General features: G+C 32.1%; 14 protein-coding genes, 1 long non-coding RNA gene and 1 pseudogene across 20 annotated transcripts; 7 read left to right on the top strand and 9 right to left on the bottom strand.

Annotated features, from left to right (window-relative positions):
- Positions 1–15,134: 15,134 nt before the first annotated feature.
- On the top strand, positions 15,135–63,677 carry Cht5 (Chitinase 5). Its single transcript, XM_076401807.1, has 11 exons — positions 15,135–15,389; positions 19,665–19,725; positions 39,060–39,229; positions 43,915–44,080; positions 44,132–44,354; positions 44,412–44,535; positions 49,201–49,398; positions 54,392–54,473; positions 54,531–54,742; positions 61,881–62,147; positions 63,449–63,677. Exons 2-11 carry the CDS (start codon positions 19,671–19,673, stop codon positions 63,572–63,574), a joined length of 1,623 nt encoding a protein of 540 aa, XP_076257922.1. The 5' UTR covers positions 15,135–15,389; positions 19,665–19,670; the 3' UTR covers positions 63,575–63,677.
- A 3,108-nt stretch (positions 63,678–66,785) lies between these two features.
- On the bottom strand, positions 66,786–127,242 carry LOC143195090 (G-protein coupled receptor dmsr-1). The gene is made up of 4 exons (XM_076401950.1): positions 127,104–127,242; positions 70,060–70,662; positions 68,051–68,740; positions 66,786–66,958 (listed from the first exon to the last, which is right to left on the bottom strand). Exons 2-4 carry the CDS (start codon positions 70,641–70,643, stop codon positions 66,919–66,921), a joined length of 1,314 nt encoding a protein of 437 aa, XP_076258065.1. The 5' UTR covers positions 70,644–70,662; positions 127,104–127,242; the 3' UTR covers positions 66,786–66,918.
- A 10,995-nt stretch (positions 127,243–138,237) lies between these two features.
- Positions 138,238–148,199, bottom strand: BBS4 (Bardet-Biedl syndrome 4). Its single transcript, XM_076401809.1, has 10 exons — positions 148,061–148,199; positions 147,824–147,990; positions 147,661–147,773; positions 147,512–147,606; positions 147,300–147,462; positions 147,092–147,245; positions 146,778–146,900; positions 146,546–146,717; positions 143,511–143,707; positions 138,238–138,536 (listed from the first exon to the last, which is right to left on the bottom strand). Exons 1-10 carry the CDS (start codon positions 148,104–148,106, stop codon positions 138,378–138,380), a joined length of 1,389 nt encoding a protein of 462 aa, XP_076257924.1. The 5' UTR covers positions 148,107–148,199; the 3' UTR covers positions 138,238–138,377.
- LOC143195680 (uncharacterized) lies at positions 143,722–146,204 on the bottom strand (annotated as a pseudogene).
- Positions 148,172–150,413, top strand: Slc35f5 (solute carrier family 35, member F5). Of its 2 annotated transcripts, none has more exons than XM_076401811.1 (7): positions 148,172–148,493; positions 148,547–149,017; positions 149,063–149,245; positions 149,299–149,452; positions 149,509–149,668; positions 149,721–149,966; positions 150,021–150,413. In XM_076401811.1, exons 1-7 carry the CDS (start codon positions 148,389–148,391, stop codon positions 150,079–150,081), a joined length of 1,380 nt encoding a protein of 459 aa, XP_076257926.1. In that variant the 5' UTR covers positions 148,172–148,388; the 3' UTR covers positions 150,082–150,413. The 2 variants fall into 2 exon arrangements, with proteins under 2 accessions (XP_076257926.1, XP_076257925.1); XM_076401810.1 differs by having other exon boundaries at positions 148,174–148,493; positions 150,015–150,413.
- A 1,416-nt stretch (positions 150,414–151,829) lies between these two features.
- On the bottom strand, positions 151,830–152,832 carry LOC143194987 (C-type lectin mosGCTL-7). The gene is made up of 4 exons (XM_076401818.1): positions 152,661–152,832; positions 152,550–152,600; positions 152,329–152,499; positions 151,830–152,090 (listed from the first exon to the last, which is right to left on the bottom strand). The coding sequence occupies exons 1-4, from the start codon at positions 152,692–152,694 to the stop codon at positions 151,855–151,857; spliced, it is 492 nt and encodes a 163-aa protein (XP_076257933.1). The 5' UTR covers positions 152,695–152,832; the 3' UTR covers positions 151,830–151,854.
- A 2,439-nt stretch (positions 152,833–155,271) lies between these two features.
- homer (protein) lies at positions 155,272–160,583 on the bottom strand. Of its 2 annotated transcripts, XM_076401814.1 has the most exons (7): positions 160,474–160,583; positions 160,024–160,312; positions 159,798–159,969; positions 159,530–159,740; positions 159,287–159,471; positions 159,080–159,219; positions 155,272–157,221 (listed from the first exon to the last, which is right to left on the bottom strand). In XM_076401814.1, the coding sequence occupies exons 1-7, from the start codon at positions 160,497–160,499 to the stop codon at positions 157,036–157,038; spliced, it is 1,209 nt and encodes a 402-aa protein (XP_076257929.1). In that variant the 5' UTR covers positions 160,500–160,583; the 3' UTR covers positions 155,272–157,035. The 2 variants fall into 2 exon arrangements, with proteins under 2 accessions (XP_076257929.1, XP_076257928.1); XM_076401813.1 differs by having other exon boundaries at positions 159,530–159,969; positions 160,474–160,576.
- On the top strand, positions 157,725–158,252 carry LOC143194992 (uncharacterized). Its single transcript, XR_013005434.1, has 2 exons — positions 157,725–157,889; positions 157,967–158,252. It is a non-coding gene; the product is annotated as an uncharacterized LOC143194992 (long non-coding RNA).
- Positions 160,584–160,742: 159 nt separating the features above from the next.
- Positions 160,743–161,353, top strand: RpS17 (Ribosomal protein S17). Its single transcript, XM_076401822.1, has 2 exons — positions 160,743–160,867; positions 160,921–161,353. The coding sequence occupies exon 2, from the start codon at positions 160,926–160,928 to the stop codon at positions 161,319–161,321; it is 396 nt and encodes a 131-aa protein (XP_076257937.1). The 5' UTR covers positions 160,743–160,867; positions 160,921–160,925; the 3' UTR covers positions 161,322–161,353.
- A 55-nt stretch (positions 161,354–161,408) lies between these two features.
- LOC143194980 (delta(24)-sterol reductase) lies at positions 161,409–163,313 on the bottom strand. The gene is made up of 2 exons (XM_083059052.1): positions 163,115–163,313; positions 161,409–163,049 (listed from the first exon to the last, which is right to left on the bottom strand). Exon 2 carries the CDS (start codon positions 163,044–163,046, stop codon positions 161,451–161,453), a length of 1,596 nt encoding a protein of 531 aa, XP_082915178.1. The 5' UTR covers positions 163,047–163,049; positions 163,115–163,313; the 3' UTR covers positions 161,409–161,450.
- A 183-nt stretch (positions 163,314–163,496) lies between these two features.
- yip2 (yippee interacting protein 2) lies at positions 163,497–165,214 on the bottom strand. The gene is made up of 6 exons (XM_076401815.1): positions 165,063–165,214; positions 164,848–165,014; positions 164,221–164,793; positions 163,960–164,160; positions 163,750–163,904; positions 163,497–163,684 (listed from the first exon to the last, which is right to left on the bottom strand). Exons 1-6 carry the CDS (start codon positions 165,079–165,081, stop codon positions 163,603–163,605), a joined length of 1,197 nt encoding a protein of 398 aa, XP_076257930.1. The 5' UTR covers positions 165,082–165,214; the 3' UTR covers positions 163,497–163,602.
- A 19-nt stretch (positions 165,215–165,233) lies between these two features.
- On the top strand, positions 165,234–174,719 carry LOC143194973 (tetratricopeptide repeat protein 37). 3 transcript variants are annotated; one of them, XM_076401796.1, is made up of 18 exons: positions 165,234–165,371; positions 165,745–165,915; positions 165,968–166,200; positions 166,252–166,444; positions 166,499–166,853; positions 166,912–167,147; positions 167,197–167,469; positions 167,527–167,703; positions 167,758–167,918; positions 167,978–168,113; positions 168,166–168,350; positions 168,404–168,577; positions 168,631–169,033; positions 169,090–169,303; positions 170,627–170,884; positions 173,512–173,665; positions 173,718–174,105; positions 174,169–174,719. In XM_076401796.1, the coding sequence occupies exons 2-18, from the start codon at positions 165,832–165,834 to the stop codon at positions 174,424–174,426; spliced, it is 3,882 nt and encodes a 1,293-aa protein (XP_076257911.1). In that variant the 5' UTR covers positions 165,234–165,371; positions 165,745–165,831; the 3' UTR covers positions 174,427–174,719. The 3 variants fall into 3 exon arrangements, with proteins under 3 accessions (XP_076257911.1, XP_076257910.1, XP_076257912.1); XM_076401795.1 differs by having other exon boundaries at positions 165,742–165,915; XM_076401797.1 differs by lacking the exon at positions 165,745–165,915 and having other exon boundaries at positions 165,267–165,371.
- LOC143194986 (uncharacterized) lies at positions 169,313–170,505 on the bottom strand. Its single transcript, XM_076401817.1, has 6 exons — positions 170,293–170,505; positions 170,102–170,239; positions 169,907–170,041; positions 169,722–169,854; positions 169,533–169,664; positions 169,313–169,479 (listed from the first exon to the last, which is right to left on the bottom strand). Exons 1-6 carry the CDS (start codon positions 170,414–170,416, stop codon positions 169,392–169,394), a joined length of 750 nt encoding a protein of 249 aa, XP_076257932.1. The 5' UTR covers positions 170,417–170,505; the 3' UTR covers positions 169,313–169,391.
- LOC143194990 (uncharacterized) lies at positions 174,169–175,714 on the top strand. The gene is made up of 3 exons (XM_076401821.1): positions 174,169–174,721; positions 174,778–174,835; positions 174,895–175,714. Exons 1-3 carry the CDS (start codon positions 174,641–174,643, stop codon positions 175,164–175,166), a joined length of 411 nt encoding a protein of 136 aa, XP_076257936.1. The 5' UTR covers positions 174,169–174,640; the 3' UTR covers positions 175,167–175,714.
- Positions 175,715–176,020: 306 nt separating this feature from the next.
- On the bottom strand, positions 176,021–202,860 carry LOC143194972 (alpha-1-macroglobulin). 2 transcript variants are annotated; one of them, XM_076401793.1, is made up of 24 exons: positions 202,606–202,860; positions 202,334–202,503; positions 202,028–202,275; positions 201,250–201,366; positions 200,966–201,199; positions 200,736–200,912; positions 200,426–200,677; positions 197,922–198,113; positions 195,212–195,478; positions 192,831–193,151; positions 192,721–192,778; positions 191,822–191,848; positions 191,658–191,763; positions 188,638–188,860; positions 188,365–188,576; positions 188,225–188,307; positions 183,352–183,467; positions 181,062–181,212; positions 180,770–181,002; positions 178,667–178,934; positions 177,700–177,860; positions 177,425–177,637; positions 176,425–176,662; positions 176,021–176,366 (listed from the first exon to the last, which is right to left on the bottom strand). In XM_076401793.1, exons 1-24 carry the CDS (start codon positions 202,677–202,679, stop codon positions 176,143–176,145), a joined length of 4,365 nt encoding a protein of 1,454 aa, XP_076257908.1. In that variant the 5' UTR covers positions 202,680–202,860; the 3' UTR covers positions 176,021–176,142. The 2 variants fall into 2 exon arrangements, with proteins under 2 accessions (XP_076257908.1, XP_076257909.1); XM_076401794.1 differs by lacking the exons at positions 177,425–177,637; positions 177,700–177,860; positions 178,667–178,934.
- A 63-nt stretch (positions 202,861–202,923) lies between these two features.
- Positions 202,924–206,379, top strand: PIG-O (Phosphatidylinositol glycan anchor biosynthesis class O). The gene is made up of 4 exons (XM_076401798.1): positions 202,924–203,821; positions 203,873–203,943; positions 203,994–206,035; positions 206,094–206,379. The coding sequence occupies exons 1-4, from the start codon at positions 203,010–203,012 to the stop codon at positions 206,286–206,288; spliced, it is 3,120 nt and encodes a 1,039-aa protein (XP_076257913.1). The 5' UTR covers positions 202,924–203,009; the 3' UTR covers positions 206,289–206,379.
- The last annotated feature ends 2,506 nt before the right edge of the window (positions 206,380–208,885 follow it).

Here is a 208,885-nt window from a genome sequence, read left to right as displayed (position 1 = left end):
TATGTGGAATAATATATTACAATCGAAATCTTTTAATTATGTGTTAAATTTTTTCATATTTTCTCATCATTTTCTTACTTTAAAAAGGCTAACAGACTTAAAAATAATTTATTGATACAAATTGTTACAATATTTATCAATTAAAGTATTGTTCCATTGTTTTTATAACTTTATCTTTCTGATAATGTAGTGATACCGTATTGAAAAAAACAATGTTAGTTTAACAGCAACCCAATAATAGATACATTTTTGAGCGTTGTCATGCAAAAGGATGATTTAGCTTCTGTTACTCGCTATTGCTGGTCTTTATATGTATTATATATTTACAAGTTCATCCGGTTTTAGTTGTTGTAAATACACTATATGCACAACAAGATTTGGAGAGAGCATGACCACGAATATTCCGCTTTGATGTCGATGTGGATGGTTTTCTTCGACAAATCCATAGCTTTTTGCACTTCGGATTGTAGTTGTAGATCCATTTTTCACCGCTAGTCAGAATACGTCATAGAAAATTCTTCTTTTTTGCCTGGCAAGCATTTCAACGGTCCAAAATGGCATTTTCATTAAGCTTTTGACTGGGTATAGCATTTGGAACTAATCTACAAGATCAGCAAATAGCTATCGCGGAACGATTGTCAACCGGAGTCATATATTTTCGAGAGAAAATGTAGAGATTTTCATGAAGGAGAATTCTCAACACTTAAACCTATTTCGGGTGGAGTTCTTCAGGGTAGTGTCCTAGAACAGATAGTGTCCTATATCTCTTCTACACTGCTGATATCCCAACAAAAATAAAAAGAAACAGAACTTGGAACATTTGCCGACGACACAGTTATTATGACTAAATATATATCTTTGCCTAAGACTGTATATATCTTTGCCTAAAACATTCACAAATTTTCAACAATCACAAACATAAATTTACGACCATGCCCCAGCAGGATCCGAACCCGCGGCTATCGCAACAGTGGGAGGACCGTCCCATCGCCTTTACCACTGTATCACCAAGCCGGCTAAAAAACATATTAAAATAACTCTAAAAAACTAACAATCATTAACTTTTTTTTAAATGGTATCTAATTAAATCTAATTTACATTATGTATTAATAATCAACAAAGTATTGATAAGCTCGAATTACAACACCAATGAACCTTATACCAAGTATCATAAGATTATTCTCGAAACTGTAACAACTTCAGACCATCAAATAATCTAAACATGATGTTTCCTTACTTTTACGTTATAAACATACATATGCAATAATAAATGATGTAATACATGTTTCTATATTAAAAAAGAGAATATATTATTAAAACAATTTTAAAATTGATATTTGACTCTGACATGTATATTAAAAGAATAAAAAACAGACTTAGATAATTTACCTTTTGCAATTTAAAGATGTGTATTAAATGACTGTATTTACAGTCATTAAATTAACTAGTGATTTTTCTAAACTTAGTTCTTGAAGTAAATAATAAAAATAATTGATACAGAGTTCAAAGAATAAAATCTCATATAGTCACATATATTATTACCTTCATCGTTAAACACCTTAATATTTATCAATGTTTTAAAATGTATACAAATGTACTGTTAATAATTCATATTTTTTTCTATTTTTCCTATGTGCTCCATCTATAAAAATTATGTGTTAAATTTAAACGCTGCATATTTTTATTACTTCATTTATGTATTCATATAGTCTTTATCTTTCATCCATATTTTTCACCTAAACTATATGTTGCAAAAGCAATAAATACACCAGGCTGATTAAAAAATAACATTTTTGCTTAAATTTTTATCCTGTACTCGCCAGTACTGTTGTGTTTTTACACACCTAAAACAGTAGTAATAAATTAATTTGTAAGTTAAGATTGTACTAAGCATATCTAACGTAAGATGTAAATATATAAAAAAACAGAAACGCCGAGTTATTTAGAACATGTACCAAAACAAATCCTACCTTCAATTTATCTAGGTTATGTTTTCGGGTAAATAAACACAGATCCGACCATGTGGAATCCGGCGAGATTACGAATTCGTACAAAGAGGAGCCAGAAACCGGTCCCTATCGCGTCTAACCCACCAGCAAACGCATAAGACCGCGCGAAGCGGTCTTCAATCGCTTAATGTATGCATACCATCGCCCGGGTCCATGCATCCGAAACACAGATCGAAAAAAATAAATCAGGATCACTGACCTATGAATTTATTCACGACAACTGGTTCTGAGACACTCTCGTAAAAGACACCCAGATCATATCGGCCACTGTCGCCAATGTTATTTTTTTGGGCATGCAGAAATGACAAATTAGAACAGCTCGACCTGCTTACCAGCAAATCGGTGTAGCAAAAAAAACCTGTGGAAGGATCATGTCAGGCGAGAGTTGATATTCGTATCAAAATCAATCTAATTAATGAATAGTGGTTAACATATATAGGCTTTGATGTTTTATATTCTCATTATCTAGCTAGTAAGTTTGATAAAAATGTGAGCAACAACTGATAAATAACTGACCTGATTAGATAGAAAACGCTAAAAACTTGACCCAACATGAAGAGATTGATCTGTCGGTCTGTTTCTAAGCCATTTTAGACTTGCGGGGTGTACTAAAACATCAAACCAACATAACAGGCCAATTGAAAAGTCCCCGGCCTGACACCTAGATGGCGCTACTAGAATTAAATCCATTTTTAGCCCTAACCCTCAAAAGATGCGTGTGTAAATTTGACAGCCGTCGAATCATTAGTTTGTGAATTATAGCATTTTGAGTAAAGCAACTTTTGTTATTGTGAAAAAAATGGATAAAAAGGAATTTTTCGTATTGATAAAATATTGCTTTTGAAGGGAAAAAATACAGTTGAAGCAAGAACTTGGCTTGGTGCCGCGTTTCCGGACACTGTCCCAGGAAAATCAACCATCAAGGATTAGTATGTTAAGTTTAGACGTGGTGAAATGAGCACCGAAGACGATGAATGCAGTGGACGCCCAAAAAAGTTGTTACCGGTGAAAACATTACAAAAATCCACAAAATGATTTTGAATGACCGTAAATTGAAATTAAATGAAATAGCAGACACTCTAAATATATCAATTGAAAGTGTGCATATCATTCAGGAATATTTGGGTATAAGAAAGCTATGTGTAAAGTGGGCGCAGCGCGAGCTCACTTTTGACCAAAAACAATACCTAAATATTATAGGACTGATTACCTACATCGAGACCCTCAGATACCCACAGTAAGTTAAGAAATCAAAAGAATTGTAAGGCGGTATATATATACATTATTTCACCAGAGACTGAGACAGGGCCAATGGGTCCTTCTATTTATATACCTAGATTTAAGTTATCATAAGTAAACACAATTTGTAACAATGTAATAATTAAATAATAAAAAAATATTTGTTATCTTAAGAATTCTTCTTTATGAAGTATCAGATTAATATAGTCAAATGACTCAATAGGGTAGAAATTACAAGTGTTACTAAATTATTGCAAGACAATCGAACAATACATTGTTTTTATTTGTCTGCCCATAATCAGTGTTCATCAACATTATGTCAAGGAAAAAGTGTTATACTTTAGTATTAAATTTATTCTTTCTTTTTTCCGTTTATGTCAGCTTTATGTTGCATTTTGATCGATGACCTTTCAACCATTATTCTAACAATATAAAAGCTTAAAAGAATTTCATTAAAGGTATTTCACAAAACCTGGAAAATATGATAATGTGATGACGATACGTTGAGAATATATTACGAATATATAAAGAATTTTTAGTGGAGCTATTATTAATATAGCATTTTTCCGAGTAAGCCTGCAGGTAATCTTTTATATAACAATCTTTTCTAATTCAGGTAGTCAGCACATATATGAATGTTGGAGGTGTGTAGAGTTCTGTCTATATTTTACTTTTATTTTTTTTTATTTTTTGTAGTCTATTTTAACTTCTATATTTGTAATTTTGCTTGTTTCCCATCACTCTTTGTAGCTATTTTATTCTCGGACGTTTTAGTTTTTTTACTACATCTATTTCTATATCTTTCTCTTATTCATAATTCATTCTTATTGAGAATTCGTACTGTGTCTAAGGACTTTTATTCTGATTTATTCGCATTTTACGTTGCCATTGACTTTCATTATATATCATTGTAAGTTTTATTGAAGTGTTGAAGAATTTTATTTTAGTTTTGCGGGCCTATAAATTAAATTTAAAGGATTGACAAAAGATGGTGTTACTGTATACTAGTCTAATCGGGTACATGTGTAACTTATTTCATGTCGAAGCCTCATTAAGAAGCTTCACTTTTCAGTATTTTAAATAATTTTTTCAGTGCTGAAGGCGACCGAATGCTCATGGCAATCATACTCCATCAATTTCAACATACTGATACTGGTTTAGACGTTTTAAGCATGATGATTTTAATATCGAAGGCAAAGAGCTTTCTAGACAGCTAAAACCATATAAATACGAGGATTTGAAAGTATTAATCGACAAAACCTTCTATGGGGATCGCTATCGACTGCAAATGATGCGTTCGAGCCGAGGATTGGGAGAAATACGCTTGGAATACGATCAAAAACATAACAATATTCTTCTTCAGCATGACAACGCTCGACCACCATTTGTGAAACCGATGAAAAATACTTGGAAACATTATAATAGTTAGTACAACCCCGTATTCTCCAGACTTAGCTCCTTTTCATTATAGTTCCGGCATATGAGTCATGACCTGATCTTTCACACGCCCTTTCTAGATAAAATCCATAAATTGACTGAAATATAGGATAATATTTAAAATAAAATACATTAAAATCCAATAAAACTTAAAAAATAAAAAAAAAACCTAAAAAACTAATTTATAAGCCTAATAATTTTTGTATGTTCGACTTCTTATATTCATCTCCTGGCAGCTACTTGTTCTGCCAATTCAGCTTTAAAATTGCCTTGTACAGTTATTTCTTATTATCTTGAAGATTTATTTATTTTCCAAGTTCAGAAAATCTTAATCTGATGAAAGACAGTGACAATGTCCTATTCATTACATTACTATTAAGTACATTTGCATTATTTATTAAGTGTAGAGACACACAAAGCACGACGCTCATTACTATATGATGTTTCTAAAAGGCCAGAATATCAAACATATTATATACCTTATTATATAGGTTTCCCATTAGCGAACCAATTTAGTCAAATGTCAGATACAATGAAGTGCCAATAAAACGTAATACGAAATAATTCTGTTAAATTCGTATCAAATTATTTAGTCAGAACTCGAACCCCCCTACCTCCCCCAAATCCCCTTCACATTTCCAGCAAATTTAAAGCGAACCAATTTACAATACACGCCCTAGCCATCTCCCCCGCGCACCGCAGGTCTTTCACAAAACCCTTAACGCAACAGAGGAGACGTTCTCCAAAGAGTGCTTTTCATTTCCATAACGATGATCTTCAATTAAGATATAAAAATCCCGCTTAATTCCTGGCCAGGCGTCGGTCTCCCTGTGTCTCCGTTAATTTTGATATTGGCGCTGAACCGACAGGGAAAGGGACAACCGGATTACGCGCCGAAACAGGCCTGCATGGGGAAGATTTCGGTTTAACGGGAGAGACGAGGATAAGGGGAAAACCCGGCGACGAATTGGATGATCCAAAATTATAATTAAACAAAAATAAGCAGGAACAATGCTCTTAACTTGGCACTATCTACAATATTTTCTATTTAAATAAAATATGTACCTTCTTTTATGCAAAACGATGAAGAACTTATGAATTTGTGCATGTTTTTGTATAACTGTATTGAGAGGAATATTGTATTTATTTAAATTTAAATATTTTTTTTAATTATATTTTTTTTATTTTAATTGAAACAAAGCATTTATCATAGTTTATCCAAAATAACAGTAAACACAAACCATCATGATAAATTGCTATTTTGTAAATTTGTTTTAAACTCATACAGTGTTTTTAATACTCATTTTATTCTAGTTAAAAAGAAAAACAATATTGTCTGATACATCCGAACATATAATCTATCCCATAAAACAGAGAACTCACATCACCTAAATTTGAAATTAATTTTCAGTCAATTCGTAGGGAAGCCATTATTTCTCCTTCTGAAACTTTCGGATTACTTTTTTTAGTCATTGTCCAGACCGTTTCTGCAATTGACTTCAAAAATCAATATTTTTAATTCATTTAAATCGAAATCTCCAATTGGGATATGATGGAGTAGCATAGCCATCAATTTCTTAAAAGGCTTGATCTAATTGTGAAATATATAGATCGTTATTACAAAAATATTATTATATATAATTATTGTTAATATATAATAGAAATGGACAACCAAAACTAAAATGGACACAAATGGAGTGCCATTTTTTCCTATAATCACGAATTAATCTAAAAATGTTGAATGAGGTTTTTAATTATAATTTACAATTACTATCTAATTACTATGGTTTTTGGTTTAAAATCATTTTAGGAGACAATAAAGTTCATTTTTGCGCGTCATTTTAAGAACTGGTCATTATATTTCTTTATGGCCTTAATATGACGAAACATCAAAAAGCAGCTACAGTAAAAATTTTTTTTTAGAATTTTTTTAATGTAATTTTAAAATGTTCCATAAAGAAAATTTCAATGTTGTTCTAAGTTAGTGAAGTGTTCTGGTTTTGTTTCAATGTATGTTGTAATTTATCTCAAATTGGTAACAGTTTCCTCTGAATTAGTTGTATTAAATTATGTTTATATTGAAAAAAACTCATATCTCTTTTTTTATACATTTCATCATCTTGTATACTTGAAAATTGTTAGATTAAGCTAGCATGTGCTGTGGACTCAAATGGTAAACTATTTAGTTAGTATAAATTAAGTATTAATATAAGTATTATGCTTACCGACTGGCCAGTGACTAACTATGAGATAATCCCAGAAGACATCTAGTCTTGGATGGAATGGTTATTCCTTAAGGGATTTTTCGCCATTGCCTATAAAGACATTTACAACTCAAACATTAAGTACACCGGATTTCGAATCTGCGACTATCGCAACAGCTGCCGAAGACTCTGATTGAAGTTAAATAAATAAAAAAGGACGCACCCATTATTGAAATAAATATTAACTGTACTCAGCAGTCCTTTAATTTTTTTTTTAAAGTAAATGTGCTATAGTTTCGTCAACAGGAATTTATAACAAATGGTGTTACTCCGTATTAAATAACACCGGGAATATTTATAACTAACTTTACGATGAACCGTCTGAAAGGCTTCAGTTTTCAGTGTCATTTCGTCGAAGTGTGAACAAAAAATAATTTCGATGAATCCAAAATGTTTGAGCTTTTACTTTTTACTTGTATTTGAAGGAAAAGACAGCGGAAGGTCCACGAATGTTGTGTAAAGCTCATGGCAACCGTCATCATTCGATTTCACATGTGAATACTGGATTCAATGTTTTAATAGTGGTGATTTTGACACCAGCGTTCAAAAAAAAAAAACAAAAAATGTCCTAGACAGATAAAAAAAATTGGAGACGAGGATTTGAAGGTATTACTCCATGAAACCATCAATAGGGATCGACTACAAGTGATGCGTTTAGCGCAGTCTAACGCTGCGCGAAAAACGACAGCAATACGAGCAAAGACACAACTATGTTATTCTATTGCATGCTCGACCACATACTATAAAATCCGTGGAAATTTCGCGGAAACATTAAAATGGGAAGTACTACCTCACCCATCATAATCTCCAGGCCTTGCTGCTTCTGTCTACTAGTGTTTTCGACATATGAGTCGTGATTAAAGTATGTAGATGCTTTAATTTCGATGGATCCAAAACTGTATGGTTTTTCTTAAATTTGAGAGATTTTACTCATAGTGTCCACACTCATATTCAATACAGTTGCTGTACAATAAAAATATTGTCAATAAAAACCCTAATAGCTTAATATTTCATAGTATCAATACTTACCTCTCTAACGCATTTTACTGGTAAGCACTGGCCGCCATTACCTACTTTATGTTCAAATTTATTGATTAGAGACGTAATCTATTTATTTGGCCTCAGCATTTTCAACCAGAGTAATCAAACATGTTAAGCAACGAATCAAAATGTATCAACACAAGCAAAGCGCCAAATCAAGTTTTGCTGACTTATAAGCTCTTATCACTTTTGAAGAATTTGACATTTGCCAACCGAACATCATGTTAGACAAACGGCAAAACATATTAGAACCAAAATAAAACAACTATACTGGTTAGTCGGAAGATACTGTCCACTTGATCCAAAATTAAAAAGATTGATTTATAAGACAATCACAAAGCCAATTTGGACCTATGGGGTGCAAATATGGGGTTGCACTAAAAATTCAAATCAACTGGTCACCCAACGCTGTCGAAACAAAATTCTTCGATTAATTACCAATGCCTATCGCTACGAACTAACCAACGCACGATGACCTGGAAATCAAATGGATTTGCGAAGTTATTAACGTGGTAGCAATACAACTACTGGACAACGCGCAGGATATCAGAAGATTGAAGCAAACCAAACCATCCGAACTTATATAAAGTGTATACCTTTAGTATAAACTATAACTTAAGCCATTATAATATTATAATTGATAAATACATATTGATGTATTTATCTCCCACTCGTTTTGCTTGTGAATTAATCTAAATACAAGTGAAATGTGGTAATAAATCAATTTATAATTAAGATTATACTAAGCGTATCTAAAAAAGATGTTATCAAAAAAAAAATTGAGAACCGAACGACTTTTGTAGGCTAATTCGGTTATATGTTCCAAACGTGTTAGACAACATTAAATTTCTTTCTAACTGGTGTAAAATGAGAAGGAAAATATCGCCCGAAGTTGAGACGAATTTACAAACTGCAATAAGCAATACATTATACATATTGATGACGTGAGTTCACTGCTTCTTTGGATAGACTATAGACTTATTAAAACATTAGTTCTCTATGATCATAACTACTTAGTCACGGTTATCTGAAAATCTTCTTAATCGGTCCTCATCCTTTTAATCCTGCCTCCTTAATTTAAACCATTTTAACCGGCTCGTTGGTTAAGACCAGCACGCCTTGTTTGCGTCATTCGAATCGACGTGCTCTAATGGAGAGCCCGATGAAGATCTATGCTAAACGTCAGCGACATGTCGATGTCGATTTTTTCCCGTTTCTAACCAACCGTCGCGCCCACCGTTTTCGATTTTGGAACGTTAATAGAACAAGATGCGAGATTAATTATAACGTTTCGCATGGTTACCGTTAGATGCGGTTTTTTATTTCGAATAAATTTATGGAAATACGGGACAATGTCGGCTCGGTTTCTTTTTCAATTTGGGCGTGCGTAGGTCGACCCGTTTAATTTGACATTGACGGTTTTATATTGTACTCCGTGACCCTTCTTCAGGTTTATATTATTTCGATGCTTACCGAGGATTATATGCAAATGATGTTACACCGCTTTATACCGAAAATAATAAACTTTTATTGTTAAAAAGTCAGCACTTAATACTAATTTATGATATCAATGTTTATTTAGGTTCTTGCATATATTCTCATCGTTTTCGCAGTTTAAAAACCTAATCTCTTTATTATTGCGCAATAAAAATGTATATCCATAAATATCCCGATCTGGATGGCTGTCCTGAACTAACCCATAACTTTTTTCGCTTGGGTTTAGCGTAGTAGATTTTCATTTCTCATATCATCGCCTTTCACCATACACTACAGAAACTTTTATTTGACCAGAAAGCAATGAAACCCCGATGATCGAAATGGTATTTGGGAGCCAATTTGTGTCGTAGCCATATTCCCACTTTTTTACCTTTTGGGTCTTTACCGTCATACGAGGGTGGTTCAGATATAATCGAGACAAATACTCTGACACGTTTATATACTACTGAAAAAAATTACAAAATTTTATAGTTTTTCTAGGTGTTTCCCCTCACTAGTTATGCATTTTATCCATCTTTCCGGAAGTTTCTTGATGCCGGTATCGAAGGATTCCTTGGGCAACTCGGATAGCCATGTGCGCACGAACTCCTCTACCACGTCGTCGGTGTTGAATATTTGACCTCGGAGGGTTTCTTTCAGTGAACGACGCGTTTCAGAGTAGTAAGCTCCGTATAAGGGAGCGCGTTATCCTGGAGAAGAATCGCACTTCGCGCTGGAATGCTCCTCTGTTTCGAGTGATAAGCGGGTTTTGCGTGTGTTTTCAGAAGTTTAGAGCAGGATACAATGTTAACGGCACGTTGGGTGCGCAGAAAATCGACGTACTGTACCTTCGGTCCCAGAACACCGTACACAGGAACTTACCCGCGGACCTGGTTGTCTTCGTTTTGACTTCCTCCTTCTTCTTTCACCCTGTAGACGACATCTTGATTTCCGGAGTGTAATAGGGTATCCATGTCTCTTCTGTAGTGAAGATTCGCGTTAAAAAGCCGCCCCCCTCCGCCTCGTATCGCGTCAGCAAGCGGCAACAAACTTTCAACCGCGTAAGTTTTTGCTCTAAGTTCAACAGTTTAGGAACCCATCGAGCCGTTAGTTTGCGATATTGAAGGTGTTTGTGGATGATAGACTCCTACACCACCAATACTGATGCCGAGTTCAGTCGAAATATCTCAAACATTCATCCTACGGTCCTCCAAAATTGAGCTCTACGCGCGAATATTGTCTGGTGTGATGCTGGTTCGCGGTCGACGATCATGCGGCTCATTATCACCACACAGTTTCGCGGCCATCCTTGCATACTTTAGCCCATTTAAATACGGCAGCCCAACTACGGCAGTCACTACCGAAGTGATTTTGCAAACTCAGAAAAAGTTCCGTTTTTTTAAGGCCTTCCCACACTAAAAAAAGAATGACGATACATTGCTCTACGGCGTTCGCCACTTGACGTTCACTCATGGTCCTAGCAGCTATTACATCATCAAGCCACGACCCTGTACGTAAAAATCTAGAAACCGTTAATTTATGATAAGTTCTTTAAGGGTATGGGCCGAGTTCTCATCTAAAAGTCTTGAAATTCATAATCTTTGAATTTTCTTGGCCCACCAGGTGGTCCTTTGTCATTCACATCAAATTAACCACCTTTAAATCGTCGAAACTATAACTGAAAATTGGGATATGAAAGCATCATCATACTATCATAAGGGAGCTTCGACAGCAGGTTTCTTCAAAACAAACAACACTAGTAATGAATTCTGAAAGTATAATTGTAAGGGCTCCATGATTACCGCGTTTGATAGTTTAAAAACTGTTTATACTGATACTTTGCATTTTCACCTACACATGTACGTGGATGGTCCCAAGTACTTGGCTTTAACAAAAGAAAAACGAACATTTGTGGAAGTGGCAATTTATTTCTCAATATAGTCTCCTTTTAGCTCGATACATTTGACTCAATTAACTCATATTTCTAGCCGGCAAGTAACTTTTTTCAAATTCGGATATAAAAAAAGTCACACAAGGGGCCAAATCTAGGGAATACGGTGTAGTGGGCAGCAATTCGTAGCCCAATTCGACCAATTTAACCGTGGCGATTGTAGAGGTGCGAAACGGTGCCTTGTCATGGTGGAATAGCACACATTCTTCGCCAAATGCGGCCATTTTTCTGTAATTCGGCATCCAATTGGTACAATAATTCGGCATAGTATAGCCTTGTGAACGTTTGGCCTTTCTTCAGATAGGCAATACAGATCACACATTGTGAATCCCAGAAAACGATGGCCATCACTTTTCCGGCCGATAGGACAGTCTTCACCTTCTTCAAGTTAATTATTTCGACTGTTCCTTGGTCTCTAGTGTCTATTACTGGATCCATTTTTCGTCGACGGTCACGTACCGAAAGCTTTCTACTGCCGATATGCCATCTGAAAAGTGATCAAAGGTCATCGATAAAAACGGTACATTTATTAATGAGTGGTGATTTATATTAATATGGAAAATTCTGTTTAACAACTCATTATACAAAAAAAAATATAAAGAATTTGTATACTAAATATAACTATATAGGCGTCTATTATTTGCCAACGTTAATAATTATTGCAGTGATTTAATATAATTTTTTTATATAAAAAAACACAGACAATGAATATCCAATCAAGCGTAATATATATAATTTCGTAAAAATGTTTACCTTATTTTGTAATGTGAAATAAATTAAACTAACCAATCTCTAGGTGTTTTAACTGTACACTTGGCATACTGGCGGAACAGATGTTTGAAAATGTTCAACGTAGCGTTTCTCATTTCCACAACCATGGGATTTAATTAAATTAAGCAAATAAAGGATAGATTAACGTACTGTTGGATTTCGAGTAAGTACTTTTTTAATTTATTTGAATTTTAGACGGAACTCTGTACATAAAAAGAAACTGATACGGACAATCGGAGTATCGTTGAATATTAAATTTTCCTAAAATATTAGGAAAATATCGTATTTCCAATACTAGCTTTTCAATAAACAAATTGCAATCAAAACAATACGGACTTGGGACTTGATTTTCTCGTACTGAAACATAAGTAAATATTAGGGATTTAAACACACATTTTAAAATAATGTTTTAATTTGATACAAGATTTTTCTTTCCAATGTTTCATATCGATATTTCGACTAAAATAAATGGCTTATTTGGTGTCTTATTCGTAAAATAATAACTTAATCCGAAACAAAAATCCGTGCTTCTTATCGTTGAAATAGCAAGTCAAAAATCAACAAATCTCTCTCACTGCTGTTGTATTTTATTATTGTTCTTATTAATATTTAAGACGAAATAGAGTTTGTTTGAACTGGAACTGCTTAAAGTTAGCTCAAAATATTGGCCATTCTTATAAGATTCACCGAGTGATGAATGATAGTAGTAGAAGGTTTTGCCCACTGTGGTGTCAAACTCGCGGTACTTATAGTTATTTATTCTTTAACAAAATAAAATATAACGCAAAAATGTTTAGTATTTTTGAGGAGTGTTGTTTTAACATTGCGAATATATCCAAATGGTTTGATCAATGTCAATGTCACAGTCAAAATCTTCATTGAAATTAATTAAAACGGACGTGAATATGTTCATTTAATCATTCTGTTCGATAATTGTCGACATTCGCGTATGGTTATGTTTGAACGCAGCATATCTAATAAACAATTGACGATCTTGTTTCGTTTCCTACCCATCATTTATCAAAACTTACGAACTCAGCCTATTATCCATTTTTTCTCATTGTTTAAGGAATATTAAAAGAGCATTATTAAAACTAATATTTAGCGTTTGATATTTTAACAGATATTCACCGAGGTTTGGTACCTTTGAATGAAACCTATGTAAAAAGATAAATTAAATAAGATACTTTATTTGGGTTTAGTGCAAAGTATTTTTATAAGCTTAATACGTAAAGTAATAGTAGTTTTATTTTAATACATGGCGTTTTACCATTTTTTTGCGTAAAGGCATTATTCATCACTGCAAAATTTTCATTTTGCTTGAAAGACAGAGATATATAAATACATAAATTTAATCTAAAACCATAATTTGTGATAAAATTGTCTGATGTATAAGACCATATATTATGAGTGAAGGTCTATCAGCAATATAACATTGAAATATTAGCGATTCTTTCTTTTTTTTGAGTTTTTGGACTGAATAGGATAAAATAACTTTAATTTGCAACTCATGTAGCTGACGATTATTGACCGCTTGCAATCATTATGGTAAGGTTTAAGTAATTAAGTCTAAATCGACTTGCAACATGCAAATAATGCAACAATATTTTGCTTCATCAGCTTTGTTTCCTAATTTTACGTGTCTGCTTCACAACACCTATTTCTACCACAACTTTGTTCTCTTTAAGAGTCGGACTATTGAGGCATGATGTGATTTGAATTTATGAAAAAGAACCAACGCTTTATGAAAAAGCAAAGAAAAAGCTGAAATATTATTCTTTATTGACAATGTACACTAATGCTAATATTGGAACGATCATGATTGCATTTTGGACATTCATTACTTCACTCCGAACTGTCGGTTTTCGTCTCAATGTTTGAAAATTTTGTGAATTTTATTATTTGCTAGACAAAAATGAAGAGTTTTCGGTGGCGTATTGTAATTGGCAATGGAAGGTGATTCTACTACGATAATTCCAACCCTATAAAACTGTTGTCTGTTAGTCCAGGAGAACTATCAACATCGACACCGACGCGGAATATTCATTGATATAAAGTCTTGATATGCATATGGTTAAATTCGCAAGGTGTAGTGTGTTAAGATCTGCTAAAATCGATTATATGCAAATTTTTGATCACAATAGCATATTCGAAGTTAGAGAAAAGCCGTACTTATTGTAACTATAAAATTATCAAATGTTACTATGGGTACATAAGTAAGTTGGGATGAATTTTGACGTATAGTGACGTTAGAAGGAGCACGTCAAAAATAAATGAAAAGAACTCGAACTAAAATGTAAAAATATAATGTTATTTGGATGAAAATCCAAATTATCTATACATAATAAGATGATGCTCTACAAGCAGATACTAAAACCTATATGGGCCTATGAAATTCATTTATGGGGATGTTCTGCGAGTAGTAATATCAACATAATACAAGTATTTCAGATTAAAGTCCTAAAAAGTATTGTGGATGCACCCATATACTACAAAACAATTGCTTACACTGAGACCTTTGGATTCCAACTGCCATAAAGAGATTCGCAACAAGACATGAGGAAAGACTTCACTCCCTTGGATAACACTAAACTAGGATGCAGACTCAAGATAACCAAACTGTGTGGTCTTGTGTAGTTATGTGGCGAAGTACATTAAATGGTAAAAACACTGAAAAGTGCTACTAATTAAAATTAGTTTTCTTAGAGTGCTAGTAAGGGCCAATGGGTCTAGTTTTAAGTCAGTGTACAGAATAAATTTAAGAAAAAAATTGTAGCAATACGGCATATTCAAATAATATTTCCTGTTATCTATGTAAACAATGAAGTCATGCTCTAAATATTAAACAGTTCAAAGCACTGGAAGAGCATGTTAGTAATACTGCTCGGGAAACGTACACACAGCATTGCTTAGAAGGTCGGTTTTTCCTGCATGGATAACAGCTAACCTCAGCCTTCGATCGAGACCGGCATAATTTACAACTTCCTCTCCGATTGCGGGAGTGTCGCCGGTAATATGTGCATCGAAGATGCGTCTGCTGGTCGATGACACAAAGCGATACACGAACCACGGCGCTATAAATAAAAGAAGAACCGGCCCGAGTGCCGACACTCGGTTGTGGTGCTTTTGGTGGCTTCGCTCTCGGTTCTTCTTGGTCGGTATTGACGCAAATCGATCACTATTGGTTCTCGCAACAACACGGTATGTAGTAAAACAATGAGTAAATAAACGCCTATGTCCCTAATGGTTTTAACAGATTGTTGGGTCAATATTTTTTAAATAAATTCAAGCTGATCAATTTTAACTTAACTATTAAAAATGAACTTAAATGTTCAAATTTAGTTTTACTTTATTTTATAAAACAACAAAAGACGTACATATTATATATTAATCACACACAATTTTCCAAAACTGTTCCGTTGAAAAGAACACTTTCCAATAATGAACGTTCCAAATGTTTTATTTTATTTTGATTAAATAAACCAAACTTATGTGAATTCCTAAATTTAATTATTTATCATCTCTTAGGAGATTAAAATATGAAACAGTTAATGCTGTTTATTTAAATTCACACATTCATTAAATTCAACACTTGCATAATATATTTGTTACTATTTCCCATTAATAATACAATTCAAGTAAAATCCCTAATATTTAAATAATGCTTCCTAAAACTGTTCAATTGCAACAAAAGTATAATTAATAAATATTTCTTCACGATTCAGTTTGTTTAACAGAACTATTTCCAACAATGAAAATGTTTCAAAAGTTTTTATTTTATTATAAACAAATAATTTAAACTTATGTGAGTGTGTAGATCTAATTAATATTACCTAAATCTAATTAAATATGTAGAAGTTAATATTGCATATTCGAATCCATATCCTAGCGAAAAGAGACCTAAAAACGCTTTCATAATAGATTTAATTATTTTCTCATTGTATATAAATGTTAAGAAAAATAACAAAATACGTAAACACATAAATAACATTTTTTGCCACTATTTCCCATTAATATTACAACTCAAATAAAAACTTAAAATAAAAAAACAATTTTTTTTAATTGTATTTAAAAACATTTCAAATATTTAAAAAATTATTTGGCTTTAATAATCTAAAAATATGTTTAATATTAAATTGCGAAAAAGGCGTAATGACTAAATATTTATTCAGGATTTAAGTTTCTTCAACAGGAAATAATTTCCAACGATGGGAACGTTTCGAAATATTTTATTTTATTACTAACAAATAAATATTTATTGTACATATATATAAATTTCATGTTTCATATTTAAATATATTATATTCTCATTCTATATAAAAGTTAGGAAAAATAACAAAAGACACTAACCCACCTAAACTGTTTTGTCACTATTTCCTATTGAATACAAAGTTTAAATGAAAACTTTTTACATGTTCTTTTTATTTTTGATTGTATTTAAACAACTTAATTAAAATAAAAATTATTGGGCTGTAATAGTTAGAAAACATTTTGTTTACGTTACGTAAGTATTAGGAATGTTTGTTTACTTACATTCATATTCATCTCATTTCCGATTAGAGAAAAAAAACTTGAATTACTATAAAGTATAAATAAATAAGTTTTCCATTAGTAACTCGGAATATTTCCAATAATTTTGTTTTCTTTAACAAAAAAATTAAAGCTTGAATATTAAGATATATTTTTAAAATATATAAGTTGATTAAAACAAAAATAGAAAGTCAGATTAAAATATCAAAAACATTTAAATCCATGTTTATTTTATGTCATCGAAATCAAATTCAATTTTAAGTTAATTATTTTTGATTTTAATTTTGATCAGCTGTAAATTTCTAATTAGGATAAAAGAAAAAGAACAATTTTCTAAATAATTTTTAACACATAATTATTTCCAGTAAAAAAACCAATTTGAATTATTTTATTTTTCTTATATATCATTTCCAAAGAAATTCCCCATTAGGAATCTGGTTTCCACTCCTTTTTTTTTAATATAATTTCTTTTAACTCTATTTTTACAAACTATAGTTTTATCTGGATTGGACCTAAAATTTAACGTGGGCTTCGAACCTCGGCCCTCAGCATTAAGTCTACCGACTAACGAATGACCAACTTTAGAAATCATCCCAGAAGACATCCGGTCTTACCCAGCCTGTTTACTGACGTGACTGGGATCATTTTCCTTTTCTGATTTTACACTCTTGCCTAGAACAATCACAAATTTTAAACAATCACAAACATAAAATTAAGACCATACCTCAGCAGGATTCGAACCCGCGGCTATCGCAACAGTAGGAGGACCGTCCTATCGCCTTTACCAATTTGCCAAGCCGGCTTTCACTCCTTTTAAACCTCCTAGTAAACTATTCTAAACACTTATCTACGGATACGATATTTATTATACAATCCTTATGTCCTTTTATGAATTTAAATTTTTTTATATGTGTAAGGACTTTTGATGTGTGTGTGTTTTCTATATGTGTACGGACTTTTGACGCTGGGATTCAAAGTACTAATTGGAGTAAACAGTGCTGGCTTTTGACATTTTTAAGCATTTATGTGAAATCGATTTTCATGTAATTTTTACGAAGTCTGCCCTTTGAGTTTCTAATTCATCGCTTTCAAGCTATCTACTTCATACAATTATCGCTTTTATTAAGTAAGAATAAACCGAGAAGAGCAAAAGAGTACAATTTTAACACTTCAATACTATTGATCTTCTATATGTATGTATAGTTAAAACTAAAACAGACAATCATATTTTCATTGTGTATTAAAGCAAAGAAAAATAACTAAAACTACTGACACACGATATTTGTTGCTTCTAATTTCTTTCAATAATATAGTTCAAATGAAAACGTTTTGTGTTTTTTCTCAAAAAAAAGAACCAATTTATAACTGTCATCAATATGAAACATCCTGTTTTATATTTCATAAAAATAATTAGAACTTTTGATAGTTTATTTAAACTAAATGATGAACATATTTTATCGTTTACGATTGTATTTGATGATATAAACATTGGCTCCTTACGAAAATATATATATTGAGTTCGCCGAGTGGTCAAAAGGAACGTTTTTGTCGTCATTCTAATTTTGTTTTCGAAAGTGTTTTATGGTATAAATTCAATAAAAAACTCTTTATATTTTACGTTCTTTAGATAATTTAGATTTTTATAAATTTTGATGATAATATGCAATTACAAAATTATACACAGCCGCCTTGGTGGCGCAGTGGTAAAGGCGATGTGACAGTTCTCCTACTGTTGCGATAGCCGCGGGTTTGAATCCTGCTGGGGCATGGTCGTAAATTTATGTTTGTCATTGTTTAAAACTTGTAAATGCTCTAGACAAGAGTGAATTACAAGAGAAAAAATCCGACAAGGAAAATGATCCCAGTCACGCCAGTAATCAGGATGTCTTCTGGGATGATCTTTAAAGTTGGTCACTCGCCAGTCGGTAGGCTTAATGCTGAGGACCGTGGTTCGGAGCCCACGTTAAACTTTAGGCCCAGCCCAGATAAACCCATAGTTGGTAAAAGGAGACTTGACGTGAAGGCGGCAATCAAACGTCCTGTGGATTCACAAGTGGTGGAGCAAAAGTAGTAATCATCTACATGAAATTTTCCCTATAAAGTTGGCACAGAAAATGATAAGAATACATTTTCACCGATTTTTTTTTTGGCCTGAAACCGGGACGGGGAATCCTGTTATGGATACCTGGTCGGGGAGGCCCGCAGGAATAAGCAAGTTGGACTGGTTACGTGGACGCTGCCTCTGGGCTATATGGTAAAATCGGGGAGCTAAAGAGACAGTTTAAAGTTGAGATGAGATACTATCTTGTCTATAAAATCAGTTTAAATTTTTTTGTATAGACGAATTGTATTATTTTATTTGATATTAATGAATTTTTATGTTTATACCGCATTTTTGAGATTGAAGATATATCATAAAATATAATCAAATAATAGTGATTAAAATTTAGTTACAAAAATGCTGAACGTACTCTATATCACTAATATACTACACTATGTACTGAAATAAATAATCTCGTTATAGAAATGAGCCAATCAAATTCCTTTCTGAGTCAGTTCTAAGGAACCTATCAAACAAGCGTTCAGCGTCTGCACTGGTGGGATCGTTGATTGGTTTCGCCATTTAACTTAAACCAATACTCTATGGTGATGGTCACTATAAGAACTGGGTGCTGCCACCATGCGCGAACTTGAAAACTACAACCAATTTTGACACTCGGAATGAGGATCAGAGCTCAGAGTATGAAATAACGTTAAAAATCAAATAATATTAAAAGTAAATCCCAATGTGTAAATTTATGTTATTATAATAAGCTATTTTTTATCTTAAATAATGTTTATTATTCAAAGCAATATTTATCTTATTAATAAATCCAATTACAATACATTATCTATTTATATTTATAAATTATTTGCAAAAAATCAGACAGTTATTTTTGTTTTCAGGCCAGCATGAAATGGATACTGTCCACCTTTTGGCTTTTGCCTCTTTTATTTCAACACACAGGTAAGATTCTATTTTTACGTTGTTTACGTTTCATTTGGTTCTTTCATCCAAATATAGCTATTAATGTAGCTTGTTACTTTGATCATTAATTGTATAATAACATTACGAGACAGTAAAGACATTCTTTTTAATTACGATAGTAAAAAATATTAGACATTCGTTGACTTAATTTAATTTTGTCAAGATTGTTTATTTTCCTATTTTTCGTCTTATTTTTCTGGAGGAACTCGAACTCAACCTTCGCGTTTTCTGGAATATGAAAACATTTATGCGTTTTCACAGGTTTTTTGTAAATTGGTGTTGAAGTTGTGGTGGTCTACGAAGACAGTTTATTTTGTCAGTGAAATATATCACTGTGTGGCGGCTTAGTTGACACCGAGCGACGTTCTTTTCCCGCCGTTAGAAAAACTATCCTTGTGTCGTATTAAAATATTATTTTTTAAACAACTATAAACAGAACACTATCTACCATGTTTAATTAAGAGTTTAATTATATCGAAACCCACAAGTACTGTTCTCAACTTCCATCTATTACTACTATACATGTTCATGCTCGATTTTGAGAATACCTCTCCAATTTTAGCAAAAAGTATATGCAAGTGATTTTCATATGCTAATTAGTGTTTGCGTAAAAAATCACTAAAAACCAAAAGGGGCTTTACAAGTACTATGGGGACATTGCAGCATTAATTTCAATGGTTAAAAAATGGTTTACAGAGTACCATTGTGGTTGTAGAACACTTTACATAAATATGTGGGTATTTAAAGGGTTCTTGGTCATGTTTAGCCACAATACCAACGAATTTTTGTGTCGTTTGGTAATTATCGACAAAACATCACAAAACACCAAGACAATGGACAGTTGCATATGTATGTAGTTACCACGGTAAAAATCAATAAACTAAGCGTCAAGTTAAGTAAGCTTAGTATCCTGCGACATTTCCTGTTTCCAAGCTTAAAAAAATGACTAGGTGGAAAGATATTTGGGTCGAATGAAAAAATCATCACTGAAACAAAGATGGCCTCACAGGTCTGTATCTTGTAGGAACAGAAGATTGTGTTGTATACAGGCCAATTGAAATCTGTTGTATAATGACCAAGGACCTTGTCTTGTCGGCAAGATATGGGACATTAATTCCCCTTCATGACAATACTTGATGAAAAGTTCTGTTCAACCCATCGTATCAGACGTAGTCTCCACTGGTCATCACTTGTTTTGATATATGCCATTATAAAATGTATGTTGTTAATGAAATGTAACCATATTTTCGCCGGCTTAGTTGGCGCAGTGGTAAAGGCGACAGGACGGTCCTCCTGCTGTTGCGATAGTCGCGGATTCGAATCCTGCTGGGGCGTGGTCGTAAATGTATGATTGATTGTTCAACATTTACGATTGTCCTTAGTCAAAAGTACAAAATCCGACAAGAAAAATGATTCCAGTCTCGCCGGTAACCTGGCTGGGTAAGACCGGATATCTTCTGGGATGATCTCCCAAGTTGGACACTCGCCAGTCGGTAGACTTAATGCCCAGGACCGTTAAACAGTAGGTTCAGTCCAAATAAACGCTAATTGGCAAAAAGGAGACTAAAATATACAAAAAAAAATATTTTCAACAAAAAGCCAACGAGAATTTTTACATTAAATACTTTTAATAAGGAGAAGTAAGGACTGGAAAAAAGTTTTGCGAATTAGTTGTTACTAAAAGTTCTTCAGTAAAATTAAAAAAAGACATTGAACACGTGTTGTAAGAAATATTCATTAATTATCCTTTCAAGCGATGTTAATTACGATTAATTGGCAAAATTTCTCAGGATTTCTATCGATATATTCTAAACAGCATGTGTACTTGTAACTGTGAATGCCAATGTCTATTGATATCGGTTTCGTGTTTCGTTCAAAAGCCATTTCAATATTGACAAGGTTTAATACATGCTTTGTTTGTTAACTCCTCACCAAATCAGAGCATCAAAGGGTTCGAGAAACGCATGATAATTACCTTCATTTGGCTATCAGACCTATTTGTGTTCTAAAAGCAGATATAAATCTGTCTAGATATGTTATAATAAATATGTTTCTGTTAATAAAATTTCGTTTCACATTACATAGATCAATAGGATGTTTTTCGTTTGTTTTTTTTTTTGGTGTAGATTTACATTATTGTCTTTTGTATTTAAATAGAATTTATAAATTCAATAGTTAGTACGTTCAATAACCTTTTCTCAGTCTCGCATCAGTTATAATATTTTTTTGAAAATCAATTTATTGCATCAAGTATGTTAAAAGACATTTTACATTTATAGCAATATATCATAATAATATAAAAAGCAAGTTCTCCATAAAAAAAGGTTTAAACTTTAGTCACAGAATATATTGGTAAGCATTAAAAAGTGCTCAATTGCCTTGTTTACGAAGTCTGTCTCGACTGCCATTCTGGGACTTTTTTGATTACCTAGATTTTGGTTATTATAGTCTTGTACCCACCTTTAGCTAATTTTCCATTGAGAGGTTCCACAGAGGCTGAATTCTATGAGCCAGGCTGCCGTTTAACATATCCCCAGCGCTCTTCAGATATATCGCATTCACACAGCAAGCTTAATAACAAATATAAACTTGTATCCTTAAGAACAAACTGATGAAAAAATTGTCTTAACTCTTTTCATGCCTTTTATCGAATATTATCTGTTATATGGAGAGTTTTATTTGTTATATAGATAATTTATGCTATATAGATCACCTGTTATCTTTGATATATATTTTATTTCGATAATGACAATGTCAACAGGCCTAATACTGACGCAGATATTCAATCAATTCTCTTCAGACATGAAACTCTATCGGGGGATATTTTTAGGCGCACATATTTCAGAGGTATGACATAATGCATCTATTAAAACTGAATTTACACTATGTAGCAAATCTATATCAACAATTATTAAGTCCCAGTCCATATCCAAACCTAAACAGGTTAAAGGGTCTTAAATTTATTCTCATTTAATTTTACTTAGTGCTATTTTAATTGCCCTTAATTTGCGTTATGTCGGATTTGAGAATATGGTTCATTTTGGAAGGTTTTTTTGATGGCCTTCAATATGATGCCACATATGATACAGATCAAATGGTTTGTTTCTTTTCAATATGTCTCCTCCTCCGGTGTTACTCAAGAGTTGCAACACTTTACATCATCAGATCACACAGAATATATTTGGTATTTTTTTGATTTATTAATTGGCAGTTTATACTAGTACTAGATAATTTTTTGCGATCTGGAGTGGATTTGTAGTGACTTGATTTGATTTAGACTTACGCAGGAATAAATTTCTTGTCTTTAGAAGTTGTCATTTCGGTCTCAGTAAGCGATCGAGCCTTGACAGTTTCGAAAATGGGATCAAAATACAGAATTGCAAGATATCAATATTATCCTATTAACGATTTTATAACGGCTTCTATTTTTTTCTATTCAAGCCTTCTGGATCTTCCTGGTTTGAAGATGATACCTTTAAGATCCCTTAAAACCTATTTTATATTAGAAGCATCATATATACGTACCGAAATATTTTCGTGCGATTTGTTGCTTAGAACAGAGTAGTCGAAATCGAACAAATATTAATTATTGCCTCTGTAATTTTTCTGTTCGTTGTGACATAAGGATAAGCTGAAATTGACGAAAATAAAGTGAATACAATGAATCGTCGGTTATTGAACACGAAAGGTCATTAGAGCTCGATAATTACTCGAAGATTAATAGAGTCGTTTTTACAGGAAAATGTCATACTAGTTAAATTACTGTTCAGTAAACTAGCGTATCTGTACTTAGTGATAAAATAATTATCGAGATATAGACGTTTAAAAATATGGTCATTTATTGTCTATTATTTTTTAGGTTTATCAACTAAAATGGCAGTTGTCATACAATATCTTCAAAATTTAGAAAAATTATTTCAGAATATAAATCTGTAGGCACATTAATTTCATCTGCGTCTTCATGGGATCAAGATAAAGGTGAACTGGGAACATCCAAAATATCTGGCTCAGGCATAAATAAAAAACGTAAAAACCAATATCTTATAATATCTTATAAACCAATATCAATATCTATATCTATGAAATGTGGCAAGAGATACAAGGTGTACATCCCAATATGTTTAACCTGGCATTTAGTCACTTACTAATTGATATTTTCGATACAGAAACGGATGAACGCTTAGAACAACTTAAAAAAGAAATATCTATATATCGGTATTCTAAATATAATGTAATATAGGTAATGCTGAAAATATATTGACGAATCGATATTTTTTCGAAAGTATTGATACTTGTAAATGAGAGTATCGAACTTTTGAGTTGCAAATTAAAATATCGACATTAAAAAGCTGGGGTTTTTGAAAGAGAGTATCGAACTTTTGTTTTCAAATTTCTCCGCGTAAGGTTGGACTGAAGAAATATTGATATTGGTAAGAATAACTATCTACAGTTTTTGTTGGCGCATATATCGATATTTTTTTTAATTATCGGAATCGATATTTTAAAAATATATATAATTTTATAAAAATTTCAGAAAATATTGATATACCGAATTCGGTAAAATACCGAATGTACTGAAAACTTAATAAGTAATAACTAATAACAAAAAAACTTAAAAATAAGTTTTAAATAAAATATCGATTAACGAAAATATCAACATCTTGAAAAAAATGTCGATATATCGATATTTTTCGACATCCCTATTCTGGTTAATATATGGATATCATCATATATTCCATATGTGGATCTCAATCAATATATGTATCCCTAGTTGTACTGTACCCGCATATAATAACAGCAACAGTACAACAAATCATCTAGAAATTGTTGCGCTATTTTCTTTACATGCAATGCATCCAGTATCAATAAAACATAACCCGTCTATCATACGAAATCAATCGGCCACATATAATATCAATAAATCGTGTCATAAAGGCATCCATTCATGACCATCGGGTGTATAAATAAAGTTTTAATGGTTTGCGGATGGCGATCGTACAGGGTACGGGACGAAGAAATTCGTTTTTGTTTTGTTCGACGAGACTCGTGCTTCGAATATTAAATATCTTCGGAATATTACATTCGATTACGAATGAACGGCGAATACCTTACCGAAAACGGACGAGGCGTATTTTAATTAGCAGACTGATCGTGTGTAATGGAATATTCGACGTTCTTTTGTTTAAACAACGTTGCGTCGGCGGAAGGTTAACGGATAATTTAGTAACATCAGATGTGTGAAAATAATTCTCGTTTTTGGTGATCAAACATTATAACGTACTTTTTGTTTACAAAGATTAGAATTCATCACCGATCTTTATCAACCAACAAACTACTAACACATGTGCTAAAATTGCCGGGCGTAACAAAGAAAATGCTATTTTTTGTTCAAAATTAGCTTTATTCATCAACGTAATCTCAATCAATCTGGCGCCGCTCTAACATTTCAATACTACATTTGTAGGACGATATATATTTGCCTCATAATAGGCCTGTCACCAGTTGCTATCTACTCAGATTCATGTTTCATCCATTGTCACATTAAATCTATGCAAAAATTCCGTTTGTTACGTTTGAACATGGCCAAACACAGCTCAGAATCATCAAAACGTTCTTGTTTTTGGTCAACAGTGAGCAATCGCGGCACCCACTTTGAACAGAGCTTTTTCATAGTCACATGCTCTTGTAATATAAAACCAACACAGTCTTTTCATATCTTTACGATGTTAGCTAACTCACGCAACTTTTATTTTCGATCATTCAAAACGATTTTATTGTTTTTTTATGTTTTCTAATGTTACCTCCTCATATGGATGTCCACTGCGTTTTGCATCATCAGTGTCTCTACGACTACGTTTGAGATCAGCAAACCTACGTTTTATTGTTATTTCTAATGGAGCAAAATCCTTATAACACTTTTAAAGCCATTGCTTCGCTTGAACGGTATGTTTTCCATCAAGAAGCAGTGTAATAATAAAATACGAAATTGTTTTTTATGCATTGTTTTGAAAATAACAAAATTTGTGTTACTCTTAGCCCAATAACGTACAAACTTATGAGTAGAATATCATGAAATTTTAACAGCTGTCGTTTGAAGATTAGGACTAACTAAAAAAACGATCAATGCAATAATACCAGCGCCATCTATGTGTTAGACCCGGGATGTTTTAGGCCATGTATCATTTAGTGCCACACAAGTAACATTCTTCACCAAGCCTTCCTCTATCTGATTGCTGGCAAGGTTGAGCGGTATTCAAATTACTTGTAATTAAAATACGTTTGTAAAATACTTGTAATTTAGACGCTGAGTTATATTTTAGTTAATATTCAAGATACTTATGGCATTAAAAATATTTGAAAGTAAATACATTTAGCGATTAATTAATTAGCTTATTAATGGTTATATTCTGCAGAAAATAACGTTCGATAATGTATCGTTATGTTCGATAAGTAAGATGACGTCCGATAATATGTCAATCTTTGGCAAAAGTTGGCAAAATTGCACCTGTGTGCAATTGTCCAGTACATTGGACATACAAAATTGTCAAGTATCTTGTCAAATACCATTTTCAAACTTAAAGGGTTTAAATTCATTATGTTTTTATTAAAACGACTGTCACGATGGTTGATCAAATTCACGCCACTTATATGTAACCATCCATCCTGTCTCAGAACAAATAACGATAGCAACAATCTGAGTTGGTTTTTGCAAATAGTATGGTATTCATCAGCTTTTTACATAATTGTGGAATTCCTAACACTAAAAAAGAAAACATTCAAGTCAAGGACCCAAGGATGGAGCTTGACCTATAAAAAGTTCGACACAGATACTCGACGGTCTCTTTCTCCGGGCTCCCTCGAGTAGCTAGATGTGTTGTTAACTGTAAATTGTTAATCACTCACTACAAATATAAATAATTTCACCGAAAATTCAAGTGTTAGTAGGGTTATTAATCAGTAATTGCTAATGTAATTTGTTGTAGAATATGTGCTGAAGATCTAAATCGACTAGTTAGAACCAGATTAAATCGGCTGCAGGTTTGTACTTTGGGTCATTTTACTGTTATTTCATCACAACTAAAAGAGAGATTACAAGGATGGTTTGATAAGTTTTAAAGTGCCACCTGAAATAAAGGGAGGCATACCACCATCCTAGTTATAAAACGCGTGGCCAGACTGCAGGGTCTTCGAAGCTCGGATCCATACAGAAGGATTGGTAAGGTACGCGTTCCAAAGAAGCAGATTTTAATCTTGATTATTATATCTCCTATCGTCTTACGACTTCAGCGGTAGATATCATTTTATAATTCTGCATTACTGATCACAAGTACTTGAATTCCTGCAGTTGTTCTAACTGAATCGCGTTGGGATTTACAATAACAGATAATAATTAACGATTCGTCAGTTGTCCAACAATATTTTGGCCTTTTCTTACTTAATTCTCAAGTCATATGGTCCTATAATGCGAAATATAACATGAAAATTAAAACATTACATGTTAAATAACACGAGGATAATGTCACAATTGAGATATAGGTCAATTTTTTGCAAATTCTTAAGATCTATAAAAAAAACTGAGTAATTATTTTGTCAAATCTCTCAAAGCTTCAGCGAATAGATGGTGGTAGAATAGTTTAGGAGATGACGACAGTAGGGGAATAACAAAAGAGGTCGCATAATTGCAAATGTCTGTTAGTAAGGCGAAAAATCACAATCCCTATCTCTATTTGAAAATGTAAGTCATATTCAATAAGTTTACTAAAATCAATGAGCCACTTTTTTCATTGAAATTTGATTTATATGAATGAAGTATTGTTAAAATGCATGTAATTTAATATTCGTTAATAAATCCACCTTCGGTGACTCAACACTTGAGACATTTTCAAACTGGCTTTGTTTTTAGTGAGTCTGCGGTTACCGATGGTCAATGATTCGAACATTCCCTTGATAATTTCTATAGACAATTGAAATATGTCAATACAAAATAAGCAACATATTCTGCTGTTACAAGAACGCTGCGTCCTTTTTTTTGCATAAAACCAAAAAAAAATGTTTTGTCAACCAAGTAATAACAATGGAATTTAGGATCTATCGCAGTGTAATTAAATTAAAACAAAATGTTCACATTTCCGCTTATTTCCCAATCATAATAAGAGAACAACGTACTTAAAGAGCGTATATCTCCTCGAGCTGTTTTACACCCGACAATAAAGAGCTTTAAACTGAACAGAGACATCAAAAAGGATATTAACCCCAGCTCCAACGTTTGTAAATGAATATGGTTTATAAATATATAAATCGTATTCCGCTATCTGCATTAAATAGTATTATTGTTATTAATAATTGCATTTTTCAACATATAATATGGTTAAAAAAATCAATGGTTTTATCTAGAGTACGTAATTTTGATTGAAAACAAATGGTACAGAACAAATGAAATATTATGGTTGTATCCTTCAATGTCTATCAATCAATAAGAAAGAAAAACCAAGTCAGATTAATTAAGGTGTTCGTACTCAAAAATTGTCGAGTAATAATTCAACTAGTTGTGTGCTTGTGTGTGTGTTACAAGTTGTGTGCTTGTACTTGCATGTACACTTATAATATTTTCTTCTAAGTCTTTTAGAGAGAAAAATTGGAACATATATTAATCAGTGTTTCTAAAAATAATTTTCTGCTTTTTTTTAATGAACGATATTGGTTTAACAGAGATCTAATCTTCACACTTCTTTAGTGCCGATTCCACTCCACAGTAATATTTTATGGAAATGAATATTCCCAATAGGTATCAGTGATGAAAATACATACAAGCACATAATAATTGAATATACTAATCTTTGTGAAGCTCCAATTTCTGTCGTGATGCTATTCTTTTTAATATTTCTTCCAATTTGTGGGGAATTCCTCATTCTGTGAGGAATCTCATATCGATTGGCAATTTCAGAGGATTTGATTTCAGCGATATTTCAACAGTTATAAAAATAAATCATTTGTGTCAATGCTGAAACGGTTTCTAGTACTTGTACGTAAATCTGTGACAACACAACAATTAGATGACGAGTGGCGAACTCCTGCTATGCCGGATTTTGATTAACAAGGGCTTGAGTTTCGTCTTAAAAACACTGCTTGAGAACAAGTGTTCTAACGTAAAAATTGTGATATCTTTACTCCTGATAGTGCCGTTTTCGAACGTATCGATTGAGCGAATGTTAGCATCCTTAAATGTTAAAAAAGAACCGCAATCAACTTAATACAGATGCTGTAGTATCTTGGCACCAAAGGACTGGATCAAGAAGTTGCACGGCAGTATCAAGCGTAACCTACCAAGAGAAATACTTGTAAAAAAATACGAAAACGTAATGTAGAAACTAGTAATTCGTAATATGGAACATAATACACATTAATCCATATTATTAATGGTAAAAATAAATATTATTTAAACGGTTGAGACTTGTTTCTTTTCTTAAAATTAATTTTAAAGGAACTTTTCTACACAATTTGGCTATTTTGACTTGGATTATTGACGACCTTGCCTATCACCTAATATCAGAGTTTTAATTATTCCAAATGAATTGAATAGATGAAAGGTTCAAAACTGAAAAATGGACGACGTAAATGTTTTATCAATCAATTCATTTCAATTTCTCAAATAATTATTAATGTTTTTGATACTTGTAATATATAGTGTTCAATTTTATGTATTACGAGCTAACTGATAATCAAATAACTTACAAGACCATCAAAATATTGACATTTCTCCATTCCACCGTCATAATAATAGAACACTTGAAAGTTAGCTGGTTTTTAAGGCAACCGACGAACGAGGAAGCCTTAGAGTAAACAGAGACGTCGATCTGTAACCATCACCGTCACGTACATGGAGGAAGAAAATTTCCGGAATTACGAAAGCGGAAAAATAAATAAAGCCAAGTTTATCTACTTATCTTTACTGCCTTCTAAACGAATTGAGCGAAATAGTTTGTTGAACATAAAAGTTTACGACTCCCATACGTTACGTATACAGGCTTGTTCAATAATTCGGGTTGTTCGATACAATTTTTTCTCAACATTTATTCCTCTTATCAATATTTGAAGTAACAATGCGAAAAACTGCCGAAATGCTATTTCCACAGATGCATTTTATCCCGATGGGAATCATTTTTAGCCTATGAAAGCTATGAAAGGTCACATAAGGCTAGATCTGGCGGATAGAGTGGATGTTGAAATTGCTTGTGATACGTTCAAAGCAATGAAGCAGATGTGTGTTGGCAGTTTCGGTTTGGTATAGGTACCTATGACGTTTTTATTATTTAAAGGTTAATACATTTTAATTTAATTATTAAATATATTTACGAGTAAATTTAGTTACCATATTGTGTACATTACTTTATTAAGCTGTTTCACTTTAATCTTAAAAGCTGAAAAGCTTAACACAAAATACATTATATTTGTATTAATGAAAAGTTCTTTTGCTACTTAATTTTACTAAGATAACAGGTCAATTGAAATGTCCCCGACCTACCATAGTAAAACATATTTTTTTGGCAAAATTAGTTTTTTCTATTCAACATAATTCCCTTGATACACTGAGTATAGCGACCCTCCAACGAATCGTTGAAGTAATCTGGATATATCCTAAAATATTGATAAGTGTAACCACATTGTGATGAATTTCCTTTCAAGGAGAAACAATATCGTTGAGCTAAATTAACTTCTCAACGAAATACGGGTTCATAAACAATAAAAATATCGTACAATACTACATCAATCAATCATATACTATATCTTGTTCGATTCTTTGGAGTCTGCGTCAATTTAGAGGACAATTATGCCATTATGCCTGACCAGAAACATTTTTTTATGATTCCTTAGTCGATAAAATACAAATACTCTTTGAGATTTCATTAAAACAATTTCAACTAACGAATCGTTGAAGCAATCTGGATATATCCTAAAATATTGATAAGTGTAATCACATTGTGATGAATTTCCTTTCAAGGAGAAACAATATCGTTGAGCTAAATTAACTTCTCAACGAAATACGGGTTCGTAAACAATAAAAATATCGTACAATACTACATCAATCAATCATATACTATATCTTGTTCGATTCTTTGCAGTCTGCGTCAATTTGGAGGACAATTATGCCATTATGCCCGACGAGAAACATTTTTTTATGATCCCTTAGTCGATAAAATACAAATACTCTTTGATATTTCATTAAAACAATTTCAACTAACGAATCGTTGAAGTAATCTGGATATATCCTAAAATATTGATAAGTGTAATCACATTGTGATGAATTTCCTTTCAAGGAGAAACAATATCGTTGAGCTAAATTAACTTCTCAACGAAATACGGGTTCGTAAACAATAAAAATATCGTACAATACTACATCAATCAATCATATACTATATCTTGTTCGATTCTTTGCAGTCTGCGTCAATTTAGAGGACAATTATGCCATTATGCCTGACGAGAAAAATTTTTTATGATCCCTTAGTCGATAAAATACAAATACTCTTTGATATTTCATTAAAACAATTTCAACTAATTATTCGTTGAAGTAATCTGGATATATCCTAAAATACTGATAAGTGCAATCACATTGTGATGAATTTCCTTTCAAGGAGAAACAATATCGTTGAGCGTTTCTTTCATCTTTATTGATGTTTCCAATACCCCAACTATAAACTTTTATTTATATTATTATTACAATTTATCTAGTAAAGTTAATAGGTATTTATTAACTTCAATTATCAATTTAAACAAAGTAGTAAGTATTCGTCGATGCCAATTTCAGTTTAGTTTAAGTTAAGTGTATCAACTGTCAGTTCCAGAGATATCCTCAAATATTGATAAGTGTAATGACATTATGATGAATTTCCTTTCAAGGAGAAACAATATCGTTGAGCTAAATTAACTTCTTAACGAAATACGGGTTCATAAACAATAAAAATATCGTACAATACTACATCAATCAATCATATACTATATCTTGTTCGATTCTTTGCAGTCTGCGTCAATTTGGAGGACAATTATGCCATTATGCCTGACGAGAAACATTTTTTTATGATCCCTTAGTCGATAGAATACAAATACTCTTTGATATTTCATTAACACAATTTCAACTAACGAATCGTTGAAGCAATCTGGATATATCCTAAAATATTGATAAGTGTAATCACATTTTGATGAATTTCCTTTCAAGGAGAAACAAAATCGTTGAGCTAAATTAACTTCTCAACGAAATAAGGGTTCGTAAACAATAAAAATATCCTACAATACTACATCAATCAATCATATACTATATCTTGTTCGATTCTTTACAGTCTGCGTCATTTTAGAGGACAATTATGCCATTATGCCTGACGAGAAACATTTTTTTATAATCTCTTAATCGATAAAATACAAATACTCTTTGATATTTCATTAACACAATTTCAACTAACGAATCGTTGAAGCAATCTGGATATATCCTAAAATATTGATAAGTGTAATCACATTGTGATGAATTTCCTTTCAAGGAGAAACACTATCGTTGAGCTAAATTAACTTCTCAATGAAATACGGGTTCATAAACAATAAAAATATCGTACAATACTACATCAATCAATCATATACTATATCTTGTTCGATTCTTTGCAATCTGCGTCAATTTGGAGGACAATTATGCCATTATGCCTGACGAGAAACATTTTTTTATAATCCCTTAGTCGATAAAATACAAATACTCTTTGATATTTCATTAACACAATTTCAACTAACGAATCGTTGAAGCAATCTGGATATATCCTAAAATATTGATAAGTGTAATCACATTGTGATGAATTTCCTTTCAAGGAGAAACACTATCGTTGAGCTAAATTAACTTCTCAATGAAATACGGGTTCATAAACAATAAAAATATCGTACAATACTACATCAATCAATCATATACTATATCTTGTTCGATTCTTTGCAGTCTGCGTCAATTTGGAGGACAATTATGCCATTATGCCCGACGAGAAACATTTTTTTATGATCCCTTAGTCGATAAAATACAAATACTCTTTGATATTTCATTAAAACAATTTCAACTAACGAATCGTTGAAGTAATCTGGATATATCCTAAAATATTGATAAGTGTAATCACATTGTGATGAATTTCCTTTCAAGGAGAAACAATATCGTTGAGCTAAATTAACTTCTCAACGAAATACGGGTTCGTAAACAATAAAAATATCGTACAATACTACATCAATCAATCATATACTATATCTTGTTCGATTCTTTGCAGTCTGCGTCAATTTGGAGGACAATTATGCCATTATGCCCGACGAGAAACATTTTTTTATGATCCCTTAGTCGATAAAATACAAATACTCTTTGATATTTCATTAAAACAATTTCAACTAACGAATCGTTGAAGTAATCTGGATATATCCTAAAATATTGATAAGTGTAATCACATTGTGATGAATTTCCTTTCAAGGAGAAACAATATCGTTGAGCTAAATTAACTTCTCAACGAAATACGGGTTCGTAAACAATAAAAATATCGTACAATACTACATCAATCAATCATATACTATATCTTGTTCGATTCTTTGCAGTCTGCGTCAATTTGGAGGACAATTATGCCATTATGCCCGACGAGAAACATTTTTTTATGATCCCTTAGTCGATAAAATACAAATACTCTTTGATATTTCATTAAAACAATTTCAACTAACGAATCGTTGAAGTAATCTGGATATATCCTAAAATATTGATAAGTGTAATCACATTGTGATGAATTTCCTTTCAAGGAGAAACAATATCGTTGAGCTAAATTAACTTCTCAACGAAATACGGGTTCGTAAACAATAAAAATATCGTACAATACTACATCAATCAATCATATACTATATCTTGTTCGATTCTTTGCAGTCTGCGTCAATTTAGAGGACAATTATGCCATTATGCCTGACGAGAAACATTTTTTTATGATCCCTTAGTCGATAAAATACAAATACTCTTTGATATTTCATTAAAACAATTTCAACTAATTATTCGTTGAAGTAATCTGGATATATCCTAAAATACTGATAAGTGCAATCACATTGTGATGAATTTCCTTTCAAGGAGAAACAATATCGTTGAGCGTTTCTTTCATCTTTATTGATGTTTCCAATACCCCAACTATAAACTTTTATTTATATTATTATTACAATTTATCTAGTAAACTTAATAGGTATTTATTAACTTCAATTATCAATTTAAGCAACGTAGTAAATATTCGTCGATGCCAATTTCAGTTTATTTTAAGTTAAGTGTATCAACTGTCAGTTCCAGAGATATCCTAAAATATTGATAAGTGCAATCACATTGTGATGAATTTCCTTTCAAGGGGAAACAATATCGTTGAGCTAAATTAATTTCTCAACGAAATACGGGTTCGTAAACAATAAAAATATCGTACAATACTACATCAATCAATCATATACTATATCTTGTTCGATTCTTTGCAGTCTGCGTCAATTTGGAGGACAATTATGTCATTATGCCTGACGAGAAACATTTTTTTATGATCCCTTAGTCGATAGAATACAAATACTCTTTGATATTTCATTAACACAATTTCAACTAACGAATCGTTGAAGCAATCTGGATATATCCTAAAATATTGATAAGTGTAATCACATTTTGATGAATTTCCTTTCAAGGAGAAACAAAATCGTTGAGCTAAATTAACTTCTCAACGAAATAAGGGTTCGTAAACAATAAAAATATCCTGCAATACTACATCAATCAATCATATACTATATCTTGTTCGATTCTCTGCAGTCTGCGTCAATTTAGAGGACAATTATGCCATTATGCCTGACGAGAAACATTTTTTTATAATCCCTTAGTCGATAAAATACAAATACTCTTCGATATTTCATTAACACAATTTCAACTAACGAATCGTTGAAGCAATCTGGATATATCCTAAAATATTGATAAGTGTAATCACATTGTGATGAATTTCCTTTCAAGGAGAAACACTATCGTTGAGCTAAATTAACTTCTCAATGAAATACGGGTTCATAAACAATAAAAATATCGTACAATACTACATCAATCAATCATATACTATATCTTGTTCGATTCTTTGCAGTCTGCGTCAATTTGGAGGACAATTATGTCATTATGCCTGACGAGAAACATTTTTTTATGATCCCTTAGTCGATAGAATACAAATACTCTTTGATATTTCATTAACACAATTTCAACTAACGAATCGTTGAAGCAATCTGGATATATCCTAAAATATTGATAAGTGTAATCACATTTTGATGAATTTCCTTTCAAGGAGAAACAAAATCGTTGAGCTAAATTAACTTCTCAACGAAATAAGGGTTCGTAAACAATAAAAATATCCTACAATACTACATCAATCAATCATATACTATATCTTGTTCGATTCTTTGCAGTCTGCGTCAATTTGGAGGACAATTATGTCATTATGCCTGACGAGAAACATTTTTTTATGATCCCTTAGTCGATAGAATACAAATACTCTTTGATATTTCATTAACACAATTTCAACTAACGAATCGTTGAAGCAATCTGGATATATCCTAAAATATTGATAAGTGTAATCACATTTTGATGAATTTCCTTTCAAGGAGAAACAAAATCGTTGAGCTAAATTAACTTCTCAACGAAATAAGGGTTCGTAAACAATAAAAATATCCTACAATACTACATCAATCAATCATATACTATATCTTGTTCGATTCTTTGCAGTCTGCGTCAATTTAGAGGACAATTATGCCATTATGCCTGACGAGAAACATTTTTTTATAATCCCTTAGTCGATAAAATACAAATACTCTTCGATATTTCATTAACACAATTTCAACTAACGAATCGTTGAAGCAATCTGGATATATCCTAAAATATTGATAAGTGTAATCACATTGTGATGAATTTCCTTTCAAGGAGAAACACTATCGTTGAGCTAAATTAACTTCTCAATGAAATACGGGTTCATAAACAATAAAAATATCGTACAATACTACATCAATCAATCATATACTATATCTTGTTCGATTCTTTGCAATCTGCGTCAATTTGGAGGACAATTATGCCATTATGCCTGACGAGAAACATTTTTTTATAATCCCTTAGTCGATAAAATACAAATACTCTTTGATTTTTCATTAAAACAATTTCAACTAACGAATCGTTGAAGTAATCTGGATATATCCTAAAATATTGATAAGTGTAATCACATTGTGATGAATTTCCTTTCAAGGAGAAACAATATCGTTGAGCTAAATTAATTTCTCAACGAAATACGAGTTCGTAAACAGAAAAATATCATACAATACTACATCAATCAATCATATACTATATCTTGTTCGATTCTTTGCAGTCTGTGTCAATTTGGAGGACAATTATGCCATTATGCCCGACGAGAAACATTTTTTTATAATCCCTTAGTCGATAAAATACAAATACTCTTTGATATTTCATTAGAACAATTTCAACTAATGAATCGTTGAAGTAATCTGGATATATCCTAAAATACTGATAAGTGCAATCACATTGTGATGAATTTCCTTTCAAGGAGAAACAATATCGTTGAGCGTTTCTTTCATCTTTATTGATGTTTCCAATACCCCAACTATAAACTTTTATTTATATTATTATTACAATTTATCTAGTAAACTTAATAGGTATTTATTAACTTCAATTATCAATTTAAACAAAGTAGTAAGTATTCGTCGATGCCAATTTCAGTTTAGTTTAAGTTAAGTGTATCAACTGTCAGTTCCAGAGATATCCTCAAATATTGATAAGTGTAATGACATTATGATGAATTTCCTTTCAAGGAGAAACAATATCGTTGAGCTAAATTAATTTCTCAACGAAATACGGGTTCGTAAACAATAAAAATATCGTACAATACTGATATCTTCGATTATATCTTGTTCGATTCTTTGCAGTCTGTGTCAATTTGGAGGACAATTATGCCATTATGCCTGACGAGAAACATTTTTTTATAATCCCTTAATCGATAAAATACAAATACTCTTTGATATTTCATTAAAACAATTTCAACTAACGAATCGTTGAAGTAATCTGGATATTTCGTCAATGTAAAACGAGGCATTCGATATTTTAATGCAGAAAAACATGGATAACGTACAATCCGGTTTTGAATCTATTAATTAGTTTGCGAGTTCGAACATCAAAGCTCAACGGAATTTTTAAAAAAATTAGCTTGGCAAAGTATCGATAATCTCGTCATTTGATTGGGTCATTTTTAACCATTTATTTATTAAATACACTCGGCGAGTAGTTTATGGATTGGCGGTTATGAAGTGGAGAAGATTAAATCGTCGAAATAATTACAGAGATCAAAATATCAGAATTTCCCGGATTCGAGGATAGTAATTCCCTGTAATATCTGTTAAAAAACATGTTGCCTTTTTTTTGGAAAATATGTAGCGTTACGTGTAATTAATATAATAAAATTCGGTTTATGATTACTTTTTACTAGCATTGGGAACTATCGACTGAAAATAGTAACTATTATTTTCAGTAAAATGCACGGTTCGACTGTTTTATTCAATTTTTGATAACGACGAAAATGTACGAACCCTTTTCTGTATACATTGTGAGAGAGAAAAGGAAGGAGATAAATGCTTGGAGCAGTTAAATTTATATGTAATTATATTTTCCAATGGTAGTATAAGCCAAACGGAGATGTATATATTCCATTACGTACTAACTATAAAATAGAAAAGGAAAAAAATAATTATTGAATACTATACCCATGCAATTTAGGATTTCTTTTTAAAGGAAGTAGAACTACTTTTATATATGAATGTTCTGTGGATCTGTAAAAAGGAATGCAATTTTTCTATGGTATGGAATAATATCCCACAAAAGTTTTAACGCATATTAATATGTAATTGTTATTTTTAAATAATATACCATTATAAAGATGGACATTACAATAGAACTTAAACAAAACCTAATAAGTAAAGATGTACAATAACCATAAATACTAAATAAAAATTAAACATATACCTAATCATCAGAAAGAAAAACTAATCCTTGACCTAATTAAAAATGATCGCACAATAACTACTAGAGCTTTTTTAAATAAAGTAAATGCCTTATTTATTATTGAGCGGAAATATTTTTTAATAAAAATGGGGAGGAAAAATGGAGAGAGTAATCGAAATATTACCTATTATTGCCATAAAAACAGTCAAAAATATTTTACTATTTATCATTCATAATTTTAAACTTTTTACCCTATTACATTAACAATCTTGAAAAATATCATTCAAAATGATGCTATATTAATTATTATTATTATTATTATTTACAAGCAAACTACCAAAAAAAAACTATATATATTACATATAAATCTAAGTAAGCATAAAATGGATACATTTTTGCCAAGGGCGCGGCTAGGACGACACAGCCAGAACATTAAAAATCAGTAGAATGAAACTAGTAGTACCAAAAATAGTAACTAAAAGTACACGACTGAAACACACACACACACACAAAACTTCCGGTCTTATCCAGCTTAGTTACCGGAGTGACTGGGATTATTTTCACTGTTGATTTTGCACTCTTGCCTAAGGACAATCACAAATATTAGATAACCACAAACATAAATTTACGACCATGCCCCAGAAGGATTCGAACCCGCGACAATCGCAACAGCAGGAGGACCGTTCTGTCGCCTTTACCACTGTATCAACCACAACAATTTATTCTAATTATCTTTATAAATCCACAGAATAAAATACATTAAAATATAGCAATAATTATAGATAATTTAAAGAAATAAAAAAATTATCTGTTAGCTTTTCGTCTCTAAAATTGGTGTCGGAACATTCAAAGCCTGCATTCTATTCAAACTATCAACTGAAATATTATTTTGGCAGCTTCTCTTCGCAACTGATATTTTACCCAACAGTTTTAAATCACTTCTTCTTTATATTTTAGTTATAATTCGTTTTGGGGTACCAACTGAAAATAACAGTTATTTTTCATTTGCTAAAACTCTATTACACAAAAACAAACATTTAGTCAAGGAAAGGAAAATTGCTTTTTGGTTTCATACTCAATATATGGTAATTTCTATTAACAGGGATATAGTTAGGTCCACAGATTTTCAATATGATTTTACGATTTTTAATACATTAGCATCACTTATTGATACTTTGATGACTTTACTGACTTATTGATACATGCAGACATGAAATAGTTTTGAAAATATCAAAATTATCAAAATATTTTAAACGTTTCTAATTAAGATATTTGATTTCAGTTGCTGACCAGTCAAGGGTTGTGTGTTATTGGGGTACATGGGCTATATACCGTCCAGGGATCGGAAGTTATTCCATGAATGATATCCCCATCGACCTCTGCACTCATGTTATTTATTCATTCATTGGAGTTAACGACAAATCCTGGGATATTCTCATCATTGATCCTGAAGTAAGTATATAACAAGTAAGCTAAAATATCATATTATTGGACAATAATTCATAAAACTAAATGATTTAAGAAATAAATCATTTGAAAAAATCGAGCAATAGATTAGCTTGACATATATTGTAGTATCCTGTTCAAAAATGAATCAGTTATTATGAATTAACAAACGTGGTTAAATACAGACTGATAATATTATTTATTCTAGATATTCCACTGAAACGAATATATGGTCCAGAAAATAGACATAAATCCCTAAAATAGTTTTTAATAATCTAAATTATTATTATAAAGAACTATTTATTATTGACGCCCAATATACATATATGTGCTATCTAGATAGAAAATGTAATGTATCACAAATAGAATATGCTACTATAACTACATTTTATTATAGCATTGCGATCACAGGTCAATTGAAAAGTCGCCGTTCTACCATAGAAAAACACACATTTTTGACAAAATTTATTTTTCTTTATTCAACATAATTCCCTTTACGGATGATACACTGATTATAGCGATCTTCCAACTTTTCGATACCATTTTTGTAGTACGATTTGTCCTTTGCTTCAAAATAGGCCTCAGTTTCGGCGATCACCTCTTCATTAGACCCAAAATTTCTTCCCAGCGGGCATTTTTTGATATCTGAGAACAGAAAGAATAGTCGTTGGGTGCCGGATCTGGAGAATACGGTGGATGAGGAAGCAATTTGAAGCCCAATTCATGGATTTTTTCCATCGTTTTCACTGACTTGTGACAAGATGAATTGTCTTGGTTAAGCAGCACATTCTTTTTCTTTCAAATGCGACCGTTTTTCGGCGATTTCGTCCTTCAAAAAGCCTAATAATGCTATGTAATAGTAGCTGTTGGTGGTCCTTCCCTTTTCAAGGTAGTCAATAAACATTATTCCATGCGTATTCCATAATACAGACGCCATAACCTTACTAGCCACCTGTTACGTTTTCTCACGCTTTGGAGCGGGTTCATCGTATGCAGTCCACTCGGATGATTGTCGATTGGACTTCGGAATGAAATGATGGAGCCATGTTTCATCCATTGTCACATATCGACGCAAATACTCGGGTTTATTACGCTTGATCATGTTCAAACACTGCTCCGAATCATCAATTCATCGTTGTTTTTGGTCAAAAGTGAGTTCGCGTGGCACCTACTTTGCACATAACTTTCTCATAACCAAATATTCGTGAATGATATGATGTACACGTTCAGTTGATATCTTTAGAGTGTCTGGTATTTCATTCAATTCCAATTTACGGTCATTCAAAATCATTTTGTGAATTGTTTTAATGTTTTCGTCGGTAACAACTTATTTTGGGCGTCCACTGCGTTCGCCGTCTTCAATGCTCATTTCGCCACGTTTAAAATTAGCATACAAATCCTTGATGGTTGATTTTCCTGGAGCAGTTTCCGGAAACTCGGCATCAAGCCAAGTTTTTGCTTCAACTGTATTTTTTCCCTTCAAAAAGCAATATTTTATCAACACGCTAAATTCCTTTTTATCCCTTTTTTTCACAATAACAAAAGTTGCTTCACTCAAAATTCTGTATTTCACAAAGTAGTTATCCGACAGCTGTCAAATTTATACACGCATTTTTTGAGGGTTAGGGCTAACTAAAAAATATGGATTTATTTCTAATAGCGCCATCTATGTGTCAGGGCTGGGACTTTTCAATTGACCTGTTACTTCCTATTGAAGACAATAGCGGAGAAGTGACCAGCAACTACAACACGCATGTAATGAGACAAATAAATCCATGGATACGAGAATATATCAGTCCATATTGATTTCACATACAATAAAACTGTTCATATGCCAATAAATATGAATAATACTATATCCCCAAGTCAAAAGTTCGTTGGAAGAATCACATTAAAAAGAAATGAAGAGAAATTGAACTAGGATTCAAAAATTGTATTGGTTATTTAGACGATCTGAATTATCTGTATATAATAAGATGCTGCTATACAAGCAGATAACAAAACTTATATGAACCTACGAAGTTCAGTTCTGCGAAAAGTTAAAGAATGTTTACAAATTTTTACATTTTATTATCAAAAAAAACATTAAAAATTAATTTCGAAATAATTGATAAAAGTTTAAAGTTACCAGTCGTTACAATACTTGGTGGTTTCTATAACGAATTTCATGAATAAATATTTAGTTTAAATAAAGAACCAGCGAACCAGAGCGCACAAAGTTATATGTCCTCTCCTCATTACATATACAAAACTAAAACAGGAAAAACCGAGAGAAACACAAACAAGATTCCCATTGTTTGGTGGGGTTAAAGTCGCTGCCACCGTTAAAAGGCGCACATTGCAGGAATTCATATTCGGCCGCAGAGGAACATGAATAAGAAATGAGCGCTCGGAGAAATAAAACAACATAATTTATAGCTTTGGAAGCTTAAAGTCATATTTCAGTGGAAATAGCTCGACGTTGGAAAAATGAGATTTTTTCATGGAACACTAACACTGATTAATTAATAGGAAATATCTGTTACAAATTATTGGATACATCACTTGGGATACTTAAAATTTACTCTGCTGTTCATTAATTAGTTAATAGTTAATCAATAAAGTTAGCAATATACCCAGCACATAATCTTTTGACTTCTGCTAATTTTTGCACACTGTTTATTTAGTTTAATTATCTGGTCGTAACTTCTCACTCAAATTTTTGATTATTGTGGCAGCAAAAGTGTCAAATATTTTAAAATTGGAAGTAATATGTGAAGGTACATATGTGAAGGTACGTATACTGTTTAACTAACATTGTAATATTGTTTTTAAATATTCCTTTAATATAATATTATTTCGAAACTTACACATCATCTGGTACACTCGTTTGTTATGACCGATCAGACTCACAGAGGTAGTTATTTATTAGAATAAGTTTCAAGAATTTAAGTTATAACATGTAAGTTGTAATTTGTGAAAGGGTTTAGAAGACAAAAACTACTAATTTACTTGAAAATATTATTTTATTTAACGGAAAGAAGAGACTGGTTAAACGGTGATACAAAGCGACACCGAGGGTAAAAACAAACCCCGAAAATCCATCTCATTGGTTCACCATTCAGACAGTAAAAAAAATCATGAATTGTCTGTTCTAAAGAAACTTCCACTGGGATATATGTTGAGGTTATTTCGTCTGGACAACCTAGAGTGTCGTAAAATTATGTTTGAGTATCGCCTGTACCTTCGTCCGCCAGTAAACCTTTGAAAATATTCGAAGTGTCGCTGTCTCTACCCAAATTTCCATAGTATCCCTTTATGATCATTTCCCAGCTTTGGTGATTCCATCTCCTAATAGCATACGGCTGAGCTAGTGAAATCCGTATTTGGTGGCCTTACACCTTGAACTATGATACATGTGTCGGGAATCCACAGACTAGGGGTGTTTTTCAAAATATGAATGTTTCTTATTTGGAACAGTTTATGGATATGGGTCGTTGAGCATATTTAATCCTCCTTTTGTAACCTTACAGCTTCAGCTACGATACTTTTGCCCGAAATCTATCGAGTAACTGCGGAATTACCAATCCCAAGTTAACCTGCCTTATTTTCTTGATAATAGAATTTTATAATAGATTATAATAGAATTTTATAATATTATAATAGAATTTCCTTCAACTTCAGCATGTTTATAACGATCCTTAGATATAGGCCTTCGTTTCATGAACATACTTTTCTGCCAAATTTGTTTTAGAGGTGTGATAAAAGTTACAGGGAATCAAATCTGGAGAATAAACTAGATATTGGATTCAATGATTTTAGATACATATTCTTGAGATATGTGGCTTGTTTCTTTTGTTTTTTTTTTTAAATTTTACTGTGAGGTAATGCACAAGCAAATATTTTCTTGCGACAATTGATTCGTCCGGGATCGGATCTCTTGGACGGCAATAATAAACTATGGCTTATTAAATCGAATTTCTTATCCCCAGTCTTATCCATTACCCCCACACTGTCTTATAGCAGTCATCAAACAATTGCATCATACCAATACATTTGCGGTCTTGGTCCGCGTAGTGGTAAAGACGAAAGGACGGTCCACCTACAATTGCAATAGTTGCGGGTTCGAATCCTGCTGGGACATGGTAGTATATTTATATTTGTGATTGTTCAACATTTGTGACAAGGAAAATGATCCCAGTCACGCCAGTAACCAGACTGGGTACGACCGGATGTCTTCTAGGATGATTTCTAAGTTGGTCACTTGCTAGTAGGTAGGCTTAATGCCAAGTACCGTGGTTCGGAGCCCTCGTTAAACTGTAGGTCCAATCCAGATAAACCCTCGTTGGTAAAAGGAGACTTTAAAATATACAAAGAAAAACAAACAGATTTATTTAAATATTAATAATCCTGTCTAAGATTTTGTTCTTTTTCTACATAGTCACGTCGATTAGCAACAACAAGCTGTGGCCATATATTTCTGTTTTATTATAATTTTATATAATTTAATGCAATTTTTGATCTTAGTAGTGCTTTTAACTATTAGAAAATATAATTATGATAAACCTATTGGAAAATATTTCATAACATATTAGAGATTACTGTAGTTATTCTATTTAAGAGTAATTAAGCAACAAAAATATAATTAAATACAACATGTTTGCAATATTGTATATTAAATAAAATGTTATTAACAATTTTGTTTATTACAGTTTGACATTATGGATACCGGCTTTAAGAATTTCTCCGCCCTCAAAAGTCAACACCCCAACGTTAAATTCATGGTGGCTGTAGGGGGATGGGCGGAAGGAGGTGAAAAATACTCGGCGATGGTGGCGCAAAAGTCTAGAAGAGATTCCTTTATACATAGCGTCGTCAGTAAGTAGTACCGAAATTATCAAAATTAGACATTAACATAATATCTTATAGATTTCATGAACGAATACGGTTTCGATGGTTTCGATCTGGACTGGGAGTACCCGGGAGCCGCGGATAGAGGCGGTAAGTTTTCCGACAAGAACGTCTTCCTTTACTTTGTCCAGGAATTACGACGAGCTTTCGAGAAGCAGGGTAAAGGCTGGGAGATCACTATGGCGGTGCCGGTTGCTAAGTTCCGTTTGGATGAGGGATATCATGTGCCTGAACTTTGCGAGTAGGTTTCTGTATATGATTATACGAAAATGGGGTTTTACCGTGAGGTTTATTGCAGGACTTTGGATGCCATACACGTCATGACGTACGATTTGCGTGGAAACTGGGCTGGTTTTGCTGATACGCACAGTGCATTGTACAAGAGGCCTCATGATCAGTGGGCATATGAAAAGCTCAATGTGGTAAGGTTTTATCAAATATTTTAGTTTCATAATTTTACGATTCGAGTATACTTATGCGATTGAACACAACGAACTAAGGATCACTTCTTGCATAGCGTGATTTAAAGATAAATGTTACAGTTTAAATATAAAAGCTTCGTTGAAAAGAAATAGTTTAGATATCGCTACAACCTTGTTTCAAAAACCTACATCTTATGAAACTTGACGAATGTACGAAAATAATGCCAATAATATGAAATTTATTTCGGAATATAAATCTTCGGTCGCATAGATTTCATCCAGATCTTCAGAGGATGAAGGTAAAGGTGAATTCGACTTCTAGAAGCGCCATAAATCTCTTGGCGAGAGATGTAAGGTGTCCCAATCTGTTGGCAAAGTGGCAATGGCTTACATACCAAACGCACCACTATAACTCCAAGTAGACACCAAGTAAAAGGAAATAGGCTATCAAAGATATTGCTTTTATCTTCGATGGTTGAATATAAGTAAATAAATATAAGGTAAATATCAAGTTATTTCGATATATCGATTATGATAATATATACCTTGCATTCCTATGTATTGGACTGTTTTATGAAAGGGACTGTATTAGTGTTTACCATGTTCTGTTACCGACATAAGCTTATATTTTCAATATTTGCATTATCACTTGAATTACAACTATCGATATTTATCCATCCATAATTAATTTTTTAAAGATTTATTTTATGTCAAACATATTTTTTTTAATTATTTAATTAATACTTGGTTACTAGTCGTTTCAGTCTAACTTACAATTTGTGTTTATGATAACTTAAAACTAGGTATATAACTAGGAGGACCTATCGGCCCTATCTCAGTCTCTGGTGAAATAATATTTATACATGTCACTGCTGTATATTTTAATATATGTACCTCACTGCACAACACTACACAACATCAGATGGTTTGATACTTTTGTGTCTGTGTCCTGTTTACTTTTTACTTTCATTAATTTTTATTTCCCAAGCTTGTGTCCAATTATTTATATTGTCACTTGTCTGTTGTAATTTTCGTGAGGCTTCTTCACTATTTTCTCCGACAGCTGTAATCGCAGTATCATCAGCAAGTGTAGCCATCGTGATATTTTCCATTTTTTTTTCGTGTGGTATATCACAAGTGTAAAGTAGATAAAGTATTAATCCCAGTACACTTCCTTGTGTAGACCCGCTTTAGTTTTTTTTATTGTAGAGTAAGCTTCTTCTTGTTTGACTCCAAACATTCTGGTTGTAATGTATGATTTTAATAGTTCGGTGTGTTGTTTTGGTAATATTTGTTGTAGTTTATGAACAAGGCCTTCATGCTAAACCTTATCGAAAGCATGTGCTACATCTAAGAATATAGCTGAGCATACTTTTTTAATTTCGTATCCTTTTTCAATAACATCTATTATTCTGTGGACCTAGTCAATTGTTAAGTGCTTGCTAATAAACCCATACTAGTGTGTTGTTATAAATTTTTTCTCTCTATGATCGGTTTTATTTTTTTCAACAGAAGTTTTTCAAAAACCTTAGATATTACTGGCAGCAGTGATATAGGTCTGTAGGCTTTTATTTCGTTTTATTCGTATTAACGAAGCTAAGCGATTTCAAAAGCTCCTTGTGAAACCATCTTTAGCATAAGGAGAAGAGGACCGAATGGACAAGTGGTTGGACGGGGTAAGGGTGGGTCTATACGATGGATACATCAAAACTTTTCAGCTAATTTCTCTCAATATTTGATATAATTTTCTATTGAATAATCCTGTCCACATTTTATCGTCCATGAGCAGTGGTTTCAAAGATTATTTGGGTTTGTTTCCGCAGCTATTAACAGAAGGAAAGAAAGTTCATTCTTTCTTTAATTGCTAATTTTTCATATTAATTAGGCGAGAATTCAGTCTCATTGATTTTTGGAGAAAATTGTATCTCTATCAGGAAATAAGATGGATATTATTCGAGATTTCTCGAACTATCTGCTTAAACATAATAAATATAACAATTAATAAAATAAATTATAACAATTAAATGATTTATCTTTCGTAATCTAACATATATCTCCAATATAACCATATTTGTATCTTTATCAGACCTACGTTTTTCGAACAGCAGCAATCTTGTTAGAGCCATATTAATGGACCCTTTTTATGAGTGTTTCTATACCTTCCTAACAGTAACAGACAATAAAATCATCAATAAAAATCAGTGGTATGCTGTCTCCAGACCATTACACCTAATGGATTTTTTTGCGACAGCTTATATGATATTGTTCTCGTGTTATTCGGATAAATCTACTTTGTGAAGTGCTTTAAACATTGTCGCTACAAGTAACTGAATCTCATTGATGTACTCGGAGTTTACACTCCCTTTTCAAAAAAAATTTGTTTTTGTTGTTTAAAAAGAGTCTTTTCTTCGCCTGAAATAAAAATATACTATACTGAAGCTTTCTTTGTAAATAACAAGTTACTTTACTCGTATCATATATTTATCATCTTTTATTTCAATATGACAATTTTACTTAATTCTCCGCTTATCATTTTTTGTAATATTTTTTTCTCTTTCTTGTCTAAATATATTTATAGTCGACCTAACATAAGTCACAATTTTATTGAACACGGTGCTTTATTTTATTATTTTTCAAAGAATATTGTAAGTTATTACTGACAAGCTAAACTCTTAAAATATGACCATTTTGTTAACATTTTTTTTTACTGTTTATTGAGCCAGGAGTGTTTATAAATTTATACCCAGAAACTCCATTTTTGTAGCAACAAACAAAAATATGTACCTTTGATTCATTGTAATAACTACCAACAATGAAACTAAGGCTTTTGTCCCCTAAGTCCACTAGATAAATTATTTTTATAGAAATATATGCGAATTTGTGGCCCAATTAATATGCGAAAATAATATAAACTATTTGTTTCCATAATTATATTTAAAATAGAAAATACATGTTACTGATGACTTCTTAATATTACATAATAATTAAATTTATTTGCCCCAGCTGTGTTCAAAAATAATTAAAACTATTAGTAAACTTGATCGCCTGGTATGAAAAATGACGCTTGAACGAGACAATGTCTGTCAGGTCTGCTAGTTTATATAGAAAATGGTTATATTAATTAATAAAATAACAGAGAGAAATCAGAATAGAGGCCCATTACAGGAATTGGTTCTTTGATAAAATTTGCTACACAGGTAACAGCTCTAACGTCACATTTTATTCACCAATGATATATACCTAAAAACAGTTTAATGTCAGAAAAAAATTGCTAAATAAAATCACTGAAATATATAAAATAAATATATCTAAAAAATATGAGTATAATATAATATTTTCTGTCTTTTCTCTCTTTCTTATTTTTTAGTATTAATGGTATTTAATAGAATCTATTAGAATTCTTTTTGTTTTCTTATACTGAAAACAAGCCTTGAGTCTTTCTCTGGAAGATCATTGTGTACGGTGTAAAAGGTTTTAAATTTGCTTATTTGTATCTGACAAAAATGTATTATATTAGAGACGTGGCAACATCACGGGATAAAATAAAGGATAGCTCAAAGACCTACTAACAGTATAATAAAACAATTTTGTTGGAGTCTGGGGCATAAGATTACCGGGCCGGTAGCTTACCTCTATAAAATCGGTCTCAGCTTGTCGGTCTACTGAGTTATTCATAATTGAATGCAAACAAAAGTTACGATTATAGACTTTTCTCGAAAGTTTTCAACAGGTCAAAACCTGAAATATATACTATGGTATAACATAACATTGTGTTAGTTCATATCTGGAATCATATCAGGAATATCTGGAATTAAAGGTATAGAGTTAAGTTGTAATATATCAACTACTGATATTATATTCCCCGTTAGTAAAGAATAATTTAATTTACTTAATTATCTAAAGCGTCCCGTGCTCATCTTCTTCACAAATTCCTAAAAGCAAATGAGATGAAAAAAAAAGAACTTATGATGAGCCTTTTGAATGATTTTTCAAATATGTATTTGTTGAAGGCTTGGTGGATACGTACTCAAAATATTTTTCCTTAAAGAAACGAACCCCTCCGAGCAGTTAAAAATTTTTAGAATTGACGGCGCTTAACATATTTGTTTTTAATCAGACAATAAGATTTTGCATTATTTAAGTACTGTATCGCTTTGCACTACTTCAGTTAATCCTCTCTTAAAAGGTTTGCATTCAGTAACTATTATTTTAGTGGAGTTTGGATCAATTATCAACTAGTTGATCCAATAATAAAAGTATATCGCCGTTTGCATAGCTTCTTTCGAAAGGGACTTCATTTCTGAAATTAAAAGTACCCCAACTTACAACAACAAAACACGCGGCAACGGTCATAATAAAAGACAGCCGAATACTTCTTAGAGTTAAAACAATTCTGCATTTTTACTATCTGTGCATCCAGGTATTCTTAGTTCAAGGATGCATTATACGAACTACACTATTTATATTTCGGGAATAGGAAAAAAAAACAAATAATTAAGCTGCGAATATATTTTTATTGTTTTTCAAAGTACTCGCCACGATGATCGATACACTTTTGCATACGCTTAAACCAATTTTCAAAGCATTTATTCCATTGCGAATGAGGTATCTTCAAAACATGATTTCTGAACGCTTCATTTGATTTTCATTGTATATTTATTTCAGAATGACGGTTTGCTCTTATGGGTCAATTACGGATGTTCGCCGAAGAAACTGATAGTCGGTGTACCATTCTACGGAAGAAGCTTCACCTTGAGCCAGAGTAACAACAACTATAATCTGGGAACCTACATCAACAAAGAAGCAGGTGGTGGCGATCCAGGTCCATACACTAACGCCACAGGAATGCTAGCTTACTACGAGGTACGATCCATTAACATTTTTACTAGACATAGCTAAATATTCAAAAATAATTTACAATCTAAAAATTCTACGTTTATTAAAAACGATTTTAAATTTATGTTTTCTTTTTCTGAAACTCCGTGGGCGAACAAGATTACCTCGTAACTCGTTGGAACGTGTTTATTTAACGTTTTGAAGAAATTGCCATCGGTCTGCGGTTACGTCGGTTCTTTCAAAAAAAAAATTGTGAGTTTTCCGCGGATTTTCCGATGACGCGAACCGTTTTAAGAGACTTGTTTCAAACCTAGTGGAGAAACTACAAATCGAAGTTGCTGTGTATCGATCTGTATGATTTATAGATATTTATATATATTAGACTAAGTAGTAATTAGATTTATTGGGGAATAATGTATGCTAACTGAAATGGAAATATATGCTTGTTAGTAGTGATTTGGGATAGAGCGTTTCACATTCCGTATAAATACGGTTTTCAATAATAATTTTGTTTTGATGTTTGAATGGATTGTTTATTTAAAATTGCTCTGATTATTGTTAGGAAATAACTGCAACTAAATATATTTTATCCTACAACAGTTGGAATATACTTAGCTTACTTTATGACTTTACAGATTTTGTTTTCAAGCGCAAAATTGTATTCAAAACAAATTTAGGAAGCAAACATATTTTTAAAGAACCAGAATTAATTTGTAACCTACTTAGTAAAAATAATCCATATTTTTTTCCTAAATATGTATTTAATAAATTGAAATCTCTGATGAGTTTATAATATAAACTGATGGTATTAAGAAGCTTATTTTTTTTACTTTTTTTTATAACATCTTTATTAGATACGCTTAGTACAATCTGAGTTATAAATACTTACTATATTATCACTTGTACTTGGATTAATTCACAAGCAAGACTAGTGACAAGACTAGACTTCAATCTCCTGACATCCTGCACGCTATCCAGCAGTTGTATTGCTTCCACATTAGTAATATTCTTTCATGTTTCAAGGCAAAATCTTGCTTAACTTCTCAAATCCATTTCATTTCCAGGTCATCGTGCATTTCTTCGTTGGTTACGTAGCGATAATTGCGATACGGTAATCAATTGAACAACGTTGTTTTGACAGCGTTGGATGACTAGTTGATTTGAATTTTTAGTGCAACCCCATATCTGTACCCCATAGATCCAAATAGGCTTTATAATTGCCTTATAAATCAACCTCTTTGATTTTAGATCAAGTTGAGAATATCTTCCGACTAACCAGTATAGTTGTTTTATTTTGGTTTTAATGTGTTTTTCTCTTTGCCTAACATGATGTTTCCAATTTAATCTACCGTCAAGATGGATTCCAAGATATTTAGCTGATTCTGCTTGAGGAATCGGATATTTTACAGTTTTGTGATTGATTTAATTTTATTTAAAATAATGTCAGGTGGGCCACAGCAAAGAGAAAATATATTATATTTTACGCGGCTGAAAATGTGAATATGGTTTATGGTTCTGGTGTGATGTAATAGTGTATCAAGCGCACTTTTGGTTGCCTTGATGCCTTTCCCGTAATTTTCATGTAAAAGATGCACCTCTAGAAGGTCCATTGTTAAAAAACTGTGGATAAAATCATGGAAACGGCCGAGTCCGTCCAACATATAAGCCCCAGTTCTATTATACAGCAGCTAAACATTGCACAAAATACCGTGTGAACCATTTAGATAGGGCTGAATACAGAAAGGAGGCGGTTGTCTGAAATCCTCCGCTGAATCTCAATAAAATGGACTCAGTTCTGAAGCAGATGGTGACTGGCGATGAAAAGTGTGGTGATTCAGCCGAGATTTGGAAAATTGTATATTATGAGCAGATCTCTTATGACCAAGTTCTTAATTCTAACCTGCACTGGGGCCATTTGAAGGTCGAAGTCACCCAGATGCTGCCAACTTAGACTACTAAGAATGTACTTCATGAAGAAAACTCCAATAGTTGGAGTTGGAGCTTGGTTTCGAGGTTCTTATACATTCAAGGCAGGTAGTCCCAACTTTACACTACGTGAGTGACTACCACAAGTTTCTATCCCTAGAGAACTATTTCGCTGCTGAAAAATTCGCCTAAAACTGTCCGAGTTTGTTGACAATTTATCGAACATAACGAAGCAAATTTGAGCTAAATCAGATCAGTATGTTAAATAAAGCCTTTAGTTCCATGTAAAAATAATAGATTTATTTTTGTTAAATCTATTAAATCGCCTATTTATTGATACAAAAGTTCTAGAAATGGCGATTTCTGTGTTAGCGTTTTAGATAAACACAAAACCTTGAAATTGTGGAATTTTAAGTTATTCTGTTAGATGGGGGCTTAAAGTATTCAGAACAAGTCCTTGCAGCTCAGCTAGAAGTCACAGAAACAGCTATTTCCAAGAGCCTTCATCAAATGAGAAAAAAATCAAAAAGTTTAAACTCACATGCATTGACAGATTAGAACCTAGGTCAATGTATTACTTAACAGCAATAAATCCTTTTGTGAAAATACTGAGGATCGATGTTCGTAAATACTAGGCAACATCAATGCTAAAACATGACCTCTTGTGGACATGAAAATGATATTCTATTACGAAGTTCTTGAAATGATTAGACGAGAACCGAGAAACGCTACTATAAACAACTGAACAAATTGTACGAGCAACTTCATCAGAAAATGCCATAGCCCTACGCTACGCTTTTTTGCTTCTCAGAAAACCTTCTTTAACTGATTAAGTTCACTCGAACACAACATATTAATCATATTTGGCGCCATCCGACTATCATTTATTTTGGTCAATTCAGCATGCCGTAGTAGAAGAATAGATAAAACATATATTGAATAAGTTTTGAATGTGACTTAATAGATGATTCTGATGAAAATATTTTAAAGAATAAATTTATATCAAAAAATGAGTGACAAATCTATAAAAATTAAGTCATACACGTTATGCCATAAAAACAATGAATAAAATAAATATATCTCTTTTTATAGGGCAAGCTATCTGTTAATTTCTTTTTTTAACGTTTGGTTTATATCGTTCGATGGTTTAGCTTTCAATTATAATCACTAATGTTTCTCTAATGAATGAAAAATTCGGTAAAAATTTAATTATACGGTGAACCATAATCAACACAAAACTACTTTTTGGATTTTTATTAATAGTACGAAACGAAATTACCCCTATCCATAATACTAACTGTAGCTAAATGTTATATTTAGAAAAAAACAACTTTAGTTCGAGTATGTTTACCCTGAAACTATTTGAATTAAATGAGCATCACAGATGCTTTGGCAATAGTTTCGCCTGTAAATCAAATGTTCGCGTTACAGACTGCTTTGAATGATTGAATTTTGTTAGAGTTGACTTTTGATAAACTAATGGTGGTCCTCAACATATTTCGTTAAATATATATAACACTTCTTATAAACCACTACAATATCTATTTTTGCATCCAACTATGAAAAATTCAGTAAAAAATGTCTTTAAACTTTTCGTTTTTGTTATAGAGTACTTGTTATTGAATGATTTTTTTATAATTGCTATTTACTTCTCTAGCATTTTAGGTGTGCTTCAGTTGATTCATGAGTCAGCTATTATCAGTTGAACAGTTTTAAATATAGCCCTGATTGTCTCATTATCAAAAATGTGCTCAAAATCTTAAACGTGTTCAAATTTCCTAACCCATGTATCAGCTGTCTTACGCGATGTTAAATCAAAACTGTTTTGATGACTTTTTAGGAAACTAAATTTTCTATTACCAGGAAGTTCAGCATCACGAAATTTTAATAAAGCTGATTCAGAATCAAATGTTAACATTGCCATAACTCAAGAATAAACTAAAAGTTAGAGACGTTTTTTACTTTATTTTAATTCTCAATGTTGCCGGATTGTATAAATTATATTTAAACGTGGGGTGTAGAGTATCAATAAAGGACAATAGTATCTTATCCATATTTAAGCATCAATACCGTCAAATTTTATAAACAAATATCTTTTAAATTACGCGAATCTATCAACAATATTATCATCTACACACCGGATAATTATTAAGTTTTTGTTCTATTTTCTTTCTTATTAAGGGGCTATTCCAGTCTATAAATTTGAAAAACCCGAATTTTTATATTTCTATGTTTCAAAGCTTAACCCTTTAATAACATATCTTTAAGATTTTTCAAAATTTCAATTATATTCGGAGATAATAGCTGTTTTAGTCACGTGGCATCTAAAATCGAAACTTTAAACTGTAAAGTTGAAAACCAACTTTAAACATGTTTTTCTCGAAACTACTTTTTTTGAGTGGTGGACACGATATATCAAGTTCTACTAAATACTTGAAATATCTTGAGAAAATTTTTAAAATACGAATAAACATTTTTTTCAAGTTTATAAACTAGAATACCCCTTTTATGTTGTGTCATTATAACATGGTCTGCCCTATAATATACATAAAAGTTAATAGCTCTAAACCTACCATTGTATTCTCGATGTGTCTTGATGTCGTTAAAAGTTTTTCGATATCAAAGTTTTATAAAAGTTTTTTAAATTTTTAAAATAACACCCACTTAATTCCGTGCGTCGCTACATAAAAGCCAAAAAACGTTATGTATTTTTTAAAAGAATAATATTTAAGTTAATTTCTAGTTTGTGTGCTTATTAAAATTTCCTCCAGAATATTAAACTTTTAGATAAAAGCCTTTCGTAAAACTTGCGCGGCTTTATACAAAACCTACACCGTATGGTAATAATTACCATTTGGGACGAGTAAACAGCAATAAAAAAATAATTGTCCTCCGCAGCTATAAAGTTATAACAGTTTCTTGATCCGAACGTACAGTTAATTTAATCTAGATAATAAAATTGTTCAATTCGAATATTAATTAAATATTCAATCTCAAACAAGATAAACAGTTACGGGGATTAGATACGAGATTTCGGAATATTGATGAACGATTCCCAGATCATTTGAATAATTAATGAATTCTGTTTGATTAGATCTGCGCCGAGGTAGATAACAGAGAGAATGGGTGGACGAAGAAATGGGATGAGTACGGTATGGTACCATACGCTTACAAAGGTGAACAAGGAATAAATCACTGAACCAGTACTGTTATGATACGTATTATTGTTACAGGAACCCAGTGGGTTGGTTATGAGGATCCCGAGAGTATTCAGATTAAGATGGACTTCATTAAATCCAAGGGATATGGAGGCGCTATGGTCTGGGCTATAGATTTGGATGATTTCCAGGGAATCTGCGGTCCTAAAAATGTTCTTCTTCATATTTTGCACGCAAATATGAAGGGCTATACTGTTCCTGAACCTACCATCACCACTACACCAAGAGTAAGTTCGAAAAAATTATTTTATATCCCTATTCTTTGTCCGCTTTAGGTTACTGTTAAAATCTTGGTACAACTTGAAACCAAATTGACAATCTTGTGCCTAAATATAGTTTGACTAGTTCTAAAACCTTTGTCCCTAATAACAATACTTTATGTAAATGACACAATTTGAATTATATATTACGATAAATACATATATTTGGTAAATTAACTTAATTATAAATTGATTCTGTAAAAATTATATCATGATTGATAAACTGTAAATAAATCTAGATAATACAATCCTGTTGTATTGCAATGCAGAAAATTTATCATGTTATTGACAGGATATTATATTTTTTAAGAATATTCTTCCACTAATGGATATATAAAGGACTTCAAAAAGGTTTTCTTATTCAGTACTATATTTGGACTAATACAGCAAAATATCAAATACATTAAAATCACATAAAGAATAAATAAGTTAATATAAATTAGTAAGAATAAGTCTGATCTAAAAATATATTATTCCATTGCTATTTTTACATACACTAAGACTGTCATATATACTACACAAATAATTTATTGGGTACTTGCATATATTCTGATCGGTTTTCACTTTGAAAAAAATATTTATTAGCCAATATATTTATCATCATATTTTGCTAACTCGAAAGAACGATGTTAGTCTGACAGCGATCTATTTTGACACCTTTTCATATCAAAATCGTGTGATAGTATATTTGTCAACTGCTAAGGACGAAGTTCTTTTGAATCTCTGAGAATTTGAGGTGGGTTTTCTACCAATTAATATAGTAATTAGTTGTTATACAAAAAAATTCACCATAAATTTTGACGGTTTCGACCGCAGATCTCCTCAAATCAAACAACAAAACTACTAAATGACGAAAAATGTTTAACATTCCATGATTAGAGCCTGTGTATATTGATTAATTAAATAATAATAAAGGAAGGGCTGTCATTTTATGTAGAAAAATCTCATACTATCGAATTTAACAGTTATTGGCATCAAGAACAAGTGTTTAACTATATCACGGCACCAAATACAGTTTAAAAACACTTATAACATTGACTATTAAAAAAACTTTGTTAGAAACAGAGTCTTTCTATTGTCAGACAATATTATGTATAATTTTGAGCATTGAACAATGATTTTAAAATTACAGCTCCAATTGGGGACCCTCTTTATCATTAATGGGAAACAAATATTGGGAAAAAAGTATAATACAGAATATTATAGAGAACGCCGGTCCATCAGCTATTAATAATCTGACATAAAAGGGTCTCAACATAATAAAGAAACAAAATGTAAAAAAAATATTTTACCTTTATCGAGCTGATATTATTTTTAAAAAGTTCAATGAAAACATTGTCTTTAAAATGAAACGATTTAATTAAAATTGTATATAGTTGCTCAAGTGCTATATTTTACTCTTTTATTTTCTAAAATATATCGCAGTGGTAAAAAATAATTTTTACTTCATAAACTCGAATTTTTTTCCACATGAGCAGTCGTTCAACACGACTGTATTCGATTATCTTGTATAGGATAAAATAACTCCTAAGAATTCTTGTGTAATATACAAATAATATATATATTGTGAGGTAATGCACACAGCATAGCAATAATTGCTGACCCGTTATAACTTAACAATTTTCAAAGCATTTTTAAAAATATTTTTATATAATATACAACTGCTTTCAAATTTGCATTTAGATGTTTAAATTAATCTATCAACCTTGATTCGCTTAATAATTGAAATATATAATTGTTGAATTTAATGAATAACAAAAATATTGGAAAAATAAATGAAAAATTCATAGAGGCAAGAGAAGCAATGTTAGATATTTGTATATAATTTTAGTAGCGATATCTATTAGCAAAAATTCATCAATATAAAAAACTGTCAAATTTGATGGTATTAGCATAAACCTTTCTACATAGAATAACAGTTTTCGGAAGTCTGTATACGGAACCCATCAAAATTTCATTTTGGGCATTCATTAAATTTTAAGAAATCTACTGCGAAACCCAATCAAATATTTTTAGAAACTTTTGGTAATGCTGCGCCATTATATAACAAGTGTACCAAGTACAAAAATACCAAGTGTACCGCTAGGTTTAAGTTAGTATGCCATGATTTAACAGATATGTCATTTTACTCTAGTGACATCAAGTTTCAAAGCTATACCTGTTGTATTTTGCAGTAACACCATTATATATTCTTTGAAAATGTCAAGTTTTGTGTAGCGTAAAACAGTAGCGTAGAGCCGCTGAAGGTCATCGTTTGTTGGTAGAAACGTACGGTGGGCATGCTCTAACCTTAAAAATTTGTGAGGCGTGCTTTCGAAATTTCAAAAATGATGATTTCGATGTTCAAGACAAATAACGCTCTGATAGACCAAAAAGTTTGAATATACGATATTTAAAGAGTTATTGGATGAAGACTCAAACCAAATTCAAAAAAAAATTGACAGAAGCGTTAAATGTGTTACAAGAAACAATTATCGACTGATTACAAGTAATGGGGAAAATCCTAAAGATGGAATGGAAGATAGGTGCCACATCAATTGAATGACAAGTAAAAGTTATTTCTGCATCGAATAGTGAAGGGTGATTAAAAGTGTATTTATTTTGAAAACCCCAAAGCTCAAAAAATCATGGTTATCTCTTGGAGAGCCTACTGATTGACTCCAAGGCCAAATCGTTTTGGTTGCAAGACAATGCTCTGTGTTTGGTGTAACCAGAGTGGTATGGTGGATTACGAACTATTAAAACCTGGTGAAAACATTTGTTAGTAATCCCGACCGACAACAAATAATCAATTTCAACCATACATTGGTCTAAAGACGTATTTCTTGAAAATGATATATTTTCCGAAAAAAAAAACGGCAATAACTTTCTGGTACACCTGGAATTCGAAGACAATGAATCCTTGGCTCACGCTCCTAAAGATAACTTAACAGATGACAAATTAACTATCCAGGAGGGAAAATAATTGCCATCAAAATTGACTATTGTGACTGACAGAAAAAGTGGTTCAACTACGACAACACAAGCGCGAGGTTTCCGTGTCATAGGTTAGTCTGGGATCAGTAAGGCATGGTGAGCAATGATCTAGGGCATGGTGAGCCACTAAACCGAATAAAACTGGCACCGCAGATATCCACCAACGTTAATTGAGCCAACAGGACGACATATTGTTGTGAGACGTACACTGTTTCAATGAATCTGAAGTTCTGTTGCACCTAGCGCACTCATCAGGCATAGCACCTTCTGAAAACCACTTGTTCACAACGATGCAGCATTACTTTTTCTTTTTAAAAATGCAGAAATGTGGGAAAAGGTTTTGGAAAATTTTAAAACCATTTTAAACAGAAAAAATAATCAGAACTCATACAAACACTTAATACTTAAAAAATTCTGTAAATTTACTTCATGAGTTGTCACGAGCCGCTACTGATAAAAAAAACACCATTTTTAGATGGGTTTGACAAAAGTTCTGCCACCGAAATCGCATTTTACTCAACAATAACACATTTCAGTAGTCATTCAGATACAAAGTGCCACGAGTATTTGTCCGACATATCGTTCCGATATTCCATTTTGGCCTGACAGCTTTTTAAAGGACCGTTCAATTTTAGAGCACATAAAGGGTCAATATCGTTACGCAGGGTTTTTATGATACCGCCTCGAAAGGTTTATCCGAAACGTAAACATTATTCGATACTTGGTAAAAGGATTTTTGTCTAGCGCTTGAATTTAAACAATCCCGCGACGTTAAAGGCTTCGAAATTATGAGGTCGTTTATCTCTGGAAACGGTTTTTGTCAGGGAGAAATAAGAGAAGATGAATAATCGCCGAAAAGAAAATGAAAAGATAAACATAACTTTATGGATTGTTGGCCGGTCGGAATGGGATTTTAACGGTTATAATTAATAAAGGGCTTTAATATTCTTATTTTAATTGAACGTTATTAATACGAGAACTTTATCAACTTCAATTTCAATCTAAAAGAAAATTTATTCAGTAGATGATCGGGATTTCTTGGAAACAAAGATAAAATTATTGATGTATAGTTGTAAAAATAGGTTTATGAGCATGACAAAAAAGTAGTATTTTAAAACAATTTATACTTTTAAACTGACGTAGAATTATCAGAATAAAATATAGTTTGCCTGAACTTCAATACCCTTATCTTCAACCAGAAGTCAGAAGAAGCCAAATATGGCAAAAATAGCAGGATGTTGATTAATTCACTAGTTTTAACAAAGGTTTTTAAGCTGTATTAGTAGTGGAAATATTTAATGTACTTTTTTGTACTGTTTGTAATAACTTGAAGTAGATTTATGATTGAAATTTATTTTGCATCTGAAGAAACAGATGTTCCCATGGCGGATATCTGGATACAAACTCAGTTCAGAATCGAAAGGCTGTTTTCATAGTACTTTTAAACTCCTTATAGAATTATATATATATATATATATATATATATATATATATATATATATATATATATATATATATATATATATATATATAACTTGTTCTATTTGGGTCACATAAGAGCTATAAAAGCCCAAAACATCTTGCAGGGAATCTAGTGAAACAACGTTCAAAGTTCCCTATATCGAAAACTCCTGCAAACCTGATTCATACTTGAAAACTTTGACTGGGATATTGAGACACTCTAGGAGTTCTACAGGATAACGCACTCGTTCCCAGTTCATCTAAATATGCACGTTATAAACTCCAAGGACACTTAAATGTTACAGTTAAAGGGTTTAAATCTTAAAAGCTGCAAAGTATTTTAAAAAAATGACTGGACAATTTTCCACTAAAATCAATTTGCTGGACGAAAATGTTCAAATGTCCATTATGAAACTTATATATCTCAGATATCACTTTGATCGCTGTCTAGTCGAAGTCAAATTATATTCAGTATGCCACTGCGAAAGTTCAAAAATATTGAAAGCTGACATATATCAAGCTCATGATATTTCTCCTAAAACAATTTAGTACTTCTAAGCCAATGAAGTCATGTAAAATTAATTGATAACAATATTAAAATATGATTTTTGTCATTTCTTCAATTAAATAGGATATTTAGAAACCTTATCTTTTCAATTTTTAGAAAAGAGTTGATATTGATATTAATATTTACGCTGCCTAATGCCGTAATACTACTAAGACACAAAAATTACGCATACGACATTCTCATAAAACATTTCCTTCGCACACGCTTTTGATGGTCAAATGAAAACAAAAATTAAAAATTTAGCAAGAGAATACATTACACTAAAAAAACAAAACAATTGTTTTCGCTTTTATCTATGAATAATCATTATGAGGCCCTATAATTTCTGGTGTTATATATAGTGACTCTTGCCATGAAGAAGGAACTAAAATAGGCAACACAGCTTGACGATACTTTCAAGGTAAAAAAAAGGCCAAAAAATTGACAAATTGAAAAAAAAATAACATTATCATTAAGCAATTTTAATGTAGAACATAAACATAATAAATATAGTATAAAGATATAAGTATCATAAGTAATAATGTACATAAAGCAGTTTTAAATATTTTTGATGATAAGCCCATTTTGTTGATACATTTCGTTAATGTTATAGCATAAAAGATAAACGAAACTTTATTAAAAAAATAATGAAAAATGTCGCTGTAAAACAATTTAATCCTGTCGTTTTAACCAACTGCGAGCTTGAATAAAATAAACTAAAAAAGTAATTCAATAGCCGTATAACAAAAACCCGGTAAATTTAGAATTGATGCTTTTGATTGTATGAAATATTCAATCTCTTGAATTAATCGCTGTATAAAATAAATGGGATTTGTGTTCAAAAATATATTACTCTTGTGGAAAGTGGAAAAAATGTCTCATTATTAACGCACGTGTGCCAGCCTAGTCCGATTTAGCAAGATCCTTTCTTTTCACACAGAAAAAAACCACAGTAAACCCAATGTCATTGTTCGCCGATTTTATAGCTAAAAAATATTATATATGATATATTATTTTTTATATATATATATAATATATATATATATATATATATATATATATACATATATATACATATATATATATATATATATATATAATATATATATATATATATATATATATATATATACATATATATTAATACACTTGGACAAATTTTCGTAACCCTTTCTCCATTCCGATTGAGATATCTCCAAAACATAGTTTTTGAATTTCTTCTTCTTAAAAAGTCATTTGGTACTAAATCAGGGCTATAGGGAGTCAGTGAAATATATGATTATTTCAGTCGATGTGTGAGAGCTTGCATTGGCATGATGAAGAATGGTTCTTCATGGAATGGAACTTCTTTTCTCGTATTCCACAAAGCACTTCCGGCAAACAGATGATTCTGAATGATATGCAATTCAGAATTCCGCATTCTAGGTTTCTCTAAGGATACGGTTGCCAAAGGCATCTTTTGCTTCGAATTGCTTCGCATACGAATTATTTTCAGCAGAATTACTTTGCATCACCTGGCACCAGCATCTCTTTTAGTTTATTTCAAATTATGCGAGATTCAACGTAAACAAATATTTTTACTGCTAATTACTCATGCATTATTAATGCTCATCAAACTAATGCCCATGGTTAGCTCAATCTTATGGTCAATCACATGATGAACTTGCAATATAATTTCCAAGCGAATAAGCTGAGCGAACCAACAATGGCGAAAAAAACAAAAAAAAAGTAAAGCAAAACGTCAAAAGCCGACTAGCGTTATTCCTGTGTTGATAATATATGTCAAAATCGTAAAAATTCATCCCAGGAAAATTTCACGAGGTAATTCAATTTTTTAAAGTTGTGCCGAAATAACCAAACGTTCTGAATAATGTTATGGTCAAAAAGGTAACATTTCCAACTGGAAACGTCAGATGGAGCCTAACAACCCTTAGCATTTCCAAGACTCAAAATATAAATAGCAAATTTAGTATAGTAATTGTTTTACATTTTATTTACTAGTTGCTTACTAGTACTATTTTGTTTTAGTAATCAATTATTTTAGTTATTACGTACGTTGATATTTATTACTCACGTAACAAAATTAAAAAAATAATGTTAATAATATATTTTATTACATAGCCTGAGTGGGCAAGACCACCCAGTACAGCATCCGCTGATGGTTCCGAACCAGTTTCCACCAGCCCCAAGCCCGGTCAGTGGGTACCTGATGCTTCTACGAGTTCAACCACTTCGACTAAACGACCAAAACCCTCGTCCACTACTACCAGTACCACCACTACTACGACGGAGGCACCTGAACCTTCCTTGGGATCAGTACCATCAAACGAAATTGACTATCCCACTGACTGCAAAGGAGATTATATGCCGCATCAAGACTGTACAAAGGTACGTAATACACTTATGGAAGTATTGTTGCAATTAATGGTATTACAAATTAGTTAGATCTTTTTTAATCAATAATTGGCCATTTATTACAAAGAAGCAAGACCTTACATAAAAAAAACATCTGGTCGTTATCAACTACCCAGTTTTGCTAACTTTTTATAGCATGAAATAATACAAGATTACAGAGCATTATATAAGAAGTAATGTCCGAGAAATGGGGCAGATTAAGTGGTATATATTATTTAAACGTTTCCATGCAAATTTTGAAAGATTTAACAATCTTACATGTATCCAAACATTGTCATACATTAACTATAAACTTCTTTTCTAAAGCTTATCCAAGCCATAACTCGCCAAAAATTAAATATAAGAAGAAACTAGGTTAGATATAGTATATGATTGGCTATATTATGCTTAAAGGCATTTTGATAATTTTATTTCAAAAACGCAAGTAAAATAAAAATATGAATAAAAATTATAACGACAGAAAATGTATTTACATATAACAACATTAGTGTCACTTATCATCAGTGTCATTAGTTGTCCTTAAAAAATCTATGACCTATAAAAATGCATATTTGATAAGAATATGTAAGGAATGGATACGATACTGTTGCAAACAATATTCTACATATTGAGTATGCATAGTATATAGGTGCTACTAGATGAAAGAAAAACTTACAGCACATTGGTAATGTGAAAAAACCAAATAAAATACATCAATAATATATGTAATTGAGTATATCGATGCTGTTACTTCGTTACCATATTTATGATTTTGGTTTTGTGTGTTTTTTTTTAAAGTTTTCAAAACTTCTTTTAAAATTATTTATTTATATTATTTTAATTTATATAAGAAGAAAGGTATATTAGAAAATTTGAGCAACATAAGTATCTATGGATACAAATGGAATGATTTTTGAGTTGTTTTTCAACTTTAAATTTATTAATATTGCAATAAAATATTGATAATCATATTTGTATAATGAGGAATTGTTTCTCAAGGAGAAACAATATTCTTAGCAAAATTTTCCTCTGAATGAAATGTGGGTATGTAAATAATAAAAACGTCAATCATAACCAAACCAAATTGAATTGAATGAAACTGAAATGAATATTATTCATTTTATTTAAGTGCGCGTGTGCTGAACTAACCATCCATACTCTCATCATATTCTACATCTTGGTAGTCTTATAATATCTTACATCAGACGGTTTTAATATACATTATTTGTGGTGTTTTCTGTCATCGAATGTGTACGCTTAATGACTAAACTCATATACGTTCTTATTTGTTTCAGTACTACCGATGTGATCATGGTAAACCCAATGAGTTCTCATGCCAAACGGGATTAGTTTACCATACCACCTCCCACATCTGCGACTGGCCATCGAATTCCGATCGTCCCGAGTGTAAAAAAGGATAAACTCGACACCGTTTTGCGTGTTTAATATACCTTTTAGATGTGTACATTTATTTTAAGCGCCATAGATATCCGGGAACGAAAATAAATCAATTTTGTTTCCGAATGAACGTCTTTTACTTTTCATTTTTAACTTTCAGGGCTATCGAATTATAATAAGTCGGACCGTAAGTTCGCTATCGAGAAACATTGTGTCGAACTATGTTAAAATTTACAAATATTAGACTTACAAACTCGTATAACAATTAATTTGGCTGCCGGCTTGGTTGGCGCAGTGGTAAAAAAGAGGGGACTACTTTTGCGATAGTCGCGGGTTCGAATCCTTCTGAGGCATGGTCGTAAATTTATGTTTATTTTTCTTTAATATTTGTTGTGATTCGCCAGTCGGTAAGCTTAGTGCCAAGGATCCTATTTCGCAGCCTACGATAAACTGTAGGTCCAGTCCAGATAAACCCTCATTGGTAAAAAGGAGACTTTAAAATATATATAAAAAAAATAATGTGACTACCGTTCGACATGCTATAGAATTATTTATAATTCCTACTATTTTCATTAATATGAAATCACTTAAATGGAAATGGCAACAAAAAAAAATATATGGAAAAAATATTAAACCTTCACGACTGTATATGAAAAAAAAGTTATTTTCCATGGAGATAAAACTCTCAAAATATATGTATTTTGGGGTGACAAGAAATTAAAGTTGATATGAAGTTGAATTATAGAATTTTAAGAGGAATATAACTTTAGAATTTATAATATTTAAGATAACATATGTGACAAAATTCATGATTTAAAAATATATTTTTAACTGCCTGTTTCACAAATTAAAGTTGGTATAAAAATTAATGTAATACCATACGACTTAATACAGAATTCTCAAAATATATATATTTTAGAGTGAAACAAACGATAATCTATATTTAATTGTCTTAAAATTTATATTTTTTAATAGATATATGGCATAAGCAGAGATACACTCATTTTTAATGCACTTTTCCTTCTAAAAATAACTAAAGGTTGTATTAAAATTGTTATTTTACCATTCAATTCAAAGTAACATTATTTATAATTCCTATAATAATCTTTGTTAACCAGAGCTTATTTGAATGGAAATAGCAGTAATGTAACTAGAAAATGGCAAATTTTCATGACTAACATAACCGAAAAAAATGTTTTTTGGTTGTTAGAAAAAGATAAAATACTCAAAATGTATGTGTTTTAGACTAAAAAGGATGAATATTTGAGAATGTGTAATTAGAGTTAATAATTTTTAAGATATGTGACATAAAAAGCAACGCACACATATTTAAAAATACAGTTTTCATTGTCAAACTTAAAAATTAAGGTTTCTACTAAAATTATTATACGGCAATTTATTATAGAGCCGGCTTGGTTGGTGGGGTGGTTAAGGCGACAGGACGGTCCTCCTGCTGTTGCGATAGTCGCGGGTTCGAATCCTGCTGGGGCATGGTCGTAAATTAATGTATGTGTTTGTTTAATATTTGTGATTGTCCTAGGCAAGAGTGAAAAATCCGACAAGAACCAGGCTGGGTAAGAGCGGATGTTTTCTGGGATGATTTCTAAGTTGGTGACTCGTCAGTCGGTAGGATTAACGTCGAGGACCGTGATTCGGAGCACACGTTAAACAGTAGCTCCAGTCAAAATTAACCTTTGTTGGTAAAATAGAGACTTAATATTTAAAAAAAAATTCTAATTATGAATTAATTTCTGTAATATTTACACTCCTAGAGCCTAAAAGTTAAACATTTATTTTAATTTTAAGAGTGGTAATGAAAAAAGTTTTGACGCTGCGATTTAGATATTTTGATCTACCAGAATAGTCTTGATTCACGGTCATGTTGACAGGCCCAAGTCTAGTCCAAACGCAATATTGTTTTGATTATGTCTAAAGTGACATTCAAATATGTTTCGATTACATCACTATCAAAAGTAATGTCCATTGTGCTAATAAAAAATTCCAGAAATTTATCCAATGAAGTTCCTTTCATGAAATATCTCCCAATTAACCAACAGTCAACAACCAATCGAAATCGACGTACCTAACAGCGCCATCTATTGTCGAACACAAAATCCACTGGATATTTGGACCATTGGACAGTGTTAAATAGATGAATATTTTCTTTGTTTCAGAAGTTACAGAAGTAAACACAACTCGAATTTTAATGCATCAAACCAAACTAGTAAAGTATACAAGAATGAACGTGACACTCTACCACCTCCACGCCACCTAATTTACTTTTAACACGTGTCCATTTATGTCATGCTAAGGATACACACTCGGGAATAAATTAAAACGATTCTGTTTCCATTTAAACCTCTTTTATTTTCATTAACATTCATTGGTATCCAATATACACAGTATCTGAAAAGTTCGGGACCACGGAATATTCATTAAATGCAAATTTATGGAAACCAGGCTTCCACAGTATTGTAGCGGCATTAAAACGTGTTTCGAAACAATTAATATGTCTAAATTTAAGGACTCCTCATAATTCCTCACGGTAATCGGACAACAATATTTCTCCGTTTCTCCTAAATGCCTTTGAGGTAAAATTGTGAATGTTTTTTTGGTCGTATTATTCATCGTTATAAAATTCATGCTCTACGAAGCACATTAACGTCCTCTAGTAATTACAGAAACCTGTAATTTAATTTAAAAAATTAATGTAATTTATTAATAGCCATTATTATTTATATTATTCTGAATTATTTACATAAATTCGTAAGTCTTCTTTTTACAGTTTATCTAGAGTGCTGTCGTAGAATCACAGAGCCTTCAATACTGTAAACTGACATATGTCAGATATAATATAAGGTTATTATTTCGTTCCGAAACTTCATTGATAAGTTATCATAAAAATTGACACCATAATAAAGTCTACAATTTGTTTTTTTTAAATATTTTTTGTTCATTTAAACTTCTCCCACTCATAACAAAATTACTTGATGCTTATGATTTACTGAAGTATAATTATAAATACTAATGCCAGCTAAACGAATTTAAATAAACAGAAGTACAATAATAATAAATAAATGATTTAAAATGCTGTGGAAACTCGTTTGTAATACTAAAAGCATATAATCTACAGCTATACAAATATAAATCTTATTTTTAAACTTAATGGTACCCTAAATGGTCCCGAACTTCTTGCTTTCGTAGATAATAGACGGTAAAAAACATGAAGCTACTAAAACAGTAACTAACTTATCCTCCAAAATGGGAACGGTTAGACCGTATGCGAAATTACATAGTATACATACAGTTTCTTAATAAATTACAGTGAATATTTACATATTTACATTAGAGGTCTTTTTCTGTCACCTTAGACTGTAGCAGTAACGGTCTTCTGACTTTCTGCTATCCTAAAATAGATAGTCTCGTTATTATTCTCTATTCACAGTCAGTCCATTAAGCCATGAATTTAATTGTTAAGAACTATGAATTTATTTTGAGGTAATTGTGACTGTGGCTAGTGTCATGAGAAACTTGTGGAATCATATTCATATTAAAGACTCGAATGGGTAATTTTCTTGGATGTTACAATGAGTTATACTCTGTTAATAATGACATAAATTTACTTTTATACATTATTGGTTGCCATTGAACAGATAATCCTACAATTTGGGATACCATCGCCAATATTACTCGAATTGTTCCATCCTTAAAAGTACCATAAAGTAGCATCTTCTGCTCATCTTTTAAAGCATTTCCATTACTTTTAGTGTATCTATTAGATTAGAAGATATTTTCAATGCTTCAGTAGCTCAATCGCTGCTAATCAACCCTATGCTCTGTACATGAAGCATTTCAGGATGACCACCTGGCAAAATTATATGTTTGCATCAAATTCGGTACCAAACGTATTAACTTGACGATATCTGATATATAGAACATTCTAAAAAGATTAGTTCATTAGATAATATGTAATATGTATAGACAGTCATTGCCAGGTGCTGGGACAGATTTTCTAGAATCTATATTTTCGAAATGGGAGAAGAACACAAAGAATGTCCATTCGATGTAATTGAAATTTTTACTACAGCTTCCTCTTCTTCTTTTGGCAATTAAAATATGCCAGTTAAACAGATTCTCTTACACCTAGTGAGTTGTTTTACGATAATGTAGTTATTTGAACAATGAAATTAACATTAACCAGTCATAAATTCTTAAGATCTATTGTCACTGTTTGATGTCGCTACCTCACTTCACTTCGTTCAAAATAATCCGACGTAAAATTCTTAGATATGTATTAGATGTATCATGAAAAGATATATTGTTAATTATTTAATGATTAGCGTCAAGAAAACCCATGTACAATCTTCAATACAATCAAAATAATAATGCTTTAAAATTAAAAAAAACACCTCAAAATTAATTCGTAGTTCTTCCAATGTTCTTGAATATTCTTATAGCTCCCTCTCGATCTTATTAACACATATTTTACTCCAACTTACATTGTGGGTGTATCTGAAGCTCCTGGTTGAACCCACTTGTTCAATATTTTGTTTCGGAACAGTTGCCCAAACGTAATCCTGAACATGCGGTTCATGCAGCAGTACAGCAGGAAGTTGATGGAACCATTCAGTAAGGCCAATATATCCATTATTTCACCATACGACTGGTAACAAGTCAGGAACAAGTCCTTCCCAGTCAGTCCAATACCCAGAGCAAATAATCCCTGTGGAAGTTCGGTCACCAGGAACAAAATCAGGATCACCACCAGCATTTTCGTCGTTCTATCCGCTCTTCGTTCATATTTATTCGAATTCTTGTTCTGCTCCCTAGAGGGTGTGATCAGGAAGTTGTTATCCTGGCTTTTCAGCACCTGGCGTCCTTTCTTTGCTTTGAAGAGCGTTCGGATCAACCAGATACTAATAACCATCAGGATTAAGCACGGTAACACCTTAAGGAAAATACCGAAGAGCCAGAAATTGACTTTCAGGAGGGTCTTGTGCTTCTCGACCAAATCACTAAGCTGTACGTGGTATAATGTGTAGTTAACATTTTGTTCTTCCACCACGGTACTCTTTATGGTCAGGGCAGGGTATTGCGGCATGCAAAGGAATAGTGGTAGGATGAACGAAATGATGATGGCCAAAGTGCATCGGTGGTGAGAGCAGAGAATGTGATTCTTTTCGATGAACCTGGAAACAAAAGAGAATATCAGTGTTTTAAATCCTTATAGATAAAAAATTCGTATCAAGTTGTTTGTCCTCGATAAACTTGTAAACTACTGAAATCGTTTTAATCAAAATTTGCATAATATAGGTGTGCTCAAAATTTACTTACGACTAGCGATGTAGACTATCGACTGAAAACGACTATCGACTGTTTAGTAATTTACTATTTTTTACTATCGACTATTTCTATTTTATTACTTTTTACTATCAATTTCACTTGTCTACTTTCAGTCGTTATTTTTGGCTCGACTTACTATTTTCGTTTCTACTAGTTTCATTCGACTGATTTTTAATCCTCTGTCTTTCTAGCCGTGACCTTGAAAGTAATGTGTCGAATGTATGCTTACATATATTTATATATAGTATATATGGTTTTATGAATTGCTTGTTGTAATTTTTGTCTTGGTTATAAATAACATATTGTACATTAATGTAGCAGCGCTTTGGAACACTATTTTTCAAGATTATCTATTAATGTAATTGGGCAAAAAAATGATAAATAGTAAAATACCTTGACTGTTTTTATGGCAAAATAGTTAATGCTATTTTATTATATTATATTAGTATTACTTTCCAAATATTTAGATACGATGATACATATTTGGTATCATTATTCAATTTCCTTGTTTCACACTGCAACTTGTCAGTTTAAAATTACTTAATATGATTCCAACTATGCAGCATGGACAATCAAATAATTATTTTCGCCTTTTTCTCTTTCAAAATTGAAATGAGAAGGAATTCATACATCTAGGTCTGCTATCACGAATAGAAAGAACAATTACTGTTTTCAGTCGCTAGTTTTTTTACTATCGACTAGTTAAACTATTTTGCGACTACCGACTGTTTCTATTTTCAGTTACCAACGCTACTTATGACACTAGCAGATCCGTCCACGTGTTACTGTAACTAAGGTATACGTTAAATTATATATTACACTAAACTATTCAATATAGTGAAAATATTGTCCCTTTCAATTTATGACACTTTACTTTCATCTATAAAAACCTTTAGTCCGTATGATTTGGTTGCTTATCATTTTATTAGATTGATGCGAAGCAAGCCACACGAACTTGTTTAGTATAGGCTTATTCTCAACTTTAGCTTAAGTAGTTTAGTTTTAGTTTAATTTGAGAAATCATACTTTATATATCATATCAATCTCGTGGATTTTAACGTTTAGCGGCTATAACGTTTTACTGAATAATTTACTATAATATAAATGAGCCACAGCAATGCTTAGTCGGGTCTTATAGTTGATTTATATGGTTTTGTTGTCTTACCCAATAGCGAGATATCGCCAGACCGCTAAAGTTAACGTCAGACAGATGGACACAGTATGCAGAATCAATGCGTAGTGAGTATGGAACAATGTGTACACGGCTCCATAGTACGGAAAGTCCATGTTCTTTTTAATTTCTAGGTTATAATAATAAGCGAATGGAATGTACTCCAACATGAGGAACATATCTGCCCATGCCAGCGCTGCCAATATACGATTAATAGGAGCGGCAGCCATGTCCTTCCTCGTTAGTATAATAATGTTAAAGGAATTCGTAAGGATGCCGAAAAAGCAAATGGTGATGGCAAAGTGTGCGTGATAAGTATCAGCGTAAGCGGACGTCCAAGACTTTATCGTCTCTCCGCAGAACCGCGACTGAGTTTCGTTGGATGTCGTCCAGGACGACTCGTCGCCCATAGTGGCGAATTTCTGCTTCAGAATGGTGAGAACCTTCTCGACGAAGTCATCGGAAACGTTGGCCTTTTTGTTCGGCAATAGTTCAGCGATGAGATGTCGGAAATAAGTCAAGTTGTTATTGTTCAATGACGCCCTTAACGAACTTCTGGTCGAATACGTAGGATCCATTGATACAGTTGCATTTGACCTGAAACAAAAATTAAATAGATTAGTAACAAGTAAAAGTTAAAATGTAAAATGAGGAAATATATTTAGTAACACAACCTAACCTAAAAAACGCATTCAACATTAATGACAATCTGTCGTCTTGTTTAAAGGTTATAATAGAGATTTAACTTTATAGGTGATCTTGGAGCAATCGCCTTTTGTTTTATTGGTTTGTTTGTATCTGTTGTGCCAAGACCCACAAAAGCATATGCATTTCTTTTATAATGGCTTTGCTTGTTTAATTTGGGAGTCACTTTTTCTGTGCATGATATACATGGTTCCTAAGTGACTAACTTATGATGAATATTAGTTTGTTATAATTCATTATCTGTCTGTGATGATTGTGATTGTAGTGTAGTGTTTTTACCCGGTATATAAGTTTTGTGAAAGTATATTAAACAATAAAAAACTATTAATTTACTTAAAAAACTGATTTATTCAAGAAAAAAAAAAACGTCGATACACAGCGACACTCAGGGTTCTTATCTATTAGAAAAGAGATCCTGATTGTGTCTAAATTCCGGTAAACTTGATAATTTACATCAACTTCAATCCGCCGTTGCTGGCTTTACACCTTGAACTGGTGTTTTTCAAAGCTTGAACGTTTCTTAATTAGAATAATTTATGGCTAGGGGGTCATTGAATTTCAATGCACCTTTTATGGCCTTACAGCTTCAGCTACGATACTTAGAAAATAGACCCCTCTGTCTTTCTCAAACTATTTTTTATAAAGTATATTTCAGACACCTGTTACTATAAGAAATATTAAACAAACAATAGCTAGTAATTAGAGAGACAAAATATTGCCCAAAGTTTAAACTTAAAATGTGTTTTAATAGACATATTAAAAGTATGTAACAAAAAAGAAACGAAACGTTATTTAGGTTTTCAATCTGTTATGACCAATTCTGTAGATCAGCAAGATAACCAAGACCAACTAAATTTTAGACCAACAAGAATAAATTTTCGAATATAGTGCTATAGAGAATGATGATTCAAAATAAACAAAAACTTTCAATATATTTAAAAACAAAATTAAGTGATACTAGATCATATTTTAAAATATATTAAAATTTGAACATTTAATCAAAAATACATAAATATATAGTTTATATACATTTTTTATACCTTTATTAAATTTTATTTAAAAAACTTTCTTCAGAGATTAAATTTAGTTCTTTATTTAAATTTTATGGGTCATTAAAATAATATTTTTTAATAATTAAGGGAAAAATCCGACAAACGAAAGTTTTTCGGTAAAATTAATTGATGCCAGAGTTTTTATGAGAGCTAATTAGTATTTTGTTCAAAATAATGGAATTACTCAACTATACAGTCGTATCAGATGGGATATTTTTTGATTTTGAAACTTTGTTAATTATAAAGCATTTTAATATAATTATTAAGTAAATAATTGTTATATTTTACATTAATTTAGGAATACATATTGATGTATTTTCTCGCACTCGTCTTGCTTGTGAATTAATCCAAGTACAAATGAAGAGTAGTAATAAATTAATTTATAATTACGATTGTACTAAGCGTTTCTAATAAAGATGTTATAAAAAATATATATTAATTCCTTTATTTTAACAGCTCGGTAGAGCAAGTACTGTCGATAGGTATAAGTATTTTTCCTGGTTTCAGAATCATTATTATTTTAGCTACTTTCCAGATAGTAGGGAAGTAATTAATTCATATAATAGAATTAAATAGAAATGTCAATAGTTTTATAGCATTTTCTGATAGTTCTTTTAAAATTTTACCAGTAATTATGTCATAACCAGGAGCTTTTTTAATATTAATCCTTCTCATTATTGTTTGTTTAACTTTTTTGACCGTTAATTTCTCGTGCGGTAAGTCCATTTGAAATGGCGAATCTAGAAAGCTAGTAATTTTATTTTCATCACCTTTATGTAGCTGAGACTGGAAAGATTTGAAAACATTTTTTAAGTGTTTTGAGAAAATGTCGGCCTTCTCCTTATTGCTTTTAGCCCAATTACTTTCGTTTGTTTTAATAGGTGGGTTATGCTGCTGGGGCCTCTTAAGCTTTTTTGTTGCTTTCCACAACGAATAGTCTGTAGCCTCAGTTGGTGTCAAATTCTCTAGGTATTCTTGAATGCCTTGGTTTTGCTCATTTTGGATGAGTTCTTTCAGCTCTATTAAATTTTCTTTTATTCTCTTCACTTCTTTGCTATTGCCAATTCCGTCGTAACTTTCTTCTTTCTGCTACCTTTTTCTGTATTGTACATGATATATGTGTATTTTATCGTTACGACCATATGGTGAAACAAGTAGTAATCAAAAAGAGTAAGGTCTGGATAATACGGGAGGTGGGGTAGCAATTTCCATTTTCCAAGTTTCCAAGTGTATTTTCGCCGGTTTTGCAACATATGATCTAATCTTATCATTCTGACATTGTTGTATATTTGCTCGTATTCTGGCCGCTTTTCGCACGGTGCTCGGTTCAAATGCATCAACTCCTTCAATACCCACAAATCCTTGCCTTCAATGGTTTTCTTGTTAGTCCAGAACACTCTATGTCTTCGGTATAAAAACCAGTATTTACATGTTGAAATCGATGAAGCATAGTTGCCATTAGCTCCACACAGCATTCGATGATCGTCCGCCGCCTTTTTGTACAAATAGAACAAAAATTAAAACTTCCCGCAAGTGCTATTTACTCGACACAATTTCAAACATTTTCAACGCACTGGAAATATGTTTTATTCACACTTGCGGCAGAATGATGCATACTGAAAAGTGAAGCTTCAAAATGAAGTTGGTTACAAATGTGTTCGATGCGTTTTATTGCATAATAACACCATATATAATAGATCCTTTTAATAAATTAATCTATTGTCCTGATAACACGGGTCAACACAAAATTTGAGTTTGACTTTAAAGCATTAAATTTCCATTCATTAAGCCGTAATTGAACGAAAAAAAATATATGGTATGAAAAAGTTTGCTTTTTTATTTAGGAAACCGCTTGAACGATATTTTTCAAAATATCTGATGTTAATTTTTAATTGAAAATGAAACCATTTAAATGAACATTTTAATTATTTTTATAAAAAAGTTTTACTATCAAAATAACTTACAAAAAAAGTAGAAAATAATTTAAAGTACAGGCTTTTACTTTTTCTTTTATGTTCATTCTTACTATCTCTTAAAATAAATAATCTCTAATAAACCCCAAATATAGTCTGCCATCATGTTTTCATTGTATTCATATATATATGACATCATCAAGCAAATTCCACTGTTTTAAGCGAGAAGCTTAAAGCTTTGCTTTAGTTCTTGGCAAATTTAAAGCCCGAATTAAGTCATTAAAATCTTCTGTAGTAATAAGATGGTGTTTTGGTTGTTCTGGTGTAGGTAAAGACTCCTTATCGGAATTATTATTATGAGAACTAAGGATGAGCTACTTTTCCGCGATACTTTTTCCGGTGGCTCAGGTACTGGTCGTGTCAGATCATGCGCGACTGGAGCAGAAAAGGTTTCCAAATCAGGATATTCGATAGGTTTTGCATTTTACCTCTACGTCTTTTACTCGGATTCATAATGCAAAAGTAGCAGTCGTTAACGTGATCTTTTGATTCTCGAAATATTCCTGGGGTTACAAATTTCATTGACCTTTTTTCACCTCGATACCGACCTAAAATATAGAAATAGAATTTAATATGTCTATTATATTTAATTCATCATTTAATTAAAATTTGCTGATTACCTTCCAAACATCTTTTACAATTATTACAAGCAACACGTGGAGCCCATGTCTTGTCTTGATTCCGAAGAGAACGTGAGATGTATTTAATTCGTATGTTACGTCTAGAACTTTCAACAAAACAAAATGCATCAGCATCATATTTACACTTTCGCGACGACATTTCAAAATATTCTAGATCTGTACAAAACACCTGATCGCGAAGTATTATTACTATAACTATTACAAAAGCAAACTTTATAGCAAAAAAGGTATTTTCTTTTTGTTTTTGTTCATAACTAAGCCGAAAGTCATAAAATAAACTTTAGAACAAAGAAAGAAAATTTTTTTGTAGAGTCGTGTAACTCAAACACTACCTAATCCTGAATGGTTACTATTTTCACCGATAGATATAGCTGATTAAAATACATGGAAGCACCTAACAGAACTCATATTCACCAAACAATGCTCCTTCTGATCATTACTCGTTTACCATCGATTTTCAACTAGGAACTCACTCGCAGCACAATAATTTAAATAAACTACATTGTACCAATATGTCAAAATGAAGCTATCTAGTTATAAAACATACGACATCATTCTAGTATAATTTTAATTTAATTAACCCCAAGAGTTAGTTAGTACCGCAACATTGCAAAACAACATGATTTAATTAAACCGCCGAAATGAATTTTGCACCTCTGTTCTCGCTGTTTATTTGAAAAGCAACTCCATAATTTACGCTGCAGACCGGACCAAAAAAACAGTTCCAAACCAAAACAGACCGGCTCCTATGTGGCCGTTGTCATATTTACAATTTTTCCCGATTCTCCGAAAACAAATCGACAACCGTAATGATCGTATTTATTATTTTCACTCTGTTGCCGCCGTTACCCCGATTTACACCTTGTTTTTTCTCGTCTCCATTGCTTGATTGAAACTGAACGAAATTTCAGAACGGATTTTTATATTGCGTTTTAAATAAAGCGGAGGCAAATATGAGAATGATTAACGTACCGTTTTTCATTTTATTTGCTGATGAATAGACTGCTAAAGAACATTATGAACTGCTATATTGAATGAAACAGTCGACAAAGCAGCATTAATTCGAGTTTAATGCTGGAGAGAACAATAGTACTTCTTTAATATCCTTACTTTACACTGGCCTTTTTTATGCTTTTTTAAATTATATGTATATTTGATTGCATTGAAAAAATTCGGAAAAAGAAAGACTTAGGTAAATCTGAAATGAAAGATGAAAAACAAATATATTTACTAGAAATAAGAAATAATTCGCTGAATTTATACATGTAACAGTCATCAAATATACCTACAACAATTGGTGGTGTCAAACGTATTTCTATATTGGGAATACATAAAATAATATGAATATCATTCAATATATGCATCTTGTTGCATGTTGGCGACACTGCGTTCGTGTAAATAATGCAACATATATATTATACTCAGTTTACAAGTCTTGTAGGTTATATTTCAATGTATTACACGCCTTCTTCTGCAATGATTAAAACAAGCGATCGGTGAAATCTGTGATATCTGAGGCTTCCAACATGGTACACCAAACATGGTAAAACATCATCGGCAAAGAGGAATAATATACAAAACCCAAAGTTAACTGACAGAGGCTAACGAACATTAAAAATATTGTGGCTAGACAACATGCATCTATTGCGGAAAGCCCCACCAAACAAACATTCATGGAAGGGTTGCAATTGAAACCCTTTATGGAAGCCAACGTTAAACTGCGAAAAAATAGTGCAATTATCATAAAACCTGTAACTTAATTGTTGTAACTTGATGAATGTTTTATGGTCCGATGAATCATCAATTACATTGTTTATTATAAACGAATGGATTTAGGCACAGAGACCACGAAATGGGGGGAGGTTTCGTTATGATTTTGGCAGCTAAATTGTGAGATCCAACTGGCCCTCTCATTTATATCATTGGCCGGATTACTACGAATGAATATATTGACATCCTCAATTATTAATACAAAACACTGTCATATTCCAAGATGATAATGCACCCATAGCTTCAAGATATCATTAAACATATTTCCCAGGCAGCACAATCAACAGAGCTCAACATAATTAAACCATTATGGATATTATTTTAGAGAAGATAGTAAAGAGTAGATTTAGATTGTAGATTAATTGTTTTAGTGTAAAAATGAGCCAGCATTCCATTAGAACCTATGAAAATATTCTTCCTAGAAGAACTGAAGCTGTTTTAAAATCAAATGGTGGCTCAAGACCTTATTAATGAATAATTATTTTATAATGCCGGGTGGTCACGTTGTTTTATCCATTCCCTGTATATATATATTGTTCCCTAACCTAGTATTATAACATTAAGTACAACATTAACAACATGCATCTATCGCGGAAAGCCCCACCAAAAAAACATTCATGGAAGGGCTGCAATTGAAACCCTTTATGGAAGTCAACGTTAAACTGCGAAAAAATAGTTATGATAATTATAAAACCTGTAACTTAATGGTTGTAACTTGATGAATGTTTTATGGTCCGATGAATCATCAATTTCATTGTTTATTATAAACGAATGGATTTAGGCACAGAGACCCCGAAATGGGGGGAGGTCTCGTATTGATTTTGGCGGCAATATTGTGATATCCAACTGGTCCTCTCATTTATATCATTGGCCGGATTACTACGAATGAATATATTGACATCCTCAATTATTAATACAAAACACTGTCATATTCCAAGATGATAATGCACCCATAGCTTCAAGATATCATTAAACATATTTCCCAGGCAGCACAATCAACAGACCTCAACATAATTGAACCATTATGGGTATTATTGTAGAGCAGATAGTAAGGAGTAGATTTAGATTGTAGATTAATTGTTTTAGTACAAGAATAAAACAGCATTCCATTAGAACCTATTCAGATATTCTTCCTAGAAGAATTGAAGCTGTTTTAAAATCAAATGGTGGCTCAAGACCTTATTAATGAATAATTATTGTATAATGGGTGGTCATGTTGTTTTATCCAATATATATATATATATATATATATATATATATATATATATATATATATATATATATATATATTGTTTCCTAACCTAGTATTATAACATTAAGTACAACACTAAAAATAAACATAATATCAATCGCCCTCTTCATTAAGTAAAACAATGTTCTTCTTCGTCGACAACGTTAATTCGGTAATGGGATACTTTTTGGGGAGATTATTTAAGATATTTTCTCCGGCACAAACAATCATTTACTCGCTATCGATTTTAATATTTATAGAGATAATGTAAAACAACCTGTTATTGGGAAATAAATGGCGAGAAAAAAGCACGCAATTATTACATGGAAATTCGTGCGATAAAGCGTGTAATGCGGACCGGAAGCGTCTGACCGCATTTCTCGTATTTATTTCAAAACACAACAACGATTAAGCAGCACACGTTTAATCCCAATGAAGCCTCAGTGGATCCCTTTCGTATATTAAATTTTATTGAGTTGAAAGTGTACGAAAGGATCCATTGCTTTTTCAGTTAAACAAACAGATAGTTCATTTATCCCTGTTTACACGAACCATATAGAAAATTCGCACATTTCGCTCAATTAATTCAAATATTAGGAATTAATTTGTAACGCTTTATAAAAATCGTGAATCCTTTCTCAGAAAACAAGCAAGTTACAGGCAAGTTATTAACAACAGTTTTAAATACTTTAACGTATTTATATATTTTAACAGGTCAATAGAAAAGTCCCCGGCTTGACACATAGATGGCGCTACTAGAATTAAATCCATATGTTTTAAATTAGATATAAGCCTCAAAAGATGCGTGTATAAATTTGACAGCTGTCGGATCATTAGTTTGTGAATTATAGCATTATGAGTTAAGCAACTTTTGTTATTGTGAAGAAAATGGATAAAACCGAATTTCACGTTTTGATAAAATATTTCTTTTTGAAGGGAAAATATACAGTTCAAGCAAAAACCTGATACTTGAAAAACTTGAAAGACTTGACTTGATGCCGAGTTTCCCAACACTGCCTCAGGAAAATCAACCATCAACGATTGGTATGTTAAGTTTAGACGTGGTGAAATGAGCACCGAAGACGGTGAACGCAGTGCACGCCCAAAAGAGTAGTTACTGACGAAAACAATGTGTTTGAAGATGATCAAGCGTAATAAACCCGAATTTTTGCGTCGATATGTGACAATGGATGAAACATGGCTCCATCATTTCACTCCGAACTCCAATCGACAGTCGTCCGAGTGGACTGCACACGATAAAGCTCCGAAGCGTGGGAAAACGCAACAGTCGGCTGACAAGAAAGTGCTGCTTCACGAAAACAATGCACTGTTACAAGTCAGTGAAAACGATGTCAAAAATCTATGTATTGTGCTTCGAATTGCTTCCTCATCGACGGTATTCTCCAGATCTGGCCCCCAGCGACTATTTCCTGTTCCCAGATCTCAAAGGAATGCTCGCTGAGAAGAAATTTTCGTGGAATGAAGAGGTGATCGCTGAAACTGAGGCCTATTTTGAAGCAGAGGACAAATCGTACTACAAAAATGGCTCGAAAAGTTGAAGGGTCGCTATAATCAGTGTATCACCCTTGAAGGGAATTATGTTAAATAAAAAAAAAATGCCAAACATTGTGTTCTACTATGGTAGGCCGGAGACTTTTCAATGGACCTGTTACATAATTGCGGTACAAATCTATACATACACTGGAATTTACTATACATATACCGGATAGACATCGTCCTGTTCAATATGTAATGAAATAGCTGGTGGAATTGGAGAGTGTTATTATCTTGACTGACATGGATTATCAATTTCTATGCGTAGAAGTTCATTATACTTGTTTTTTTATGGATGAACAATAAAAAGATTTAAAAAATACAAAGGAATTATTTGTACAAAAAAAAACATAATATATATGTTGTACCTGTTTTACCTGGTTTGTTTAATGTTTAAATGATATCCATCTTCTCCTTTTCAAAATAACAATGGACATTGCAAAGCATCTTAAGCACGATGATTTTCTTGCATAATCTGCAACGTGTTATCTCTACGTTGTATACGTATATCTCAACATTTATATGGGTCGCCAGCACTCCATAAACAATTGGTACATTGTATCATTTTACATACTCTCCATAGAGTACTTTCTCTGGTTCAATGTTAATAACTTCGTTGTCGTTTTATTATCTATTGGAAACGGTGTTGAACAACTGGGCCTTCTCTCTCATCTATTTGCTCGATGTGTTTATATAGACAATGTGTAACACAAATTAATTGTGTTACTTGTTACCCATAAAATTGATTTGCCAAAATTTTCGATAGACGTCAGGCACTAAAAAGAAGGTACGAATTTGATGACTTGACCCTCAGTCTTAAAGATTCATTCAAAATGGCAACCATCCTTATTCTGAACGATTTTTTCTTCCAAATGAGGTTACATGGAAGCAATCATTGAATTTCTGAAAATTATATGAAAATTATATATATATATATATATATATATATATATATATATATATATATATATATATACATATATATATACATTTCAGAATCAAACAAGAAAATGCTTAACAATACAAGAAGCTGTGCCAGATTGAAATATATTGGGACCTGTCCTTTATCTGCTGTACACTCAGGACTTGCTTACATTCAATGAAAATGTTGTTGCTATACTTGCAGTTGACAGTGTAACGCTAGTCATTAGAGATAACAACACTCATCAAAATGGATGAGAGCACCAGAAAAAGTACCAATCACAAGCCAGTATATATAAATTGGCAAGTAGAACCTTATGAAAATATAACCACATATCTTGGAATGATCCTTGATGTTAAACTCAAGTGGAAGATACATGCTAAGAAAAAATGTAAAGAACTCAACCTGAAGTACAAAAAAATGTACCGGTTATTGGGTAGATATTCAGCCCTTTCAATATTTAATAAGTGTGGAATTATGGTCTTCAACTCTAGAGTTCTATCAACCAAATCAATAAAAATATCATACAAAAATTTCAAAAGAAGGTACTGCGAGGTACCGTTGATGCTCCATGATACGTTCGTAATTATAATCTGCATAAGGACCTGACGTTAGAAACTATAGATAAAGGGCTATTTTCAAAGACATGAACAAAGACTCCATCAACACATCAATTTTGAAGTTCTCAAGCTGCTAGATAATGATGGCTTAGTTAAAAGACTAAAGGGAGCAAAACTATTTGATCTAATTCAGTTATAGGTAAAACCCAGTGAACCTTAAAAAGAGAAGTATAAATGTTAAATAATTGAATAATTAATAGTAATTAAAAACACATTCATAAAACTTAATAGCCGTCTTGGTTGGCGCAGTGGTAACGGCGACAGGATGGTTCTCCTGCTGATGCGATAATCGCGGGTTCGAATTGTGCTGGGGTCATGGTTGTAAATTTATTCGTGATTGTCCAAAATGCAAAAAAATGCTAAATCCGGCAAGGGAAATGATCCCAGTCACGCCAGTAACTAGGCTGGGTCAAATGGAATGTCTTCTATGACGATTTCTAAGCTGGTCACTCGCCAGTCGGTAGCCTTAATGCCGAGGATCGAAATTCGGAGCCTACGTTAAACAGTAGGTCCAATCCAGATAAGTTCTAGTTGGTAAAAAGGAGACTTATAAAATATATAAACTTAATGGCAGAGCTTTAACATGAATATAATTACAGAATATTTGCACAAATAACACCATCCATTGTAAATCCCTAAAAAGTAATATTCGCATCCCGTATAATAGGCCTAAAAGAGAAAACACGAGTTTCGTGCGGAATTTTTGTGTCGAAAAACGCGCCATGAATAATGTAGAGGGGATCAACGAAAATGTGATAACGTCATGTTTTATATCGGAACTGTAACGACAGTAAGTCACAATTGCTCGTCGCTATTCGAATATCGCTAAGAGATTCATATCCCCTGTGAATTGAATAACGGGTAACATAATATAACTTATATAACGATGGGATTCCCATTACCATGAATAACATAAAATCAATTTGGCCTGGAGATGTAATATTTCCAATATATCGCATGATATATGACAATGAATAAGTCATTATATCCCCCTCTTCTTACAAATGAATACTATTTCAAATAATACCATATAAACTTGTAATATCAATTTTGTTTAAATTCCCATACCCATCACTATAATGGTGTAAAAATAATTAATGTGTATTATATATATTATATGTTGTATGTTTTGAACAAGAAGAGAAATAATTAAAAAATTATTTTGTTCAAAAACTACCTATAATGTCTCACATGTTCCCATGAACTGAATAAACTAAAACATATAAGCGCTATCTTATGATAATTTTCCATAATCGATTAGAGGGAAAACCTCAATATCTACACACAAATTTGAGTTTATTAACAAATAATCAACAATTGATATGCACCTAATATAATAACAGATGTAATTGAGAAAGCGTATGAAAATAAAAGGGTATGTTCAGTTGTATTCTTAGATGTAGCACTAGCATGACGGCCTTGTCCATAAGCTACTTAAAATGTTATCGAAGCAACACAATGAACGACAGATCTTACATTACAGCCAGAATGTTTACAGACAAACAATAGGAAGCCTACTTGCTCTACAATAAAAGAATCTAAAGCAGGTGTACCACAAGGAAATATAGTGGGGCCAATTGCGTACCTCCCCTACACATGTGATAAACCACAAATGGAAAATATGACAATGACTACATTTGCTGATGATGCTGCGATTATTGCTGTTGAAGACAATAGCGAAGACGCCATATGAAAATTACGACAGGCTAAAGACAATATAAATAACTGGAGCCAAACCTAGAAAATAGAAATTAATGAAAGTAAATCTGTGAATCTGCAGTTAACCTATGATCAGACTGAACAAGCACCAGTAAAAAATAAATAATACTATAAATCCAAATAACTATAACTCTAAGAATCTCGATATGAATATCAAATGAATGAAGGAAAGGGAAAGGAGTGGAGTTAACAATTATTAATTATAAATATTAAATTACAATTATCAGTACATAATAATTTTTTGTTATATAAGCAAATATTTGGGCTTTTATGGGGATGTTCCGCTAAAAGAAATATAAATAACCCACTGTTAACTAAGGAAATAAAGAGAATTGCAAGGGGACATGAGGGGAGACTCCATTCTCATGTTAATATCGTATTACAACTCTTGGATAAAACCAGAATACGACAGAATCAAAAAAAAATCCATTCAAACGGATCTGATCCACTAAAAAGCAGTGTTAATACACCAGACATCAAGATAGAACAGATGGGTCCTCCTTCATATATATCAAGATTTAAGTTATTGCAAAGACAAATTGTAGATAATTCAGCAAAAACTAGTAACAACGTCTTGGTTTTTTTGTCTAAAAACCCCAGACATTCTATAGTAAAAATAATATGGTTTTCCCAATATAATTGCAAAAGGTCATCGATCAAAACGGCCCACATATTACTGATAATGTTTAAATATCAATTGAATAAATTTATTTTTAAAAACATGAATAAAAGCGAAATTACTCTTTCCCCAATCAATTATTGCAATTACGCTTTTAACAATATGGCCGAACTGTTAATTCACAGATTTAGTGCTTTACAATTTAAGGGTAAATTTACTACAACTCACGAAAACTTTCTCGGATCATTCGCGACCAAAACAGAAGGGGCAGGTCCGGACTTCGTGGTGGTCACTTTCTCTCATGTCACGTCACCCCTTTTCGAAGTCAATTTTCCCTGTTGGATCCCAGTCATTGAGCTGTATTCGTTAAGCTCTCAAATCTTTGGACTTAAAAAGTTTGTACACCCTTAGCTTTCGAATAGAACATAGATTAACAACAAACCACCATGAAAATCAGCACCAAATCGCAACGACATAACATTTTTTTAAAAAACTATTCCGAATTTATGTGCGGCAAACAACGAACGCTAATTAGAAAACAATTATATTCCCGATTTGTTTACAGAACTCTTAATGATAGTGCCGACATCTATATAACAAGCATTATCTTGTAACAATTACCAAAGATGATTGCTATCGATTAGATAACGAGGGAAGCGATGTGTGTGTGTGTGGTGCGTGTTTTTGTGGATCCGAAAAATCGACTGAAAGAGTAATTTGGCGGGTTTTTATATTCAATAATGCGAATGTGTTTTATGCTCGTTAAAAAGAATTTTGCGTATTACCGTTTATATACGGAAACGCTGCTTTTTTACTTCTTTTTGGCCCAGTTATTAATTTTATTATGGGGTGTATGCAAAATATCTTCCCGTTTTTCTGTTTCATTCAAAACAAATTAAGCCATAATCAAAATAAATTTCAAGAAAGTATGTGAAAAAGAAGGTTTTTACAAAATGGCGAAGGCAGCATTTGCAACACAGAAGACATTCAATTATTTTACAAGCATAAGTACTAAAGCTCACTAATATTTTTTTAATTAGGTGATATTGCTGTCTATAACACTTTTAAGTCAAATTTTTTAACAACATTAGTACATTAAGTATGTTTCTTAAAAGGAAATTATTAGAATTTAATGAAAACTATTAAGTTTATGAAAATAATGTTCATCAAGTAAATTATTAAAATATATATATATATATATATATATATATATATATATATATATTGAAATTGAAATATATATATATAAATTGAAAAAATGAAACTGCATATCTTATAGCATTTTCCTAGTATATATTTTTTGTGCTATTACAACTAAGTCGTCTGTATTTTTATTTATCTTCCTTGTTATGTATTCTAACATGTAACCAAAATTTCTTCCACTCTTCATCTCTTCATCTGTTTTACTCTTCCTTTGGTTGACATACGTATTGCTTCTATTATTTCCAATAATTTATCTCTATATATTGAAACAAAATCTATGAATGTAATGATTAACATTTATGACGTCAAAACATCCTAATCTTGTCGCATCAACTTTGACTTTTGTTTACAACGTTTACCGCGTTATAACCTTTAATTATTATCACCAATTTTTTGATGAATTTCGCAAAAATTTGGCAATATTTGGACCATGTTACCAATCCGGATTCTACTTCAAATAGTACCAATCCAAATCAAATTTTATAGGCTGATTCGGTTATATGGTCATCAGGTCATCAGGCTATAAAAATACTGTTATTGTTACTGTTATTTGTGATTTTCTATACATCTTGCAATGTAGGATATCGTGTTTGTTCTTTATGGTGCTTATGATTTTTTTAAATTATTTGTTCCAATTTTTCATATTGCTCCCTTTGTTGTAATCATTCTATTTTTCCATTTCCCCTCCATTTTATTCACTTTTGCATTTCCATATTTTTTTGGATTAAAGATTAAAGATATAAATGTATAAAAAAACACCTTGTTCACAGAACTGGTTCTCATTGAAGCTGAAGCACACCCCAAAAAGGTAGTGAAACTATCTTGTAGATTAACACTGAAATATTCAAAGAGATTATAGAGGTATAATCAATTCTAATGAAACTTTGGTAAGTTGTTCTGCATACGACTGCAGAAGAATTTGGCGCAAACTATATTTATATTTATCAGATATCAGGCTAGCCTCTGAAGAGTTATAATAATAAAAATAAATTGGTAACGTATTTTCAACGTCTCCAAGTATAATATTCTGTTTAAAAGCAAGAGTTTCATTTTGACACAACTATATTTTCCGGATTTTTCCTTTATATAATAATAAATTAAATCCCGTTCAATTTTTTTTCATATTCATCAAATATATCTTTCTCTGATAGATATTCAGGGTCGGTTTACTATCTATAAAGATCTTTTTGTACATAAACTATTTATATATAACTTGTATTTAACTACTCTATATCTAAACCACTTGACACATAAAATGTTCTTTTTATGGTAATATCGGGTCTTCAATGTTATTTTTCTACCATTTCACTTAGCCATTACAGGAAAAAGGTCGCTCTGAATTTTTCAATTACTTTCCTCTGTATCCCTTCAAATCGATTAGATAATAGAAAAAAATAACGTCAGTGACTGTTTTTATTTCCTGGAGTGATTCTTGGAACGTCTTAATGAATTAGTTACCTATCTATCGTATACATAAAGAGATAGAGGATTACTTCTGTGATGCAGGGGTTTCTTGTTCGACCATTTTTCATCCATTAGAGAAATAAAAATTCAGTCGAGCTTGTGTTCTCGGATAAAACCGACCTAAATTTTCCATCTCGTGTGTTCGTTAATACTATTTGCAAAAGAATTTTTGAGGAAATATCCTATCAAAATATTTGGATAAAATATATGCGCTAACGTTACTTGTTTGAGTTTTATATCTAGCATTTTAAGTTTTAAGTTATTTTGAATTATAATGCTTGGACTATAATGGTCCTCGCTATATTTTGAGAAATAGTTCGTTATTGTTCATATCAAAAAGCCATAAAAATATGTTTATAAAATACTATTATTTTAATTAAATATTTTTTTTGCTTAAATAGAATATTTAATATGTAATTACAAATAAATATTCGTGGTTTGTTCTTCTTTAGTCAAAGAAATATCATAACTGACTGAACTCCGTAACTAGGCAATAAGATAACGAGATAATAGTGAAGACAATTTACATTTTGAGATATACATTGAATCCAAGTTGGTGATGTTTTTGCAGAAGTTCTGTGAACCCCAATGAATATTTCAAGGTTACTTACTTCGCTTTCCAAAAGCAAGAAGAATCAAAGACATCATTCTTTACAACTAACAGTTCTACTCTGATTCACTACCGTCATAACAAAATAATGTCGGTAGGAAAGCTAACAAAGAAGACAAGCTCTCAAATTGCGATTCTGAGAAGATAACGTCATTTCTCCATCAAAATGGTTGTCTGAATGTATACATTTCATTAATATATTGATGTAACTAATTTTAATCTATAAAATACTCTGATGACAGCAAACATATTTGGATATTGACAGTTAGCAGTTATGCTCTAAAACTGGATCATTTCGTTGACGTTTTCATGTTTTGACATGGTCCTTTGAGTAGAGAGATACGTCTGGACAGATCATTCCTAAGAGGACTGGCTCAATAAGTTCCTACTTTTTTAAATAATATCCGTTAACTTAGAAAAAATATGTTTTAATCCATTGAGTATATCAAAAGTATAACTTTTGCAAAGATAAATAGTATTTAAAGTCCAAAATTATTTTGTCATAAAGCTTCTTTCCACCTTTACAAATATTCAGAAAATCTACAAATATTACTCAGTGGAAGTTATGAAACATGTAAGGTGTAAAACTAAAACTCTTAAATTATTTGAAAACTTTTATTTCAACGGAAAGAAGTTGCGACTTACAGAGTACGACTGTAAAAGCAGTACTACCGATTCAATCCTATTTTAACATAAGTAGCATGAACCTGAAGAAAGAGCGGCAGTGATAGAAAGGGATATAATAGTGTAATCAAAACAGAATACTTTAAAAAAGTATTTTCAAAAATATAGTAACAGACATAATAAAAAAGAGTAATCTCTTCATACCTCACATTTGTGTATTATATTTGTACTTAAATTTTATCTAATATGTATTTGGATTGGTTTTTTTGTATTAATATGAGCAAATAAAAAGGAAAATTGTTTATCCTCCCCTACATATCTTATACAAATCCATTTTGAAAATTCCTAATATAAAATTTAGATATACTACTTTATCACAATCAAAAACAATTTCTACTCCTTAAAATAAAAATTTACGTTATATTATAATAGTTATTTTAATCTTTTTATAGTTTTTCCTTTGGAATTATATAAAAATTTTCTTTCATATTGAAAAATATATAAGAGACGTAACATAAACCAGACAATACAAAGAAAAGTAAAAATAATTGGTACAAGTTTATTTCTATCTACATTTCCCATATCATGAATTTCCTGCCGTTGATATCATTTCTGTGGGGTTTTCGGTATAACCGACCGGAAGCTTTGCGAAAAAATGCCTTTCAGGATTCGGGAATGGCATGTACTATTACAGGAATAGTACAGTAAAAAATATATAGCAAATATTATGTCGTATCTTGTAACGTTATTACGAACATGAAAGTCAAATAATCACTTATTATATATATATATATATATATATATATATATATATATATATATATATATATATATATGTATATATATATATATCCTTAGTTTTATTGTATTTATTATTATTATTTAAAGATTTCTACAAATGAAACATAACTATTCTTTTTAGAAGCTCATATATTTATGGCAAATTAAATGAAAAAGTTGTCGGGAATGTGATAGACGGTGAATCATATTTCATAATTCATAATCAATCATCATAGTAAAAAACATAGTAGGCCAGGATGTTCATCCTCAAAAATCTATATTATATATACATGGCATGTAGAAAATCACTTCATTAAGCGGTCTCCTGTATGAAATATTATCTTAATTAATTAGTCTTATTCTAAAGCTTATTCTAAAGTCTATATATGTCCAGTAATCAGATCAGGTGGTGTTAAACGTTTTAGTCTACGCACTTCACTATCACGTCGCATATTTAGCTGGTTAGCGAGAATGTTGGGATGCACTGACACTTTTTCGAAGTACTTCACACAAACACGTTGAATTACACTCGTTATAGGTTCAAGAGGAATATTGCGTTGTATCACTTTATTAGAAATATAGTACGGAGCACACAACACTTTATTTTGGAACCGTTGAATGATGGCAATGTTAGATTTCCTAGCGCTACCCCATAATTGGATTCCATATGACCAAATAGGTTTGAGTATACACTCATACAGTAATACCTTGTTATCTAATGATAACTTGGATTTGCGCCCAATAAGCCAATACATTTAATATATTTTAAGTCCAAGTTGCTTTCGTTTAGAGAGTATGTGCTTCTTCCAGGTTAGGCATCGATCTAAGTGCATAGGAAGATATTTAACATGCTCTGCTTGAGGGAGTTGACAATGATTGATATTCACCGGTGGACATGTTCTTCTACGCAGGGTAAACGTTATATGCATGAATTTTGTTTCATTGGCTTTAATGCGCCATGTCTTCAACCATAATTGTATTTGCTCGAAGTGGGTTTGTAGGTATATTGATGCTGTGACTGGATCTTCATGGGATGCTAATATTGCTGTATCGTCTGCGTATGTTGCCACAGTAGATATTTTTGTGGTGGGCAGATCGGCCGTATACAGAAAATACAGTACTGTACCTAGTACACTACCTTGCGGAACTCCTGAATATATAGGATTTAATTTGGTATGTTCATCGCCTTGATTTACAATAAAATATCAGTGAGTAAGTTTCTTTAGTTTAACCTGCAAGCCCGTAGGCCATACTTTATCAAAAGCCTGAGATTTATCTAGAAAAGCAGCCGAACAATATTTTTTTGCCATTTAGGTCAGTGTTTATTTTTTTTACAACTCTATGCACTTGTTCATAGTCCGATGCTTATTGCGAAGTCCAAACTGATGTTCTAGAATAATAACCAAAAAGTTTATCAATATTTCTTTAAAAAATATCGGAAAACAAATATATTGATATAATGTCCCAAAAAGATATTGATATGCCTAAAACGTTTTAAAATTTAGATATATATTTTAATAAAAATTTTAAACTAAAATATATAATAAAACATATTGATATTTTTAAAACAATATCGGAAAACAAAATATTAATATATCGTCCCGAAAATATATTTTAAATGTTTTAAAAACTAATAATATTTTTAATAAATCCTTAAAACTATATACCAAAACTCAATAAACTTTTGAATTCAAGTACCAGAAACTTTTTTTACAGATATTTTCAAAGCGACGAACTATTGGAATTAGGAAGCATCTATGCTTTAAAAATCACTCCTAGTGAATTGTAACTCAGTTAATCAGTCGTGGACTATTCCAATTTGGGGCACCAAAACTTGGGAAACCATTATATACTAGCCAGACCACGGAAAACTGTTCAAAACAGTTTAATCAAAATCCAGAAAAAAGTGTATAATAAAAATCCATAATAAAACTGGTGGAATAAATGTAATTAATAGAAGAAAAGAGGTTTTATAATATGTGACTAACATGACCTTGATTGTTCGAAAAAATTGTCTGTTTATATCTATCTAGAGATGCGATATCTAGCCAGTGAAGTTTCTAGAATTAAGAAATTCATTTATGTACTGTTTTGTATATGTATTCGTTTATTTATTGGTGTGGGAATGAAATAGCAATATAGTATGTACAAACGCTTGAACAAATCGCTGTCAAATAAAATAGCTTTGAAGTAAATGAAAATATTTTGTTTCAAACCCCGAAGGTTTCATAAATTAATTACTTCATAGAATTTTAAAGGAAAATGATATAATTTTATAGTCTAAGCGCAACTAAAACTGCTTTTATTTCTGCTTTTGATGATTATGAAGTCATATTAAAATTCCACAATATAAAATTCATCGGTCTCAGCCAAAACTCAATACGTTTTAAAATTAAATATCAAACTTAATTTTCAAGCATATATAAAAAATATCGATATCTTTTGGCATCCGTAACACGGACTATTAGAGTTGGAAAAAGTAAATTAATAAAAGATTTTGTTTTAAACCCCACGGGTTTCATAACTTATATACATCACAGACATTAAAGGAAAATGTTATGAAATATTTAATGAATTTTTATTCTAAATGCAACTAAGTTTTTATTTTTGCTTTTGAAGATTATGAAGCCGTATTAAAATTCCACAATATAAAATACATCCGTCCCCAGCCGAACAATAGTAAAAACGAAAACAATGCGCTGGCTTACGCATTGTTCTATTCATTATCAATTTATTTCTATTTGATTAAATGAAAACGTAACAAAGGTCTTGATGACAAGAATAATTGAGAATAGGATTCTAGTGATACTGTAGGATTTATTTAAGTGGAAACAATATAAGATGACAAATACAGATTAAATTAGAGTAGATATTGAACGAAAAGAGACCGTTCGTGGGAAGCTCCTAACTTCTTGATGTTATTTAATTATATCTGGTGTTATCATAAAATGAAATATTTACGATTCGTATGGAGACAAAGGTTCCCAAGAAACTTCATAAGCCATAAAATATTTCATACAACAAAAATAGTATTAGATATATTATGGCTCTATCTCAACTGATTTGCTAAACTAAAAATGTTAAAAATGTCTAGCAGTATTCACGTGTTTTCTTTATATTTTTTTATATAAAAAGGATAAGATAGTCAATCAAAAACAGCTAAAAATTGATAACAAATTTATAATGTTAAATATGTGTTGTGATAATTTTATTAAAGATTTGCAAATAGGTTTTTAAATCAAGGTTATTTAGCATCACTTTTCGTTATTTATCGAGATTATGTGAAAAGTGTTGAGAAAAATCAATTAAACATTTTTGTTAGTAGATATTGAGCACAGATTAATACATAGTCAGTCCAAAATAGCAGCAAACTCTTTACATCGTGTTTATTGCGAATTACAGTTTGTCAATCTTATTTTAGAGCGTTATATAGTAGCGACCTTGAGGCATGTCGAATTTTACATAGTGGAATAACGGTCTACAAAATACCCAGAAATATACTCCCAGATGTTTAACACGGGCGGGGTGCCAACAGCGCCAACTAGAACCCGATAACGAATAGCTGGCAACCCCGAGACGCTTATCTGGGATGTTATTGAAGGGTATTTCCAATCATTCAGTAACCAACCATCGTTTGGTTTAGACCATCGACCTCCCAAGCCTCCATCGACTGCCCAAGCCTCGTCAACAGGTAACACCGCTGCCAGCCGTTTTATCTATTTTGTATTTTCCACATTTTTATATTACTTCAATAAATAACGGTCACATAATGTAAACACCACTGTTTCATTTTATTTTACCTCTATTCACCGAACCATATCAATTTACCCCAAAGTGGTGACACCGACGTGATCTTTAGCAAAATGGTGTATTTTACGTGGAAGTTATATTTTTTGTTTCAACATTATTAATTCATTCGTTTTCAATTTTACTTTTATTTCCTCAACATTACATTCATTCAAACATGTGTTCCTCATTAAATTTTATTTTAGTGCTGGAACAATGAACCTTAAATTTCATTTCATTATTTCCAATTAATTTTTTTTAAATTTTTTTGTCCAAATCTTATTTTTTTCACAATCTTTTGAACTCTTAGAGATTTTTACATCACTATTTAATCATCAGCGTCTCGGCTAAACATTTCTTTCGGCGCTATGTTTAAATCATAATGTCTTCCTTCGCTCGCCGTTTCCGTCATATTGGCAGACATTTTGATTTGAAAGGCTTTGGGCAGCTTCGGTCGGATACCGTCGTTATTTGATTTTTTCTCAATTACCGTAACGTATGTGACTACGGATTAGTCACAGACCAGCTCCAGAAGCTAGGTACCGATTGCAGTCACCGTAGACACGTCATGTCTTAGCCGAGGTTCCAGAATTGCCAAAGTCTCGCCATCGAAGAAATTAAGCTACTACGTCGTCGAACAAGCGTCCCTCAGCGTCGATTACGAGAGCCTTGTCCGAAAAATAGCTTATTTTCAACGTCGTCGATAAACCACATTCAAGTACCAAAGTGACGATAAAGCAATGGTATCTGTAGGACCGAAAGATATCAACAGCCATACCAGATCGCAATAGATGAACACTTCAACATTATTTCTGATAGCAAGAGTGGCTGAATGAAAGTCTCCTGATGTGGGCTTATGCCCCAAGGCTGCCATTTACCAAAAGAGAGTCATAAGAGCAAAAACAACAAAAGACTTGTATATAATTAATGTAATATAATTATAGAAAATAAAATTATGAATTTGTTTGGAATGTGCGAAAAGAGAATGGATACTAACTCTTTTACAAATGATACGATAGCTGTATTAGAAAAATCACGATTATTATTAAATTATTATTATTATTATCAAAATAAGTTGACAAGAAAACGTTAGATGGAAACATAACAACGAAAGAAACAAGAACTAAACCTAAAAAGGCTTCTAGAGAATATCACCATAAAGAAAAAACTATTTTGGCTGTAACATTAACTATTAAAGTTTTTTTATTAAATATGCCATAGATGTACTATAATATCAAGAAAAGATATTTGATAACATTACTTTTGTGTTGACACGAGTTCACTGTTATTTTAGAGAATATATATTTATCAACAATGTAACATTCAACATTTTCCGCCAAATTTTCTACATTTTACATTATTAGTAACTTCGTTTTACTGTACAATTATAATATTACATTATATTTTTTTAGAGTTAGAATAGATTTGATATAATCAGCTGATAATCCTATTAAAACGTATTTCTATAATACTGTTAATGATTTAATCACGTTTAATTAACAATTAAAATTCGACGAGAATTAATTATTCGGCCAGGCGAGCAAATATATTAAAAACAGTTTTCCATGTAATAGCTCAATATTAATTAAAACGACGTCCAACGTCGCAAATTTTAAATATCAGCCCAGAAATGGTATTTATTTACGATTTTATGGTATATGATAGATTCCCTGCCATTCAATTTGCAAGATAAACAGACCAATAAAATATCATGTTCTCATTCATTAGCGTCAAATAAATTAAAAAACTATTTCCTCGATGGTGGCGTATCGATACGTTGAGAGGTTTGCTTAATTATATTGTTCTATTGACAATGTCGACCTGGAAATAGCTCATATCTTGGAATATTTTCACACTGACAGCAATCGCTCTAATAGACATCGGTTACATTACAGGTATATGTCTATTAAATCTCGAAAAAATCAATAAACAGAGCAGCAGACAATCTTTTTACATCACATCTGCTCCCGCTTTTATTTCGTCAAAAGGGTATTTGAGAAAATGAAATTATGGTGAAATTGGAAGAGCTAGACCATTATAATTAAATTGATATTTTACTATATCTTTTTATTTGTTTTTGCCTTTTTATTTATCTCTCATTTTTGGGCTATTTAGTGTTTTTTACTCTTGATATATTGTACTATTTCCAGACAAATTTGTTCGGTGTGTAAAAAAGAATCTTATATTATACAAAAAGGCATAATATATATGTTTATCATCGATCTCTTGCCTGATATACACCGGTGAGGTTCTTGAGTTGCCCCATAGTACGATAGCTATTTTGACATAACACCATAATTGCCTTCGGTAAGTAGGAAGCGGCAATGAAATTGCTGATATCAATAATCAAAATTAATGAGAATAAATAATATCTAAATAACATATGGGAACACAAAAATATTTTATATAGAAAATTTTTTTTTAGAATATTTAGGAATGATATGGGGCAGAAAGTTGCACTGAAAAACCCATGTAAAGAAGAAGGAAGAAAACCTGTAGTGCAATCTGGACATAATTCAACAATTTCAGAATAAAGTACTAAATAGTGGTCTTAATGGTCTGTGGTACATAAATACTAATCTACATGGTCTGGAATGAAAGCCTAAAAAGCAACTAAATGATGCTAATTTCTACAGACCTATTTTTGTGTTAAAACTGTCGAATTTTTTTGAGAAAAATCAAAAAAAATAGACCTATATTACAGCAACATAAGATAATTTTGCATGTCGAATAAAAACATTTGACAATGGATCAGGTAAAAGAATAAGAAATAGCATTATAAAACACAACAGTTAACCTATGCTATACTGTACTTTAGAATTTTACTTTACTTTTATTTTACTTTAGATATTACTTTTAATTAATTAGATTTAAAATTATCGGTTATTATTACTAAAAATGTTACAAAAAGTTCTAAAGAATGGAATAACATCGATTTGCAGAAATAATATTTAAAAAAATAATCAGATACCCAAAAATGGTGATACTTGTTCAGAAATTTAATAGCAAACCAAGTTTATCATTTTTTTTTATAAAGAATACACTTTTAAATACAATTAATAAAAATTGATAAACTTGATCGGTTATTCTTACTAAAAATGCTACAAATGGAATATTACATTGATTTTCGGAAAGAATATCATGAAAAACGATCGGTTATTTAAATACTCAGAAAGAGTGAAATTTGGTCAGAAATATAAATCACCAACCTCATATATTAGTTCTAACTAATTAGATTCAGCTATTACACATATTGAAATTGCTACAAAAAGATCCAACAGAAAATATTTTAATAAACGATCAAATACGGTGATATCTAGGCAGGAATATAAATCAGAAATCAAAATCAGATTTAAAGGAATCCTCATGGGTTATTCTCACTAAAATTCTACAAAAAGGTTCAACGAATGGAACAATATATTGATTTTCACAGAGCATATCTTAATAAACGATCAGAAACGGTGATATTCGGTCAAAAATATAAATAGGAAACGTATATTTGTTTTAATTAATTAGATTTTAACAAATCTACATCGGTTATTTTTATTAAAAATGCTACAAAAAGTTCCAACGAATGGAATAACATGTTGGTATTCAGAAAAACGATCAGATACTCAGAAACGGTTATATTTGGCAAGAAAGTTAATAGCAAACCAATTCTATTAATTTTAATTAATTGGATTTAAAACAATTCACATCGGTTATTCTACGATCAGGTACGCAGATACTTAACAACAGTGATATTTAGTCCAGAAATATAAATAGCAAATTTCATACATACAAATTTTAATTAATTCAATTCAATAATGTTCACTCATCTATTTTTAGTTACTCATACTAAAAGTACTACAAAAAGTTCCATTGAATGGAGTAGAATGTTAATTTTCACGGAAAATATTTTGAAAAACGATGAGATATTCGGAAACGGTGATATTCCATCAGAAATATAAACATCAACCCTCGTATATTAATTTTAATGAATTGAGTTTAAAATAATCCACATAAGTTACTCATACCAAGAGTACTACAAAAAGTTCCAACGAATGGAATAGTATATTGATTTTCACGGAAAATATTTTGAAAAACGGTCAGATACTCAGAAAGGGTGATAGTAGATCAGAAATATAAAAAACAACCATCGTATATTAGTTTTAATTAATTGTATTTAAAAGAACAAACACTGGTTACTCTTTTATCTAAACGTGGTGGCGGTCAACAGCAACACGAAACAATTTTGAGAATCTAAGCTAATTTATGCGAAGCACGCGCAGACTAGATCGTTCGACGTCGTAGTCGATTCGAAATTCCGTCAACGATCTTAATTTTCAGTCTATAAACGCACCTCATTCAAATTACTGCTCTTCCGTTGCCTCCCTCTTCGTCCCCAGTCTCCATTGTTCGGATCGTCCGTTCAAGTTCAAGTATAGGTTTCTGCAATTGCGGCCAATTCGACTTTATGAGATGGGAAATCGCCAACGTAGAACAAATTGTTTTCGTCGTGTCCGACTCCTTCCTAAATCTATTTAACGACAAATTCAATCGTCACGTTGGGAAGGAGTCGAAATCAGTTTTAATTCTGTTCGCAGATTTGCTGACGCCGTTGTTTCGACTTGCTAAAATCTGAATATAAAATCGTCCTTCTGAGGAAATGAAATTATGGCAGAGATGATTGAACATATTAACAGAAACTTTATTAATATTATTTAAATTTTTTGTATAGTAGCTCGGAATTAATCTACTAAGATCTATTCTGCGCTACGGTAATCTGTTTTAGAACAATAAGCATTATGAATATGTCTCCGAGAATGGAGATGTAGCATCTCTTTTTCAAATTTCAAAGCTTTGCTCTGAAATCTTTCTAATATTTCATTATTGCTGTTACTTGCTGTGCTCCATAGTTGAATGCCGTATGTCCGGATTGGCTTGATGATGAATTTGTATAGACTTGACATCTATAGTGAGGTACTTGTCTCATTATTCCATAATCCTCTCGGAATCCAAAGTGGTGAGTAGAGATGTTGTTTAGATGCTCCTTCATTGTGTTTAGAACAACTTTTTTTTTTTTCATTAGTTTATCAGTTACTGATAGGAGGGTTATAACCTATAACCCCCGGTAGCCTTTTATATTTCTGATCGAATATCACCATTTCTGAGTATTTAATCGTTTTTCAAAATATTTAGCGGTACTCTTAGTATGAGTAACTGATGTGAATTCACTTAAATTCAATTAATTAAAATTAATATACGAGACTTGCTGTTTATATTTCTGACGGAATATCATCGTTTCTGGGCACCTCATCGTCATCAAAATATTCTCCGTGAAAATCGTTGGTTGAATATCACCATTTCTGATCGTTTATCAAAATATTCTCTGTATATCAAAACATTTTCTGTGAAAATCAATATACTATTCCATTCGTTGAAGCTTTTTGTAGCATTTTTAGAAAGAATAACCGATGAGGTTTCTTCTAAATCTGATTCGTTGAAACTAACATACGAAGGTTGCTATTTATATTTCTGACCTGATATCAGCGTTTCTGGTCGTTTATTAAAATATTTTCTGTGAAAATCAATATACTTTCTATTTGTTGGATCTTTTTGCAGCAATTTTAGTATCCGTAACAGTTTTGATTTATTTTAAATCTAATTAATTAGAATTAATGTACGAGGTTTGTAATTTATATTTCTGACCAAATATCACTGTTTCTGAGTATCTGAGTAATCAATCGTTTTCAAAATAATATCTCCGAAAATAAATTTATTATTCCATTTGTTGGAACTTTCATTAGTTTATCAGTTACCGATAGGAGAGTTATAGGTTTATACCCGTCAAACCATCATAGGATAGAACCTTCGAAAAATAATCGATCGATATTATCGAATATCACCATTTCTGATCGTTTATCAAAATATTCTCTGTTCATCAAAATATTTTCGGTGAAAATCAATATACTATTCCATTCGTTGAAGCTTTTTGTAGCATTTTTAGAAAGAATAACCGATGAGGTTTCTTCTAAATCTGATTCGTTGAAACTAACATACGAAGGTTGCTATTTATATTTCTGACCTGATATCAGCGTTTCTGGTCATTTATTAAAATATTTTCTGTGAAAATCAATATACTTTCTATTTGTTGGATCTTTTTGCAGCAATTTTAGTATCCGTAACAGTTTTGATTTATTTTAAATCTAACTAATTAGAATTAATGTACGAGGTTTGTAATTTATATTTCTGACCAAATATCACTGTTTCTGAGTATCTGAGTAACCAATCGTTTTCAAAATAATATCTCCGAAAATAAATTTATTATTCCATTTGTTGGAACTTTCATTAGTTTAACAGTTACTGATAGGAGAGTTATAGGTTTATATGAGGTTCTCTCCCATGGTAGTTTGCCTGGTTTGGACACCATTACGACTCGGACAATTTTCCATTTTCCTAGGAAATATTCGAATTTAGAGCAGGTATTAAATATTTTCACTAGACCCATAATTTGCGTCGACAAAATCGTAACCTGGTGCTTTTCCTTCTTTGGAAGTTCTTATTTCTCTCGGAATCTCTTTATGATGCACGCTCTTCGCGGATTCTTTATAACTTTAGTTGCTTTCCACAGCGAAAAAGTCCTATCTACTGTGGGTGTAACTGTTGACAGGTTGTTCTGGAGGACATTATTTGTGAACATTTCTGTGAGGCTGTTTAATTCTTTCGAACATTTATTAAATAATGTTTTTCCTCTTGAGTATCGAGTGGTATGCCAAGTTTTTCTAAGTCTTGTTTTTTCTCTTCTCCATATAGTAACATTTTTAAAATAAATTAACTTATTAAACTCATATCACGTATAATTCAAATGTACAAATTTCATTTGCTTTTAGCAACTTTTGCGTTTACCAATATATTATATTAATGGTAAATAAAAAACCTAAATAAGATTGTTTAGGATTTTATTACTCCGGTGCAATTTTAAAATAGCTGGTTTTAATTAAAACTAACGTTCCCTTTTAATCGTGGACAATTAACTTTTAATTAAGATCAACTTCAATGACATTCTTGATTCTCAATTAAAAACGAATTAAACTCAGCTGTAGGGCTGGAAGTTAATTCAGTACAACACGAGGCAACATATAATGGTATGTATTTTTGTTGTGTTTATATATATATATATATATATATATATATATATATATATATAAGAACAAGGAGATATTTATGTTAAATAATGAGAAAACCGGAAGAAGACTTTGTTTGAAGACTATAGTAACGGTAAGAAGGAAAAATAGTCATATTTGTATACGTCATATTTATATCTACACCTTTCTGATTTTATAGTTATTTTAAAAGCTTGACGAAAGGCAGATATTTAAATGAAATATCATGAACTTTTATTATAGTGTAAATACAAGAAGTAATTCACATAAAGTGTGAAGTAATTTGGTAAAATGAGATTTGAAGCTTACAGATAAATACTGAGAAAAAATTTAATTGTATATCGCACAACAAATTTTATTGTAATAAAAGGAATAAAATAAACAAAACCAAAACATCAAATATCAAGTTGTGGCGTTGTGTGTTTACGATAAACTCTTCTCCACATCATCTATGAAGTAGAGTTCTAGGCAATTTGTTTTTCATTGTGTAGTTTCCCCTGTAGGCCTAATCGAGCTTTGAAAGTTTTGATTAATTCTTCTGATTGATATTTACCCCTAAAAGTGAGAAAAAACAATGGGGTATATTTTTATAAAAGCGCTCTCTAAGTTCAATTATAAGAAGGTATTGTTGTGTTTCCATCATACATTTTCCTATATTGTCTATTCTGTTACCAATGTTATTCCCCTTGTATGGTTCTTCCGATAACTCTTATATAAAATTTTAGTTTCTTCCTTGCTACATCATCTATAAAAGGATTAGTGTCCATTCTCTCTTTGTGTATATATAGCTAAATTCACATGTTACACAAAGTATTCTATAATAAATCGTATACTCTAGACTGCTATAGATATACGTACGTACACAAATCTTACTTACTCTTTCTTACTTGATATTTTACTTAAAATTTGCCTGAATGTTGTAAAATACACTTATTTTCGTATTGTCTGCTGCTAATTTTCTCTATTAAAAAACAAATAATTATACTACCTCTATAAACTCTTCTAAATGTAAAATTAATCTAAAAAATACTTTCTAATCTTAATTACCGTAAACAACAACACGTCTGTCAAAACACATTTAAACATAACATTTGTTAAAGTACTTAGTGAAGTATCGTAATTTCTTAAAGTACTTGGTGAGGCAATTATAAACTATCATAAATAAATAATGTCATAAATTTTAAGTACTTTTTACGTAAAGTATTTTGGTGTGACTGTGTATATACTTTCGATATGGTAATTGTTCTGTCATTGGAGACTCTTTAGACAGTATGAAACCGCTCTTATTAATTTTCTTGCGTAAGTGTAACACTGTTGATATTTAGTACTTTTTTCTCTAGTACGCTTCGCGTTTTCAATATCATAAGAGTTCCATTATCATATTTACAGCTAAATTATGACCGAATGATACGATAGTCGCTAAAATCTGAAATTAAATTCTTGCATATAGTTGTTTCTTCTCGCAATTTTTTCCAGTTTGTTGTTGTTTGTTGATTGAAAGTTACTTTGAAGATACGTGTATTATGTTTTATAGCTAGAGCGTGGGTTGCCCTTTCGCACGTCTAGGGAGAACAAGGCAAGGGAGAAACTATGAAATTTAACAAGAAAATGTATTTCATATATGATTGCACGGCTATACGGTATATGTTGGTATATAAAATATTTTATTACTATTGAAGTTTCTTGAAAATTCCTGTCGTAAATAGTTCGTAAAAGCGATAAATTGGCCCATTTTCCGCAACTCCTGGAGCAAGAGCTAAACTTTCGTACTTTATGACAAGTTCAATCTGTGCAAAAGGGAATTCGATTAAATAAATGCTTGATAATATCTTAAAATACAACGAGACAATTATTTTACAATAAAAAACATTAAAACAAAGAGGTATTTTCGACGTCAGTGATAATAAATAACGATTTCAGAAATAACGTTATTATTTCTCAATACTCACCATCTTCTTTATAGCCTCTTAAATTAATTACTTAAGTGCACTTAATTTACTCACAGAACCACCTTAAGCATGAAAAACGTATTTCCCTTGGCCTCTCCCCTAACAGATTCTGTTCGTATATCAGCCATTTTAAATACATACAAATCTAATAAACTAAATAATCTATCAAAATAATTCGTTTTAAAAAACTAGAATAAATATTTATCCCATATATTTTGAGTCTCGCCTTTTTGTTTTCATTTAAAAAGAACGTTAGTTTACGTTGTCGCGGGAAGTCATGAACTTGAACAATATTGCCTGGCGTTAATTTAGTTACTCCATTGGTACATTAAAGTTACTCTTTTAATTACATACTACAAAAACCGTTAGGATTATTTCTGTCTTTTAGCCAAAAAATATCTCCCCTGTCTCGTAAGATGCCAGGGATAAGTCGGGAATATTAAGATAGCAAAGTATAAAAATTAATGCCGATACATACGTACAATAAAAAATTAAATAAATCATTTGGCTATTATATCGAAGGTTCGGAATATGTACGCCAAGATATAGAAATATAACAACATAACAATAACAAATTGTGTTAAAATCATAATGAAAATATAACCACGGGATTCAATTTTAGACTTGAAAGGTAATTAATTGGGAGTAATAGTTTTAACCATTGATACATCCAGACATTTTGGACGGAGAAGCAAAACTCGGATAATCAGGAAATATGAAAACATTTTCAGTCACTCTAAAGCTTCACCAAGTTGACATAAGTATATTTCTACCCAATCATTTGGTAAAAGAACGTTCAAGCTATTTCTATAACCTTGACAACCGCAGACATTTTGAACCGGACATGTTAAATTATTCAACAGTTAAAGTATTACATTATTGTTACTGTTACCAACGGTTCTTTGAAAATTAAAACTCTGATAATTAAACACTATATAATAATTAGATAAAGCTAGTTCTTAAAAGTAATCTGTTTTCCTTCAAAAACAACGTTAAAATCCCTCCTCTGCGCATAAATAATTCTACACTGTACATCTAGTATCTCCCCTGTGTTGTTTATCTCCCCTGTACTCTTATAAAACAAAATAAAATTAATACTATGATGACTACCTTGCAAAAAAGTACTAACTTTTATGTCGTGCCACTTTTCTTTTTATATATATATTAACATATATATATAAATATATATATATATATATATATATATATATATATATATATATATATATATATATATATATATATATATATATATATATATATATATATATATTATATATATATAGTTTTTTAGTAGTAGAGTAGAGTAGGCAATTTGTTTTTCATTGTGTAGTTTCCCCTGTATGCATAATCGAGCTTTGAAAGTTTTGATTAATTCTTCTGATTGATATTTACCCCTAAAAGTGAGAAAAAACAATGGGGTATATTTTTATAAAAGCGCTCTCTAAGTTCAATTATAAGAAGGTATTGTTGTGTTTCCATCATACATTTTCCTATATTGTCTATTCTGTTACCAATGTTATTCCCCTTTTGTGGTTCTTCCGATAACCCTTATATATAATTTTAGTTTCTTCCTTGCTCATCATCTATAAAAGAATTAGTGTTCATTCTCTCTTTGTGTATATATTGCTAAATTCACATGTTACCCAAAGTATTCTATAATAAATAGTATACTCTAGACAGCTATAGATATACGTGCGTACACAAATCTTACTTACTCTTTCTTACTTGATATTTTACTTCTAATTTGCCTGAATGTTGTAACATACACTTATTTTCGTATTGTCTGCTGCTAATTTTCTCTATTAAAAAACAAATAATTATACTACCTCTATAAACTCTTCTAAATGTAAAATTAACCTAAAAAATACTTTCTAATCTTAATTACCGTAAACAACAACACGTCTGTCAAAACACATTTAAACATAACATTTGTTAAAGTACTTAGTGAAGTATCGTAATTTCTTAAAGTACTTGGTGAGGCAATTATAAACTATCATAAATAAATAATGTCATAAATTTTAAGTACTTTTTACGTAAAGTATTTTGGTGTGACTGTGTATATACTTTCGATATGGTAAATGTTCTGTCATTGGAGACTCTTTAGACAGTATGAAACCGCTCTTATTAATTTTCTTGCGTAAGTGTAACACTGTTGATATTTAGTACTTTTTTCTCTAGTACGCTTCGCGTTATCAATATCATAAGAGTTCCATTATCATATTTACAGCTAAATTATGACCGAATGATACGATAGTCGCTAAAATCTGAAATTAAATTCTTGCATATAGTTGTTTCTTCTCGCAATTTTTTCCAGTTTGTTGTTGTTTGTTGATTGAAAGTTACTTTGAAGATACGTGTATTATGTTTTATAGCTAGAGCGTGGGTTGCCCTTTCGCACGTCTAGGGAGAACAAGGCAAGGGAGAAACTATGAAATTTAACAAGAAAATGTATTTCATATATGATTGCACGGCTATACGGTATATGTTGGTATATAAAATATTTTATTACTATTGAAGTTTCTTGAAAATTCCTGTCGTAAATAGTTCGTAAAAGCGATAAATTGGCCCATTTTCCGCAACTCCTGGAGCAAGAGCTAAACTTTCGTACTTTATGACAAGTTCAATCTGTGCAAGAGGGAATTCGATTAAATAAATGCTTGATAATATCTTAAAATACAACGAGACAATTATTTTATAATAAAAAACATTAAAACAAAGAGGTATTTTCGACGTCAGTGATAATAAATAACGATTTCAGAAATAACGTTATTATTTCTCAATACTCACCATCTTCTTTATAGCCTCTTAAATTAATGACTTAAGTGCACTTAATTTACTTTACAGAACTACCTTAAGCATGAAAAACGTATTTCCCTTGGCCTCTCCCCTAACAGATTCTGTTCGTATATCAGCCATTTTAAATCCATACAAATCTAATAAACTAAATAATCTATCAAAATAATTCGTTTTAAAAAACTAGAATAAATATTTATCCCATATATTTTGAGTCTCGCCTTTTTGTTTTCATTTAAAAAGAACGTTAGTTTACGTTGTCGCGGGAAGTCATGAACTTGAACAATATTGCCTGGCGTTAATTTAGTTACTCCATTGGTACATTAAAGTTACTCTTTTAATTACCTACTGCAAAAACCGTTAGGATTATTTATGTCTTTTAGCCAAAAAAATATCTCCCCTGCCTCGTAAGATGCCAGGGATAAGTCGGGAATATTAAGATAGCAAAGTATAAAAATTAATGCCGATACATACGTACAATAAAAAATTAAATAAATCATTTGGCTATTATATCGAAGGTTCGGCATATGTACGCCAAGATATAGAAATATAACAACATAACAATAACAAATTGCGTTAAAATCACAATGAAAATATAACCACGGGATTCAATTTTAGACTTGAAAGGTAATTAATTGGGAGTAATAGTTTTGACCATTGATACATCCAAACATTTTGGACAGAGAAGAGAAACTCGGACAATCAGGAAATATAAAAACATTTTCAGCCACACTAAAGATTCACCAAGTTGACATAAGTATATTTCTTCCCAATCATTTGGTATAAAGTTCAAGCTATTTCTATAACCTTGACAACTGCAGACATTTTGAACCGGACATGTTGAATTATTCAACAGTTAAAGTATTACATTATTGTTACTGTTACCAACGGCTCTTTGATAATTAAATACTATATAATAATTTGATAATTTTTCAAAAACAACGTTAAAATCCCTCCCCTGTGCATAAATAATTCTACACTTACATCTAGTATCTCCCCTGTGCTCTTATTTTAATTTGGAAGTATTTTTAGTAATAAGCTATTTATATGTCACCAAAACACAACAGTCAATGTTCTGCCGGTTACGATATTAATTTTGTATGAATACATATCTGAATTGCTTATTGATCCATAGTAATTGATGAACATACCCTAAAAGCAATTATTATATGTCTGTATGCATTAAGTTTTTCTATTATGGACATTTTGATTATATGATAGAATCATAGCGGAAACAGATACCAGAAAACTTTTAGAGTCAAACGATAGTATGGTTCACATTAATTGAAAAACCCTTTAAAAAATGTGTGCGACATTTTGTATTTACCAAAAACTGGTTTACAGTAGTTTACGTTAATAAATAAACAGAAAGACTGATTTATTACGAAATAAATCTGAGTTTGAATAAAATCTTAAGAGATATATTCAAAAAAGGATGTCATATGGAATTCCTATTTTCCATTTTTCTCAAAACGGAGAAAGAACTTTTATTCCATACGTCTTGACAATTGATCATTACTTTAACATCTTGAAACAATTCTAATAACTTTAGAATTTGCTATTTTTATGTTATTGTTTTGGAAAATCTTCACTTATCTGAAACATGTATTAGAGAAACCCTAAATAATTCATTAGATGACACGCCATTATGGGATAGCGCCGCTTATATGTTAGAGAAGCTCTCTATATCCTTCGAATTGGTCTCTCTACAGTTCAAATTTAATTTCTTGCTATAGCTTCGAATATCGTTCTTGCAATTAACGTGCTTGTTTATTTTTCTTTTTCAGTTTCTTCTTCCATATTATTCCACTATCCTTTGTTTCGCCTATATGTTTTGTTTGTATTTGATCTAATCTTTCTAATTGGTATTCTTTATTTTCTTTTGAATTTGTTTCCTTTGTTCCTATCTAATTTTTTATGTATTTGGGCCTTTCTTTCGTTTTATTATCACTATGTCATTTATACATTTTCTGCTTTTCCTTATTTTCTCTATTCCTTTCAACCAATGTTCCTTTATCTTTCTAGTTCTCTTAATTTTCTTTCTATAAGTATCATTGTCCACAGTCTAGATATTTCGAATTTATTAAAAGGATTTGTCTGCATTTTCGGTATCATGAATGATAATTTTCACTCGAGAAAAAAATTAGTGAATCATAGTACTCACTTTAAAATCCGTCTTCTTCGCCAGATTTAGCACTGTCCCTAACTTATAATGAATAATAATAACTAGAGCCTTATTTATACCACATGTCGTCAAAAAATCCAGAATACTGATTGTATCGAACAGAAAAGAATAAAAGAGAAAATTAAGCCACAGATATTGAGCGAAAATTAATAAAAATTTCCGGACCTTTATGTAAAAATTTGCGAACTCTCTGCGGAAATGAAGCTGGTGAATAATATTTAAACGACGTTCCCTCCCGTGGTCAATTAAAAGGGCATCAGAATATTGTTTAAAATTACTTTTTTATTGCAGGAACAAAAAAAAAAGTTAATAGAAAACGTATTAAAATTATCAGCCTTCGGGATATTTAATTTCGGTTTAACATCATTTTGACGTAAGAGAAGATGGAAATATGCCGAGAATGGCAATAATCTATTTCTAATTTATATTAACATTCAATATTCTGGACAAGGATCAACATAAAAAACGCAGTTCGATAATAAAACTTGTTATATTTAAAATATTGTGAATAATATAATTTTCATAGAATAAGGGTTTAAAAAATCAGTGTCATTTTGTATCGCCGTTCAATAAGTTAGGAAACATTCAACATCAAAGACAGTAAACCACCACCAAAGACGGATTGCAATAGTTCAGCTTCACATTCATAAACTATTATTTGAGGTCACCAAAACTTGGGAACCCACACAAGAAAATTCGATAAGGTTTGGCATGAAAGAAAACGTTACCAAAAAAACACACCAAACTACTAAAATCATACTTTACAGCCAGTATGTTTAGAGTTAAACAAGAAGAAGCTTACTCTACAATAAAGAAGCTCAAACAGGTGTACCAAAAGGAAGCTTACTGGGGCCAATGCTTCATCTACTCTACACTTGTGATATACTACAATCGGAGAATATTACGATGGCTACATTTGCTGATGATACTGCAATTATAGCTGTCGGAGACAATAGTGAAGAAGTCACACAAAAATTACAACAGGTAAGTGATAATATAAACAATTGGACACAAGCTTGGAAAATAAAAATTAACGAAAGTAAATTTGTGCATGTACAATCAGACCATACAATCACCAATAACATTAAATAATACTACCATTCCATACAGCAACAACGCTAAATATCTCGGAATGAACCTTGATGCAAAATTTCGAGCATATAAAGAACGAACGAAGAATAAAAAACGAAGAAACGGACATATAAAGAAGAAAAGAAAAGAACTGGAATTGAAATATAGGAAAATGTAATGACTATTGAATAATTGTACATAATAAATTGCTACTAGATAAGCAAATACTGAAATCTATATGGATATACGGAGTTTAATTATGGGTATGTTCTGAAAAGAGTAACATAAACAAAATACAAATCGAGATCTTCAGATACCCAGAGTCAGCCAAGAAATCAAAAGAATTGCAAGGGGGTATGAGGTTCATTTTTCATGAGAATATTGAAGTATTGCAACTTTTGGATACCACCAGAGCAGGACACAGACTCAAAAGAATCAAACCGTCTGACCTTGTGTAGTGAGGTGCATATAATAAAAAATACTGCAGTTACATATATAAACATTATTTCACCAGAGACTGAGATTGGGCCGATGGGTCCTCCTAGTTATATATCTGGATTTAAGTTATCATATCAAAAATGTACTAATTAAATAATTTTTAAAAAATTTAGAAGATCAACTTGACAGACAGGCTCTATTCAAAAGTAATTTTATTAGATCTCTAATCTGTTCAGACCTCTCTAGTCTGTCCATCTTTATAGTCGTTTCGTTAAAAGGAAGGTGTTACATCGCGCGTCAGTTACATAATAGGCTAGAGACTACACTGCCTCTTCTTTCCATAAACTAATTTTAAATAATTGTTTTTTAAATTACATCAAAAACTTTATTATTTTAATTAATATTTCATAACTTACATATATGTTAAGGAAAACTTTGATAACATATAACGAATATTTAGGTCTATTGACCGTACTTTTATTATAAATTAATAAAGAAACTAAAGAAATTCAGAACTTAGTAAATTTATATTTAATAGAAGGGGCAACGTGGAACAAGGAAATCTGGCAAAGATAAGAAGATAATCGAAGTTGTAAGAGCTACCAAAGAAGAAATAGCATAGGAATGGACGACCTTTCGTTCCGATCTGACAAAAACGTTTAAGTTGTCCATCCAGATAACGAATATCTATAGATACTACTAAAGTCAATACTAGAAAATTAACTTAAATAATATATAGACGTCATTCACTGGTATACGTGCTCGTAAATAGCCCACACGAGAGTGTATGTTAGACAAAAATCAAACAAATAATATAAGAGAAATAAATACTGTTTTACAAAACATATATAAAGTTGTTAGACTAATCAGTACAATACTAACAATGAACATTCCAGACTATAACTTTAACTACTATATTGTTTTTATATGCACTGGCCTTTTCATAAAATTGTTTTGACTATAATGATATACGGCTACACACATTTCTTTATTTATACCACAGATCTTCTTCAATATGTTTATTTTTATATTCTTTCATTTTTTTTTTCTTTATATTGCATTACTCAATAATGAGCTGAAATAATGTTTCTAAATCATAAACAAGCCTAAAGTATTATATAATATTTATATCAGTTCTTATAATTAAAATAGTATTTTGTACAGGAGATCACTTAATGAACTGATTTTCTACTTTCTTTTCTACTTTCTTTATTTTCTACTTTTCTATTTTCTGAAATCAGTTCATTAAGTGATCTCCTGTACAAAATAGTATTTTAATATATATATATATATATATATATATATATATATATATATATATATATATATATATATATATATATATATATATATACATTTAAATGACGAATGGACAAAATAACTTTGAATGGACTATATTTGTGATTGTCCTAGATGAGAGTGTAAAATCCAACAAAGAAAATTGATCCCAGTTACGTATCGCCAGTAACCTTCTTTAAGCCTTCTTTTTAAAAAAATTATTTTGGCGATATTTTAGTGTTGAGTAATGAAACTAATTTTAAAAAATTGTAGCAACTAATATGAAACTGATAAGAATAAATTCCCCATTCAAATGTGTACTGGATTAATTTTTCAGTTCAGAAAAGCGTTTGTTTTTAAGTTTTTAAACAACATTGCAAATGACATTATGATTTATCGCACTACGTCTATTTCGAAATAACAGAAATCTTCAGGATCTCAACGGGTGGCGGCATCGAAGCGCGATCCAACATGAAAAATAACCGACAAAATTGCTATTTAAAAGAATGTCTAAATTTGATCGGCATCTCGACGAATCGGAGAATCTCGAACGCCGCTGTAAACAACGTGGTTTAATTCGGGGGCTGGATTTTTTCGCGTTTCGCAGTTAATTTCGGAACGATATCGACGAAATACCCGATATTTGAACAAATATTTTCACTTTTTTCCCCCGTCGTCAATATTTGAACGGGAATAATGGACGAAACAGGATTTATGACGCTTAATAAATACTCACAAATCGATAATGTTTGAACAATTAAGGTTGCGTTTTGTCCATTTAGTTGCCGGGCGCACCTTTACGACAATGAAACGAAATTAACAATGAACATTAAAAAACGATTTAATTTCAACCACTTCGATCGGTTATAAAATCATATATAAGAATGGTTTCGAACAAAGATAAAGGACTACAGAATAAAAATGAATGACACGTTACTGGGAATTGTTCAATAAAACTCAAAATATTTATTATTTATATACATTAATAGTGTTCCCTTCAAGGTAGGCCTCTTCCGAGATAAAACATTTTAATATATTAAGAAACAAAGTTTCCGCAATTTCTTTCTTATGTCTTTCGTAGACCAAAAATGATTGATAAAAAGTGATTATTTGAGTTTCAGAAAGAAAAATAAGTTTGTAAAGTCTATCCAAATTAGCAGTGAACTTACGTCATCAAGATGTATAATGTATTGCCTATTGCAGTTGGTAAATTCATTTTAATACCAGATGATATTTTCATGTGACATGTCACCGAACCGTATTAAGGTATTAAACTGAAACGTCTTAATACTGGAGATATTTTTATTGTATTGCAGCTGCAATGATTATTAGTATGGGCACTATAACTATGGAAAATATCCATAGAAAAATTAAAGAACTGTTAGGAACCATAGAACTCAAATAGTATACTTGCAAGAAAAGATCCAATGCAACTTCCAGATATTGCTTTTAAAAGAATACAATTTTTAAAAGCATATAATAAAATTAAAGGAGACTTGTTATTTCAATTTGTGTAGAGATTTTGGTATTTCAAAATGCATCTTTAGGCCACCCTTAGCAAGTCGCAAAAAAAAAGAATGTAAAGACAACAAAAGTTGATGGAGAAAGATTGTAATCATAATATTTTTAATAATTGCTATTTTTAATAATATATATATATATATATATATATATATATATATATATATATATATATACAATCAGCAATGATATATTGTTCTTCCTACCAGAAATAGTAATCCAACAAAAATATCCCAACAAGTGGCCAGCAAAGACTGTAATTAAGGAATGGCTTGCATAACATAAATTAATTCTTGAAGATACCATGTTAAAGAGTGAAGTATATTAAATTATCAATATATATATATATATATATATATATATATATATATATATATATATATATATATATATATATATATACAATCAGCAATGATATATTGTTCTTCCTACCAGAAATAGTAATCCAACAAAAATACCCCAACAAGTGGTCAGCAAAGACTATAATTAAGGAATGGCTTGCATAACATAAATTAATTCTTGAAGATACCATGTTAAAGAGTGAAGTATATTAAATTATCAATATACATATATATATATATATATATATATACAATCAGCAATGATATATTGTTCTTCCTACCAGAAATAGTAATCCAACAAAAATATCCCAACAAGTGGTCAGCAAAGACTGTAATTAAGGAATGGCTTGCATAACATAAATTAATTCTTGAAGATACCATGTTAAAGAGTGAAGTATATTAAATTATCAATTGGTAAATATAAACGAAATGTTTATTTGTATTTTATGTAATTTACTTTTTAGTAATAAGCCTGTAAAAAGATAGACAGTAGTACACTATGGCCGAATAACATGGCCTCAGAATGTAACGTATCCAATATCAACCACAAGAAAACTCCAACTTCATCTCAACAAAGTCGACTTGTGGTTGAAAACGTGACGTATCAAAGCAAATGAAAATCTACCCATGTGAAATTCACCAGTTGTAGAAGAACATGTCCCTCAGTAAAATTGAATAATCATGAACTTCTGCAAGCAGACAACGTTAAATATCTGGGAAATTATTTTGATCGACCTTTAACATGGAAAAACATATAGTTACAAAACGCAAACAGCTTGGGCTTAAACTAAGCCAAATGTACTGTCTGATAGAGGCGTAAATTTAAATTATCATTAGATAACAAGGTTTTACTGTATAACCCAATACCTAGGCCCATTTAGACCTACAGTATTGAACTGTGGGGTACTACTAGCAAATATAACATAGATATCCTCCATAGGTTCCATAATAAAGAGTTGCGAGTCATCGTCGATCCACCATATTACATGTCCAACAAACTGATTCAACGCGATATCCCCATAGAGCCCATAACGATGTGATTCGGAGTGTTAGTGCGAAGTACTCTGAAAAACTATTAGTGCATCCCAATGCACTCAAATGCAAACTACCATACAAGCTGATTAATAGACACATAGAGTGAGATTTAATAAACTCTAGAATAAGCTAGAAGAGTTTTTAGAATAAGTTGGGATAGACTTTAAAATAAGTTAGAGTGGTATCTAGAATAAGATATAGAATATAAGTTGTACAGTAAATCACTTACTGAAGTGATCTACTACATGTCAGGATAGTTATATTCAGGATTGTTGACATTCTAGGAGATTAATTAAAAAAAAGAATGTAACGTCTTAATCTCTATCACTCCATATTCAGTCAAATAGAATTGTCATGGGATTTTGTAGTGAATTACTACAGTAGATATGCAGGTCGAAATATATATACAGGCAAGAACTGTTTGGATATGTGGAAAGGATTATTTACAATAAAACCCTTCAATTTTAACAGAAAAATAATTTACAAATGATGGAATTGTGAACTAGTGTTAGAGTGGAAATTAACAGCTTGCATATTGACTTGAATAGTAGCTCAGAATGTGAGAGTAAGTGAATGAAACTTTCTGGAAGTGATATTATGACTCAATGCTAATAATACCAAGAGAGGGTGATAAAAGTTGAAGCAACTAAAGTAAGTATATAATTAAAACAGGATAAATGTAGCAAATTGTATTGTAAAATGTACGAGGAAAGAGTGAATAGTAACTGTTTTGCAGATATCGCAAACGTATTAGGGACCATGCAGTTATTACATCTAATTTTATCACGAAAAATGTACACAGGTAATAACACAAGAAACTAAGGTGAAATACTGTTATATCAGAATCATTTAACAAGAAAACACGAAAACACAGAAACAAAGAAAACAAAAACTAAGCATAAAATGGTAAATATGTTATCTAATGAAAATAACATATATTACTTGGATGTACTTGGATCGATTAGGTAAATTAAGCCTCCAGTACTTACTCCACCGTAGGTGGTTTAGAAAAGAGTTTAATATAAATATAATAATATAACTTTAACTTACAAACTATTTTGACTGTTTAATTAAGTCCTTCGATAATATATACTTTAGAGGTACTAGAATGTTAAAATAAATGATACTTTATAACATTTTTGTTTCATTATTTCATTTAGATTAAAATATTGTTATATATTAAAGCTAAAACAAATTAAGTGTTAAAATTAATTGCGATATTTTGACGTCATAAATTGAGATGACTGATTATTGAGTTCACTGTTGTCACTGTTACTTTGGATAGAATATATTTACTTATTCCCGTCAATGATCATAAATATTAATATATATATATATATATATATATATATATATATATATATATAATTGATTATTATTATGATTATTATTAGAATTAAAATTAGGAATAGTAGAAGTAGAGGATTAGAATTAGGAATTAGTAATAATTAGGGAATATGGATCCCGATTTGTTATACAAGGGACGCATAAAAATAATATAAAATGTTTACATCTCTCCTAAAAGCCAATTAATTACGTGTTTACCGTTAGATTCAAAACAAATAATATGGTGCATGAAAAATAAAACGATAAGGTAAATAAAACTCCAAGATATTTCCGTAGCGCCGCTTGGAATTTCCGATGACGTAAAATTAAATATAAATTAAAATACTTACATAAAATGTTGTGTGTGTAAACGATGGTTAACCTCATTTTTATTATTGATCTTATATATTTTGCGGAAAGGTAAAACTCTTAAGTAATCACTACTTTGTCACATGTAATGTATGTACTCAAATTGATTTCTCTCTTAACCTATGTAGGATCCCACTGAGTAATTTTAATGTTAAGATTTATATATATCAAGCTTTAATTTGTAGTTAAAAATAAAATTATAACGGTCTAATGTATAAAAATGTTTATGTGAAATACCGTACCTCTTCGTATTTCTTCAGCATATCAAAAGTGTATGTCAGACAAGACATACTGTATCGATCTGAACAAGAGGTAATCAGAAGACGCTGTATCTGGTGAGAACGCTGAATTATTTGGAACAATATGTCATTGAATTTGTTCAATTGGCGTTGATATATCTTCCTTGTTGTTATTATATTAGGCCTTTATAATAGTTTTAAAGAATTTTTTTAATTTGATCGGTACAATTTATTTTGTTCAAAGTACTATCTATCGATCGACGTTTTTTTTTCATTTTTCAGCCAATTTACGGGTTCCGTTGCAAAGAACGATGTCGACCCATTTTTTGTTATCTTCATAAGAAGTGAAACGCTACTCAATCATTTCACGAGTCATATGTGGAAACAAGTAGTAATTGGAAGGAGCAAGATCTGGAGAATACGGCAGCTTGGGCAATACTTCCTATTATAATGTTTCGAAGTATGTTTTTCACTCTGTTCTAGGTTCAATCGCATCAATTGTGATCGATAGTGATCCCTATTGATGGTTTCCACGTCTTCAATTTTTTACTTGTCCAGTTCCCTGTTACCTGTTTAAACACCACTTTTAAGAAGTCGAAAAATATTGAAATCGAAGGAGCATAGTTGTCATGAGCTTCACACAGCATTCGATGACCTTCAGCCGTCTTTTTCTTCAACTTGAAACAAAAAGTAAAACTTTCCGAAAATGCTATTTATTCGATACAATTTCAGACGTTTTCAACACACTGAAAAAGTAACGCCTTCAAGTCTTCACTTTTCCATCCATTGCGTCACTTTTAAAAAGTCGAAACCAGTATTCATGTATTGAAATCAATGGACCATGGTCAACGCACCGAAAAAATGTTTTGTTTACACTTCGACGAAATGACATACTGAAAAATGAAACCAGTCAAGTGAGGCTTCAACATGAAGTTGCTTACACATGTACCCGATGCGATTTAACACATAGCAATGCCATCTGTTGCAAGGAAATCATTTAAAATTAATTTATATGCCTGATAGGACGAAAATAACCAACTTTTAACTCAATAAATTTTATGTTTTTTTTATGAAAATACTAACGTAGACATTCTAACATAACGTAGACGCCAATTATATCACTCACCACTCATTATTTACCATTAAAGAACAACCAAATCTAATAACTGCCGAATTTAATTACATAAAAGGCCATATTGGTACTGGTTGGTTGTCTTTACTGCAGGTCATTAACATCCTTTTACTTAATTGGGCGGCAATATGTAATCACCCTATAATTACTAATTATTGTTTATGTGAAAACTGTCTAATAACTATGCATGAATTATTAAAGCAAATTATGAGGCAGAAACAGGAAATAGTTTTAATTTATCTACAGTTGGAGGCCGCATAATCAAAATATTTAATAAAAAAATAAAGTGTCTTGATAATTTAATAAATGAATTAGAACAAAGAAATGAAATTCAAAACTTCTTTGGCAATGATTTTTTGGTCTGCCGTTAATGAAAATAAGTTTATTTAAATAATTAATAAAAAAATTAAAATTTAAATATTTTCTAATATATTTTAACCTTTAGAAATGGTAACGGTTTTGATGGTACTATTTAGACGATTTGCATGTCTATAACCCCATAAAGTATAACAATAAAAAAATAATACGAAATGTTGATACAGTAACTATTCCATTATTTTTTTTTGAGTTACAACAAAGCGTTTTAGGACAAAAACATTCATCGACAGGGTTTACGCAAAACAACCAATTAATTTATTTTCCGAAAATACGGATAAAGGCGAGTTTTCAGCAGCAACACTAACAACGAACCAATTATTTCATAAAGTTTTGCCCTAGCAACACTATGCAATTAAACTGACATTTCCGCCAACCACACGTCTATTCAAGATCAGAAATAATCGGTAAAATGAAAGGGCATATCCGAACACGCTTAACAATTATCCGATTCCGATCAACCGTTAAAACATTCTCCACTTTCTGCAAAAACATTATATTACATAACATTCACCCAATTATAACTTTGAATTGAAAGCGCTACAGAATTATATTAATTATGTATCCGATATCAACTATGTCATTCTCTGCATTTATTATGTGGTTTTGATAGTTTAGTTCGAGTTGAGCTTATGACATATGAATTTTGTAATTAAAAATGTTTATGATTATTGTGATAAACAATATTGTAAAAATGAATAGCAAATAGTCATATAAGCAACTTCAACAAAAATACTGTTTGAGGCCGGATCCTTTATGAGATGTTCTCCACTGTTTTCTCCTCAGAACAGCAGTGGTGCAAAAAAAAACAAAGCAGCTCCAAAAATAATTATGTAATCTCACTAAAATACAAAAATATTTTCTATTACTTACCAAAAAGCCAATTCCACTTAGCATTCGCTCATTCTTGTAATAAATGATAAAAAACTACAATGGAGGCACTTGAAGTAACGTGGATTTGTGGATGTAACAAAAAAAGTGCGTTATACTATTTTCCATGCTGACTTTTTGGTGGGGATAAAACTTGGACGGAAATTGGGGTCACCGATCCAGAGCACTTAAGTTTGAAAATAAAAGTATGTGAAAACTCTTAAAATCTATCTTCATAATTGTATGGAATTTGCGCTAGTAGGGTCAACTAATATTATAGATGAATTAGATTCTGCGTATTGGATAAATATACAGAGACATAATGAAAATGTGTCAAAGAATAGGTATGTTTTATCAAAAATTATAAATTGCATTAAATTTTGTGGAGCGTTTTGTTGAATTGGGTCTCTGGGGACATGATGAGAGCGATACTTCCCAGAATCTGAGGGTATTTCGTGGACTTATAAACTTTTTGGCTGAACTAGATGCAACTCTGTGAGCACTAAGAATCCTTCAGTATTTAAAGACACCTCCACCAAAATACAGAACGATCTGTTATAGCGTACGCTTGAAGTTGTCATGAACAAATAATTGAGAAATTTAATAATTCTTAATTTTTGGGGATCGTGGCGGACGAAACAACTGATGTTGCAACGAAATAATGTTGATAGCATCATTAGTGAAGTAGCATCAGAAAATAAACTAAAAGTTTTATCATCTTAGTTGGTTTAAGAAAACCTGATATATAAGGAATTTAAATGAGACTTGTAGTTTATTTGATCTACAAAGGAGATCTATAGAATCAATATAGAGTATACTCAAGATACCGTAACCCTTCGCTGTGGATTGCTAGATTTGACTTGACCATCTTTGACGAAGGAAAAAAGTTCGAAGTATATAAGTTTTGTAGCCGCACAATGGAAACTTTAACCAGTAAATTGGCTTCAGTAAAGGAAGGTTTGCGATCGAAAATTATCACTTGAGTGTTCTGTGTCTTAATTTGCAGTTTCCAAAATGTGAGCCAATTAACTTTTATATTTAGCACCTCTTCGAGTTGGAAACGTAGTTGTTGGAGGCGGATTTGACTGTATCACCTTTTAGAACATCCCAGTCCTGTGATATAAAGGCCATGATGCCTCACTTTGTCAGAAGCCCTGATGAAATATAAGAAAGCCTTCTCCATGTTTCCGTCTTGAAAAGCGCGACTACTTCGCCTGCTAACCGAGCAATTGCCTGTCTTGAATGATACTGACCTGACGACGAAATTTGTGATATTAGCTCTGTGAGCCGTTTGTGAGAAAGTTCTTGAAGAGTGAAAAGAGTGAGTTTCTCAACAATTTTGGCAATAATTACTATCAGTAGTGATCAAACAATTCAAAATGTTGCCAGTAAAATAAGTATGATATATCCAATATAAACGCTTACAAAACAAAATTTTAAACAAAAAACAGAATTAATTGAACAAAAGTATTTATTTACCAAAATATTCGTAATTTCAGAAACCTATTTTACTGTTTAACAATAATTGATGTATTCTTTTAGAATAGTTGCAACCCAATAGCTGGAGCTTTATTTTTTATATAATATTGTAAATAAACTGAGCTTCGTTACTGAAGACCTAAGAAAATCTTCCGATATATTTTTAACGCAATTTTTTCTCAGAACAGATTGTTTTCCGTTAAAGCTGACACTAATTGAATTTTGTAAGGACGGAAATGGAATTTTTTCTTCATAATAAAATAAAACGTCGACTTGGAAATACCTAAAATTGTTACGTAAAGAACACTGTAGAAGTGCGATAATTGAATCACACACTTAAGTTCCGTTTTCTTCCGTTAAAACAAAAGGCACCGGTTTCATAAAATTTCATTATCAAGTTTAACGACAAATTAACACCGGGGACATCTCGTAACCGACGAATATTTTGCCATGTTCCGAGTACGCCATGGAACCACCGTAGGAATTAAAAGTCAAGACCAGCAGACATATATATCGTTTTTGATTCTATGCTTTCATCTGAAGTATTGTAGGGCACATTTTGTTATGGAGTATATCGTAAAGAAAAGAAGAGAACTCGAATTAAACTACAAACAAGTATATTGGCTATTTCAAAGAAGCTCTAAATTATCAGTACATAAGATGCTGTTATACAAGCAGATACTAAAACCTATATGGACCTACGGAATTCAGTTATGAATGAAGTAGTATTTCAGAATAAAGTGCTGAGAAGTATTGTGAATGCACCCAGATAATAACCTACCTACACTGAGACTTTCGGATTGCAACTGTCATAGAGGATATTAAGAGATTCGCAACAAGACATATGAAAACACTGAATTAAGACTGTTTCAAGAGAAATAAACACTAAATGGCAAAGACACTGAAAAGTGCTAATAACCTTTATTTTATTTTATTAGAGACGTATGAGTAAGGACCAATGGGTCTTCGTAAATAATCCTGATAAATTGTAACTGAGTCGACAGTAATAATAGATTAATACATTTAAAAAATCTCTGGTTATGCTTTTTTTCTATATTTGTGACTCAATCCTAATTCAGAGACGTATTAATCGCGCTTACATAACATATATCTTAAGAAGTATAGTGGCATTCATCGCTGAAAACAACTTTCTTTTGGTCAGAACTGTTAACGTGACAATAAATCCCAAACATACAACCAAAGTTAACTTAATAGCTCCAAATCTGTCCACGTTAATTTTGCATTGCGGCGAAATAATAAAAACTTAATTATATCACTCAATGGATGCCTGATTCCTCAAGCAGAATCAGCTAAATACCCCAAAATCTATCTTGACGGTAGATTAAATTGGAAACATCATATTAGACAAAAAGCAAAACATATTAGAACCAAAATAAAACTATACTGGTTATTCAGAAGATACTCTCAACTTGACCTAAAACCAAAGAGGTTGATTTATAAGACAATAATAAAGCCAATTTGGACCTATGGGGTGCAAATATGCGGTTTCACTAAAAAATTCAAATCAACTAGTCATTCAACGCTGCTATAACAAGGTTCTTCGATTGATTACTAATGCCTATCGCTACGTAACCAACTAAGAACTGCACGATGACCTGGAAATCAAATGGATTTGCAAAGTTATCCAAGATTTCACCTTGAAACACGAAAGAAGATTACTAAATCATACTAACGTGGAAGCAATACAACTGCTGGACAGCGCGCAGTATTTCAGGAGATTGAAACTAAAGAAACCATAGGAACTTATATAAAGTGTATACCTTTTGTGTAAACTATAGCTATAAATTGAATGTGAATTAATCCAAGTACAAATGAAATGTAGTAATAAATTAATTTATAATTAAGATTGTACTAAGCATATCTAATAAAGATGTTATAAAAAATACAACCAAAGTTAATAAAAGATTTTTTTTACCAAGAAAAAATTGAAAATATATGGGATCAATTGAAACACTTGGTTGGACAGAGACGAGCTAATAAATTTATAAGATAAAGTAGCTTATTTGCCAGATTTTCACGGCCTTGGAACGGAATTTCGCAAGATTTAATAAGTTAATTGAATTAAAATCTTGAAGACGTCAAGAAGTAATAAAAAAACAATAGAATCTCAACTAAAAAATTGAATTATTTTTTTCGAACATTAAACCTTAGTTTCTCTATTTATGAACCTATGTAGAAAATTATTAGTATTTTTGAGATAGTTTGAATTTTATTTTAAAAAAATTGTTAATTGTCTTATACTAATTAAGAGCTAAATTAGAAGCTAAACTACAAGCCTAAAAAGATACTTGGAATTGGTGATATTTCACCTGTATTAGTGAAAGGACTAATTTTGAATATATTCATATAATCATTCATCTATAAACTTAGGCATCTAATTTTGACAAGTAATATCAGTTATTTCCTAAGGATACCACATGTTTAACGGTTGCCCCATGTTGTTTATTTTAATTCAAAACTTAAATCTCCGTCGCATTTATATCAAGCCGAACATTTTTTATCGTCTTTTTTTTTCGCGAATTTATTTCTATCGATTCCCATTAACTAACGTAAACAGAACTTAAATATAATGAATGGTATTTTTTCTGTGAAAATAAACCGAGAACATACGTTTCCACTACGCGAGATGTAACAAGATGTATGTAGCAGAATGCCAGATGCTGTAGATAATGCTTTATAACGATAGTTCATAAACACTTTGCGGGCCCACAAAAGATTTATCAAGTAAAGTGTTACATAGTTTATTAAAAAAGAACGAGATTAAAAAATATTTATAGTACGTCTCCTCAAAATATATCATACTTGGTTTTTAGTTAGTTTTTAACGATTCCTTTCAGCTTCTATTAATCACTTTAATTAATTTCTAACCAGAATTATTAAATTATACTAAATATCATAAGTTTACTGCCTGACCCAACAGACGTCCTGTCTGATCTATGAATATTCAATTCAAACTGGAATACATACTTTTTAAAAAGGTATTTCAACAACATGGCGTTTATTGTAAGCATGCTTCTTGATTAACAGTATTGTTAAATTTGTTTCCTAACAAAAATATGCCTACCATACGTCCCTGAAGGTAGTGGACCATGGAACTGGCGGATTTTTTTATTAGATGTTCCTTGTATTACTGGGAAAGTATTATTAATTTCATTGATTTTGATCCAATAATTAATGACTATCCAATAATTAATGGAATTACACTTGCACTTGCTTCATCAGGTATTATAGTTACGTTGTTGAAAGGTTGTCGAAAGGCTCATTCGGCACTAAAGCCGCCGTTGAACATACACACTAATGAAACTCACACTAAGTAGTAAAGTTCTGCAGCAAAGCAAATTGATGAATGCGCGACTTCATATAAAAAGTCTTTGGAGGCATAGACAAGCTAACAAACGTAGTAACCGACTTCAAAAAATGAGGAGGTTCTACGTTCGGCTGTATACTTATTTAAATGTATGTTCGCCAATTTCTGCATCAATTATGGACCGATTTTCAAAATTATCTTTTTATTCGAAAGAATGCACTTCCGAGGTGGTCCTATTGGAACCAATTCGGGATCTTATGGGGAAAGGGAAGAAATAGAAGGAAATGCTCAAATTTCAAAGGCCCCTAGAAAGTTTTCACATATTTTTTATCTATAGTGATCAGATATTTGTTTATAATATTATGTGACGGAAAATCGGAAGTCGTTCAGTGTAAAAGCCATTCAGTTTGCTTTTTAAACATTAACCTTATCATATGGAAAGGCGTAGAAATACCGCAGACAACTGCTTGTATGGTATAATAAGCCTGAGCCTCTTTCAAACTAACATTTGTAACAGTCGAAAGAATTGTCTCATAGCAGTTAAAATTTTTATATTCTGTACCCGGCTATCTGAAATTGTTGCAATGTCTCTCTGTAATGAGAATCTTTAAGCATATACTAAATATGTTTCAGTTTTATATCTTACATTTTTGCTATTTTTATTAGTAAAATGTCTTCAGTTTATATTCTTCCTTTTTCACTGATGTTGGTCTGGACCAGTAGTCCTATAGTCTTTCGTTTATTCAATATATAGATTTTCTCCTATTCTCACAACACTTTCAATTCTCTTATAATTACCATTAGGATAACCAGCTCAGGTCCAACTTCTAATATGAGCATTACAGTGAACACAAACTGATTAATCAATTAGGTTTGTTAATGATTTATTGTTACTTCTTGAATAAGCAATCTGTGATAGGTTTTCATTGGATTTACACTTAGAACATGAATTATTTTCGCATTTTTTGTGGTGTTAAAAAAAACAAATCATCAGTCTACATATGTTGTATACAACATATTGAGCATGTAGTTTTATGAGAATTCTAACCATGAAAATGTCTCTAAAGCACTGGAATTATTATCGATTGTACAGATAATGATTTTGGGATAGAAAATTCTCCCACAGGCGAATTATTCACCCAACATATCCCCATTCGACTATCATTTATTCCAATCAACACAGCACGTTATAATGAGTAAAAATAAAGCCTGCAAGCTTTCTCCATATTTATATTACCTAAGACGATGAGTAAAGGTCATAGAGAACCATGGACTATATTCCCAGTTCATTCTTATCTATTTTTAGCTGAAATTAAAAAAAATACTTGACGTAGAGTCGTACATCAAATATTTATTAAAAATTACAAACCTAAAACAAATTACATTGTCTGGAATATTCACAAATTTTTTATCCCTAAAAATAGAGAACACAAAAAATTATGACAAGTTGAGAGAACGACTTTTCGCTTTAGTGCTTGTGGAATTTTATAAAATAATTAAATATTTAGAAGGAGTGTAAGTATAAAACAAAAAGTTAATTGAGCTTGAGGGTAGTGTCCGATTACTGACGTGGGATTACTTCAAACTTTCTTTATTTCGAACGAATATTGTAAAACATATTTTTAGACGACACATTTTGTCAGAAATTCTCTAGGGTTTATTATTCAAAATCCAATGTAAAAAATAAAGGTTTTTCGACGTATAACCTATATCCTACGCGCAAAATTCATTTTGACGGGAATTGCAAAAAAGATATAAATTGAAAGTTTATCAAAATAAAACATATAAATATTGAATATCGATTATAGCATAGATTTAAAATTGAAGCAGTTTTTTATTATTTTTTACACGTTCATATCATGTATGCATTTTTGGAATATTTGGTATACATAAGATATTAACGTTTTTGTATCTAAGTAGGGTCTAAAACAAAACTTTTAATATATTAGTGTTAGTTGTTTACATGTATTCTCGTCATTTTTTATTTTAAGAGATTTTTATTGAGAAAAATGATCGTGTCCAAATAACGATATGGTTTGATAGCGATTCAATCACCAATTTTAACACTCCTTCTGTAATAGTGTGTTGTTCACAACCTGTTCTGTAGCCTGTTCTATTGCAAACTCACTATTGCTGATACCTTCCTGTATCGATACGTTGTACAACTTGTACATTTAACATCGATATACGTCTGCAGTAACATTCTACACATGTATTATACATTGCTGATCTCACCATATGCATAATAAAACTATGGTCATAAATATTCTACTTCTGTATCAATGTGCATGACTCTCCTAGAACAACCCTTCATATTTTGTGAATTTTTGTTATAATAAGTTCAGTTTTCGTTGTCGGCGACACTACGCTACAGAAAACTCTTGTTTTTTTTTCTGAAAATCAATGAAACTATAATGTTAAAACTGTTTGAAACAGCATTTCGAGTCAATTTGTGTAGTAGCCATTTTCATTCCTTTTAGATCTTCCCCATTGCATGTAAATCTCTGGACACTTTTGATTCATCCACTGTTAAACTGTCTAAGAGTTCTGTCAAAGATTGAGCTGGGTTTCTGGCCAATCAATCTTGAATTTCTTTGCTTCGTAAATTTTTGAGCCTTCATATTATGTTTTGGAATATGTCAGAATAATATCACCATAAATTTTTGAAAATAATTAAAGAGCCTGGACAGCAGGTTTCATCAAATCAGACAAAAAAGTACGAATGTCGAAATTGAATTTGAGCTTACCATGATTAGTCTGTATACACTGAATAACTCAATAATTATCTTATTTTATGTAGCGAAATATCAAAACCACAAAACAGAAATATAGAATAGCAACACATAATAATGTTTTACGCGTCCGAATAACTAGAAGGTCGTAGGTTATATTTGCTCTTTTCTATTTCTACGTTTAATTAAAACTTGTTATTATGACGTTATTGTAGCATTGTTTTTGTAGCATTTAAGGCAAATATTATTTGTTTAAATGCAAAATCATCATTCAATCATAATAAATTATTTTCCAAATGGTGCTGCTCTAACGCAAAACGGCTTTTAATAGTAAATAATAATAAACTTTAGAAATAGAGAGGTATGACCTCCTACATAAAGTTTTCGAACAGAACAGGTTTATTCATTGCATATAAGACCGACCAGATGATTATGAATTGAAATGTGTAATATCATTGCTTAACAAAGATATAATTCCTAATTCTAATTTTAATAGTAAATCTTCATTATAATCTACATCGATAATTGAATTGAAATATATAACGTGTTTATATTCACAGATTATTTCCCTTAACCTACGGAAAAGGAAAATTTGGCTACCAGTTAAATATTGAAATCATAAGTTGCTCAGTTCACCCTCAATCCTCAAGAATCCTGAAGAAGAATTAGAAGTACAAATATCATATTTTTTCAAAATTAAATTACACTAGATGTTTATCGACAGATGCTTTTGAAACAGACGAATATATGGCTTCATTTTCATGCTTATAAAAACCAGACAGCATAACATCAAAAGGACTAAGTACTATCACACATGCAAGTAATATTGTAAGCAAGAATTCTTATATATATATTTATGATTTTGCTATTAAGTTACATCATCTAAATGTTAATTTACGGTATATGCGAAGCTATCTCTAGATTTTTTTATTTATTGACAAAGGAATCTACGGCAAATAAATTTAACGAAAGTTCTAATTCAGATGTTATGTTAGCAAATGACGATCTTTTTTAAAACCATTAATTCTGTAGTATATTCTGAGCAAAGGCAATGCAATAAGAAAAATAATAATTAGGTGTTGCTTGTTCTTGAGGATGAAAAAAATAAATAGAATTGCAAAGGGCAAAAATAAACATGCATGACTTCATATAATATGGATAATATCTAATTAAGTACCTATAAAAAATATATAACAAAGAAAAGGAGGTTTCGTAATCAAAATTGTAACATGTAACTACTGTGTTCAGTAAATACAGATATTGTATTTTTAAGTATATTTTTTAGTTTATAGTTTTTGTTTTATAATTTTTACAGCAATAAGAATGTATAATTAGAAAATAAGTTATTAGTTATAGATTATTAGATAACAGAGATATTGTTTTTTATGTATTTTGAGAATGTTTTATACAAATGTTAACTAGTATTTAAATAAAATATTTTATTAACATTTTATTTTTTGATTTCTCCTTGTAATAAAAATAATATTTTTAATTATATTCTTCAAATTCTCCCTGTAGTAAATAAACCCCCTCAGGTAAGTGGAACGAACAAAACTTGGTTACAACTTTATGCATTGGAGACCGCATTTTAAATCTGCCTATTCTGCAATCCAAATCAACAATTTTAATTAGTTATATTAGGTTATATAACAGTTGTTTAGACTGATACCTCGTATTTTCACCAATATTTATCGCTGATCAAAAGCAACGAAATACTTGTTAAAAGATAAGTATATAAGTGTGTAAAGAAGCCATATTATGTTAACTGAACTCAATACAGTGTTAATATAAACGGAACTTTTAATCCTAAATATTTCTCGACGATATAACATTTTTATACAACTATGATTGTTGATTATAAATAAAACAGGCAATTTAAAAAGCGGTATGAATCCGACACTTAGACTGGGAAGCCAGTTAAGCTTCAAAAATCGACCAAGAAGATATTAGCACCAATTTTCGTGAGACACAAAAAAACATTTATTCAAGGATCACTTCTAGGCTGATAAAAAAATAAACGGATATTTTTATTGTAACCTTCTGAACCAGCTATATCTAAAATCTCTTCCAAAAAGAAACATAAAAGGCCTTCAGTTAAGGTTATCCATTTCATTATTACGGGCCCTATTCGTTATGGATTTATAAACGATTTCTGCGAAAATAGTCTTACCAAAAAAAGCCATGTATTTCTTATCAAAGACAAAACGGAAGCGAACGGTTGGATCTAAAGGCAATTATCTCCATAATAGCGTTAGCCAAAAGATATTTGGAAAGGAATATCGTCGTACAAGACAACTACGTTAATTACTTCAAGATTTAATGTAAAATAGGATTGGATAAAACCGTGTAGATATTAGGCAATAGCAGGAGGATTATGTTAACACTACATCGATTTACTGGAAATTAGAAACTAAGCTGTGTAAGAACTAGTTTTATATGTAGGATGGAGCAAAAGTCCCGCTACCATTTTGATTGCGCGCCATCTTGATTATGTGGTGTTTAGCTCAGTTTCGCTTTAACCATTGTGTTGCATAGACGTCCAAGTTTAATTATGGATAAATATACGCCACAAGAACGAGAAATAGTGACAATATTTATTGAAAATAATCGTTCCTATATTGCCACTCAGCGCAAATTGCGGCCATGCTAGCGTGACTTTTGCCACACCCTATATATAGACCTACAAATTAGTTTTAAAAGTTTTGAATTTTCTAAAAGGTGACGTAAGTAATCATTAATTTTTTCTTATTCGCTCAACAATTCGTTTCCCCAAAATTTCCCATTTTAGTGTATTTTTGTACAATTATTGAATAGTTTTACTTCATTATAGTAATATACCAATGGTGCATCTAGCTCACTAAATATGTTAACGTTTTAAACGTTCTAAAAGTGTCGATTTTCATCTAGAAAAACAAGGAAATAACCAGGCAATTGGCATTGGTGAATCATTGGAGAAAATTTCCGAAAGTTTCGTGTCAGATACTTAAAAATTAAGTAAATCATTGGCATCTTATCCACAGTAAGCAAAAACATAAAAACTTATGTAATAATAACTATCAATAAAAATTAGACCTCTTACCAACTGAAACCCACTGATATTCAGAAGCAATATTTGAGATTTCAGCCCGGCAAACCATCAACAACAATTGTGTATACAAGAACAAATATTACAACATTTGTATATTTAGTGGGAGCAATTAAAACTGTGAAAACTATTTGATTAAACCATAACTAGTAATCATTATGTACTACTGATGACAGATGCCGGATGACGGATGCTCAATTCACAAAGCAAAATCAGTTAAATACCTCGGAAGACATCTCGATGGTAAGTTAAATTGGAAATATCATGTTGGACAAAAAGCAGATTAGACTCAAAGAAAAGCCACTGTACTGGTTAGTCGGCAAATACTTTCAACTTGACCAAAATTCAAATATATTGGTTTATAAGTCAATCATAAAGCCAATTTGGACCTATGGGGTTGCACTGAAACATAAAACCAACTAGTAATCCAACGTACTCAATACAAAGTTCTACGATTAATTATCAATGCTTATCGCTACGTATCCGACGAAGAGCTACAGAAGGACCTCGAAATCAAATACATGTACGAAGTGATCCAAGATTTAGCATTATATCATGAAATAAGGTTGCTAAATCGCAGCAACGTGGAAGCAATACAGCTACTGGGCAACATGCGGGAAATCAGAAGATTGAAGCGAACCTAACCACACGAACTTATATAGTTTATAAGTGTATTCTTAATTTTAGCTTAAGTAAATTAGCTTGGGAAATATATAATGGTGTATTAATCCCGTACCCTCCTTTCTTTTGTATTAATGCAAGTACAACAGTACAGCAGCAATAAATTAATTTATAAATCAAGTTTTGTACTAAACATATCTAATGAAAAATGTAATTAATAAAAATCATTCATCAATACGACCCAAAAAAATTCAATATATTTAAAAAAATAACTTTTCAAATTTAAAAATTTTAACAGGACTTCTCTTGAGTCTGCTAGTGATATTATATAATGTTCATTAAATTAAACTAATTTTCATGTAATGATGTTTTACCATATTGATGAAGCACTCGATATATACCCGTATATATATTACTAAAAACTAATATAAAACTCGCGATTCAACTCACCAATGTTCACATGTTGATTGATGAAATCATTGGTGGAGGGACGCGCGAGTAAACTTCGTGGAACAGGCAACAAGTGCTCCCCTATCGCGAAATTGGTCGGCCCCGTATCGCGATCGCTGTCGTCAACCCGAATTTGCAGATAACACTGATCGCACTGGCGCCTTTCGCTTTCCTCTGGTTCGCCGCGAGTTTCCACGCTGATAACGCGAAACGCAAGCGCCGGGTTCACCGCAACTTTCGGGACCGGGACCTCTCATTACTCACTTCTACTTACTTACGCCGCGGCGGGTTTCGGACTTTCGAAATCTATTAAAAGCTCTTGTTTTAGACTAAGACATAACAGGTCAATTGAAAAGTCCCCGGCCTACCATAGTTAAACACATTTTTTGGCAAAATTAGTTTTTTTTACATAATTCCCTTCAAGGGTGATATACTGATTATAGCGACACTCCAACTTTTCGATACTACTCTTGTAATACGATTTGTCCTTTGCTTCAAAATAGGCCTCAGCTTCGGGGATCACCTCTTCTTTCGACGAAAATTTCTTCCCAGCGAGCATTCTTTTGAGATCTGAGAACAGGAAATAGTTGCTGGGGACCAGATCTGAAGAATACGGTGGATGAGGAAGCAATTCGAACCCAATTCGTGGATTTTTACCATCATTTTCACTGACTTATGGCAGGGTGCATTGTCTTGGTGAAGCAGCACTTACTTTTTCTTCAAATGCGGCCATTTTTCGGCGATTTCTTCCTTCAAAAGGTTCAATAACGCTATGTAATAGTCGTGTAATATATGTAATGGTCCTTCCTTTTTGAAGGTAGTCAATGAAAATTATTCCATGTGCATTCAAAATACAGACGCCATAACCTTGCCAGCCGACAGTTACGTTTTCCCACGGTTTGGAGCGGGTTCATCGTGTGCAGTCCACTCGACTGGACGAGTGTCGTTTCGTTTCGTTTCATCCACTGTCACATATCGACGCAAAAACTCGGGTTTATTAAATATGATCATCTTCAAAAACTGCTCCGAATCATCAACTCGTCGTTGTTTTTGGTAAAAAGTGAGCTCCCGCCGCACCCACTTTACACATAACTTTCTCATACCCAAATATTCGTGAATGATATGATGTACACGTTCAGTTGATATCTTTAGAGTGTCTGATATTTCATTCAATTTCAATTTACGGTAATTCAAAATCATTTTGTGGATTTTTTAAATGTTTTCATCGGTAACAACCTCTTTTGGGCGTCCACTGCGTTCACCGTCTTCGATACTCATTTCACCACGTCTAAACGTAGCATACCAATCCTTGATGGTTGATTTTTCTAGGGTAGTGGCCGGAAACTTTAGTTGATGATTCGGAGCAGTGTTTGAAGATGATCGAGCATAATAAATCCGAGTTTTTGCGTCGATATGTTACAATGGATGAAACATGACTCCACCATTTCACAAACCATCATCAACCTCCATCAAAAAGGAAGGACGATCAACAGCGACTATTACATAGCGTTATTGGACCATTTGAAGGACGTCATCGCCAAAAAACGGCAGTATTAGAAGGAAAAGAAAGTGCTGCTTCACGAAGACAATGCACTGTGTTACAAGTCAGTGAAAACGATGGCAAAAATCCATCCATCTACCGTGTTCTCCAGGTCTGGCACCCAACGAATATTTCCTGTTGTCAGATCTCAAAAGAATGCTCGCTGGAAAGAAATTTTCGTCAAATGAAGAGGTGATCGCCGAAACTGAATCCTATTTTGAAGCAAAGCACAAATCTTAGTACAAAAATGGCATCGAAAACTTGGAGGGTCTCTATAATCAGTGTATCACCGTTGAAGGAAATTATGTTGATTAAAAAAAACTATTTTGCCAAAAAATGTTTTTGCTATGGTAAGCCGGAGACTTTTCGATTAACCTGTTATGCCGTCTACAGCGTTTGGTTCTATCATATTTGAACCACTCTCGTACGTAAATAGGCGAAATTGCCTCTACAGTAGAGCAATGAATCAGAAATCGGAGAATCTGATACCAAAAAATAAAAATTAATTCCTTGTAGGTACAAATAAATATTCATAAAAATTGAAATCATGATCATTGAAAAATAAAAATTATGAGAGGGTGCTGGCTTATTTTTATTTTTTCTTATATATAGAGGGGGCCAGCCAAAAATCATCTTACGTAATAAATAAATGGCACCTTTTGAGCTACCTGATAAACTTGACACCTAACCTAACAACCCAAAAAGGGATGGAAAGTGTTAAAAGTGTTAAAAGTTTAGAGATCCGATAAAAAGTTCATGGACAATATCGTGAATCTTACATTCCCAGAAAAGGGTACCGAAAGTTTCTTCTCGTTTATTAAATATTAATTTCACCAGAACGAAGTTTTGTGTTACCAGCGTCTATTAAATAGTAAACAGGCTGGTCTAGCAATTTTTAGTAAAGTAGCAAAGTACAAGCGAACTGAAAAGTTATTAAATTTAAATTTAACTTAATTGAAAATTAATATTGTACATGACACGATACGTTGCGTATAAGTTAAAAGGTTTCTAAAGCTGCCAGTCTAGTTTTATTGAAAAGTAATTAACACTTTACTCAATAAGTATCCGCATTAAATAAAAAAAAACACATTTTTGTGATTCAAAGTATATCATATTAATTCCAATATTGCTATTTTTGTAGAACTATTTATTTTTAGTCGATCTTTTTGACCGATTTATTTTTAAAACTAGTATACAACTAACAATAAACTTTAATCTGTCTAAACCCACAAGACAACTAGAACTAAGCTATTTTCCACTGAATCACTTAGTGTTCTAAAATTTGCAAGATCAAAAGGTTATTTCCGTTTGCTGGTGTACAATAAGCTTGTTGTAAGTTGATAGCTCGGAATTTCGTCCAAGCAACCAATACATTTTCCTTATCTTGATGTTGAGTTCATCGCGTTTCCTTATTGTATGTTCTTTTCATCTGAGCTTGACATCCAGGGTCATGCATCCAAGGTACTATGCCGTGTTGGCATGTGTGTTGCGGCATAATTCTCTTATGTGTGAATTCAACGTCTGTAGATTTTGCTTCTCCATTTTTTAGGCCAGATAGCAACTTTTTCAGGATAAGTTTGGAATTTCCGAGTTGGGCTCTCAACATAATCTGCTGCTGCTAATATTGCCGTATTATCAGCAAAGATAGCAGTTCTGCTATATAACTTGCCCCAAAACACTTCCTTGAGACACGCCAGTCTTTATCGGTACAGGATCAGTGTGTGTTCCTTCATGTTCGACACGGATTATCTGTCAAAAGCTTGTGCAACATCAAGAAAAACAGCACTCAAACACACCTTAATTTTCCACAGATTTCTCCATTACACCTGTAATTCGATATAATTGGCCATATGTTAAGTGGGCATTCCTGAAACCAAACTGGTGAGATTATCAGCTTTCTTTGCCCCTGAATAGGTTTAAAACGTTTGACAATCAATATCTCAAGAAGTATCAAGTACAAACTGACTGAAAAACTATTTTTATTTGACATAAAACGAGCGAAAAAAAGCAGAAGAAACACTTCCTACCAGACTATAAGTGTATTACCTATAATGCTTGAGAAATTATACATAAATAAGGTTATAATACAGTCAAAGTAGACACTGAGTAGATCTAAACACTGGTTGAAATATTTGAAACATCACTATAAAGGAAATGTGAGAAGTTCCCATCGATACTACATTTGCAAAGATACGTATTCAAGGTCAAAGTTCGCAAAACTTGTTTATTGTGCTTTTTACCTAAATAGTAAGTTTTATGACAAAAATAGCTCAGATAAGAGATCTTGAAATTAAAACCAATCTTCCAATAGATCGATTTAAGTTTCGTAATAAATACGGAATTATATGACAAATACGTAGACTAGTAAACACAATAAATACAGACTTAAAAGTTTAAAGACGTTGTCCTGCAGTATACTGAATGTATGTCAAGCTTTTGATAAAGTGGATAAAATAAAAAGTTGTAGATTAAAAAAATAAATGTTTCCCTCATCCCCATTTTCAGTTGGTGGTAGTCTCGGTAGTACGGTTCCTGAAGAATACACATAGTTCTTATTGATATTGAAGAAAAACAATTTTTATTGTTTAACATTTCACGAGCGACAGTAACTGTCGTAATGACAGCATACACAACATGGTAGCCGAATGGACTAATATCGGACAGTAATGGATTAATCCCAGAGTTACCTGACAGAGATCGTTGAGCATTAAAAAGGATTGTGGTCAGACAACACAAAACTACTACGAGTATTACCGTTTCAATAAAAATAGTACGGCGGAAGCTTTACGAAGCTAACATTCATTGCAGTGCTGCGACTGGGAGACCCTTTATAACGAAAGCCAACGTTAAGCTGCGAAAGACTGAAAGAATATGGCACGGTCCATTGAATCATCGTTTACGTTGTTTCCTATAAATGATCAGGTTTATGTATGGAGAACCCCAAAAGAAGCCTTCTCTATGGACTGTCCCACATCCTGCAAGGTTGGAGAGGTTAAATTACGATTTAGTCGGCAATATAGAGATTTTCATCAGGTCCTTTTATTCACATAACTGGTCGGATTATTGCGAATGAATACCTCGTCATATTAAAAGTGATAGTTTAAATATACCTAGTATATTGCCGACAAACGCTTCTATAGTCGAAGAAAATAAGTCCAGTCTTGGTTTGAAAAGCATCAGAATATCATCAATGGGAATAGATTTTCATCTTTAATATCATCGAAGCAATTGGCGGATGTTTGGGTACAAGAACGAAACGACAATCCGTGGGAAACTATTCAGACACTCTACGAATCTATTAAAGATAAAATATTAAATAAAAATATAAATTATTAAAGAATAAATATAGTGTAATGACAGGTGTTCATATTATTTTATCATTTTCATTTTCGAAGACATTATTGATTATGCATTTAAGGATGATTTGGCATATTCATATAATATATCATTTTGTTCTTAATTTGACGAAATATTGGCTTAAAATATTTTTTAAAGCAATTCTTAAACTCAAAAAAATATGAATAGTTCATAAGTGATATGAAAGTAGAGCAAATAAAATACGCAATGCATTTTAAAATAGATGGAATAGAACTGGATCCTCGCCTGGAACGAACATCATGTTATTCTAGACGAAATTCGATAGAGGTGGTGTAACGAAGAACGTCTGCTTTTGATCCTTCGAATAAAATATGTCAGAAAAAGTTCCAATCCTATTTTAGACGGTTCGAATCCGACAAAAAGGGTGGATATAATAATATTCCATTGATAGCTTGCTGTGTAACAATCATTTTTCTATAGCACGTCTTAGGCTGGTGACATTTTTTATCTAATTAATTTCAAATAGTAAATGTAGAAGAAGTACATGTACATAATATATATTCATTCTAAAAATTGTAACCAGGTGTACAGAAAGCAAGACACCGTTTTCCTATCAAGAAGTTTCCGACTCTTATTTCAAAATAGATAGGTTATGTAAAAAAATCCAAAGATATCTATAGGATTATATTTATAGGATTAAGCTGATTATATATATGTATATATATATATATATATATATATATATATATATATATATATATAATATGCTTTTTAGTTAGTCTTAACCCTCAAAAGATGCGTGTATAAATTTGGCAGCTGTCGGACATTAGTTTGTGAATTATAGTATTTTGAGTGAAACAACTTTTGTAACTGGGAAAAAATGGATAAAAAGGAATTTCGCGTGCCGATAAAATATTGCTTTTTGAAGGGAAAAAATTTGGCCTGATGCCGAGTCTCCGGACACTGCCCCAGGAAAATCAACCATCAACTATTGGTATGCTAAGTTTAGACGTGGTGAAATGAGCGCCGAAGACTGTGAACGCAGTGGACGCTCAAAAGAAGTTGTTACCGACGAAAACATTTAAAAAATCCGCAAAATGATTCTTAATGACCCTAAATTGAAAGTGAATGAAACAGCAGACACTCTAAAGATATCAACTGAACGTGTACATCATATCTTTACTTCCTTGAAACCTTAAGTACATTACAAATTATACTCCCGTATAATTTGTAATGTACTTAAGGTTTCAATTTTTCATTTTTCTCTTCCTTCATTCCAAATACCAGCAGGCGCTATTTGCTTGCTTCTCTCTCTTTCATATATTTTTATATGCGCTCTTCCTGCTCTTCTGTTGCTTATTACATTACTCCCTTTTTATCACCTTACTCATATGACAGCTCATATCATGTTTTATTCTTAAAAAAAAATTACTCAGAATAAGAAATTATCTCTCCATGATGTCTCTCAAATTTACTATGTTAGTATTTTTACAATCCTGTATTATTTGTTAATACAACGATCCTATCCAACTAAATGTATGTAGTTAGTTGCTAAGTTGACTATTTCATATTATTGCATCGCATAAGAAAACTATTATGATTATTAAAATGGAAATAACATATATAATAGTATTACATCAGACTACGTATGTATTTAGAGGGACTCATTGGTCCTTAAATAGTGCCTAAGGAAATGACACTTTATTCAACCAAATGCGTTGGTACTTGCTTGTCTGTATTCTGCTTTAGATTTATCGAAGAATTGTAGAGATTTCTTCAGTGAAGTAAAATCTTCCCTTATAGCTTAGTAACAATGTCCTGATTTCTTGACAATGACAATTAAAAACCAAAAGGTGTTTCGGTAGTATTTGAGTACATCCACAATACTTTTTATAGTTCTGGGCCATTTACAAGAATTTGGATACTAAAAAAAGCCACTTATGAATTAGCAATAAATCCATATTTTATTCGAAAAAAAATATTTGCCTAACATATCTTTATATAGATATTTTAGTAGATTGGTATATTTTCAATACTTCTTCAAGAATATATCGATACTTATAGCAGTATATCAACATACTTTGTGGTTGATTTAACCTATAAAATTAAGATACAGGTACATATTTGTAATGTTTTTAAATGTTTAGAGTATTTAAAACTATTTTTAATATTAGGGATATCAGTATTTTTTGGAAAAATATTCAATAAAACAAAAACCGTCCAATGAAACAGCCAATGCAAGACATAGACGTCATTTTTAGCTTAATATCTTAGTTGATAATAAAGAGATTAAAAGTCAGCAAACGTTCTAAATCAAAAATAAAATTTAATTCAGCAATATTGCGACGTGTTGACGTCATAAATTATGATGATGTATATTGGGTATTGGGAAAAATAAGAAAAAAATCGCCTTTACTTTTCGCCCAACCCATTATAAACAATAATTTTACTTGTCAAATATTTTGTTCTAATCCGCAAAACTTGATACTTATATTTTTTAACGCTACGATATCAATAATTGACATAAACATCTAAGAAACTACCACAAAAAATAAATCCAATTCTGGAGATCCGAATCTATTTAGGAAATATATATTTCTTCAGGAATACATGGTTTTCACTAGAGCTGAAATCCGATCGGTCTTGAAAAACAAGTTAACGAAACAAATAATGTCTAGCCTACTAAAGGGAATTGTATCTTAGGACTGAAAGAAAATAACAATTTGTATACGAGTAAGGAAATTAAGGGGGTGGCTTAGGAAATATTTAATGAGCTTTAAAATGATTCCATTCCACTTTTTTAACAAACAATTCTCGTAACGACGGAAAATAACTTTAAAAGAAACTTAATGAAATAAAAGTAGAATATTAAAATCGGATTTTTAAGTTAATGTGAAAGTATTATCCCAAAAGTAGAATCGGAGAGTCGGAGGTAAAAAGCTGACAGATTTATTCTATTTGAAATTAAGACATCTTAGATTATATTTTTTTCTAGTTTTGTGTATAATTTTAAGGAGAGCTTGTTGTTATGACATTAGTTTTTAGCAATTAAGCTAAATATTATTGGTTAAAATGCAAGAACATAATAAGAGTGTTGTTTTTTTTTTGTTTATGATAAAAAAAATCTCAAATAAAACAATTTCCTTTAGAGCAGAAACAGTTTTTAAAAGTAAACAGTTATAAACTGCATCAAACCTTTTATGATCTCCTACATCAAGCTTCCGAACAGGAACGTTTATTCTTTGCATTTCAGACCGACCAGATGATTATAGAGTGAAATGAAGAATCACTTAACCAAGAAGTAATTAATAATTTTAATTTTAATGGTAAGTCTTTGATTAAAATCTACATCATTAATTGAATTGAAAAACATAATATAGTCTATCCGAAGTTGCTGTGAACATACGTCATCAAAATGTTTAATGTATTGCCTGCCACAATTTGTAAATTCGTTTTAGAATCAGACCAAATTTTCCTTCTCATTTTATTCTAGTTAAAAAGAGATACTATGCTGTCTGATACGTTCGAACACGTAAACGAACCAGCCTGCCAAATTCTTCAAAACAATAGTGATAAGAGGTTATAGACTGGCAAACGTTGTTTTAATGCTTTGCTTGTTTTAATACATTTCAAATCGCTGCTTATTATTAATCTGATTAAATATGCCGAAGCCAGTCAGAATAGATTGCCTCTCTAATTAGTTACTTCGAAGCCATAAAATTCGTTAGAGATCTAAGCATTTTTACTGTTAAATATTACTCTAAGCTTTTGATCGGGTTTGGCATTTGAGATTAATCTGTAAGATAAGCAAATTGTTACCGCGTAACTATTGTCAGTTGCTGGAGTCATATTTATTCGGAAGAAAATTTATAGTATCGCACGAAATGGCGTTCTCGACATTTAAAAATATCTCTGCTGGAGTTCCACAAGGTAGCGTCTTAGGACCTCTCCTGTATCTGCTCTACACTGCTGACATTCCAACAACAAAAGAAACACTTCTTGGAACCTTTGCTGACAACACAGTTATTATGGAAAAAGATATATCTCTGCCTAAGGCAATAGAAAAAGTGCAAGTGGCAGTCAACAAAATCTACAAATGGACGGAAGATTGGAAAATTCAACTTAATAGCTCCAAATCTGTCCACGTTAATTTTGCATTAAGGCAAAACAATAAAAACTTAATTATTTCACTCAGTGGATGCCCGATTCCTCAAGCAGAATCAGCAAAATACCTTGGAATCCATCTTGACGGTAGATTAAACTGGAAGCATCACGTTAGACAAAAAGCAAAACACACTAGAACCAAAATAAAACAACTATACTGGTTAGTCGGAAGATACTCTCAACTTGATCTAAAATCAAAGAGGCTGATCTATAATACAATTATAAAGCCAATTTGGACCTATGAGGTGCAAACATGGGGTTGCACTAAAAATTAAAATCAGTTAGTCATATGGCGCTGTCAAAACAAGGTTCTTCGATTGATTACCAATGCCTATCGCTATGTAACCAATGAAGAACTGCACGATGACCTGAAAATCAAATGGATTTGCGAAGTTGTGCAGGATTTCGCCTTGAAACACGAAAGAAGATTACTAAATCATACTAACGTGGAAGCAATTCAACGGCTGCACAGCGCGCGGGATGTCAGGAGATTGAAACGAACAAAACCATACGAACTTGTGTGAACATTTAGTGTGTACTATTAGTGTAAACTATAGCTATAAATTAATAATTAATAAATAATTATAATTTTATAATTGAGGAATACATACTGATGTATTTTCTCGCACTTGTCTTGCTTGTTAATTAATCCAAGTACATAGGAAAAGTAGTAATAAATTAATTGTAAATTAAGATTTACTAAGCGTATCTAATAAAGATGTTATAAAAAAATATTACTTTGCTGTAGTTTTTATTGAAAATATTTTGACCAAGTTGCAGCTGCACTGAATATTAGTATGGACACGATCATTGAAATTTCTCAAAAGTTTAAAAACATAATCTTGGATTCACCGAAAAGAAACCGTCCTCATACGAAGAGGATAACGAATCAAGATCAGCTTGATGTTAGCACTATCAGAGATCAAATATATCATATGTACAAAAACAGTGAGCAGTTTTTTCAATATAAACATAATTTAATTCAATTATTTCAGAAAAAACTGTTCGGTCTGAAAAGTATTGAAGAAGTCTAATTGGACTTCCAAATATTGCTTTTAAAAGAATACAATTTTTAAGGGCATATAATGAAATCAAAAAACTTATTATTTCAATTTGTGTATTTAGATGAAACATGGGCATTTCAGAATGGGGCCGATGGCAAGATGATAATAAAAATAGTATTAAGACAACCAAACAAAACTGATGGAAAAAGATAAACGTTGGAATCACAATTGACTAAGTTTTATTAGTATCTTCGGTTTGGATGTCTTCGAAAGACTTGACAAGGAAACGCACAATCGAAGGAAACAAGAACTAAATGTTAAAAGCTAAATATGCTCTCAAATGAAACTAAAACATATTACTTGTATATACAATTGTTAATTAGGTGGATTAGGCTTCCATAGGGATGCAACTACATAAAAAACTCGCCTCGAACTCTACCTCATGGGTGGTGTGGAAAGAGTTAAATGTAAATAGAATAAAACAACGCTAACCTATAAATTATTGTAGCTGTAGATAAATTAACTCTAGTTTATATTATTCGATAATATATGCAGTACATGTATTATAATATTGAAATTAACTAGAATTATTAAACTAGAAAATTTAAACTAGAATTTTGTTATATGTCAAAGCCAACTTGAACTAAAACTCAGAAATTTAGATGACGTATGTTCACACCAAGTTTGGATAGACTATATGTGTATATCCATAGATCATCTCCATTCGAAATCGAAAATACAACTACAAGTTAAAACAGGAATGAGCAGTTTTCCAGTCCATATTAGAATCGGAAGTAAATAGAAATATAATGTTTTTTTAGTTTGAACGATTTAAATGAGGTCACTTTAATTGACAATATACGACATGGAAGATCTGGAAGTATCAAAAACCCAGCTCAAAGGTCAGACAAAAGCTCTGACAGCTTAGCAGTTGATGAATCAATTGTTTCCAAGACATTTATATATTATACTAGCAGACTGTTATGGTTTTTAGAGTTAGAGTTTATATTTCCAAAAAAATCTTAGTAATCTACACTGTATTTATAATTTAGAAACAAATAATTTTTTAGAATCTTTCTATCCTTTATTAACATCATTATAAGTCAAAAACACATAACTGGTAAACGAACATTAAAATATAAAACAAAATAGCTTCCAGCATTTCTCAAATGTATAACTAATTCTGCTAAAGTTTTTATCGCTGAAAAAAAAACAATCCATATTATAGTAATATATTCTAAAAGTTATTTAAACTTCGTCCTCATCTAGGGATTTTCCACTGGACTCCCCAGAAACATTGTTATCAGACTGCGTATGCGTCATGTTATCTTCTAAATTATTCACCACCGGGGTCTGCGATGGGTTCTGGTCACATGCCAACCGGATATTCTCCACCAATTTGGCGACCTGAAATTAATATGTTATATAACTAACATAGGAAAGAATATTTTTTGTATTAATACAAAAATAATGTAAAAATAAATAGCATCGTGGTTAGTTCGAATATTTCCAGTCCCTTTAATATTTTATTTCAGACATCTTTGGGTCGGACCTTGGATATAACGTCGAGGACAAAACAATTTTTTTTTATCCTAATATATAGCTTTAAAATGATATATCCCTAGTAGTAACAGGTCTACCGGAAAGTTATTACAGCTTTTTTTTCGGAACTATATAAGTTTCAAGAAAATTAAAAATTACATTTATTCAAACTATTGGCCATTTGATTCTATAAATATTTCCCATCTTTCAGGCTTATAGATGCCATCCCAAAAAAACTGTTCTTACTTTAGCAAAACCATTCATCAAGTAATTTCCTAACTTCTTCCGAATTGGTGATTGAGCTTTGAAAGCGCATTGATATGAGAAATTGATAGTCAGACGGAGCAAGGTCTGGAGACAACCCATCCCATCCAAGTGCCAATTCTGGACGTCTTTCGACCAATGCATGGTTCAAATTGATAATTTGTTGTCTGTAGGGATAACTATTAATTGTTTCAGCAGGTTTCAATACCAGAGTGGGGTTTCACCAAACACAAAGCATTGTCTTGCGACCAAAACTATTTGTCCTTGGAATCGATCAACATCGATCAAATCGGTCAAAACATATTAAAATACATGTAAACTATCTCAAGAACTAACACTCACTAACATTTTCAAAATGCATTTAATTGAATCTAATTCTCATTAAGTTTAATTCAACAAAGTATTAATAAGAATATATGAATAAGGAAGGTATTTATAGTCATTAAATTAACTGTTGATTTTCGAAAACTTAGGTCTATAAAGTAAGTAAATAATCAAAATAATGAATACAAGATTCAAAGTATAAAACGTCATATAGTCACAGATCTTATTGCATTAATCATTAAACATCTTAATATTCATCAAGACTTTAAAGTGTTTACAAATATACTGTTAATAATTCATAATTTCTTCTATTTGTTCTATGTGTTCCTAAACTCCTACATATTTCCAATACTTCATTTATGTATTCATATAGCCTCATCTACAGACCTCAATAAACACTACTGTTGTAATATATGATGACGATACAGCGGTTTTATCATCACACGATGATCCCACATCAGCCACAAGAAACCTCCAACTTCATCTAAACAAAGGCGAATTGTGGTATTTTTAACCCCTTGATGGTATTGATCTGTGGGGTACTACTAGCAAATCTAACATAGATATCCTTCGGAGGTTCCAGAATAAAGTGTTGCGAGTCATCGTCGATGCCACAAATTACGTCTAAATTACGACAAACTAATTCAGCGCGATATCCTTTTAGAACGGATAACGAGTGTGATTCAAAGTGTTAGAGTCAAACACAAACTACCATACGAACTGATTAATAGACACATAAAGTGAGATATAATAATCTCTAGAATAAGTTAGAATAGTCTTTAGATGTTATAAGTTAGAATAGTATCTAGAATAAGATTATAAGTTTGTATGGTAGATCACTTAGTGAAGCGATCTTGAACATTTCAGTAAAGTTATATTGTATAACGGAATTCATAAAATAATAGGTATTGCCCACGGGCAGATAGTTGCAGTTATAAGAGATTAATTTTTAAAGATGTATTTATATAGTCCTTATCTTTTAAATGTTTAAATGAAATTGCATTGTTCTTTGCATTTGCATTTGCAGATGGTGCTCATCTTTAGTTTGTATTCTTTGGCTTTCATTTATCTATTGCTTCCTACACTGTCCTACGTGTCCCAATTGAAATTCTATATATTCTCTATTTTATAGCAATATTAATTTTAACTCCTAATGATCAAATTAACATATTTATTACCTCCAATATTCGGTTAGTCTTTTCTTAAGAAATGTATTTACAAGATGTGATCTACATGGACTAGCTGGAGAATGGCAAAACTGTCACAGGGGTATACTGTGCCGAATTATTGGGCCGATTAGATGCCGAATTGCACAACGCACCGACTCGAACCTCCGCATTCGCCACGGCCAAATTGGTTGAATTGAGCTACGAACTGCTGCCCGTCCACCGTACTCTCCAGATTTGACCCCGTGTGACTTCTTTTGGTTCCCGAACTTGAAAAAGGCACTCGCCGGGTAGAAATATGAGTCGCATGAGGAAGTCATCGCCGCCACCGAGGCCCACTTTGCGAAGAGAGAGACTATGTTGAGAAAGAAATCGCGACAATTTCCCAAAATTTTTGTTTTTCTTTTGTAGGCTAAATACTTATCGGACCACCCTCGTAAATTAGACAGACATCAGAAAAAAGCCGTAGTGAATTCAATCACCCGAAGGATTGAAACGATGCAGTTTAATGCCTACTAATTTCAAAACTTATAACGAATTATAAACAAAACCTTCCTAAACCAAATACATAGCAAATTTCACCAATACTTTTGGGCATTTCGTCGAATCCAAACTGGCCTCCGGTCAGTTCCCGCGCTAGAAACAAACTTTACGGGAAAACAACGGAAAATCGGCCACCGCTAAAACGCCATTAAACGCAATCTAAAATTGCCGACATCGGGTGAATTATCCAGAGATTAGACTATAATGGGTCGTTGTTAAAGGTTTTTGATGGCTCGCTTTGTCGCTAAACGTAAATAGGATTTCACTTAATTCAATCCCGAACACGCCATGGCACAATTGAGTTTAAAAATAATTAAACTCAATAAATAAATCCTTGTAGTTTCGGATTTTGCCTGATTTTGAAATTCTTCAAAACATTAGTGATAATAATTATTGGCTACAAACCGGTAATGCAAAGTTAATGCGACAACATTGCGATGTGCTCACGTCATATATTTTGAGGACGTGCATTGATATATTACCGGATAGACTATATGTGCCATTATTTTCGATATAAACCATATTTTCGTAACTGTAGTAGAGCTTCTGAAATATTTGGTCGAAAAACAAAACTAATGTTTTTATTAATTACATCGTACATTAGATATGCTTAGTACAATCCTAATCTACAAATTAGTTTATTACTACTGTTGTAGTACTGTTCTGTTGTACTTGCATTAATAGACAAGCACATATGTCAATTGGCCTGACACATAGATGGCGCTACTAGAATTAAATCCATATGTTTTTTAGCCTAAAGTGTTAGCCCTAACCCTTAAAAGATGCGTGTATAAATTTGACAGCTGTCGGACCATTAGCTTGTGAATTCTAATATTTTGAGTAAAGCAAACTTTGTTATTGGGGAAAAAATGGATAAAAAGGATTTTCGCGTTTCGCGTGTTGTGGATAAAATATTGCTTTTTGAAGGGAAAAAATACAGTTGAAGCAAAAACTTGGCTTGATGCTGAGTTTCTGGACACTGCCCCAGGAAAATCAACCAACGCAGTGGACGTCCTCTCTCTGACGTCCTCTCTCCCTTTATCTTTCTTTCCTTATATTCCCGTCCTCTCTCTCTCTCTTTCTACTTTTCTCTCTCTTTTTTTCTCTTGATACCTTTCTCTCTCTTTTTTTGCCTTTCTCTCTATTTCTTCATTTCTGTCTCTTTACCTGAACTCTATACCTGAATTTCGTAGGTCCATGTAGGTTTTAGTGTCTGCTTATATAGCAACAACTTATTATATATGGATAATTTAGATTTTCTTCCAAATAATCAATACATTTTTTGTATTTTAATTCCAGTTCGTTTTTTTCTTTTTTTTTTTTGATGTGCCCCTTCCAACAAAGTATTCTCAAGGTATTTAGCATTGTTACCATATAGGATAATAGTATTATTATTTTAAATTTAAATATTTATTTGTTCCAGGTGGTGTACAATGTTTGCTGAAATAAAAATCACGATGATATTTTATATCTTAAATTAAAAAAATTGTTCGTATACCTAAAAAGACTACTGGCAAAATTTATTTCAAATTTCAAATGTCTAAAAATAATTTGAAAGAATTTTAGTTAGTAATCGTATATTCTACTAATTAAAATTACTTATTCAAATAATTTAAAAAGTAGCTTGTGAAAATTATTGGCTTCAATCTTTCGCCCAAACTCCCCAAAACGTTCAATCATTTATTAAAATGTATATGAACAAATTCGGTTTGAGGGATTATTATAACTTTTTGGGTACCATCTAAATGTAAGAATTTGAGAAAAATGAAATTGTGGAAATAAATAAAGAGGGACCCTCCGTCTGTCTGTATGAGAGAAAGAAAGACAGAAAGAAAAATAAAGAGTCAGAAAGAGAGATATAGCCGGTCAGAAAAGACATAGAGAGAAATGGAGAAAGAAATATTGAAGGACAGAAAGAGAGAGAGAGAGAGAGAGAGAGAGAGAACGGAGAGAAAAGTGCAACGTTATATTTCGTAATAATACTTTTTATGAAAATTTAATAAAATGGCATTGGCAACTCTGGATATAACAAATATCGGATTTCAAAATAAAAATATATTACACCTATACGAGTATTACAAAACAACCAAAACAGTGTTATCCATCCATATGAGTACATCGACAACATGTACGGTCAAATAAAAATACCGATTCAGATAAAAATAAAAGGAAGCAAATAGAAAAATTAAAAATCGCCGAAGGAAATTGCGCCAAAGAATCAGGAAGACGACAGAAAGCAAACGGAAATTCCCACTCGTTCGGTCCGTATATTTTTAGCCGTGAAAAAAGAACAAAAACAAATAAAAAATAAAAATATATTTGCACACCGATTCAGATTATGCCGCTAGCGGACTGATTGATAATACCATCTGCCTCTCGACCTGCAAAAGGGGACAATTATTCCTGTTTGCGGCTTTATTAATAACACGACACTACAAAAATAAATTAATAATTTGCGATGACGCAAAAATCTCTTCTCGTCTCAATTAAGCGACGACGCCGCCGATAAACTGATAACGAAGGCGAGGAAGAATGTTTTTACCTCGTCAGCCACGTTCTCCCCCGAGTCCACCAGCTGCCGGAACGTTGTCATGTAGCGGTCGGCGGTTTCCGACTGTCCGAGGAGTTTGCTCATTAGGGCGGCGTTGGCCATGAACGCCGTATTGTTCGGGCTCAGTGTGCAGGCGTGAGTCATTGCCTTAAGGGCGTTCTCGACGTCCTTCAAGTAGAACAGGGTATCTGGAAAAGCGTGTTTAGGTAAGCAGGGGTCTGTACATGCGAATTTCTCCAAGGCGTAATGCAAAGAAACCTCTTAAGTCTAAATACTCTCCCGTAATTGCTATTACAATTTTTATAGTTTGGAAACAGCCAGTGTGCCAGTGGTAGATATAGACACAAATCTCTCCATTTCTCTTCCATCTCCCCTCTGTCTCTCCTTCTTTAATATCTCTCTCTCTTTCTCCCTCTCTCTTTCTATACCTTTCTCTCTCGATTTTTCTCCCACTATCTTTCTCTCTATCTTTCTTTCTTTTTCTCTCTATATTTATCTCTCTATCTCTATCTCTCCTTCTCTCTATCTTTCTCTTTCTCTCTCGTACTCTCTTTCTCTCTCGTACTCTCTCTCGTACTCTCTCTCTTTGTCTCTGGTACTCTCTCTCTCTTTCTCTCTCGTACTCTTTCTCTCTTTCTCTCTCGTACTCTCTCTCTTTCTCTCTCGTACTCTCTCTCTCTTTCTCTCTCGTACTCTCTCTCTCTTTCTCTCTCGTACTCTCTCTCTCTCTTTCTCTCTCGTACTCTCTCTCTCTCTTTCTCTCTCGTATTCTCTCTCTCTCTCTTTCTCTCTCGTACTCTCTCTTTCTCTCTCGTACTCTCTCTCTCTCTCTTTCTCTCTCGTTCTCTCTCGTACTCTCTCTTTCTCTCTCGTTCTCTCTCGTACTCTCTCTTTCTCTCTCGTACTCTCTCTTTCTCTCTCGTACTCTCTCTCTCTTTCTCTCTTGTACTCTCTCTCTCTTTCTCTCTCGTACTCTCTCTCTCTCTTTCTCTCTCGTACTCTCTCTCTCTTTCTCTCTCGTACTCTCTCTCTCTTTCTCTCTCGTACTCTCTCTCTCTTTCTCTCTCGTACTCTCTCTCTCTTTCTCTCTCGTACTCTCTCTCTCTTTCTCTCTCGTACTCTCTCTCTCTTTCTCTCTCGTACTCTCTCTCTTTCTCTCTCGTACTCTCTCTCTCTTTCTCTCTCGTACTCTCTCTCTCTTTCTCTCTCGTACTCTCTCTCTCTTTCTCTCTCGTACTCTCTCTCTCTTTCTCTCTCGTACTCTCTCTCTCTTTCTCTCTCGTACTCTCTCTCTCTTTCTCTCTCGTACTCTCTCTCTCTTTCTCTCTCGTACTCTGTCTCTCTTTCTCTCTCGTACTCTCTCTCTCTTTCTCTCTCGTACTCTCTCTCTCTCTTTCTCTCTCGTACTCTCTCTTTCTCTCTCGTACTCTCTCTCTCTCTTTCTCTCTCGTACTCTCTCTTTCTCTCTCGTATTCTCTCTTTCTCTCTCGTTCTCTCTCGTACTCTCTCTTTCTCTCTCGTACTCTCTCTTTCTCTCTCGTACTCTCTCTTTCTCTCTCGTACTCTCTCTTTCTCTCTCGTACTCTCTCTTTCTCTCTCGTACTCTCTCTTTCTCTCTCGTACTCTCTCTTTCTCTCTCGTACTCTCTTTTTCTCTCTCGTACTCTCTTTTTCTCTCTCGTACTCCCTTTTTCTCTCTCGTACTCTCTTTTTCTCTCTCGTACTCTCTCTTTTTCCCTCTCGTGCTCTCGATTTCTTTTTCTCGTACTCTCTATTTCTCTTTCTCGTACTCTCTATTTCTCTTTCTCGTACTCTCTATTTCTCTTTATCGTACTCTCTATTTCTCTTTCTCGTACTCTCTATTTCTCTTTCTCGTACTCTCTATTTCTCTTTCTTGTACTCTCTCTTTCTTTTTCTCGTACTCTCTCATTTTCCTCTTTTCTCACTCTCTTTCTATCTTTTCCCCTTTTTTCTCTCTCTTTTTCTCTCTTTCCCCTTTCTCTCTCTCTTTTTCTGTCTTTCCCTTTTTTTCTGTATTTCTCTCTCTTTATCTTTCTGTATGCCTTTACCTCTCTCTTTATCTGACGTTCTCTCTCCCTTTATCTTTCTTTCCTTATACTCCCGTCCTCTCTCTCTCTTTCTACTTTTCTCTCTTCATCTCACTTTATATATCTCTCTCTTTTTTCGCCTTTCTGCATTTCAATCTCTTTATGTCTCTCTCTTTCTTACTGTGTGTCTCACTTTCTTTCTGTTCCTCTCTATCTCTCTTTCTGTCTTTCTATCTATCTTACTACCTCGCTCTTTCTGTCTTTCTATCGCCCTCTTTTTACACTCTTATCTCTCTCTTCTCTCTATATCTCCCTCCCTCTCTTCGTCTTAATTTTTTACTACAAGCTCATTTATCACAAATTCTTACATTTAAATGATCACCAAAAGGTTTTAATAATACTTCCAGTGTATAATGCTTTGGAGAAAAAATTATTTTAATTTTTTATATTTTTTAAAGTGAATATATTCATATAAATATCAAATACTAATACATGGTAAAAGTACCACCCTGATAGGAGATGTTTTGGTACTTTTCTGGTAAAACCGCAATTCCGCCACTATAGAACTTGAAATGGAGAAATGAAGCAATGAAATGGAGAATGAAAAGGAGCAAACTAATTTGTATAATGTCGTTCATTTAAGAGCTCATCGCCATAAACACCATACAATTCCATAAAGAGCCCGTTCGAATGCAAAAAAAACAAAATATGACAAAAATAACTTTCTGGATATTAATCTCAATTTCCAAAGCGCAATAACTGTTGACTGTATGAATGGTTGACTCTTTTATATTCAAAGTATTCTACAGAATGTTCTATTCTTATGTAACATGTAGGGCTTGACTGAATAAGTATTACCAGAAATATATAACATTAAAGTCATCTGTTTAAAAAACCGAAATTACTTTACCCAACCTTATATTATAGATAATTTTTGGTGGACTAAACTACAAACAAATACGGACGGACCACCACTTACAGGCAAGAATTGCAAAGCACTCCGCAACATCAGGTCGCAGGTTTACGGAGGCACATGCAAAATTGAAGGCCGATGCTGGTTGTTGAGTGGCTAGGTACACTATGGCGAGATTAAAGATGATTTTCCAATTCAGAGGAGATATCCACAAAGCCCTTTTTAGGCAGCTTATGGCCTTTAAATCAAGATATTAAAAGTTAAAACAATCTTTCACGCATTTTACCGCTTCTTTTACCGCTACTAGTTTTTGTTTGGCATAGAAACAAATCCCTATGTTATTCCACAAAGCAACGGACTCTGGTTCGTGCAAGACGGCAATTTTGAACTTGGTAAGAGCCACTTCGTACTCTTCGTGTCTCTAAAACAATTCCTTCAAAAGCTCATATGAACTGTTTAATCCTTATACATAAGAATTAAGCTTCCGCATTTTTATGCCCGTAAAACTGGGATGGTAATATTGATGATTGACTTGTAATCACTTATTTTATAAATTAACAAACAAATTATTACAAAACATCAACAAACAGGAACAAAAATTAAATAACATACCATAGTGATGCAACCAATACCCAACAAAGCTTTGGCATATGCCGGATCTAACGCCAATGCTTGACTGAGACGTTCAAAAGCATATTGAGCTTGGCCCGCCTTGAGAAAAAGCAACCCGGATTCCGTCAACATATTTACACTATCTGGACAACATCTACAAAAATAATTCCTTGGCGTTGGACAGTTTAAACAACAATGCACAGCTTACTCTGTGGCAGCATTTGATACAGCCAGAGCCGATTTTAAATCGTGTTCGCTTCCTAATATTTTAATTAATAATGCATATGCCTGTTCTTGTTTACCCATTTTAACAGATTTATGAGCATACTCTTTAGCCTTTTCCACATGTCCCAACTTGAAACAGCACTGAGCTATAAGAGATCATTAAAACAATAAAATAGCATAACACATTTCGCATACCAATAAAATAACACAACTTCCAATCTGATGTCTTTAACAGTGACTCAGCTTCCATATACGCATTCAACGCCAAGCGATATCTACGCATATCATACCTAAAACGTCTTATTCGATTGTCTAATAATGATAAATGCAACTACATAACTCACAAGCATTTTGCAATCTCCTTCATAATAACAACGCTCTTTGGATTCAATTTTAAACACTTTTGAAATGTCTCCAAGGCATCTTGAATCTTACCCTCTTCTTTCAATATTATGCCCTAACAATAGAATATTTGTTTATAACATACCATTAATTTGTTTCACAAACCTGTTTATAAAAGGCGTATTCGTTTTTTCCGTTGCTTCTATTGAGCTCTGAAGCAATTAATTTTTTACAAAATTCTGTTTCACCGCGAATATGTTGTAAATGAATTAACCAGTTCAGTTTTTCTATAGGAATTGGTTCGCAAACTTCAATAGCATCTTTAGGTTTTTCTAAATCAAGAAAATCGCATGTATAGGACTTGTAAATGTATAAAATTTATCTATATTTAAATGTACATACCGAATTGTTTAGCTGAAGACAAGTGGCTTTTCCCGTTTGATAACATTGTTAAGAACAAATATTAAGTGTTTGTATTCAAACTAGTTCGTATCTAAGCAACTCACAATACACGCCTATTCGTGATGGATAGCCCTAGGTAGTTTATGTACTTCCATTAATCCGGCGAATTTGTAGGTTACCTAAATTTTTTGTATTTACTTTTTTTAGCGAGTATGGGCACGTAAATCCCCAGATTTTTTTACATTTAGCTTCATTATGCCCATATCAGGCATTATTTATGATTTGGCCACCCACACTTCCTATATATAATGTCGTGTAAATATTAAGCATGGATTCGCTTAATATATTGACGAAGAACCAAAGAATTATTTTGGGCTTGGTAATTTTACTTTTAGTAGATATAATTTGGATATCGTCTTCAGAACTCACCGCTGTAAGTATATGATCAGCTGTTAATGTTAATCATCACTAACAAACCACTTTTAGTACACATATATTCATGAAACCTTTCAAAAACCATTTTTTTGTACTTATATCAAAACTTCCATGTTCGCCATATATTTGTTAGGCTTCATATTGTGGCCTCCATGGAAAGATAGTTACTGTTCAAGGCCTTCGGATTATATCTTCCTGGAAACCGATCCAGAAGATGAAAGCAACTTTGAGGAAACCGCAGAGGCCAGACTCAGTAATCCCACTTATGTGCCAGTAAAAACCCCAGATAGAGAATATATAGACAGGAGTTCTGAGACTGAAAGTGATGACTCCTCTTTGAGGTCAGTAAGATTTAATAAAATGGCTGAAGTCAGGCATATGTCTGAAGCCGAAGCTAAAGATGCTTTATTGGCCAGATTATCATATCAAGCTTCACTAAGAGCTAGTGAATCAATTAAAAAAGCTTCTGTTAAACTACCTATATATGAAGTTGCAAAAGTTGCCTTTTTATTTTGTTTTCTGGTAAGTTGTATAATGCTTTGTAGTGTTACATTAGGCCTGTTTTAGATTTTTTCAGCTACTTACATGTATCAGCTAGCTTTACTTAGATCAAATAGGAGTTGGTTGAATATATTTTTTTCTACATCAAGTATATTTACCTTGTTTTTATCAGGAATGTATCCAGCAAGTCATACTGATAAATTTACTATTTCAAAACTAGTTGCAGTTATATTAAGTGTAATGAGTATGGTAAGGAATTTAATTGGATACATTGGTTACATATTTTCAAGTCTGATTTTTAGATACTTATTAATATTGGTGACATAAAATTTGATGAACAGGCACCTGTTGGAGCAGCACTCTCTCTATTAAGTGCCTTTTTCTCTTCAACATATGTAGTTTTTCTTAAAAGAGTCATAGAAAATGATGAAAAAATGGACATACCATTATTTCTGGGTAAATTAAACTCAAAATAGTTATTGCGTCATTAAGAGTTACACAGGAACATTTAGGTTTTGTAGGTTTGTTCATTTTTATTTTCCTATGGCCAATATTCCTTTTTCTCCATTTTTCTAAATTGGAAACCTTTGAGTGGCCTACCAGAGAGCAAATGATTTTTTTAATTCTTAGTACATTTATGGAAACAGTTATTCCAGAAGCATTATGGTTGTGGTAAGTAACAGTAAAAAGATATAGGAAAGTAGATTAAAATAAAGTATTTTAGGAGTCGCCTTCTTACATCCTCATTGGTTGCCATCATGGCAAAAACTATGATTATTCCAATGACAATGATAACAGATGCCATAGTAAAAAATATGAATTTCTCTTATGTATTTTATATAGGCCTGATTCCAATGACGATTGCATTTTTTATGATAATAATATATCTGTATTTTGATAACTGGGACCCATTATATGGTGTCCTTTGTGTACTATATGTGAAGCTATTTCGCAAGGCTACATCTTTGCAGTAAGTTTCCAAAGTGTTAATTGCAAAACGCTCGTTAATATACAACAGTTCCAGGTTAAAGGAATCGACATCTGAACAGTTGGAAGCTCTCATAGGAATAAACAATATAGAGTAATCCTAAAGGTATAAAACTAGTCAAAACTTAAATGTGATCCGAATCTATAAAATAAAATTTAAAAATTGTTAGCTGTTAAGATGTTAGTATATGTTTTGTTTACGTATTAACTATATCTGCTAATCATTCCAAAGAATTATCAAATAATGTATTATATTTTCCCCGTATTCCTATTTTATTCAATAACAGGAAATATTGTTATCTACCATGAGTTTTTGCGTTTTGCAATGACAATCTTACTGAAATATGTACATAAAACTTGTGCTCCTTTTTTAAGACAATTCTGAGTATTTGTAAATTTTATTTTTTCATCAATAAAAAATATACTGGGGTTTTCATGTTCATTAATTCAATCACTTAACGCTATTTTATTATTTATTTAAAATTAGGATTAAACGATAGTTTTTGAGAATAGAAAATCTAGTTAACCATGCAAAACAAATTATTTTTTAATAGTCAATGCAAACTTTTATCTATCATGTCATTTTATATAGAAAAAAATTCAGGTGAAGTGTTTGTAAATTGACTTATTAAATATTATCCTAAATTATTATTCTAAAATCCAACGAACAAGTATAATTAGAAATTAAGAAATTGTCTATTTTCCTTCCACGATTCTCAAGGTCTAATTGTACTTACTGTATTAAATTGTTTGTATACTTTTGAATTAGGGTCGTATTATGGTCTACATTTTTTTTTCTTATTTTCAATGTTCAAACCTTTAGAGATAGAGCTTTAGCACCCGGCTACCTGAAGTTAGGTTCCTTATGGAAAATTGACTTATTCTTAAGATATTTGTAAAAATCGATATTTTTATATTTAGTTGGTCATTATTTCAAGCCAGTTCTTGCAGTTTAAATCTAACATCTAAGTAGACGTAATGACGATGCGATCTAAATACAGTTAGAATATAAAATATTTTGTGTTCATTTTAATTGTTGAAAATAAAACGGATAGATGCTGGTGGTTAAACATGACAACACACGGTTTGAACGCTCTGAAATACAAGAATATAATACTAGAGAGAAAAAATATACTGGGGTTTTCATGTTCATTAATTCAACCACTTAGCGCTATTTTATTTTTTATTTAAAACTAGGATTAAACGATAGTTTTTGAGAATAGAAAATCTAGTTAACCATGCAAGACAAATTATTTTTTAATAGTCAATGCAAACTTTTATCTATCATGTCATTTTATATAAAAAAAAATTCAGGTGAATAGTGTTTGTAAATTGACTTATTAAATATTATCCTAACTTATTATTCTAAAATCCAACGAACAAGTATAACTAGAAATTAAGAAATTGTCTATTTTCCTTCCACGATTCTCAAGGTCTAATTGTACTTACTGTATTAAATTGTTTGTATACTTTTGAATTAGGGTCGTATTATGGTCTACATTTTTTTTTCTTATTTTCAATGTTCAAACCTTTAGAGATAGAGCTTTAGCACCCGGCTACCTGAAGTTAGATTCCTTATGGAAAACTGACTTATTCTTAAGATATTTGTAAAAATCGATATTTTTATATTTAGTTGGTCATTATTTCAAACCAGTTCTTGCAGTTTAAATCTAACATCTAAGTAGACGTAATGACGATGTGATCTAAATACAGTTAGATTATAAAATATTTTGTGTTCATTTTAATTGTTGAAAATAAAACGGATAGATGCTGGTGGTTAAACATGACAACACACGGTTTAAACGCTCTAAAATACAAGAATATAATACTAGAGTAAATACTAGAATGTTTTCAACAAAATTTATTCTTATTTAAGTCTGCTTATATGGATTATATTGACAGACATACTGAAGTTCGGCATAACAATTTTGAACAGACCATCCAATACCATTCTCCTTTTCCAGCCATGAGATACAGTGTTCATCTACATCCAGTTTCGGTTCTTCAGGTAACCAGTTGGTATAAACAGCCTTCTTTCCGCCAGTAATCCAATAGTATTGTTTGATGTCAGGTTCAGGCAGGTTTGTACCAGACAGCCAATATCCCTCTATATGGTAAAGGTGGTTAAAGATAATTACATAATTAATTAAAATAAAAAGTTGTTCCATAAAATATTGCGCTACTAGGTTCGATGCTTTTTCTCGCCTCTCTAGAAATTCATGTTTCACGAGTTTTATCAAAAGTATATTAGCTTATATAACTATAAAACGAAGTTTTATTAAATAATGAGTTCTTAAAACAAAGTTATTATCAAACAATAAATCTTATTGAACAATTTATTGTACCTTGAGTAAGAGATTCCCTTAGGGAATAATCCAAACGTTCCTGCTGTTCTTTATTCAGCACTGTTGCCAGTTCCATGTCGGCTTCCAAACAACTAATAATAGCTTTAAAAAAGTTGACCTTTTCATCCGATACTATATATTCAAGTTCAGAGGCACTGCTTTCCATGGCGTCTTTTAAAGAACTCTTTATTTCTGTACAACAACATATTTATTCAACTTACCAGATTTGTTTTGACGGTTTGTTAAGTTTTTACATAACGTTATAGAACACACTAAAATATAAATCAATGAAATATATCATTTTTTACTTACAAGTTTACACGTTTACTTACAAGAAAATATGAAAATAAACACTTTTAAACTCATGTTGGCTAGTTGCCTTTTAAATTTCGAGCCTGATATGAGACACCATCACAAAATAGGTCTTAAATATGCTTCAAAAAATGTTAGAAGCGCAATTCATCTTTCTTGGGATCAGAAGTTCAATCCTATGAGGCATAGTTGATCTTTAATCTAAATCCACGTCTTACATCTTATAAATTTACGATCCTACAGGGTATTAAAACTTTATTATTTTAATCGATGTACTGTCGAATCGCGATTATTTGAAATCCGCGGAAGTCATAAATTTCAATATTAGACCACACGAAACCTGCAATATAGGTGTGCAATGGAATTTAATCTCTTGCAACTATTTAAGAACTAGATATTTATATACAAAAAACGATAACAGTAGACTCTGTTTTAATATTTTTAATGGAATTAAACCGTTTAAAAATTATGTAAATCTTTATATTAGGTGTCAGACCTATTAAGGTTAATGTTAATCATTTGAGTTATTAAACAATAATATATAATATAAAGAAAATTTCTATAAGGAGATTTGAAGTGAAAACATTCCACTTTCACTGATCAGAAGAACATTTTAGAAAGAGTTCCCGTACATTAAATATGACATCTGTATATTATTTTGCTATATATTTTTGTCTAGATATTGTCCAGCATTTTTAAGTATTCAAAGTCAATTAAGTCAAGTCTTTTTATACTGTCTTAAGAGACGTACTTTATACGCCTTTTAAAACATTTGTTACTTATGCCAAAAATATAGATTGTTTCTGTTAAGTCTATAATGACGCTTCAAAAATCCGCAAATCATTGCACATGCGAAATTATAGGAAATACTCTTATTGAAAAGAAATTAATACCTCAAGGAAGGTTGATAAGATAAGGAATTAATTGTAAACCTCTACTGGTGATGATCTCATACTATGACAGAATAGTTATTTTGCCTAAGCTTTTATCCAGTACAATTTAAGATTTGTCACGGGAGGATTCCGATACTTTTATATGGGGGGTGGGGGGTTGGAGATTGGTTGTGTTAAATTAACTACGCGTTAAATACTTGTAATTCAAACGGATACTTTTACATAAGTGGCATACATTGAGAATCTCGCTGGTGGTTGAATTGGCTGGCTAAGAATCAGCTTGGCATCCTTCAAAACCCACGCTTATAGGTTTGACAAAAATTCTGCAACCACTGGTGTCTCAATCTTCTTGTGAACCTTGTTTGAAAATATTTGGTTTGTGCCTATGTTATAAACCTGTATCAGACCCATCAACATGGACATAGGGCCGTATGTCACCGAGTTGACCAGGGTCTCTTACAGGACTTGGTAACAAACGGGAGTTTGCTGCTTCTGCAGATAATAGACTACATTACGTTGGATATATCATTACCATTACACCACATCGTCTGTCATATTTGCGTTGACCACTTAAATCTTTAGTCGAACTATACATCGAGATATATCATCTCTTGCAGTCAGGGGATTTAAACATTGACAATTAGGATGTCTCGCTTATAATAGAATAGGCCTTGGGTTTTTTGATTTACATGGACTGATAATGTCAAGAATTTCAGATAGCTGGTTATATCTATGAGCTGAAGTTGCAATTTTGTTCATGAAATCAATGAATCACATGAAAATTGCGTTTTAAAGTCGATTCAAAGTATTTTAGATTAGGTTTATGGATATTATATGCTTGGCAAACTTGGTATGACAAATACACTCGTGTTTGCTTTGGTTTTGCTGTAGTAAACACTAACAAAAAATGGGTATCGAAATTGTTTTGTAACGCCTGGAGAACAAAGCTGTACAAATGATCACTTGGTAAAAATGTATGCTTTTGTAGAGAATTGCTACTTTTACTCGATAAATGTCGTCGGTTAAAAAAAAATAGCACGGTATAAATAAGCTGACTTATCATTAGTGTCGAAGCCAGTTCCACGTACGGACAGTGATCCATTGCCAATTTGTCCAGGTCAGGTGCAAAAAAATGCTTAAGAACTTCGTCTTCATCATTGGTGAGCAATGAAAGCTATTTCGTTATGGAAGGAAAGCATTTAATTTCGCAAAGTAAATTGAGTGTTTAAAAATATGTTACAAAATGTTTAACGCCCGATGAAGCAACAACAATTTTCTCGGTAACCGCAAATCACCGAATTGCAAACACATAATCGACAGCTTGTTGCAAAATTACCACAAGATTGGAGCTCAAGTCTCCCTCAATACTTTTTCTGCATTCCCATCTTCATTTTTTCCCACAAAACTTGGGTGGCATGAGCAAGGAAATTGCCTACACCAAGATATAGCGAGAATCAAAAAAGCAATACTAAGGTTTTTGGGATGAAGGCATGATGATCGATTACTGTTGGGCACTAATACGTGAAACAGATCCCAATCAGCACTAAAAAACTCAGTTCAACTACTGTCTGTTAATGGTCAAAAATAGTAAAATAATGAATTATTGAATATTTCGAAAGCTAGAACCAATTCTAAAAAATGGGCTGCTAATTTGGATTCAGCCACCCAATTTACATTATAACACCAGCATTACATGCTTGATAACAAGAAAAAACTTGATTGTTGGAAATAAGACACCTTTGTGTACAAAATGGTATATTTCTCGCTCTGAAATATTCTAGAGTTAACATGTGCTCTATGCCAAGAAATAGCAGTAATATTACATCATATAACAATACATTAACGTTCGTTCTTTAATCATCATTAATTTAATAATATATCTTTTTTTTACTATTATCCATGTGCAATGATAAATAAAAGAACACCTACAGTATTTTCCAATTCTTATGTTTTTGTTTCGAGAACATTAGACACTTAAAATTAGACAGTACAAAAACGATATGTAAATAAATAAAAATTGTAATATACAATTCACGATTAAAGTTCAATTAAAATATATAAATAATAACATAAAGAAATAAAATAATAAGCATCAAAAAAATGCTTACTGTAAATATATAAAACGTGAGCTGTAGGCAGAGCTACGTAAAATAATAAATAATATTCGTCTAGGGATAAAAAAATGTAATCGTACCAAACAATTTTAACGGAATTAAATTCGATATGACTCTCTAAGATTACATTTTTCTAAACTTCTAGTTGAATGAATCTCACTTGATACGAAATTACTGTTATTGCACTTAAATCAACAATTTGAACAAAACAACTGCAACGTAATATCTTATAATACTAATTAAAATAGAAATACTCTTACGTGATATAGAATATATCCACAATTCCTTTTTTTTGTAGTTTTTCGATACATTGTTTTGAATACATCTAGACTTTGGTTTCGCGCATTATTAGTCGAGGTTCTGATCTATCCAAAATTACAGCACCACTCATTTTTTTGTCCGTTTCATTTAACAGTAACCGTAGATTATTTTAGTCGTATTTATTCAATTTACTGATATTCTTGTACTCTATGTGAATTCTTTCTCGTTGGAGCGTTATTGTCTAAATACGCATATTTACATTTGAAGTTTTCAAGAGGTGGTGCAAGAATTTTGAAGATTATTGCAATTCGAGACTTGGGCGAACGGGTATTTTAGCAAACTTATAAATACTAACCAACTCTGCATTATTATTACTATTTTGGATAAATATCTTTTATATATATGTAATACAGATGTAACATAGGACAAAACAATTCTTAGTCAATATTTGAAGCTATTCTGAAGCATAATTTATCTATATCAGTGTAAACGTGTAAAAAAGGAGGCTTGATTCGAGGATATACAAACTCAAATATGTACATAGTGGCCTGAAACAGAACAGTGTGGCACAATATCGATTTCCTTTCAATTAAACCACATTACATTATAGTGGATTGAAAACAAATGGCACAAATGCGCGCTATGCTATAACGCTCATAATTTGGAATGAAATCAATGATTCAATTAATAATGGAATAATTTCACCTTAAATGCAAAACACTGTTATAAAGATTGGCAGCAAATTAATAATGTTAGGTTCTGGAATGCCAGTGATTTTGTTCCATTCTAAATACACCTACATTTTGATTTGAGTCTTATCATAAATACCAATACTACAATATCTCACTATAATGTAAATCAAATGCAACTTGATGGCCATAAAACAATTTAACAATAAATTAAATAAACAAAAAAGAATTGCATGTAAAGGATGAAAAAAAATATTCAGTCTCATAACTATCGAAACGAAGAATTATAATGAAATTCCAAAAATAAAACCCATTCATATAAACCGGCGCCTTCCCGACGATGTGGCCGAGAAAAAGCCTGAAGAGCGACCGAGTTCGCGACAAGTGAAATGAGATAGTCTGCTCGGGAATTTTCGGCTAGCCTCGAGCCTGGGTGTTTCATGTTTGCAACGCGGTGGTCATCTCGTCGTGAATGGTCGCCAATTCGTGAATCCGAGCAGCGAACTGTTGATTAAGCGTCAAGAGGATCTGTTTTTGAGAGTCGTGTGCGCTGAGGGCGATTTCCAGTTCCGATTGGGCTAATTTCACTGTGGCCTGCAATTCCTGGTTCTCCTTCTGGAGAGACTATGACAAAAATAGAGGATTGACAAATAATTGTAAATATTTTCGTTCAGGAATTAATTCTAAATTGTCAAGTTACACTAATGACATGTATTATCATTCCACTATAATCATAGAGATATAGAGATTTAACTTCATAGTAAATTTTGGAGAAAAGTTTTGCGACATCCAACATGTAGATGTCGCTACCTTTAACACATTATCTGTTTTATTCGCTATGCTGACAGCCGCGACAGAATCTCACTGGTTCATTTCATTTGATGGTTTGTTTATTTTTCACGCTATTTTCAATTTGCCCCATATAGAGAACAGTGTGGTTGGCTTTTTATAACGTTTATACATTAAATTATTATTTAATTTTATTAGTACATACGGTAGTTGAAATGCATTCCCATTCTAGGAAGTGTTGTGCCGTATGAACAAATAGTCAATGCATCATCGTTTTCCGTTAAAAAAGCGATCTTTAAGAAATGAGTAGAAAACCTTAAAATTCCTAAACTGGTTGGATTAAACATGAGACAAATTTATGATCTTTACCGTGTGAGACATTTTTGTGATAAATTTAAACTTTCCTCTAAGTACTTATGAACAATTTAGTGATGATGAAAATAATACCACGAGCCCAGAATATGTACAAATGAAAGTGGATCAAAATCAAAATTATATAGAAGGTAAATTGAAGGAGTCAGTCACATTTCTGTTCATAATTATTACCATTAATTTCTAAACTGTCTTACTATACTTGTAGTGCCTATTTCCATCAATCCAGGCCCACTACCAGGGTGTTCGAAGCAAGTATCATCGACATTTGAACAAACTCCAGAAGGTAATGGTAAAGTTTGTATTCATTCAACCAGTATCCCCTTTTCTGCTCATTCTTACTGTTAATTACTAGACTAAAACTTCAGTCCAGATGTTCCTCTTAGAGCAAACAAAAGGTTTACATTGTACCATAGTGTAAATCACAGGTTATTTAGTAAAACTTTTTAAAAAAGAAATTAAGTGTGATTTCTGTTTACATACAATTATGAGTAAATCAGTAAATCCACAAATTGAGACGGATTTTATAGAGGCAAATCAATATCTCGTGCCCCAGACCCTTAACAAAATTGTTTTAATATAGTCAGTAGGTCTTTGAGCTATGTCTTATTTTATTCAGCGATTTAGCCACGTCGATAATATAACTAAATTTTGGTCAAATGTTAAAAAAAAAGTAAATTTAAAACCCTTCAATTTTACATTCCATAATGATCTTTCGGATAAAATATTTAAAAAGTACTGACGGAGAGATGGAAGAGATAACTTATTTGCAATGCACCAAAGTTTTTTGCTTATGGTTTTATATATATGTATATGATATTTATATTTTATAGATATATTTATATTTTGTAGATAAAATTACATTATAAATTTATATTTATTGTTAGATTATATTTATATTTATTTATTTTTAAATATTATATCTATATGTATGTTTAATTGAATTTAATTTAACTAATTTATTTTAGAAAAAATAATTTTTTATTTAAATCTCATTGGTCAATTAAAAATCACGACGTCAAGGCTGTCACGTGCCAAACATTACTAATGAACCAATCAAATGACTTCACAGTAAAATATTTTTCTTACAGGTGCTTATAATGGAGATTTAAAATGACCAATCAAATTACTTGAATGGCCCATTATGGCTCCTTTGGATGTTGGGCAAAGCAAAACTTTGCGCCAGAGTCCCCTACTGAGTTGCATTTCTATTACTCTATGACTATAATTATATGACAAAATGGGCTGCACAAGCCCATCAAACATTTGTAAATAATTAATATATTCATTTATTTATACACTATAATTATGGCAAATGTACCTGAACTTCTGGCAAGCGGTTACCAGACGAGACTCGTTTTATTTCATCATTTTTTGTTTCTAATTCCATTTCCAGCTGCTCCACTCTAAGTCGCAGAGACTGAATTTCTTTCCTCAATTCATCTCCTAAATCACCACCACCTGTAAATTTGAAATGTAATCAAATAAACAATTTCATTCAAATAGATTTTTTTTAAGTATTACCAACCTTTACTATTTTCCAAATCCGATTGATACTTTGCTTTCATCCTCATATTCTCCTCTTTTAAACTAGCCAGCTGTCTCTTCCACTCGTCCACATTAGCAGTACTCTCTTGAAGGGCACTAGTAAGGCGAGCATTATTGCTTTTTAAGGTCGCCAACTCAATTTCCCATTTTTTAGCATTTGCAGAACTAACAAATCAAAAGGAAAACAATTAATTATAAGCTTCAAAATAAAAAAATATCTTACCTTTGAGCTAAAGCTAATTTTAACCTGTCATTTTCATATTTCAACTGCATATCAACAGGATTAGTTGTTGTATTGCCACCATAACTGCCTTTTTCCATTTTAATTTGATGACTTGGGCTCTCGTTACTCTGAATAGCTGAAAGAGAGTGGCTTCTACCATGTACAGTTTCATCTGGTTCCTGCTTATTTGATGTTGAAAGTGAAGCACTACCTAAATAGTATTTACTGAGATAAGAAGAGTAAATAATGATAAGATTTATGGTTTTACCCGGCGGTTCTAGTAAATTATCAGTATTATCTGAAGCAGTGGTTGAAGCACGAGCATTAATTGGACTAGCATTAGCACTGGTGACAGGGGTTACAGGAGTACCACCATTGGCTGTGACTTTACTAATTGCTGACCTAGTCGCTTCCTTAACTTCATTAAACTTATCAATGAACTAAAAATATAATCTTGTTTTTATATATATAAAGAATATACATAACAAATTAACCTTTTGTAATTCTGCTTCAGAAGAGAACCCTAAACCATACACTGTATTTGCCCGAACATCCGACCACTGTCCGAATTTTTGTGATGTCTTGGTAAAAGTCATATTAGGCGTAACTGTACTATTTATAACTGCTTTTTGTCCCTCGACACTAATAATTCGATATAGGCTACGAGAAGAATCATAAAAGAATGAAACACTAACTGCTGTACTTGATGCAGGCATCCAAGATCGTTTCGTCTTAGGGTCAATATGAAAAACGTGCGCTTTACATGTAAAAATTGGTTGTTCACTAAAAATAAAATACGTTAATATACGTATATTAATATATAAAATGTATTAGGGTAGGGTCAGGAAAAATTTGGGTGTGAGTTTCTAACATAATTAAGGACTGTTTAATACTGTTAAAGGCCTGGAAATTTCAATAAAATTAAGCTTAATTTAAACACTCACCCCATCGTTTCTTTAGTTGAAGACATTGATAATTATTAAATAACAACCTAACAACAAATTTAGTATCAACAATATACCTCAAACTTCAAAATCATCTGTCACTAATGAATGACAAGAATGACGTTTCCATGCACCACCTAGAAGGATCAGAAATATATTTTATTAGTCAGAAATTTCAAATAATAAAATTCAATATAAATATTAAATAAAGTTATAAAATATTACATTTAAAAATGTTCAAAGATACTTATTTTGTTATGAACTATTTAATTTCTGAACATACTATAAAAAAGACAGCTTAGTGGTGACATCTACCTCAAACGTCTCTTTTATGAACGCTGCCCGAGGTGGACACGTGTGTCAGTGTTTTTAAGAATTATTTCTTATTAAAAAGGTAAGATATTTCCTGTTTATTATAAAAATATTTCTTTTAATATTGTATTTTAGCTATAATGGGTCGTGTACGTACGAAAACCGTAAAGAAGGCATCCAAAGTTATCATTGAAAAGTATTATACTAGGTTAACTCTGGACTTCCATACTAACAAAAGGATTTGCGAGGAAATTGCAATTATTCCTACCAAACCCCTGCGTAACAAAATCGCCGGTTTTGTTACTCATTTGATGAAGAGATTGAGGCATTCTCAGGTTAGAGGTATCTCCATTAAACTGCAAGAAGAAGAAAGGGAGAGACGCGACAACTATGTTCCTGAAGTATCTGCATTGGAACACGACATTATTGAGGTAGATCCAGAAACTAAAGAAATGTTGAAAATGTTGGAATTTAATAACATCTCGGGTTTGCAATTAACGCAGCCCACTACAAACTCATACAACAGACGTGCTTAGTATGTTTAAGTAAATAAAATTTCTTATAAATACACATTGTTTTCATTAAGCAATACCTATTAATTTAATTGTGAATAAAAATCAAAATTTTACATTAACAAAATTCAATATATTTACTTATTACAGTAATCATTTAATTTCATATTCTTCTGCTACTTTAAATACATCAATTTCTGGTTTTACTTTATCATATAAATGAGGGAAATTGCCTTCTGCATGGTATTTTTTTCTGACAACTTCATATGATGTTAAATCAAACATTTCTTCAAATTCTTTCCTATTCATGAATATGTCTGCGTAGAGAAAGGAAAATCCACCTACATTTCTAGTAAATTTCTCCATATTCCTCATGGCTGTTACTGGATTATAGTTCTGGTTTTTTTTTACATAGCCAGGTACACCATATATACCCAAATCGTTGTACATGGCATAGTTTTTTCCTTCTACAAGATATTCATCCTTTGGATTACGAATTTGACCTGAATTAGGACCGTGCTTGTATACTCTACAAGGATAAACCAAGAGAGGATAAGCCTTGAACAACTTATTTGATTGTTTAATTTGTTCTTCTAACTTTCGAATTGGTAACACAATATCCTGAAAAACTTGTCTTGTAAATGTGAAAGCTCTTATCCCAGGAGTAGTAGTAAATTTAAGGAATGCAGGCTTAGGAGGTAAAAGCCAACCAAGGAACCATCTAAAGAATGGATTATTGCCAAAAGGTATCATGGACTCCATTACCCAAAAGATAGATCTGTTGTGACGCAAAAGATACTCCCTGAGAGGAACTAGCTCAGTGTGTTTACCTGTAGACAAAAATGATTCGACATATTTGTAGAACCATGGTTTGTACCAGCGAGTTAAGTGATTCACAGGAAGATTTTTATCTTTATCTGAAAATTCTCCTGTCATTATTACAGCTTCATTTTTAGAGAAAATGGTTGCTTCTACAAATGCGGGCACATGATAATCAGGTTCTGAATCACCTGACAACAATCGTATCATATCACAGTAACTTTTTTGTCCTTTATATGGTGTATATGTAATTTTGACATAAGGTTTGACTTTGATAAGTTTTAATGTAAGTGCTACTAAGAATCCCAAGCTGCCATGAGACCAGGGTAAGCAATAGTACAGATCGGCATTCACATCCTTGGAAGCAGTAACAAGACTGCCATCACCCAGTACAACCTCATAAGAAACAACAGTTTCCTGATAAAGACCTACTAAATGAGAATGCGTACTCATTCCAGTACCCATAGCCAAACCTCCTAAAGTAGCATCAGTAACTTCTAAAGTAACGGCAAGCGTATATCCTTTTGGAATTAGATAATTTGTGATTTCGCCAACAGTAACCATGGGTTCCACTCTTACAGTTAAATTAACTTCATCAAATTCTAGTATATCAAAAAGATTAACATTTATCTGATGATACTGATTTTTTGGGAAAAATTTTGTAGATAAGCTCAGCCAATTTGGACGAGCGGTACACAATAATTTCCGACCTTCGGTCGGCTGTTGTTTATAACGATTAACACTTTTTTGAATTGCTCTAACTCGTTCATCATGTTTCATAGGACTTCCTAGCAATTGTTTTTGAAACTTAACATACAGTGATAATACAAAATCAAAAATTAAACTTGCTGGGAGACAGAATAACAAAACTACTAGACCTCTATTTCTTTCCAAGAAAGATATAACAAGATCTTTCAAACTATTTGACATTATCTAAAAAATAAAATCTAGTCAAGAAAAATAATAAGTAATAAAAGCAAAGTGAAATTATAACGTACCTTTTCTGTAAGAAAACTATCTAAAATGATGAGGTTATACAAAATTACTTAGTTAAATTAATTTACTTAAATTTGTCCTTATGTTTATTTCAGATAAAAATAAGTGTTCAAGATAATCAAATTATCCTAAAAGTACATTAAGAAACTCAAAACAATTTTTTTTTTAAATTAGTACATTGATATAAATTAAACAATTGACATAGGTATCATTCCTTAGCAACAAAAAATAACCTTTCACTTTAAATAAACAGATGCCAAGTATATGCATCAAAAAGCAGTATTAAGTATTTTAAATAGTGACCACAAAACATAAAAAGCAGAATATTGTCTATATATTGTGATGTGCCATAATTGACTTTACTAATTCAATAAATAAATACAATAAAAAAATAATTATTTATTTTTTAAAATTATATATAAAAATGAATATTTAATATTATAAAAATAGTAAATCAATAACAATACAAATGTTTAATATCTTAATCAGGTTATAGTGCTTCTACGAGAAGGGCTATACCTTGACCACCACCAATACAGGCTGAACCAATTCCAAATTTGGCCTTTCTTCTCCTAAAATCGAAATAATTTTTTAAATAGTGTATTTATCAGTTTCTACAATCTAACAAAAATAATACCTCAATTCATAAACCAGGTGAGCTGTAATCCTACTTCCTGAGGCTGCAAGGGGATGACCTAAAGCAATAGCTCCTCCATCTACATTGAGCTTGTTAATATCAAGTTTTAACTCTTTAGCACAAGCCAAAGTTTGAGCACCAAATGCCTCATTGATCTATAATAGTTCTGATAAGTATCTTACATCATGTATCTGTTTCAAATAACTTTACCTCTACAAGATCAATGTCATCTAGAGTTTTTCCAGTTGCTTTCAAAAGAAGTCTTATAGCTGGTGCTGGCCCAATACCCATAATACTAGGATCAACTCCTACTATTGAGTAACCCACTAATCTAGCAAGAGGTTTTAGGTTGTTTTTGTTAACTGCCTCTTCACTAGCTAATACAACAGCACCTGCTCCGTCGCATATGCCCTTTAAAATAAATATACATTACATTTTCTTCATAAAAAAAAGATTCAATGATTATCTTACAGATGCAGAGCCTGCTGTTACCAAACCTTCCTTCTTGAAAACAGTAGGCAATTTTTTTAAGGTATCAATGGTAGTTTGTGGTTTAGGGTGTTCATCAACTTCAAAATTTTTAATATCTTTTTTCACCTTTACTGGTATTGGCACTAATTCTTCATTAAATCTACCAGCATCATGTGCCTCCTTCCATAGTTTTTGTGATCTAAGTGCAAATTCATCCACTTCATCGCGTGTTAAATTATATTGGGCACCTAATTTTTCAGCGGTTAAACCCATAGGAAGATTACATTGGGTATCAAGAAGACCTGCCCAAAGTGAATCTTCTAAAGGTGGACTTTGACCCAAAGGAACACCAAATCTCAAACCTCTTAGGACATGAGGGTATGCAGACATATTTTCAGTACCTCCTGTAAGTACTATTTGTGAAAAACCAGTCAATATATCTTGGGCCCCATTAACTACACTTTGGAAGCCTGAACCACATAAACGATTTATATTATAAGCAGGTTTTTCTATAGGTATTCCGGTGCGAAGAGAAACATGCCTAGCACAAAATGTACCATCTGCAGCAGATGCCTATATGATACATTTTTAATTATCAATTGTCAATTTTTTTTAATGCATACTTACAGCTGAAACATTTCCAATAACAACAGAGTCAACTAGTTCTGGTTTAAGATTTGCAGCCGCTAAAGCAGCTTTTGCTGCAACTGTCTGAAGCTCTGTTGGAGAGATATCCTTCAATTTCCCTCCATATGTACCAAACGGGGTTCGTTTCGCTCCAACAACAAAAACACCTTAAAAAAAACTATTAAACATAATATTATTTGATGACATAATTATACCTTTAACCAAAGAAGCCATAATAATTGTTTATAATTTTAAGAAGAATCTAACATTGAAGCACACTAAACCTCACAGGACGATATTTTGTGAACTCAACTGAAAAAATTATTACAATGATTGCACATATATGCTGGTGAAAGATCAAAGTCCAAAAAGCTTACCTCTCGCGTAAACACGTCCAAAGTTCAAAAAATATTTATTAAAATTTTTTTTGTTGTCAGATAGAAGATAATATTAAATATATCTCAAAATATTAAAAATGTATTCAAAATATCCATTGCGTGTATAAGTATAAAGATTACACTAAGGTAATTTTTATATACTTTCAATTTATTGAAATTATTAAAATAAATTAGATATTTACTTCTATAAAATAAATAAGTAAAATATGTTTTGAATCGGTCATGTTAAAATATATCATTGCTGTTTTCTTTTCTCTAGAAATTTAACATTTCCAGATAGCATCCACTATTTAAAAAAAACTACAATTTTTCTATATATTTTGAATATTTTATTATAATTAACTAAGATGACATTTATATAACATAATAAGATATTTATATAATTGTAAGTAATAGAAATTTAACATTTAAGGAAAATTTTATTAAATTAATTTATTTTAATAATTTAACATTTGAAAAAATGTTAAAATTAAATGTTGATAAACAACTATTTCAGAAGAAGAAGAAAGGATTGTAACCTATAACCAAATTTTATTTCATTATCAATATTATTTTATTTATAAAAGGGATGATCTAAAGTTTTACCATGAAAGACATTAAAGCAATTTTAAAAGAAACTAGAGAAGCTATCGAGAAAAAAGATTTTCAACATGCTTTAAAATTATCCAAGGTTTTAACAATAACCAGTTTTATGTCTCTTATCACATTTTTATTTATTTTAGAGCGTTTTGAGGGAAGATAAAAACAATTACATGGCTTTATTATTTCTTGGCTTTGCACTACAAGAAGTCGGACCTGTAGATCAGGCGCCCAAAGCTTTTCAGAAAGCAGTTGATCTCAATCCCTCAAATCCTCTTGGATTTCAGGGTTTCATAAATTATTATGAAAAAATAAATACAAATGAAACCAAGCCTGAATTAATTAAAAGTCTTTTATCATATTTAGAAGTAGAAAGGTAAATATATTCCCTTTAATTCAAATTGTGTTATATTTCTTGTTTTTATAGTAATGAAATAAAGTTAGTTAAACATAGTAACAAACTTATGAAAATTTACAAGGACGGAGATATTTGTAACATTTGCCAAGTGTTATGGAATTGTAGTAAAAAATGCACTAAAGAAAACAAAAACGAGATTTTAAAGCTGATTTCAGAAATTTTACAAAGTGATACCAACAATAACATAGCATTATTGGATATTGTGAGTAGACTTACATAATTGTAATATGTAGTATCAGATAAACATACGTTTTAGTACTTAAACTGTATGCCAGATATGGTTTCTTGCTCCATGGTAACACATCAATTGTGTTCAAATTATCTGTCAATTCTATACAAAGGAAAACTATTCGTTAAACTTTATGAGAATGCCATAAATATATGTGAAATATATCCCAATAGTGTTCTTTTCCTTTCCTGGATATGTAAAATGTACAATGAACTATATATTTTAGAATTTCCTGAGATAGATAGTTTTCACAGTGAAATTGAAAAGTATAAAATGAAACTTTTACAAATAGATCCTAATAATGCTGTAGGAATATTCACTGAAGCAGTATTATTGGTTAAAGTTGAAAAAATGTTAGAGGCAAGAGATAAATTAAAAAATGGTAATAGTTTTAAATCATCACTTTAGTAACTATGTTTTTTGGGCATCACCTATTTTAGTGACTATGCAAAGACCTGGTTTAATATATGCTTGGATATTGTTAACTGATGTTTTAATAAACTTGGGAAATATTGAAGAGGCATCAAACAGTTTAGATAAAACTAAAAAATTACTAGGTAGCGTGGATGATGCTTCATCAATATCTAAATTAGTCACAATCCAAGAAGTTAAGATATTGTCCAGATCTAATGTCTCTGAAGATTGGCGCAAAGTTATAAGTTTATATTCTACTGAAGTAAGTAATTTCTTCCTTTATCCTTATCGAACTTATGTGACTTTTTTAGAATTATCTGAAAGATGAAAGTTTGTTTTACCTAGCACTCAGTCATATTTCATTAGAAAATTATCTAGAAGCTGATAAATTAATTTTTGATATTTCCAATCAAGAACAGGCATGTATTTTAAAAGTTAAGATGTACAAGAAAAAGGAAATGTACACCACTGCCATTGATTTTATGAAAAAATATAGTTTTAATTCAGCAGAATGGTGGATGGAACTAGGGACGTTATATTGGAATGTGAATGAATATGAACGGTCACGAGATCCATTCTTGAAGGCATTATAAAGAATATTTTAATTCATAAATTGATGTTATATTATTTTCTATTTGTAGGCGGCAAAGTGTAACCCAGATAGTTACCAAAGTTTTTATTGGTTGGGCCAATACTATAGTAAATTCAATCAGATTGATAAAGCCAGGCGATGCTTTGAAAAAGCTTTTCGTATAAATTCAGAGTCGTCCGAGGTTGGCTCTGAACTCAGTAAAGTTTACAGGAAACTGAAAAATTGGGTACTATAATTTAATTCTTCAGGCTATATAATTTGATCATTTTGTTTGTCTTAGGATGCGAATTTGAACTTATTAACTAGCTTGTCTAAAGATGTCATTAATAAAAGAAACTCATGGGCTTGGTTCCAATTAGGATTAACCTACTTTGATCAAGGAGATACTGAAAATAGTATAAAATATTTAAGAATGGCAGTACGCTTTAATCCTGACAATGTGTAAGGAAAAATTGTATAAATTAATATTGGGTCATATTTTGAAGTCCAACACTTTTAAGGCAATATTGGGAGTCTTTAGCTGATGCTTATTTTACCAGGGGCTCTTTCAAATCTGCCTTGAAATGTTACGAAAAGGCCTCTGTCATGTCTGATAATTCTCTCTATACCTCTCTGCAGGTTGCTAATATAAAGAAGGTTATACTATAGTCATGCAAATTTTTGTGATGATTGATTTATTTCCCTATAGATTTTAGGGGAATATTTAGAGGCTCAGATTAGCTTTGAAAACATTCTTCAACTTAATACCGAATATATCCCAGCACTTAAAGGATTGGCTGAAGCTGCCCTTTGCCAAGCGAGAATTTTTTATAAAGATGAAAGACTGGAGAGAGCTTGGGAGTACGCTCAAATGGCTGCTACGAAAATTAGCTTGTTAGTTGATGGAAGACTGTTGTTGGAGAAAAAATATTGGCTTTTTTTTTCAGAGCCATTCTGCAGAGAAGTGAACTTTTATGTCTGTGGAAGATACTAGGAGACATAGTATATTTCATAGCTAAGTTACCAGCAAAACAATGTTGTCTGCAGATATCGCGACAATTTTTTGACGAAGATGATGACAAATTTCTTGAACAGGAGGAGGTGCTCAGTTTTGCCACAAAGTATATTCCTTCTTCTATGCTAGTCTGTGGTATCTTTAATCAATAATTTGTAGATGTTTTTGTAAAGCGGTTAGTTTAGCGCAAGATAGCCCGTTTCTTTGGCAAGATCTGGCGGTATGTTATTTAGATAATGCTCGACATGAGAACGTTGAAAACTCAGAAAAGGAGAAATTGTTAAATTATGCTATCCAAGCGGCGCATAAATGCATCGAACTGGACTCCGGTAATTGGCAATATTGGAATTTGTTGGGATGCATTCACTATTTTAAAGACTCACCCGCTAACATTATACAGCACTGTTTCATAAAAGCGATCACTGCGGATCATAATACCGCTGTGTCTTGGACTAATTTAGGTGTGCTGTATCTTCTCAAGGGGGATATAAAACTGGCCAATAAGGCGTTCAGTGAAGGTCAAAGGGCTGATCCTGATTACGTTAGTTCTTGGATTGGCCAAGTAAACAAGCTGCAAGTTAAATATTGTTTTTAGATATAAATTGTTTTTTTTATCAGGCTCTTATAGCTGAAAGCATGGATCATCGCGACACCATGGGCTTATTCAGACATAGTATACAACTAGATCATCATGAACAAGGCTGTTTAGGTTATGCAAACTGTGTTTGTGAGACTTTGCTAAAGGGACCACCTAAGGATAAGGATTTGTGGTACTCATTATATGATATGTATGCAGTACCAGTTGCTAATGATGCAATACGCTGGTATCTCGGTAAGATTTTATTTCAGTAATAAATAAATTACGATAAATAAATAAATTACAAAAAATACATAAATTACTACAATTCATTTATGATGTTCTATTCTGTACAGTCTTGATATAACTTGCCGCAGCCTTCAAAGGACTCTATAGTGGCATTTGGTTTATAGCGTTGATATGAATCATCCCTATAAGATCATCTTTTTATAAAAAAGGCAAAATGTTGTACGTTCTTACCTACCTTAATAAGTGGAAACCTGTTTCCAAAACAGGATTGTTTTTACAGTTGTATTCGGCCTCACAGATGAATTTTTTCTTACAAGCCTCTTCTTTTATTCCCATCTCCTTCAGAGCCATTTCGGTAATATTCAGACTGTAACGATTTTGTATTAATGGTAAAATTATTTCACAGATTAAAAAAATCGTTTACCTTCTTAGTTTCCGCACTATGGCTTTTAAGTGATCAGAAAAACCACCCAGTTGTCTTCCATTATCACTTTTTATTGTTGTATACCTATCATGTTCACCATATGCCCCCGATGGTGGATGATCAATGGAAAAATCTAAGTTTAAATTGTTTTAATCACCGGTTTCAAAGGTGTTTTACTGACTTACCTGGCGAATAATCTTTGGAACTAAACTCAACTGGTGCGGAGTATCCACTATAGCCGCCGTATCCTCCGAAACTACCACTGTCATAATGCTCGTGTGGATTTACGTATACGATTTTTTCTTCGTGATGGGTTTTATCTTTAACAAACGTAATATTGTTATATTGCTTCTTGTAAACATATCTATATCTTGTCTTACGTTTATAATATTCCATTAGTTTGATGACTCCAAAAACTTTAGCCGCCACAGCGCTAATGGCAAATACAGTTCCGAGGAAAAATACAATCTTCAGCTTGATGGCCAGGAATGCGAGATACGACAGATATTTGAGATGATCTAAATTAACGACTAAATTAGTTATACTCAATTTTTCTTCAAACGGTACTTACATAATCCATGGTGACGATGTTTCTTCTTATAATAAACATGGTGATTGTTATGACCATCGGCGTAGCATACGCCTAAAATTAGGCACAAAACCAGGAGGGTCTTTACACTGATAGTATTCGACATCTTCAGTAGTTCTATGACTATTTTCCTTACAGTGATTCGTATTTATATCGGCACGCCGAAATTTATTCCTAATTGTTTATATTTTAACTTATCGTATGGCTTTTTCTCAGACCAAAGTTAATTGGTCCGATGAAAACGAAAGTAGAATAGATATTTGCTTAAGTCGCTGGAAAGCCGATTAGGTATTCGACATGTTTTCTCTTTTTTCAGACCGATACCCCACGGATGGTTGTGCTTGGAACTTATTTGGAATATTGCAGGAGAGGATGGGACTTATTAATTCGGCCAAGGGAGCGTTCCAGAATGCATTCCTTTATTCGGATCCAGAGAATAGGAAAAAAGCTCGGATTAATCTGGGCCGGTTACAATATAGAACGGGGAACTTTGCGAAAGCGATCCAAACGTTGAGCGATAGCGAAGAAGCTACGTTTAATGCGGGTAGCGCGTTAGCCCTAGCCCTATATAAAAGTAAGTTTTATTGAAAGCGAGTTAAACGTATTTCGTTGGTACAAAAGTAAATAAATAGCGAACGTCATTCAGTGAGAGTGTTTAAGTAACACATTATCGCTCTTAAATGGGTTCTGTTTGTTTATTTCATACATGTGAATAGAAATTATTAGTTTATATATTTATGTATTGGTTTCTCTTAGGAGATATTCGCGTGCAGCTTTATTTATTTTACGAATTCCCTTTTCTTGAAGGTTTGAATTATAGAATTATGAAGCATTTTTAACTTGTAATTTAATTAATCATATATTTTCTCTCAAATTCTGCATATATATTTTTTATTAATTACATCTTACATTAGATATACTTAGTACAATCTTAATTTACAAATTAATTTATTACTATTGTTCTGTCGTACTTGTTTTAATACACGAGTAAGGCGAGTACGGGATTAAGACATAAGTATGTATGTATGTATTCGCTTTGTTCAATCTTCTGATTTCATGCGTGTTGCCCAGTAGCTGCATTACTTCCATGTTGCTATGGTTTCGCAACTTTATTTCATGTTTTAAGCCGAAGCCTTGGATCACTTTGTATATGCATTTGATTTCGAAGTCATCGTGCAGCTCTTAAGCATTGGTAATTAATCGTAGAACTTTGTTTTCGCTACGTTGGATTACTAGTTGGTTTGATGTTTTAGTGCAACCCCATATTTGCACCCCATAGGCCCAAATTGGCTTGGATTGGATTGACTGATAAACTAATCTCTTTGATTTTAGGTTAAGGTGACAATATCCTCCGACTAACCGGTACAGTTGCTTTGACTTTGAGTCTAATCTACTCCGCTTTTTGTCTAACATGATGGTTTCAATTTAACCTACTATCGAGATATATTCGGAGGTATTTTACTGATTCTCGAGGAATCCGACATTCGTCAAGTGATATAATTAGGCGATTTTGCCGCAGCGCCAAATTAACATGGACAGATTTGAAGATATTAAGCTGTAATTTCCACTCTCTAGTCGATTTGTAGATCTTGTTGACCGCTACTTGTACTTTTTCTGCAGCCTTAGGGAGAGATATATCTTTTGGCATGATAACTGTGTCGTCGGCAAATGTTTCAAGTACCGTTTCTTTTGTTTTTGGGATATCAGCAGTGTAGAGCAGATACAGGAGAGGCCTCGAGACATTATCCTGTAGAACTCCTTCCAAAATAGGCTTAAGTGTAGAGAATGTCCCTTCATACGAGACTAAATTTTCTTTCGAAAAGATATCATTCCAGCAGTCGACAGTAATTCCGCGGTAACAATTTGTTCATTTTGTAGAGTAGATTAATTTCAAATGGTCACCCGGTCAAAAGCTTGTAAGGCGCCCAGGAATATTGCGGGGCAGTATTTCTTTTCTTCGAATGTTGAGGGGTGATTTCGACATCAAAACTGGAAATCTGATATTTCAATAAATGGTTTAATATGTTTTAACAGCTGTTTTTCAACTAATTTTGATATCGCAGGTAGCAGCGAAATAGGCCTGTAAGATTCAACTTTTTCGGCCGGCTTGTCAGGTTTTTTAAGCATAGTTATTCGAGCAACCTTAAAACATTCCGGAACACGATGATTGCTTTTCGTGTTAGTTGTTTCATTAACCCAGGTAATAGTATATCATCAATTCTAGGAACATTTTTAGAATTGAGGTTGTTGTGGATTTCTGTGGCAACTTCCATTGGAGAAATTAGATTTACAGCTACATCGGGCTGATAGTGGATGGTAGGATGATAGGGCACCAATCTGAGTATTCTAGTTTTAATAAATTGCTGCTAATTCCCGGCTCTATTTGAGGCCAACAATGGTTACAAGACCAAAAAAGTTATCGAATCCTATGATCTGATATGATCAATCCCATGTTAGTTGGTGTTGTTCAATATAGAGGAATCATGCCTGTTGTAATGGCCATTCATCCCAATTTGCTCTTAGTCATTAATCAATCACTCATTTTGCTCAATTGTGTTACTTGCCATGACAATTCGGCATCACCAACTGATTAATAAACAAGAGGTTAAATAGACGCAAACCAAAGGACCGACACAGATTGTCAACATAGGCCCGCCCTTACTGAAAAACAAATTTTCAACTACTCAAAAAAATCGTTACTGTTAATACCACATCAGTACGCATGGTGGTTGTTGATAACTGGCTACACATGTTCAGGTCTCAACAGATATCAACCTTTAGTAACTAATAAAAAATATTAACATTGTGGTTGGTTCTGACTACATAACGTCCACATTTCAATTTCATCTGCATTTTTAACTGGGTCTGTTCTTCAACTGGTATTTTAATTTTGCAATTTTATACATCAAGCAGTGTGTTTGGATTATTCCAAGGTTACTAATGTCAGTGTCCAAGTCTCGAATAGGAGCAATTTTTATCAAATTAAATTCATGATATAATTGTGTTCAATACTAACTTGAAAACTAGTTAAATTGCTAGATTATGCCTTACCATGCATACTAAAAAAGTGCATGTTGTCTTAGTTCAGTGAGAAAATTATTTATATAACCTCAAGGAGAAAAACATTATGAAGAGTTTTGAGTAATGATAAAAATTACTTTTCGATGGCTAGAACTTTATTGATATTATTTTTATTGTAAGGTGGTTACTATGAAGAATCATATTCTACTTATGAGCAAGCCCTCCATTGGCTTGCTACCGAACAGGCAAATCAATCGGACATATTAGTAGCCTTGGCATCGATGGCCTACAAATTCAAAGGTCTAGATATGGCCAAAGATTTACTGTTTCAAAGGTATTTATTTGATTTTACGTGTACATATGCGTATGTACATAAATTTTTTTAGTCTCAGTCTCAAACCTGTATCACCGTGGAGTCTGTACGCCACCTTATCGCTAGCTTTAATACACAAGGACGAGGGACTTGCCAAATTGGTATGTAAGGAGCTGTCTTTACTACAAGAAACGCTTAAAGGCTCTCCACTGGAGAATTCTGAATTTATTTATCACTATGTTACCTTGCTGTCCTACTATTATATTACAAGAAACAATAAGCGAGATGCAAAGTCGGAGATCAGTAAGTTGGTGCATAAATTTCCAAACGAAAGTTCCACGTGGCTTACATTATCGATGACAATATTCCGCATGGATAAAACCAAACGAGCTCTAAAAGTTGCTGCAAAATGTGCCCAAACTGCCATTAAATTGGGACGAACGAACATGGACGTATGTAAGGTGTGCTAAATAGGTTCAGTGTTTAAAAAGTGACATTGTTATGGTCCAGCTTTATTTTTACAGATACTATATTTAGTTGCTTTGTCATTTCAAATGGCTGGAGACACTAAGCAAGCCTTCAGTTTTGCCCAGAAGGCTGTACATAGCTGCCCTAATTCACCAGAGGCCTGGTCTATGCTCGTGTATATAATGATATCCATGGGAAAGAAGATTTCTAGTGATTTTCTTATCAATATATCGAACCTTATACGAGATGAAAAGGCTAATGAATGTTTGGTGGCTTGGTTCGATGATTTAAAAAAGTATTCTTGTTTATTTTAAATAATTAAAGTGCATAATTTTACAAGCCATAGTATAGATAAGTATTTAAAGTATAGTGACCGATACATTAAACGTATATATTGGATATTTTTTATTAAAAAGCTGAAATATTTAAAAATAATGATAATAATCCTAATTAGTAAGGTAAAGGTGAGCAAGGTCTTTTGCATTATATTGTTAAAACTGTTAGTACGCTGCAAAACTTATAACCATAATGCTGCGTCGAACAGTCTTACTTGTTATTGTAGTTTTGCCGATCGTTAAAGCACAGGATTGTCGATTTTATGGACAAAGTGTGAGTACTTTGATAGGCTTTTTTAAATAGTTATAAACATTAAATTATTCTTTTAGTGTTCTGATGACTATTCGTGTTGTGGAGGATGCTGTTTTAAAGACGTGTGCAAGGACAGTAAGGCTTCTTAGATCGACCAGCACCACTAATTAAAACTCAATAATAACACTTTTTAGCCTATATAGATTGTAAATCAAATGAACTCGAAGATCCATGTCAAGATCGGTATTGTCCGGAAGATCAAATTTGCGTAACATATCAACCAAGAGGTTGTAAAGGCTGCGGGGCTTTGGTGGAGTGTAGAACAGTATCTAAAGAGTATTTATCCAAAGATAACGCCACCATTACTCATCATCACTTCTTCAGCTCGTCCGGATCATCTTGGCCGAATTGGAATATAATGTTTACTGCCATTGGAATGTATTGTTTAAGCTTTTATTTATATTAAAAAGAATAACAATTATTTATATTTATAAAAGTTATAAGGTAAACATTTAATATTCCTTTTAGCTCAAGTATTTTACTGAAGGTACTCAATAAAGCCTGTTTAAAACAAAAACAACATATAATATGATGATTTAAACTTTAAAATCATATTTTTGGCATATCAATTTCGTTGTTTTTCTATTTTATGTTCCTACAACTTTTGTTTGATCCCTAATTCTCTAGACTTTTTATATTTCTGTAATTAGTTTTGATACAATTTCATTGCTGGCTCACTTTAAACTTTAATCTTGATGACTTATTATTAATTATTAAGTATTAAGTAATATTAATTAAAATTATTAAGTAGATTTTGATTACGTTACTTTGGTTAATCTTGATAGAGTTGTGGTATATATTATATTTCTTGCTTCTTCCATTTGCAAGAGGATTTTATTCTGGTTTATATTTATCAACAGAAAGAAAAAATTGACATTGAATATTTCTAGTTTGAGATAACTTAGTGTTTTGACTGTAAGCTTTGATTTTGGAATATATTGTCTTAACATATTGCTTAATGATTTTTATTAATTTTTGGCTATAGTTTTTTTTTGTGTTACTGCTATTACAGACAACATAGTTTTTGCCTTTACTATTTTCAATTAATATTTATATTATATTTTATGTCATATGTTGTATTTTATTATATATTTATCACAAACCATAATAAAGAGATTGGTCTGAAATATAAATTTTTATTCCTTTTCGTAATTTTAAATGTTATACCTATATATAAAATTTTTTCAACAAGCCTATTAGTGAAATTATTCAATATGGATATCCTCACGTTTTTTTAAATCTTGTATTAAACAATATCTATTTTACTTAATAATGTTTTATTGCAATAAAAATAAATCAAATATATATATATTTTTTTACGCTTAACTATAAATGTTTAATTTTAAGAAATACTAATTAATGTAGTTTTGAAACACCTTTTGTCATTTCTTTTTGATGTTGTCTTGGGTACAATTGTTTGATACTTTATACAAATGAAGTATCATCTCTTCCGGATTGTAATAGTCGTACATTTTGATTGTATTGTCTTTTCGGCGTTCCAATTTTGATTGTTCTATGATGCTGAACGAGAAGCATATTTCGCTCTTGTCCAGCTTGGTGAAGTACAAGTTAATCTGATTCTCTGTTTCCTCGAATTTCTTTATTTCTAAAACACACAGTACGTTAATAGTGTCGGTAGTGATGGACGAGCGGGGTATGTTTACTTGTGTAGTTGCCTCGGTTAATAAGATTCTCCAGGGATGCTTTGTCGGCGATGTATCCCGATGGCAAACCCATCTCCATAACGGCCATGTTTGATAATTGATTCTGTCCGTTATAGGTTACGCAGGGGGATATTTTTCTCACAGAACACGCATCTACGTTTGATACGGATGCTACATCTACTGCCAACTTGAAATACTCACTTTTAGGTACATGTAATGAGTGATAGGTCTGAATGAGCTGAAAATAAAAAATGTCCTTTAATTCTAAGAAAATTTGAATTAATTGTTGTAATTTTGCTATACATTACGAATAGTGTAAATCAAGATATCAATGTAATGGATTGTTGAGGTGCGTTGATTGAAGAGGAATGTTTTTTTATAGAATAAATGGGTGATAAAGCTTTCAATAGATGATAATCTTTGCTGTAATGATCAAATGAAACGTTAGAATCAATAGCATTAGCTGTCAGTAGTATTTTCACAAAAAGTTTTCGGTCTCCAAGATCTCAACTCATTGGACTACTTTATGTGATAGATCTTAGACCAAAAAATATCTGAAAAATGAGTTAGTTTTTGCATTTGCAAACGTTTTTGTTTTAATATATTATTATAAAAGTTATAATTCGTCTCGTTTGTTTTTTTATATTATTAGAAAACTTGATATATTGTTAATATTTGTAGTTGAGTTTTTGTTTTGTTGATAAGGTAGATCATCTCTTGCTTTAAAAACATTACGTATGTCTACATTTAACAGAATACATTATAAAAGATGTTAAGTGGTTTGTAGTGGTTACTGTTAGATGTTTTAGAGCAATTTTGGTTAAAATAGGCATAAATTGTACGACCGTTAATAACTGTGTCATCATTCGTTGTGGATATGTTCATTGACTAAAATGGGATTATGCTAAGGGCCTAATAGTTCTCAAACAATTGACGTGCTCGGAAATGTTAGACTATCTTAAGCATAAGAACAAGCCTTTTAAAAAAGATGACTACTTACTTGAATTAGAACACACCCCACTCCAGAAATACTGATATCCAGCTTTCCTTCTGTTATTCTCAATGGCATCTTCTTACCCTTGATTTTGTCCGCCGATGTCAAGGCAATAGAATGTCGTTCTTCAGCTGTTTCTATATTGATATTTATATCGAGGGTGCTGGGATGAATATATTCGGCGTATACCGTGAGGGCATCTAGGGCAACTACGGTATCCTATGAGACGAGCTTTATGTAGATCAATTTTCTGAGATGATACTTGGTGGGGTTTTTATTACCTGGGTTGACCTGAAAGCCCCGGTGGGGCCTATCTTGGACGAAAGCCATCTGACAATGCTGCGAGCGTGGGCTAAGTTAGTTGAAGTTTTGTAACGCATTAGAGCGAGTAAAGCGTAGCTGGTCATCTCGATATCGGACGTATGGTCTTCGTCGCCGTTGTCTTTGAAGAAATGATAGTTGAAATAGAATAAATGAAGCCAATGCCAACATATAACGTATTAAGTCCTCCTGACACGGTCAATGTGATATAGGGTCGCGTTAATCAAAATAGTAAGGACTATAATTAAAGAATTACGCAGTACGTGTATCGGAAAGTCATTACCGATTTTTCTAACAGATGTCGCTAAATTTAAGTATGCAATGTTATGATGATACCATTTTATTCTACTGACATCAAGCTTCAAATCTATACATGTCATATCTGGCGAAAGTATCACCGCCATAGATTTATACTTCTTTGAAAATATCAAGTTTCGTGCCTAAGCATGCTCTAATCTTAAAAGTTCGATGTGCAAGACAAAGCACGTTCTGGTAGACTGAAAAAGTTTGAAGATACGAAGCTACAAGAGCTATTGGATAAGGACCCAACCGAAATTCATAACATTTTGACCCACGCATTGATCGAAAAATGTCTATAATGGGCCCGAAGATATGGTAAGGTAATTTTACAGCACGATAACGTGCACTTGGATGGGACTTATGCGATAATATTCGCACTCGCCATACTCTCCGGACTTTGCACCGTCCGACTATCAACTTTTCGCATCAATGGGACACACACTTGCAGAGCAGCACTTCGTCAATTTTGAAGTTCGAAGTTAGAAAATGGCTGGATGAATGGTTTTGCTCAAAGGATAATATGGTATAGAGTCGTGAAAATTTGAGATTTTTTCATATTTTTGCTATCATTCCTGTTCAAATAATAGTAGGGTAATGGAAATAATAAGAATTATAAATAAGTGCTACCGTTAAAACTCCACCACGTCATGCTGTTCTCTTTATTCGCCGCCGCCAGTATATGTTCCAGGAATCGAACACCTTCGTCCATCCACTGCATCTGGAGCATGGCGTAACAACTTATGATCAGCGAGTATCTGTCTGGGTTGCCCTGATTCCTGATGCAGTATTTCGCGTCTCCTAGTACCGACTTTGGAATTTCGATGTTAGCCTCCAGAAGACTCAATATTACATAGGAGGTCAGGGCGGAGGTGCTTCTCTCCGTATCGGTACCACCCTGTACAAATTTTCAGCATAATATTAGGACTATAACTTAATTTTAATTTTTTTTTATATCAAGCTAATGGTAAGCGTGCACTAGCACTTCTAGACCTGTGCAAATGGTTGGAACTATGCCCGATATATACGAGGTGCGTTAATAAAGTAACGTAAATTTTTATTTTTTGATGTTAAGAGAGAACTAAACCGTGTGATTTTATGTGGTTAAGTAGTAGACTGCTCTAAATGGTATGAAATATTTTGGACAAAAAAATTGAACCGATTTCAAAAAATAAATAAGGAACTCACCAAAAAGTTTAAAATAATAAAACTTAAAATGTGTTAAAATAAAATATGTACATAATTATCATTGTAATAACCAAATAAAAATAAACAAACTTATTTAGCCTATCTCCTATACATATTTTATATTCTACTATGTACACAGCAACACATTAGATTTGTTTGTTCGTAATTTAATTTTGTGTATATGTCACAAAATTATATTATCATTTTTGTATTGTTTGGTCTCGTCACCGACTTCAAACTGATTAGTTTGTTGTAAAATAGGATTATTTTTTACTTTTTAGTGAGTTCTTTATTTATTTTTCGAAGCCGGTTCAATTTTTGTGTTAAAAATATAGTAGTAATAAAAATACGTAGTTATTTTATTAACTATTACAATGGATAGCCCAAGTAAAAGTGCAACCGGAGGAAAAATAGAAATAAAGAAACAATGAGTGAAAATAAGGAACGCTTCAGGGCCCAGGGTCCGCTATCTAGTTTAGCTGATTTCACAAATGTTCCAATCAAACTAGAAAAAAAAAGTTGCTGTCCCTGTTGGGAATCGAACCCGCGACCTTAGCACGTCAACTTAATGTTCTGACTGTTATACCATAGAAACAGTTGCGACCGATATTTTTACAACTTTTACACTGAACTACTTCCGATTTTTCGTAACATCAGTTCAGCAATAACATTATACACAAATATCTGATTATTTTAGATAAAAAAATATGTGAAAAATTTGTACGTGCCTTTGAAATTTGAGGGTTTCTCTCTATTTCCATCTATCAAATACTGGGGAAATCGGCGAACATACATAACAAAATATAACAGGTCAATTGAAAAGTCCGCGGTCTGACACATAGATGGCGCTATTAGAATTAAATCCATATGTTTTTAGTTAGCCCTAACCCTCAAAAGATGCGTGTATAAATTTGATCTCAAAAGTATGCTCGCTGGGAAGAAATTTTGGTCGAATGAAGAGGTGATCGCCGAAATGCAGTTCGTACTACAAAAATGGTATCGAAAAGTTGAAGGGTCGCTATAATCAGTGTATCACCCTTGAATGGAATTATGTTGAATAAAAAAAACTAATTTTGCCAAAAATGTGTTTTACTATGGTAGACCGGGGACTTTTCAATTGACCTGTTCTACATCTGAACATAGAACCTCCTCCTTTTTTGAAGTCAGTTAAAAACACTGAAAAGTGCTCCTAACTTTTATTTTATTGGAAACTAAGTAAGTACAAGGTACTAAGTAAGGGTCTTCTTAGATAAGTATCTGTATATCTATAGTTGTTGCTGACACAAATTGTAATTTAGTTTGCAATGGCTAATAATAATATATTAATATATTGATTAAAAAACACAATTTCACGAAGGTTTATTTACTAGGCCTGACCCCATCTGATAAGCCTATAGGTTTCGAACCTCAAGTTTAGAAATAAATTAGAAAACAATAGAGAATATTTTCGAGAAGATTTTTTATATGAAATGAATCTGATGAAAAATCTATTTACATCTAATATATTCAAACCCACCTACTTCTTAATTATTAATTCCTACCTACCATATCATGAAAGACGTGATACATGGCGTCAAAACAACCATTCTCCAATTGATTGCTGTATATCCACTCCACAGCTTTATCTATAATCCGTTGATCCACGTAAACGTACATCTTTATCTGTTGCAGTATCTTGACCACGAAAGTAGTCAGGAACATGGAGCCGTCCGGATCGTTGTAGCCGAAAGCAGAAAAAGAACCGTCCTTATGCATATAGTTCAATATTCTTTGATAACCTGTAAAGAGTTAGAACAAATTTATGATTTAGACATTTTCCAAATGAACGGTAATGTACCTATTTTGAAACTCCTAATGATTTTTTGCCTTGTCATTGGCGTCAATGTTTGGGTGGCGTTCATGTACCGTAAAATGTACAGGTTTGGTGCAAGTGAGGCCATTATTTGTTCACCACAGCCGGTTGGAATAGTTATCAGTTGTTTTAAATTCTGAAAACAACTCGGTAAACAAAATATTTATAGTCCTTTCTACGGGATTAAAAGTCCCGGGCCTAACGCATAGATGGCACTAGTTTTATTGCATTCACCGCTTTTTCAATTAGAACCAACCTTCAAAAGAAAGCTGTTAAAATTTCATGATATTCTACTCATAAATAGTGAGTGCTAAGAGTGGCACTACTTTTATTATTTTCAAAACAATTGTTCAAAAACAAGTTCGGGTTTTAATTTTACACTGCTTTTTGATGGAAAATAAGGATTCCGCTTTATCAGAAACAACAACAAAACGTCAGATTGTTAACTTCAAATTTGGTCGTAGGGACACCGATGATGCAGAACGAAGTGGACGTCCAAATGAGGTGGTAGCACTAGAAAATATCAAAATTATTCCAGAAAATTCTTTTAAATGATCGAAAAGTGAAATTGCCCGAGTTAGCTAACATCGTAAAGGTATTATAAGAACGTGTTGGTTATATATTGCATGAGCATTTGACTGAGAAAGCTCTGTTCAAAGTGGGTGCCGCGTTTGCTTACTGTTGACCAAAAACAAAAACGTGTTGATGATTCTGAGCAGTGTTTGGCTATGTTTAAACGTAACAAACCGGAATTTTTGCATCGATATGTGACAATGGATGAAACGTGGATCCTTTACTTCCCTCCGGAATCAAAACAATCGTCATCTGATTGGACACAACAACTGGTGACATGACATGACTGGTGAATTGAAATGTTAGAGCGGCGCTGGAATGATTGTGTGGCTCTTGATGGTGATTACGTTGATGAATAAAGGCAATTTTTTATTACGCTCGGGACTTGTATTATATATAGAAACAACTTAAAAGCATCATAATTGTTAGTAATTGTTACTGGAGGATTGGAAACATTTTATCGAGGATTTAGTACAAGCATGTCATTAAACTGTATAACCAGCGGTCTTTTATTTGGCAATGTAAATTTGGATGGAAGTTTCAAAAGGCTGTATATATTGAGTAATGGACCAAAAACAAATTCGAATAAAAAAAGAATCAAGTACTCTATGGATGTATTTTTCATCATGACAATGAATAAGACTTAGGTCTATCATTATGGTCCTGAATTGCAATAAGAGGCTAAGGGTGAATGAGGGTTTATTAATCGCCTCTTGTTTCAATATGGGACAAAAGTCCCGCTACCATTTTTATTGCCTATAACATTGCTCAAAGAAAAGATAAGTAAGTTTGGTTTTCACAAAAAGTTTATTTGGTCTTTAAACTTTTTTTTTCGTTATGGCTGAAACATTATCTCGGCCAAATGGTGACCGCTATTCGCTATACAACTTTCGGCTCTTTTAAAGTCATTTTTCATGATATCCTGCAACATCTCAGGCTGAATTTCTTCAATTTCGTGACGAATATTGTCTTTAAGATGTTCGAGAAGTAAGAGATCATTTGGGGCTTATGCACATAAACTTTTGATTTTAAAAAACCCCATAAGAAAAAGTCTGGTGCTGTTAAATCCGGAGATCTGGCTGGCTATGCAAAATCGCCACTTCGTAAAATTAGTCTTCGTGGTAAGTAATTAATTGAGAATTCTGTGTTTCCCAAAAATTCGCACGTAAACGATAAATTGTGGTTTCGTGAGGCACTGGACGATTAGGACATTTTTGACGTATTTTTTGCTGAGTCGCAATAATTGAACGATTATTTCTATAAATATTGTCACCATTTCTGCTCGTTTTTGTGGCGTATATTTATCGATAATAAAATTTGGACGTCTACACAACATAATGGTTAAAGCGAAACTAAGTTAAACATCACATAACCAAGATAGTGCGGAATCAAAATGGTAGCGGGACTTTTGCTCCACCCTATTACTTCTATTACAACGCAAGAGGTTTGTTCTAGGACTACTTGTCAATAAAAATTGGTCTTAACGCATTCGCTGATGCACCATTAATATGGTGCTAGTGACGGTATTTACCGTCAACTCTTTGATATAATTTTTGGTAACAGTGTAATTTTAAAAATAGTTAATTTTTGACGATATCTACTGTTGAAGTCGATGCGGTAAAATAAATTATTTAACACTATATCAGAGAAACGATGATTGCCTTTTAGTATACCAAATGTGTTAATTATATTGAGATGTTACCTCTATAGTCGATCCTAATAGATCTGCATTCACACTTATAAACGTCTTGTTAGTACCGGTTACAATACCGTCAGGAATTTTTAAGTTCCATATAGTACTATTATCCTGTATTTGATCTGAAATTAATTGACATTATGTGAAAATTGCTATAATCAAGCTACGTTGAGTAAAAGTTTTCAATTTTTTTTGAATATGCGCGAGATATATAAGTGCTTCTTTGAATTCTGGTCATTATTTCATTTTAAAAAGACATTTATAGAGAAAATTTGCTACAATATGTATTAATCAAAATATTTTTTATCGTTTTCTACAACTTGTTTCAATTTTTCTGCTAACATGACGATATTGTGTTGAATAAACAATGTTGGTGTGGCACCATTTTTGCACTTCTTAAGCTTCTCGAATACTTTCGATTTGAACAAATTGTATTCAGGAGGCCTTTTCTCTGGTGAGAAGTCTAGATTCGGCAGGACTCTTCTTGCAATATGTGACCGAGTGATGTCATGACCACAACAAGACTTTATGGTCATGAATAATCCGCTTCGATGCTGATGTCAATGGCTCTCCTGGAGAAACCGATGACTTTTTGTGCTTGGGATTGTCGTAGTAGATTCATTTTTCGTTGATAGTCAGAATATAGAACAGAAAACTCTTCCCTCTGCTTGCCTAGTAATGATAGCGCAATGTGGAAGACATTTCCCCCTCTTTTCGATCGTTCCCATCATATGTAAACGTTTGGAAACGGTTGATTCAACTGCTAAGCTGCCCGAAAGTAATTTGACAGTTTAGGCTGTGTTTTTGCCCAATAAGTCTTGCATTTTATTGTTTCACAATGTTTTTTGTCCTCCTCATCAAGATTTACGTGTTTGGCTGGAATCAGGCAAAGAATACACGTTACACGCTCTGAACCGATCAGAACTAGAGCAATAAGATACAAGACTTGAAGATGGCAGATGAGATTCTGCCAAAACGTCGTCACGACATCAAAGAACCAAACGCGGATGAAAACTTGAAATACTAAAGAAACATATATATATGGTCCATTCAAAGTTTTTTTAATAATGCACCATGACTCTGAGTTTTAGTTCAGTTTGGCTTTGACATACAAAAAATTCTAATCTAAATAAAATAATTACAAAAATATTATGAAATTTAATTTATTTTAACATTATAGTAAATCTAATATATATATTATCGAAGGACTTAGAACTACAATTAAGACACAGCTATAATAGTTTGTAGGTCAGATTTGTTTTATTTACATTTAACTCTTTTCCACACCATCCATGACGTAGAGTTTCTAGGTGCGTTTTTTTTACGTAGTGGTATCCCCCTGGAGGCCTAATCCACCTAATTAACAATTGTATATCTGAGAAACGTATTTTACTTTCATTCGAGAGCATATTTATTTTTTTCGTTTAGTTCTTGTTTCCTTCAATGGTGCGTTTACTTGTCAAGTCATCTTGGTATCACTATATATATTATTTCTTCTTCTACTATCTGTATACACTATTCTTCATAAAATTAATCACTGAATTATGTCTAATGCATTTACCATGTCTACAAAACAGTTAGTATTCATTCTCTCCTCATACGTTGTAACCTAATGCTCATGTTTCAAAATATAATCAAAATTAAACATCTAGATGAGGTATGTATAAAAAAACTTTGAATAGACTTTATATTATATTCTTAAAATATACATAAATTTTAGAAGAACTGGCAATGTGGAAAAATAAAATTTAAGTGCGCATGCCAGGCGTCCTTATGGGTACGCTCTTCTGTGAATTGGTACCTGCGGTCTGGAGGTATAAGAGATCAGGATCACTATGTCTCCCTCTCTTTCTTTACTCTTTGCAGAACCATCTTGATCTCAATATAACTATCCTGTCCATCCTTTCGTCAACCATGTTTAACTTAACAACAAGTATTTACACAGAAATAAGTAAATACTAAATAAAAATACTTACAGATTCAAAAACAAAAGCTAAAGTAATTACTAAAGCTAAAGCTAAAGAAAAAACTTTCAAACCAAACGAAACTAATATTGAATATAATTTGCTGGACATAGAAGCTGAAAATTCGATGATTGCATTAGTCACGCCGAAAGACCAAATTTACTAAAACTGACATTAAACCCAGGAAATCACAAGGCTACGATTTAGTAACGGGAGAATTACTGCAAAAACTACCAAGAAAGGGAATTATAAAACTCACCAACTTGATCAATACAGCATTTAAATTAAAACATGTTCCAGGCATTTGGAAAATGGCGGAAATTATAATGATCGCAAAACTTGGGAAGTCACTAAAGAATGTTATTGAAAAAGCCTACGGAAGTAAAAAAGTATGCTCAGCTATATTCTTAGATGTAGCACAAGCCTTCGATAAGGTTTGACATGAAGGCTTTGTTCATAAATTATAGAAAATGTTACCAAAACAACACACCGAACTATTAAAATCGTACATTACAACCAGCATGTTTAGAGTTAAACAAGAAGAAACTTACTCTACAATAAAAGAAGCTAAAGCAGGTGTGTACAGTGTACTGGGGCCAATGCTTTATCTACTCTACACTTGTGATATACCATAAATGGCGAATATTACGATAGCTACATTTGCTGATGATACTGCGATTATAGCTGTCGGAGACAATAGTGAAGAAGCCTCACGAAAATTACAACAAGCAAGTGACAATATAAATAATTGGACATAAGCTTGGAAAATAAAAATTAATGAAAGTAAATCTGTGCATGTGCAGTTCACCTACAATCAGACCGTACAAGCACAAATAACATTAAATAATACTCATTAATAAATCATTCCATATAGCAACAACGCTAAATATCTCGGAATGAATCTTGATGCAAAACTTCGCTGGAAGGAACATATAACGAAGAAAAGAAAAGAACTGGAATTGAAATATGGGAAAATGTACTGGCTAATTGGAAGAAAATCACAATTATCAGTGCATAATAAATTGCTATTATATAAGCAAATACTGAAACCCGTATGGACATACGGAGTTCAATTATGGGGATGTTCTGCAAATAGTAACATAAGCAAAATACAAATTTTTCAGAACAAAGTCCTGAGAGATATTGTGGGCGCACCCAAATACTATAGGACTGATTACCTACATCGAGACCTTCAGATACCCATAGTCAGTCAAGAAATCAAGAGAATGCAAGAGAAAAGACTCCACTCTCATGAGAATACTATATATACAAGTATTGCAGCTTTTGGATACCACCAGAACAGGACACAGAATCCAAAGAATCAAACCATCTGATCTTGTGTAGTGTTGTGTAGTAAGGTGAATTTAATAAAAATACAGCAGTGACATGTATAAACATTATTTCACCGGAGAATGAGATAGGGCCGATGGGTCCTCCTAGTTATATATCTAGATTTAAGTTATCACAAAGACAAATTGTAGGTTAGTCGGAAGCGACTAGTAGCGATGTAATAATTAAATAATAAAAAAAACAAAATCTTGTGTGGTGTGGGATATATACCTAGATATAAGTTATTGTAAAGATAAATTATAGGTTAGTCGGTAATGATTGGTAACAATTTAATAAATAAAATAAAAAATATTCCGAAATATGTCTTCTGATTATTATTCGTTTAGATCGATCCAATATAGTTTATTGTCCCGGACATGGTTCAAAAACGCTGAAGATGTACTAAAAACGGTTGATAATTGGATCGTTGCCAGACCAATATTGTTCTTTCATTCGAAAATGATGGAAAATATTTTTTTGATATATTATAGATTTTTATATATTTATATTTTTATTATTATTTAGTTTTTTATATTTCTATATATTTAGATATATTACAGCCTATATCTTTGCCAATAAATGCCTTTTTATCCTGAATAAATGATCGAAATACATGCAAGCGCCTAATAATAATATACGGGTTGTTATTTGTTGTAAAATAATAAGTCAATTGAAAAGTCCCCGGCTTATCATAGTAAAACATATTTTTTTTTCAAAATTAGTTTTTTTTATTCAACATAATTCCCTTCAACGGTGATACACTGATTATAGCGACCCTCCAACTTTTCGATACCATTTTTGTAGCACGATTTTTCCTTTGCTTCAAAATAGGCCTCAGTTTCGGCGATCACCTTTTCATTCGACGAAAATTTCTTCCCAGCGAGCATTCTTTTGAGATCTGATAGCAGGAAATTCCAGCCCAATTCATAGATTTTTGCCATCGTTTTCACTGACTTGTGACACGTTGCATTGTCTTGGTGAAGCAGCACTTTCTTTTTGCTTGATTGAAGCTTGATCATCTTCAAAGACTGCTCCGAATCATCAACTCGTTGTTGTTTTTGGGCAAAAGTGAGCTCGCGCGGCGTCCATTTTACACAGAGCTTTCTCATACCTAAATATTCATGAATGATATGATGTACACGTTCAGTTGATATCTTTAGAGTGTCTATTATTTCATTCAATTTCAATTTATGGTCATTCAAAATCATTTTGTGTATTTTTTAAATGTTTTCGTCGGTAACAACCTCTTAGGGCGTCCACTGCGATCACCATCTTCGGTGCTCATTTCACCACGTCTAAACTTAGCATACCAATCCTTGATGGTTGATTTTCCTGGGGCAGTGTCCGGAAACCCGGCATCTAGCCAAGTTTTTGCGTCAACTGTATTTTTCCCCTTCCTACATTTTTTCACAATAACAAAAGTTGGTTCACTCAAAATGCTATAATTCACAAACTAATGATCCGACAGGGCTAACTAAAAACATATGGATTTAATTCTAGAAGCGCCATCTATTTGTCAGGACGGGGACTTTTCAATTAAAATGTTAGATGTTTCTATTTTCAGTAACCGTAGCTCTAGTACATACCCGAAGTGCACATCAATGCCGAATTGGTTTTAACCTCCTTAAATCCTTCAGGTTCGATGTTTATCGTTTTCAACATGGCATCTCTGGAAAATATAAAAACACGATAAAACAAATGAACCTCGAAAGTTCGGAAGTCGAACCTTTTGGATACGATAACTTCGGGCCCGCACGGCAGAGGGTACTGGTTGTCGGTTTCGACAGAGACAGTTACTTGTGCCGGTCCCACCTTCATTCCGGTAATCTGGTAATTGTGAGTTATCGTATCGCTTTCCTTAAGACAATAGGAAGCAGTGAGCGATGATCTTTGATTGGTAAGTTGAATGTTTCCGGACATCTTCAGTGCTATCCTAATCTATTCGAACAAAATACTTTATATATCCATTTCTTCGTATTCGCCTCGTTCGATGACTTACCGGAAATGAATAATCCAAATAATTGAAAATATTGACCGGTAGATAGAAATGTTCGTCCTTCTTGGCAGAGTACGGTGCTATAATTTCGATGAAGAACGGTTGGAAGCTGGTAATCTCTGTTGGGGGAGCGAATGAAACTCCCGCCGTCTCAGATACACAGAACACGTTAGTCGTCCAACTGGTTATGGAATGTGGCAATTCTCGTGCCATCACCGTAGCTGTTCTGTAAGACAATTGTTAAACAAAAGTTCCACCCAAATACCGTAGAATGGGGTTACTTTAAATTTGTTAGCTTAGCGATAAAAGCTTTGTTTTTTCTAACTACAAAATTTACTACTAAGGCATCATATGCGAACGACAGAACAATCTTAGCATCTTACGAAGATCAAATAACAGCATTAAAGAATCTCCAAACGCACCTTGATAAAATACAATTCTGGCCGTATTCACTCTGCGTAGAAGAACATACCCACCAGTAAATATCAATAAATGTCAACATTTCCAAGTTGATGATGACCTAATATTTGGACTTAAATATCGGACGCAAATGCAAGTTATCAATAGATAACAAGGTATTGTTATCCGAATCAGTACTTAAGTCTATTTGGTCATATGAAATCTAACTATGGGGTACTGCTAATCAGTCCAACATAGCCATCATCCAACTGTCCCAAAACAAAGACTTGCGTGCTATGTCGCTATGCTCCCTACTATGTTTCTAATGAAGTCATACAAAGATATCATCCTAGAAGCCCTAACGAGTGCAATTCATAATGTTTTTGTTAAGTACTACAAAAGAGTGTTAGTACTACCCAATATGCTCGTTAATCAGCTCAATGTACTAAGTGATAGTGAAGTGAAAACTGTAACACTATCCAATTTTATTATAAGACACATATAGACTTTAGAATAATTAATTAAGATAATATTTTACACAGAAGAGATCACTTAATAAAGTGATTTTCTACATGTCATGAAATGTTTATTGCTTACTGGACATATTGTTGAACCGCTAAGAGTAATAATAATAAAAAATAAATAAATTCAAATTATTCGAATGCTGAAATCCTCCAAATATTTTTTTAAAGATTGGCAGCATTGAACGTGACTGTCATCATGTGATCAATCGCAGTATCGTTTAGTGAAAAAACATAAAAAATATGTAAGTACTAATTTTGTTCAATTTTAAGGGGGTAATCTAGATTTTGATTAAAATCGATTTTTTTCATATTTTCAAAGTTTAAAAAGTTATCTATAAGAGGAACCGAATTACTTAAAGTCTTGTTAGAGCCTTCTCTATACCTTCTTATATCTTATCAAAATGAAACAATAAACATTTGAATATTTATCATTTAAAAAAAAATATAAACATAAAAGGAAAAAAAAAACATCATTTATTAGAAAGGTCAAAATTTGGTGATAAACAAATTATATGATTTTTTTTACTTTGATATATAGAAGAGTGCATAGAGAAGGCTCACACTAAATTTAAAGTAATTTGGTTCAGTCAGTTCTGTAAATAACCCCTTACAATTGCACTAAACTAGTAATTTCATATTTTTAATTTTTTTTTCACTAATCGACATAGATCCATCCATTGCCACTGATCACACGATGATTGTTCAATGTTGCCAATGTTAAAAAAATATTTGGGGTTCTGTATTTGAGCAATTTGAGTTTGAAATGTTTTTTCAATTATTATTATTAGTAGTAGTCCAACAATCTGTCCAGTGGGCAATAATCATTTCTAATGATTATATTATATAGTCTATTCAAAGTTTTTTTGTACATACGTCGTCAAGATGTTTAATGTAATGCCTATCGCAATTTGTAAATTCGGTTTAGAATCAGACAATATTTTCCTTCTCATTTTATTCTAGTTAAAAAGAGACACAATGCTATCTGATTGGTTCGAATACGTAAACGAATGAGTCTGTCAAAGTCGTCCGGTTGTCAGACGTATGCAAAATTCTTGAAGGCAATATTGATAAGAGGTTATAACTCTAACCTATAAACTTTGGCGGCTGTATAATTAACTGTAGTTTTTGATGTACCATAATAATAAAATAATAAATTAAATTTGATAACATTTTTGTTCAATTATATTATTTAGATTATAATTTTGTTGTATGTTAAAACCAAACTGAACCAAAACTCAGAGTTGATGAGGCAACATTGCGACGTTTTGTTGTCACAAATTTAAATGGCGTATGTATAAAATAACTTTGAACGGATTATATATAGTCCTTCCAATAAAACAGCCAATGCACGTCATAGATGACGTAGAATATAATGCCAAATTCAGTGTGTAAACAAGTAAAATTCGTTTTAAATTCAGATTTTTCCTACTCTTTTACCTCGGTTGAAAGGAGACAGAATGCTGTTTGATGCATCGGAACATGTAACTAAATCAATTTACAAAATTCGATTTGTGTTGGTAGTGGTCGACACTGTTGCCAAATGCCTACAAAAGTCTTCAAAACGTTAATATGAAGTACCCTTAAGTACAATGTATAAGTGTCAAAGTAGCTGCGGTAGTAGAGTCTATTCAATAAAATAGCCGATGCACGTCATCAAAATTTACACCGCAATGTTGCCGCAACAAATTTGACTTTTAGCTTACACGTTTGCCGCTTTATAACCTCTAATTATTATTACTAACGTTTTGAAGAATTTTGTAGACGTTTGGTAACAGTGTTGTCCATTACCAATACAAATCGAATTTTATAGCCTGATTAGATTACATGTTCCGACGCATCAGGCAGCATTCTGTCTCTAACAAGGTTTATCCTTGTGAGAAGAAAAAATCCTGTTCGAGTTTAAAACGAATTCTACGTTTTTCCAACGTGCGTTGGCTGTTTTATTGGAAGAATTATAAGATTGTAGGTACATTGATCACGGATGTGTTATTTTTTCTTTTCTCAGTACAGTCAACACCGATATTTAATTTTTTAAATTATTTTTGCTGCTATATTGTAAGTCATCCCATTCTACGGTATCGTTTTATCCTTGTTTATTACTCAATGGGTACTAATTCCCAGAGCCAGTTTTCAGGGAAATACGATCTCACTGTTATTTCAGACGCTTCCTCTATGGCGTTATTGTACTGATCAATCATGAATTCCGCTAAAAATTGATTCGAATTACGGGAAAATTGTATAGAACTTAAATTAATTTTGATTACCTTCATTGGGATTAAACTGTAGCGGTCCTAGAATAATATTTTGGTTTAATTAAGATGAGTTGGTAATTTCTAAGATCACTTAAAAAATTAGATGTACAGGGGATAGACAAAATAATAGTTAACAGTAGCGTTGGGAACTGGCTTCAGTCGCTATTTTTGGTTCGATTGATTTTACTACTTTTTACCAGTGACTGTTTCAGTCGCTATTTTCGGTCCGATCCCAAAATCTGATATTTTAAACCCTAAACCCAAACTACAGTTTCTGCGTTCACGAGGGGAAAACAAAAGGCGATACCATGGACCTAATGCAGGTAAAAGCAGCATAAATGACCGTTAATTAATGGTCAAAAATAGAAAAATGATGGATTTATTAAATATTTTGAAAACTGGAGTCAATTTAAAAAAAAAACGGGCTGTTGATTTGGATTCAGCCCCCCATAGTTCGTGGTATTCAGCTGGCTTTCTCCTTGACATTACTGACCGGATTACTGAGAATGAATATCTCTAAATCCTCAATGATGAAGTTCTTACTGTGACTAGCATATTGTTGAAAACCACTGTCATACTGCAAGACGATAATGCGCCCGTATACATAGCCAAAAAGTTTCAGCCTTGGTTTGAGTAGCACCAGAATATCATCAGACATTATTACATCAACAGAACAATCGCCAAGATTTAACATAATTAAACCTTTATGGGGAGTTTTCAAGTAGAGGGTCACGAGCAGATTTCCATCTCCAACATTATTGAAGCAATAAGCAGATATTTTGATACAAGAATAGAACAACATTCCGTTCTTGTTCTGTTTCCATCAGGTGTTCATATTATTTTGTCTATCTCTTATAATCTATATGGATATATAATATATATCCTAATAAGCTCTTTTGATCGAATCTTACCGTGATAACAGGGTTTGGTAACTACTTTCAAGTTCGTAATAGTTATGACGCCGAATTTCTGTAAAACAAACCACTAAAATTGACTGACGAAAAACTTTTTGCTGACTTACATTGAATACATCATATGAGTCGCGATCTTCTGAAAATGGAAACACATGTCTTCTCGGTCGGGTAGAGGTTACGTTTGTGAGTGTCTTGCTCTGAGTCTTTTTGTGGGTGTTAATACAGGTAGGTCTGGGCGATTTCGGATATTCTCGCTGTTGGGACATCACCTTCGATATACGGTCCCAGTGGAGGTGTTGAGATTCGGCGAAGAAATCGCTCGCTTTGTCGGTGGCCGTGACCGCGCACAGTCCCTTCTGTTCGGATTTTATGTGGAGCTTAGCCATTTTTCCGGGAACCAGTTGTTTTTCATTCCATGAGGCATTGACCTGTGGAAAATATTTTAACACTAACTTATAACTATAGTCTATCCAAAGTAGTTTTATATATACGTCATCAAGATGTTTAATGTATTGCCTGTCGCAATTTGTAAATTCGTTTTAGAATTAGACAATATTTTTCTTTTCATTTTATTCCAGTTAAAAAGAGACTAAATGCTGGGTGATAAATCAGATCAGCTTATAATTATTTCAAAGGAAACTGTTAGTCTGAAAAGTATTGAAAAGGTAGAATGGAACTTCCGTATATTGCTTTTAAAAGAATAAAACTTTTAAAAGCATATAATAAAATGAAGGAAGACTTATTTTAACAATTTATGTATTAAGATGAAACATGGATATTTCAGAATGGGACCAATATTCCCAATGGTCACTCATGACAAGATGGTAATAAAAATAGTCTTATGCCAACAAAAGTTGATGGAAAAAGGTAAACGTTGGAATAATAATTGATTAAGTTTTATTACTTATAACATTTATTAATAATTCATTGAAGATATATTGTATTTCATGCTAGAAATAGGAATGGTTAATAATACCTTAGGTTTGGATCAACTCGATCAAACACATTGAAGAAAAAGAAAATTGACAAATGATGGAATTCTGAACAATTATTAGATAGATTGGAAATTAACAGTTTAGTTATTCACTTGAATGACTTGCTGCCAATTCCTAAGACAGGGTGATGAGAGTGGAAATAAGTAAAAGTGAGTATATAATTAATATGTAATAACTTTAGGAACAGTTATTGTAGGCTGTAAAAGATTTATGTGCACAGATATGTGTGTAATTTTTGAGAATATACATGAGCATTTAGTTAAAATGTGTCAGGAGAGGAAAAACAGAAACTGTTTTGTGAATATGGCAAATGCATTAAGGAGAATGCAGTAATTACATCTAGTTTTATCAAGAAATATGTACATAGGTTTTAACAGAATAAACTAAGGAGAAATACAGTGATATCAAAATGTCTTTACAAAGAAACACTGTACCGAAGGACACAAGAACTAAGCGTAACAGGTAAATATGTTCTGTAATGAAAGTAAAACATATTACTTGGATATAAAATTATTAATTAGGTTGATTAGGCCTCCAGGGGATAAAACTACTAGAAGAACTCCTAGAACTTTAACTCATAAGTGGTATGGAAAAGAGTTAAATGTAAATATAATCAAAGACAACTCTAACCTATAAACTATTATAATTGTGTACTTAATTGTAGTTTTAAGTCCTTCGATAATATATGCATTAGATCTACTATAATGTTAAAATAAATTATATTTGATAACAGTATTTTTGTTTAATTATTTTATTTAGATTAGAATTTTATTGTATGCCAAAGCCGAACTGAACTAAAATCCGGAGTTGACAAGGCAACATTGCGACGTTTTGACGTCACAAATTTAAATGACGGTGTACAAAACTTCCTTGGATAGACTAACTGACAGATTTATAATTTATCAGTGTTATAATCTTTTAATATCATTTTATTAAACGAATAGTAATCATTTAACAATTCATTCAATAAAACAGATCTTGATTCAATTATCTTTCCAACATTTGCGTAGAAATTTGGCAAATTGGAGAAAGGATGGAGACATACAGTAAAGAAAACCTAAACATTTTTGGAAAAAAAATTTGGAAACTAATAATAGATGGAGAGATGTGAACAACAGGAGATACTAAAGATATTATTAAGAAGAATGTTCTGACGAGGGGGCATAGCGATTGAAAATGGGAAAACTGAAAAAAAGACGATGAAAAGGGAGAAGAGATATAAAACATGATAATACTATAATGATTAAGAAGGTGTCGAGGATGATAATGCGAGGGAATTATAATTAAAGTAGTTAAATTAACAGTTTCATCGCCGTTTCTTTGGATTGAATAAACATTATTTTTAAAAAAATATTCTACAATTTGTAGTGATTCTAGAGATTAAAGAATCTCGATAAAACTTATATCAAAATTCATATTATTTGGAAGTGTCTCCACCTAAGACCAATACAGTATATAAAGATTGTTAAGACCAGAAATTGAAAATGTCTTACCTTAAAAGAGCATGGTGTCACATCTTGAGATTTGCTGGACGCTACCGTCTCGCCATCCTTGGTAACATAATAAACTAAAATCTGGTATCGGAAAGTGAGTTTTTCTACTTTCAGTATGATCGGAAATTCATCGATAGTCGTTCCCAGTTTGATGTACTTGTGTTCCGTTCCCACAAAATGTCTGTTCGCTTCTTGACTAAAAGCGATTCGTTTCTTCACAGTGTGGGTAATTCTCTTCACCTTATATAGACCAGAATTTGTTTTAATCTAAAGAAAAGATAAATAATACAATTTACGTTACTATATTTAGTGTATACAGTTTTTATTTTGGATGGGAGGAAGAGGTAATTTCGTCTTTTCTTGACAGATTAATTTAGAGTCGCATATCTTTAGTAACAAAGCCATGTTAGCATGCTTAAAAGATGATACTCCATAGATATAACAGTACTATCATTTGTTGATTAAGTTAAAAGTCTTTTTGTATTGAATATAGAGATTGCAGGTCAGATTGTGCATTTTTACAACGTGCGTATAACTTTGTTCCAAGAAAAGGTAAGTAAGTTTGGTTTTCATAAAAAGTTTATTTCGTCCTTACATTTTTTTTCGTTTATGATTGAAAAATTATATCGGCTAAATGGTGACCGCGATTCGCAATACAACTTTCGGCTCTTTTTAAGGCATTTTTCATGACATCCTGCAACATCTGAGGCGGAATTTCTTCAATTTCGTGACGAATATTGTCTTTAAGATGTTGAATCGTTAAGGGCTTATTCACATAAACTTTTGATTTTAGAAAACCTCATAAGAAAAAGTCTGGTGCTGTTGAATTCAGAGATATGTCTGACCATGCTAAATCGCCACTTCGCGAAATTAGTCTTCGTGGAAAAACGTTATTCAATAATTCAATTGCTGAACGAGCTGTGTGTGCTGTCGCCCCATCTTGTTGAAACCACATGTCCTCTAGTCCTTGCTCTTCCGCTTCAGGTAGAAGAATTTCGAATCATGCCTTTGTACCGTGAAATTAGGACCAATGATGTTTCCAGCATGAATACCACACCATACAGTTGCTTTTAGTGGATGCAATGATGTTTCATAAATTAATTAAGGATTCTGTATTCTCCAAAACCGACTGTGCTGTTTATTGACATGGTCTCTGAGAAGAAAATGGGCTTCATCGCTCATCATCAATATCAATTTAGACGAAAAATCTTCAATTTCACCAGACAGTCTTAGGATTGAATTACTACAGTCAATTCGTTGATCAGGATCTATCGGTAGCAATTTTTGGACTAAGTGAATTTTGTACGGGAACATTTTCAAATCAGTTTTCAAAATTCCGTGCAGAATTGTGTAACTGGGAACCATGTCTGCGAATTGATGTTTCTAGAGACTCTGCAACACTATCGCGTAACAGAGCCACATTTTCAGCGTTACGAAACATCCGTTGTGTTCCAGAACGATACTTTTTTTTGACGACACAATTTCCGATGAGTGGCAATAATGGAACGATTATATCTAATAAATATTGTTGCTATTTCTGCTCGTTCTTGTTGCGTATATTTATCCATAATAAAATTTGGACGTCTACACAACATAATGATTAAAACGAAACTGTCACATAACCGCAATGTGGCGCGCAATCAAAATGGTAGCGGGATTTTGGCCCCACCTATTAGTTCCGAAAAGGAAATAATGGTGATGAATGCTTAAATTTAAAGTATTTGCTCTTTCATTTACCATCTCGCGACATTGCTACGAAACTAAAAGTTTAACCATCAAATAGTTTTGAACCATTTACATAAGAAAAGATAGTAAAAACCTGAAAAAGGATTAAAAGCGAAAAATGCAATTGAGCGAGTTGCCATTGGATAATCGCTGTTGAAGCAAAATAGAGCGATTTTTGAAACAAATGATTAAGGGTGATGAAAAATGGATCACATGCGTCAATATCTTGTAGAAATTATTGTGGTCGAGGCTTGAAGAATCTCTAAAAATTATTGCAAGGTCTAAAGCTAAAGAATGTGTGGCTAAGTGTTTGGTGAGAATTGGAAAGGAATTGTAGGTAATTTTGCAGTGAAGGTCCGCAAAATCAAAAGAATGGCAAATGGTCATCGATCAAAACAATACCTTCAATTAAATAAATACCTTCAATTTCTCAACATTTTCTCCTTTTAACTCAAACCTTTTGTCCAACGTTTTTCAAACTTTTTTATTCTTTTCAAATAACAAATTTTCTCAAGTCCCTCGAAGATGTTTGTTTCAGTGATGACCTCTTCATTCGATACAAATATCTCACCACTCAATAATATCTCAAGTTTTGGAAGCAGGTCAAATCTGAAGAATATGCAGGATGTGGTAGGAGCTCGTAACCCAGTTTATGAATTTTGCCATTACAAAACATTATAAATTATTTACAAAAATTGTTCGTCTTACAGATACGTAAACAGACAGAACTGCGATGTCATTGCATCCTGAAAGAGAGACTGCAAAGGGGCAAATTAATTAATCTACAGAGATATACAAGTTATAAATTTTTGGCAGATGTTGGGCGTTTTCGAATTGGATAAACTTTGATTTCAATAGAATGGGCTTAATGGGCTAAACCATCTTCGAAATTATTAATATTTTGAAGTCGTTTATTGACTAGTGAGCAACTGGTATGTGATTAATATGCAAAAATATGTAATATTTATCCATTATTATACATTACCATATAATAAAATGTGACGTTTTCTCCTTCTTGAAAGTTATCCGCTGTATACAAGATCCTATAGTGATGGTGTATGGGGCATGTTTCGTTAATTTCAAAGTCCTTTATAATGGAAATATAACTTGAACTCAAACTGTACAGCCTAACTACCAGTAGGCTGTCTTCGATGTTATTATTCTTAACGGATTTTGCCTGAAAAGAAACAAATAACAATGCACATGCATATCGTTCAATAAATCCTTTCAAAATCCAAGAGATGAGAGAGTTCATATCAACATTCGTATCAGATATCCATCGCATGGTTTCAATTTTATTGTTGTTTAAATCAAGAAACTGTAGTCCGAATGAAGTTTAAACCCTTATTAGAATTATAAAATGTCAATTTTACTTTACAGATCTCTAATAATATTTGTACAATGAGTCCAAGTAATAATAGTTAGTCTTTGAAAGGTTTCATAAAATATTTTAGATAAATGGCTATATATATTTTCTTTCAATTTTTCCTGTTCACAGAGGGACGATTGTCGTTTGACGTTTGAATAGTTTGAGGTTTGGAGAGATAATATTGAAAGAACAACTAAATAACTCCTCGTTTGTTAAGATTGTAGATTCCTATTTAGGTAAAATATTACCACTTGTAAACTCTATGTAATCTATCAGGATTTTAGAAGAGGTAAGTTGCATTTAAAACCCCAGGGAAGAAATTAAACTAAATTCTCATAGTTCAGCTGGTATAAAACTAATACAACAGGGAATGAAACACATAATAAGGGTAAGATAATAAGATAATTTATTCTATTTATATTATATTCTTCAAATATACGAATAATTTTCAATAACTGACAACGTTGCAAATTCAAATCCTTATGGTAAGGATGCCGAAAAAATATCGATATTATTGACCGATATATAGATTTTTTTTCAGCCGATATTTTTTCATTTATTTTCAAAAAAATTAAATATATTTCTTAAACATTATAACAGGTTAACAGGTCAATTGAAAAGTCCCCGGTCTGACACATAGATGTCGCTACTAGAATTAAATCCATATGCTTTTTAGTTAGCTTATAGGGTTAGATCAAAAGAAAAGATGCATGTATAAATTTGACAGCTGTCGGATCATTAGTTTGTGAATTATAGCATTTTGAGTGAAGCAACTTTGGTTATTGTGAAAAAAATGGATAAAAAGGAATTTCGGGTGTTGATAAAATATTGCTTTTTGAAGGGAAAAAAATACAGTTGAAGCAAAATGAAATAGCTGACACTATAAACATATCAATTGAACGTGTACATCATATCATTCACGAACATTTGGGTATGAGAAAGCTCTGTATAAAGTAGGTGTCGCGCGAGCTCACTTTTGATCAAAAACAACGACGAGTTGATGATTCGGAGCAGTGTTTGAAGATGATCAAGCGTAATAAACCCGAGTTTTAGCGTCGATATGTGACAATGGTTGAAACAAAGCTCCATCATTTCACTCCGAAGTCTAGTCGACAGTCATCCTAGTGGACTGCACATGAAGAAACCGCTCCAAAGCGTAGGAAAACGTAACAGACGGCTGGCAAGATTATGGCGTCTGTATTTCGCGTATGGAATAATTTTCATTGACCACCTTGAAAACGGAAGGACCATAAACAGCAACTATTATATAGCGCTATTGGACCGTTTGAAGGACGAAATCGTCGAAAAATGACCGCAATTGAAGAAAAAGAAAGTGCTCCTTCACCAAGACAATACACTGTGTCACAAGTCAGTGAAAACGATGGCAAAATTCCATGAATTGGGCTTCGAATTGCTTTCTCATCCACCGTATTCTCCAGATCTGGCCTTCAGCGACTATTTCCTGTTTTCCGATCTCAAAATAATGCTCGCAGGGAAGAAATTTTCGTCGAATGAAGAGGTGATCGGCGAAACTGAGGCCTATTTTGAAGCAAAGGACAAATCGTACTACAAAAATGATATCGAAAAGTTGGAGGGTCGCTATAATCAGTGTATCACCCTTGAAGAGAATTATGTTGAATAAAAAAATCTAATTTTGCCAAAAGAATGTGTTTTACTATGGTAGGCCGGGAAATTTTCAATTGACCTGTTAATTATCGATTTTTTTTTAATATATCGATTTTTTTTTAATATTGATATTTTTCTCAGTGGTCGATACCTCTATCTTGTGGGCATGTCAGGATTCTCCAGAACTAGACTCTTATAAAATAGAGTACAAAAAAACTCTGTTTCCTTACCCGGCAAACAATTTAACCGCAATGTTGAAACTTTAAACTGATTTATTTGATGTAGTTAAATATTAAAGCCATCGAATTTAACAGTTAGGTTAGGTTGTTCAACTGTCATTGACATTGATGTTTCGCATTTTCCCCAATAGATATCGCTGATTAAAATATGCGTAAGTACCTAATAGTGTGATATCATTGAATGAACATTACTAGAGACTATATCTAAGGACTTATTAAACAATTTTCGTGAATTACATTGGAAATATAACTTACGTGTAGATGTACATGCAAAACACTACTCTTGAGGGGCCATAGCTTGAAGGGAATAACACCATCTTCAGGCACGGTATAATTCGCGCATTGCTCATCGTTGAAATAATTCCAGCTCTTCTTTATAGCCAGGTTATAACAGATTTCCACCACTTCACTCTCAATAGTCGTAATGGCATTATATATTTTCAATTTTCCTTCATAAGGCACTCCCGGAATGAAGATGGCACCGCTTTGGAATTTTAACCAATAGTGCTGCGTATAAATATAATTTATTATTCCATGTTTTACGACGAAAATAATGCAAAACTACTTTTAAGTGAATTTCGGCTTTTCCAGAAGCTATGTCAACATTTGTGGAGCCTTGCTCTGTTATAGTTGCTTTAATATGTAGAAATATTTTAGAATGGCCCATTAAAAATTGGCCATGAATATCCGCCAGACTCAGTTCTTCTCTGGTAATGTAAAAATGCGCGCAACCTTTGTACATCTATAGAATTGTAAATATTTAGCGAAGATCCACTATGGCTGCGTCCCACTTACCTCCTGCAATTTATTCACTGGTTTCATATGACTGATGGAATCATAAATTTTCACGAAAGCAATTCCTGCCACAGGCTTATTAAACGAATATTTCGCACACGCACTGATAGTGAGGGAATCGGACTGGTGGTATACCGATTTTGGATACGTCAGATCGATTTTAAACTTAGGAACGATGTACTTGGCGACCTCAATCTGTTTGGAAGTTTTCGCCACCTCTATTTTCCATTTTCCCTAGAAATTGAATCGATTAAATAACTGTCTCTATCATCATCACGGCTTACGATCATCGCCTCGTTCACCAACTTGTATTCCAGAATGGCAAGGCCGTGATCGAGAGCAACGTTGTCCCAAACGAAGACATTTACGTCGAGTGGATTTTTTATTCGGATTTCCGATATCTAAGAAATAATTCGCTTATTATGCAGTGCTGGACAAAAATATTGCATCTCTACTACAAGTGTTCTTGATATGACTAAATGAGGGCGCGAATGTGATGGAGATACATTTGAAACTTCCGATGAAGACAATTCTGTTTAATTATCAAACAGTAATTCTAGTTTTGGTTATTCCAGCATTGTTGAAATCATAAAGAACAAAAGTAAGTATAGGCAAAACATATAAGGCCATAGAAACTTTAAAAATATAGATTGTATCAATATTAAACTAATATGAATCAAATAATTTACTATAATAATTAATAATTTTTGATTAACCAATATTTTTTACTATAAAAAGGTCTTTATTGAGAAAAATTGATATAATATCTATTAATAAAAATATTTTCCATCGTTTTCCATTTTTCGAATGTTTTGGCAACATTGCGACAGTGTGTTGAAAGAATGATGTTGGTTTGACAGCGACTTTTGACGATTAATCTATTTTCACACTTTACTTTCATTCAACCAATCAAATAAGAGCACATTTTGAAGTTTGATTTTTGGAATAACGTCAAATCTAGTAACAGTGACAGTTGCAGTACCGAACATTTACAATATGACATTAATTCATAACATGCCACATTCTTGTCCAGATAAATTAATAAATTCAAAAACAGTGCACCTTTGAAGCTCCTGGCGTGAAATGTTGATCGATTACCAATGTTCTTATCTTGATTAAATCGCCGGGTTTATAAATCTCCCTATCAGTTTCCACAAATACTTTTGCAGCTTCGACTGGATACATCAAAATCGGATCCAAATTATGTGCGGTATGAGTTTGGTGGGTGTCCGTGACTTGAACTTTAACGTTGGCGAGATGCGGTTCCAATAAATTGCGTTTTGGTACATACATACTGAAGCATGTATGATCTAGAGATGATAAAATTAAATTAACAAATCTTTCTGCGAAATGTTATCGTTCAAGGACCTGATTCTATAGCTCGATTAGTCAGAAAATGGCTCCCTTTATATGTCAAATCAATCACTACCTTGGATGGATGACGAAAATGGTGTAAGGACAAACAAACTGATTCATTTCGGCCGGATTCCAAAGTTTTGGGCATTGTGAAAAAAAATCCACCATTTTTCCTTCCGTCACTAAAAGTTATACACAAGAATATTTAATTTTAAAATACAATAAGCAGTTATTTCAGTTAAACTATACAAAACTGTAAGTTTTTTAGTACTATTAAAACATACCTTATATTTAAATCAGCGGTTCCACTTAAACACCACCGAAAATATAAAACAAAGGAAATAATAATTTTACGCATTGTTATCTATCGAGTTTAATAAAGCAGTTAATATGAGTAGATTACACCGGATTTCGATGCATTGCATTTCACTCTTGATCTTTGACAAATGCATTTTTATCGATAAAAATAATATTGTCTTGCAACAGAGTTTTGAACTTATCACTTATTAGCGCCGACAGTGTTATCATAATTTGAACTAAACATCTCGGTTGATCTCGGTATAGGCAACTATATATATATATATATATATGATCTTAAAATTTAGTTGTAAAAAGAAGATGGTTTTTCTCATAACCTTAGTATAATGGTCTAATATAAAGGGGAGAATTAAGTAGTTTAGCCATTTTAATGACGATGAAAAAGAAATTAAAATTCGTTGTAACGTTCGTGTGGTTTTCCTATTTAATAGTTTCGTCTATACTACTTTTTTCACGTGGATTTTTATTGACCAGGACAGTTCAAGATAACAATTCGACGTGTAGTTCTAAATTAGACCCTTTCTGCGATTCTAATGAGAATGTAGGCTGTTTGATAAAGAAAAATGAAACTATACACACACATTTTCATGATGCATTTGAGACTTGTATAAATCCAAGTTCTAAAGTTATTTTATTAATAGTCGATGCTTTAAGATTTGACTTTACAATATATGATGAGCATAATGATAAACCTCTACCATACCAAAACAAGTTACCCATAATAAAAGACACTATGAGGGATTTCCCAGAGTCTACAAGGCTTTTTAAGTTTATTGCTGATCCTCCGACTACAACAATGCAAAGATTAAAAGCTTTAACCACAGGAAGTTTGCCTACTTTTATAGATGCTGGTTCAAATTTTGCAACATCTGAAATAAATGAGGATAACATTATTGATCAAATTGTTAAGAATAACTATAGTACAGTGTTTATGGGTGATGATACATGGGCATCTCTGTATCCAAATAGATTCTTGAGAAATTATCCCTTCCCATCTTTTGATGTGTGGGATCTTGATACTGTAGATAGTGGTGTTAAGACAAGTATATTTCCTGAACTTGAGAAAAATGACTGGAATTTGCTTATTGGACATTTTTTGGGAGTAGATCATTGTGGTCATAGATATGGACCTAATCATATTGAGATGGCAAGAAAACTCACTGAAATAAATTATATTATTAAGTAAACATTTGAAGTTAACATATTTAAGTGATATTTTTAATTATTTTTTAGGGACATAATTGATAAAATGGCCAATGATACAATTCTTTTCGTGATTGGTGATCACGGTATGACAATTACGGGTAAAATAAGACAAATACAATTAGCTGTAGTTATATAATATATTTTCTAGGGGATCATGGTGGGGAGAGCACTGAAGAAGTTACTGCAGCTATGTTTGTTCATTCTAAACGCCCTTTATTGTCCTATGGTGGATCGAAGGATACAGTGAAGCAAGTTGATATTGTTCCAACCTTATCCGCCATTTTAGGTGTTCCTATTCCTTTTCAAAACTTAGGAATATTAATATATGATGCATTGCCTAGTACTGATTCTGATTCTTGGAAGTTGCCTTTGTTCTGGCTTTGGAATAATGTGCAACAAGTTGTTCATTATATAAAAATATATTCAGAGAGTGCTAAAATATTTGATAAAGATTACTTAGAGTTATATCATAAAGAATATGATACATTACACCAGCAAATAGATGCGGTTCATTCTCATGAAGATTTTTTAAAATTTTCTGGAAAATCTGTAGAATTTTTAGAGAAACTAAGAATGTTGTGTGAGGAAGTTTGGATTCAATTTGATGTGTTTTCTATTAGTAATGGACTCACTTTTTTGTTTCTTTCTATTTTTTTCATGTATATTATCTGTGATGGTATACCACTGCAATATTTATCTCGTGTCATTGAAAACTCATTTATTTCAGTATTATGTCTAGTGTTAATATCCTCCACAATTAGTATTCTCATTGTGGAAATGTCTAAACTGGCTGAAGGTATTTCTTATTCATTTATATTTGTAGCTAATGTAGTTTCTCCCTTAATGTTTTTGATCCCAATTTTCCAATGTTGGGAATTTATTTGTAGTAAATGGTATAAAAGGAAATTGGATGCAATCAGTTTTATATGCAGACTCATATTAGTTTTTAATGTATTGGTTCCTTTTTCCAATAGTTTTATTAATGAAGAAGCGAGCATATTGTTGTTTATGCTTGTTACTATTTTCTTAACTGTTATATTCAGTATAGGTTGGTTCAAAAAAGGATTTTCCAAGAAATCAATTATTAAACCTCTGCTTAGCGTGTTGATAATTCTCAGCCTCCTACGAGCTACTATGTATTTCTGGAGATGTCGCGTTGAACAACAGTGGTGTTTTGATTCACCTCATGATGTTAGGAGCCAGCTAAAGTCACAACCAACCAAAGCAGAGTGGTGTTTAGCTGTTTTGTCATTATTACTATTGATTAATATTGCCAAAGTTTCGCTGAGGCATTCTGGAAATTTAAGTGGCTATACATCAACTCAGTTTATCGCCAAAATCGTTCCGATGGTTCTTGTTGTACTGGTAGCCGGTTATTGGGTCTTACAGAGATTTACACCCAACAAAAAACCAAACAAAAGAAATCTCAACTACCTGCCTTTAACCATATATGTTTTATCAAGTATATCGTTGATAAACTTAGTAATGAAACCCCTTTGTATCACCGTCATATTTAGAGATGATGATTATCTGTCGCAAGAAGAAGCCTTGATCCCGAGCATTTTTAACAAGCTAAAGTCTAACATGGAGAAGAGCTCTAGGCGAGTGCCAATTATATGCGGCTTGGGAACAGCGTACAGCGCTGTTTATGTCATTTTAGCTGTTCATTTGCTCATAATTTTTGCCCTACTGTTAGGAGATGGCTTTGGGTTTTCGGCATGCATCATGATTGTGGTAGCAGTATTTTTGTTATTGATTACCTCAATAATGCGAATCAAGCAGGCGGAAACTTTAGACGATTTATTGAACATACCGACAATCGCTGTTTTGGGCTGGGTTCTGGTGGCTCAGTACTTTTTCTTCGCCACCGGGCATCAACCTGCGTTTCCCAACATAACATGGGACGCTGCTTTTATTGGAACGACCGGTTTATTCAGTCATCGGTACATATTAGGAGTTCTTATAATCATTAATACGTTTGGAACTTACATAATAACAGGACTTTTGCTTCCCCTACTGGTTATAGCTCCATTTTGTTTATTTATAATGATGCCATCACTAGTTGCAAAAAATAAAAGCTTTTTTGGCCAAATCCAAAAAGGTGAGATGATTTTATATGAAAGAAGCAAGCTGGTATCAGCTTCTATGTTTACCTTATGCTGCAAATATATCTTAATATATGGTATCAAGGTGTGTTTATATATTTATTTCAGTAATATAACTGTTTAATACGCACTAATTTTTACAGGTTTTTACTAGTATGCTAGCAGCTACCATCCACTGTAGACATCTTATGGTGTGGAATGTTTTTGCTCCGAAGTTTATCTTCGAAGGTGTGGCTTTAATTGTTACTACGGTTTCAGTTCTGTTGGGGTACTTGCTGTTTGTTCGAATACACCATAAAATAGAAACATATCTAGATAAACTGAACAAAACCAATTAAATGGTAGTTATTATTTACAAGACTGTCATGTATCTTAAGTAGTACCAAAGAGCATTCTTTGTAATATATTAATAAATAGTGTCTATTAAAATTTATTTTCTTATTTTTATAACACACTAGGTTCTTAAATAACTTTCATTATTTCCTTATGTTACTCCTGCAGTGAAATTGTAGAAACGTCGAAATAATGAAATTCTTACGTCCATTTTTGATATTTGTTAGATGGTACTAAATCGGGCCAATCAGGTGAATGTTATAATTCGTGTTGTACTTTAGATCTGGATTTTTTAAGCTGTGAGAAGTGGGGGGTCTTGAAGAGAATAATAATCTGAATTACATCGTCATTTTGAAGATAATGCACGAACAAAATTCCTTTTTAATCGCAAAAAAACTAAACTTCATATCCAACCTTTGTATCCCAGCCCCCTTGGAAGCTGAAATACCTAGTTTACACTGCTTAAAGTTTCCTATTTCGATTCAGGATCATGGTGGACCCAATATAGTGTCCCATCCATAGTAATAAAATAAAGCACAAAAAATATTTCTGTAAAGTCACTTTTGTTTTATATTATATATTTTTTGCAATACGCAAGTTTTGATGAATTAAATACTTTTAAAACGTAGTAAAACATATTGCTTGCTTTGCCAAATGAGATAGAAGTTCCTGTAAATTACTTTGAAGCTAATTATATTTTATTGTATTTTTTGATGAAATGTATTAGCGAAATGAAAGATAGATGATATCACAGATTCTTAATTTTGTGGATGACAAATTCAAAAAGTTATACATATACATATATTTCAATTAAAATAATCAACAGGTCATCAATTTTAGTAGAGATCTTTAGCTAAATTCTGTTAGTAAGAATTTTTACCACCGAATGGCGCCAGTAGATATTATATGTGGATAATAATTTCAGTTATTTTCTTATTTAACTGTTAAAGACACTTTTTACATAAATTATACATATATTAACAATAAGAATTGTTGAAAACCACGTTTTTTTAGTACCATGATTTTGAAACTGCAGAATTTTGCAGAGATCGGATCGGAGTGCAGAAATAATAATCAGATGGGGCAAGGTCCGGACTATACAGTGGGTACATCAAGCCTTGTTGAATCACAAATATGAGTCACAGAAAGATTAATTTTGGACGATTTTTTAAAAATCTGCTTCAATTCCATTACATGTTGCTGGTTATGTTGCTGTGGTGTGTCTGTTCAAAATAGGAACTGTTTATAGATATATAAATCAATAAAATACAACATTGCATACATTATTCCTTATATTTAAACGTTTAGAATTCTATTGTTTTTAGATATAAATGAATTGTTGTATCTGTTAGGTTGGGTGCAAATTCCCAATATTTTAATTTTGTTAATTTTAAGAGTAAGGTTAAAATAACAATTTTCAAAGGTAACTACCATAGAAAAAAGTAACTACGTGTTTAAAAACTGTAGGTGTGTGAAATATTTGGGAAACAAATAAAATTATGTCGGTGTTAATCTTATTTGAAAATCTTTTAAAAAAATGAAAACTGGGTTATAATTGCTCATCTGTTGATGTTATTTTTAAGTGATTGAATGACCAATTGTAAACCGACAAAGGATCCTTTGTGGGATGTTATAACAAAATGACAATTACTGGACCAATTGCCTAGCCGTTTTAATCGGTTTCCGATGGGGTGAGTTAAAAACGGCCGAAGAATCAAAGAAAAGCAATTATTTCTCACGAGGGCGATCGAAACGGTAGGATGGGAATAAAAAGGCGAGGGCAGGGGGGTGGTCCGGGATTGTCTAATTGTGGTATTATTTTCTGCGGTCTTGTGCGAGAACGGCAGCGTGATTTAACATGTATTCGGGCCCATAATATGTGTCAAGTGCAGCGTTTTCAATGGCAGAGTCCATTGCCTTAAATCAAATAATGGCGCCTATTCACATGACAAGGAATGCAGGTTTGATTTGACACGTTATTATTTGTCTTCGAACAATGTTGAATGTCCCCGGGCCTCGACAAGAGTCTATTGTGTCATTGTTTTATCGGCGGCATTACGATTTGAGCACCGCTTCTACAGGGGATGACTGTTCGTCAGCATCCTAATCAATTACAGCCTAAAAACAAATATATTCTTCCTCGCCTGTCTCTGTCCGAATCTATAGTTTTAGTATAACATGATATGTATTGTTATATAGGCTGGTTCATCTTCATCATTATTTTTAATAACGATTTTTGATATTTAAACTACATTTATATGATTACCCTGGATATTCGACCTTAATTCATTCATTTATTTATTCTTCCAATAAAACAGCCAATGCATGACATGCATAACGTCGAATATACTGCCAAATACAGCTCTAAATATTTAAAATTCGCAGCGGATTTTTCCTACTCATTTTCCCCAGTTGAAAAATTACTCCTGATGATCGACACTGTTGCCAAATGTCTACAAAATTCTTCGTAACATTAGTGATAATAATTAGAGTTATGGCCACAGACTATTACGTCTTCCTCACTATCACCGCATATTTAATCCAACTGAGCTGATATGATATTGCAACGAATTATTACAATAGACATTCAAGTCGAGAAGGA

The sequence above is a fragment of the Rhynchophorus ferrugineus genome, unplaced genomic scaffold, assembly GCF_030347505.1.
Source record: "Rhynchophorus ferrugineus isolate W39M unplaced genomic scaffold, kcgeb_rfMv2 rfM4, whole genome shotgun sequence".
In the NCBI taxonomy this organism is placed as follows: domain Eukaryota; kingdom Metazoa; phylum Arthropoda; class Insecta; order Coleoptera; family Curculionidae; genus Rhynchophorus; species Rhynchophorus ferrugineus.
Note: the sequence above shows the minus strand (reverse complement) of the source record. Positions and strands in the feature narration are given on the sequence as shown.

What these genes read in the sequence shown, in the direction of transcription:
- Cht5 (XM_076401807.1), top strand. Translation starts at nt 19,671, where the DNA reads ATGAAATGGATACTGTCCACCTTTTGGCTTTTGCCTCTTTTATTTCAA. An exon ending in TCTTTTATTTCAACACACAG is followed by an intron (nt 19,726 to 39,059) that starts GTAAGATTCTAT and finishes ATTTGATTTCAG; the next exon opens with TTGCTGACCAGTCAAGGGTT. An exon ending in TTCTCATCATTGATCCTGAA is followed by an intron (nt 39,230 to 43,914) that starts GTAAGTATATAA and finishes TGTTTATTACAG; the next exon opens with TTTGACATTATGGATACCGG.
- LOC143195090 (XM_076401950.1), bottom strand. Translation starts at nt 70,643, where the DNA reads ATGGATCCTACGTATTCGACCAGAAGTTCGTTAAGGGCGTCATTGAAC. An exon ending in TGGCGATATCTCGCTATTGG is followed by an intron (nt 68,741 to 70,059) that starts GTAAGACAACAA and finishes TTTTGTTTCCAG; the next exon opens with GTTCATCGAAAAGAATCACA. An exon ending in GCTTCAGATACACCCACAAT is followed by an intron (nt 66,959 to 68,050) that starts GTAAGTTGGAGT and finishes TATCTATTTTAG; the next exon opens with GATAGCAGAAAGTCAGAAGA.
- BBS4 (XM_076401809.1), bottom strand. Translation starts at nt 148,106, where the DNA reads ATGTTATCAAACGGGAAAAGCCACTTGTCTTCAGCTAAACAATTCG. An exon ending in GTCTTCAGCTAAACAATTCG is followed by an intron (nt 147,991 to 148,060) that starts GTATGTACATTT and finishes TTCTTGATTTAG; the next exon opens with AAAAACCTAAAGATGCTATT. An exon ending in AAGGAGATTGCAAAATGCTT is followed by an intron (nt 147,607 to 147,660) that starts GTGAGTTATGTA and finishes AAGACGTTTTAG; the next exon opens with GTATGATATGCGTAGATATC.
- Slc35f5 (XM_076401810.1), top strand. Translation starts at nt 148,389, where the DNA reads ATGGATTCGCTTAATATATTGACGAAGAACCAAAGAATTATTTTGGGC. An exon ending in TATTAAGTGTAATGAGTATG is followed by an intron (nt 149,246 to 149,298) that starts GTAAGGAATTTA and finishes TCTGATTTTTAG; the next exon opens with ATACTTATTAATATTGGTGA. An exon ending in CCAGAAGCATTATGGTTGTG is followed by an intron (nt 149,669 to 149,720) that starts GTAAGTAACAGT and finishes AAAGTATTTTAG; the next exon opens with GAGTCGCCTTCTTACATCCT.
- LOC143194987 (XM_076401818.1), bottom strand. Translation starts at nt 152,694, where the DNA reads ATGAGTTTAAAAGTGTTTATTTTCATATTTTCTT. An exon ending in GTTTATTTTCATATTTTCTT is followed by an intron (nt 152,601 to 152,660) that starts GTAAGTAAACGT and finishes TTTATATTTTAG; the next exon opens with TGTGTTCTATAACGTTATGT. An exon ending in AAGGGAATCTCTTACTCAAG is followed by an intron (nt 152,091 to 152,328) that starts GTACAATAAATT and finishes TTTACCATATAG; the next exon opens with AGGGATATTGGCTGTCTGGT.
- homer (XM_076401813.1), bottom strand. Translation starts at nt 160,499, where the DNA reads ATGTCTTCAACTAAAGAAACGATGGG. An exon ending in TCAACTAAAGAAACGATGGG is followed by an intron (nt 160,313 to 160,473) that starts GTGAGTGTTTAA and finishes TTTTATTTTTAG; the next exon opens with TGAACAACCAATTTTTACAT. An exon ending in AAATTAGCTTTAGCTCAAAG is followed by an intron (nt 159,472 to 159,529) that starts GTAAGATATTTT and finishes TTGATTTGTTAG; the next exon opens with TTCTGCAAATGCTAAAAAAT.
- RpS17 (XM_076401822.1), top strand. Translation starts at nt 160,926, where the DNA reads ATGGGTCGTGTACGTACGAAAACCGTAAAGAAGGCATCCAAAGTTATC.
- LOC143194980 (XM_083059052.1), bottom strand. Translation starts at nt 163,046, where the DNA reads ATGTCAAATAGTTTGAAAGATCTTGTTATATCTTTCTTGGAAAGAAAT.
- yip2 (XM_076401815.1), bottom strand. An exon ending in TTATTGGAAATGTTTCAGCT is followed by an intron (nt 164,794 to 164,847) that starts GTAAGTATGCAT and finishes TGTATCATATAG; the next exon opens with GCATCTGCTGCAGATGGTAC. An exon ending in ATGACATTGATCTTGTAGAG is followed by an intron (nt 163,905 to 163,959) that starts GTAAAGTTATTT and finishes GAACTATTATAG; the next exon opens with ATCAATGAGGCATTTGGTGC.
- LOC143194973 (XM_076401796.1), top strand. Translation starts at nt 165,832, where the DNA reads ATGAAAGACATTAAAGCAATTTTAAAAGAAACTAGAGAAGCTATCGAG. An exon ending in CGCTTTAATCCTGACAATGT is followed by an intron (nt 167,919 to 167,977) that starts GTAAGGAAAAAT and finishes AACACTTTTAAG; the next exon opens with GCAATATTGGGAGTCTTTAG. An exon ending in CGAACATGGACGTATGTAAG is followed by an intron (nt 174,106 to 174,168) that starts GTGTGCTAAATA and finishes TTATTTTTACAG; the next exon opens with ATACTATATTTAGTTGCTTT.
- LOC143194986 (XM_076401817.1), bottom strand. Translation starts at nt 170,416, where the DNA reads ATGTCGAATACTATCAGTGTAAAGACCCTCCTGGTTTTGTGCCTAATT. An exon ending in ACTAATGGAATATTATAAAC is followed by an intron (nt 170,042 to 170,101) that starts GTAAGACAAGAT and finishes CGTTTGTTAAAG; the next exon opens with ATAAAACCCATCACGAAGAA. An exon ending in TTCCAAAGATTATTCGCCAG is followed by an intron (nt 169,855 to 169,906) that starts GTAAGTCAGTAA and finishes ATTTAAACTTAG; the next exon opens with ATTTTTCCATTGATCATCCA.
- LOC143194990 (XM_076401821.1), top strand. Translation starts at nt 174,641, where the DNA reads ATGCTGCGTCGAACAGTCTTACTTGTTATTGTAGTTTTGCCGATCGTT. An exon ending in GTCGATTTTATGGACAAAGT is followed by an intron (nt 174,722 to 174,777) that starts GTGAGTACTTTG and finishes TTATTCTTTTAG; the next exon opens with TGTTCTGATGACTATTCGTG. An exon ending in TAAAGACGTGTGCAAGGACA is followed by an intron (nt 174,836 to 174,894) that starts GTAAGGCTTCTT and finishes AACACTTTTTAG; the next exon opens with CCTATATAGATTGTAAATCA.
- LOC143194972 (XM_076401793.1), bottom strand. Translation starts at nt 202,679, where the DNA reads ATGCGTAAAATTATTATTTCCTTTGTTTTATATTTTCGGTGGTGTTTA. An exon ending in ACGTCACATTTTATTATATG is followed by an intron (nt 195,479 to 197,921) that starts GTAATGTATAAT and finishes TCTTTTCTTTAG; the next exon opens with ATTAAAACAAATTCTGGTCT. An exon ending in TACCAAACCCTGTTATCACG is followed by an intron (nt 191,849 to 192,720) that starts GTAAGATTCGAT and finishes ATATTATTCTAG; the next exon opens with GACCGCTACAGTTTAATCCC.
- PIG-O (XM_076401798.1), top strand. Translation starts at nt 203,010, where the DNA reads ATGACGATGAAAAAGAAATTAAAATTCGTTGTAACGTTCGTGTGGTTT. An exon ending in GAAATAAATTATATTATTAA is followed by an intron (nt 203,822 to 203,872) that starts GTAAACATTTGA and finishes ATTATTTTTTAG; the next exon opens with GGACATAATTGATAAAATGG. An exon ending in TCTTAATATATGGTATCAAG is followed by an intron (nt 206,036 to 206,093) that starts GTGTGTTTATAT and finishes TAATTTTTACAG; the next exon opens with GTTTTTACTAGTATGCTAGC.